The 284439-nt window shown below is 46.2% G+C and overlaps 2 long non-coding RNA genes and 1 other non-coding gene across 3 annotated transcripts, besides 25 other annotated features; 2 read left to right on the top strand and 1 right to left on the bottom strand.

Moving 5' to 3' along the window:
- Positions 10232–10732: an enhancer, noted in NCBI's record as "H3K4me1 hESC enhancer chr11:116407063-116407563 (GRCh37/hg19 assembly coordinates)". NCBI's record gives its function as "activates a minimal SCP1, AML or CMV promoter by ChIP-STARR-seq in naive H9 embryonic stem cells {active_cell/tissue: H9 hESC(naive)}" and the evidence as "EXISTENCE:reporter gene assay evidence [ECO:0000049][PMID:30033119]".
- Positions 10733–11233: an enhancer, noted in NCBI's record as "H3K4me1 hESC enhancer chr11:116406562-116407062 (GRCh37/hg19 assembly coordinates)". NCBI's record gives its function as "activates a minimal SCP1, AML or CMV promoter by ChIP-STARR-seq in naive H9 embryonic stem cells {active_cell/tissue: H9 hESC(naive)}" and the evidence as "EXISTENCE:reporter gene assay evidence [ECO:0000049][PMID:30033119]".
- Positions 39946–40446: an enhancer, noted in NCBI's record as "H3K4me1 hESC enhancer chr11:116377349-116377849 (GRCh37/hg19 assembly coordinates)". NCBI's record gives its function as "activates a minimal SCP1, AML or CMV promoter by ChIP-STARR-seq in primed H9 embryonic stem cells {active_cell/tissue: H9 hESC(primed)}" and the evidence as "EXISTENCE:reporter gene assay evidence [ECO:0000049][PMID:30033119]".
- Positions 41537–42086: an enhancer, noted in NCBI's record as "H3K4me1 hESC enhancer chr11:116375709-116376258 (GRCh37/hg19 assembly coordinates)". NCBI's record gives its function as "activates a minimal SCP1, AML or CMV promoter by ChIP-STARR-seq in naive H9 embryonic stem cells {active_cell/tissue: H9 hESC(naive)}" and the evidence as "EXISTENCE:reporter gene assay evidence [ECO:0000049][PMID:30033119]".
- Positions 46395–50179, top strand: LINC02151 (long intergenic non-protein coding RNA 2151). The gene is made up of 2 exons (NR_174967.1): positions 46395–46536; positions 49348–50179. It is a non-coding gene; the product is annotated as a long intergenic non-protein coding RNA 2151 (long non-coding RNA).
- Positions 47185–47877: an enhancer, noted in NCBI's record as "H3K4me1 hESC enhancer chr11:116369918-116370610 (GRCh37/hg19 assembly coordinates)". NCBI's record gives its function as "activates a minimal SCP1, AML or CMV promoter by ChIP-STARR-seq in naive H9 embryonic stem cells {active_cell/tissue: H9 hESC(naive)}" and the evidence as "EXISTENCE:reporter gene assay evidence [ECO:0000049][PMID:30033119]".
- A 22673-nt stretch (positions 50180–72852) lies between the features above and the next one.
- LOC107987166 (uncharacterized) lies at positions 72853–232867 on the top strand. Its single transcript, XR_001748403.2, has 3 exons — positions 72853–73201; positions 226639–226861; positions 227484–232867. It is a non-coding gene; the product is annotated as an uncharacterized LOC107987166 (long non-coding RNA).
- Positions 87642–88186: an enhancer, noted in NCBI's record as "H3K4me1 hESC enhancer chr11:116329609-116330153 (GRCh37/hg19 assembly coordinates)". NCBI's record gives its function as "activates a minimal SCP1, AML or CMV promoter by ChIP-STARR-seq in primed H9 embryonic stem cells {active_cell/tissue: H9 hESC(primed)}" and the evidence as "EXISTENCE:reporter gene assay evidence [ECO:0000049][PMID:30033119]".
- Positions 96442–96987: an enhancer, noted in NCBI's record as "OCT4-NANOG hESC enhancer chr11:116320808-116321353 (GRCh37/hg19 assembly coordinates)". NCBI's record gives its function as "activates a minimal SCP1, AML or CMV promoter by ChIP-STARR-seq in primed H9 embryonic stem cells {active_cell/tissue: H9 hESC(primed)}" and the evidence as "EXISTENCE:reporter gene assay evidence [ECO:0000049][PMID:30033119]".
- Positions 100351–101168: an enhancer, noted in NCBI's record as "OCT4-NANOG-H3K27ac hESC enhancer chr11:116316627-116317444 (GRCh37/hg19 assembly coordinates)". NCBI's record gives its function as "activates a minimal SCP1, AML or CMV promoter by ChIP-STARR-seq in naive and primed H9 embryonic stem cells {active_cell/tissue: H9 hESC(naive and primed)}" and the evidence as "EXISTENCE:reporter gene assay evidence [ECO:0000049][PMID:30033119]".
- Positions 101169–101985: an enhancer, noted in NCBI's record as "OCT4-NANOG-H3K27ac-H3K4me1 hESC enhancer chr11:116315810-116316626 (GRCh37/hg19 assembly coordinates)". NCBI's record gives its function as "activates a minimal SCP1, AML or CMV promoter by ChIP-STARR-seq in primed H9 embryonic stem cells {active_cell/tissue: H9 hESC(primed)}" and the evidence as "EXISTENCE:reporter gene assay evidence [ECO:0000049][PMID:30033119]".
- Positions 101986–102803: an enhancer, noted in NCBI's record as "H3K27ac-H3K4me1 hESC enhancer chr11:116314992-116315809 (GRCh37/hg19 assembly coordinates)". NCBI's record gives its function as "activates a minimal SCP1, AML or CMV promoter by ChIP-STARR-seq in primed H9 embryonic stem cells {active_cell/tissue: H9 hESC(primed)}" and the evidence as "EXISTENCE:reporter gene assay evidence [ECO:0000049][PMID:30033119]".
- Positions 121872–122166: a silencer, noted in NCBI's record as "tiled region #10278; K562 Repressive DNase unmatched - State 9:DNaseU". NCBI's record gives its function as "weakly represses a minimal TATA promoter and a strong SV40 promoter by Sharpr-MPRA in K562 cells {active_cell/tissue: K562}" and the evidence as "EXISTENCE:reporter gene assay evidence [ECO:0000049][PMID:27701403]".
- Positions 121872–122166: an enhancer, noted in NCBI's record as "tiled region #10278; HepG2 Activating DNase matched - State 5:Enh". NCBI's record gives its function as "activates a minimal TATA promoter and a strong SV40 promoter by Sharpr-MPRA in HepG2 cells {active_cell/tissue: HepG2}" and the evidence as "EXISTENCE:reporter gene assay evidence [ECO:0000049][PMID:27701403]".
- Positions 167339–167539: a silencer, noted in NCBI's record as "peak1479 fragment used in MPRA reporter construct". NCBI's record gives its function as "represses an SCP1 promoter by STARR-seq MPRAs in K562 erythroleukemia cells {active_cell/tissue: K562}" and the evidence as "EXISTENCE:reporter gene assay evidence [ECO:0000049][PMID:32103011]".
- Positions 167339–167646: a biological region, named in NCBI's record as "Sharpr-MPRA regulatory region 8002".
- Positions 167352–167646: a silencer, noted in NCBI's record as "tiled region #8002; HepG2 Repressive non-DNase unmatched - State 10:DNaseD, and K562 Repressive non-DNase unmatched - State 10:DNaseD". NCBI's record gives its function as "represses a minimal TATA promoter and a strong SV40 promoter by Sharpr-MPRA in HepG2 cells, with weaker repression in K562 cells {active_cell/tissue: HepG2 | K562}" and the evidence as "EXISTENCE:reporter gene assay evidence [ECO:0000049][PMID:27701403]".
- Positions 179282–180019: an enhancer, noted in NCBI's record as "H3K27ac hESC enhancer chr11:116237776-116238513 (GRCh37/hg19 assembly coordinates)". NCBI's record gives its function as "activates a minimal SCP1, AML or CMV promoter by ChIP-STARR-seq in naive H9 embryonic stem cells {active_cell/tissue: H9 hESC(naive)}" and the evidence as "EXISTENCE:reporter gene assay evidence [ECO:0000049][PMID:30033119]".
- Positions 186627–187127: an enhancer, noted in NCBI's record as "H3K4me1 hESC enhancer chr11:116230668-116231168 (GRCh37/hg19 assembly coordinates)". NCBI's record gives its function as "activates a minimal SCP1, AML or CMV promoter by ChIP-STARR-seq in naive H9 embryonic stem cells {active_cell/tissue: H9 hESC(naive)}" and the evidence as "EXISTENCE:reporter gene assay evidence [ECO:0000049][PMID:30033119]".
- Positions 188001–188864: an enhancer, noted in NCBI's record as "H3K4me1 hESC enhancer chr11:116228931-116229794 (GRCh37/hg19 assembly coordinates)". NCBI's record gives its function as "activates a minimal SCP1, AML or CMV promoter by ChIP-STARR-seq in naive H9 embryonic stem cells {active_cell/tissue: H9 hESC(naive)}" and the evidence as "EXISTENCE:reporter gene assay evidence [ECO:0000049][PMID:30033119]".
- Positions 188865–189728: an enhancer, noted in NCBI's record as "H3K4me1 hESC enhancer chr11:116228067-116228930 (GRCh37/hg19 assembly coordinates)". NCBI's record gives its function as "activates a minimal SCP1, AML or CMV promoter by ChIP-STARR-seq in naive H9 embryonic stem cells {active_cell/tissue: H9 hESC(naive)}" and the evidence as "EXISTENCE:reporter gene assay evidence [ECO:0000049][PMID:30033119]".
- Positions 204672–204966: an enhancer, noted in NCBI's record as "tiled region #3214; HepG2 Activating DNase matched - State 8:EnhW". NCBI's record gives its function as "activates a minimal TATA promoter and a strong SV40 promoter by Sharpr-MPRA in HepG2 cells {active_cell/tissue: HepG2}" and the evidence as "EXISTENCE:reporter gene assay evidence [ECO:0000049][PMID:27701403]".
- Positions 215742–216242: an enhancer, noted in NCBI's record as "H3K4me1 hESC enhancer chr11:116201553-116202053 (GRCh37/hg19 assembly coordinates)". NCBI's record gives its function as "activates a minimal SCP1, AML or CMV promoter by ChIP-STARR-seq in naive H9 embryonic stem cells {active_cell/tissue: H9 hESC(naive)}" and the evidence as "EXISTENCE:reporter gene assay evidence [ECO:0000049][PMID:30033119]".
- LOC124902834 (small nucleolar RNA U13) lies at positions 226633–226734 on the bottom strand. Its single transcript, XR_007063019.1, has one exon. It is a non-coding gene; the product is annotated as a small nucleolar RNA U13 (small nucleolar RNA).
- Positions 270513–271463: an enhancer, noted in NCBI's record as "H3K4me1 hESC enhancer chr11:116146332-116147282 (GRCh37/hg19 assembly coordinates)". NCBI's record gives its function as "activates a minimal SCP1, AML or CMV promoter by ChIP-STARR-seq in primed H9 embryonic stem cells {active_cell/tissue: H9 hESC(primed)}" and the evidence as "EXISTENCE:reporter gene assay evidence [ECO:0000049][PMID:30033119]".
- Positions 280455–280954: an enhancer, noted in NCBI's record as "H3K4me1 hESC enhancer chr11:116136841-116137340 (GRCh37/hg19 assembly coordinates)". NCBI's record gives its function as "activates a minimal SCP1, AML or CMV promoter by ChIP-STARR-seq in primed H9 embryonic stem cells {active_cell/tissue: H9 hESC(primed)}" and the evidence as "EXISTENCE:reporter gene assay evidence [ECO:0000049][PMID:30033119]".
- Positions 280955–281456: an enhancer, noted in NCBI's record as "H3K4me1 hESC enhancer chr11:116136339-116136840 (GRCh37/hg19 assembly coordinates)". NCBI's record gives its function as "activates a minimal SCP1, AML or CMV promoter by ChIP-STARR-seq in primed H9 embryonic stem cells {active_cell/tissue: H9 hESC(primed)}" and the evidence as "EXISTENCE:reporter gene assay evidence [ECO:0000049][PMID:30033119]".
- Positions 283012–283306: a silencer, noted in NCBI's record as "tiled region #931; K562 Repressive non-DNase unmatched - State 24:Quies, and HepG2 Repressive non-DNase unmatched - State 22:ReprW". NCBI's record gives its function as "represses a minimal TATA promoter and a strong SV40 promoter by Sharpr-MPRA in K562 cells, with weaker repression in HepG2 cells {active_cell/tissue: HepG2 | K562}" and the evidence as "EXISTENCE:reporter gene assay evidence [ECO:0000049][PMID:27701403]".

Raw genomic sequence — 284439 nt, 5'->3', positions numbered from 1 at the left:
TGAGGTATATGAAGTTGGGGCCCTGATCAATCCAAGGTGTGGCTGAGCCCTTCTAGAAAGGTCTGAGTCTTTCTACCTTCCCACTTTTTCTTTCTTCTCTCAACCATTTTCCCACATCTTCCTCTGCCAACCCAATCTACCAAGGAAATATTGTGACTGATTCTCACGGAAATCTTCGGCCAGGTCATTGCCATCACAGTGCTCCTTCATGCCATCCTTGGCCACCACACAGGCCAGGCTATGCTGCAGTGACAAGCAACCCTCAAATCCCAGTGGCTTAGCACAGCCAAGGGGGATTTCTTGTTGCATCACATTCTGCTGCAGGCTGGGGTGGCTCTTCTTGGATAAACTTCTTCAAAGGATGAATGATGCAGGGATCCTCGCCCCTTCTGTTTTCTGATGCTGCCATATTAACATGCGCTCTCTAAAGGAGCCTTTGAAGGGGAAGAGAGAGTAAAAACAAGCATATGTGGGGACTTATGCCAAGCTAGGAAGTGGCCTACCACTTCTGTTCACATGCCATTAGCCAGGACTCTGTCAGATATCCCTTGTGTAGGTACAAGGAAGGCTCGGAAATGTAGCTTTCCTGAGTGCCCAGAAACAGGCAGATGACCTGGAATCTGGTGAACACATTGTACAGCTGACCCTTGAATAATGCAGGGGTTGGAAGCCTCAATCACCCCTGCATAGTCGAAAGTCTGTGTATAACTTTTGACTCCCCCAAAACTTAACTACCAGTAGCCTACTGTTGATTGAAAGCTTTACTGATAACACAGTTAACAGATATTTTGTATGCATATGTATTATATACTGTATTCTTTCAAGAAAGTAAGCTAAAGGAAATAAAATGTTATTAAAGCCTGTAATCCCAGCACTTTCGGAGGATGAGGAGGGCGGATTGCTTGAGACCAGCGTGGGCAACATAGTGAAACCCCGTCTCTACAAAAAATAACAAACAAACAAACAAAATTAGCTGGGTGTGGTGGCATGCACCTGTAGTCCCACCTACTTGGGAGGCTAGGGTGGGAGGATTGATCGAGCCCAGGGGGTCAAGGCTGCAGTGAGCTGTTACAGTGCCACTGCGCTCCAGCCTGGGTGAAAGAGCAAGACCCTGTCTCAAAAATTCAATTCAATCAATTCAATTTAATTTAAAAAATGTATTAAGAAAAATCACAAGGAAGAGAAAACATATTTCCTATTCATTAAGTGGAAGTGGATCCTCATAAGGGTCTTCTCCTTGTCGTCTTCACATAGAGTAGGCTGAGGAAGAGGTGGATTGGGTATTGCTGCCTCAGGGATGGTGGCTCATCTGCAAGTTTTTTTCAAATGGTCACAAATCTCCAAAGTTTTTTTTTGTTTTTTTTTTTGTTTTTTTTTTTGAGATGGCATCTTGGTTTGTTGCCCAGGCTGGAGTGCAGTGGCACGATCAACCTCCACCTCCCGGGTTCAAGCGATTTTCCTGCCTCAGCCTCCCGAGTAGCTGGGACTACAGGCGCGTGCCACCATGACCTGCTAATTTTTGTATTTTTAGTAGAGATGGGGTTTCACTATGTTGGCCAGGCTGGTCTCGAACTTCTGACCTTGTGATCCTCCTGCCTTGGCCTCCTGAAGTGCTGGGATTACAGGTGTGAACCACTGCACCTAGCCCAGAGTTTTTAAATATAGTTATTGAAAAAAAATCTGTACAAGTGGACCCACACAGTTCAAATCCATGTCTTTCAAAGATCAACGGTATTGTCTCTGCCATCCTACCTGAGACATCATCTCTGCCGCCATCTTTCCTCTCCCCTACCTGACCTATACGTCTCTGTGGGACCTCTCCCTGAACTCCTCCCTCTTCTCCCCTGCCTCCCTAACCATTCCCACTGTCCTCTGGTATCCCACTCCATGGTCCATAAATCCTCCTGCCTCCTTGACATTTCCTCTGAAAGTTCCCTCCACCTCCTGGTCCTAACTGGAAACTGGCTCTTCCGAGGACACTGTGTTTCATATTCATATGCCTCGGGGTTGAGAAGTGGGGTTGGTGTCCCCCTCACACGCCAAAGCCACATCTGGGCCTTTACTCTCTCATAAGAAACTCGGCTCCAGAAGGCTGGTGTCATCTCTTCTGGCTTTCTCTTTCCCTCTTACTGTGGTTGCCCACTGGCCTCTCGGTCACTCCCTCGCTCACAGAACACGTGGCATCTGCTCAGTCTTCTCCACGTGCCAAGGTCTTCCTAGGTCCCAGGATTTCAATGCCCACATAGAGAATTCACCCAAATCCTGGCGAATTCGTCCTCATCTCTTCACAGATACATTGGTCTCTCCCTTTTCTCTACTTTAGGCAGCCACTTCCACAGTGACATCTGGATTGTATGGTCCAGAACTGCTTCCCGCTCTGAGATCCTACATTGGAACATCCTGCGCTTTGGCCACAATTTCCTATCAACCAAGTTCTCTTGCTCAGTTTCTTCACCTAAGTGTGTTTCTCACTATCATGGAACATGCCTTGATTTCTTTACCTTCCCTGTCTTTACTACTTTTCCCATCCAGTTCAAGTTCTCTGGCCCATCATTTAGCCACTGTATTAGAGTTCTCCAGAACCAAACTAATATATATAAATGTGTGTGAGTGTGTGTGTGTGTGTGTGTGTGTGTAATATACATATTCCTTATATATATCGTAAGGAATGGGCTCACACAATTATAGAGGCTGAGAAGTCCCCAGATCTGTAGCTGGCAAGCTGGAGACCCAAGGGAGCTGATGGGGTAGTTCCAGACTGAAAGCTGGCAGCCTCAGCTCCCCGAAAGAGTCAGTGTTTCAATGTGAGTCCAAAAGCGAGAAAGAACTGATGTCTCAGTTTGAAGGCCATCCATCAGGCAAGAATTTTCCTCTACTCATGGGAAGATTGCTTTTTTTGTTCTTTTCAGGCTTTCAATTGATTGAATGGGGCCTGCCGGCATTAGAGAGGACAATGTGCCTTACTCAGCCTACCCACTCATATGTTAATCTTATTCAGAAATGCCCTCACAGACATACCCAGGATAGTGTTTGACCAAGTATCTTGGCACCCAATAGCCCACTCAAGTTGAGACATAAAATTAACCATCACTGCCACCTTCTTGCAATATCCTCAGATACTTTGCTCCATTGCTTCTCTCTTATGACCTGGAAAAACTCTAAACTCTGGATCAATTTAACGGTCTACTTTTTCTGCTTCTCAGTTTGGACTGTTGAGTGCTGCTAGAGATACACATGTGCACATGGGTGTGTGTGCATGCATGTGCATGTGCACATGGGTGTGTGTGTGCGCACACACACGTGCGCACGCGCACACACACACACACCCCACACTGTTGAGTAGACTGGCTTCCTCAAATTCATGGCCTCTGGCTTCTCCTGAGCCTTTGATGCTCTAGTAGTTTTTCTTTGATTCCCTAGGTAGCCATTTCTGCAAGAAGTGATCTTAAACTTTCTTTATTCTCCTTGAACTTTCTCAACAATCCATCCCCTTCCCCATCTCACCCCATCACTGGGATCTTTGAGACAATAGCAGCCCTTAGACAAAAATGCCTTAAACATACTTCCCCCTACACCACTTTCCCTGCATCTGTACCAGGACTTCTCCTGCTTCTTTCCTGTCCCAGTGGTCTCCTGCCTGAAACTGAGTTTTCTGATCTTTGCTCAGGGACTTTACCTCACACGTCAATGAACTCATTCCTCTGCTGAAACTTCAAGCACTCCCTCCTCTTTCTGAATCCATCCACACGTTGTTTAAACATCTCCCATGCCACAGCCAAATGCACACCGTTCTCTGACTTTACACCCCTGCCCCCGGTTATTGCCTCATCTCTCTTTGCTCTTTTACAGCCAGACATGTTGAAATGTCATAATTTTCTACTTTTCTTTGCATTGAAATAATCTTTCACACACTACTCTGTTGAGGTCACTGTGACCTGCACATGTCACCTGCCTGTTGCATTTAGTGATGGGTACAGGTCACAGGTGACCTCAACAGAGTGGTGTGTGAAAGAAGATGATTCCAATGCTCTTGTCCTGCTTGACTTCTCTAGATCTGGTCAACCACCCCTTCTGGAAATGTTCTCTTTTCCTTGGTTCTCATGATGCAGTTTTCTTCATTTTTTTCTTCCTACCTCTCCCGGACTGCTTCTTCATGGTGTCTATTGTAGGCCCCTTCTCCTCTCCCTTTCCTTACCTTTTTAATGTTTCTTAGTGTTTAGTTCTCTGCCTCCTTCACATTTACTCTGTGTTTGAATCTAATCCTGTGGATTTGATGATGATCTGTCAGCTGATGGCGCTGGCATCTTTCCTCTCCCCAGACCTTCTGCGTGTCCTACTGTTTGCTGCATATCTCCAAAACTTATCGTTCCCCTACCTCTCAATAAAGCTGTCCCTCCTGTGTTCCTTCCCTTGGTGAATTCATTCATTTGACACATACATACTGCATGCCTGCTGCATGCCAGGTGGTGAGCTAGGCTGTGGAACCCTCTACTTGGCTGCCAAGGCAGAAACTCTGAAGTCAGCTTGGACTCCTCTTTCTTTTTCTTTTCTTTTCTTTTTTTGAGAAGGAGTCTTGCTCTATCACCCAGGCTGGAGTGCAACGGCACGATCTTGGCTCACTGCAACCTCCACTCCGGTGCTCAAGCAATTCTCCTACCTCAGCCTGCTGAGTAGCTGGGACTACAGGTGTGCACCACCATGCCTGGCTAATTTTTTGTACATTTATTAGAGACAAGGTTTCGTCATGTTGGCCAGGCTGGTCTCAAACTCCTGACCTCAAGTGATCTGCTCACCTCAGTCTCCCAAAGTGCTGGGATTACAGGCATGAGCCACTGTGCCCAGCTGGACTCCTCTTTCACTCTCCATCTTCTAAAAACACCAAATCCTGCCAGAGTTACCTCTGCAGCATCTTTTAAGTTCTTCCCTGTCTCTCCACTTTTACTGCCTTCTGGACTACTATCTTAATTCCCAAATTTGTCTCCCTGTTTCCAGTTTCATCCTCTCCTGTCTCTTATCTCTACTAAGTCCAGATGACCTCATCATTTTCCTGTCTATAATCTTTAGTAAATCTCCATTGCTCTGGGCCCCCAGGTACCTACATACTCACCTGCCTTTGCAGGACTTCACCTCTGCTATTTCTCCAGCCTCATCTCTCGTGGTTTGTCCCTATTATGGTCTATTCAACATCCGGGATGAGATATTTGGAGTCTTAGGCATGCCATGCTGTCCCCTCTGCCTGGAATTCCCTACCTTCCCCTCTTTGCCTGGCAAAACTTTTATAGCTCAGATAACATCTTAGAGGTCTCTTTCCTCAAGAAGACTTTCATCTTTTAAGACTGGCCCAGGTGTTCTGACCTAAGTCCTCTGAAGCAACCTATGCTTGCTTTGTCATGGAAACCACCACAATGTAATTTCACATCTGCTTTACTCACAGTTTCCCACCCCCACCATGAAGTTCCTTCTAGAAAGGCACTGTGTGTTGTTCACCATTTGCATTCCCAGCACTTCATATAGTGCCTGGTACCTAGCAGGTGTTCAATATATGTATGTTAAGTGAAAGAGTGAGCGAGACCATAAGAGAGGCAATGCACTAATTGACCCAGAGCCCAGGCAGGACCATAATAGACAAGGGCATCTATGGATAAGGAAGGACTCTGAGGGCATGGCATGCAAATAAGACCATCACCACAATAGATGACCGCCTGGTGCTTGTTGAGCATTACTGATGGTAGTGGAAGTCGTGCTGAGCTCCAGGTCGGAGAACCTGGTGTTAATGTTTCTGCCATTTCTTAGCTACTAATGACTCATGGCAATTCCGTTAATGTTTCCAAGCCCTTGATTTTCTCATTCATTAAATGGAGACATTAATGCCAACTTAATAATATTATTGTCAGAATTAAATGGGGTGAGAGTTGGGGGAGGTGCTATATATTCTGCAAGTGTGATGAAGGTGTCTTGGGCATCTGTTAGAGACTCGAGCAAGCAGTAACCTTACACTTGGCTTGGTCAGACACAGAAAGGAAGCAGCTACCTCAGGGCAGCTGCTCTCTGGGGCCTGGGGATTGAGTCTCAGCAGGACAGAGAGTGTCAGCTGCTCTGAAGCTCCTGGGAGCACCATAGCAGGAAAAGGGGCACCCTGGACTCAGCCCCAGCCCAGACCCAGGCCTCCTGCCTGGGAATATGCCCCACGGTGTATCCCTGGGGAATAGGACAGCCAGGTCCAGGTCCAGATGGGAGGTCCTACCCCTTTGGGCCTGGCAGGCTCCCAAACCCCTCCCCTGTGCTGCTCCTTCCTTCTTCCTGGGACCACATCTGTCTTTCCTTGATAATGTGCCCAGGACCCCAGTGAGACCACCTCTGGGCCTAGAGAAGTACCCGAGCCTGGGCTGAGAGGTAGCTGGACATGGCAGGAAGGCTGTGAAAAAGTGAAAAGACTTGGGTCCCAGCTCTGCTACATGTCAGCTTTGTGGCCTGGGAAGTTGCTTCTGGGCCTTTTCTCCATCTCAAGAATGAGGTTATAAGCCTACCACACAGGCAGTTGTGAGGGCCAGTGGGGTACCAGGTCTGTAACGACTCCATGGATCATAAATGCTATGCAAAGAGTAAGGATGATCAGAGAGATCAGGCTTTGTAAAGGCCTTCATGGAATTAGTGCTCTCATCCAAAGATGAGTCCTGCTCATCATGTTTCATCCTCAGCCTTGTACTGGGATGTGTGTGATGGGGGTTTCATGAGAAAGGATTTAGAAAAAGGGAACTTTCCTGTGTGTCCTCCAGTGTTGGGAATTCCTGAGCTGTGCCTGTAGAGGAAGAGGGGTTGCTGCCTGGCCTCAGGATGGGGGTGAGGAAGGGTGAAGCCAGAGGAGAGGGTAGCTATGATCAAGGGGAGCCCAGGAGGGTGAGAGGATTGGGGACCCTGCGAAACTGGCCAGGCTGATGCCAGGGCTCAGCTGTGCCAGAGCTTTAAACTGGTTGCTTATAGTTGAGTGTTTAAAGCAGTTTACTCATAGTGCCAACTGTTCTTGGATGATTTTCCCTAAATGTTTTATGTTTTGTACTTGTGCCCAGAGGCAATTTTATCTGGTGGGGGCACTTCTGTCAATCTGTCACTATGAATGATTAGAAGAAAGGAGGAAAGAGTGGGCAGAGAACAAGGGGAGGAGGAGCCCATGTCCTCCTGGGGGCCTGGGGGACGTCTGTGCACACAGTCATGCAGATTGGCCATTGGTCAGTCCATCTGCTGGACTGAGAGTCCTTAAACTCCTTGATTGTGGCTGGATGAGAGTGCCCGAGAAACTGGGGCTGGAGTATTTGCCCTCAGGACACTTGGGATTAAGTGATGCATATATACACACACACAAACACACACACCCCCACACACACACCAAGAAGCTTGGGCACAAGCTAGCCTTACCAGTGATTTCCTAAAGGGCATGATTTAGAGCAGTCTGGGAAGATGCTCCATCAAGAAATCACTCTTCCATTCTATTACCTGGAATTCCTGTTTCTGCAAGGAGCCACTTTGACTTTGCTTGTATCTTAGTCAGGGAAGGTACTGACAGAGCAAGCTGCCTAGTTTGGGAGGTGGACTGCCTCCCAGCCTGGCTTCTTTCTCTTTGGTTCCTGACATAGCTGCTTAGATGCCAAGTGGTGGCCACTCGGGGCTCAGAGCCAGGCCCAGCACAGCCTCTGGGCCAACTGGAGGACCTGCCATTAAAGGCTGGAACACAAGCTCCCGGAGGCACAGGTTCATGTCGAGTTTGTTTAGTGCCTAGAACCGTGTCCAGCACACCATTGACACTTTGTGAATATTTGTTGGATGAATAAATGAATGAATGAAGATCTTTCAGAACTCCTGAGTCAAGGTTTTACTTTATGAATGGGCTCTTTTAAAATGCAGATGCCTGGGTGAGAGGCAGGGCACTAAGTTGTCCGAAGTCATGAGAAGTGGCCAGGCTTTGGGTCAGACAGATCCGGGTTAGAATCTTAACTTAGTTAACCACAAAGGGTGTGACCTCAATTTCTTCATCTGCAAAATGGGATAATGATGTGTACCTCTTAGAATTGTGGCATAGATTAAATGTGTAGGAACGTGTAAGCTGAGAGTGAGAGGAAAGGCACACAAGAAGCTCAAGCAGAAGGGAGACTAAAGAGAAGCAGCTTAATTTTGGGAAACTCTTGCTGCAAGCTGGTTTGGCAGGGAATCCCTGAAGTGAAGTGAAAGGACACTCACATTCTTGGCTGGCTTGGGGAGCCAAATCCAGCTCCTGTGTTCCAATCCTGAAGTAGTGGGGAGAGGGGGAGATCTGGTCCTCACCAGGCAGCGAGGGCAGAATGGACCAGCAACTCCTTAATCGGAACTGTTTATTCCTCCCCATTATGAGTCAGTTCCACCTTACTGTGGATGAGTTTGCGAGAGCCTGCTTTTTCTTTCTGACTCAAGGAATACAAGTTTTGATAAAGTAATGAGGACAACAGAGGATTATTTTGGGGCTGGGAGGTGAAGCCTAAGAAGGCTTAACCAGGGTGCCTCAAACCTGGGGAAAAGCATAGAAAGCAGATCATTGAGGATCTATTTTTCGCTAGACACACTTGCTTGGGAACTAGAAAATCAAAACTTAATAACTCTGCAAAAAGCCCTTTGTAAACCTACACTATTTAATCTAATTACTACAAAACTCAGAGAGATTTTCATGGAAGACATTATTTTCCTAATTTGAAGATGGCAAGACTGCAGACCAGAGAATGGAGGTAGATGGGGATACAAGCTTGCTTTGAGGACTCTCCAAACCTTGGAAAGCTTGCTTTGAGGACTCTCCAATCCTTGGAAAATACATTTCTTGGCTGATGTGACCGTTAAAGCTAGAAGAACCAAATGGTCATTTCGGAGCTTTGGTCACTGAGATCCTTTCAAGATTGGTAAGGTTAAAAAGGTTGTAAACAGTGGGGACAGGTTCACCTCCAACTCTGCCAGCCACAGTGGAGGCAGCAAGAGATTGCGGTGGGGCAGAAGCTGGATTCTGGAAGACACGGACAGGGGCTGGAGCCAGATACTCCAGTGCCGTTACCAGGTCCGACTGTCCCCATGCTTGGGATGGCCTTGTGACTGTGTTACCTGCGATGGCAGGGTTGTCATTCAGACTCTGGGGTTCACGACCCGGGATAAACCTGTTGCTGCACAGCCTTAGGGCACAGGCATCTGGGTCCTCACAGCAAGACGGCGAACTCTCTGGGTGAGTTTGTGTCAGGAAGTGAAGCTGGACAGGCAGAAAGGGCCCGACCAGAAAGGGCCTCTTCTGATCACAAAGATGTGTGGGTGTTAGCTTGTGAGTGAACAGCCCGGGGTGTGCACCATGTCATACAGGTGCATGTGGAATTGAAGTGTATAATACCCTGGACAGGAACAGCTGCATAATCTGTGCGTTCCTCTAGTGCAAAATGAAAATGCGGGGCCCCTTGTTCAGGAAGTGTTAAGAACTTCAGTACAGTGATAGTGGACCATTAAACAAAATGCAGCACTCTCTGAGTGTGTGCCCAGAGTGACTATCCAGGTTAGACACCCATGAAGCCAGACCTGATCCTAGGGACGAGGGCTATTGGGGCTAGGGAGGCTTCTGTCATTGCAGGCTTGGATTTGCCTGCAAGCCTTTAGTTTGTTCTGGGGCTACAGAAGGCTGGAAAACATCTTCTTGCAGACTTCCTTCCCTGAAAGCTCTGGGGTCTGGAGTGCGGGCAGAGGAACGTGGGTGTTGGGGGACGAGGGCTGCCTCTGACAGAGCAGGCACAGAGGGAAGTCTCCCCACCTCCCACCCGGCACCGTTTCCTCCCCACCCCAAAGCCAGAGCAAGGTAATAGTTTTCGACACATTTCATTGAAATATAATAAAATATTTGCATGACGTTATTAGATAAATAAGGGTTGACTTGAGGCAGCGCTTATTGGGAAGTGCGATATGAAAATTCATTTAATATGAAAGAACGTGGAAGCTTAAGGTTATGGTAATGGATTGATTGCAGATAGTATCTAATAACTCCATACGAATATATTTCAATCACAATATCTGTCGGGTTGGTCCTTGGCTCCAGAGGCATAAGGGGGTGATTGTATCCTCGACCTCTCTTCCAGGCCAGATTAGAATTAATTAATTGCTAATATTGTGACATTACTTTTGTAATTAAGAAGCCCCACCATTTCCGGTGGCAGCGAGAATGAGAAGTGTTTATTATTGTCTCAGATGAGGCAGTGGGGAGAAAGACAAGCAGAAAAGTCATAGAGAGAGGGGAATCCAGGAAGGGAGAAGGTAATTATTTCACTCTCTGGGTCTTGAGGTTTTCTGTTTTGCCTGCAGAGTGGAGCCCTGGATAAGAGGCAGGGTCTCAGGGCTGGGCCACAGGCAGAGCTTCAGGCACCCGCACAGAAGGTCAAAGGCGACCCTTCTTGCAGATGTGCTGATCCCAGGAGGCCTGGCCCAGGAGCCAGCTGAGTGAGGGGGCTTGGGCAGGTGGGAAACTGTGGCTATGACCGGGGTGGGGAAAGCAGAGACCATAGGTGGGTCATGGCTGATGAGCCAGTGACATGCCCCTTCCTCCCTTGATAAACTGTGACATCCATTTGTCCTTGGGTGAGATGAGCTGGGTGAGGTGGTTGCTGTCACTTCTGGGTATCTGCAGAGGGGCTGGAGGAGGAGGAGGACAGTTGCCTGTCCAAGGCCCCCATATGCTGGCCGGTCTCCCAATGCATGACCCTGGAGTTTGCTTGTCTTTCTGCCTTTTCCCTTCCTGGGGAGAAAATGGAAATAATTTCCTTTGAAACGTGACATTTCCTAATCCAGCGCCCAGCTTGGCTGACAGCAGGATTAGCGCGCACGGGCTGCCAAGCCTGGCTGGCCATATGCAGGCGCCTCCCATGGGGCTGCGGTGGCCAGCGCCAGCCCCTCCCCTAGCTCTTCTCCCATCCCAGTTTGGTCTCAGCTGCCCCCTCTGTCTGTGCATTGGGAACTGGTGGGCTGCAAGCCACTCAGGCCCTTTCCTGAGACTTGGATAGGGTACAGGTTGTGGTGGGCTCTTTTACCCACCAGAAGCTGTCAGTGTTGTTAGCTCAAGGGAGAGGGAGGAAGGCAGGAACCTGGAGAGCGTGTTCAAGACTTGGTTCTGTGTAGACCAGCTGTATGACCTGAGGCTATTCACACCTTCTCTGGGTGTTAGTCTTCTTATCTTCCAAATGAGAGTTTTGCAGTAGATTGTTGCTACCCCATTGGTTCCCAGCAGTCTCTGATTCTAGAGTCTTCCTCAAAGCACTTTTAGTAATAAGGGCCAACCCAAATAATAAGAAACCAGTAGCTATTTGTCGGGGAGGCATTCTTCTGGCTCTGCTCTCCTTCTCTGTTCCTGTCTCCTCAGGTGCCCGGGACTGGGGGCTTTTCCCGTGTGGTCTCTCCATCCATGTACCCAACAGACAGCAGTTCAAACCCTCTTGCCATCAGGTTCCTAGCCGATTAGAGTGCATGATGTTGAAACCCCACAACAGTGTGACAGGTAGATGGTCTTCTCCTGCTTTTTACAGAGGAAGAAACTGAGCGTCGGAGAAGTTAGGTGACTTTCTCCAGTGATTAGCTCAAGCGAATTTGAACCCAGAGTGGCCCAGCTCCAAATCCCCTGCGTTCGCAGGCTGCATCTCATGTGTATGAACCGTCCTCCCACAATCCCCACCCAAGGCCAAGTCCATGAAATCTGGGAGTTGGGCTATCAGCCCTAGGCTATCCTGGCTGTGTGTGTAATTTTTATTTTTATTTTTGTAGTGGGGATTGGGGTACTTCCTGTGGGGCATCCTAGCGTGGCCCTCAGCACCATAGCTGGGATCCGGCACTGTGATCTCCAAGACTGGGACCTTCGGAGGTGTCCCCAGATGCAGAATGCCTGAGCCCCAGGCTGTGTCCACAGATGGAAATCAGGGCTGAAAATTCAGATTGGACAGCTCGTCAGGGAGAACCCTACAAGATCTGAATAGTTTTGCTGTGGTGGAATTTTCTGGAGCAGATGCTCATCTCTTTTCTGACCTTGGGGACCAAGAGAAGGACCCGAGGGAGCCTAGGCTTTCGGTGATGAATAAGTGAGAGGAGGAGAATCTGTGAGCTCTGGCCAGGAGAGCAGGACCCTGGGAGGTCCTGGCCACCAGGGGCATGGAATTTCTTCCCTCCTCTGGCCTCAGTTTCTAATCTGTCCATCAGAGACTTGGCTTGGCTCTGAGAGTCTAGGGTCTTTCTGAAGCACTTCAAGGCCGGCGGAGGCCGGGGAGGTGAGGAGATCCTGCTCCCGCCCCTTCCCATTCCTCCTTACCCTGCCTTCTCTGCTGTGTGCCAATGTTGTAACGTGACTTAAAAGTTGAAGAACGTTTTCTTTAGGGGGCTGGAGTGTTTGTGGTGGAAATGAGGGAGGGGAGTTGAAGGGTAATTGTTGCTTTAATGGCAGGAGGAAAGAAGTGTACACAGCAAAGGGAAGCTCAGCCCGCCCTTCCCGATCTCTAACGCAAACAGCCCACAATTAAGCTCCTTCACTGCATTCAGAGTTACAGATAGGAGAGAATGCTTCTCGCGCACGGCCCCGTGGTGGAAGGAAGACAGTTTGGTCATAGAATATTTGTCTTGGAAAAAAAAAAAAGGTCCAAACCCTGTGGGCTGCGAGAACTGGGCCCACCTGTGTGAGATAGGTGTGGTCCACTAGGAACACCCATCCTTTCTCCTGAGGTGGATGTTTACCTGGCCTGCCTCTTTTGAAGGCCAGGGGCCTTTGTCCCACTCCACAATCCTGTCTCTTTCACATTTATCTGTCTCTCACCTTATCCTTTCTTCTGTGTTGGCATCTCTTTCTTGGTGTCCCTACCCCTCCCATTTTCCTCTCTCATTCTCTCCCTCCCCATCATCGATCTCCCGATCTCCCGACCTCTGCATTAGCATTCACAACCTCCGACACCAGCCACTTAGGCCAGAAAGACAGCTCCTTGGAAACACAATTGAAATATTTTTATAAATGACCAGCGGAGTTTGAGTGACATGCCCTTCTCAGGCTAAATAAAATTAAAGTTAAACCTTCTAAAAAATACATGAGCCAAACATCCTCTGCACATTTCATTATGCAAATGCAGCTGTCCAGCCCTGCACAAATTAGCCCTCCTTTTGAAATTCGCTGCTGCTCCTTCCCTTCCCTTTGCTTTCCTCTTTTTTTTCCCCTCTCTCTCTGGGTTTTGAGCGAAAAGGCTTTGTGATTTTAGGCCAGCAGCTGAAGTCTGGGGGAGAGGCAGGAGGCTGGAGGGTGGGAGGACCAATGAACTCCTTCTGATTTTCTCTTTGTCCCCTTTCTTCCCTCTCTTTGAAAGGAAGGCGATAGAAAAACAATGAGCACAGAATGATGCCAGCCTCACCCTTTCTCTTTCCAAACTGCTTTGCGGGGTCTGGCCGGGAGAGGTCAGTCTGGGGTTGGGAATAGGGGCTCCCGGGAGTGGGGGCTCCGCCATCCCTCAGTCTGGGGGCCCTGGTTGCCGGCAGCCCTGAGGGAATGGAAGGATGAACAGACCACAGACCCACCTCCACCCCAGGTCCAGGCGCTCGGGCCCCAGGGTCTGCATGATAAAGCACGGCTTTTCTCTATGGCCTGAATCCCAGTGGCAATTGGAAAATTGAGCCATGTTTCAGTTGTGTCCTCTCCTCTGTGCCCAGGCTGCGGTGTCAGGGAGAATTTGGCTTTCTTGCAGAATTTGGCTTTCATGAGAGAGTCACAGCCCTTGTCAGGGAACTGTGGAAAGGGAGGTATGATTGGGATAGACTGGAGACAGCTACCCTCCCCAGGCCAGCGGACCACATCATTGAGGGAGGACTGTGGTCCTTGTAACCTTTCCTGCACATGAGCTGCCACAGATGAATTATCTCCATGAGAATAACTTACTGGCTCCCAACCCCTTAACGAGGAAAATACATCAGGGAAAGGAACCAAAATAAGTTACATGAAAGTATAAATTACCTCCTAGAATCTCAGCATTTAGATGTGTTTTAGAGGGTTTTTGGTTTCACCTTATTGGTATAGGGGCCAAGATCAAAGTTGATATGGTAACTTGGCCAAGGTCACAGGCCCGATGAGAACAGGCTCCTGGTTTAATGCTGTCTGAGTTCCTTCAGGCTGGTATCACAGGACACCATAGGCGAGATGATGTCTAAAGAACAGAATTGTATTTCTCACAATTCTGGAGGCTAGAAAGTGCAAGGTCAAGATGCTGACAGATTCAGTGTCTGACAAGGGCCCCTTTCTGGTTCTGCTTTCTGTGTCTTCAGATGGTGAAAGGGGCTAGCTAGCTCTCTGGGGTCTCTTTTATAAGGAAACGAATCCCATTTGTAAGGATGGAGCCCTCATGACCTCATCGCCTCCCAAGGACCCCATTCCTAATACCATCCCCCTGGGAATTCCGACATATGAAACTTGGGGTGGGGAAACACAAACATTCCACCTATTGCACATTCTCTTCTTTAAGCAGAAGCACCAAGGGCCAGGCACAGAGAGAAGAAGGTTGCAGGGGCAGAATGAGCTTCTGGGACAAATGTCAACTGACCTTCCCCCATCCCCAGATATAGTCCTGCCCTTCCTCCCACATGTGTGGCCTTGCTTGCATCCAACTTGTTCTTCACCCATTCCTGGTTATCCACTCTGAACCTCCAGGACTGAGTGTTGATTTCAGATGATTCCTCCCCCATCACATCTCCCAACGATTCCAGGCGAGTCTATGGAGTCTCGGTTGGTCTTGCCCTTGCTGTCCTACTGCTTGCCTCCTCTTCCTGAGCTCTGTCCACCTAGAGGATCGGGCGTGGGGAAGGGACGGGGGCAGAGAGAGTGGTAGATGGAAGTAACTCAGTTTACTAAGTATGTCACAACGTGGGGAGACTGACAGCAGCCTTCCTTCCCGTTCCAGCCTTCCTAGTCCAGACCCTCCTTTTTCATAAGCTTCCTTTACTCTCCTTCTGAGCCACTCTTTCCTGTTGCTGGGGAGATTCCTCTTCTGGCTCTCTGATTCTTATCAGCACCTTCTTACTCAAGAGCTTTAAATGTTCAGCCTGGCATCAACACATATTTACTGAGTCTCTACTATATGCTAGGCATTAGGCCAGGCAGAGGGAGCACAACTGATTCCTGTCCTTGTGTAGTTTATAATCTAGTAGGGAAGAGGGATACGGTCATGTGGAAGGAGACAGTGTCAGGGATGGAAGCCTCTCGGAAAGTGGGGATGTGACAGTGTGGCCGACATTGGCTAGTTGTGTCAAAACCTTTCTTCTTCCTGGGACAGATCAGACTACGTGTCCCAGTCTCCCTTGCAGTGAGGTATGATTTTGTGACTGAGGTCTAGTTCTGTGCTGGTTAAGGTATTGTTCTGAGGACAGCAGCATCAGTATTGCCGGGAGCTTGCTAGGAGCGCAAAGTCTCAGGCTCCATGTCAGACCCACTGAATTGGAATCTCTGGGAGTAGGGCCCAGGAATCTGTAGGCAAAAGTACGAGAAGCTGTTTTAGCCAATGGAATAGGAGTAGAATGGAGACTCAGGTGGCCCAGTGGTTCTGAGGGGTTGTATTCTTTTTCCTTCTGCTTATTGGACAGCAGGTGCATAGAATTGAGCTAATCATTCCTGGTAGTACTTGGAAACTGTCATCGTTCCTCTATGAAGGTCCCTATTTGTTTTATTTTGTTTCATTATTTCTCTCCATTTCACTCCCACCCCTAACTCCAACTCCATCTCCATCTCCATCTCTTGTAAGAAACAGACGTGTATACATGTATATATATTTTGGTCTGTTTCTTACCTTTTTCACTCCACCCTATTTTAAGTACTAATTCATGCTGCTGTACAGACATCTATTTCACTGCTTCTGGCTTGCTATATAGTATTTCAGCCTATGCACCCACTAAATACTGCTTTCGATTCCTCTCAGTTCTGACAGACACCCAAGTTGCCTCAAATTCCTGGCAGTGATGAACAATTTTAAGCATGTTCTTTTATGAATCTCGTGGAAGTTTATTTGAGGTTTGTCCCCAGGAGAGGGCTTGCTGGGCTGTGCTCAGTTTCCCTTAGAACTGCCAACAGCCCTTTCAGTGGACTCTCCCAGCCCCCAACTCCCTGTGCCTGTTTCCCCACATTTTTTTCCAACACTTAGTGTGATCTGGCTTTCTAACTGTTGCCAGGCTGATGGGTTTAAAGGGGTACTTCACTGGTTTTTAACATTTACTTGATTACTATGTGGTTGTATATCTCTTCACATACCTGTTGTAGGGAAGGACTTTTTCAGATTTTACCATATGCGAATTGTCTGGTCATACTTTTGCCATTCCTCAGTTGTCTATTTCTTGTAGATTTGAAGGAGTTCCTAACATATGCTAGCTATGCACATATTCTTTGTCTTAGTTGTTGCAATAATTTTTCCTAGTTGGTCACCTGCCTCTCTATAGTACTGTTAACTCTATAGTACCCTTCAGTGAACAGAAATCCTCAGTTTTATTCTAGTCAAATGCATTATTTCTTTTTTGCCTTATGGTTTGTACCTCTTGGGGTCTTATTATAGAAATCTTCCCACACCAAGGTCACAAAGATATTCTTTTTACTTTTTCCTCCATTAGCTTTAGAGTTTTACATATCACATTTAGGGTCTTCATCTTCTGGGGTTAGTTTAGGTTTTTATATAACAGAAAGAGAGATGTAAAGTTTTTAATTTTATTTATATGTTAAGCCAGTCTTCTCAACACTACACACTAAGCAAAGCCTTTTCCTCCAGGGCTTTGTGATTTCACCTATGTCATATACTTGATCTAAACACACACACACACACACACACACACACACACACACACACATCACCTGTATGTTTTAGTCCTAGGTTCTCTCTTCTGTTCTATTGGTTTGTCAGTTCACAGTTCCTGTGATCATTCTGTAGTTTTCTTTTAAAAAAATTACTGTGGTAGTTATTAGAACGGTTTACAAACAGTTTAATTCTTCTGTCTTTCAGGAAAATGGTAGGTTTGCACTTTCCTGTTCACTTGGAGTTAGATGTAACTATGTGACTTGATTTGGACAATGAAATGTGAGCCTGTGACACATATCGCTTCTGGGAGGAAGCTTTTATAGCCAGTGTGTAATTCTCCATGTCCCCTTCCCCTGCTGTGACAAACTCCATGCTCCAGGTCGGGCAGGTGCCGTCGGCCTGGATTGTGGAGTGAGGAGAAGCAGAGCAGATCCTTCAGGCAACCCACTGTGGACGTGCAACAAGAGCAAGGAACAAATCTTTGCTTTTTGAAATGATTGTGCTTGGAGGTTTTTGTTTCTGCACCATCTAGCCTGTCCTGACTGAAACAATTGCCATGGTTTGTACTATTAGCTGAGAGGGAACATCACTCTTCCTTGTTCTTCTTTAAAAAATTACTTCTTTGTGACTTTTTTCTTCCATTTTGTCAATCTTCTAAGAAATTCCAGCTGAAAAAAATCCACCCACCCAAGCAGTTTTGAGCAAGAGTGTGACAGAGGTGGGAGGGGTTTATATTGCTGAAATACAGAGAGATTTCGTCTTCACAACAAGCATTACCTTTTAAAGTACATATGAGGTGCCACATCCCCAATGTCTTCACTGCCGTTGATTTATTCCAGCCTCCTACTGCTTTTCTGGCTCATGTTCCCCGTCTTCCCTTCTTGATTTTGATTCCCTCTCACACTTCCTTTCATGTGAACGATAAATTCCTCCTAGGTCTCTTGCAGGGAGCTCTTCCCCTTCATCCAAAGTTTGGTGCTTTTGGTGGGGTGGAGATGGGGTGGGTGAGTGGGTGGGCTTCACCTTTTATCCCACATTTATCAAGAGAACTTTCCAAACAGTGACAGTTCTTCCCTAAGAGGAATTCTGATGCCAGCTGTTAAAATAATACAAAATTACCCACTTTGTTACAAATAAAAGATGCAGGGAAAAATTACTTAGCTATTAGGGGTGGGGAGAGGGGAAGGAAGACATACATTCAGATAACATATAAAAGAATACACTTCATATGGATAAAGAAGTTAACTTTAAAAGGAATGACACGTGCAAACTATGTATTTTAGTTACACAATTTTATGTACCTAAAAATGAAGTCATAGAAAAAATAGAATAAATATCTAACCCATTTGTTTTTTTTTCTTTTCTTTTTTAAATTTTTTTTTTTTTTTTTTTTTTGAGATGGAATATCGCTCTGTAACCCAGGCTGGAGTGCAGTGGTGTGACCTTGGCTCACTGCAACTTCTGCCTCCCGGGTTCAAGAAGTTCTCCTGCTTCAACCTCCTGAGTAGCAGGGCCTACAGGCATGTGCCAGCATGCCCAGCTAATTTTTGTATTTTTAGTTGAGATGGGGTTTCGCCATGTTGGTCAGGCCGGTCTTGAACACCTGGCCTCAGGTGATCTACCTGCCTCTGCCTCCCAAAGTGCCGGAAGTACAGGTGTGAGCCACTGCGCCCAACCCTAGCCCATTTCTAATCTTAAAAGTAACGGTAGAAATCATATACAAGAGAACGGACGGGCTTTTTTTTTTTCTTTTGAGACAGAGTCTTGCTCTGCCACCCAGGCTGGAGTACAGTTGTTATAGGATCTCTGGGGTGTCGATTTTTCTGGCCAGGTACCTCTGTGGCTGTGGTGCCAGCTGCCCAAGTTCTTGTCCTGTGTCCAGGAAGAATGAGTTATGTAGAGAAGTGAAGGGTGAAGAAGAAGAATTTTATTTAGTGTTAGAACAGCTCAGAGGAGTGAGTAGCTCCTCTCTATAGTGAGGTCATCCAGTGGAGTGTTCGGCTGTCTGCAGAGAGGAGGCCCTAGAGACGATAGCTCCTCTCTGCAGACAGGTCCTTCAGACATTTCTACAGATCTCTGAAGCTCTCAGTGGAGAGGGTAGCTCCTCTCTGCAGGCAGGTCGTCTCTGCAGCTGGTCTTCCCATTCTCTCTCTGCCCTCTTCATCCTCTGGTCGTCCTCTGCTCTGCTCTGGCTGAGCCCATGGCTTTTATGGACCTCAGAGGGGAGGGAGTGATTGCTGATTGGTCCATGGGCGGCCATGGACTGCCTGGAAAAGGTATCACAAGTCCCCCACACTGGTGGCAGGACTGGCAGCCTGGCCCTCAGCCTTCAGGCCCTTACTGGCCTGAAGGTGGGGCCTTACTGGGGACTCATTCTCTTCCATCCGGGAATCAATCTGCCACCTGCTGTCATTCATGGCCCCGGGGGTGCCCCCACTCCCAGATTGGAGCAGGTCCCAGGAGCAGAAAGAGGTCAGGCAGTGGGAGCAAACATCCCCGAACCTACAGGGATGGGGCGTTGTGGGGGGTGTAGAGGTCCTTCCTGGGGCCCCCGAGGGTGCAGGCTGCAGAGACACCTGGCTCCTGTGCCTGGGAACATGGGAAGGCAAATCTTGCCTGCTTGTGGCTCTCCCCAAAGAGCACAGGGAGGCTCCGATCCACAGCTGCAGTTTGGGTGTCTGTAGCCCTGCTCAGAAGGGTGGGGCTCCTGCCTACTCCATAGAGCAGGAGGCCTGGGTCTGCAGGTGTGGTTTTGGAGGCTGCAGTGGTGTAGGCAGCTCCTGTTCCAACTCAGAAGGGGCAGGGCTCCCACTGGCTCTATGGAGTGTGCAGCCCCAGCCACGCTTCCCACTGTGTCCTGAGATCACACTGGTGTGATCACGGCTCACAGCAGTCTCAACCTCCCAGGCTTAAGTGGTCCTCCCACTTTGGCCTCCCGAGTAGCTGGGACTACAGGCATGCACCACCATGCCCAGCTAATTTTTAATTTTTTTGTAGAGATGGGGTCCTCCTATGTTGCCCAGGCTGGTCTTGAACTCCCGGGCTCAAGTGATCCTCCCACTGTGGCCTCCCAAAGTGTTGGGATTATAGATGTGAGCCAGTACACCCAGCCTGGACAGGCTTAACTACATAAAAAGGTAAAACTTCTAAATGTCCAAACAGTATAGGCAGGATTTAAGGGCAATCAATAAACTTGGAGACTTTTTTTTTTCAATAAACATGACATGAAGAATTCTGTATCTTTAATAAATAAAGCATTCATCAAATCAAGAAAACCCAGTAATGCTCTTCAGAAAAAAGCAGTCAGATGAATAGGTAATTCCCCAAGGAGGAAATGGAATAACTAAATAACTAACATACAGGAAAAATATTCAGATTCATTCGTAATAAACAAAAAACTCATTTTAGAAGTCCTGCTGGAATTTTGTTTGAAATTGTATTGAGTGTATAGATTAATTTGGGGATAACTTTCTCTATTAATTTGGGTCTTCTGTTTTACCGTTTGATAGTGTGTAATTTTTCTTCATAAAGGTTCTTTGCATGTTTAAGTAGGTTAATTTAAGATACTTTATATTTTCTGTTGGTCTGTACTGTGACTAACACCTCATTTCTAGTTTAATATTGAAGTAGGGGGGTCCAGCTGTCTGCCTTGGGGGGAAGATGAGCTTGGTGTCTTTTTGTTTTCTAGTTCACCACCTCCTGGCTACCACAGGCTCTCGCTCACCACTTTGGTGCTTGAGTACCAGGAGGGGAGAGAAGACGAGAGAAAGTTCTTATCTGAACAATGCTGTCAAAAGATGGCCTCGGTGATTTTGTGCTGTATCAGCTTAGCTAGAATTAAGTTGCCCAGAATTTCTTTCCCTGGCTGATTCCCTGCAATCCCCCACCTGGGCACCTGGGAGGGCACCGGTGAGTTCAGCCAGCCCCTGTTTCATGGGGCTGGGGTGGGGCTGGGGCTGGGGCTGGGGCTGGAGCTAAGCAGTTGGGCATCTGGGCCAGGGAGGGGGCGTCAGCTCCTCACCCTGCAGCAGGTGGGCTGCTTTGCTCCTGGTTTGCAGGTGTGCCCACTGCATGTAGCTATGAGGTTCAAGCCCCTGCACTCTCCTCTTCACCCCACCAGTGGGCCAGACTGGGCTGAGGCTTGCTGGGAGGGCTAAGCCTGGTCTTGCCTGGATGTCAGGGTGCTGGGTTTCTGTCCCTCTGAGGCATAGGTGGGTCTCTGAGATATAGCAGTTTCCTTCTCCAGCTTGCAGAGGAAGAAAGGTCTCTTCCCAGAGAGCAGAGCCTCTGAACAACCTTGGCTGTGGATAGAACATTCTGTTGGAGTCAACAAGGGTCGTGGTGCTTGACCACACTGTGAGGAGCATCCGTTTCTCCTATGCTAGTTTACATAGCTCATTCTTTCTAATTCTGAGAACAATCCTAAGAGATAGTGCTATTGAGACTCAGGGTAAGAAACTTGTCCAGGGTCTAATATCCAGCTAGTAAGTAATAACCCCATGGAAGTCATATCAAATCACATGCCCACCAGCAAAAAGAAATCCTGGGTCTCCATACTTTTGCCTACAGAGGAGTATTGAACTTACTGACTCTTGATCGTCTGTTAGGTGTAAAGTGGTGTCATAATGTTCACATTTGTCTTATTACAGGAGATGTCCAGCATCTCTTCTCGTGTTGAAGAGCAATCTCCTTTTAGGTGAAGGTCTGTTTGTACCCTTTGTCCAGTCTCTCATTGATTTATAGATGTTGTTTCTTCTTTGAGAAAAATTAACTCTTTGTGATACAGTTTTCAAAAGATATTCTTCTATTTTGTCATTTCTTTTTTGGTTTTATTTATGCTTTTGACCACCTCATCCATCAGCCCCCAACTAGGCAAATTCGATTTTCATGTGGGCAAACTAATACACTTTTTTTTTTTTTCCTGGCTCTGGGTTTTGGATCAGAATCAGAAAGGTCTACCTCATTCCAACGTTATATTTGTAAAGTGATCTCATTTTTCTAGAATTTTATGGTTTTATTTTTATAAAAATGTATATCTTTGATTCTTAAGTTGATTTTGGTATAAATTGTGTGGCAGGGATCCAACTTTACGTTTGTGCCTTCCCCTCAGATGGCTACCCACTTGTCTGAATGCTATTTATGAAAAAATTCTGTCTTCTACTCTTTTGAAACTATGTGTCTTCAGGTCTCTTCTGTTTCATCAGTTTGTTCCTCCAATCATGTCATGTAGTGTTTTAAATATAGCTCTGTCACTTTATAATATGCTTTACTATCTGGTAAGACTAGTCTTGATTCTACCAACTGTTAATTTTCTTCAAAAATATTTTTCTAGTAATTCTTGCTTATTTACTTCTAGAGGTTATCATTTATTTCAGAATCATCTTTTTAGTTCTCTTCCCCAAACATCCAAGCAAACAAAAACAAATAAAATTTTTTAAAAATCATACTCTTGTTGGTATTTGGGAGGCAGTACTACATAAAATCTATATACTAACATAAGGGGAGTTTGATATATTTTTGATGTTGAATCTTCATAGGCAAGTGTTCTATTGGTGCTTAGTTGTGTTTTCAGTTTTTTTCCCTCGTAGGTTTTCTGTGTTTCTTGGCTTGATCTTATGTTATCTTTCCTGCTTCTGTCGCTATTCTAAATGTATCTTTTTCTTCCTCTATGTCTTCTAACTGCTTGTTGTTTATATATATATTTCAGTATGTTAATTTTATAACCAGCCAACTTAATAAACGTTCTTATTGTTTGTAACTTTTTTAGTTGATTATCTTGACTTCTCCAAGTAAGCAATCATGTCACCTTAAAATGATGAAAATTTTTACCTTCTCCTTTCCGATTTTCAAACCACTGGAACAATGTTAAATAATAGTGGCAGTTTTGTACATCCTGACCTTGTTTCTGGCTTTAATGAGAATGTTCACAATGTTTCCCCATTAAACATTATTGTGATTATTGCACAAACTTATCTTTTATCATATTTTAATTTTACTATATTTTTATTGTTTTTTTTTTTTTTATTTTTGTAGAGACAGGGTCTCACTATGTTGCTGAGGCTGAACTTCAACTCTGGGGCTCAAGTGATCCTCCTGGCTTGGCTTCCCAAAATCTTTTATCATATTAAGGAAGTATCCATTCATTACTATTTTATGAGGCCTAACAAAATCAAGCATGGGTGTGAATTTTTCAAGTGTTTTTCCAGCATCTATGAGGATAATCTATGCGGTCTTTCTTTCTTGATCTATTAATAAACTGAATTTACAAAATATTTTTTCAGTATGCAATCATTCTTGAATTCCTAGAATAGTCTATTTGGCCATTTTTTTAAATGTGCCACTGATTTCTGTTTTCTAATATCTTAGTTTTTTGTTCTTGTGATATTATGATATCACACTTATGAAGTGTGTGCTTTTTGTGCTTTGTCACTTTTTGATGTCACTGTTATGCTGTTTCATACAAAATAATTGTAAGTTTTTTTCTTTCTTTCTTTTTTTTTTTTTTTTTGAGATGGACATTCGCTCCTGTTGTCCAGGCTGGAGTGCAGTGGCACAATCTTGGCTCACTGCAACCTCTGCCTCCCAGGTTCAAGCAATTCTCCTGCCCAAGCCTCCTGAGTAGCTGGGATTACAAGTGCCTGCCACCACGCCTGGCTAATTTTTGTATTTTTAGTAGAGATGGGGTTTCACCATGTTGGCCAGGCTGGTCTCGAACTCCTGACCTCAGGTGATCTGCCCATCTTGGCCTCCCAAAGTGCTGGGATTACAGGCGTAAGCCACCACCCTCAGCCATAAGTTTTTTTTCTCTTTGTGTACTCTGAAGGAGCTTACACAGCATCAGGATGATTGTCCTTAGTTTTCCATAGAAATTAATCTGTTAGATTGTTTAACTTTGCTATAGTTTTGGCAATTTACATTTTTCTGTAAATATTTCCTTTTATCCAGGTTCTCAAATTATTTTGCATATAAGTAAGCAAAGTAATGTCACGTTATGTTTTAAATGTTATCAGTTTCTATGGTTACTTTTTCATTAAAATTATTTATTTGGGTTGTTTCTGTTTTCTGTATTTAGCTTGATAAGGTTACCTAATGATTTATCTATTTTATTAGTTTTAAAAAATAGAATCAGCTTTGGGATTCATATATTCTTCAGTTCTTTAATTCATTTTATTTTGCTTTCAAATAATGCCTTCTTTCTGCTTTCCTTAGCTTGACTTCGTTGTCTGTTTCTCTAACTTCTCGAGTTGGATGCTTAATTATTTTCATTTACTTCATGCTTATTTTTATTTTTACTCTTCTGACATAAATATTTTCATTAGGATTATTTTAAAGGTATTTTTCAACTTTAGTTTTGACCGCCTCTTTGTTCCAAGTACTATTTGAGAGAAAAAATAAAAATTTCTGAGTGAAAATGATTTTACTTTAAAATTCTAATTTTATTACATTATAATCCCAGAGTATTATTTGTATAGTTTCTACTTTCCAGAGTTTATCGAGGTTGTCTTTTCAGCTAAAGATTTTCAGTGTTTAAATTTTCTGTTTTCAGGGTATTGAGCTGAATATATGTCAGAATGACCTAATGAATTAGATTATTTGCTCCTCTGTATCTTTATTTTGTGTTTACTTCTTCTGTCATGGACTGGGTGGTCAACAGTAACCTCTGACTACTTATGTGCTTCTAATTCTTTTAATTCCTTTGGTTTTACTTTAAGGAAGTTGATGTGATGGTATTTGAAGAATACATATTCTTGACTGTTAGATGCTCATTGGAGATGGCACTCATCATTATCAAGTTTTCATTCTTCTAATTTAATGCTCCTCTGCATCCTCACTTCCTCCCCCAAGTTCCATCTTGTCAGCTACTAAAATTGGCTCCTTGCTTTCTTTTTGTGTTTGCATGTTGTATCTTTGCCCAGTCTTCTGTTGTCAACTTAAGTAATTGTGTTGTAAAATATAGAAATGTGGGCTTTATTTTCTGATCTAGTCTGAGAGCAAATATTTTTAGTAGGTAAAATGATTCCATTCACATAAATTAATATGACAGAGATGCCTGGTCTTAGCTATTTTTTCTTTTAAATCAAGTTTTATGTTACACTTTCCGGTTTTACTGCTGCTTTTTTTTTTTTTTTTTTTTTTGGTGATCTTTTACCTCATATTCTGTTTTTATTTGGTTGATTTTTATGTATGTATTTCTTCTAATAATTTGGAAGGCTTGCATTCCCCCTCCCCAGTGGTTATGATATCTATCTCTATATTTATATCCACATCTATCTATATAAAGATATAAATATATCTTTTCCCTCAATATCTGTTGACTACTTTCTATGAGAATGAATTACGGTATTTCTACTTACTCTAATCTCCCCACCACCACTTTTAGCTTATATTATTGCCATTTTTCTTAAAGTTTCCCTTTTATATCTCTAAATACACATGTATGTCTATCAATTTATTAGCTTTAAGTGAGCTCTTTAACAGCTATAAACAGAAAAGTTATCAGCACATTGATACTACTTTCTACCTCCTCTTTTCTTCTCCCATTCAAATTTTGTGAGTTACAGAATTTTTACATTATTGAGGGTTCTTATTTATTTATTTATTTATTTTTTCTGAGATGGAGGCTCACTCTGTCGCCCAGGCTGGAGTGCAGTGGCACGATCTCAGCTCACTGCAACCTCCGTCTCATGGGTTCAAGCGATTCTCCTGCCTCAGACTCCCAAGTAGCTGGGACTACAGACATGTACCACCAGGCCTGGCTAATTTTTTGTATTTTTAGTAGTAATGGGGTTTCACCGTGTTAGCTAGGATGGTCTCAATCTCCTGACCTCGTGATCTGCCCGCTTTGGCCTCCCAAAGTGCTGGGATTACAGGCGTAAGCCCCCGGCGCTCGGCCTATTGAGGTTTCTAACCTTTACATTTGGTTCTGTAAGTATAATCTCCGCATGACTTTAGTCTTGGTCTTACTCTCAGTTATATGGATTCAATGTCATCCTCATTTCTTTTGTTGTAGTTTCTTCCATTCATCTTTTTTTTTTTTTTTTTTTTTTTTTTTTTTTTTTTTTTTTTTATTCAGAGTTTCATTCCTGTTGTCCAGGCTGGAGTGCAATGGCTCAATCTCGGCTCACTGCAACCTCCGCCTCCTGGGTTCAAGCGATTCTCCTGCCCCAGCCTCCCAAGTAGCTGGGATTACAGGCATGTGCCATCATGCCTGGCTAATTTTTTTGTATTTAGTAGAGAGGGGTTCACCGTGTTGGTGAGGCTGGTCTTGAACTCCTGACCTCAGGCGATTCACCCACCTCAGCCTCCCAAAGTGCTGGAATTACAGGTGTGAGCCACCACGACTGGCCTTCCATTCATCTTTTGATGACCTTGAAATTATTCTCTTCTTTCTTCAAGCTCATGAGATGAGTGTTTTATGTTTTTGCACATTCATTAATGCTGCCTTTATACTTAATTGATAGTTTGCCTGGATACAGCATTCTTAGATTACACTTTTTATTTCTTTGCATTAAATAATATGGAGACATCTGAGGTTACCTTGGTTTTTTCTTTCACTTAAAGGCAACTTGATCTTTTGGGCTGGATGCTCCAAAGGCTTCTTTGTCTTTGAAGTCCAGTATCTTTTACTAGATTTGATTATTCCATCCCATGATTTTCCTGGAATACAATAGGCCCTTTCAATCTGTAGATTCAGTTCTTTTTTATTTTTGGAGAGTTCTTACAAGTCATATTTTTAAATATCTGTTCTCTTCACAGGGATGTGAATTGTATATATGTTTGTTTGTCTTTCATGCCTATCATTTTATCTTTCATGCTTTTTTTAACTTGTTCATTTCTACTAATTTCTCTTGCTTTTTTCAGTTTTGTCCTCTATATTCCTTCCTATGCTGTCAGCGGTGTCTCAGTTGGTTTTACATTTTTCTTCTACTTATTTTTCTGAACAATAGCATTTCATGATTTATATCACTTGCTTGTTTTGCCATATTTTTTTTCTTTTTGTAAATGAGATGTGATCTTGCTATATTGCCCAGGCTGGCCTTGAACTCCTGGGCTCAAGTGATCCTACCACCTCGCCCTCCCAAAGTGCTGGGATTATAGGCATGAGCCACCATGCCTGGCCATGAATACTTATACCACTTGTACCTCTTTTTTGCCCTTGTGGTTTATGGAGATAATTGCTTCATTGGGTTTTAAAATTTTCCTTGGTGATGTTTGTTCATCTTCTCCATGACACCATTTTTCTGGTGGGTATTCATCTATGATTTATTTTCATCTGTCTCTCCTTTTTTTTTGTAATATCTTTATTGTATAGATCCTATAGTTCGTTTTGATCATGAATTCATCTTTGACTGAAATGCCTTCTTCCTGGGCCAGATGTTTGCATGAAGTTCTGGAGGAAGGGGGCTGGGACATGTCCTTATTCTAGGCTACCAGGAATTCTCCTATAGGGACATTGGTGTGAGTAAGGTCTTTTAAGCCTTGCTTCTCCTTGGCCAACTGGCAATGACAGTTACAGACGAGCTCATGATGCAGAGCCTCTCTCCTCTATCCCACTTCATGGGTTGGCTGCTTCCTGCAGATGTGACTTTCTGTATGACTCAACATTCCGCCTCACCTTCTCTGTTTCTACTTTATATGAAAACAAGTTCAAGAAGGCTCCCACTGCCAGCCCACATGCCTTTTCTCATTATTCCTAACAAGCGAATGTTACTTTTTTGACCCTGGGGTACGGCACTTACCTTGGAGGGCCGTGTGTGGCCAGCTTTACCTGAACTCTGTGCCACAGCTATCTTCTCCTAGCATCTTTCTGTGCCCCAGCTGAACTTCACTGAACTTCCCCATGTATTGTAGCCTGGGTTTATAGATCTTTGCTAGCTTTGTCTGAGATAGAAGTTGTTTCTTGGTCTCCTTGTTGCTTTTAGGTGATTTACAAGAGAAGTATTTTTCTTTTGGTAGAAACACCAATTTCTCAAAATTCTTCTTACCCAAACTACAATAAAAACACTGTTACCTCAATGCCTAGCTCTATGTGTCTTTTTAGTCTTTACTTTTGCAAACAACTGACTGGTGCTCTTCCCATATTTACTATTCAAACTTCTGAGACAGTTTGGTTTATCTAACTAATACTAATCTTCTTTACGTGTATAGAACCTTTTGCCCTCGTAGACCCTGGGCAGTGCTTGGACCAGATTTCTTCCACTGGTCAAATAGCTGTAGATGAGGGGTCTTCCATAACACTAGAGAATATAGCAGTTTTAGAGTGTCTTCTTAGCAGGGGGCTATGGGTAACGGGGTTTGTTTAGGCAAAAAGAGTCCAGGCAATGACTTGGAGTCAAAACTGAGTTTGGGGAGTTTGGGTTGGTTTGGGGGCTCCCATGAATTCGAGGTCTTCCATGGGCTGACCTCCCATACAATTCAAATTCAGCCCATGGAAGACCTTGAATTCAGTGCTGAGGAGTTTGGACTTAAGGTCATAGGCTGTTGAGCATATGGGAAACTGGAGAGAAGTGACATGACAAAATGAGAGTTTTAGAAAGAGCTGCATTGTTACCTGTAGTCCCTCCGCTACAGGCTAAACTGTGTCCCTCCCACCCAAATTCATGTTTGCTTGTTTTGCTGTATTTTAAATGAACATTTGCACCTCAGAATGCAACTGTATTTGGGGATAGGGTCTTTATAGAGGTGATTAAGTTAAAGGAGGCCCGATGGATGGCACCTAGTCCAATATGACTGGCGTCCTTATAAGTAGAGGGAATTAAGTCACAGACATGTACAGAGGGAAGACCACATGAAGGCAAAGTGAGAAGACGGCCATCTCCAAGCCAAGGAGAGAGGCCTCAGAAGAAACCAACCAAGACTGGGCGCCATGGCTCTTGCCTGCAATCCCAGCTGTTTGGGAGGCTGAGGCGGGTGGATCACTTGAAATCAGGAGTTCGAACCGGCCAACATGGCGAAACCCTGTCTCTACTAAAAAAGTACAAAAATATTATCTGGGCATGGTGGCAGACGCCTGTAATCCCAGCTACTCAGGAGGTCGAGGCAAGAGAATTGCTTGAATCTGGGAGGCGGAGGTTGCAGTGAGCTGAGATCACACCACTGCACTGCAGCCTGGGTGACAGAGTGAGACTCTGTTTCAAAAAAACAACAAAAAAAAGGATGACACCAACCACGTTGATGCCTTGATATCAGACTTCTGGCCTTCAGAACTATGAGAAAGTAAATTTTTGTTCTTTAAGCCGCCCAGTCTGTAGTCCTTTGTTATAGCAGCCCAGCCCAACCAAGCTAATATGCCCTCTTTCCCCCTTCAGCCAGAGTGAGCTTTCCAAAGTGCAAAGCTGACCCCTGCTCTTCCCCACTATGAGATAAAGCCCAGTGTGGTCTGCAGGCCTTTTCATCATCTGGGCCCTGCCACCTCTCTGGCCACATTTCTCACTGACACCCCAAACCCAACCTCATGCATTAAGCTCCAGAGATATCCGGCAAATCACATTTCCCTGGACAGACCGTGCCTCTTCGCACCACTTCTCTTCTGTGAGGATGGCCCTGTGGCTGGCTCCTGGCCGGCTGTAAAGCCCACTCAGACTTCACCCCTCTGTACAGCCTTTTCTCACTCCTCCCTCCGCCTTGCATGCTGTGCCTGGGTCATCTGTTCTGCGAGGCTCACTGATAGAATCAACCCTGTTTATATCCCTCTGTTAGAGAGTCAGTCTCTCTGAGCTTAGGCTGGACAAGAAGGTACCCAATAAACTTTGGTTGAATTGAGTTGTATTTTGGATCTATAGGGCCATGGACCTGTACCCTAAGGAGAAAACAAAAGAGAGGCACCTGGTTGCAATCTGGCTCCTGCTAAGCCTGGCATGAGCAAGTATGTCTTCTGAGAGTGATTTGCTGCTCCCCTGACGTGCAGCTGGGTGTGTTTGTTGGCTGTGTACACAGCACAGCTGGTTGGTCAGCGTCTCATTTCTACAGGACAAGGACATCTCTGATCCCTAGTCATGACTGCCCCAGGCCCAGCATAGTTCAGTGAAAGGCACTAAGAAGGCTTAAAGCATGCTTCGGGGCAGAGAACAGAGACTAAGTGTATTGTCTCTTACCTCTAAGAGGTATGGGTTTGAATCACGACTCTGCCACTTAGCAGGTATGTGACTTTGGGGTAAGCTGCTTAACCTTGCTGAGTCCTATTTTCCTCATATGTCAAATTAGAATAATAACATCTACCCTGTAGTCATGTTGAGAGGATTAAATGCAGTTCTCTTTCTGTCTTCCCACCCATCTGCCTTTCTCTCTCTTTCTATCGTCTCTACCTATCTATGTATTTTTCTATCTCTCCATCTATCATTCATTCATCTATTACCTATCTGTAATCTATCTTTATCTATCATCTATCCTTCAATCATTCTATCTATTTATCTATTATCTACCTACCTACCTATTTTTTTTTTTTTTTTTTTGAGACAGAATCTCACTCTGTCACCCAGGCTGGAGTGCAGTGACGTGATCTTGGCTCACTGCAGCCTCCGCTTCCTGGGTTCAACTGGATCTTGTGCCTCAGCCTCCTGAGTAGCTGGGACTATAGGTGCATGCCCCCATGCCTGGCTAATTTTTGTATTTATTTATTGTTATTTTTAGTAGAGACAGGATTTTGCTATGTTGGACAGGCTGGGCTTGAACTCCAGGCCACAAGTGATCCACCTGCCTCTGCCTCCCAAAGTGCTGGGATTACAGATGTGAGCCACCATACCTGGCCCCTATCTTCTATCTATCACCGATCTATCTGTCTATCTATGCATCTATCAGTGTCTTGCCCTGTTCCTGGCACATACCAGTGCTTGGTAGATGTTAGTTTTACAAGCTGCAAATGGAATATTCTCTTCATTTCCCTAAGCTTAAATGACAGGGTTCAGAGAGAGAAGGAATTTTTCCAAGGCTATTGAGATTTTTGACCTGTGTCCCTACATCACCCATGGGCCCAGGGTAACAGCAACAATCATAATAGCAATTGCACACTCCATGGAGCACTTGGTAGCTCATAAAATGCTTCTCAGCCTACCATTCCATGATATGCACTCAGAAAGTCACTGAACCTCATGGCAGGAAGAGATGATGAGAGCAGTGGCAGCAGCCGCCATGCCATCTCGGGGCCCAGCTGCTGCCCATCTTGTCCATCACATTCAACTCTCTCTTGCCAGGAAGCCTGAATAGAGAAAACTCTTCCAGAGGCCAATTGAGCTTTCAAAGGTGTTTGACCTTGAGGGTCCTTTTCCAGGACTTGCAGAAAACGTGGAGGTGGCCAGGACCTGGGCGTCCTGTCTCCACCTGCCTGAGACAGCACCTGCCTGCTTTGCAGAGGTCGGCTCTCCCTGGCAGCCATCCCAGGCAGCTGGCCCCTCCCACGTGCCATCCCAGAGGCCATGTCCTTGTTCACGGACCATTGGGTGCAGGCTGCTGCTCTCTCCTGCCTAATTGCCAGTGTCCTTGTTAACACCCTCCCTCTGCCTTTGTGCCTCACACCCACCCAGCACTCCTGGAGCCCCCCATGAGTGACTCCCACTTGATGAACAAGATGTAAGTATACCAGTTATTAATCTTTCTACCAAGGCAATTACAGCCTCGCAACATTCCTCCTTGGCCACGTTGGCTCTTCTATGACAACCTTATCAGGTTGGCAATTTCAGATCTGCATTAAGTGTTCAGAAATCAATTTTCAGCTTATTTTGTGTTGCAAAGTTTGCCATGCCTGAAACCGCACTGCTAATTGAACAAGAGCAATTGATGTTTTAGCAGTAATTAAAGATGGTAATTATGACCAAATCTCCCCCATGGCCCTGCCGTGTTTGCTTTTGGACCTGTCAGAAGAGAGGGCGGGCCAAATCAATCTTAATAAAGTTGGCGCTTCAGAAGTCCCCCCAGAAATGGTGTTGCACTCAGGGTGGGACAAGGAAACCATAAGGGAAAAAGGGAATGGCATGTTTGGGGCTGTGAGTGCCTGGTCATTTGGATAGTCAGGTAGTCATCAGGGGTAGCCAGTGTGGTCCTCAAATGCCTGGCCAGCACTGAGCTGGAAGTGGGAGTGGGTGGAAGGAGCATTCCAAAGACATAGGCAAGAAAATTCTTGCCATTGAGATGCTTACAACATATCTGTGGAGAAAGGAAGCACGTGCATGCATGAAATAACTTCCAGATATTTGTTTTCATTCACAAACATTGCAGAGGGCCTGCTATGTGCTTGGTGCTAGGGGAACAAAAATAAAATGGTGTCATCTCAAATGCAACCACAAACAAGCACAAATGGCTATGACGTTTATATCTTTTATCCAGGAATTGTTGCCCATCTATGCTGTGTCCTTTGAGATTCTTCAGCCTCAGAGAGGCAGCTAGAAATATAGGCAGATCTCTGGACAGTGGTCCGAGGACTCCAGGCCTGATGCTACTGCTCCAAGCTGTGACCTTCCCAATGGGGACATCCATGGCTCCATTCAACTTTGAGAGTAGAGTCTGCAGTGAAATGAGGGGCTCATCCATCCCATACAGAACATCATAATCAGATCTGTACTGACCCCTTAAGTTCCTGTACCACAAGGTTGTTCCTAGGTTATTATTTACTTCATATGTCACGAGCAGACCTTCATGCTTGGGGATGTAAAGATGGCTTTTGAGCAAAAGGCTTGGGTAAATACCAGCCAGGGCTGTACTTGTAGACAGAAGGTTAATGTATTGAGAACTCACGTGATCCTCAGTCTACCAGTGTACCATAGAGAAGTATGCTTTGGGCTGGATGTGGTGATTCACACCTGTAGTGCCACAGTTTGGGAGGCTGAGGTGGGTGGATCCCTTGAGGCTAGGAGTTCAAGGCCAGCCTGGGCAACATGGCGAAACCCCATCTCTACTAAAAATACAAAGATTCACCAGGCATGGTGGTCCCAGCTATTCGGGAGGCTGAGGCACGAGAATTGCTTGAACCCAGGAGGCAGAGGTTGCAGTGAGCCGAGGTTGCACCATTGCACTTCAGCCGGGATGACAGAGTGAGACCCTGTCTCTAAATAAATAAATAAATAAATAAATAAATAAATAAATAAATAAAAGACACGCTTAATGCATGCTTGGGCTGGGCAAGCGGATGCACCATGGGTTGTATTCCAGGAGAGGACTGCCGCCCCCTGCTGTCGTTCAGCTGTTTTACAGGGAGAACTGGAGAGCTACTTTGCAAGACAATCTGAAGGCGGGTGCCAGCTGTTCAGGGGAACATTATACCAGGCTCCCCAGTGTTATAGCACTGGAAACCACAGGGAGCCACCAACCTCAGCCGGATCATTGCCAGGCCATCTAGAGGGAGCCACCAGGTCATCCAGTGGATGTTCCTGTCTGCACTTCCACAATGGCTAGGATGTGGTGCCTGACCACAGGAACTTTACAGTCTAGCAGGGGAGAAAACCCAGTATAATGTCATGACAGAGCTACGTGGTTTAAAGGAGCAGTGGAGGAAGGCCCGGGTGGGTGAGAGGATTCTTGGAAGCTGTGTCTTTAAGGCTAAGTAGAAGTTGAGTCGGTTGAGGCTGGGGGGAATCCCACTCCCTCAGAAGGGCACAGCATGAGCATGGGCGTGGAGGGCTAAGGCATCGTATCATGTCGTGGGAGCCACTCAAGTGCAGAGGCTGAGGCTGGAGGTGTGAGAGAAGAGTCTGGAGAGGGAGACAGGGCATGTTTGGGGCTGTGAGTGCCTGGTCATTTGGATAGTCAGGTAGTCATCAGAGGTGGCCAGTGTGGTCCTCTGAGTGAGTGGCCAGCACTGAGCTGGAAGTTGGGGTGGGTGGAAGGAGCATTCCAAAGACCTAGACAAGACACGTCAGGGTGTGTGAGACATGCCAAGCCATCTGGAGATGGGGAATGGGGAGTCACTCTGGGGGTCACGTGGAAGGGGTCAGGTGTGCTTTTGAGATAGTTCATCCTGACAGCTGTGTGGGTGGCAGGGCAGAGACAGATGTAGCAGTGAGTGCTCAGGGACACACTGCCTGGCAGCTGCTCATAGCATGATTCTTGCCTCTTTATAGAAAGGCTAGAAAGATTCCCTGGACAAACACCCTCCCAGCCTTTGTACCTGGTCATATGCAGAGGGTTGAGGCAATTGAGCAGAGAGCCTGGCCCATGGCTCAGTGATCCCCATTGCTCCCATACTCAGAACTGCTGTGTTCAAGCCTCTGTTTGTGAGTTAGGAAGAGTCAGATATAGGGTGACGGCCGCCTGCATAGCAGCAATGTTGGGCAATGTTGTGAAATAGAGTTTCTCAGAGATGAGAGAAAGATGAACAAGATTTCTGAACACAGAAATACCCACAAGCCCCTGCCTGGAATGTGGCCTGTGTTGGCCACAGGTGTGTTTCAAAGCATGGCTATCATGCACCATTCACATACTCACATAGACCCACCAAAATGTGCATGCATGTAGATGGACCTGCCTGAGTCTTCACACTCTGAGCAACAGAGGGCCATATATTTATACACACAGCAATGTGCTCAGAGAAGCCTAAAGTTATGCATTCCTGCGTGCTCATGAAACACGACCCATGTATATGCCATTTGCACCCACACCTAGGCACACAGGGTGGATATGTGTGCATGCTCTCCGCCCTGACAGGAATGTTTGCCCTCTGGTGCAGGTGACATCAGTTTAAAAAATGAGGTTATTTGGGGGCCAGACAGGTCTTCAATTAGAGGGCATACCTCTTCCAGGGGAGGAGGTTGGGATGGGAGTTGGGAGTGAATGCAGAGGACGAGGGTGGGAGAGAAGCTGGGGTTGGAGCCTTTGGCTTCCTCTGTGGATCTGCACCATTCTTGCCATAGCCTGGGTTGTGGAGGTGTTTATACCCCTCAGATGGGTCTCTCTGGTCTTCAGGGTCAGACCAACTTACGCTGACAGCCAAGAAAGGGCTGGCAGCTGTAATGGGAAGACATTGATTCTATGTCCACAGTGATGGGGAAAGTGAGTCAGAGAGTTTTCAAGTTTAGAATTCATTTTGCCCAGTCCCTGCTTGCACTGTCTAGTGACTAGACAGAGGCCTAGAGGCAAAAATGACTTGCCCAAGGTCCCACTGAAAGCTATGTGAGGATGCACCTTACTATAGCCCTGAGGCACCCTCATTAGCAAACCATACGTCATGGGCTGCAGGAGGCTTTGCTGGGTCTATGCAGCCCAGGCTTGGAGGTTTTATCTGCCAGCCTGAGCTCAGATTCTATTGGCCAGAATCATGCCGCTTATAGCACACCTTGGTGCAAGCTGAGAATCTGTGACAATGTGGCCGAGCCCCCTTACCATCAGACACCCCAGTCTTGCTCATCTGATACAGTGTATGTTTGGGCTTCTGCTTTATTGATCGATTGATTGATTGACTGAGATAGAGTCTCACTCTGTCGCCCAGGCTGGAGGACAGTGGCATGATCTCAGCTCACTGCAAACTCCGCCTCCCATGTTCAAGCGATTCTTGTGCCTCAGCCTCCTGAGCAGCTGGAATTACAGGCATGTGCCACTACGCCCAGCTAATTTTTGTATTTTTAGTAGAGATGGAGTTTTGCCATATTGGCCAGGCTGGTCTTGAACTCCTGACCTCAGGTGATCTACCCACCTTGGCCTCCCAAAGTGCTGGGATTACAAGGCATGAGTCACTGCTCTCAGCTGGGCTCCTGCTTTAAAAGCTCCTGACTGGTAGCCCCCTTCTGTCTCCCCTCCATCCTGTCCCCAGAGTCATATTTACTTTCCTAGTCAGGACCCTTTCCAAGAGCGACCTGCCCCCACACCCCCACCCCCACCCCGATGCCCCGCCCAGCTGCCTGTGACAGCTTAAGCCTCTTTCCTTTGGTACCCTTTCAGGAATAGAGAGAACAGCTGGTCATTTCTTCCTGAAGTTTTCTGATGCTAATCCTCCAGGCTGGTCCAACTTACAGACATAAACCTTGCAAGCACTTTCTAATCTCTGACTTCTCTAGAAAACAGCATCAGTGGAGAAGAAATCGGGGGTAGTGGGGGTTCCAACCAGAGGGCTCGTTTCCTCAATCTTAGCCCTAAAGCTCATTTTATCTGTACTTCACTGGGACCCTGTTGCCCTTTCCTGACCAGGGCTGCTGTGGCAAGACCATGTGGAGCCCAGTTAGGCAGAGTCAGGACGGTGGGAGGCCAGGCGAGGCCAGATGCCCCAGACTGTAGGTGGGGCTGGCTGCCCACGACGTGCCCAGAACCCCTGAGTTCAGTGCCTGCGGAGCCTCTTCTGCCACCTCAGACCCCACATTCTCCCCACCTTCTCCCTCTCAGCCAGCCTGTCTGTGTTCCTGAAGCTCCTTCCCTGGATGGGTGATTGATTAATTGATTTACATATTTATTAAAATGTATTTTAGTAGCGTCTTTGCCTTTGATGCCAAATCTCATTTTCTATTGTGGGGCTGCTGACAGCCGGCATTGTAAATGCAAAGACACTTTACAAAACAATTTAAATAGCAATTGCCACCAGCTTAAAAATGAGCAAAACAGACAAATAAAATACTGATGAGGAAATTGGCAGCTTCAGGACAAGGAGGGCCAGGGGTTTCTAAGCAGCCAGCAGCTCCGGGTGCGGGGACGGTAAAGGCCTTGTAATTGTCTCTTTGGCCCAGATTTTAGGTGTAGATGAAGTGAGGTTAAGAGTCGCTGCTCTTAGAGCAAAAGGGGCCTTGCCCTTAAAGGAGACTTGTCTTTGGGGAACTTTTCTGAGCAGAGGTTTATGGATGAGGGGAGCGGTCAGGCTGTGGGTCCTAGATCTTTGCCCTGCAGTCTAGACTTGCGAGCTTGCATCTGCCTGGTCTGAGGAGCACTGTGGGCACTGAGGCTGGCCTGAGGAGCTGGGACACCAGCAGGCAGTAGGGCAAGAGTGTGGTCTGGAAATCTGGTCTTTGGATTCTGGCCCCAGCCTGGCCCAGCTGTGAATCTTGGGCAGGTCATATTTTCCCTCTGGGTCTCTGCTTCCTCTGTCGAATGCACTGGGTAGAAACCGAGAAGCACTAGCCTGGGCCACTGGAGACCTGACATCTAGTTCTGCTTGCCACTTCCTAGTTGTGCAACTTCCAGCAGGTTAAGCTCCCTCTCTGGGCCTTATCTGTAGCATGAGAGTGAGGGATGTGATGCTTCATGAGTCTATTTTTTTTTTTTCTTAAAATCTATGACATATTAGGGGCCCGTGATACTGTGTGGTCCTACTGGTGGCCTGATTGTAGGGAGGGAGAGCAGGGAAGATGAGTGGGTATGCAGTGGCAGAGGAACCTGCAGAACAGGAGTCCAGAGCTAAGCCAGGTTTTAAAGCAGGATCTGATCACACCGTTCCTGAGAAAGAGCAGAGCTGAAAGCTGTCAGAAGATGGGAAAAATCCCACAAGCAAGCAGGAGTTGGCTCATTCTCCTCGACCTCATGTGCACACTGTCCTCCAGTTGCCTTCCACCTCCCTGGCCGTGCCTTCCTAGTCTCTTTGGCTGCACTTCTGCCCCCACCCTGGGTCTGTCCCTCAAGATCCCTGCTGGTGCTGCCTTCCTGCTGCTAGATTCACTTCCTGCAGGAGTTCATTTGTAGCTCTTCTCTTTTTTTTGCCAAGACACTCAAATTTTCATTCCAGTCTTGACCTCTTACCAGAATTGTAGTCTCATAAATCCAGCACCCTGCAGGACATCTCTTCTTAAATGTCTTGCTGTCACCATAAAATGTCTAGAACCAAATTCAGCATCTTCTCCCACAAACCACTGCTCCCCGCTCCACCCCCAGCATTCTGTTTTTCAGGCATTCTTCTCTCTTTAGTTTCCTGTATCCAGACGGTTATCACAAGAAACCTTTATACGCTGTTTACAGTTGTCGAGGTGGCTTTCTGCGCATGACCACATTTCTTTTTGCAAGTACGTTCTGAGCACCTGTTAGATGCCAGGCACAGGACAGAGGAGTGGACAAGGCAGGCACAGACCCCTGCCCTCATGGGGCTTGGGCTCTGGAGGTCGCTCTCTTTGCCTCAGGCCTCCAACGGGGCTGCATCATCCCTACTTGCAGAAACATGGCTTTGCTTCCTTTGGGAAGCTTCCTGAGACTTCAAGTATAAGACTTAGTTCAAACCACATGATCCAGATTTTTTGGTCAAAAAGGTGGGGAACACCTGTGTAACCACAGCACTGTGCTAAATGCTGAGGGTATGAGGATAGGCACCTGCCCTTAGGGGACTTGCAAACTGAAGGAACAATGTTTCCACGGGGGTTACACAGCAAACCAAAACCACAATGCGAGATATTCACAAGGCAGTATTTCATTTGTTTGTCCATTCATTTAACAAACATTTGTTGAAGACCCAAACTGTGTTAGACACTGTGCTGGGTGCACTGAATGTAGGGATCAGGGAAATAGTCCATGCCTATGAGGAGCCCATGCTCTGGTGGAGGAGAAAGAGGCATGAGCAGGGATGTTCATGCGGTGTGGATGTTGGAAGCATGGGATGATGTAGGGCCAGAGATGACAGGCCTAGGATAAGGAAGGCTTCCTGGACCTCACCCCTGAGGATGGGCAGGCAGAAGTCAGCAAGCAGGAGATGGGTAGGAGAGGGAGGGAGGAGCCATGGTCAAATGCTGGGGAGAGCAGGAGCTTGCTGTCCTGGTGACAGTGGTTCTGCCAGGCTGGCACCTGGAAGGACTTAAATTCTTCAAGTCCAGTGAGTGGTGTTGAGTGTAAGTGCAGAGGAGCTTAGCAGAGAACAGAGCCCTCCTGGAGAGATCAGGAAAGGCTTCCTGGAGGAAGTGGGCTTTCAACTGCACATTGGAGGGCAAGGAGGATTAGACAGGTAAAGATGAAGGAGAAAGGCACTTGGCTCCCAGGGGCTCCCTTTGCACTGTGACATCCAAGCCCTCTGTGTCCTGGCCCAGCCCACCACTGGTGTTCTTTCCTACTGTCCCCCTTGCCACACCCTGCCCGGAGCAAACTGAGTGGCTTGTCACTCCTGTTTTTTTCAGCATCCAAGCTTTGGCTCAGGTGGTCCCTTTGCTTGGAAAATCCTTCTTTATGTTTCGGAATACGGGGACTTATTGACAGGCTTCTTCCACGAAGCCTTTCCCCTTCCCTCCACCAGAACAAAAGTCTCTTGCCCTGCTGAGTGTCCACAGCACTTTTCTCTACGGTTGTGGCTCTCCTCTGCAGCTGCCACCTGCTACCTGTGTCATAGTTATCTGGGGCATAATTCACCTCTTCCGTTGGTCTGCAGACCAGGGCTTTTGCTGGCCAGCCTAAGGCTCCCTGGGTCTCACACAAGGTCCACGTGCAACCAGTGGTGGTTGAAAGAGAGCCCCAATTGCTGGGGGCCAGAGTGAACCAAGATATGGGGGTGGGAGCCTGAAGGGACTTGGTGGGTCTGGACGTCCTGACTTAGATCCAGAGAGGACAGTAACTAGGGATGAATGGTTAGGAATCTGTGTGAATTCTTCTTATGCACATGGGATGGCTTCTGCAGGGGTAAGTGTTATACTGGGTGGCTTTCATGAGGAACGCCACCCCTGAGTGTGGGAGAGGGGTCTCACCTGACAGGTGAAGGCTTTTCTGGTGTGCAAGTCAAGCACCTGCCATTCTATCTGTTAGACTGGGGCAGTTGGCCTCTTACACTGGAATCCAGCCCTGAGTGGACAGCCCCAGTTGTGTAGAAAAGCTTAGCAGTGCCTTTTTTTGCTTTGGCTAGTAAGCAAGTAAGCTCTTCATTCATTCACACGTGCATTCATTCACTCATTCCTCAATAATTACTGCTAATGCATAGGTGCACTGATGCAGTGGGAAATAAGCTGGTGCCTGATGTTTGTATTTCCTATCTTTCTTTATGTTTTGTTTTCCTTAAACATTAAAAAAAAATCTTTCTTAAATGCCAGCTTGCCTCAGCTGCATCAAGGGGAAAGGATGGAGTTTTAAGGGCAGGCGTACACCCTGGGGGCCAACAGAGGAGAGTCAGGGGAATCCCAGCAAGTGGGGAAACCTGGGGCGGGGTGGCCCTTGGAAGGACAGAGTGGAACTGCTTCATCAGCCAGTCTTCTCACCTGAGATGCCTTCCTGAGCTCTTCTCTATAGAGCCTCTGGGCACTCTGACTTTGTCCTGCACAAGGGTCCCCTCTTTCCACGAGGCAGGGTGGTGCAGTGGTTAAAACCCAGGCTCTGGAGCTGGTACTCCTGGGCTTGCCTCTTCCCATGAACCAATTCGCTAACTTCTCTGAGATGGTCTCCCCAGGAGTGGGAGTAAGAATCATAGAGATGGTGTGTGTTTTGCCCTGACCTGGTGCACACCTCATAGTGGGTATTTGATGAGTGATGGCAGTCATTGTCATTACACAGAGATGACAAAGACAGGAGGTCCTCTTTTGTCCAGAAAGAGAGAAAAGCAAAAATGCAAAGCTAAGCGGTGTGGCCTCTCACTCATAGGCGATGGTGGGTTTGCAAGTCTTCTTTTGCCTCCTGGACCATCCCCTGTGCGCTTAGTCAACACACAACTCAGCCAGGGTGGGGCCCTGAACACAAGGAGGGCATTGTGTGGCCCATGGGAGGTTTGAACCCACAGCCTTCACTTTGTTAAAACCATAGCACGTGGAGCTTGAGGGCAGCACCAGATGCCATCCACCCCCACCCTCTCCCTGACTGTGAGGTGCCCATGGGGATATCTGGGACAGAGGATGCCCCACTGGCCTCCCGCTACCCCGCTCCAGCTTCCCTGGGTGGGAGCTCCCTTCTGTTCCCTCCCTAGGAGCATCATCCATGGCCATCCCCATGGAAACTGCCAGGGACCCTGTGGGGGAAGAAGAGAAAGATGAGGAGGGAGAATAATCAAGAATTATTTGTTTGGGGAAAGAGAAAAAGGAATGGCAAGGGAGAGTGGGAGGGAGGAAAGAGAGGAAGGCGAGGAGAAACAGAGGGGAGAGAGAAAGAGGAGAGAGAGAGAGAAAGAGGGAGAGAGAGGAGAGTCTTTTCTTTGGGGAAAAATGGAAATTTAATCAGATCAGTTTTTATAGTGCAAATAGAAAATCAGTTTTAATAAAGCCAAAAGGAAATGCAAAACAGCCGCTTGAGATGGAGATTGTGTTAAACAGACAGCTCTTTAGGAGTAGCCGAGTCTGTGATGTTTATTGTGCACAGACAGAGCAAGGAGGGGGATTTCTGGCTGAATTTCAAATAGGCATCTGATTTGGCTTTGGGGGTGGGGAAGAGCCTCTCCTCGCCCCTCCTCTCCACCCATAGGCCCATCTGTCCAGGGAAGGAAGGCTCCCAAAGTGAGAGGAGGAGAGAAGGGGACAGTGGTACCACAGGGCACATCTCCCTGACCTGGAGCAAGAGCAGCCGCCTTCCTCATCCTATGGGGTGTTGCCCCCAGCACCCCCTTGTCATGATCCCAGGACTTCCGGCCGGTCTTGCCCACTCCCTCCTACCCAAAGACAGGACTCTGCCCTCCATGGACACACCACTGTTTTTAGCTTCTGATTCTTAATTATAGTTCTGGCCCAGCTCTTGGCTTTATTGCTTTCATTTATTATAAAAAGACCAGTGTCTGTTTTTTGAAACGGCTATCTGGTCAAATCACAGTTGATAAGCAACACTGAGCTGTCTTTTTAAGACAGGCCAAATTTATCACACTTTAAAAAAAAAAAAGCAAGCCTTCGATGGCCTATTAGAAAACTTCCCCACCTTTTCCCAGAGTGACATTTTAGTAAAAGGCTTTATTTTCCTCCTCAGCTTTCACAAAGCTATCGCCTTGAAAGGGAGAGAGAGAGAGGGAGGGAGAGCGAGAGAGAGCAAGACACAGAGTACTTTTGAGGTTCCATAAAATATATGGAGAGGGCATGGAAGATAACAGGATCTGCCCTAATGGGGCTGTTAGCTTAGGAGGAAAAGAGGGGGCCGCTGGCGTGTGTTTGTCAGCTGTTATTTTTGTAATTAGAAGAGAAACTGCACTTTACATTTCAGAAACACAGCTATTTGAGGCTGCAAAGAAGATACGGGGGCCTGGGCCAGAAAGATAGGTTGGGAGGAGCAGGGGCTGGGGGAGAACAGGCAGGACCGGGCTGGTGGCTCCTGAGGTTAATGAGCTCATCTGTCACTTTTGAGGCTGGCTCAAAACTAGACAGGAACCCTGCAGGTCCCCTTCAAGAGGCTCCCCAGTCCTGGCTGGGCAGCTGATGCCACCCTGTATTCCAGGAAGGGGGTGGAGTCAAGCTGTGGGCCCGCCAAGCTGCTGGGGGCCGGGTAGCAGGGTCTTCTTGTGGCTGTGGAAGCCTCTGACCATCTGCTGGGAATGGGACAGGAACTGGGGCGAGGCCATTTCATGGGCTCAGCTAGAAGCAAATTTTCAGCCCTTGCTCTTGTAGGTTTGACTTTAGAAAGAAGGGGGGGCGTCTAAGAAACGAGGGTAGTGCTGCCCCTCCTAGAGTGGGTGGCGGTGTCCGCAGAGCAGAGCCTGTGTCTAATTCATCTGCAGACACACAGCGCCCAGGGTAGTAGAGTGTTGTGAGGACATTGGCTGGTGGAAACTGGAGGTGGCGGGAGGCTCCTCCCCCTGGCCACCCACGACCCGCACTTCTGCCCCTACTCCTTTCATCGGCTGCAAATACTATTCATTCCTCCTTTGCGTCTTCCTTTCATGCTTTCCATCCCCAGCAATATTTCCCTTCACTTCTTTCTGAACAAGATAGGTTTAATTGTTAAACAGCTCCTTCCTTTTTCTCCCCGCTGAGATCTGGGTTTCAGAGGAGTATTGTGGACAGTGGCCTCCTGCCTGCTCTGCCCACGCCCTTCTCTGTCCTAGGGTGGACACCCACAGCCTGGTGCCACTTGAGATCTCCTTCCTCTCCCTGATGCTGAGCGTCGGATTCAGCAACAATGGGGCACCTGACATCTGGCCACTTTGGGACCCAGAGAAAGCTGGATTTGCAGGAACTTGAACCACAATAATTGAGGGCCTGGTGGTGTAGTGGAAAGGGCTGGGGCTGATCTAGAAACCCAGCACTACCATCAGCTGGTTGAGCTTAGAAAAATCATTTGACTTCTCTGAGCCTTGGTTTTCTCTTCTGTAAAACGGCACAGTGTTGTTGAGAGGATTCAATAAAATAATGAGTGGAGAGCTTGTGCCACAGAGCGGAGGATTCATTCATTAACTGCTAGTTCCCCTCGCCCTGCCTGGATGGAGGCAGGCGGGCCACATCTGCCCATTGTATTCTTTTTCTCAGGGGTGAAGGCAGCTTGTGTCATGGTGGAGCTGGGCCTATAAGTCCTGGGACTCCCAGTCTAGTATCCTTGCTGTCACTCTGCTGTGTCTTTCCGTCTTCCAGTGCCATCGTGGGTAGGCCATTTTCCATTTTTCCAGGCCTCCGTTTCCTATCCCAGATGGCTTCCAAAGTGTTCCATTTCTGAAGAAGTCTGAGTCATGTGAATCCATTCTGGAACTCTCTGGATGCTCAGGCCTGTATGGTGGAAACTATGCCTAGAGGTGCTTCACCCTGCCCCGAAGTCATCATGGACTTGGATAACAGCCTTGCAGACAGGTCTCACATTACTCGAGGACTCCAACTCTCAGCTCCAAGTGAAGGGCACAGAGGAGGGGCACCAACCATCCTAGTTTGCCAGAGACTGAGGGGTTTCTCAGTATGTAGGACTTTCATTGCTAAAAGTGAGGGAGTCCTGGGCAAACCAGGCTGAGCTGGTCACCCCAGGACAGGGCTTCGGGTCTGTGAATGTTAGTTGAGGCCCTATTGTGGGTGAGGTGCTGTAGCAGGTATTAGAGATGCAATAATTACAGAAACAGGCCTTGCCTGGAAGGCAGTGACAGCACAGAGGAGAAGCAGATGTGTAGATAGATTACTTGCCCTGCAATTCATGGTAGGGAGACTAACTGAATGAAGCTTGTGCAAGACACCCAGGACACACAGAGGAGGCAGAAATGAACTCTGGTTTGGTAATGGTGGTGGCGTAGTTAGGAGGGCTTCTCAGAGAAGGTGATAGCTGAAGTGGGTTTTGAAGGCAGGGCTGGAGATGGAGCATAAGAGGCAGGGCTTGGAGAGGTATAAAAGGACAAAGTTAAACATGAGTGCAAAATGATGTGAAAGGAGGGCAGGAGGTCTGGAGGTGGCAGAAGCTGAAGGGTAAGCTTCCCCTGTCCTTGTGGGACCAGGCACGGGGCAGGGACAGGTGGTGGTGTGGGATGTGGTTTGGAAGGAAGGCCGCAGGGCTAGGAAATGGTTGGTAGGCCTTCCCTACCTAAGGATGGAGACATATTTTCGACAGAGTGTCCTGGTTCCATCTCAGCCTTCCAAGACCTACGAGAATGTTACAGGGTTGTCAGTGCCAGGGCTGCTTGGCTCCCTGGCATGGCTGGGTGCCTGGCCCATGGCTGGAGGCCAGTGGCCTAGAGCCCAGGGAAGCCAGCTGGTGACAGGATAGAGTTGTCCTGGCTTTGGCCAGGCAGACCGGTGGGCTCTGACCCAGGCTGTGATCCCTGCAGGACCTCCTCTTGGAGGTATTTAGCTCTGCAGAAAGAGGTGAAGACGATGATCTGGCTCTGCCGAGTGTCCCCTAGCTCTGTGCTTCCTTGCCTGGGTCACTAGCTCAGGGACTCTGAGGACCCAGCCTCTTTGCAGTGGGGCTGAGCTAAGTGACCTGGCCAAGGTTAATTCTACCCCCATTAGACCCTGCGGGCAGAGGGTCTGAGGTGATTAAGAAGCCATGGACCAGAGTCAGACTGCAAACACTGGGCCTCCATTCATAGACTAAACGTGGGGATGGGTCTGGTAAGTGAATAGAGCAGTGATTGACAGGTGGGCAAACCGCGTTTATCCTTCTGACTCCTCTAGGAGAGAATGCATACTCTTGGTCCACCTGGAATCCTTTTTGGAATAAAACAGTATTACAAACAACAAATCAGTCAACCAACCAATCAATCAACCATGAAAACTTGACCAGAATTTTCAAAGCAAAATCCCAGGAAGGAACCTCAGGTGCCAGGTGTGCAGGGAGGACCCAGGCATCTGGTGCTCGCGCACCCCTCATCTCCCTTTACATAGTGGGAATGCACTTGGCCTTGAGAGATTTGTTGGTGTCAGAGGCTCCCAAACTTTTCTCTCCTGTCCTACAACTGTTTACCCATGAGTATGTATTTTTGGCTAGAAATGAATTTATGTGGGTACTTTAAAAAAATAGATGAGATGAAGACAATGGTGACAACATAATAACGTAGATGGAAAGCGCATACTTAGAGCCATATGCAGCAAATGTGGGGGCCGATCTGGCCCTGTCACTCACAACTGTGGTCAGCTTGCTGGGCCCCTCCCAGCCTCCCGTCCCTCCCCTGTGAAGTGGAACCGTTTGTCCCTAGGCCTCACTTAGTAGGCTCTCGCTAACAGATTGCAAATCCTTGAGGAAGGAGCCCACCTTTTTTCTTGTCTTTATATCCCCAGGGCCTGGCATAAAGTAGAAACTCAATAAATGTTAGTCAAATGAATGAATAAACGTTTGAATAACAAGAATACCTGCTCTACCGACCTCTCTCAGGATTATCGGGAGGATCAAATGAGATAATGCACATGAAAGCACTTTGTAAATTGCGGAGCACTATACAAATGCAAATCATTCACAGCTTTGGTGGAAATTATTATTCAAATTATTATTATTATTTTCACAGTAAAGGACAGGAAGGAGAGGGCAACGGAATCAGTCCCTGATGGTGGAAGCTGGGGTTCCAGCCCTGTGTGCGGGGTGGCACTCAAGCTTGCTTGGGCCCCTCTGAAGCATCCTCCTTCCAGTGCCCTGCAGCGAGGTGGACTGGGCTGCAGCTGCTTGGGTGGGGGCAGTAGTTGCTACTGGAATCCTGCCCAGTATGGGGACTGAAGCCACCAGCCCATCTTACCCTGAACAAAACGAATTAAACGCCAAGCTCTAAATGAAAAAGGGTTTTCTTTTCTCTGCTGCTGTTTATTATTTTCTTTTTGTTAAATGAAGTGGCAAAGGTGGCATATTAGGAAGGAGGTGGTGACAGAGAGAGAGAGAAACCGGGCATCTCGAAACCTGGGGTTCGTTCCCCTCTCCCCCGCTGAGCTTCTGTTTCCAAGGCTATTATCCCGCCTCTTCAACCCCCGGCCTGCGAGAGGGAGGGTGAGCCGGCTGGGCAGCCAAGAGACGCAGAGCAAAGGCGTGATTGATAATTGGCGACTGTAATTCTATAATTCATCTCCCTGCACTGCAGTGAAATTAAAAGAGTTTAGGTTCCCAAGCATAATGATCATCAATTAAACGCCGGGGAGATTTAGTGTCCTCATTTGAATTTTGTTTTATTTATTTAAATGTGTCTCTTTTACAGGGAGGGGCCCGTGGGGAGTGGGAGCGGGTGCACGCGGGGGCCGGGGCCTTCCGGAGGCTGATGCGGGCCCGGGCGCCTCCAGGAGCTGGGTCGTGCAGGCTGCCTGGGGGCGGCTGAGGGTGGGGCGCGGCTCGTGGGGCGGCGGGCTTTGCGAGACAGGGGATCCATCATCCCGGGCCTAATCAGTTAATACTGATAAACTGCCAGCAATAACTGCCAATTGCGCCGCGGTTTTGGAGCAGCCAGTTCATTCATTTAGGGAGTGCGGCGGCTCGTGGGGGGAGCGCTCCTGGCCCCGAGTGTTTCTGTCTCTGCTCGGGAGGGAGGTGATGCATGGGCCACCGCCGACTTCTGCGGGTAAGGGAAAGTGAGCACTGGGCAACTCGAAGGTGGCCGGGAGGCTGTGGGGGTGACTGTGGCCTGCGCCGGGCCGGGCTGGGCTGTCAGAGAGGCCCGTCTGGGTCTTGGCGTTCAGGATGGTATGGAGGTGACATCCGCTTTGAGGAGGAGTCAGGGGGACATGCTCCCGGCCAAGCTGTGGGACCTCCTTGTGCAGAACCACAGAAAGATGCCTCAGGAATCAGGGGACCTCTTGCGGCCCCGCCACTCACTGCCCAGCTGCATGACTCAGTTTCCTCCTCTGGAAAGGAGCAGGCTGGGCTAGGAGGCCTCTAGAGGGCCTTCCAGCTCTGTGGCCTTCCTCCAGACCCCTTTCCCTGCTGGCCTGGAGAAGGACGGAGAACACGCCCGGGTCCTTCCTGTGCACCAGTGAGTTTGGGGCTGGAGGCTCTCGGGGTGCCATGGCTCCCCCTCCCATGGGCCCCTCTGCTCCCTCCCCATGCTGCTGTCCATTTCTCAGGGTTGGTTCCTGCTGCATTTTCCCGACGTTCTCTGATTCCGACTTCTCACTTGCAATCAAGAAACTAAAAATAGAGCATAAAGGAGCTCTCCAAGGGGGGTGGGTGGGGGTGGCAGAGAAGGAGGAAAGTGCTCTGGTTCCCCGTGGGAATGAGACCTCATCAGCTCTACATAGGGAGTTGGAAATCCAATCCAGACCATTGGCAAGGGGCGGGGTGTGAGGTGAGGAGCCTTCCTGATCAACCAGGTGGAAAGCTTGAAAGAAAATAGTGTGTGCGCACAGGGAGGGAGGATGGGGAGACAGCCCTGGGGTGGCTTTCTGGGCGTTTCTGGTGCTTGGGGGTGAAGCCCCTTGCATGCCCTGCACAGGGCCCGCCCCTGGGTTGGGAGAGAGCTGAAGTCACTGGACCTGAGGGCGCACAGCCAGCCTGAGGGCCTTGCCTTCTAATTCATCCGCCAGGAGGGGGCGCCCTATTCTAATGTTCGCAAAGGCGTCTTTTGTTCAAGCTGAGGCGCCCAGAAGGCTCGCGCAGGCCGGTTATGCAGGTATCCTCTTGGGCTTGTAGGCAGACAGGAACCCCGTCAGGGATTTCTTCTTGAGGACCTCAGAACCGTGTCTTTTGTTTTATTTTTATTTTTTTGAGACAGGGTCTCGGTCTGTCTCCCAGGCTGGAGTGCAGTAGTGCCATCTCGGCTCACTGCAACCTCTACCTCCTGGGCTCAAGGATCCTCCTACCTCAGCTTCCTGAGTAGCTGGGGCCATAGGCACAAGCTACCGTGCCCGGCTTAATTTTGTATTTTTTGTAGACACAGGGTCCGCTATGTTGCCTAATCTGGTTGTGAGCTCCTGGGCTCATGCAATCCACCTATCTCAGCCTCCCAAAGCGCTGGGATTACAGGTGTGAGTCACCTTGCCTGGCCAACCACGTCTTTCAGATTGTAAGGAGTGGATTTGTTCAAACTTGATGACATAAGATGGGCAACTTGGAGGTATTGGGGCTAGGAGTGAAATCAGAGAGAATCTGGGCTTTCAGACAACATCTCCAGAACACAGGCACCCCGTTCCCTGGGCAGGGTCCCCTGGAGCTCAGAAACATGAGTGGACGTGTGTAAATTACTCAGCTGGTCTTGGGAAAGAAGCCTGATTCGGGAGTCTGGAGCCCCAGGCTGCAGTCCTGGCTGTACTACTCTATGCCCTTGGGCATGCTGCTTTTTTTTTTTCCTCTGAAACTCAGTTTCCCCCCTGTCTAATAAGATGAGGTACATAAAAGCTCTTAGAGAGCAGGAAAGGTGCTCTATAAATGCCCAGGATTATGGTTATAACGTGCAGCTTTTATGCGTAAACCAGCAGCAGCCCACCTTATCTTCTAAGGGGCAGTGCAGAGGGAGGACTTTATCTCTATCCTTGCCTCATGCAGCCTCGAAGGCCCCTTTTCTCCCACGGGGCTATCTTTAGGACCCATGATGCTTCCCCTCCTGGGGTAGGAAGGGAAATGGCTGATGTTAGAATCCCAGACTTGCCGGTTTTTATACCACCGATTCAAATCAAGATACTGTCTTTCAGCCTCCTCTCTGCCTTGCTAAACCCATTCCGGTTCCCTTACCAAGCCGATTTCTATCGGGGGAGAGTCAGTCCTTGAAAACATGGGGATTTCTCCAGCAAGGAATGGCCATGAGGAGCCAGGCCATGCTGGGGTGGCCATCTGCACACTCTGATGAGCCCACGCTGGGCTCCTCTCAGCCTCATCTGCAAGGCTAGCCCCTTCTAGTTTCTAATTGCTGTCTCATCCAAAAGGCTGAGGGCTTTCTGGATTGACTAAAGAAGAGATGAAGGTGACCCTAGGTCCCCAGGAATGCCCACCTCCCTTTCTGGCTCCATCCTTTTTCACCCTATGCCTGGTGCCTCCACTCCAGGCTGTTTTGTTTGCTCTGAGGGGTTAGGTGTGAAGGGCTGTTCTGTGGCTCCCCAGGACTGTCTCTGGACCCTTCAGGCAGAGCAGCAGGTGTATTTGGGATGAGAAGCTCTGAGGGTCAAGGACCCTACAATTTTCTGTGTGGAATCCACAAGGGCACCAAGCCCAAGTGAGCATAAAGCCCAACAAAGGCTTTTTAAAAATTACCATGTGCTGTCCTTTTCTCTGATTACAAAAGTAATACATATTCATGTTCAAAAATTTGGAAAATACAGAAAAGCACAAAGAACAAAAATTCATCCATATTCCACTACCTAGAAGCAGCTACTATATCTGAGGTGTATCACCTCCCTGTCCTTCCCCTTCTCACTGTCTCTTTATCTCTGTCTTTTAATAGGAGTCTCATGCAGTAATACTGTTTTGTGGCTTAGTTGGTGACAGTGTATCAGGAGCATTTCCCCACCCAACAAAACTCATTTGATGAGTGTTTCGCCAGGTGGGAAACATGGAACAGCAGGCACTCAGAAGAGATCTCAGCATTGACAGACCTGGATTCTCTCCTGCTTCCAGTGGAGACAGAGGCCCATAAAATCCATTGGCTGGAGGGGTAGCCCTCGAGTCAGGGCAGTGTGCAACCCAGCGTCTCAAGGATGTGGCAGGATGTGTGCCAGGCTGATCTTGCCCCATCACCTGAGGCCCTGTCACTGCATCAGCCCTATTACCCTCTGGGCTCTTGCCCTGGCCATAGCAGGCCAGTAGGAGGTAGGGAGAGGGCCAAGGTGCCAATCACTTGGAGGCTATAAAAAAATAACACCAGAAGATAAACTAGAAATGACACTAGAAATGTAAAGGACTGCCCCATCAGTCACTTGGGGTGACAGTGGAGGCCAAGACCCCTCTCCCTTTAAGGGATCGGCTTGAGTAGTGACCGTAACAAGGAAACCATGTCTGCTTTAACTGCAAAAGTTTAGTTTAGCTAAGCTGGCTATGCAAGTCTGAGGCCCTTGGCCTCTCCAAATCCTCAACAAGGAGCCAGAGAATCTTGGTTTGAAGACCTTGCCTGCACTCATTGCCCATCTTATCCACACAGCACACCAGATTCACCTTCCTTAATGCCTTCTGATTGGGTCATTTGACTCCTGGCTCAACAAGAGCCTGACTCTACCTATCCAGACCTTTTTCTGTCTTCAAATTCAGCTCAAGGTATGTTTTCCTTTTTCAACAACAAAAAATCAAATAACTGGATTTAAAAATTGGCAAAGGACTTGAATAGACATGTCTCCAAAGAGGATACACAATTGGTCACCAGGCATATGAAAAGATGTTCAACATCACAAATCATTAGAGAAATGCAACTCATATCCACAGTGAGATTCCACCTTACGCCCCCTAGGATGGCTACTGTAAAAAAAAATAATAATAAATAAATGATAACAAGTGTTGGTGACGATGTGAAGAAATCAGAACCCTTATGCACTTTGGTGGGAATGGAAAATGGTACAGCCACTTTAGGAAACAGTGGCGATCCCTTGAAAAGTTAAAAATAAAATTACCATATGATCCATTAAGTCTACTTCTGGTTATACATCCAAAAGCATTGAGAGCAAGGTATTAAAGAGATACTTGCACGCCCGCTTAGCAGCAGCGTTCGCGACAGCCAAGAAGTGGAAGCAATTCACATATCCATCGATGGATGAATGGGTAAACAAAATGTGGTCTACAAACACAATGGAATATTATCAGCCTGAAAAAGGAGGGAAATCCTGCTACATGGTGCAACAGGGATAAACCTTGAGGACATTATCCTAAGTGAAACAAACCAGTCAGGAAAAGACAAATGTCATATGGTTCCACTTATATGAGATACTTAGAGGAGTCAAATTCATAGGAACAGAAAGTAGAATCGTGTTTGCCAGGGGTTTGAGGGAGGGGTTACGGGGAGGAGTATAGAGTTCCAGATTTGCAAGATGAAAAATTTCTGGAGATACATGGCACAACAATGAGAAGATACTTAACACTGCTGGATTGTATGCTCAAAAATGGTTAAGACAGTACATTCTGTGTGTGTGTGTGTGTGTGTTTAACCACAGTTGGGAGAAAAAAAGATACTCTTTTTACCTTCTCTGGCCAGCCCAGCAAGCAAAGAGCTCTCCCTTTCCAGAGCCTCTGAAGTGCTTACACTCTTTACTGCTGGGCCCCTAAACTAACCCACTACCTCTTCATGTATTCACATGTGGTCTTCCTTTGGGGCAAGTTGTTTGAAATCAGCAATAAAATTTTTGCCTTTTATTTTCCCCATGGCACCTAACACGGTGATTTACATAAATTCAGCCAATTCAGTCTATCAGCTCAATTAATATTTGCTGATTGACTGAATTCATACTTCCCTTGATAAACTTTGGATGGTGGGCTGGAGGGTAATGGATGATGAAGCAGCAAATACAGAGAAAGGTAGGAGGTGTCAGTCCAAACTGTACCATTTTGTAAGCTCCCTGCTATTTTGCAGACCTTGGTCAAAGTGAAACATTTCACAGGGGTTCGGACCGGGAGAAACATCCTGCCTGACCACTTGACCACAAGGCAGACAAAGGCCCAACTAAAGAAACATCCCTATCATATCTGGCTGGGTAAAGGTCCAAGGAACACCACGATGACATCTCCCCAGAACAAGGGCTAGAACTGCCTCATCATGGGAACATCTTACCAATATCCTACAGGGTAGCAAGCCATGCTGCCCAGACCCCTCCCGCCCAAGTGGTGGGCTCTGGCGTTAGCCTGCATTTGCTGTTGAGTCACACTCTTTCCGTGTGTGTGTGTGTGTGTGTGTGTGTGTGTGTGTGTGTGTGTGTGCGCGCGCGCGCGCACGTCTTTAACCCTTGCCTTCCCTTCAAAACCTAACAGGAGGCAGTGGGCCTGGGTATGAGTATTTTTCCACATATTGCCCCTGAATTGTTTAAGCAGCTGCAGTCTACTTATGGTTGAATACACACACACACACACACACACACACACACACACACACACTCACACACACACCTTTTGCCTGCACACAAAGACCATCAGATTGGGGAGTTGAAGAGACTTTGGATTCCTAATCTTGAGTTAGAGTTAGACCTCAGAAAATGATGTTGTGGACTCTTGAAGGTTTTTTTTTTTTTTTTTTTTTTTTTTTTTGAGACGGAGTCTCGTTCTGTCGCCCAGGCGGGAGTGCTGTGGCGCGATCTCCGCTCACTGCAAGCTCCGCCTTCCGGGTTCACGCCATTCTCCTGCCTCAGCCTCCCGAGTAGCTGGGACTACAGGCGCCCGCCACTGCGCCCGGCTAATTTTTTGTATTTTTAGTAGAGACGGGGTTTCACCGTGGTCTCGATCTCCTGACCTCGTGATCCGCCCGCCTCGGCCTCCCAAAGTGCTGGGATTACAGGCGTGAGCCACCGCGCCCGGCCTCTTGAAGGTTTTAGAAGGAAAAACGTTGGAAGGCATTAACCCGGACCACCCGGGACATGTACCTAATTTTACTTTTCTTTAGAATTCCTAGAGAAACCCATCCACAACTCTCTTCAGGAACACAGATCAGTGTCTTACAATTCTTCTGCTGGCAAAGTTTTTTCTGACCTCTCACCTCCATCCCTCCCGCTGCCATGTAAACTTCTCTGCTGAAATGGAGAACATTCTCTTGCCACCTTATCCCTTGTAGGCGCTTTTAAAAATTGGACTTTAACAGAATAAAGATCCCTCACATTAGGTGTCTGTAATGTTCTCTTTGTAGGGTGGATCCTCTGCCAAACTAATTGTCTGGTTCTCTTGAAAAGCAATCTTTTCCCCCAGTTCATGTTCCATTTTTGACCTAACATGGCCATTCTTGGCCTTTTGAATAGGACTTGCTTCTAGTCGGGAATTAAATTTCCATAGTAACGCTAGCAGCCATCTTAAAAGTCCTCTCCCCTGGCTCTATTTTAGTACTATGCCATCTTTCTCATACAGGCAGGTGGTTTGCTTGGTTATAAGCCGTGTGTATATTTATTCTCATTTTAGTCAGGGCGAACGACAGCAGTGGCAACTCAAACTACTAACAGGATGAGCAAAAAATACACAATGGAGTCTGCCTGCTTTTAGTTCCTGAGGGGCCTGGGCTCCTGAGGAAACATGGGTGTTTACTTTTTAGCTTCAGAGCATTTTTTTCCATAAAACTGGGGATTGGAAGTTTTCATCTTATTTCTAAATCACCTGGGCCTTTTTCTCTAAGCGGGACACCCTGCTAAGCTTGACACAGGAAAAAGGCCTGAATCTTAGCTTTTGGGATTTGTCTGTTTGTTTAAAGTTTATTATTTATGGCTGTTTTTAAGTAAACCATAAGACCTGTGAGGTTTTTTTTCCCCCAGAACTTACCACTCAGCTCCCTATCCGTAAGTCTAGAAGGATCTTTGTTGACTATGGAATCAAATCCAAACTCTAGAATGTGACACTCAGGGCCCTCAATTTGCTGGCCTCAACCTACTTACTCAGTCTTAACTTTCTTACTTTCTTAGGTCCCCCTGCCCCCACCGCCAAACAGGATAGCATGTTTTCAGAATACCCCTGACACTGTCACCTCTTCGCCTTGTGCACCTGAACCTACAATACCCTTTCTCCCAACACACCTGTGGAATTTCTTCCCCCTCTAAGGCAGGGCTTCCCAACTGGTGTGTTGTGAAGTAGGTTACAGCAGGATTCATTCCCCTTTTCTCTGAGGGCAGCCAGATGGTGGGAGCCACCACGGAACCCCTCCTGGCCAGTGCTCCTGTCCATGGCAGCATTGTCCATGTGTCCCAGTAAGCCACCCAGCTGTTACCATTTTCTGTGAGTGCCATGTGATGAAAAGGGTGGGATGCCCTGCTTTTTTTTTTTTTTTTTTTGAGACGGAGTCTCGCTCTGTCACCAGGCTGGAGTGCAGTGGTGTGATCTTGGCTCACTGCAACCTCCGCCTCCCTGTTCAAGCGATTCTTCTGCCTCAGCCTCCTGAGTAGCTAGGATTACAGGCACCCGCCACCACACCTAGCTAACTTTTGTATTTTTAGTGGAGATGGGGTTTCACCACATTGGCCAGGTTAGTCTTGAACTCCTGACCTTGTGATCCACCCGCCTCAGCCTCCCAAAGTGCTGGGATTACAGGTGTGAGCCACTGTGCCCAGCCTGAAGCCCTGCTTTAAGGCTCAGCTCAATGCGGTCTCCTCCACAAAGTCTCTCCTAGACCCTCCAGCCAGGAGATTCTATCCCTGACTTGGACACCTCCCCCAGTCCTTCTGGAGTGTCTATGTTCTGCTTTGTATCAAGGGTATTCATTGCTTTTCTAGGCATCTTGCCTCCTTCCTCCCCCACTAGGGATTGGCAGCGTTGAGAATTCTGTTCTCATTTAGCTACAAGAAACGGTGTCTAGAACTGTGTCTTGCATGGAATTGGGACTCCTTACATGTCTGTTGATTTGACATCTAGAGCTCCTGTAACTGTAGGTTGTCTTGCAACAGCAACCCCCTTAGATATACTGCTCTTATTCCAATGACCCCACCACTGTTCAAAATATCTCTGGAATTTCTTTTCTGGAATTATTTTCAGAGAAGGCTTATGAGGCAAAGAATAAAACTAGTCTCTTTTCTTTAGAATCAAACAACGTGTATTTCATTTTCATTTTTTGTCATTATGAGTCAACAATTTATTTATTTATTTATTTATTTATTTATTTATATTTATTTATTGAGATGGAGTCTTACTCTGTCGCCCAGGCTGGAGTTCAGTGGTACAATCTCTGCTCACTGCAACCACCGCTCCGATTCTCATGCCTCAGCCTCCTGAGTAGCTGGGATTACAGGTGCACACCACCACGCCCTGCTAATTTTTGTCTTTTTAATAGAGATAGAGTTTCACCATGCTGGCCAGGCTGGTCTTGAACTCCTGGCCTCAAGTGATCTACCCACCTCCAAATATTTGTTGCACCTGGCCAACAAGTATTATTGAGCCCCAGGTACATGGTTTTTTTTTTTTTGTTTGTTTTTAATTAATGTAAACTACTTGTCTACCTTACTGGCAAGATTTGGTTCCAAATAAGTTGGGTCTTTTTCCAGAAATTGAATCTATCCTCAAAACAGTAGAGGTTTAGCATCTTTGAGCAGGTTTGCAAGGGATAAAAAACTGCAACAAAACAAAACAGAACAGAACAGAACAAAACAAAACAGCAACAACAACAACAATGGCCATGGCAGCATCACTGGAATGTGAGGCGCCTTCCCAGGTGCCACCTTAAAAAGACAGCATTAACTTGGATACGTAAACTCTGGAGTGCTTATTAAAAAGACTATCTCCCTGGCTTATGTCGCTCTTTGTACAGATATGTATCATTCGGAGACCTAAGGGACATTGAGTGTGGTTTGTTTTTTTAAGGAGTTTATACTCTGAAAGAGGATACATAATTCAAAGACTCTTGTGAGAAATCTCACTAGAATTGTGTTGACACCTGAGAGAACCTCCAAACTCATGAGTCAGTATGGTATGTTGTTAACATTATGTTATTTGGAGCCAACAGATGCAATTTATGTTGTGGCTCTGTTGCCCAGCTGGGATACCTTGGGTAGTTACTTAAAATCTCTGGAGCTCAGTATGCTTGCCTGTATAATGGGAGGACGATGTCTACTTTATAGGGCTGTTGTAAAGATGAATATTGACTGTAGCACACAGCTATTCTGATTTCAAAGAAAACATCTACAAACATTTGGATTATTATTATTTTTTTCCCCAGCCAATAGAGGGCTAAGGAATAAATTGTTGTCTTCAAGCTTTTGGAGATTTACATTACATACTGAGTTTTAAGATGTTATCTGGTTCCTGTGAAGAGAATACTAAAGATTTGCCATTTGTTTGCTATAGAAATGATGGGAGCTGGAACTTCCTCTGAAGATGGTTAGGTGGAGGAATAGACGAATGGAGAAGACTGGGGAATTATTTATGGAGAAGTGGGAGCCTAGTTTGCAGAGTGTATTAAAACTATTCCTAATTTCTTCGGTTGGGACCTTCTTCTAAGCTGCGGGTTCTGCTTTCGAATGCAGCTGCCACTCCTTCCCCAGGCTTGGGCGCTAGAGCCTGCTAGTCCAAGTTCAACTTCTCCAGAAAGCGTTCCCAGAGAAACATGATTATGCTAATAGATATGGGCACTTTCTAAGTGCCAGGCACTGTTGTGGGCATTTCACATAAATACATTTATTTAGCCCCAGGAGGGGCTTAATGGTCTCTGTTTTGTGAATGAGGAAACAAAGGCCCAGAGAGGTGAGCAAAGTGATGAAGGTCCCATCGCTAGTTAGTGATCAAGCCTGGATTTGAGCCCAGGCAGTTGGGCGGCAGAGCACACTGCCTAGTACCACCCAACATCCCGGCAGCCTCCACACTGCTTGACCCCACCCACTTTAAGAATTAACAGGTGGGGTGTGGTGGCTTATGCCTATAGTCTCAGCACTTTGGGAGGCGGAGGTGGGTGGATCACTTGAGCCTAAGAGTTCGAGACCAGCCCTGGCAACATGTCGAAACCCCATCTCTACTAAAAAAAAATATATATATATATATATATTAGCTGGGCATGGTGGTGTGCACCTATAGTCCCAGCTGCTAGGAAGGCTGAGGTGGGAGGATCACCTGAACCCAGGAGGCAGAGGTTGCAGTGAGCCAAGACTGCATCACCGCATTCCAGCCTGGGTGACAGAGCGAGACACTGTCTCAAAAAAAAAAAAAAAAAATTTACAGATTAGTCCAAATGAATTAATTACTTATTTATCATGTTTATTGTTTGTCCTCCTTTCGCCAGTATCTAGGCTCCATGAAGTCAAGAATTTTTGTCTTTTAAAATTAACTGTTGAATCTCAAGTACCAAGAAGAGTGGAAGCATATGAGATGCTTAATAAATATTTGTGGAATAAATAAAGTTGTTAATACATTGCTTTTTAAAAACCTTTTTTTTTAAAGCACATTGCTTTTTAGGAGTTCAGATCTATGTGTCTCTGGGCCTTCTGATGGTCCTGTTTTGTACAGGTGAATTTCAACCAGTGTTACTAATCAAAATGCCAACTCTTTTCCAGGGAAAAGCATATTCCCAGTCTGAAGCCTGTTTTCTGTGGGCACTTTTCTCAGTTAGAGACAATCACAAGCCTTGGAAATCAACTGGTCTTGGGGTTGTCATGGTAAATAGGGCCCACAGATGTGATTTTTCTGGTGTGTGTTTAATGTTTTTGTAGTTGAGTGTCTATGGGTGGGATGTATGCTTCTCTCAGCCACAGTCCCCTATTCTCCCTGGTGAGAAGAGACAGCTGTCCACTCATCCATTTCCCCTCCTAGCACCTAAATGGGGCTGGATGATTCTAGTCCAACTCCATTAGTTTTAGTTGAGGAAACTGATGCCCAGAGGTGGGGGTGACTTGCCTGTGGTCATGTAGCTGTCACAGTCTGGCATGCAACTCCCATCTGCCTCCCGGTCCAGTGTGCTTTCCCCTACACCATGTGCCGGGGCAGGAATGCTCTGTCTGATTAGGAATGAAAGCGGATGTCATTGTTCCAGAGGATAGGGAGTTTGGGGTGAAGGGACAAAGAAGAGTTGAATGGTGACTAGCACCTCTCCTTGTTCTCTGCCACCACACTGCCACTGTGCACATTGGCAACCCCTTCCAATGATGGCATTTTCAGCAAATGGGAGGGGAATAGTAGGTTTCTCATTTTCCCCCCACCTCCATTGTAATTAGTTGTCAAAAAATTTTAGATGGAAGGGGGAATGCTCAGGTCCTGATGAGATGATACAGCAAAGATTTCATTTCATCTTGAATTTGACATTAAACTTTAATAGTCTCAAGGACAAGAAGCCAAGAGATATCAGATGTAATGAGATAAAGCAAAGTTTCTCTGACAGCAAATTTGATCACAAATGGGCTCCGAGATTGCTTCTTTGATATAAATGAAACATAATTCATCTTCCAGTGCCCCGAATGAGCTTTCAGGCTGGGGATGAAGCTGGCATCTCTCTTGCCTGGCACTGACAAGTGGCAGCACGGGGAGGAGGTGGAGGCTTGGCTGGACCCTGCCGGGCAGTTCGGCAGCTGGGTCTAGAAGAGATGAGACAAGTAGCGACGGAAGCTGGAGAGTGTCCGGAGGCTCAGCCAGGGGCAGGGAAGGGAGACAGCGATGTTTTGGCTCAGGAGGCTGTCCTCAAACTCAGAATGGCCACGACGGTGTCAAACAGTGGGAGTCCCCTCACAGGGACAGACTCTGTGGGAAACTGCTCTCCTGACAATTTCCTGGTTCGGGCATGACAGGGGCACAGACATTTATTCTTGAATGCAGTGTTCACTCTTTTCTGACATGTCTTCTTGAAACAGCACCTTCCTCTCCAAGAGCCCTGTGCCCAGTGCCCACATTCACACCAGCACGGTGCTGAGGTGGGGACGGTGTTAGGAGGTCCAGGCTCCCAGCCTCCAGCAGCTCCCCTGTGTCTTCTCACTCATGCAGAAATGACCGTGCGAATGCCTTCAAAGCCTGCTCACCCCCTTTCTACAAGATTGCTGCCCTCAAGTCAGCCTTTTGCAGAAGTTCAGCTGGCGCTGCTTGTTAGGTTCCTCAGGTTCTAAGGTCCCTAATTCTTCCTCCTCGGGTCACTATGATCCCTCCTCCTCCTCAGGTCACAAACCTGTAGAGACTTTAAGACAAATGCCTTAACCTGATGCCCCAAGCCCTCTACCACCTGGTACCTTCCAGCCCCGCCTTCCGTTCCCCCTCCTGGGCATCATTATCATGGCCACAGCAGCAGGAGAGTGGCCCCAGGGCCAACCACACCCTACTCTGTGCTTTTGCTCTTGCAGTCCCGGCAGGAAGCCCTTCATCCGGTCACATTTTACTCGCCCTTCTTCAACCTCTAAAGTTACATCTTCTGAGAAGCCATCCCTCCCCAGCTCTGCCAGCAGACAGCTTGTCTCCCTGGGGTTCCCAGACCCGTTTATGGCTCCGAGTCTGTCATTGCTGTCTCACTGCTATTCCTGCATATATGTGTCTCCTTCAGAGCATGAGCTCTTTTGGCCATGCCTTACTGATTTTTGTACCTCCCTGGGTATGTCATGGTGCCTGGCGTGGAACATGTATCTACTGAGGATGCATTCAATGAAATTGAATCCTGGCCCATGGCACTACCTTCTGTGCCAGGCTCAGCTTAGCAGATAGCCGTCCCCTGGGGTTGAGAGGATCAGAACACATGTGCAAATACTGTAGTTTAAAATTAATAACTTTGTCTAAGTTTTTCTTCTTGTTCTTGTTCTTTTGTTTTGTTTTGTTTTGAGACAGGGTCTTACTCTGTCACTCAGGCTGAAGTAAAGTGGCACAATCATAGCTCACTGCGGCCTTGGACTCCTGGGCTCAAGAGATTCTCCTGCATCAGCTTCCTGAGTAATTGAGACTACAGGCGTGTGCCACCACACCTGGCTAATATTTTATTTATTTATTTATTTTTGTAGAGACGGGGTCTCTCTATGTTGCTCAGGCTAGTCTTAAAGTCCTGGCCTCAAGTGATCCTCCCACCTCAGCCTCCCAAAGTGCTGGGATTGCAGGCATGAGCCACCACACCTGGCCCCAAATTCTTCTGGATTGAGTTTGGGATTGCGAACTCGAGACCAAATTTGAAACAGAAGATCTGCTGACATCATCTCCTCCTTCCTGAGGGTGAGAATGAGAACTCTGGTTAAAGCATCTTTACCTTTCTCACCTGAAGACAGTCTGAACACCCTGGTGGGGAGGGAGCTCTCCTTGGAGAGGGGGTATTGAATTTGGCATTACTTAGGCTGAACAAAGATGTGGCTGGGGAAGCTGGGCTAGAGTAGGGTATGCATGAGAGATAGGCTGTGTCCAACCTGGGAGGCAGAATCAGAGCTGGGAAGCAAGACCTGGTATATTAATTCACGGGGAAGCTGAATGTGAGAGCTTTGGGTCCATTCAGAGCATAGATTAAACCCAAATGCCCATCAAGAGAGACATGGATAAACAAATTGTGGTCTATACATACAATGAAATATTTACTCAGCCATAAAAAGGAAAAGGAAATGAGAGCATGCTACAATGTGAATGAACCTTGGAAATATTATGTTAAGTGAAAGAAGCCAAACACAGAGTTTGCATATTGTATGATTCCATTTAGATTAAATGTCCGGAATTGAGAAATCCACAGAGACAGTGGATTGGTGTTTTTCAGGGGCTGGGAGGTGGGAGAAATGGGGTAACTGCTTAATGGGTATGGGGTTTTCCTTTTGGGGTGATAAAAGTGCTTTGAAAGTAGACAGAGGTGGTCATTGTACAACATTGTGAGTATACTAAATGTCACTAAATTTTTAATTTGAAATGATTAATTTTATATTATGTGAATTTCACCATAATAAAATAACAAATTTAAAAATAACAAACAAAGGAAATGCAGGTGTAGTCCTGGGGCATCTGGGTAAATTCCACTGGATGTCTTTCTTGTCATCCTATGCCATCCTATGAAGCCACCCACACATGTGTGGGTGTCTACCAGGGCCGCCACTCTGCACATCTCCAGGGCACACCACTGGCATGATGGTCCATGTGGATAGAGCTTGGGGGCCCTGTGTTCACCCTGGGGTGCCACTGGGCCTCTGGCTGGGAGAGGGGCATGGTAGAAGCTCTCTGGGCCTGCCTCCTCTATCCATGTCTCCTTCTCCCATAATCATGATGTGATTCATTTTCCTCCCTGCAGCTGCCAACCAAGGGGGCTGACCACTGATAATTAAGATCTGGTGGGTGGAAAGATGGCCTCCCCCTCTGTGGTGTCAGTCTCTATCCCTGCTATCCTTCCTGTCTCCCAACACAGTGGTCATTGCCAGCACTCTGGAGATATAGTGGGCAAGGGAGGGGGAGAAGACCTTAGGTGATGACAGAAGGGACCCAAAGTCATTATTTTAATGGAGTCATTGGCTGTGCTTCCACATCTCCTTATCAATGCCATTAGAATTAATTTGATTGCATCCTCTCCCTCTTCTCCCTCTCTCCTTTCTCATCACAAATGACTTTCCTATGCATATGTTACTCAAGGGGATGACAAGGTTCCACATGGCGGGCCCTTTGAGGCAGTAATGGCAACTCATGGGAGCTCCTGCTGACGTATGGCTGCTTACAGAGGCCTCCTCCTTCTGGACATCAGCCTCTCTTGCTCCCAGGGTGCTGGAGTTGAAGAGGATCCTAAGGGACCTCTAGCCTTTGCCAGCTGGTATCTCCCTAGAGAACTAAGAAATCCTGCATCTGCCTCCCATCAGCCACAACAAAACCTAGGGACAAGAGCTCTAAAGAGTGTTGCTTTGCTGTTTTATGCAGAATTCCTCAGCCACATGGAATTCTCCATCCTGGTAGTAGACTTTTCTTCCCACCCAATCCAGGCCTTATGGATTAGAAGCTTGTGAAGCAATTTACAATGACTGTGGCGTAACCCGCCTCCTGTGTAAGGGTGGAGGTAAATACCGTGGGTGTCAGAGGCTTTGGACTTTGCCAGAGGCTGGCCTCGGAGGGAAGGAACTGTGAGTGGGGATGAGGATGGTTTACACTAACAGGTTGCTGTCTAGTGGGTGGGGTCTCTAGTGGTTCTTGTCATTGTCTCCTTGGAGCTGGCTTCACTGATGCTACAAGGTGAAAGGGAAGCTTTCTGGATTCTGGAATAACTCCCACTTTCCCCCACAAATGCAGTCTTCCTTGGGCAGCCTGAGAAGCCTGCCCCATGTTGCCTTTCTGAAGCAGCCTCATAAAAGGTCCCTGGTGTGTTTGTTGACTGCCAGTTTGGACTTCAACAGGGTTAGAAGCAAAGAGTACATGGCAGCTGCAAACAGCACCCACATTTAGCCCTTTGGCTGCTGCACTGTGGTCGTTTGCCTGGCCTGATGGTCTTTGCTGTCTGATGGATTCTGGAGTCTGTGGGTTGGACACTGCAGGACTATACCACTCTAGCAGGCACTCTCTTGTTTGTGCACGTGGAGGAATGCTTTGGAGATGGCCATGTCCTCTGCCTTTCTAAAGGGATTGGTGTCATTCCTTGTAGAGATGGAAGGGGAGACTTAGACTGTAAAACAGTGTGGCTGATAGAATGGAACCCCAAGAGAGTCAGGAACTTGTCTAAGCGCCCTGCCTTGGCCTCTGTCTAGCTATATGGCCTTGACCAAGCCATGTTTCTTTATGGCTGCATTAGTTGGCTAGGGCTGCAGTAAAAAAGTACCACAAATTGGGTGGCTTAGAACAACAGAGATGTATTGTTTCATGGTTCTGGAGGCTAGATGTCTGCAATCAAGGTGTTTGGGAGGGCCATGTTCTCTGAAACCTGTAGGGGAGGGTTCTTCCTTGCTTCTTCTGGTAGTCCCCACATTCCTTGGCTTGTGACAGCATCACTCCAATCTGCCCGTGGCATTCGCCATGTGTCTCTTCACATTGTCTTCCCTCTGTGCATGTCTGTCTCTGTGTCCAAATTTTCCCTTTTTGTAAGGACACCTATCGTATTGGATGAAGGCCCATCCTAATAATCTCATTTTAATTTGATGACCCTGTAATCAAATAGGGTCCCATTCTGAGATGCTGGAGGTTTGCACTTTAACATATCTTTTAGAGGGGGAGGAAGTTAACCTGAAATATGGGCCTTGTCTCCTTACCTGAACAATGAGGGTTGACCTAGGGTCCTTTCCATCATAGACCTTCTATGACCCAGTGCCATTTGCCAGGCACTGCCCCGATCTTTTTTTTTTTTTTTTTTTTTTTTTGCCAATGTAAAAAACAAAAACAGAGAAAAGAAAAGAAAATCTAAATTCCCAAGCAGAGGAAAAGACAGGTTTTTCATCAGTGATTGTCAAACTGTAAGAATCTCCCAGGGAGCAGGTTACAATTGCAACATTCTGGTCCCACTCCCAGAGATCCAGATCCAAGGGGATTGTGTAGGGCATGAGGATCTGCATGTTCACAAGCTTCCGGTGATTCTGAGCAGATGGTTCTCAGACCTCTGTGTAAGAAATACCACTGTAACTCTTGGTCCTTAGACTCAGCTTCTGTCCTCCCCTGAGAGGTGGAGGGCTGGAGGAATGTAGCCCTTAGCGGTTTGGACCAACTGCTTCAGTCTTGGTCACTGCCTCATACAGAGATAGCTGTGGCAGGTGAGGCCCCGGCATGGCTGCTGTCTGGGGCCTTCTGTCAGGTCCTAGGGAGAGAATTAAGGCTGTGTGAACAGGGCAGGGGCTGGAAGAGAGGTGGGCAGCCCCCATCACCTTAAGGCCTGTGACAAATACCTTTCATTATCACCGAGAGGAATAAGTCACATTTTGCAGTCCCAGGTATCTTTTCTTAATTGGTGAGACGGGGCTGATTTATTTGTTAATTAACAGATGGAGTCACATGCAGTAACATGGTTTGTTTTATTTATACCTGACAGGGGTAGGGCTTCTAGAGAAGCTCCTGAGGAGGCAGGATCTGCCCGAAGGAGGGGCTGGGATGGTGTTTGTGATGGAAAGGTGCCGTCCTCCTGGTGGAGGCCCTTATGACTATATCCATCCCCCAGGCATACCTCATATTCCTTTCCTGACCAGAAAAATCAGTGCCACTTCCCACAGGGTGGGCAAATTTGTTTGGTCAGGTGAAAAACCAAAGGTATTATTTATTAAAAAGCTCAACATGTTCATCCTTCCTTCCATTCCTTCTTTTTTTTTTTTTAGAAAAAGGCGGGGAGAGAGAGACAGAGAGATTGAGAGAATAAGAGGGAGCCCTTCCATCATTTCTTTATTCCTTTCTTCCACAGAGATTGCATGTCTGCTCTGTGTCAGGCACTGTGCTATGTGCCGGGGAACCAGTGGGGAACACCGCAGACACAGCCCTTGCTCTCAGAGATCAGTTGCTCTCCTCTAGACGGTGGGGTGACCCTAAGAGGCTGCTTTGTTTACCTTATTCCTCCATGCTCAGAGTGAGGGAAATGAGAGCTCATGACCAGAAGATGCTTTGTAGCCACCTGGCACCAAGGCAGACCCGGCCACACTGGATGAACATTGGCTAGACAGGCTAGCTGCGGACAGTGAGGCAGCTCCGGGAAGTTGCAGTATAACTGGGAGCCTTTCCTTTGCCTCGGGGAGCTCCTGTGGGGCAGAAGCCTGAGCCTACCTCTAACAGGTGTTTGCAGGAACCTTCCCTGATGTGGACACTCCTGAGACATGCCCCTAGTCTCATGACTCTTAATTCCAAAGGTCAGTACCAGGCTTCCAAGGTGTCCCTTCTGTTTGATCTGTAGCTCAAATTCCCTTTAAAAGTCTGGCCAGTCCATGGCCATGTCTGGTGTGAGTATCAGATACTGGTTTTACTTGTTTTATAATTTATAATTTGTTTGTTGGTTTTCCAATTACATTGTGCCTGAGCACATTTAATTCTCTTAAGCCTTTGAGGTAGGTACTGTAATTACTTTCATTTTATAGATGAGAAAATGGAAGCATAAAGAGATGAAGGTCTCCAGGGTCCCCCAGTTGGTGAAGGGCAGAGCTAGGATCTGCTCCTGGAGCTGGTGCCCTAAACCACAAACACTGTCCTCCTCCCAGCATCATGTAAGCCTTGTCTACTGCCAGATCCATATTGACAACCACACCCAAATCTACCTTTTAAAAATGCATCTATCTGCACATGCTCACACCTGCATGGATATCCGTACCCAGTTTTGCCTCGTAGTCAAGCTCGCTGGAGTGAGATGCCAGGTCTGCCTTTCACTCGGCTGTTTGTCCTTTCCACCCTGCCTTACTATTCCTCCTGTTCTGTGTCCCGAGGGGCTTACTGGCAACCTTTTCAGGTAGGCCGAGTGAAAAAGAACAACAGGCTCCAGTTGTAGGCAGGTAGCATAACAGCCGTGGACCCAGATGGCCTGTGTTCAGAGTCCTGCTCTGCCACATACCAGCTGTGAGACCCTGGGCAAGCTAACTCACCTTTTCAGGCCTCAGTTTCTTCCTGGATGAAGCGGGGCTGATAGTACTGGTCTCACATAGCTATTGTGGAGCGCAAGTTAGTGAATGCATGTGAAGTGCTTGCCACAGCGATAAATACATAGTGATAATAGTGGTGATAATATTGACAAAGATAACGACATAGACGTGATAAACATGATGTTGATGAAGAAGGAAAAGGAGGAGGAGGAGATGTCAGGGTGGTATAAAGACCCTTGTGAGTGCTGTCACCAACAACCTTGGGAGGATGCGCTCATCCCTCTGGCTCAGGAGAGGCTGCCTAACAGCTATGGCGGAAGCATCCCTTAGGAGCAATTTCAAAGTCTCTCCCTTGTGTGGCACAACCCCTGTTCACAGCATGCCCATTCTCCTACACTCCAGGGAGCAGCTTGACAGTGACCCATCCATGAAGAGTTGCAGTGCCAACTTCTACTTGGAAGTGCCAACTTCCTCCTTCTATTCAACTCTGCAGAGCCCTTTGCTAAGTCTATGAAAGCAGATGGCGTAAGGAATTAGAAAGCCAAGCAGCTTTGCTAAGACCCCCAAGAAGGTAACGGTTTCTGCTAAGCATTCATAACAGCTGCCATTGTGTTCAAATTAGGTGTCTGGCCCTTTGTACAATAGCCACAAATAACCTTGTTAAAGGGTGAGTCAGACCATCTCCCTCTGAAGCTCAGCACTCTACAAAGGGATTCTCATTTCATTCAGAAAAAAAAAAAAGCCAGAGCTTTCCAGTGGCCTCTAGTGCCCTATGGGACCTGACCTCCTATCCCCGCTCAGAACTCACCTTCTGCTGCTCTTTCCCACTGCTCCAGCCACACCAGCCTTGTCTGCAATGCAAATATAGCAGCCCCTTCTGCCTCAGAGCTTTTGCACTAGCTGTTTCCACTGCCTGGAATGCTCTCCCTCCAGATAGCCCCATGGCTCCCTTCCTCACTCCTTAGAGTTGTTTTTCAAATGTCCTAGTCTCTGTGAGGATCACCCTACTTTGATTTAAATTGTAAACTCTTTCCCCACCCCTTACTCTGTTTCATTTTCCCCTTAAAACACTCACCTTCTACTTAGAATGTAAGTATAATTGTCTAATTTATTGTGTTTAAACTGTTTTCCCTATTAAAATGTAAACTCTATGAAGGCAGTGATTTTTGCCTATTTTAACATTGTAATCCCAGTGCTTAGATCAGTGTCTGGCACATAGTAGAATTGATAAACATTTGCTGATGGATAAGTGCATGTGTATTGTGTGCTTTACACGTATTCACCTAATTAAAAAAAACTTGCAACAAATTTACAAGGTAGGAACTATGATCATCCTCATATTACAGATAAGGGGACTAAGGCCCGGAGGGATTAAGCAACGTTTTCAAGGCCACATAGCTGAATAATGGCAGAGCTGGTTTTGGAACCTAATATCACTTTAGAGCCTATGCTAATGTTAATTATACTATGTTATTTTATCCATCCATCCATCCATCCATCCATCCATCTTCCCACTGTTCATCCATCCACCCATCTTCTATTCATGTTTCCTTCATCCATCCATCTATACATCTTTCCACTGTCCATCCATCATCTTTTCTGTCTCTGCCTCTGTCCCCCTCTCTCTGTAGCACAATCTACCTTGTACCATACACTATGATGAGGTCTATGGATCCAGAGAAGAAATGATACATAACTGAGTGATCATCGCCTTCAAGAAACTCACAGTACAGGATGATAGGCCTCTAAGGGCCTATGCTCAGGTTTTTAGGAAAGAAGGTTGGTTCTAAGCATGACTAAGCTGGAAATTAGAGATGATTTTCTCCAAGTTCTGGCTTCTAGTAATATTAATCTATTTTCATTTTGTCCATGTACCACAATATCCACAAACTGCACAAAAATCTCTACACAGGAAGGCAAAAGTCTCATCTGAATATGTATTTTTTAGTGCCTGGCAAAGTGTCTGTCTTCTGAAAGCACCTGGTAGAAATTAGAGGAGGTGGTAGGCATGAAACTGGAATTATCAGTATATTGCTCCTTTAGCAAAAGATGACCCTGGTAGAAAATCACAAGGAAGAAACATGATGAAATTATTTTTCTATTTATGTGCAATCCCTAAAGCTGAAGCTTAGTTTTTTAGTCTTGATCAGTGAAGTGTCCATATGAAGGGAAAATTGAACCTGGTTTCCTAGTATGAGACGCAGATTTTGTGCAATAGTTTCCTACTAGTGAAATGTAAACACAATTTTATTTGTTAATAATAATAATATGATGATTACTTCTAGCAATAATAGTTAACATTTGTTGAGCATTAACACCGTGCTAGACTTGTGCTAAGTGCTTTACATACATGATTTGACTTAATGATCACTAAACCCCCAATGGGTAGGTAATATTAGATCTGTTTTATATAGATGGAAACAGACTTGGAGAGAGTAATAATGTGTTCCATCTAGCCCAATGCCTGGAACATAGTGGATGCTCAAACAATGTTAGTCCCCTTCTTGGCTACTCTCCTTAATAGTACATTATGGTTGTAGAAGCCTTGAACTTTCCTAGACACACCTGGAGTCCATTAGTATTTGCTGCCTATACCACCTCTTGGGTTAATGAGTTTTATAAGCTGACAACCAGCTGTGCAAAGCAGTAGTTCTTCCTTTCATTTGTTTTAAACTACCTATTTCAGGCTTCAAGTGGTGCCTCTGTAGATCCAGTGATTCAGGAGTTGATGAGCACATTCATGTTCAGCTTTGATAGCCTTTAATCTTGCAGCCATTTATTGTGCACCTGCTATGTGCCAGGCGTTGTGCTACTCTCTGTGGATACAAAGAAGAAATCTTCCCTGACCTTAAGGAGCACTTACTTAAAAGACTTTGATTACTGGACTTGGTAATATGGTTGTGAGGAAAATGGACTTTGGAATCAGGCAGGCAGAGATGATCTATTTAAGCACACAGGTTGTGCACGGCACAACTCCAGGTGGTGCCATTCACATTGAGTACAGTTACGCACTGTGGAGTTGTGCAGTGCACGGCTTGCACATAGGCACATGGTGACCTTGCAGCTAGGGGTGGGGGGATGGGGGTCACAAGCAAGTTACTAATATTTTCTTTAAGCTTCTGTCTCCTTAAATGTAATATGGTAATCCTACTACCTTCCTCACAGGGTTGCCTTGAGGATTAAATGAGATCATGCATGCCGAGAGAAGATTACAGTGGCTGGCACATGGGAGCTGCTGAGTAAATAGGAGCCTTTATCATCTTGTCTTTCCAGATTCAAGAGTGTGCTTTGCTGTGCAGTGAGCTCTAAACAAGTCTGATCTTATCTGGGAAGGCTCAGGCCCATCTGAGAACATGCACGTGGCTTATTGAGACCTTGGCGCTGATCAATAGAAATAGTGTTCTCAACTGCTGCTGGAAGGTTAGTAACCTCCTCTGAGATTCTGCTGCTGAAGTGGCTACACAGAGGTCTCCCCATCTCTTTCTTGCAAAGATCAGACATAATAACAATAAAAATTCTTTATTATTATCATGCAATAAATATTTGACATTTGTGCTTTGCCAATATCTTTGAACATCCTTCTTAGGCTGGGTAATTCGTACAGATTTTGATAATCTTCCTAAGGTAGGGGCCAGAAGACTTGCATCTCAGCTCCCTTGCAGCTGCGGCTGGCTTGTGACTGACGTTTGGCCAATTAGGCTTATCTGTAGAGACTTGTTTAGAGGGTGGACAGTATGCGGAGCTTCAGGCAGAGGGGGATCATTTTTCTGGGCAGCGCAGTGGTAGAGGAGTTTGGTTCTTTGAAGACAGTTGTGGCTTCTGACATCAAGTCCTGAGCATCATAGCAGGCAAATGGAGGGGGGCGAATTCCCGGAAGAGCACCCCCAGTGAGATTGGGCATGAGTCCTGACTGTGTGGCTTTGGACGTAGCCTCTGAGTTGCTGGGAGCTACCTATATCCTTTAATAAATAGGGTGTTTTCACAAGAACTAGTAGATTGGGTTATTTATAGTTAAGGAGGTTGGCTGATACTGCAGTAGTAGTAATAATAATAATAATATTTATAATATAACTACAAGCCCCTCCACATCAGCTTTGGCAGAAGTGATTGGGGATCCCAGAACTCCTGGTGCTCCTGGAAAGAATGCCACTGCCCCACCCACCCTGCTATGCTCCCCCAGCAGTGGAACTTATGTCATCAGGTGATGTAGTTACCTAATGACCCCTGGTGACTTCTGATTCTTTCAAGATTTTAGCCCCTGGCTTACTGTCTCTTTGCTCTGACCTCTCTCATATTTCTTGGTGATTTCAGTATCGATGATGCTGCCAGGACCCTGACGTCTCAGTTCTTTGACCTTCTTCTCCAATGTGCCTGTTCTCCATCCTGCCCCAGCCACTCACCTCATGGTCATACCCTGGACCTTGTCATTGTCAGTAACTTCCCTCTTCCAAGAGATGCATATTAAGGGGCCCACTCTCTGACCCCTACTTTTATCCTTCTGGCTCACAAGCTCTGGTACCCTGACTCTAACAATCCTTCCCCCATTGACACGTACAATCCTTCCATCCAAATACCCTTTGGTGCTTTCCGCCCTTCTCCAGTCCCACCTTTTATCCTTATCCAGCTTAAAGTCCATCGTTGTAACCACTCTTTTGCATACCCCTCAGTTCCTTTGCTCCTCATGTCTTTATATTCATGGAACAAAACCCCAATTCTGATAAAGCCCGACTGTCTGTTGACTTGGAGCTTACATTTGTGCAGCTGAATGGCTGGGGAAAAGTACATCCTAATCTGTCTGCTTTCACTTCAGCTCAGGCAGGCTCTGTGTGCTACATCCACCCTCCCATACTTTCCCACTCCTTTCACTCTCCCTTTTTTCTCCATGGCTGTTTCATTCCTTTTGCCCTCCCCAAAGCTTCAATGCCTCCTCCCTCTCCTCACTCTCAGTGACTTCACCTCCTGTGTCACCACCACAACATCTACCCCCTCCCTCCCATGCATCGGTGCCTGTTTTCTGGCCTCTCTCTTGTCACCAAGGGTAAACTACTCATGCTTCTGGGCAAGGTTGGCCCCTCCATGAGTGTACCTGATCCCACCCCTGCCAGATTTCCAAGGGCATCCCTCTGCCATTCTCCCTGCTCTCTCCTGTATCATCAGTTTCCCCCTCTCTGCTGCATCATTTCTCTCAGCATCAAACATACTGTTATTTCCCCTACCTTTAAAAAAGTTCTCTCGACCCCACATCTCCCTTTAGCAAAACTCGTCAAAAGAGTCGTCCACATTTGTGCCTCCAATTCCTCTCCTCCCATTCTGTCTTCAACCCATTCTAATTACACTTCCCTCCCACCTCTGAAACTGCCATTGCCAAGAGCTCCAAATTGCTTAATCTAGTGGTGAATTTTTTGTCTTCATCCAACTTGACTCATGGTTGACATTGGACAGAGCTGATGACTGTTTACTTCTCAAAACATTTTCCTCACTCACCTTGCAGAACTTGACCTCTCCTAGTTTCCTTCTTTCCTCACCAACTGCTTTTAACTCCCTGTTCTCTTAATGGTGGAATGCCCCTGAGCCTAATCCTTGGACATCTTTTCTAAGTGATCTCATCCAATTCCATGGTCATAAGTTCATAGCAGATAAGATGACACTCAAATGTGTGTCTCCAGCCCTGAACTCCAGACTCATACTCAGTTGTTATTTCACATTTCTACTTGGATGCCTAAAAATGAAGTGCCGATCTGTCCTCCAAACCTGCTAGTTTACTAGGGCTGCTGCAACAGTGTTACAAATTGAGCAGCTTGAAAAAACAGAAACTTACTGTCTTACAGTTCTGGAAGCTAAAAGATCAAGGTGTCAGCAGGGCTGTGCTCCCTCTGAAGGTGCTAGGGAAGCACCCATTCCAGGCTTCTCCCAGCTCCTGATAGTTCTTGGACTGGTGGCAGCATCACACCCGTCCTTACCTGGTGCTGTCCCTGTCTGTGGGTCTCTGTGTCCAAACTTTCCATTTTTAGAAGGATACCGGTCATATTGGATTAGGGTCTACCCTAATGACCTAATTTTAACTTGTCTACATCTGCAAAGACCCAATTTCCAAATAAGATCACATTCTGAAGTACTGGGGGGTAAGACTTCAATGTATCTTTCTGGGGGGCCAAAATTCAAAGCATAACACTGCTCCTCCCACTTGACCTCATTTTGGTAAATGGCAACTCCAATCTTCCACCTGCTCAGGTCAAAAACCTTGGAGTCATCAGTGACTCCTCCTTTTCTTATACCTAAATATCCAATCCATCAGCAATCCTCTTGGTTCTGCCTTCAAAATGTATTCAGAATCCAAACAGATCTCATCACCTCCACAGCTACCTCCCTGGTCCAAACTGCTGTCTTTCATCATCTGGATGAATGGCAACAGCCTCCTATCTGGTCTCCCTGCTTCTGCTCTTACCCCTTATAGCAGTCAGAGTGACCCTTTATAAATGTTAGACAGTGTCTCCGCTCTGCTCAAAATCCTTCCATGCCCCGCCCGCTCCCCTCCCCCGCCCCCTGCCGTGGTGTGTAGATTACAGACCAGTGGCCTGCAATGTGTTACATGGTTCACGCACATCTTTACTTCTCTGGACTCATCTCTCCCACTCCCTATTCCCTCCCTCTGTTCCATCCACTCTGCCTCCTTGCTGGTTCAGCCTCAGGGCCTTTGCACTTGCTTAAAATGCCCTTTCCCTGGATAAGTATTTGGTTTGCTTCCTCACTTCCTTAGACTTTTGTCCAAGTATTATCTTCTCTGTGAGGTCTTCCTTGACCAACAAATGTAAAATTGCAACCCTTCCATCTTCGGTTCTCTCACTTTATTTCCTTTCTAGCACTAAGCTTCATCTGACATGCTATATATTTTCCTTATTTCTTGTCTGTGTCCCCAACTTGAACGTCTGCTCCTTGGGGACAGGGGTATTTATCTATTTTGACCACGTTTGTATCCCCAGGCATAGATCAAAGCCTAGATCACATAGTAGGTGATAGGAAATATTTGAATAAGTAATTGATTAATTGAATTAATAATAATAATTATAATAATGATGAACTGACAGCAATTAGCAGCATTTGAAGTATCATCTCCATTTAGTTTATCCTCCCAGGAGCCTGGTGAGGGAGATCTTATCCTCATTTTGTAGATGAGAACACTAAGGTTTGATATGATGATTCCTAGCGGGTGACATTGCTATTAGGTTGGTGCAAAAGCAATTACGGTTTTGCATTAAAAGCAATGGCAAAAAACCACAATTACTTTTGCACCAACCTAATTGTAACAAAGCAAGACCTGGCTTTGGAATCAGACCATCCAGGTTCAGCTGTTCACCCTGCCACTATGTGAGTCCTTAAGCATTTCCATAATTTCCTGAAGCCTTAGTTTCTTCTTCCATAAAATAGGGATAATTCTTATGTCATAAAAGTGTCAGGAAAATTAAGTAAATTAATCCTTGAGTGGTGACTGGTAAGCACTTGATAAATGTTAGTTTTTATTATTATTCTCCTTATTTATTATTATTATAATATCCCACTAATGAAGCAAGAAATAAAATTGAGGGGAAGAGATTCTCTTTTGGAATCTTTATTTTATTTTGACATCAACTCAGGATCCAACTACAGCCTTCTTTTGAGATTTAGGAGTTTAGGATTTTTGTTTTTAAAAGGCTCAATCTGGTCCAAGTCTCAACAACTAGATGTTTAGTGTTAGTGTGTATGCGTGTGTGTGTGTGTGTGTGTGTGTGTGTATGTGTATGTTGTGTGTGCCTGTGTATCTTTATTTTCCATTTACCTCAAAATTGATAGATTTCCAATTTAGAGCAAGGGGGGATCAGGAGGGAGAAGGAAAATGGAGCTGCCCATCAAAATTAGCAGGGAAGTGGGTAAAGGTCATTTGATCACAGCTTGGCTGTGCTCTGAATTAACCTGCATAACAGAGACTTGTTGAGTTTGCAGCTCTTTAAGGTGCATATTAACACCAGGAGGAAGGCAAGGAGACACCCTGAGAGAAGGTCAATTTGTGGCTGCTCAAATCAGCAGGGCTCCTGGAGAAACTTGGCTGGAGAAGCCAGCTCTGGGCCCTTTGGGTGAGAAGCAAGAGAGGAAAGTCCAGTCTGTGGAGGAGGGGAGGCCCCAGTGCTTCTTGGGGGCAGCTTCTGCAGTCTGGCTAACCTGTGAGAACCCTGAAAGTGCAGCTGGGAGGGACTTCCTCCCGAAGTGGAGCTGCAACAGAAAGAGAATTAAGGAGAGGTGAGCACCGCATCCAGCGGCAATTGCAGATTCATTAATTGTCTGTGGGGAAAAGAATGGGAGGCATTTATATGATAAAGATGCTGGGAAATTAGAGGGAACAGCAGTGCTGTTTACTGTTTTTATTTTATTTTTATTATCATTAAATTGCTTCAAGTCACCTGTAATTTCCTTAGGCTGTCACAATTAAAAATCTTTGAGGATTATATAAGACACACACAGTCAGAAAGGTATAATTTAAACTTGCAGAGGTCTGAGGGCCTCAGCTCTTTTTCATTACCTCCCTGGCAGTTGGCACTAATGGGTTGAATTAAGTGACCCCCCAAGGCAGGTTCCAGTTTCCAAGCCATGTGGTTTTACCATGAACTTGGGCCATGGTGGACAGCTGTGCCCTGGAGGGAGGAGGCATTACCTGACTGCATAATCCTGCTTTGCCCCAGAATGGCTCTCTGTCTGTGGGTGAGTCGTTTGTCCTCCCTGTCTCTCAGTCTCCCCAGCTGTCATGTGGGGATATTAGTCCATAACTTCCAAGAGTGTGGTTTGGCTTATATAAGACCATGAATTCTGTGTTCTGGCAATAATTCTCTGACAACAGCTGGGTGTCCTGCAATTCTACTGGAGTCTGACACTAACTACTGGGAGTCAGCATCAGATCCCACAAGTTAAAGGGCCAGGTCACCAACGAAACCATCCTTACTTCAGATATCACTTGCAAATGGGGTCCCCAGTGCAGGGGAGAAAAAAGAAATATCTTTTCCTCACTCATTGCAAGGTTCATGGCTGAGATCCTGTAACAAAAGACAGATTAATGAGAAAGAAGAGCAGGCAAATAATTCAATACAAGTTTTTGCATGGCCTTCAATAATGAAGGTCCAAAGACACAGGGAAAACTGTATTTTTACGGACAGTCATGTGGAAGTGTGATTGGAGAACAAAAGAGTGTGCTCTCATGGTAATAAACTAGGGGAAGCTTAGTGAGGCCTGTTTGTTCAGATTCTTCTTGGCATCCCTGTGTGATCATTCTTTCCTCTGAGTGTAGCCAGGATGCCTGTCATGTGAGGGTTTTCAGGGGAGGAGGGAGGGAGAAGGTCAGAGAGTGACCTTCTCAGGTTTTATGGCTTGCTTCAGGGAAGAACAAGTGAGGAGCATTTCATTTTCTATGATCTGTTTCAGGACAGAGGGGGTGGAGAAAGATAGAGAAAACTTCCTGCCTCTGCTGTTTTCTCAGTTTCTTTTAGCTTAAAATACTCAGTATGCCAAGATGCCATATTTTGGAGTAGTGTCTCCTGCACTCCGTCACTAGCCTACCTGCACTTCTGTCTGACTTGGCTACAAATTCAGGTGACTGCATGAGTCTCCTTCAGGTTCAATAATTTTCTAGAACAACTCTCGGGAATCACTAAAAGTACTGTACTCACCATTACAGTTTTACCTTAAAGGATACAGGTCAGGAACAACAAAATGCTCAAGGTAGGGCGATGGTGCACAGAACTTCCATGCCCTTTCCTTGTGAAATAGCCTTTCTAGCACATTAATATATTCACCCTTCCATGCCCTTTCCTTGTGAAATCGCCTTTCTAGCACATTAATATATTCACCAACCAGAAAGATCCACTGAGCTTTGGTGTCCAGAGTCTTTATATGAGTTTCATTATGTGGGCATGATTGATTGAATCAACGGCCTTGTGATTGAACTCAATCTCCAGTCTTTCTCCCCTCCCTAGAGCTGGGGGCTGGGGCTGAAAGTTCCAACTCTAATCCCACGCTTGGTCTTTCTAGCATGGCCAGCCTCTCCCTTGAAACTTTCTAAGGGCTCACCATTAGCATTTATACACTTTACTGTGGTCAAAAAGGGCTTGTTATGAATAACAAAATACATTCCTATCAGGAAATTCCAAGAGTTTTTGAAGCTGTGTGCCAGGAACTGGGGACAAAGATATCACAGCTTCCAAGTTGTAGTTTTCTTCAGAATCACTACAGAGCATGTTAAAAGTTCAGCTTCCAGGGTCCTGGTCCTCCAGATGGTTTTGATACAGTAGGGCTGGGTTGGGACTCACAATTCTCCATTTCTACCATTCCCCCAGGTGATGTTGGTATGGGTGGGCTATGAGTCACTCACTGAGGAATGCTGACATGATGTAATGTACGGTAACATGCATGGAATTGCTCTGAAAGCTGTACTGTTCTCCACAAACATTAAGCATTATCACTAGGACTGTTTCCTCCTTTGAACAGGTTTGATTGTTGGATATGTGTTAAGTGTAATTGTAATTAAATACTAGAGCTGAAGGATACTTAGAAGCCTTAGGTAATCTAGTTCCCTGGGATTCTTTGAAATATTTTTAGGGGTTGGGCAAGGTTGGAAGATGAAGTCAGAAATGGGGATGTGCAAAGCCTAATGGAGACTAGAGTTGGGCCATTCACAATGCTCCCTTAGCCATTCCTGCAATACTCCCCCTCATTTTCCCTCGTTGCCTCCTTGTTCATCCCAATGGATGTGGGTTGTGTTTGTAATGGATGTGGTTGAGCCCCACTTACTGCCTCCTCCCCATCTCCTAGGCTGACTATAAAGTGTGAAGCCTGGGTCCTCTACAAATCTGGGACCTCAGCCGTGACCTCAAAACTCTTGCAAGTTTCTAAATTGATTTCTTGAACTGTGGTTTTAAGACACTTCCCAAAGAACCACCTGGAGAGTGATAGTGAATTGGTATCTTTGCAGGATGAACAAAGAAATTGGCATTTTATTTTGTTTTAATTTTTTTGAGATAGAGTCTCTCTCTGTCACCCAGGCTAGAGTGCAGTGGTGCAATCTCAGCTCACTGCAACCTCTGCCTCCCAGGTTCAAGCGATTTTCCTGCCTCAACCTCCTGAGTAGCTGGGATTACAGATATGTGCCATCATGTCTGGAGAATTTTCATATTTTTAATAGAGATGAAGTTTCACCATGTTGACCAGGCTGGTCTTGAACTCCTGACCTCAAGTGATCCACCCGCCTTGGCTGGGATTACAGGCGTGAGCCACTGTGCCCAGCTGGAATTGGCATTTTAAACAAATTCTTAAGAACCCCCAACCCCTTTCCCTTAGCAGGCAGCCTTGTCTCTAACTTGTAGACAGTCCAGTGCAAGCTGGCAAGGGTTAGTGTACTGTCTGGCAGGTGGTGGGCTGTCGTGGAAGTTGATGGAATGGATGAGAGTATCAATAAATTCAAGCTTCCTTCTCTCCAACGTAAAGTTCTTTTGTGTCTTTGTGTTTCTACTCCCCATTCCACGTCCTGACCAAGGCCCCAGTGGGGCTTCTGGCCTTGTCCAAGATCCTGCTCTCAGTTAGCCTCTCTCTCCTGTGTCTTCAGTGTCTTTCTTTCCACCCATCTCTCCGCATGGACAGGTATCCCCAGGCCTCCTTTCAAGATACCCTTCTGTTTTCTCTTTCTCTGTGTCTCTAATCAATACTGGTTACTTTCCCTCTTAGATCAGTGGCATCACCATTCTCTCAACTTCCTGCACTCCTCACCTCTCTCTCCCTCTTTGCTACATCAGTCTGTGGCTGAGTCCTCCTATTTTACCTCTGCTTTTTGTGTTGTATCCAGTTTCTTCTTTCCCTCCCCAGTTTCCTCCCTACACTGGGCCTTCCTTTTCTCACTTGAAGTCTTAGCTCTTTTCATATCATTACTTTGTTCAAGATGCTTCTATGACTCCCCACTCCCAGCAGAATTAGATCCCCAATCTTTTGTTGCCACAATTTGGCTCCTGCTTATCTTTCATTTATTTATTTATTTATTTTTTGAGATGGAATCTTGCTCTGTCGCCCAGGCTGGAGTGCAGTGGTGCGATCGCAGATCACTGCAACCTCTGCCTCCCGGGTTCAAGTGATTCTCCTACCTCAGCCACCCGAGTAGCTGGGATTACAGGCACACACCACCACGCCTGGCTAATTTTTGTATTTTTAGTAGAGATGGGGTTGCACTATGTTGGTCAGGCTGGTCTCGAACTCCTGACCTCGTGATCCGCCTGCCTCGGCCTGCCAAAGTGCTGGGATTATAGGCATGAGCCACCGCTTCTGGCCTCCTGCTTATCTTTCAAAATGTATCTTCCACCACTCCCCTGAACTTTCAGTTTTCCAAAAATCCTAGATTCCTTCCCTCCTGGACCTGAGCACTTGCTGCACCTCTTGCCTCCTCACCTGTAGCCTTGCTGTTTGCATCCCTGCTCCCTTCCACATCAATCAGTTCAACTCCATGGCCCCTGTTCCAGGAAGCCTTCCATCATCCCCAGGCATAAGATTATCCCTGGAACCTCCCTAGCTCACCCCTGGTCTTTGCTGTGATTTGTACCACAGTCTGCTTTGCTTTGTGATTGTTCAGGTATGTGTCAGCTTCTGAGATTGTCAGCTCCTTGAAGATGGTAACAATATCAATAACAGCAGGTCCAATGACACCTACTATGAGTACCAGGTTCTTTGCATACAGTAACTTTGAAACTTATAACTGTACTCCAACTTAGTTGTAGTCTCCATTTTAGAGATATGGAAACTGGGGCTTAGAAAGGTAAAGGCCAAAAAGCTGACAAGGATGAGATTCAAACCCAGACTGACTCCAAAACCCACTCTCTTTCAACCCCACAACATGGCTCCCAAGGCAAAGAAGACAAAATCCACATTTATTGAGCACCTACTGTGTGCCACTGCTGGTAGGGATCCAAAGCTGGGCAAGATCATCCCATGAAACAATATATATATGAGTTACCAGAACAGCATCTGGCACGCAGTAGGTGCTCAATAAATGCTAATTGAGAAATGGATAAACTCAGAGTCCACTCCATGCCAGTGCTTGCTTCCAGAGTAGAGGCTGAGACCTCCCAGAGAATTATGGAAGAAACCCTGGGGCCTGAAATCTCATTCTGGCTCAGCGAAATGCAGTTCCGATGACCCTGAACAAGTCTCACAGCCTCTTCAAACCTCATTTCCTTGCAGTGAAATGAAGAAGCCAGATGACTTTTTTCTAAGGTCCTTCCAACTCTAATAGGTGAGGTGATGTAGGGGTCAGTGAGTTGTAAACAGGCAAGGCAAATACAAGCAGAAGTCATGATTTTAATACTTGAAATCCTTTCAGCAGCAAAGGCATTCCTCTGGTTTTTAGGAAGGCAGGATAATTTCCTTTTAGGGGCCAAAGTTCCCAGCTTGCCTGGGCCATCAGGGACACAGGAGCAGTGGACAAATGGCCACTGCTTTCTGTTGCATATGTTGGGAGTGTGATGCTCTGAGAGCCCTCCTGTCTCATGGGGTACTGACTTCCGTGGTATCTGGCCATGCTTGGCAGAGAGTTAATTAATGTCCGCAGGGCGAGTTAGCAGAAATAACAATTGCTTTGATTAAGGGAGAGAGATGGCTATGAGCTTTGCTTTAAGTAAAATGGACAAAGACAGGATAAGAGATCATCTGCTTCACCTTGAGTGCTGGGGCTCACTGGCCTGGACTTCTGTCCTGGCTCTGACCCATCCAGCTTCCCCCAGGAAATGAGGACCCCTTCCAGTTGTGCCTTAAAAGGACCCTTATTTTTGTTGTTATCCTAGATGCAAGGATCAACACTGCTGTGGACTCGGTGAATATAAATTTGGAGAGGAGCCCAAGATGATCAGGAGGCAGTGACTGAGGGCAGAGCGGAAGTACCTGGGTGCAGAGTCGGGGAAAGACACACAGTACACCATGGATAGTTAGTGTGACTTACCCTCCCGAGGGCTGCTGTGTGCAGACTCTGCCCTCAGCTCTTCCCTGCATTTTCTCACTTGATTTGCACACACATCCAAGGAGGAAGTGTGAACCCTCTGGTTCAGGTCACTTGGCTTGTGAGTAATGGAGCCACAATTCTAAGGCAGGTCCGTTTGTCATGGGTGATGAAATGATTACCCATTACAATATTACCCAGACGATTACCCAAGACAACCTCCTCCGGGGCCAGTAGAATGCAAGGAGGCTGGAAAATATTGAGAACAAAAGAACAAAGAGGAGCCAAGAGCAATGAGCTTAAGAGGGGGAAAGGAGTGAGGCCCAGGGGTGCTCACACTTGCCACGTTGGCTGCTGGAATCTTCTAAGGCTAATATTTGTCAAGCTCCTACTGTGTGAGAGGCATGTGCTGAGAAGGATTGCAGGTGCCAGCTCGTTTAATCATCACGGTAACTGCACGTGGTTGTTGTTCATGATGGTTGACTTTGTCAGTTTGACTGGGCTAAGGGAAGCCCAGATAGCTGGTAAACATGATTTCTGGGTGTGTCTGTGAGGGCTTTTCTGAAAGAGGTTAGCATTCAAATCAGTAGACTGAGTAAAGAAGATCACCTTCACTCAAGTGGATGGGCATCGTCTAATCCCTTGAGAGACTGAACAGAACAGAAGGCGGAAGAATGGGGAGTTCTCTCGGTCTCTGCTTGAGCTGGGACATCCATCTTCTCCTGCCCTTGGACATTGGTGCCCCTGGTTCTCAGGTCTTCAGACTCGGACTAAATTACACTACCATTTTTCATGGTTTTCCACTTTGCACACAGCATATAGTGGGTCTTCTCAGCTTCCACAATCGTGAGCCAATTCTCATAATAAATCTCCTCTTATATTTCTCTCTGTATATATGTAGATATCCTATTGGCTCTGTTTCTCTGGAGAACCAAACTAATACAGTTTTATCTTGCACAGAAGGAGATTAAAGCTTGGAAAGGATAAATGCTTTGTACAAAGTCATGTCACCAGTGCGAGCTGCAAGAATTTGAACCCAAGTCTGTCCTACTCTGAAGTACATGCTGCTTCCACCATCCAGCACTGCCTCCCTCTTTGCAGAACATCACAAAATGCTGCTAAGTCAAGCGTTGGCATAAAGCACATTCCTCACGTCCAAGGGGAGGGAGAAGGGAAAAGAGTGGGAGTGGAAACAGGAAGAGGTAATACTTGTTGAGTACTTCAAACCGGCTGCCCCTTGGCTAGGTACTGCACATGTGTTTAATCTCATTTAATTCTCACAACACCCGGTGGGAGGGGCATAATTGCCCACATTTTGCAGATGAGCGTATTGAGGCTCAGAAATGGCAATTGATTTGCCTAAGGTCACAGAGCTAGTAAATGGCGGACCAAGGATTTCTATCCAGATGGGCCCAACTTCAAAGCCCAGGTTAATTAAAAATATAATTTTGTGCTAAATCAAATAGCAGCTCATACTAGATTCTATTAGAGCCAAGCCATAGCAGAGGCCAATAGTTAAAAGTAAGTTTATAGTTGAAAAATTTACAATTAAGGCAATCATCAATTAACTTAATTTTCTGGGAACAGAGAAAGGTTTGCTGTTATTGAATTTTTGCTGCAGCAGAATCAGTAGCCTTGTTTCCAAACCATGGAGTGTGTTCAATAAAGCAAGAGTTAGAGAGAGCAGCTCAGGGAAGCTGACCCAGGCCGCATGCCCAGAAAGGGGACTGTTGGAGAGCCTTCTGGGCATGAAGAGCAGGCGGGAAGCACAGCCAGGTTAGGGGCTGCCTGGGAGAGTAGTTTTGGCTTCAGTCTTGGCTATGCGCAGTATCTGCCAGAAAAGATCATACGCTCTCAAAAACCAGAGACAAGGAACAAACTAATGTGATCATTTCTCTTCCTTGCTCAGTAACCTTCAATGTCTCCCCGTTGTATCCTGAATAAACCCCATAAGCCTTACCGTGACATTCAAAGCTCAGCACAACCTGGTCCCAATTTACTTTTCTAATCTTATCTCCCACTAATCTCCCCACATAAACTTCATGCTTAAGTTTAACTGGTCCAGTTTTTATTCCATGAACCCAATTCTCAGTCTTGGGTCTTGGGCTGTATCTTTTCTCTTTCCTTCCTTTCCCCTCCAAATCTACCTAGTAGATTCCTGCTCATTCTTCAAGTTCCTTTCCAAGGTAACCTCCTCCATGAAGTCTTCTCTGATTGCCCATGTAGAAGCAAACTCTCCCTCAGGTCATTACTCTGTACATGTGGCACTTATCACATGATGCCTTGAATTGAGATTATTTGTGTCTGTGTCTCATTTTTCCTAGTAGGCTTGTTCTCCTTTATTCAGACCCTAAAGCTCACACCTGTAGGTGTAAGAATTAAACAATAACTAATGAACTAAAAGGTTAAGTAAATAATGGTCAATATTTAAATTCAACAATTTAAAAAGTACCTTGAACTTGCTTAAAAGTTAGAGACTTGAAACATTTTGAGAACTAGGCTGCTTGGAGCTCATAAATGATATTCACTCATTCATTCATTTACTCATTCAAGATCTTCAGTGTGGATTGATATACTTTTTTCTGAAACTCTTGTTTGAGAGCCTGAGGATCCAAGTCCTCCACGAGGTCGGGTCTGTTAGGAACTGCAAATGCCATGGGTCCTCATTCAACCTATGGCTACAGAAAGTGGCCTTCAGAGCAAGATTCATGGCTTGCCAGGTATTCATCTCCTCCTGGGGTTGGGTTAAGCCGCAGGAGAGAAATTGAAGGATGCTGCTATTAAAAATTCTTGGTAACAAGCCAGGTAATTTCTCCTGTGTTCAGCTCCCACATTGCACTTTGTTCATGCCTGGAAGAAACAGAAACTCCCAACCACAGAAAATCTCTTGCCAGTTTGCCTAGCAGCACTGACACCTACCTTGTCTCTAGTATACTTGTACATCTGCAAAATTAAGTCGGCACTGGGGCAACTTGGATCAGTCACAGACAGTTAGAAAGACGAGCGTACCAACTCTGGCCAAAAGCCAAATGCTGCTCAGCTTCATCATTCTCTGACAAATGTGGACTTACCTGGATTTTTTTTTTTTTTAAATCATCATTCTTTATTGGCCCTCACCTTTTGTGAAAGTTGGAGAACAATCTCATTTTGAGTAGCAAGCAAGAAGACATTTGTGCTACGTGCTACATCTCTAGGCAATATACACAGTGATTAAGAATGTGGGGCTTTGGGGTTCATTTGAATCAGCCCACTATTAGCTGTGGGTTTTGTGGGATGTTTTTTGGCATGGTGGGGGTGGTGGGGGTTCAAGATTCTTGATCTTGCTGTGCCTTTGTTTTCTCATCTGTAAAGCAGGATTAATAATAGTCCTGTATTATACTTCATAGTTGGCCTGAGAATTAGATGAGGTAAACAGTGCCAGACAAGGGGGAAGCACTCAATGAGTATTATCTGTTATTAGACTTACAACTGCCAATGGAAATGTAACAGGCTCAGTACATCTGCTGTAACTGCCTTACACCACCCCATATTAGTCAGGGTTCTCTGAAGAAACAGAATCAATAGGATATATAGAGAAAGAGATTTATTATAAGGGATTATAGAGGCCAAGAAGTCCCATGATCTGCCATCTGCAAGCTGGAGAACCAAGAAAGCCAGTGGAGTAGTTCTAGTCCAAGCCTGAAGGCCAGAGGACCAGGGGAACCAATGGTATTTAAGGCCCTGACTGAGTCCAAAGGCCAGAGAACCAGGAGCACTGATGTTCCAGGGCAGGAGAAGATGAATGTCCCAGCTAAAGCAGAAAGCAGACTCACCCTTCCTCCACCTTTTGTTCTATTCAGGCCCTCAATGGATTGCATGAGGCCCACCCACATTGGTGAGGGTGATCTGTATTCAGTCTCCTGAGTTAAAGGCTAATTTCTTCTGGAAACATCTTCACAGACACACCTAGAAGGAATGTTTGACTAGCTCTCTGGGCATCCCTTAGCCCAGTTAAGTTGACATAAAATTAACCCTCACACCCGCAAAGATATAAGCCTTGTTTCTTTGCTTCTTTTCCCTGAATGATTGCTCAACCAAAGCTCAACCCTGAACATGAAGATTTTGGCACTTTTGGTTGAATGCAATCCTAATTCAAGCTTCCTTTATTATTCAGGTGTATGCAATAAACACTCATTTACTGTTTTCTTTCAGCAAGGTGCTGTGCTTGTCTGTGGGAAGTGTTAAGAATAGCAAGACAGTGGAGATAAGTCTTTGTCCCCAGGGAGCTTGTACTGTGGTTGGACTGAAAGAAAGGTGCCTGGTTTCTGTAAAACACCACCAAATGTGAGCACTATTGAAAATGAGATGCAAACCCAATGGCTGGATTATTGGCACAAAACCAGTATCACTGTCCTGCCTTATTTAATTATGGTTTCCTTTTTTGCTAACATCAAATTAAAAAATCCTTGCCATGGTAGTCTAGCAACATTGTTATATTGTCATTCTGCAAATTATGTGGAAAGAATGAATTGTTTTGAGGGTAAGCTTCAAGTAAATTTATGTGCTTATGAACAAATTGCCCATTATTGCTTTCAAAAAAAATTTAAATACTCACTCAATTGACTAATTTCCAACCTTCAAAAAAGAATACCATCTCATGCATTTCTGGAGCTTTAAGGTTTATAAATCTTGCTGCCATGAGCATTCCCTCTGAGTGCTTATAACCATGATGCTGTGAAGGTGGGAAGGTAGGAATATGCTCAGCCTCAGAGTAGAGATGTGGACAGAAGCTTGCAAGATTCAATGTCTTGCCCACGTTCATTTACTAGGGGAACTAGTAAGGTTTTGGAATCCAGGACCCTTGACTTCAAATCCACTGTTCTTTTTGCTACATTACTCTATAGTCTTCAACTAGTTATGCACCATTTAACTAACGTTTACTTTGCCGAAAGTGGAAACAGATAACCTTGAAATTAATTCAAGTTAATGTTAAATGTTGGTAACTTTTTGAGTTGAATGTTTCCATTAACTTTTCCAATGGCTGCTTTTTTGTACCCCTTCACAGCAGTGAACAAAATTGAGTAAGTGCTCAATAAGTATTTATCGAATAAACAAATAGCTAAGCTGGCCCGGTTTGGCTGCAGGGTGGGGTTAGAAGGTTGAATCACTGAAGACAAAGTTGAGCATTTAATTCACTGTTTCATTTGTCAAGTATTTATTAAGTCTCTATGTACTGCACTCCATAGAGTAGACTATTGCACACATGTGGCCCTTGGCAAATTTTTTTAACCTCTCTGAGCCTCAGTTGACTCGGCTTTTAAAATAAGGAATAATAATAGCACCTAACTCACAGGATTGCTATGAGGATCAACTAAGATGATGTATTTAAAGAACTTGGTATAGAGCACGTGGGGTGGATGCTCTGTAAATGGTAAAGATACTAATTATCCATCTCCGCGCTATATACTTATGTGTGGTTCATACCCCAAGGTTCCAGAGCCTGCAGTGAAGTAGTTTCTTGCACTCTGAATAGCAGGGAGGGAAAGCCAGAGTTGATTTGTTTTAGAGATGAGGAGGGGAACAGAGACAAACTGTGGAGGCAGAGCTGAGTTCCCGAGGTCCCGGCTGGAAAGGGCTCTCCTTCTTAGTTTTAGGGGCAATGGGGGAAGGAACCCAGGTAGCTTGGTTGTTGGTCACATGCTACACTCCACGTGGGCCCCCCCACTCAGCATCCTTGGGGGATTCTGGGTGCTTGGGCCCTAGATCAGATGTGTGTGCAGGGATGCAGGCACCGGAGCTGTGACACAGGGACATGCAAGGTTGGTGTCACTGAAAGAGAAAGCTGACAAGGAAAGGGTGCAGAGAGATTCCGTCTTCTTCTGCGGGTCCTCTGTCCCCTCTCTACAGTGGCAAGAAAGAGACCTGCCTGGGGCCCGGGAGGGCTCCTGCCTCTACCCTCTTCGACAGGACACTCCTGAAGCTGAGCACTGGGAGGGCAGGAGAAAGGCCAGAATGCTTTCCTCATCTCCTGACAGTAGGAGAAGGGGCAAGTGTAGGCACAGAGAGACCTTCCATTGTGAGTCAGCCTAGCACAGGCTGCAGCCTGGGTGGGAAGCACTAGATGGAGTCACTCTAACGAATGAAGCTGCTGGTGAGCTCATTTACAGTCTGACGATCATGCTGGCCCCACAGCAGCAGCTGCCACCCACCCCTGCAGGGGGAAGCCACTTAGGAAGACAGCAAAGCAAGCTGCCATCAATCTATCAGCATTGGCTTCCATTAGGGATAGGATGGCTATGGAAGTAGGAGAAGGCCAGGGTGGAGGGGTAAAAGAGACACAGCTCTGGTGACAGTTTCATTTTAACAGGTTTCCAAATCCCAGAGGGATTCTTGGGGCAGCCTTAATGGGCTGAGAAAATGGCCGGTCACCTTCTGGCGAGTGGCAGCAGTCTTCAGCCCTCTCTCCCATGGAGAGAAAGAGCAAAATGCTAGTGTTCTGGTTGAATCTTATAGGAGTGTGTGACATGTATCATAAATTGTCCTGGCTAGTCCCGAGGTTTATTTTCTTTTCCCCATTTCTGTGTGTCGGATGTGTCCTGTCTGTGTGTTCCCAGTCTCTGTGTCTCCTGATCTTTCATATCTATATGCAGGTTTTTTTCCCCTAGATGATTGAGCAATGGCTCCCCACTAGGAAGGTGGCGTTACACACTGGAACAATGGTACTTGGAAGTCTGTGAGATTTTGATGGTCTCAGTGACGAAGGGCAGTTACTGGCTATCAAAAATCAATGTATAGGGACCAGGGGTGTTAACATTCTACAATGAATAAGACAGGCCATACAACAAACACTCATCCCACCCCAAATGATAACAGTGGCCCTGTTAAAATATAAGGAGGGAGAGATGAGGGTACTCAGGTGATTGGGCTCAAGGGGATTGACTCATGCTAATCAGACTCACAAAAGACTGATGTAAAATTGCAGAGAAGGCTGGATGTGGTGCCTCACACCTGTAATCCCAGCACTTTGGGAGGCCAAGGCAGGTGGATCACCTGAGGTCAGGAGCTCAAGACCAGCCTGGCCAACATGGTGAAACCCCCTTTCTACTAAAAATAAAAAAATTAGCTGGGCATGGTGGTGCATGCCTCTAATCCCAGCTTCTCAGGAGGCTGAGGCAGGAGAATTGCTTGAACCCGGGAGGTGGAGGCTACAGTGAGCAGAGATCGCGCCATTGCACTCCAGCCTGGGCGACAATAGCGAAACTCTGCATCCCCCCCACCCCCTGCAAAAGGAAAGAAAAATTGCAGGGGAGTAATTTACAAAGAAGCTGTTCTTTTTCAGTGGACAGAAGTCTTCTCTCTGCTATCTGGAGTACTTCCTTAAAACAATAAGGAAAGTGAATGAACAGTCCAAAGGTGAGCATAGATTAGGGGCTGCTTTTTTGAGGTGCAAGGTGAGGTGCCCATGAACTGATGACTCCCTTTTCACCGCTGCAAATGCAGAATTCCTCTGTCAGTCTGTGTCTCTCCCTATTTGCCAGTGCTGTATGAACACCAGTAAACACCTGCTCTTTAGGCTGCTACCACTTGAAGACCTAGGTAACAGGGTCCTTGCTCTGGGGTTGTGCTTTAGAGGCCCCGCTCTGGCCTACCTCCTACCTGGCACTTGGAATTCCCTGCTGGAACAGCCCCAAGGCCACTCCCAAGGCCTCTTTCCCAGATCTATCACTGGTGTGCATATCCCAAGGCCCCAAGATGGCTAAAGAAGGGCTGTTTTGCAGGGAGTTGGAAGACAGAACATAAACATGTGGCCTGAGCTCTGGGATAAAGCCAGATCATCACAGCCTTTTCCCCAGGGAATCCCAGAATCTTAATCTTGGTCACATCCAGTCTTCCTGGGAAAATGCCTCTGTTTCCCTGATTGAATTTGGGGGCCATTCACTCACCAGACCTTGAATTTCTCTCCAGCGACTTCTCAGGTTAATCACATACATTTTGTTGACTTTTACAAATATACATATCCCTTCTAAGGGTTCCCTGTGGCAGATGAGGGGTGGGGTGGGACTGAGTTCATGACAACTTCCCACAGTTACTACTACAAACCCCTGTGGTGTCAGTCACCCTCTCTGTTACAGTGCTGTTCTTATTATGTCTGTTCTTATGTCTGTTTGCCCCGGTGTTTTCTTTCTTTTGTTTTCTTAAAATGTCTACCTTTTGGAGACCAGGGCACACAACCATAAACTTATCCCATCAAGCTGTAAATTTACAGGGTTGGTGTAGCTTACATATAAACATTAGAGGTGTTGATGTTTCAGGCTGCAGTTCTAGCAGTTTCTTTGATCTTTTACTGACCAGTAAATTATTTATTGGGTCTGTCATAAAGATAAACCAAAGCCTATAAACTATATTTATAGTATCACAAAAGTCTCCCCTCCTACCTGGCATCTTCAGATGTAGATCATGGTACTGATGAGAATGCAGCAGCCAGGGTATTTTTATACCCTTTCTTCTTTCCTGTCCTTTCAGCTCTTTGCCTACTTTCCATGATTTCGTTTCATTTTTTTTCCTTTCCCTCTGTTTTTTTGAGGTCCAAGGTCAGGTTTTTGTGAGGCTTGTTGTGAACGCCTCAACACTCTTCCCTGGCCTCTGGGTGGCCACATCTCACCCGGGCCTGCATCCCAGGCGGTTCTCAGCTACTCCTTCCAGAAACCTGACATTCCCCAGGCCCCAGCCCATGGCTCCAGGCCCAGCGGCAGATCCGTTCCCCTGCAATCCATCTGCCTCTAAGGCCTACAACACCTGTCAACCCCTGGGAAAATGAACTGTGCCTAATCAATGGTCAGTTCCAACTGACACTTTGGGTTGTCGGGAAGGGAGTTTACTGCAGAGTGTGTGCGGGCGTGTGTGCCTGATTGCATGTGCTCGGCAGCAGGCGAGTGCCAGCCATTAAGCACCTCCTTTCATTTTATTTTTCCTTTAGCGGTTAACTAGCACCTTCTTCAATTAAAGTGGCAAGGCAGAGCAGACAAGGAAATCAGTGGATCTCTTCCCAAACATCAATAAAACAAATTTCTCTCCGGGATCCCTATTTGTTATGTGGATATCAGACTGACTGTAATCTGTTTCCATTTTCCTTTTACGTGTTACCCGCCAGAAGCTAGAGGCTCGGCCGTGGAGATCCCGCTGTTTCCATTTGGCTGAATGAGGGGGTAGATTAGATTCCTATTTGCTATGCAGACGCTCCCATCTGATATCCATTAGATGTGTCAGGAGAGCCCTGAAAATGTGTCTCCCCTATTTATTTTGGGTGTACTGGGGTGGGATAGTGGTTGCAGGCGAGTCTTGGAAGATGCCACCAGTTGCCTCGAAGACACCAACATAGTTTTCTTTCTTCCTCTGCTTGGTAATAAATCATGGCCCAAGTCATTTATATTCCAGGAGATAAGGATGTCAGGAACTGCTCCCTGCTGCTACAAGAGGAGAAGAGGCTAAACCCTGGTCAAAGGTGAGCAGAGTGCCTTTAAGGCAGCACCCTAGAAAGTCAAGAGTGTAAGGTTCTCCATTGTACAGATGAGGAAACTGAGGTCCCGAGAAATAAGGTAGATTGTTTCCATTCTTTCTTCTGTCTTCTTTCCTGCTGCAAATTCTCTTGAGGATTCTTCCAGCCTAGCCACTTCCTGCCCACCCACTCCCCACAAAAGCCAGGCATGGTTATGTCATTCCCACATGGATTTGCAGCCAATCGGGAAGGCTGGGGCCACGTCTACTATTTTGCTGTGTCCTACAAGTTGCGTAGCATAGTGCTGGGCATAAGGGGAGCTCACAATATGTCCTGGGTGACTGAACTCTCAGAGTAACCACTTTTTTTCTTTTAAAGATTTTGTTTATTAAGTCCTTACCATATACAGGCTTATTCAAACCTTGCCCAAGTCTTGTGGACCTCCTTCCTGTCCACCTGGAGGGCCCATTCCTTCTGTCTCGGCCAGCAGGCCTGCCTTTCCTCTTCCTTCCCACTTGTCCCTTCCCCAGCCCACCTCCATCAGTGATGTGTAACGGGGACAGCCTTCCGCCATTTGCACAATCCTCCCCCGCCCCTGGCCCCCCACCAGCTGCTCTGTTTCAGGTGTCCCCCACTTCAGGGGGATGACACCTTTTTAAAGAGACTGTTGTTTCCGGTGACACTGACAATCCTTCAGAATTGACAAGACCTGTCTCTGCATCTCCCTGCCTGCCGCCGGGCTCTCAACCTGGGGCCTAAGTGATTTGTCATCTTCTCTTGTCAGTCGCCGGCTCAGCTGGTGATCCTGCTCCTCCCTCCCCACTGGAGCCATAATCCTCTCCCTCTGATAACACAATTGTCTCCATGGCACTGAGCAGCCCTCATGGCACTGCAGGGGCTCTCGGCCCACGGAGGAAGGTAGAAAATAACAGCAACAAAGACCTTCTTTAGAAAAGAATAACGTCCATCTCCATGTCTGCACCCACTCCCCTGCCTCTTCCCCTTCCTCAGGAAAAAAACTGCTAGCGGAGAAGATACACAGAAACTAGGGGAAGGGCAGAAGGCCCTCAGACAGAGGGCTCTGTTTGCTGCTGCTGTTCCTTCTGAGTGAGATTACTTTTTTTCCTATCTAAGCAGCGTGCCAGAGAGAGCTGGCTCCTGCCCTGTCTCCTCAGCAGGACAGGCCCAGCCTCCAGAAGCTGGTGAGGAGCTGCTGGGCCTTGGGCTGTCCTCATCATTACTCCACCTTAGGAGGCCATGGGACTCGGCTCTAGGAGGCAGGGAGCCAGGCAGGGATGGGAAGACAGTGCAGGGTTTGGAATTCCCAGTGATCTCTCTGCAGGGCTTACAGCTCGGCCTGGAATACGTGCTCAGCTCACTCAAGTCAGTCCTCAGAGTTTTGTATGTTTTGAGGGTTCTATTTGATCCCCCAAGCCTCTGTGCGGGGCTGCTTCTGAGTGTCTCTCTCTCCAGCTGTGTGGCCTGCCATGCCAAGAGTGCTGGGCCAGCTCTCAGGGCCTCAGGGCTGGCTCCTCTTCCTGTGCAGGGAGCAAAGTGGGGTGGAAATCCACCTGGATCTGTGTGGTCACTCACTGGCAGGACAGTGCTCTGTAAACTTCCTAACCTTAGGTTTCCTCACCTGTAATACACACTAACAGTCTTACTTAATCTATGTGATGATCGCATTTGTTCCAGGACCACTCTACCCCCACCATGGATAATTCATGGATGCTCAAGTCTTGCAACAGGTCTTGCAGAACCCACAGATAAGAGAACTTGGCCCTTGGCATCCATGGGTTTTGCATCCTGAGAATACCATATTTTCAATCCACAGTTGGTTGGATCTGACGATGGAACTCGCAGATACAGAGAACTGACTGCATAAGGAAACTGGAAAGCTCTCTGTGCAACCGTGTTTACAATGCTGTTGCTAATGAGTCTTTTGCCTCCTTCGGTCTCAGTTTCCTCATCTGTAAGTGGAGGGTAACTCTGCTGACCTCTGCATTATGATAGTATCACTTGAGGAGGTGGACATGAAAACCCTTTTGAAGTGTGAAGTTTATGAGAGATGGTTATCTGAAACCTTCCTTTTTATTTTTATTTTTATTTTTATTTTATTTTATTTTATTTTATTATTTTATTTTATTTTATTTTATTTTATTTTATTTTATTTTATTTTTTTTGAGACATAGTCTCACTCTGTCACCCAGGCTGGGGTGCAATGGTGTGATCTTGGCTCACTGCAACCTCCATCTCCCAGGTTCAAGCGATTCTCCTGCCTCAGCCTCCCAAATAGCTGGGATTACAGGTGTGCGCCACCATACCCGGCTAATTTTTTGTATTTTTGGTAGAGATGGGGTTTCACCGTGTTAGCCAGGATGGTCTCAATCTCCTGACCTCATGATCTGCCTGTCTCAGCCTCCCAAAGTGCTGGATTATAGGCGTAAGCCACCGCACTGGCCCTGTAACCTTTTATACCTGTGTGCCTATCCCTTAGGGGAGACCAAATAAGATAGAATTTGTTTTAAATGCTCAGAAATGGTTTCCAGGATGCCCAAATCCTTATTTTCCTTTGCTAATTCCCAATCCCTACTTGCTTTGGCCTCACATATTCCCCAGACTCTGTTGTTGCATCCCTGCTTAACCCTCTGTCCCCAGGACAAAGTGTGAAAGTCATGCATAGCTGACAACATGGCTCTTGGAGACCAGCCTCCGTCCATCCTCCTCTCTTGCCATTCTCCCATTCACAGCTCTAGTGAACCTGAATTTTGACTTGTTAGAAAGCACCAGGCTTTCTCTGGCCTCTGGGCTTTTGCACATGTTGGTTCTCCTGCCTGCTAACTCCTACTCATCCTTCAAATATCAGTTTAATGGCCACTTCCTCCAGGAATCCTTTTGCATTAGTCTGGGTGTCCCTGATCCAAGTCCTAGCAGTGCATTTTTTCCCCTCTACTGCAATTGACTCCTTGCTCATTTATGTCTCCCACTTGACTGAGCTCCACAAAGGTAGGGCCTTGCCTTTTTTGTTCTTTGGTATATTCCCAGCACCCAGCACAGTGCCTGATGTGTAGTGGGTGCTCAAAAAGCATTTGCTGCAGCAAGGAATAGTAGGTGGGTTTACGACAAATAAAAATGAGTGGGATTCTGCCTTAGTCATGTTGCCGAGAGCTCTTCTATTCATTGAGTGCTTATTAAGTCCCCTTGTGAGCCAGACTGTCCACTAAGCCCAGCAGCTCCTGGGCTGCAGACCTGCCTGCAGAGGTGTAGACATTGTGAGGCAGACGTCGTATCAAGCAGAGCAGGTAAGAGTGGGATGAGGCAGCCCTGGGTGCCTCAGCTCTGCTCCTGAGGCCTGACCTTAAACCCCTGCCACCCCCCAGCCTTTTTTCCTAAGCCCAGACTCTTTCACAGCCAGGCTGACCTTGGTCATTCCCAGCAGAGGTGTCTCTGTCATAGCCCAGGCCTTTGCCTGGTTTCTGTCTTATCTGTGGATTTCTTGAGCTGAGCAGCATTGGTGTAGGAGGAGACAGATGGGACCACACCCAGCTAATCCTGCAAGGAGCTCCAGCCTGGCTCTGGGAAGTCCTATTGGAATATTAATATTCTGAGGAGGAAGCCAGTGATTACATTTTAGACTTCCAAATGGGCTTAGTAAATAGGCTTTGCTGAGAGGTGGGACAGACAGCTGGACCAGCAAGCAGTAACGGTGAGCAGCAGCAAGTGGTGATTAAGGAAGAGATTTGCTCCCCAGAAAGGGAACTCTCCAGGAGCTGCTTCCTGGTGGGAGATCTTTTCAGTGAATTCATTTAGGCAGTTCTTGCCTTCCTGCAGAGGTAGAAGTCCCTGGGTGTTGCTTTTTACTGTTTCTCTCTCTCTCTCTCTCTGAAGACCAGAGAAGAAGAATATATCCAATGACAGGAGAGCACATACTCATAGGTGGGTGTCTGTTGAATAATTAATTCATTCATCCATCCATCCATCCATCCAACCATCCATCCATCCATCCATCCATCCATCCATCCATCCATCCATCCATCTATCCGTTCCCTCAATAATATATATCGTGCACCCTTTCTGTTGGGTTCTGAGGACACAGCAGCGAGGAAGATATTCATTTGTCTCTCCATTCTTTCCTCCACACCAGGATGTAGTCTGGGTCCAGAATATAAGTCAAAACACGTGCAGCTGCTCAGTTTGCCTCTATCAGACCCAGGTCACTTTCTCTGCCAAAGCCTGGCTAGCACAGTGGATATGTCACATGGACACAGGTTGGGATGGCCTGGCATTCTGACCATCTTTGTGTTCCCAGCACCATATCGCTAAAGGAAAGAACCCAAGGTGACATAGGGGCACCAGGTCCTCTGGATATTGCAGCAGTCTTCCCAGCTCGTGTGGTGCCTGGTGCAAATGAGAAACCAGAACTCCTTCCTGGAGACACATCACTGCCACCTGCTGGAAAATGCTTGCAGCAAATATTCGACTCTGCACGGCCACAGTGCGAATGGTGCCCCTTAGATTTGCCTATTGGGTCTAATGCCTATCTGTGTGGCCCTGGTCCACTGCTTAGAGTGATCAACTCTGTAGTCCCACAGGGCAGTGGCTGCTGCCAAATATCTCCAGAGAAAGGTGCAGTGTTATGCAAAGCCCCAAATACCTGACAAGCCAATATCTATCTGTTTGCTATTAGCACATATTTAAAAAGTTCTATTAGATGAAAGATAACTGAGGGTAGAAATTTATATGATTCCAAACTACATGTGAAAATCTGACAAATGCAAAGGTGGAAAGTGCTCTAAAAAGATCTCATTTTCCTTCTTTCTTTTTTGAAAAATTTTGAGATAGAATCCGCTCTGTCGCCCAGGCTGGAGTGCAATGGTGCGATAATGGTGCGATCTCAGCTCACTGCAACCGCTGCCTCCTGGGTTCAAGCAATTCTCCTGCCTCAGCTTCCCAAGTAGCTGTGATTACAGGCACGTGCCACCACACCCAGCTAATTTTTGTATTTTTAGTAGAGACGTGGTTTTGCTGTGTTGGCCAGGCTGGTCTTGAACTCCTGACCTCAAATGATCTACCTGCCTCAGCATCCCAAAGTGCTGGGATTACAGGCATGAGCCACCGGGCCTGGCCCTTTCCTTCTTTCTTATCTATATCTCTCCTCTACTCCAAGCTGGTGACAGATGGCATCACCACTCAGACAAATGCAAAACACTTGGCTAAAAACAATGCCCTACTCCTTGGCCCCCAGTACTCACACATTCTTTGGAGAAACTTTTCAAATATTTTTATTTGAGATTCATTGCCTTATAGTTTAAAGGATTAAATCCATTGCTTTGCTGACCACCTCCTCTGGGGACAAAGGCCTGAAACCCCTTTGTCCCCAGAGGAGGTGGTCACTAAAGCAATGGATTTAATCAGTAGGAAATGGAAACCTAGGTTTGCCTTAACGAATACCGAGGGCCTCTGTTTTCAACCCTACATGTGCTACAGTGTGCACAAAGGTGTACACACATTCATATGTGCATGCACACACTTGTTTGCACTTGTGTGTGCAGGTGTTGGGAGTAGGTGAGCCAGAGTCTAGCCTGGTGCCTCTTTCCCACTGCATCAATAAATGTGGGTTGATGAAAATGGTGACTGGGACCTTCCCCTCCCTGAGTTTTGCAGGTAAAATAAAGGTGTCAGTGCTGCATGATTTTACTGGCTACCCTGAACCCAGTGGTTTTGTAAAGTGATCGGCGAGTGTCCAGGAGCATGTCTCCGGGGTGGGTGGCTCCAGCTGCAAAGGCACACACCAGGCCCCCACATGGCAGGAAAGGGCTGGCCCAGGATCCTGAAACAGTCAGAACAACACATTCCCAGGCTGAGCATCCTTGCTCTGCTCTCCTTGGCCATGGGAATGCGGGGACTGGATCCCTTCAGCTGTGAAAGCTCTCGCTTGCTTTCTGCCTTCCCTTACATACATCATCTGTTCAATGCAGCTCAAGCTCCAAGCCAAAGCAGCTCTCAGCAAACATGCTGAGCCTGGTGGTGGGCATCAGATAGAGTCAAAACTGCTCGGGGGCAGTGCTGGCCACCTTGGCAGTGAGACATGCCAGGCCACATGCACAGAGGGCTCTGGGGAGGACCAGTGTGTTGTGATACTAAGAGTCAGAGGATGCTTCATCTGATCCTGGCTTGTATCCATCTATTGATCCATTCAGGTGCTGAATAAATGCTCATTAAGTCCCCTGTGTGTAGGCTTTGTGTTGTGGGCTGTGGGGGATACATAGATGAATGACACATGATTCCAGCCTGAAGAGCTTACACAAGCCACCCCAGCACAAATCCAAATGTGCTACTCAAATGCCACGGGGGTCTCAGGAAGCAGAGAGCACTCCCAGCTAGAGATTAGGAAAGGCCTCATAGGGAGCTGGCATTTAAGCTTGGATAATGGCTGGGATTTCAGCAGGTCTTGAGGATCTGCTGAGGACAAGAAGGAGGCGTTTCAGCAGAGGGCAATCACCTGGAGGGAGGAAGACGGGGGAAAGCACATGGCATATGACAGGTCTTGAGGTCTGGCCACAGTGTAAAACTGGGGAGGGGATTGAGAGAAGATGGGACAGGGAGGGTGACTGAGGACTGATTAGCAATCGAAGGAGTCATGTCAGCCAGGGTTGGTGTGGTAGGTAGAATAATGACCCCAAAGACATCTGTGTCCTAATCTCCAGAACCTGTGACTATGTTACTCTCCATGGTCAAATGGACTTTGCCGATGTGATTAAATTGAGCATTTGAGGTTAGGGTTGAGGGTGGGTGTGTAACCCTGAATTATCAAGGTGAACCCTATATAATCACAGGGGTCCTCATGAAAGGGAGACAGTAGAGTTAAAGGAAGGAGAAGACCATATGATGACAGAAGCAGAAATTGGAGTGATGTAGCCACAAGCCAAGGAATGCTGGCAGTCCATAGAAACTTGAAGAGGTAAGGAGTGGATGTTCCCCTGGAGCCTTCGGAAGGGACAGAGTGCTGCCCACACCTTGATTTTGACCCTATAAGAGTCATTTTGGATTTCTGACCTGTAGAAGTGGGACAGGATAAATTTGTGTTGTTTTAAGCCACTAAATTGGTGGTAATTAGGTACAGCAACAATAGGAAACGTACGGTTTGAAACACTCTTCCAGCCGTTGTAGTTTCTAACGTAAGGTATTTCAGTTTTCTATCAGACCTTAGTCTCCTATATTTTAAGGGGTTTAAGAGTAGTACTTACTTCTTAGGGTTTTAAGGATGAATCAAGATCACATATGTAAAGCACTGCATATGCAATTTATTATAGCCACTAGGACTATTATTATATTATTTCTGCAGGCCATGTGGGGCCCACCACCTCATTCTCACCTTCCCCACTTTCCCCAGCCTGGCCTCCTTCCAGTACAGTTTTCCCTTTTCTTATTCCTCCTGCAGCTTTCAGTGACTTCAGTAACTCAGGCTGCTGGAGCCTCGCTGGGCTGCATATTACAGGTGAAGGATATCACCGAGACTACCTACCCACCCATCATTTAAAACATAATGTGCAGGATTAGATGCCTATTGATGGACCTGCCACAGGTTCACAGATCTTAATACTGATTGAATATTAACATTTTAAAAAACTAAGGCTGGGCACAGTGGCTCATGCCTGTAATCCCAACACTTTGGGAGGCTGAGGCGGGCAGATCACTTGAGCCCAGGAGTTTGAGACCAGCCTGACCAATGTGGTGAAAGTCCGTCTTTACTGAAAATACAAAAATTAGCCAGGTGTGGTGGTGCACAACTGTAATCCCAGCTACTCGGGAGGTTGAGACATGAGAATCACTTGAGCCCTGGAGGCAGAGGTTGCAGTGAGCTGAGATTGTGCCAGTGAGCTGAGATTGTGCCACTGCACTCTAGTTTGGGCGACAGGGATACTCTGTTTCAAAAAAATAAAAAATTAGTTGTATATTTTGTGGTAATCACAGATAATAAAACAGATTCACTTTAGGTACTTTCATGCGTGTCCGTGTGAAGAGATCACCAAACAGGCTTTGTGTGAGCAACAAGGCTGTTTATTTCATCTGGGTGCAGGCGGGCTGAGTCCGAAAAGAGAGTCAGCGAAGGGAGATAGGGGTGGGGCCGTTTTATAAGATTTGGATAGGTAAAGGAAAATTACAGTCAAAGGGGGTTGTTCTCTGGCAGGCAGGAGTGGGGGTCACAAGGTGCTCAGTAGGGGAGCTTTTGAGCCAGGATGAGGCAGGAGAAGGAATTTCACAAGACAATGTCATCAGTTAAGGCAGGAACGGGCCATTTTCACTTCTTTTGTGGTGGATTGTCATCAGTTAAGGCAGGAACCGGCCATCTGGATGTGTACGGGCAGGTCACAGGGGATATGATGGCTTAGCTTGGGCTCAGAGGCCTGACAGGTACAACATTTAATGAGTATAACAACCAAATCCTTGAGAGGTCTATATGTAGTTGGTGTGCCTAAGTTCAGGTTTGGAAAGGTAGGCAGATTGTGTTGGAAGTTTGTCTCTGTAGCCAACCCAGAAACACGTGTAGTTTTTATACACACATGTTTTTAACAGCTTTATTGAAGTATAATTGACGTGCAATAAATGATATGTATTTAAAATATACAATTTGGTGGGTTTTGACATATCTATATACCTATGAAATTATCATCATAATTAAGTAATAAACATATTCATCACCCCCACAAAATTCTCCATGTCTCTGTAATCCATCCCTTCTCCCTGTTCTTTACCCCTTTTTGCCCATTCTCCCCATAGGCAATCACTGATCTGCTTTCTGTCACTATAGGTTAGTTTATACTTTCTAGAATTTTATATAAATGCAATTATACAGTATGTATTCTTTTTCATCTGGCATCTTTCACTTAGCATAAGTGATTTATCCTATGTTAAGTTGGATCAATAGTCTGTTCCTTTTAATTACTGAGTAGTATTCCATTATATGGATATACCACAATTTGTTTATCTATTTTCCAGTTGATGAACATTTGGATTGTTTCCAGTTTGGCGCTATTACAAATAAAGCTGCTATGAGCATTCATGGAAAAGTCTTTGTATGGATATGTGTTTTTATTTTTGTTAGGGAAATACCTAAGAAAGAAATGGCTGAACCACATGGTAGGTATATGATATGGTTTGGCTCCGTGTCCCCACCCAAATCTCACCTTGAATTATAATCCTTATAATCCCCATGTGTCAAGGGTGAGGCCATGTGGAGGTAATTGGATCATGGGGGCAGTTTTTCTCATGCTGTTCTCATGAGAGTGAGTGAGTCTCACAAGATCTGATGGTTTTATAAGCTTCTAGCATTTCCCCTGCTTGGACTCACTCTATTCTGCTGCCCTGTGAAGAAGATCCTGGCTTCTCCGCCACAATTGTAAGTTTCCTGAGACTTCCCCAGCAATGCGGAACTCTGAGTCAATTGAACCTCTTTCCTTTATAAAGTACCCAGTCTCAGGCATTTCTTCATAGCAGTGTGAGAACCAACTAATATAGTGTATGTTTAACTTTATAAGAAACTGTCAAACTGTTTTCCACAGTGGTTTTTTACAGCCCCACCAGCAGTTTATGAGAGTTTCTTACCAACACTTCACATGGTCAACTTTTCTCATGTTAGTCATTCTAATAGATATGAAGTGGTATCTCACTGTGGTTTTGATTTACGTTTTTGTAATGATTAATTATGTTGATCATTAATTTTTATTGCTTGTTTTCCATCCATATATCTCCTTTGGTAAATGTCTTCAAATCTTTTACTCATTAAAAAAATTGTGTTATTTGTTTTATTATTGAGTTTTTAAGCTCTGTGTTTATCCTGGATAAGTCTTTTACACATATATTCTAAGATTTTCTCCCCATCCAGGGCATGTCTTTTCCTTCAATCGTGTCTTTCAAAGAGCAGGAGTTTTTAATTTTGATGAAGGCCAATTAATTAACTTGTTCTTTTATGGGTTGTGTTTTTTGATGTCATATCTGAGAAGTCTTTGCCTAACCCCAGGTCACAAAGATCTTCTTTTATGTTTTCTTTTAGAAGTTTTATTGTTTTAGATTTTACATTTAGGACTGTGAGTCATTCTGAATTAATTTTTGTATATGGTGGGATGTGTGGATTGAAGTTACATTTTTGGCTATGGATATCCAATTGTTCCAGTACCATTTGTTGAAGACTACTCCACTGAATTTGTTTTGCACATTTGTCAGTGGGAGGGGGGGAATAATCTTTTCTTCACCTATTAGAACGTTCACAGCTGAGGTACCGAAATAATCTTTTCTTCACCCATTAGAACGTTCACAGCTGAGGTACCTATAATAGCAGATTAACAAGAGAAAAGCATAACAAAGTTTCTTTTATGATTTAATATGCTTTATGTGACATGGGAATCTTCAGAAATAAAGAGCCAAAGAAATTGGAAACCTGTGTACTTTTATGCTTAGGCTTGGTGAAGAGCAGACAGTTATGCATTGGACAAAGTGGGTATGATCTAATGATAATAAATTGGGGAGAATTTATCAGGACCTGATTGTTCAGATTCTCCTCTGTGTCCCTGTGTGTTCAGAGATAAGGACATTGAGGTTCCTATGACCTAATTCAGAGAAAGGTCAGCTAACTTTTATGGCCTGCTTCAGGGGAGAAAGGGGCAAGAGGAAGGTAAGAGTGACCTTCCTGCTTCTGCTGTTTTCTCAAATGCCAAGGTGCCATATTTTGGGGAAGCATGTTCTGCAAGCCCATCATCAAAATTGTTGCCCTCTGAGAAAGACTCTTAGCATGGCCAGACTTAGGCTTCTGAAGCTTCTCCTAGGACCTTGTGTGCCCTTCCTTATAAAATTCAGTTTTAGCAAATAAAGCTGCCAAGGCAATTTAGCAAGAATCTCCCCCACTCTATACCTGATCACCCTTGATACCTGATCACAATTCTTCACTCCCCACCCTTGTTATCTGATCACACTGTTCTGCCTTCAGCAGAAATCCTGTTAGGTTGGTTCAGCCAAAAATTCTCCTGAACTTTGTGTCTCTTCTTAGCAATTTACTATCCACTGGCCCCCTTCCTCACTGGCTATAAATCCATATGTATCCCTGGTGTATTCAGAATAGACCCCAGTATGATACCAGGGTCTCTCTTCCCCTATTGCAATAGTGCTAAATAAAACTTGTCTTCACTACTTTCACTTCTGTCCTGCTCTGGTTTTATTTTTTGACACCATTGTTGGGGCACAGAGAATGATATCCCAAAGTGTGATACTTTGGCTTGCTGAGCACTTTTGAATTAAAGGAAACTGGAAGGCCTTAGAAGTTGCCTCAGAACCAAGGACTTTCTCACCATCTCTTGTTTCTCTCCTCCCACTTTACTAAATGCAGGGAGGGGCTATTTCTGGGAGTTCCCTTATCTGACTAAGGAAGACTTTTCCCAAAATAAATGCAATAGGCTGGCCATGGTGGATTACAACTGTAATCCCAACACTTTGGAGGCTGAGGCAGGTGGATCACTTGAGCTCAGGGGTTTGAGACCAGCCTGGGCAACATGGCAAAACCTCATCTCTACAAAAAATACAAAAATTAGCTGGGTGTGGTGGCTCATGCCTGTAGTCCCAGCTACTTGGGAGGCTAAGGTGGGAGGATCGCTTGAGCTTGGAAGGTTGAGGCTGAGGCTGCAGAGAGCTGTGATCATGCCACTGCACGCCAGCCTGGGTGACAGAACAAGACTCTGTTAATAAATAAATAAAGAAAAAGAAATGTAATTGTCTTAAGATCCCCTCCCTGGGAATCTCATCAAATAACCAGGAAAGACTAACTGCTGGACAAGAGAAAAGTCTAAAAGTTGTCACCACACCCAGGCAGACTTATCATCAATTCTTCTGAGAGATTACCTGGGAGACTCTATTAGCATAATAAGACAACCTTTGTTCATAGCGAAGTTCTGCCCCTCAACCTCTCACCACCTCCTCCAGAGCTCAGAACTTTGTCCCAAGCCATTGTCTGTTCTTTGTGCTCATTCGATTTCCCTGAAAATTCATTTACTACTCCTCAAAATTTCCTCCATCCCATTTCCATCTCTCCTATGAAGAGGGTATTTAAGCCTCAACCACCTGGACCTTCTTTGAATCTCATATTATGTATGGCTTCTGTTCTCATGCACATTAACACATTTGTTTGTCTTTTCACTTGATAATCTGTCTATTAGTTCATTTCAGCAGGCTTGAACTTTCAGAGGGGGAGGGAAAAATTGCCTTTGCCCTTGTACCATATATGTGTGGATGTTAGAAATACTTTTATGTACTCTTTCAATTATAAAACAAGTAATGTATTTAAAACTGCACATTGAAGAAATTCTTAGATAATTTTTAAAAAGTTATGCTCATAAAGAAACATAATAAACTTACCTGTCAACTATTTGTGTCAATATTTATAAAGGCACGATTGCTTTGCTTTTATTAATACTTTGGCTGGAATGAGTCATGAAAACCACACCTAGTTGAGCCTTGGCGAAACATACCTCAGCATTTTATAAATGCTGCACAGTAAAATTTTGATATTAGGCTCAGCACCTTTCCAATTCCTTTAACCCTCTCACTTCTCCGCCTCACTATTTGAATTATAGCTAGGGCTTTCTCTATGCATTGCCCTTAGGGTAGGGGACCCTGCAGAGAGAACAAAGAGTCCCTTTCCTGGCTTTTGAGCTCTTAAGTAGCCTTTTGTAAATCTATTGTAGAGGCAATGGTATTGAGAGCCACGGATTTCAATTCTAAGGGCAAGGTTCTTGAGAGAAAAAAGGGTATTTTTGAATTTCAAAAGCTTGGCTTTAAATATCAAAAGCAAAAGCCAGAGGGCTCAGAGCATAGGTTTTATGTCATAAACCAGACTGTGAAGAACAGTCTCTTTCCCTGCCCAAAAAGAGATAAGATTTCAACTAAGGGGTGAGGTGGGGGTAGAGGAGGGAGAATTGAGCTTGGTTCAAGTTTAAATTGCTGGGTCCCTGGGAAGAGGCTTAGGGCTCCATCCCATTGGGCCGTGGCCTGGAGCGTAGACAACAGCCCAGACAGGCTGGAGGGGAAGGGGGTTCTCAAGGAGAAGAGCTATTGTCTAACCACCCAGAGCACAGCCTTGTGTATATAAGGACCACACTTAAGCAGTGTGGAAACAGAGGTTGGAGGCATCTAGGCCTGATGAGTCCTTGGCAGCCTCTTAGAATCCTTATACCCTAGTATGGGGTTCGGAAAGAGCCAAGAATTCTTGTACTCCCCAAAAAGAGTCTGGCGGTGTTCATGAGGGCTGGTGACCTGGAAAAGGCATTCTGATTGGGATGACAAGGATGCAGAGTCTAGAGCTGACAGCAGGGTGTGATTGCTGAAACACAAGAAAGAGAGAAGAACTTTGCCCCCTTCTCCCAGTGCCAGCAGCCCAGAGGTAGCAGGATCCTGTTGAAGGTAGGAAAAGTTTCAATACTAAAGAAAATGAAGAATTGTGATTATTGCTGAATGTTCCACAGTTCTGATGGAAGACTGTGTTTACAACTTAAAATGCCAGTAGGCCAGGCAGGGTGATTCACGCCTGTAATCCCAGCACTTTGGGAGGCTGAGGCGGGCAGATCATGAGGTCAGGAGATCGAGACCAACCTGGCTAACACGGTGAAACCGCGTCACTACTAAAAATACAAAAATTAGCCTGGCGTGGTGGTGGGCACCGGTGGTGCCAGCTACTTGGGAGGCTGTGAGGCAGGCGAATCGCTTGAACCTGGGAGGCAGAGGTTGCATTGAGCCGAGATCGCTCCACTATACTCCAGTCTGGGTGACAGAGTGAGACACCATCACAAAAAAAAAAAACAAAAAAACAAAAAAGTGCCGGTAGGATTTTCTATATATTTATTTATTTTTTGAGACGAGTCTCCCTCTGTCGCCCAGGCTGGAGTGCAGTGGTGCTATTTCAGCTCACTGCAACCTGTCTCCAGGGTTCAAGCGATTTTCATGCCTCAGCCTTCCCAGTAGCTGGGATTACAGGCGTGAGCCACCACGCCTAGCTAATTCTTGTATTTTTAGTAGAGATGGGGTTTCACCATGTTGGTCAGGCTGGTCTTGAGCTCCTGACCTCAGGTGATCTGCCTGCCTTGGCCTCCCAGCATGCTGGAATTACAAGTGTGAGCCACCGTGCCCAGCCTCTTTTTAGAGAGCTTCTTGACGGGTGGGACTAGAGATTGATCCCCTCAGTCCTTGGGGTGGTAGAGGGGGTCTGGGGGACATTGGAGCCCCCATAGCAGTGCCCCCAGCCTTGGGTAGCTTTGTCCGTTTATCTCAGTGTAGTATATAAATATTTTCTGTTTGTGTTTTGATAGAAAGAATGTGGGGAAGTGACTTGATTACAGTAGTCCTTCCTTCTCTGCAGAGGATCAGGTCCAAGCCCCCGAGTTGCAAGCCTGAAACCACAGATAGTACCAAACCTGATTGTGTCAATTGGAACATGTTTTTGTTCATGTCTTCCACCTACAAACTTAATGCCTTTTCCATCTTAACTAAGAACTTATGCTCCATGGCCATAACTTTTGCAATTTGAGGTGTGATATCAAAACTAGCATGAATTTCTTTTTCATTCTTCACAATTTCATGGACAGCAGATTCACTCTTGCCATAGATCTTGGCGACCTCAGCATACATTTTTTTTCTTTACTTATTAGATTGAGAACTCACAGGTTTTCACTTAAAGGAAGCACTTTATGGCTGCTCTTTGGCACATCCAAACGGCCAGCATCGCTACTCTTATGCTGTGGGGCCACTATTAAGTAAAATGAGGGTGACTTGAACACAAGCTCTGTGATACCATGACAGTTGATCTGACAACTGAGATGGCTGCTGAGTGACTAACAGGCAGGTAGTGTAGACAATGTGGATACACCACTGTATCCACAATATGTATCCAGACTGGATAAAGGAATGATTCACATCCTAGGCAGGATGGTGCAAGATTTCACTGTGCTCCTCAAGTCAGAATGGTGTATGCCATTTAAAACTTATGAATTTTTTATTTCTGGAATTTTCCATTTAATATTTTCAGATCTCAGTTGATGGTGAGTAATTGAAACCATGGAAAGTGAAACCATGGATAAGGGTGGACTACTGTAGTTTTCTACTGCTGTGTAACAAATTACCACAAACTTAGGGACTTAGAACAATACCTCTTTTTTTTCCCTTACACCTTCTATAGAATAGGAGTTGGCATGAACATTTGACCTTTGACTGGGTTCTCTGCTCAGGGTCTCACAAGGCTGAGGTTAAGATGTCTGCCACACAGTGTTCTCGTCTGGAGCTTGGCATCTCCTTCCAAGATGTTAACAGCATTTAGTTCCTTGTGGTTGTAGGACTAACATCCCCATTTTCTTGCTGATAGCTGGCCCAGGGTCTTTCTTAGTTCCTAGAGGCCACCCTCAAGTCTTAATTATGTGGCCCTTTCACCACACAGTAATTTCCTAGCTAAACAAGCACCAGAACCCATATTCAGTCTGCTTGCCACGAAAGAGTCTTATGTAATGTATCATACTCAAGGGAGTGACTACCCCATCATATTTACGGGTCTTGTCCATTATATAAGGTGTGCTGCAGGAGGCAGAATCTTGGGGGCTGTCTTAGAACTCTACCTATCACAACCACCAAGCTATGGGACATGCTTAGGGCCAAGATTATATCCATGGGCAAAGGGAAAACTGCCCCTGTGAAATAAATTATAAACAGACAATGAGAAACAAAAATAAGTTATGTTATGATTATATCCTATGAATTATTCTTGTTCAGTGATCCAGTTACTTGCAAACTAAATGTTTTCACTTGGGGGGGTTGATTTTCATGAGATTGCTGGAGCCAGTGAATTGTAAGTATCCAGTGATTCAATGAAAACAGGGAGGGCTGCAGAATTTCTCTACTGGATGGACTGCAGGGAAGCAATTTTGTTGGAGAGAATGGACAGGGAACTTTTCTTAAATCATAGTCTGTTTTCACTTGCAAGGTATGAGATCAGCAGGACTTGTTCTTCAAGCAGCAGTCATGACCCTGCTAATCAAAACAAGATGTAGCAAAGATACCAGCTAGGACTAGGAATTTTAATGCATTTGCATAAGAAACTCCTATCAGCACCATGACAGTTTACAAATGCCATGGCAACAACCCATAAGTTACCTTATATGGTTCTGGGAACTCCCCACCCATTTTCCAGAAAGTTTGTGAATAACACATGCCTTCATTAACATATAATTAAGAGTGGGTATAAATATAGCTAGCCAGCAATCCACCAGTGCTACTCTGGTCCACTCTGCCTATGGGATAGCCCTTCTCTGTCTATGGAGTAGACATTTTGCTGTACACTGTTGTTCAAATAAACTTGCTTTGTTTCACTGTCAGCTTGCTCTTGAATTCTTTCCTAAGCAAAGCCAAGAACCCTTCTGGGCTAAGCCCCAATTTTTGGGTTTGCCTGCATCACTTGGAGTTCATGCTTATTTGGCATGCCTTTGAAAGTCATTGTAGGGGCAGGTTTTAAAGCCATCCCTAAGTCACCTTTTGGATTACCTATCAGTGCATGTATCAGCTGAACTTTGGGGAAATATGCCTAACTTTTCTAGATGCATAGATTAAGTTCTGGCCATTCTGGTATAGGATACTACTAAGGTTTACACACAGCATAGTGAAAAATACATCAGAATCACAAGCCTTAAGCCCTGGCTTCTAGTTCTAGATCTATCTGCCTGTGGCTGGCTGTATGACTTTGAACAAATTACTGTCCCTCTCTGAATCTCTGTAAAATAAGAAGTGAAGACCTAATGTTCTCCAAGGGCTCTGCCATGTCCTTGGTACCAAGGGCATCCTGGATTTTCCAAAGATCTGAAATAAGTGATCCCCTGGACTTCAGAACATTCTGAAGAGCACCTGTCTCTAGACAAGTAAATACTCATCCTAACACAGGCAGATTTGGCTCTTCTGTTTATGAGTTCTCCAAAAAAAGATGCCATAGTCTTTTCCTCCTATCTACTCTTGTGCTCCACTGTCACCCACCTCACTCCCATCTCAAAGATGATTTCCCATTATTCCACCAATGCCACCTGGCTGTCTTATGACACTGTGATAGGATGCAGTTGTACTGCCGTCTAAATTGGTACCTGGCAATGCAGTCAAATTGGTAGCTGCCTAAGTTGGTTGGGCAAGTTAGAATAGGGGAGGTTACTTATTTGACAAAGACAATTTTTTTTCCAACCAACATTCCCTGAGCATCTCCTATATAAGGAACAGTAGCTTAGGTTCTGATAGATACAAATACAAATATAAAATCCTGGTCTTTATTCTTAAGGAGCTTCTAATCTCAGAGAACAGTGAAGCAGAGCATCAGAATGAGCTTTTATGGCTCCCCAGACACATTTAACTCCACAGAGAGGACCATTCTCAGGAATTGCCATCCATTCTGAGGTTTATGGGAGCTCATGGTTAGCAAGATGGGCAGAGAAACTGGTCTTTAGTGAGTTGCCTTTATTCCTGTGATGGCCTCTTTGATATGTCAACTTGACTAGGCTACAGTTCTCAGTTATTCAAACACTAATCTAGGTGTTGCTGTGAAGGTATTTTGTAGGTATGGGTAAAATCCATAATTAGGTAACTTTAAATTAAGGAAATTATTTTAGATAATCTGAGTAGGCCTGGTTCAATTAGTTGAAAGGCCTTAAAGGCTGGGCTGAAGCTTCTCTGAGAGAAGAAAAAATTCTGCCTGTGAACTGCAGCCTCAGCCCATACCCAGGAGTTCTGGGCTGCCCTTCCTGATAGTCTGTCCTACAGATTTCAGACTTGCCTAGCCAGACATCACTTATATATTATTATAGGACAATTCCTTGCAACATATCTTTTAATGTATATCTCCTACTGGCTCTGCTGCTTTAGTTGAACTGTGACAAATGTAGATTTTGGTACCAAGAGTGGGGTGAATACATTTTCATTTTGCTTGTAGGTTGGAATGTGTCTTTGGGGATCAGAGAGAAGACTGGTAGGCAGAGTGATGCTCCTTTCAAGGATGTCCACGTCCTAATCACTGAGGCCTGTGAATATGTCACCTTATATAGCAAAGGGGAATCAAGCTTGCCATTGAATTAAGGCTGCTAATCAGCTGGCCTTAAAATAGGGAGATTATCCTGGGTTATTCAGATGGACCCAATATAATCACAAGGACCCTTAGAGGTAAAAGGAGGAGGCAAGAAGAGAGGGAACCAGAGAGATGGTAGTGGGAGCAGGACTCGGTCCAATGTTGCTGCTGGCTTTGAAGATAAAGGAGCTGAGGAAAGTGGACAGCTTTTGGGAGCTTCAAAAGTCCAGGGGACAAATTCTCCCCTAGAACTTGCAGAAGGGAACATAGCCCACATTTTAGTCCAGTAAAATGTATTTTGAACTGTAAGATAATAAATTTGCATTGTTTTAAGCCACCAAATTTGTGGTAATTTGCAGAGCAGCCACAGAAAGCTAATACAACCCCTAGTCTCCATCTCTTCTAGGAGTGGGTCACCAATTGCTGAGCCACTGATATGGTTTTGCTGTGTCCCCACCCAAATCTCATGTTGAATTGTAGCTCCCACAATTCCCGTGTTGTGGGAGGGACCTGGTGGGAGGTAATTGAATCATGGGGGTGCATCTTTCCTGTGCTATTCTTGTGGTAGTAAGTCTCTTCTCTTGTTTGCCACCATGTGAGATGTGCCTTTTACCTTCTGCCATGATTGTGAGGCCTCCCCAGCCACGTGGAACTGTGAGTCCATTAAACTTCTTTCTTTTGTAAATTGCCCAGACTTGGGTAGGTCTTTAGCAGCAGCGTGAAAACGGACTAATACAGCCACCAGCATGCAGACAGGGGATTTGTTCTTTCCTTGCTGTCTCACAGGTCAGCAAGCCTGCCATCCACCTTGGCCTCACCCACCCCAGCATCTTTGGTCCCAGGGCGCTCAGTGCAGCCCTCAGCAATTGATGCAGCCCCACCCCACCCCACCCCCAGAGTCTGGACAAATCTGGAAAGACCCAGAGTCTGCAGCCTGTCTGTGAGTGGCACCCTGTTCTTTACCCTCCCCCACAAGACAGTTTCCACACCAGATGCTCTGTCTATTTATAGTTTATTGATGCCCACAAGACAGTTAGAGAAATTATACAATGCTGCCTTTATAATTTTTTAAAAGTGCTTCATTCTCTCTCCAAGTTTATGAGTCCATAGGGATAGCCTAGCTTTATAACCTCATATTATTATTTTGTCAATTGGTTATCTGAGGAAAATGTTTCCTCAGCTTTATCCACTTCCTCTTTTAGAAGAATGCATCAAATACAAGTTTACAATATTCTTTGGAAGAAATATCTTCTTATACCCAGGGCCTAAAGAAAACCTGGCAACTGTCTAGAAGGAGATCAAGCAGTGGCAAAAGGCAATTTCATTTTCTTCCTTTTCGTCTTTCCTTCTTCAACCCTCCCTTCCTCCTTCCTACCCTCCCTCCCCCCCTCTCTCCTTTTTTTTCTTCCTTTTTTCCTTCGTCCCCTCCTTTAAAAAATATTGGTAAAGTTCCAACTTGGTTCCGATACTGTTGTAGGAATTGGTACTTGTATTAGTTTCCTAAGACTGCCATAACAAAGTACCACAAACCAGGTGGCTTAAAACAGCAAAAATATATTCTCTCACAGCTTTGGAGAGCAGAAGTCCAAAATCAAGGCATTGGCAAGGCCATGCTGCCTCTGAGATCTGGGTAGAATCTTTCCTTGCATCTTCTTAGCTCCTGGTGGTGGCTGGCAATCCCCAGCTGGCAGCTCTGTCACTGCAATCTCTGCCTCCACCATCACACGTCCTTCTCCTGGGTGTGTGTGTGCGCTTGAGTGGGTGTCCGTCTTTGCATTGTCTTTTCTCTGTGCAAGTCTGTGCCCAAATTTCTCTCTTCTAATAAGCATACCAATCATATTGGATTAGGGATCCACTCTACTCCAGTAAGACAACATCTTAACTTCCTATATCTGCAAAGATATAGAAATGCTGGTGGCTTGGATTAAGGGATAAGAGTGAGGCAGTAGGGAGAAATGGAAGAGGACAGGTTTGAAACCACGAAGGAGGTAGCGTACCCAGAATTTGGTGGTTAATTAGATGAGGTAAGAGAGGAGAAAAGTCAAGGGTGCCCAGGTTTCTAGCTTAGACAACTGGGCAGAAGCCAAAGCAGGAGGAGGCAGCTCCTCTCTTTCCTCTTCATTCACCCACTGTACGTCAAGCATGATACTGAACATGTACAGAGGGTATCTCATTTAATCCTCATTTCTTTCTTAGTGGCGAATAAAGAAGATGGTGGATATTACAATCAATGGTATCTTAGATTTAATAAAATATAAAATTATCCCTTTTTGCAGATAATGAAGCTGCAGTTCAGAGAGATTTATTACATAGGTTGTCTCATTTAATCCTCGTTACATAGATTGTCTCATTTAGTCCTTGCAACAACCCTATGAGGTGGTTTTATTACCCCTTCTTCACAGATAAGGAACCATCCTGGCAGAATAACAATAGTGACAGTTACGATCTATTGAGCTTCTAGCTAGGCACTGGGCAACGTGCTTTATGTATGAACCTCATAACCACCCAGCTAGGTATGTGCCCCCTCCATTAGAGAGGTTAAGAAATGCTTCCCAGGGCACATGGCTACAATCCCCCTTGGATCTCTTTGCTTCCATCACTTACAGGACAAAGCCCAGTCTCCTGGGCCTGGCACACAGGCCTCTCCAGGGCCGCCTCCAACTCTACTCATCGCTCAGTCATCTTTGCTTTGTATCTTTTGGTCCAGCAACACTGAGCCACTGATTCTGCAGAAACACTGTGGGCAGGATTAGGACTGGGAAGAGACAGATGAGGTCCCCAGAGTACAACGTTTAAGGAGGCACTCACTTATCAGGGTTGGCCCCTGAGGAAGAGAGCATCTCCTTGCCTCCCTCAGTTTCCAGCCCTGCCACATGGCTTCTCCACACTTTGGCTCTTATTTCTCCTCTCAGGAGAGTATTCTCCTTTCCCCCTTTTCAACCTCAATTTAGCTCATGCTCACCCTTCATAGTCAGCTAAGAGATGACCTCTTCGAGGAAGCCTTCCTTCCCTAACCACCTCCCACCTCTTGGGCTAGGATGAGTGTCCTTGCTTAGCACACCTATAATATCAGGTTTATGTATCTGTCATTGCACATCCACAAAAGAGGACAGTTATCTGTTGCTGTGTCTGTTTCCCCTACCAGACTATGATCCTTAAGGGCAGTCTTATTTATCTATGTGTTCCCATCAGTTAGCAAGTGCTTGCTATACAGTAGATGATTATTACATTTTTTTGTAGAATTAACTGTTACCGGCTGAACTGTGTATCTACCAAACTCATGTTGAAGTCCCAACTGCCAGTACCTTGGAATGTGACTGTGTTTGGAGACAGGGCCTTGAAAGAAGTGACTGAGGTAAAATGAGGGCTTTAGGGTGGCCCTAATCCAGTTCGACTGGTGTCCTCATAACAAGCAGAGGCAGGGTGCATTGGCTCACGCCTGTAATCCCAGTACTTTGGGAGTCCAAGGTGGGGCAGAAAAGGAGTTTGAGACCAGTCTGGCCAACATGGTGAAACCTCGTCTCTACTAAAAATACAAAAATTAGCCAGGCATGGTGGTGCACTAGTCCCAGTTACTCAGGAGGCTGAGGCAGGGAGGCAGAGGTTGTAGTGAGCCGAGATCGCACCATTGCACTCCAGCCTGGATAACAGGGTGAGACTCAGTCTCAAAACAAACAAACAAACAAACAAAAAAAACAAAAGGCGGAGATTTGGACACAGACACACACAAAGGAAAGACCATATAAAGCTGTAGGGAAACAATGGCCACTTAGAAGCGAAGGAGAGAGGCCTCCAAAGAGATCGACCCTGCTGACACCTGGAATTTTAGACTCCAGAACTGTGAGAAAATAACTTTCTGTTGTTTCAACTACTCAGCTGGTGGTATTTTGTTGTGGCAACCCTAGCAAACAAACTGACTAACCAACTAACCAACTAACAGGTCCCCAATGTCATGCACAAACCTCATGTTGCTTAGATTGTTTCTATTTATTTCTTACCAGTATCTCTCTCCCTAATTGGTCGTCAACTCTAGAGGAAAGAAATGCATATTTGTATCTCTCCCACGCAGGACTCAGCCTCTGGTTGTTCATACAGTTGTTGCTCAATATATGCTTCCAATTTCTGCATTGTTCAGAGGTGGGGATGGTTCCCGTCTGGCCACTGGGGTAGTGTTCCAGCCTTATTGCATGAAAATCTAGCCAAGCTGTGGGAGATGGTACCTGCAAGTCTCAGGAAGCCCTGACCTTGCGTCTGCCCAGGTTCTCACATTGTACTCATACAAGCGGTCAGGAAGAGGGGCAGCAGAGGCCTCAGACCCTGGACTCAACACCATCCCATCGCCTGGCAGCATGGAATATACCTGTTACAGGGGTGAGACTGTTATACCTGGGAACTTCACAGCTCACTCATTATTCACTTATTCAGAAATACTCATTGCAAACCTATTACGTGCTGCACTCTTCCAGGCACCTGGGATGTGGCAGTGAAGGAGACAGACCAGCTGTCTTTGGGCTTCCTCCTGATGCTCACGTTCCAGTGCAGTCAAGATCTTTACCACCATCGACATTCTAATAATAAACACAACTCCTACGTTCACAGAGCTTCAGAGTTTACAGAGTGTGTTGATGCTCATTAGCCTACTTGATCCTCTCCAAAACCGTGGGCAGTAAGAATTATTATTATCATCTTTCATAAATGCTCACAATGACATTTTTTTTCTCATTTTAACATCTCTGTCATCAGGTGGGTCTTGCAGGGGATGGCATGCTGTAATGAAATTGGTGGCCCTTATTTTCTTTCTTAGTGTTAAATAAAAGAATGGTAGGTCTTACAATCCATGCCTTAGATTTAATAAAATACAAAACTATCCCTGTTTTGCAGATGATGAAGCTTTAGTTCAGAGCGATTTGGTGGCTTTTTAAAGTCATATGGTTATGTTGTCTTCTGTGCAGGCGGAGGAGCCCTGAAAAAGTCAGGGCTATGCACAAAGCTGCAGTATCCCTGGCAGTGAGGCTCTCAGGGGATTCCTTTCCCAAGCACACCACAGCTGGCTGTTCTCATTTTCCTACAGGGAAAGGAAGCTCTACCCTGTCCCAGGATGAACTTCAAAGGGAGCTGTCCTTCCCTCACTCAATCCCACTCCAGGGGAGCAGCAGGAGTGTGGCTAAGACTAGAGTGGAGCATGTCTGGGATCAAAAGAGCCCCCTTCTCTCCAGAGCACCCAGGGGGCTTGCGTGAGCTCCATTTCTGGTCTGGTTTGAGTGATCAGTTGACAAAATACATCTGGGGTAGGAGGAGGCCTCTGTGATCAGCTGTCATCTCCTCTAAACACCTCTGATGCATTTTCTCTCTTCACAACCCACGAGGTGTCAACCCTTTGCCTGCATGATCTATAAGCAGGGAAGGCATCCTATCTGGAGACAGAGACATCAAGAGGAGGCAAAAGAGAAGGAGGCTGCTGGAGGGAAAGTGGGAACTAGAAGTTGGCATTGACTTATCTTTATCCCATGTCTGATTTTCAGAGCTGAACCCCTGACCCCAAAGCTAGTTACAGGGTGACCCCAGCAAGCACAATGAAAGCATTGCTCAGTCTCCAGCATTTTGTCCTACACACACACACACACACACACACACACACACACAGAGACACGGGTGTTTGGGTGAATCTCTTTCCTTCCTAGCGGGAACTCTCTGCCTGGTTAGCAGCAACTATAATGAGATTTGCAACTCTCTCCTCGGATTTCCCATAGATGATATGACACCTCAAGAGGTTACCTTATCCATATCCGTTCCTTCACCTCCATTTTATCTCTAGCCCATCATTGGCTCTAGAGTTCCTCCAGAAGAATTCACAAATTCCATAGTCTGGTATTCAACTCCCCTTAAAATCTAGCCCTGATCCATATCCCCAAATGTAATAAGTGGTATTCTTTAATCTGAATATCATACTCCAGCAGAATATATTTTCTGACCAGACCAGAGACATGCCATAGAACATTCTGCCTCTGTATCTTTTCTCATTTCATGCCCCTGCCAACAATGCTCCCCTCCCACTGCAGCCTTTAGAGTTCAACTCAAGTTCCACCTGCTCCCTGATGCCCCTTCCTGGGCTCAGCCTCCCACTGGCCCTGCTCATGGCCACTGCTTGCCCCTTGTGGGATGGGGAGCCACATCCTGCATGCAGAGCCAGAGCGAATCAATGAGTGAGGTGTGCTCCTTCAAGGGACCCCGAGGAGAGCCACTGCGTCCTCTTTGCTGATTCCCCCTTGATGGCATGTGCCTGTGCTGATGACTTCGGTTATGTGCTTCAATTCCTGTTCTGGAAGGGGGCTTAGAGCCTTGGCCCTTGCTTCCACCAATCCCCATTCTAGGGATGCATCCCAGTCCTTCAACATGAGCCTCCCAAGGACCACTTCCTCTCCATCTTCTTGGAACTGTCACCTGGACTAAGACTGGAGACAGCTATATACCACTGGTACCCGCTGGTACCTGCTTGTTCACCAGACTAAGCCTCCGCTGTCATTGCCTTCAGCTAGGTCAGCTTCCATAGCACCTAGCCCACTGCTGGAGCAGCAAATGCCAGCTCTCAGCCCCTTCCTACCATCCCCACCCAGCTCTCAGAGACTTGCTCTGCTCTGCCAAACCCTGAGAGCCCATGAGGCACTCTGAATGCTGCAGTTGACAGGGCTTCCTCTGCACCATTCTCTTGCATCTTAAGTGATGATTTTAGGAAGACCCTCTCATTTATCTGTGAATTACCTGGCTTATACATGTTGGGAACAATGAATACTTATTGACAGTGCAAATATTAAAATCCTCAAGAAGTCCTTGCTGCTATTTCACCTGAAGACCTCCTGTTACAATGACTCACTCCACTCTCTACTTTAGCTGCCACTTGTCCTTTTCTGTCTTGAGATTTTTCTTCCTTTCCCTCCAGTTATCCAAAATGAAATGTTAGTGGGTCAGGTGGGTTATTTCTCTAGGGCAGGAACTGAGATTTGTTTGTGTTTATGTCCCTAGAATCTAGCATGGTGCCTGCTATGGTGCCTTCTAGTAGATAACTAGAAAATAGCTGACTAAAATTGTGAAAATGAACTCAATAAACATTTCTTGAGCTCCTAAGGTGCGCGAAGCACTGTGCTAAGTATCTTAAGTTCCAGAAAAAAAAATAGCAAACAAAGTATCTTTCAGGAAACTGGGCCAGGAGAAGGCAATAATGGGTATTCCCAATTAATTGCAAATGGGTGCCACATGGGTAGAAGTTTCATTCTAGATGAAGGCTTATCAACTAGTGAGATAGAGATGGTAGTCTCAGAAGAACATGGGGTTTCTTAATGATCACTAAGACATGAACATTATATGCCCATTCTCTATGAGCATATAATTCTATTTTTGGAAACAACAAACCCTTTGCTTCCATCTTGGAGAAGCTCAAAGTCTTCACTATTGGGACTGGTAGGACTGGGTTAGGAAAAGGCCAAGAGCTCTGAGACTTGGAGGACTCCAGCTCCTGCTGGCCCCCAGAGGGACTGAGCTCCCACCTCATCGTCTTCCCTCAGGTGAGGAATGAGGGTTCTGATGGGGGAAGACAGCCTGCCAGAGGCTGCCTGAGTGGCAGCAGGCAGTCTTGTCAGCCATTATCTTGCTGGAGTAATCCTCCAACCCTCGCGGCCTCTCCATTTGATCTGCCTGAGACCGCAGGAGATAGTCAAATGCTTTTGGCTAATATCATATGCATGCATAATTAGATGGCAGCAATTACCCTCTGGGTTCCTAGCACTTGTTCCAACATCCAGGCCCTAGGCGAGGAGCTGGTGGGAGCGAGGCAGGGAGGCCTCCCCCAGCCCACCCGTCCTCTGTCAGCCTCCTGGAGAGCAGATTGGAAGCCCGGAGCCTGGGAGCACAGCCCTGTGGAGGGCCAATGACGCTCAATGAAGAGCGACAACAGGCAGGTGGTAGAGGGAGTTGAGCCGTGACAGTGTCGCTGCCAGCTCATGGGTTGGCATGCTGTTGCGGGCCGGGTGGGTTGCCATGGGCATGGGGGATGAAGACTCATGGGCAGCCCTTGTCTCAGAGAGGAAGCCAAGAGAAGGTTTGAGAGTTCTCAGAGCAGTGATGGGGCTGATGAGACGCCATCTGCCCCGCCCCTGGCACTGGGTTCTTCCACCTCCTCACTGTTGGCACTCCCTGTGGGTGCCAATGACACAGGCATATGCTTGGCCAGGTCTGGCTGACATTTTCCTGAGGCTGGTGCTCAGACTTCTTGGCTGGGAAGTGGAGATCGAGGGAATCGATGTGGCCTGGGAGGTGGGTCTTCGGGTGCAGAGGAGGCTGAAGAGAGTGGACAAGCATGGACCCCAAACCTTCAGATATTTCATTCTCTCACATCCTTTGCTTGGGGAGGGTCCTGGCAGCAGCAGGGTTGGCACTGTCCCTTCAGCATGCACTACCTGCTGTGCCTGCAGTTCAATCAGTCATTCATGTGCACGTCCAGCAGGTTCTGGCTGGCAGAGGGGAGGCAGCATGGGGGCAAAGATCATCCTCTCAAGGGATTTGGAGTGGGTGGGGCTGGATTTAAAACCCAGCTCTGCATTTCCCAGCAGAATGACTGAGGTCAAGCTCCCTAACCAATCTGTTACTCCTTCAGCAAAATGGAGTTGTGAAGGGGTGCCTGGCACATAGGAGATACTCAGAATATGTCAGTTGGATTTTTCTTTCCCTCTAGGTAAGGCTGAACGTGTCAGGGAGTCTGCACTCTCTACAGTTTCTGTTCTTTCCTGATTGGCAAAGGGGTAAAGTGAGCCTGGAGAAGGTGGGTAGGGTGGGATGGGGGCAGTGCTCTAGGACCAGCTGTTTGGCAACAGGAGCTGTGTGTGCTCCATCTTGGTTGAAAAACCTCCCTGCACATCCAATGCCCTATTCTCTGCTACCTGTTCCAAGGCAGAACCTGGGCTCCTTCTTGTGCATATATGTTTGTCTGTCCTGGCACCCAGGACTTGGTCTTGTTTGTATCACACTTGCATTGCAATATGATCTCTTGCACAATTCCTGGCAAATATAATTTTAAGAAATGTTTGTTGAGTGACTAATTGTGGCCTAATTCAGGTCACCTCAGTATAGACCCACCTTGGGCTGTCAGGAGCAGATTAAGGGAAAATGGGAAGAAACCAAGAAGAGGATATCTGAAACCCAGAGATATCTGAAGCCCAACGTCTCACAGTAGAAAGAGCATGAATTTTGGATTCACCTGGCCAGGGCTTCGAACCTAGATCTGCCATGTAACAGCTGTGTGTTGTGTGATCTTGGAGGCAGTTACTTAATCACTCTGAACCTCAGTGACTGCATTACTAAGATTGATAATGATCACAGGGTTATTATGAGCATTAAATAAACAAACAATATAGTTTGCCACACAGGAGATGCTCCATAAGACGGTGGCCATAGTGATTGTAATTGAAGATATGAACTGAGACCTCTGCCTTCAAAGATCTATCAAACCTCAATTCTTTGATGTTTGGAGACATGGACCTCCGCTGTGATTTTTTTTGAGCTCCTTCACTTATCTTTCATGCTTCTGATGCCCCACTCCCAGGCCTGTCTCTATCTTCTCTTTCACTGGTCTCCATGCCATCTGATCATGTCTGGCCTTTGCAGGTTTTGTAGACTTACTGAAGATTTAGGCGTGGCAGGAATCAAAGAGATGGTTCCATTCAGTTATTGAAACCCAACCTCTGGCCATCTGGCCAGCTCTTTCTCTCTCTCTTTTCTCTCTTTTCTGCCCTCTTCAGAGTACCAAGCTGTTGCTAGCCCTTGCCTTATATAGAATAGTTCTATTCACTTCTAGAATTCTTGTGGGACTAATCTTTCATAACAACTCTTAGGATGTTTGTCTTCAGGATAATTCTGGAGAATGAAGAGCTCCTCATCTGACTATTTCATGATTACCTGACTCAGCCACATGGCTGGCTCCTGGTGAGGGCTGTGAGATACCTCATTTATAGGTTTCAAAAAGACCTGGGATGATGTCGGCTTTATTCATGTTGGTGTCAGTAGCTACAGTGAGCTGGGCATGGCACAGCAGTGGCGGGGGCGGGGGGTCAGGAATTAGCGCAGGAAGTCAGGTAGGTATTCACATTGTGGGTAAAGTTGGTCCATCTAGGGATGCTGCCAGGAGATAGGAGTTCCAGGGAAGAGCACCGAAACTATTGGACACTATCAGCAGGAGTTGGCAAGGGCTAGGCAGGGGTACACTAGGGCTCCAGACAAGCAGGGCAGGGCCCTATTACCAAAGGGAACTGGAGGGGTAGGCAAGAAACCTAGCCTGGGGACCAAGTCTTCAACTGAGCTTGGCCCATTTGAACCAGAAAAATAGTTCGTTGCATTTGAACGTGTGTATTTCTTGCACACGTGTGAGTCTGTGGGGTTGCATTCCGACATTCTCATGATTTGAAGCTCTGCATGGTCATATGATTCCTTCTGAAGGATATCTGGTAGATACTCCCTACCTGAATTTTTTTTATTTTTATTTTTTGAGATGAAGTCTCGCTGTTGTCCCCCAGGCTGGAGTGCGATGGCGCCATCTCAGCTCACTGCAACCTCCGCCTCCTGGGTTCAAGTGATTCTCCTGCCTTGGCCCCCTGTGTAGCTGGGATTACAGGTGCCTGCCACCATGTCTGGCTAATTTTTGTATTTTTAGTTAAATGGGGTTTCACCATGTTGTCCAGGCTAGTCTCGAACTCCTGACCTCAGGTGATCCACCCGCCTCGGCCTCCCAAAGTGCTGGGATTACAGGCGTGAGCCACCGTGCCAGACCAGTTTTTTGTTTGTTTGTTTGTTTGAGACAGATTCTTGCTCTATCACCTAGGCTGGAGAGCAGTGGTGCCATCTCGGCTCATTGCAACCTCCGCCTCCCGGGTTCAAGAGATTCTCCTGCCTCAGCCTTCCAAGTAGCTGGGATTACAGGTACACACCACCACGCCTGGCTAATTTTTGTATTTTTAGTAAAGATGGGGTTTCACCATGTTGGCCAGGCTGGTCTCGAACGCCCGACCTCAAGTGATCTGCCCGCCTCAGCCTTCCAAAGTGCTGGATTGCAGACGTGAGCCACTGCGCCCGGCCTCCCTACCTTAATTATACAGCCAAGAGGTAGGTTCTAGACAGAACTCAGGAGTTAGAAGGCAGGTCTTAGGTAGGTTGGAGGGTAACTCCATCTCTCTTGCTTGGATATGAACTTCCAGCATCCTGGATGAGCTGGGGAAAGCTTGCCTCTGGCAAGGGAGGCAAGCTGGGGATCCACCCTGGTGGGGAGGCAACTTATGAGGGCTCCAAGTTGAACGTGAGCCAACTGTAGGTCTTAAACCTGATGATGATCTGATTTTGTATTACTCTGTTTTCTCTTTTGTTTCTTCTGGGCATTTAGTAAGGTTTTATTGAAACATTGCAGTTTGATCTCAGTTACACTGTGAGGAAGAAAGAAAATGGTCCCACACTTGGGACAGCAGGGTAAAGTGGGGGAGCATCCTGAACTCTGGGCCTCAGTCATTTCCAAAGGTAAGGGCAACCCAGTGTGCCATGGGATCCAGCTTCTCTTTCACCTAGAGTTCTCTCCATTGGAAGCTGTGGAGGATGCATTTTCCTTTGCTGAGGATGATGGCCATTTCTTAACCTTTGGTGGACTCAGTCCGTAACTCAGGGTCTGGGGGATTCTGGGCACAATATTTATGAGTCTATGGCAGTTTGACCTAACGAATTCAGACCCGTCCCTTTGTGGACTGAGGCCTTAAAGCTCTCTGTGCTCACCGAGCTCCATCTTCAGAAACTGGAGTGGGGGCTGGGGGTGGCAGAGGCCACAGGAGCGGCCCCCATCTTCTCCCTGGCCACTCACCTTCAGTTCCCCGCATGGACTGGCAGCCTGCCCTTCTCTGGGTTCTGGGTCTGTGCTCTCCGCCTGCACTGAGGGGCCTCAGAAAGGTCCTTCTCTTATCTCCCTGCCAGCAACATGCCCCAGAGGCCCACACCAGCCCAGCCTGAGCTGGCCTTGAGTGTCAGGGGGCCAAAGCAATGACCTCTGCAGTGTGGAGCCCTTTTCCAAATAATTCATCACCACTCTGCATCCAATTAGGGAAAGCAGGCTGGATGAGACAATGGCCCAAACCCCTTGTTAAGTAACATCCCTAATTGATGACAGGGATGGTGAGCAGGGGTTTGGAAGCCAGCTCAGATTGTGTTTTTAAAATCCTCCTTTCTCCCGGGCTGCCTGCCAGAACTCAATGGCGTGGCCCTCCAGGAGAACAAAGGGAGCTTTGAAAATCTTTCTCCCCGTCCTTCAAATGCTTATCTGAAAAGACATCTTTTTCCCCTTAGTCGCTACAATCATAAAAGCACAGGTGATAAACCGCTTCTTCGTAATCATCAGTTGTGAAATCTCCCCCCACCCCTCTAAATAAAAAGCAGGAATTGCAGCAGCGGCAGCAGCAGTAGAAAGCAAGAGAGACCATCTCAGTGCCCATTCTGATGCCTATCGAGGCTCCAGGAAGGGAGCGGGAGAGGGGGATGAACTTTGTTCAGTGACAACTTTTATCTCTGGGTCTCGGGCTGTTGAAATGTCAAGCCAGGGCTGGATAGGATCTCCTAACAGCAGCTGCTGCCTAGCTCTGGGGGATAGAGGGCTGGTGGTGGGTGGGAGGAGAACCTGGAAGTGAATTGAACACGTCTTGAATTCTTGCAGCTAGAGTTCAGGTCTTGGTGGGACTTTGCTCCTAGAGAGGAAAGCCGAGGCTGTAGGGAGGGGCCTTGAGAGCCTGGTTTTGCAATGACCTTGAGAAGCTCTCTCTGAAAGGACAGGGGCTAGGCCATTTCAGAGGAGACGACTCTGTCCAGCTTTTAGGCTCCCAAGCTATGACATTGTAGAATTGAGGGATAGTTAGGCCTGGGGTTTAGATAGGATTCTAGATCCCTGGGCCCTCACATTAGCTCAAGGTGAGATCTTTCTCCTTCAGAGGCCATGCCCTGATCCCTCCACTTAGTTCATATCACTCTGCTGTCATTCTTCCTTGTAATGCCAACACCACCAAAGACCATTTACAGCACTGTAAGCTCAGCTTAATTCAGGAACATTTCAGATTTTTAAAGCTGGAGGAGATGATTTCTGAGCTGGCCATTTTATTTTTATTTTTTATTTATTTTATTTTTTTGAGACAGAGTCTCACTCTGTCACCCAGACTGGAGTACAGTGGCATGATCTTGGCTCACTGCAACCTCCGCCTCCCAGGCTCAAGTGATTCTCCCACCTCAGCCTCCCGAGTAGCTGGGACTACAGGTGTGTACCGCAATGCCTGGCTACTTTTTGTATTTTTTATAGAGACAGGGTTTCATCATGTTGCCCAGGCTGGTCTCAAACTCCTGAGCTCAAGGGATCTGCCTGCCTCAGCCTCCCAAAGTGCTGAGATTACAGGTGTGTGAGCCACCATGCCTGGCCTTATTTTTTTCAAAAATTCACATAGCACCCACTGTGAAGTAGCTACTGGTCCAAATGCATGCTTATTAACTCATTTTATCCTCATGACAATTGAATGAAACGAGAGGAAATTGAGGTACAGAGAGGTTAAGTCATTTACCTAAGATCACACAGCAATTGGCAGAATCAGAATTCAGACCCAGGAACACTGGACCAAAAGCTTGTATTCTTAACTGCTACTCTGTGCTGGCTTTTGCTATGTTATGCTGGGCATTCAAGGATGAATAGGAGTTGCCTGGGTAGGCAATGAAAAGGAGAGAGTATCTTGCTGGCAGAAGAGCAGGAGTAACGGCAAAAAGATATAAAAACCAGTTTGGAAATAGAAGAAAAGAGAACTGATTTCTGTTGAGTACCTACCTTGATTCAGGCACTGTGCAAAGCAGTTTACAGGTTTATTGTTTCATTTTCAGATTAGGCTTATGAAGTAAATAATATCATTTTCCTTTTTTACGAGTAAGGGAGTTGAGGCTCAGAGAGGTTGAATAAATTGCTCAAAGTCACATAACGACCAGGCGTGGTAGCTCACACCTGTAATCCCAGCACTTTGGGAGGCTGAGGTGGGAGGATCACTTGAGCCCAGGAGTTTGAAATCAGCTTGGGCAACATAGCAAGACCCGCCTCTCTAGAAAAATAAAAAATTAGCCTGGCATGGTGGCATGTGCCTGTGGTCCCAGCTACTTGGGAAGCTGAGGTGGGAGGATCACTTGAGCCCAGGAGGCCAAGGCTGCAGTGAGCTGTGATCACACCACTGTACTTTAGCCTGAGCAACTAGGTGATCATCTTCCATATAGAATTGATTTGATTTGAAGATGGAACCAATAAAGATTTCCTTTGACAAGGCCCAACCCCTGTGTTTTCTGAGTGTTCCATCACTCGTGTTTCCTTGTGGAGAACATGATTTGATTTTTAAGTGGTGTTCAATTTTTCTAGTGGTCTATGAATTCCATGAGGACAGGGTCGGTGTCTATGTCATTTGCCAGTGTTTCTCCAATACCCAGCATTATGCTAGGCACACTGTAGACTTGAAAATATTTATGAAATCAATGAATAGAAAATGCAAATTGAGGCCGGGCGCTGTGGCTCATGTCTGTAATCCCAGCAGTTTGGGAGGCCGAGGCGGGTGGATCACGAGGTCAGGAGATCGAGATCATCCTGGCTAACACGGAGAAACCCAGTCTCCGTGTTACAAAAAAATACAAAATACAAAATACAAAAAAATTAGCCGGGAGTGGTGGCGGGCACTTGTAGTCCCAGCTACTTGGGAGGCTGAGGCAGGAGAATGGCATGAACCCGGGAGGCAGAGCTTGCAGTGAGCCAAGATTGCGCCACTGCACTCCAGCCTGGGTGACAGAGCGAGACTCCGTCTCAAAAAAAAAAAAAAAAAAAAAGAAAATGCAAATTGTGTTGTGAACAGCTATTTAACACTTCATTTTCCCCCTATCCAATGTATATGTTATATTTTGCTAAGCCCAGGTCTCACCTAAGTGGCTGGTCTCCACATCAGTACACAGGACATCTCTGGGGTCACCATTAGATGATTAAGGGGGACTCTTACTGAAAGAGGGGAGGGCCGCGTGGAATAGCTATAGCCAGGCTGACCAATGTCTCTGTTTGCCTGGGACAGTCCAAAGTGTGCACCGTTACCCTGTCGAATAATTAACAGTGCCTCCTTCACTCTTGAAAGAGCCCCAGTTTGGAGGATAAATTGTATGAAGACCCTAGGCCAGTGACTGCCCACATAGAGGTTGCTGTGTTGCCAGCACTATGAAAGTCTGCTGGGGGAAGAGCAGATCCCAAATGAAGCCTGGTGGGTAGGAACACAAAGAAAATTCCAGCGGTAGTCTCTATTTCCCCAAACCCTCCACCTTCTCCCCTCAGGCTGGCCCTCCTTGGGATGGGATGAGCACTTCCTGCTGATGGAAGGCAGGTGGCTTAGTCAGAAGACCTGGCTACTGGCCAGCCCTGTGACCTTGGGCAATTCACTTCTGTACTCTGGGGTCCGGAATCTCTCTCTGAATGTGAAGATAAGAGGACTGGAGTTTGGTGGTTTTCTGCACGTACTCTGTGCAACCTCCTGTGTCCGTCCCCATGGGGAGGAACAAAAATAATATGTGAAACACCATGCTAGAGAATCAGATGTCTGGATGATCAAGAAGGTGGCATTTGCTGCCCAAGTTCTCAGAGCCTGCAGGGAGCAGAGGCCAGGATTGGGGCTCCTGGATAGGCAGGCTCTGCAGAGCTGGGAAAATGTGCCCATCAGGGGAGCCCCTGCACCCTCTCTATCCAGGTGGCTTCTGGACCACCTGAGTGGCTCTGTGGGGAGATGATTACAGGCCTGGGGAGGGGGAAGAATTCACTGGCTGTGAGGTCTCCAACAATAATGAAGGAATTAATGAGCCAATCAATTCATGTATTCATTTATCATGATTTTATTAAGTAAACTGGGGGGCCCAGCTTTGAACTCAAGGGGTCCCTGTCAGAGAGTGTGTCCGAGTACGTGAGCATCAGGACTCCATGCCTAATGTATCCCCTGCCCCGTCTCCCTGCTGTGCCCAGCTGGGGGACCTTGGTCTTGGGGTTGGGGCTGACAGCAGGGAAGGGCAGAGCCAGGAGTGCTGAGAGCAGGAAGGGGAAAAGTGGGCTCCAGTGCCTGCCAGGGGCTGGGAGACACGGGTGGAAGCTAACTCTTCCTCTGAGAGCCTAGTGCTTTGTGGTTGGTATCTCTCGAGGAGTAGCTACAGAAGGTAGTCCATGTTTCCACCTAACTGTGCCTTGCCCTCCCTACCTGCCTCTCCTCCTCCCCAGCTGCCAGCTTTTAAGGAGGCTCAGCCGACTCCCCTTTGCCCTCTGGAAGTCCTTTCTGGCATCTCAAGCCTGTGGAAGCTCTGGGAAGGGCCAATTCCCTTTGATGAGTGACACTCTTCCCTCCCATTTTGTCGCTTCCTCCCTTCTGATATTCCCAGGCCCCAGCTAGGGACTCCCGGGGTCCCAGCGGGTGAAGATCCTGATCTAGGAATGTCTGAGGAACAGGTAGGGGAAAGGGGACCTTATTGGTGGGATGCCACACAGACCTGAGGAATTTCGGGGACTGTGAGGAGCCTGCAGGTTGAGCCGCCCCGTGAGGACCCACCTCCTGGGTGGCCTCAGAGGGAAATTCTGCCTTCACTAAAGGACAGCAAGGGAGATCAGGGGCAGACATTGAGCTGGAGAGAGGGCAGTGGGTGAGTCTCAGATCCCTGAGGTCTAGGCCTGGTTCTGGCACAAAACTGCTGTGTGTCCTTGGCCAGATCCTCTACGGTGAAATGGGAAAGACGATGATACCAGGGTCCCCCCTTCACTAGACTTCTATGGTGCTGTGAATTACCAGTCTCGGTGCGCCTTTGCCCCTTACCCAACTGGCTTGTGTAGAACAAGGAAAGAGGAGTCTCTGGGGGCCGGTGGTGCCAGGTGCCCATGTGGCCCTAGTGGGTCAGGGACCTGGTTTTGAGTAGCTTGGGCAGCTCCTCAATGCAGCGGAGTGTCTCTGAGGAGAGGTCACTCTGATGTCCCTGGCAGCTGAGATTAACTGCTATTCTCTTAGTCAAAACGCTGGGTGCCCCTTTTCAAAAGTCCAAGAGGCTCATTTGCATGTCATTTGCATCTCATTTGAACACTAACTCATTTAATGTTCAGCAACCACTGAGATTTCTTCCAAGCCCCTGCTTCTTGTTTTCCCCAGGTTGTCTCTCCCCATCTCCCTCCCCGCCTGCATCCTGCAGCTGGTCTAGCTGGGCAGGCCTGGTCCTCATGGACTGGGCCTCACTGGGTCCAGCCTTGTCCAAGGAGCCCACCCATTGGCTGTGGGAGGGAGAAGAGCCAATGGGTACCTCACGGTGGCAGATGTCCAGCTGTTGCCAGGAGGGGTCAGCCTTCCCCTGCGCCTCCAGGACCCTTCCCAGGCCTTGGGCTCTCTAGAGCTTTCCCTTAGACGCCTGAGACTATAGCTGCTTGCAGCAACAGAGAGAGAGGGAGAGAGACAGAGAGAAGGAGAGCAGGCAGTATGTGTTAACTGAGAATGGGTTCATTATGCCCCAGGGAGAAAAAAGCAAACAATTAAAGAATTGATAGTTTTGTTTTATTTTGCAAACTGTGGGGCTCCTATGGAGGTCTGCTGGGGAAATCCTTGTGTGGGAGCTGGGGAGAGATCTTCTCTTCCAGGGAACTCCAAAGCACTGTAGGAGCTGCTGGGAGAATCAACATTGTATTAATGTGAGAGGGAAGCTCCCTCCACCCCCATTCCTCATCCCTGGCTGGGCTAGAAGCCAGTGCCATGGAAGACAAGACTGTAGACAGGCCTGAACTGCACTGTTGCAACTGCTGTCTCCTGAGTTCAAAGAGAAGCCTTATGCCCAGAGCCATACAAAATGGCTCTGGCTGAGACCCCTCTGTGTACCAGGAGCTGCTGCAGATGAGGTTAAGGGGCTTGCTCAAGGCCACACAGCTGGGACTGGAACCCACAGCTCCTGACTCTACCCCAAAGCTTGTAGAAAGTCTCCAAGAATTTAGAAACCTTGTTCCCCATCTGACTGCTCCTCTTGTCTTGCCTCTTCTAAATGGAGCAGAAGTCAGTTAAAAGAGATGATATGGTTGACTCCTGCTGGCCCTCCTGACAACTGGAGCAGGTACCAACTGTTCAGATGCTCTTCTGCACCTCCTGATATCACCTAACACCTGCTGGCCAAGTCCTATCTCTCCTCCAAAGTCCAGTGTAACTCCTCTCCTCCCTGAAGCCTCCACTGAGGTCTTAGTCCTCCCTGACAATTTGGCACTTTAAGGCACACTTCCTAAAATACAGTGTGTTGTTCATCAGGCATCATATGATTAGCAGGCTTTTATCTGACCACAAGCTCATGGAGATCAAAGTTCTATAGACTCTCTCTCTCATGTGCACATGTATACGTGCACACACACACGTGTCTCACATGCAGGAGCCAATCCTTTACAGCTCCTGGCTGACGGACCAGGGTGCCCCAGTTTCTACATGTGTGAGACCAGCAGGTGTGAGACACAAGGCTCTGTGGCTCTGTCCATTTCCACAGCGAGGTTGGCCTCCTACCTTGTGGGTGGTTTTGTTTCCTGCCTGTTCATCAAGCTGGTGATTGGGGGAGGAGACACCGGTGCAGCCTCAGACTTGCAGTGGGTAGAGGACTGAAACCCCAAGCAGCCTCCTCTGGGCTCCCTGCAACAGTCTGAGCCCTGAGAGCAGCTGTCGGGCAGAGCTCATTATGGGGGATAATGCAAGCGGAGTGACAGGGAATATCTGTTCTCTCCCCACTATTACACTTGTCGCTCACTCTCTTCCTCTCGCAGGTGAGCTAAGGGGTTTGATTGCCTGTGTGTCGAATCTCTCCATAACAACCAGGCAAACGAGACAATCTGAGTCCTCAGAGCGATTTGGCTGGAAGCGACTTCCTAGCAAACCCCAGGGATGGAAACGGGCCAGGTCCCGGTGGGTGGCTCGGTGGTATGGCCCCCTTCCCCTTCCCAACAAGAGTGCATGACAGTAAGACCACTTTCCTTTATCCCAGAGAACAAGGAGGATGCCATTACACTCAGGCAATCTTGTTGCTGAGACAGAACAGACATTGGAAATGACTTAAAATGCTCCAGAGAGCCTGGTGGCAGAATGCCCTCCGCCTCTCCCTCAAGAGGTGTTTGTATCCAGCTGGGCCTCATTGATAAAGGGCTGGGAGTGGTCAGGCTCACCTGTGGCTCAGGGGTTTTTAGAAAGATCGAAGTTAGATCTGGAAGGGCCAGGACTCCTGAGCTGGCCACACACAGAATTCCCTATGGGCTTGCTAATAACACAGAGCCTGAGCTCAGAGCTCCAATCACTTCTCTGTGGGTGAGACCCAAAAGCCTGCATCTGAACAAATCCATAGGTCAGGGCTCCCCAACCCCTGGGCCACAGACCAACCAATAGTGGCCTGTAAGAAACCCGGGCTGCACAGCAGGAGCTGAGCACACCAGGAGGGGAGTGGCGGGTGAGCAAGAGAATAAGAGAAAGCTTCATCTGTATTGACAGCCACTCCTTATTAGTCATGTTACTGCCTGAGCCCCGCCTTCTGTCAGATCAGCTGTGGCATCAGAGGCATTAGATCATCGTAGGAGCACAAACCCTATTGTGAACTGCGCATGCCAGGGATCTAGGTTGCGAGCTCCTTATGAGAATCTAATGCCTGATGATCTGTCACTGTCTCCCATCACCCTGAGATGGGACCGTCTAGTTGCAGGAAAACAAGCTCAGGACTCCCACTGATTCTACTTCATGGTGAGTTGTGTAATTATTTCATTATAGATGGCAACAACCCTCCCCCCAACAACACTCACCCTGGTAAAATCCTTTTGCCTTTGAGTAGGGATGGAACCCATGAATGTGATTTCACTTATGAATATGTTATGGCACAGATGACCTTAAGACAGAAAAATCATTGGGATGGGCCTCATCTAATTACATGAGCTGAATCAAAGCGGAGTTTTCTCCTGCTGGTGGCTGGAGGGGACGTGAGAGAGAGGCATGAGCAGAACTGATGAGCCCTTGCTGGCCCGCAGATGGAGGGAACCCCTTGACATGGGGTGAGGGCAGCCTCCACTGACAGCAGCAAGGGAATTGAGATCTCAGTCCTACAAGCACAGGAGCTGAGTTCTGAATGACCCTGGAGGGGGACTCTTCCCCAGGGCCTCCAGGGAAGGGCTCAGCCTGGCTGACACCTGGATTTCACCCTCTGAGACCCTAAGCAGAGAATTCACTGGAACATGCCCCAGCTCTGACTCATGAACTGTGAGATTAAAAATGGGTGTTGTTTTAAGCCTCTAAATGTGTGGCAATTTGTTATGCAGCAATAAAAAATGAACACACTAAATCTAACATCCAGTCTCCTGGCTTGGAATTCATCCTTAATTTCTGGCTTTACTTGGCAGACACAATCTCCTTTCTTATCACTGGGGAGCAAGTCAGCTAAGTGCTCATCCTCTTTTCTTTTCAAATCTTTCAGGCTCTCAGAGACTTCCTACACCCCGAGTGAGATCCCACCTGTGGGCTGAGGGTCCGCTACCTCTAGTTCTCATGTAACTGCAAGAGCAGTGATGACAGGTCAGGCGCTGTGGCTCGCACCCATAATCCCAGTACTTTGGGAGACCGAGGTGGGAGGATCACTTGAACTCAGGTGTTTGAGACCATCCTGGGCAACATAGACCTCATCTCTACTAAAAACAGAAAAAAGCAGTCATCTATGATGGTGTGCACCTGTAGTTCCAGGTACTTGGGAGGCGGAGACAGGAGGATTGCTTGAGCCCAGGAGATCGAGGCTGCAGTGAGCTATGATCATGCCTCTGCACTCCAGCCTGGGCTGCGGAGCAAAATCCTGTCTCAAAAAAAAAAAAAAATAAATAAATAAAAAAAGTCAAGGTGGACGGATCACTTGAGGTCAGGAATTTGAGACCAGCCTGGCTAAAATGATGAAACGCCGTCTCTACTAAAAATACAACAATTAGCCAGGCATGGTGGTGCACGCCTGTAATCCCAGCTACTCGGAAGGCTGAGGCAGGAGAATTGCTTGAACCCCAGAGGCAGAGGTTGCAGTGAGTTGAGATTGCGCCACTGCACTCAAGTGTGGGTGATGAAGCAAGACTCTGTCTTAAAAAAATAAAAACGCAGTGATGACTTGAACTTCCAGAATGATCTAGTGTAGTGGTTCTCAACTTTTTCACCCCCAACTAATGATAAGAGTGGTGATAGTGATTAGGATGGTAAGAGCAGATATGTAATGCATGCATCCTATGTACCAGACAATGAGCTAGGTGGTTTCTCTATCTTAAGTCATTTAATCTCACAGTGACCCCATGAGATGGATATTATTATGACTCCATTTTGTAGATGAAGAAACTGAGGCTTAGAGAGTTAAGAGACTTGTGTCACTTATTGTGAGTAGGTGGTTGAGCCAGGATTTGAGATTTGGTGCCAGAGCCTGTGGTCTTAGCAGACACGTAATCTCTCTCTGTACCATGTGCCCTATATTTTTAAAGATTTTGTCTGCCAAACAAACTGCATTTATCAGGAAATAATTTGTTTTCCCATTTTTTATTAATCAAAGCCATGTATGACTGCCAATCAGGGGTTCAGATCAGAGTGAGATTAGTGGTGTTATCACACTGAGTTGATATAATTCCAGCCAAAAGCAGGGAAATGATGTCTCAGTTAGTAGTCTGTGCAGCCTTATCTTTGGTAAATGTGTCATTTCTGCTAGGCATACAGAAATATTAAAATAGCTCGCAAGGCCACATTACTACTTGTGGGAACCTGTAGGGGTCTGAGGACTGAAGATTGGGACCACTGGTCTAGATCAACTGGACCCTCGTTATCTGCTCTGCTCAGGCCTCTGCGTCCCTGTGACCTGCCCAGCTACTATTACTCCTCAAAGAGATGGCTGCTTAATACCCCTTCCCCCAAACCACCACCACTGCCAGAAGCAGAGTAGATAGTGCGATACTACCCCCCAGCCCTCCTCCCATGCACACAGGCACATACACACACACATGCACGCATGCCCTTATGCAAACACACACACACACACACACACACACACACACACAGCCATGGACATCATTCTCTCTTCTAATAGTGTAGTTCAGTCTTAGTCTAGAATATCGAGCTTTCTAATCTCACCTCATCCTAGATGTACAGAGACATGAACATAAGTAAGAGAGGAGGGTTGTTCCTTACATCCTGACTAGATATAGTCTGAGTTGTTTCTCATACCATGAGTCTAGCACAGTGAGCCATTAAGTGTCATTCATTCACTCAAAATATATTTGTTTAACACCTAGGATGTGCCAGGCATTGTTAGGTACTGGGATTTAGTGCAAACAAGGGAGACAAGGCCTCTGTTCTCATGGAGCTCACAGTCTAGGAGGAAGCTGCATTAAGCAGTTATAGTTAAGTGCAATGAAGCTTTCTAGAGAGGTGCAGATTCTGGGGGCATGCAGGCTGGAGGACTATAGCCTGTAGGTGGTCTAGGGAAGATTGCCTGGAGCTGAGACCTTAGTGTAGGAGAAGTCAGGTGGGGAGAATGGATGGCGGATTGTGCAAGGTAGGGGACCCCAAGGTGGGAAGGAGCCGAGGCTGGAGGCATTGAGGCTTTGTGGGAGGAACAGTGTGACTGACTGAGACCCTGCAGTAGCATTGTGTCTGAAAGATGAGCCCTGCTTGAGGATCAGGGTTCCAGGCAGCACCAACATGGGGCACTGCTTAGGGCTGGCAGGGAGGGGTCCCTTGTTAGGGGTCAATCTTGTAGCTTGCCAATGCACATGATCACCCTTCTTCCATTCTTTCCCATCCGCCACAGGGAGCTAGTATCATATTCTGAGCCAGAAGTGGTTGTGGAAAATGACAGGAGTCTCTCTGTGGGTGGGGTGTGCCTTCTGGTGGCTCCACAACAGAACGTGCCCCTGGTGGGAAAGAGTCCTCCTGCACCTTGGAGAGAACCATATGAGCTTGAAGAAGCCGGGAGGATGGTCCAGGCAGGACTGTGGCTAGGACAGTGGACAGGCCAGCTCAGGCAGTGAAGACAGGCGGCCTCCCAGATGCACAGAAGTCAAGCTGAGCCACAGGAAGCAACAGCTGAGGGGAGGAGAGCCTCATGCCATGCAGGAAGGGAGGAGAGCCTCATGCCATGCAGGAAGGAAGGAGGCACCCTGGGCCTCCAGGTGAGCATCAGCATCATTGAGGCAGGAGAGCAGAAATACCTTGGTGGCTGGGCCGAGGTCTCCATGGGCTTCATGCAGACCTTTCAGGCTATGGCCCTGGGTTCCTCCCCTTTTCATCCTCTGAGCCTCCCCAGTTAGCCAGAATTCCAGGGGTTTCATTAGATGGTTCTCACCTGGTGTTCCCAGGTAAATGACCACCACAAGCATCTATGCACTGGGCAACAGTTGCCTAGGGGTGTGGGTGGAAGGGCCCTATGAGGGATGCCAACAGGACAGGGGAGGCCAGAGGCTGTGAGCCAGGGGCCCAGTTTGGGTGGGAGAAGTCCTCCACCTGCTCTTAACTGTGGGTGGGGGTCCAGATCTCCAGGCACAAGGGAAATGACAAGCACAAGTCCTTTTTCTGTGTCATCATAATGAAAATAAGCACCATTGGCTACATGTGTAGTCTGCTGTAAAGATGATAAGGTATTACATAGACAGGATGAAATGCAAATTTCTCTGCAAGTCTGCAAGTCCATGAAGCAGACTGAACAGGCATCAATGTTCCCATTTGACAGATGTGGCTCAAAGAAGGTAAGCAACTCACTAAAAGGCACACAGCCAGTGAGTTCAGCGAGGAAGCTGGGACCTGGTCATGCCAGTTGATGTGAGGCAGAGGCTGTTTCTGAGACCTGAGGAGACACACATTACCAACAATCAATGTCTGAGGGCTCGTGTTCGTTTCATGGGGCTGCTGTAACAAATTACCATAAACTGGGAGGCTTAAAACAGAAATCTATTCACTCACCATTCTGGAGAGCAGAAAACGGAGATCTGGGCTTCGGTGGGGATGGTTCCCCTTGGGGGTATGCCTGTCCCGGCTTCTGGTGATTGCTGCCATCTTGTTGCCTTGGCTGTGGCAGGATCACTCCATCTCTGCCTCCATCATCAGGTAGCATTCTCCTAGTGTGTGTCTGTGTCCAGATTTCCCTCTTGTTACAAGGATACCAGTCATTGGATTGGAGTGGGTCTACGTAGCCCAGTGTGACCTCATTTTAACTTGATGTGTATCTGTAAACATCCTATTTCCGAGCAAGGTCATATTCACAAGGTAGATATAAATTTTAGGAGACTTTCAACCCAGTACAGGGCTAATCAGGGCAGACTTTGTGGGGATGGAGATCTGGCCATTTAGGTGCAGGGTGGTGGCACGCCAGAGAAGAGTGGGACTGCAGGGACCCAGGGTTAACTTCACCACAGAGGCTCATGCTGTTCTCAGGAGCACAGGACAAGAGAAGGAAACTGGAAACCTACCCCCTCACTCTTGTACACACCTTGTCCAGCCCCGGTTCTGTTTTCCTGCCCCTCCCTCAACAATCCTGACTTGCATCCACAAACAAGGATGTGTTAGGATGGTTGATAATGTAATTATTATGGAACAACTCTGATTAATTGAGCACTTACTATGTGCCAGGTGCTGTACAAAGAGCTTTACATGCATATTTCATTTAACGCTCGTAATCAGTCTGTGAAATAAGACCTGTTCTTATCCTCATTTGGCACTTGAAGAAACAAAGCCTTTGGAAGGCCAAGTCATGTGCCTGAGGTCATCGATGCAGCATGTGGTGTGAATGGGATTTTAGACCAGCTCAGCAGAGAACTGGGGGCCCAAGTCCTTAGATAGCCCTGACCCCTCCACCCACCCAACCCTGACCTATGCCCTAGAGAATAGAGGGTGACCTGTGGGGACCCGGAATAGGAGGGGTAGGGAACAGGGAAACTCTAAGGGACACAAAAGGGGAATGATGAGGTGAGATTCTCCGTGCTAAAAGGCTTTGAACTATTTCTACCCAACCAAACTGGCAGCTCCCTTCTCCCCTTCCTCTGGGGCTGCCTGGAAACAGTGAGCGAAGGAAATGAGGCTTCTACCTCCCTGCTGTTTCCATGGGGCCTGGAATGGTTCCCCACCCTATTTGCAAGGCCATAAATAATCGAGATGTATTACTCAGGGATTGCCATGGTAACATCTTCAGGTTACCAGGGATGCAAGATCCAAACAAAAGTATTCGATTAAATATTTCTGGCCACTAGAGGAATCCAGCCATGTAACGCTGGGATGTGGGGAGAGGAGGCGCAGCATGAAGGGATTATTCCTTCTTTCTCCTTTCTTTTCTCAGCTTCCTCCTCAGATAATTATGGCTCTGCTGGGCGGGCCCTGTCTCCCTCCTCTCTTATTCTGGGGGCCTTTCCCTGCTCTTGTGATGGAGGGTTCCCCCTACATCCCGTATCTCTAACAGAAACAAGGATCCTGAAGCCAGCTCTAAAAGAGATGCCCTTGGCTCTCATAAACACTCCCTCTTGAAATTGGTTTAGGATTGAGTTGAATATCCAACTAAAGAGCATTCCCACATACATCATCCTTCCAAGTGGAATTAGCAGACCTGAAAGTTGGTTTCCCCCCTGACACCAGGAGCATGATATAGGCCTGGAATTATGGTAGTCGCAGAGAGGAGAAACAGCAGTGTGATTGATTTGGGTGCGGGGGCTCCTGTCCTGGTCCTGGGGGCTGGGAAGAGCGCACAGCAGGCATGATCCTCCCTGGAGCCCCGCCTGGGAATGGCTCTGCCTCCATCCAGAGCTACGCAACCACTATAAATATGTTTCTAATAACCAAGTGTGTTTGTTTAACATAAGCTTGCTCTACCCTCTAAGGTAGCCCGAGAAAGTGCCAAGTGAGGCAGAGTTTAGGAGGTGTAATTTAAAGTCGTGTTGGCAGGCCTCGGTGTACAGCCAGGGAGAGGATAAATCTCTCTGAGTAGCCAAGTCGCCCTTTCTGTGACTTCACTTCTAAGAGGTTGTAGCTGGAAGGGATTGCAAGAGTCACCTAGTTCAAGACCTTCCTTTGCAAGAAAGGGAGCTGAGTGGGAGGTAGGAGGACTTCCTGAAAAGGTCACCCAGCCAGTAAGTAAGCTCCTTTCTGTCTAAAACTCAATTTCCTAAACCAATGATTATTCCCCTATTCCTCTGTATAGGGCCCCAGCCCTGGAGGAGACTATTGGGTATGTGTACAGCTTGAGAATCTGGAGGAAGGTGGAGGGCTGGGGAGCAAAGATACTCAGGGAGACTCCAGGCCTGTTGGGTACACACTTCAGCCCACCCAGCCTGACTGGTGCCTTGAGCCCTACTAGCCATGTAAACAAAGCCCTTCCTGTCTCTGTTATCTCCAGTGGATCCATAGGTTCTCCTTGGGTAGGCTGGGCCTTGTAGACTGCTGATTAGCTTTCCCTTTCACAGAGCAAGATTTCCCTTCTGGGGGCCATTGTTCCACCCAAGCACAAGCTGGCTTTGCAACCAGACTCTTCCCCAGGCAGGATGAGGGAGGGGAACCTGGCCTGGGGCCAGATGATGGCCACCTCCCCAACCACCTGCAGGTTCCTACCCAACCAGGGGTTAGCATGTCATACATTGTTTATGAAGCTTTTGTCTTGGGCTCAAGGTGAGCCAGGGAATCAGAGAGATAAATAAATAAATAATTTTAAGCAGAGCTGAGCGTAGGGGCAGAAGGGAGGGCTGCAGGGGTTGTTTTTCTTGGGGGCTTGCATATTTTATCACCCTGCAGTCTCATGACCCCTCTTCCCTCCCCTCCCCTCTCTCCTGATGTTGCTGTGATGAGAGTTTATATTATCCAGCACACACTGGTTTGTAAGTCTATTTACAACCCAGGTGTTGTTGGTTTGCGTGAGAGAGAGAGATGCCCCATCCCCAGATTAGTTAAACTGGAAATAAATTGGTTGTTAAATAAAAGCCCTCTGTGGGATGTGACAGTGATGAATGAAGGGTGGATGTGCCTGGGGAAGGGAGTGGTGGCTTTCTGGATTGAGACTGTTTGAAGCTGAAGTGGCCCAGGAGGCTTGGGTGGGAGCCTGGGATGGCCTGTGGGCCTGGGAGGGTTTGGGGCCTGAGGACAGAGAATGGTCAGGCAATGGTGGGCCCTGAAATACATTTATAGAGGGAAATTGAAGGCTGAAGACTTGAGCACCCTCTAGAACTATATTTTATTTTCTTGTGGCTGAAAGAGCACTTTCGTGTCTTTGATTTTAGAATTTTGCAACATATTTTTCTTACTTTACAGATGGAGGAAACTGCAGTGAAATCACTTGCCTGTGGTCATTGTCAAATAAAAAAGAAATCTGGACTTAGTAAGGAAAGATTTTATTTAAAAGGATTATTGCAGAGTGGGGAAAGCGATTATTGCAGCAGGGAGCTTCTCTGACCCCAAGATCTGCAGGCATCCCCAAGAGTTAGGCAAACAGGGGTTTTCTTTCATAGAGAGGAGTAAACAGGCAAGAATGAATGAGAAGGGGGATGAATGGGTGGCACGATCCTATAGGAAACTGAAGACTGTTTCTCCGAGGCCAGACTATTTTGCGGCTCAGGCTGAGGGCGAGCCAGAGTTCAGAACCTGGAGGAAGGAGAGAAGTTTAACCAGAGTTTGGTTAACAAGCATTTTGTTCTTATTAGTCAGTGGGGACAAGCATTCAATTAATCATTTATGCGGCAAAGAAAGAGACTGGGGAGGGTCTGTGTCTGGCCTTGACATAAGTAAACAAGACGGTGGTGGGAGGTGGGGCACGCATCTGTGAGTCCTATCTAAGTCATATGGAAAGTGTTTTTGTTTTTATAGGTACACTGTTTTCCAGAATAAAAAGTTGAGTGGATTTCTTAACCTTCACTGTTTTCTAGGATTACAGGGCTCAGATAAAAGTCAACATTGTCATCATGCAGTTACACATGGCAGTGTTAGGGTAGCTGAGTCCAAAGCTCACCTCATGGCGGTCAGTAAGTCACGAGACAAGGTGCTGGGGCAAGAAAGTGACTTTATCTCAGAGAGCCAGCAAGCCAAGAAGATGGTGGAATAATGCCCTGAAGAACCATCTTGAAAGGCATAGATATTGAGCTTTTTTTCATATTGGGAAGGGGGAGCAAGGAGGGTTAGAGGTCAGGAGGTGACAGGTGACCACAGACATCTGGGCATCAACAGGAGTCCAAGGGGGTTGCATCACTTCTTTGTCCTTGGTCAGGTCACAGTGCTCCTATAAATCTTTTTATTTATTTATTTATTTTTGAGACAGGGTCTCACTCTGTCACCCAGGCTCACTGCAACTTCCACCTCCTGGTCTCAAGCAATTCTCCCATCTCAGCCTCCTGAGTAGCTGGCACTACAGGTGTGCGCCACCATGCCTGGTTAATTTTTTGTATTTTTATGTAGAGATGGGGTCTTACCATGTTGTCCAGGCTGGTCTTAACTCCTGGATTCAAGCAATCCTCGTACTTCAGCCTCCCAAAGTGCTAGGATTACAGGCGTGAGCCACTGCACCTGCCCGGCCTCGCCTGTAAATCTTTAGCATAACATTATTACTTGCGTGTATGCACTTCTTATCTCTTTGGGGGTTAGTTTTAGGAAAGAACTATTATCATCCTTGCTTTAAAGTTAAACTATAGAGTAAATTCCTCCCATTTCTGACTACCAGCAGAAAGGAGCGAAGACAACCCGTGAGGTTAGAAGCAAGATGGAGTCAACTATGTTAGAGTTCTCTCACTGTTACATTCGGCCTGGAATTCAGACTCTGGGCTCCCAGAGCACTTATATAGTTCTTCATCCTCTTACCTCTTTCATATCTAAACAGTCTTAACATCTTTCTCTCCATTCTTTTCCTCCTATTAAAATCTGCTGTCAAGAATAAAGAACCTGTCAGCAGCCTAAACTGTCACCCTGCCCAGGGATATTTGTGTTTGACTAGGGACCAGAGCTTTAACTTTTAGAATTGAGAAGGAGAGTCCTTTTCAGAATTAACCTGTCCTGACTTTCCGTTTCTTTCATCACCATCACAGGGTCACTTCTGCCTGAACTTGGGAGGGATAATAGATGATAAGGAGTTGGTTGATAATGGGTCATTGAAGCAAAGAATCTCAGGGCTGAACGGGAGGGAACTTAGAATATCTAGCACAATCTCCTATTATGCAGATGGGAAAAGTGAGGAACAAATAGGAGAAGGGATGGTAGCCAGGCTTGATACTAAACAAGGATCTTCCTAACTGTTCATGTTATAGAGGGAACAAAGGGGGCACACGACTCTCCTCCTCTCCCATGAGCACCAAGTCCTCCCTTTCCTGACACCCCGCCTACCCCCACAGAGTTCCTGGGTGAACCAGTGGTTATCAAGCTTTAGCAGGAGTAACAATCGCTCAGTGTGCCGGATGTGGATGCCTGCATATCCACTGTCCTCCTGGATTATGTAGGAATGGATCCCAGTTATCTGCATTTTACCTAGATTCTGATGAGGCTGTTTGAGAACCACACATTTTGGAAACACTGGCAGAGGCCAATGTGAGTCCAAGAAAGGTGGACGGGCCAGGTGTGGTGGCTCATGTCTGTAATCCCAGCACTTTGGGAGGCCGAGGCGGGAGGATCACCTGAGGTCAGCAGTTCAAGACCAGCCTGGCCAACGCGGTGAAACCCCATCTCTACTAAAAATGCAAAAATTAGCCAGGGTGTGGTGGCATGTGCCTGTAGTCCCAGCTACTCAGGAGGCCGAGGCAGGAGAATTGCTTGAACTCAGGAGGTGGAGGTTGCAGTGAGCCAAGAGCACACCACTGCACTCCAGCCTGTGGGGTGGCGACCTGTAATTCCCACCTCTAGGAACTGTTGATGGGTAGGGCAGCCCTCCTTTCTCCCCTTATTTCCTCCTCGTACCATCGCAGAGATGGAGCCTGGGGGAGGAGAGCTGTTCTTCAGAGGAATTAAAGACTCTTCCTTGAAAGGTAACAAATTCCTCACTAATTATGCCATTATTTTATTATGCAGCCTTAGTGAAAAAAATACACAAACCACTCAAACCCTAAAAAGAAGGCTGTATCCAGGACTTATCCAATTTAATAAATCCTCTCCATCCAGTAATTATTTCCCGGATTCTTTTTAATACAAGTGTGCAGTCGTGGGGAACGGTCTCTCTCTGGCTGTGGCAGGGAAGGAGGACAGGCCCTCTCTCACCCACCCCACCCATCTGCCCTCTCGAAGTGGGTGCCAAACATGTATACCACAGTCTTTCTAAACCACACCTTTCACCTTCCTCCTCCAGCCTGTCGTATTCCTGACAGAAAGGGTGTGAGGGAGGAGGAGGACACGTTAAATTCTGACCCCCTTCGTTGAAATTTGGGGCTCATCCCTAAAAATTCCCAAGACTCTCCCTGTGGCCTGGCCCTGCCCCAGGTTTTATTCCATGTCCTCAGCCTTTCTCTCAACTAGCAGTTATGAGCCCCAACCCCCAAAGGTTTTCGTGATAAAATGTGGATATGTTACCCCTTCAAAGTCACATATTTTGAATCAGACAGGTCTGTGCTCACATTTTGACTTGACTAAGCACTGGTGCGTGCTTCATTTCTCTGAGTCTCTGCTGTCTTTGTCCATATAATGCGGATGCTGATATCTTCCTCATGAAGGATATCGTGTGGATCAAAGGAGGTGGACCTGAAGGATGTAATGCAATGCTTGACACACAGCTGGTGACCATCAAGGAACCTTTCCCTCCATGCCCCCTCCCTCCCCCAGCTCCTTGAAGCCTTAGGTTGAATATCTCCAGATGGCATTCATAATGGTGGGGGAGACATTTGGGGCCATGGAGGCTTTCTCGGCTCTCCTGAAATTCCCTCAGTTACTTTGTCCTCCCGCCACGCCCCCCACCCCAGTCTTGTGATGGAGCAGCTATAAGGAGGGCTTAGACTTTAGATGTTACTGGTCAGGAAGCACCTGGGAGAGCTTGTTTTTCTGTCCCTAGCAGAAGGGCTGGGCCAGGAAGAGCTGGCTGCATCCCTTCTCCATTACCATTGCCATGGAGACTGCCTGCAGCTGAATTCCTCTTCCTCAGCATCCTGACTAAGGCACAATCAACTGTGCTCCCTCATGCAGGATGCTGGCCACAGCTTGGTCCTGCTAGCTGTGTACCCTTGTTGCACCAGGGTGGTGGTCAGTGTGAGAAGGCTGCTCCCACCCACAGCCCCTGCGTCTCTGTGCTCATCTATTTATTATAACCCCGTTAGTTGAATTTTGGGGCTTGCCCCTAGCAAGTTCCTGTTATTCTACCTAAGACTTAAGACAGCATCTTCACAGGCATCACTTCTGGGCACTGCTTTGATGCCACATGGTCCTGGCCAGGCAGCCTGAACTTTGAAGTCATATGGACTACATTAGAAGGCTGCTTCTGGGTTGGGCAAGGTGGTCCATGCCCGTAATCCCAGCACTTTGGGATGCCAAGGTGGGAGGATCACTTGAGGCCAGAAGTTCAAGACCAGCCTGGGCAACATAACGAGATCTCATCCCTACAAAAAACAAACAAACAAACAAAACCCCAAAGAAACTTAGCCAGGTGTGGTGGTGCATGTCTATTGTCCCAGCTACTCAGGAGGGTCATTTGAGTTCAGGAGTTCAAGGCTGCAGTGAGCCATAATTATGCCACTGGACTCCAGCCTGGGTGACAGAGTGAAACCCTAGATCTCCCTGTTGGGCGGGGGAGGTGGGGGGAGGAAGGCTGTTTCTGGGATTCACTAATGGGGTCGTTTTGGGCTAGAGTTACATGAACTCCCAGACCTCAGTTTCTTCACCTGTAAAACGGGCATACTAATAGAATATACCCCAGCGGGTTGTCGCAAGGCTCATCTAAGATGACATACGGGGAAGAGTTTTGTCAAACAGAAAGCACTGAATAAACTTGGTGGGTAGGATGAGGCTGGCACTGCCTGAGCACCTGTTCTGTGCCCATGGTCATGTGAAACCTTTAACATACATTATTTCGTTGGGTTTAAAACACCATGAGGTAGGGCTCAATTTCTGCACTGTACCTGTGAGAAAAGAGGCATAGAAAAACTAAATAAATTGCCTGAGCTCACAAAGAAGAAAAGAGCCAGAACTTGAACTGTTATCAGCTCTTTCTCAATAAAAGCCTGTAAGAGATCACTGTTCTTATTGATACTGATTCATAAAGAAGTTTTTATTGAGCATTGTGTTAGTCAGGGCTCTCCAGAGAAACAAAACCAATAGGATATATTTGTATATCTATGAAGAGATTTATTATGGGAACTGGCTCACATGATTATAGAGGCTGAGAAATCCTGAAATCTGCCTTCTGCAAGCTGGTGACCTGGAAAAGCTGGTGTCATTTAGTCTGAGTCTGGGGGCTCAAAAACCAGGAGCTCTCATATTTAAGGGTAGGGGAAGATGATTATCATAGGTTCAAGAAGAAAGTACAAATTAGGCCAGGTGGGGTGGCTCATGCCTGTAATCCTAGCACTATGGGAGGCTGAGGCCGGAGGATCATCTGAGGTCAGGAGTTTGAGACCAGCCTGGCTAAGATGGTAAAACCCCATCTCTACTGAAAATACAAAAAATTATCCAGGTGTGGTGGCGGGTGCCTGTAATCCCACCTACTCGCGAGGCTGAGGCAGGAGAATCACTTGAACCCGGGAGGCGGAGGTTGCAGTGAGCCGAGATCGCACCACTACACTCCAGCCTGGGCAACAAGAGTGAAACTCTGTCTCAGAAAAAAAAAAAAAAAAAGAAAAAGAAAAAAGAGAAAGAAAAAAGAAAGTACAAATTAGCCTTTCCAGGGCCTTTTTGTTCTATTCAAGCCCACAACGGATTGGATGGTGCCTGCCTATGTTGGAGAGGGTAGGCCTTCTTTACTCAGTCTACCCATTCAATGTTCATCTCTTCCAGAAACACCCACACAGACACACCCAGAAATAATGTTTTGCCAGCTCTCTGGGCATCCCCTAACCCAGTCAAGTTGACATATAAAACTACTATAAGCACTTGCTTACAGGAGGCTGTAAAGGACACTAGAACAGTATATGACAGGGTCTTCCTTGACTGTAAAGAGCTTACACTCTATTTGTGATACAGGAAAAGTGAACCAGCTTTAGACAGGGGGGCCCATGACAAAGCCATGGATGGAGACAGGCAACATGAGTCTTACAGGTCAGGAGGGGCTGCTCCTCCTGGGCTGGGGTCTTTAGAGAAGGCTTCATGGTAGGTGGGGACTTGGGCTAGGCTTTTAAGAGTGGAAAGAATTTGAAGAGGCAGAGAAGTTGGGTCGGCAATCCTGGTGGGGACTTGGATCGTCTGGAGAGAGCCCTAGAAATGTGCTGAATGGTGGGGAAAGGGAGGTGCTCTTAGAAACTGGCCATAGATTATTTTCCACATGGAGTTGCAGAGACTCGGCGATCGCTTACATGAATCAATCTGTAGCAGATGCAAGTGTGTACCCAGACCTGTCCCCCATAGCACCTGCCTGCCTCCCAGGCGGCCTCACCTTCTTTTCACTGGAAGCCTGCAGCAGAGTGGGCACCAAATCATTTCTGTCTATCACTCAGCTCCTGCTGTGTCTGCTTCTTTTCTCTGAAGTTGCCTATCCAGTGGCTTCCAGCCTGGCCCTCTTGCTCTTCAAATGTCAGTCGCTGCTTGATCAAACTGGATATCCTCCAATGTAGGGGTCACAGGAGATGGTGTGTGCACCGCTGGGTCCTGGCCCAGCTCAGCCGGGCTCCTGAGGGTCCTTGAAGCAGGCTCTGGGACTGGACTATTCCCTGACATCTGAAGCCCCATGGTGGGGATGAGCAGAGTCAGGCTTGGGTGTTGTTGGTAAAATGAGAGTAGATTTGGATAATTTGAGGGCTGGGATGGGGGTGAGGGTGCAGATAATGTGGACAAACTGAGGGTAGCCAGGAGTGGGGAGGGGTCGGGAGCATGCATTGCACATGGGCCTGCTTGGGAAAACAGATCTCCAGGCCTTCAGCTTCTTCCTTTGCACTCATTTCTGTGCCACTTCAGGTGATGAAACAGGCTAAGGATCCCCATGGGGGAAACTTCTGCCCACTTTCATGAGTACTTAGTCTCATCTCCTAGGAAGGCATCCATGCTTCCTGAGCCAGATCCATCAGTTGTCATGTGAGGAAGTTCTGAGTGTAGAATATGTACCTGTTGGCAAGCTCCATAATCACAGCCTGGTCACTTAATTTGATGTGACTCAGACGAGTACATTAGTCAGGCTGGCTGACTTATTCCTTATGCCCTGATGTTTGGGCTACTTAGTTCTCATGCCTTTCTGGTCTCCTGGGCAAATTCCTTTTCAAAGCACTCTCTTCCTTGTGGTTCTTTTCTTTGGGTATCTCCCTGAAGCTTTGGCTTTTGATGCTTCCCTGCTTTCCATTCCAGGCTCTCCAGTTAAGCATCAAGGCCTATCGTGGCCCCCGCAACCAAGTATACTCCAGCAGGTCCTGCCTCTACTTGCTCTCCCACTCCTGTGTTTAGGGACTTTGTCTTTGGTGAAATAAGATTCCTTCTTTCTCCTCCCTCCACCGCTTTCTTGAACTTATCCCTCTTTCTTTCCTCCCACTGATCTTTTGTCCAGGCTTTCTCCTCTCTCATTATGGGGGTCCAGCCAGACCTGCTTCTCTCCTTTGTTCTCTGAAACTTCTAGGTTATCTCACCCTCCAAACCCCCATCAAATTTTCTTTATCTGGAGTCTTCTTCCATGAGAGTGCTGCTCTCGGAGAAAGATTTATAAACTAAACGCTACCAGAATGGGACTATGTCATACTAACTATAATGTACTTGGAATTTGGCATGGCCCTTCTGGAGTTGTGTCTTAACCTAAGGAAATGGTGACCATTCTGGGCCAAAGTTTAGAGCCACAGATTGAGATCCCTGGGGAGGACATCTTCTGAGACTCATATTTCAGGTGGTCTTAATTTCAGAGAGGGTTCAAGATTAGGACTATCTTTTTGGTTAGTGTCTGTTTCTCCTTTTGTCTACCTTTGCCCTCCAATTTGGCCCTAAACCCTGGACTAGAAACCAGAGTGTGGCACACATTGATCATACCCTCTTCCCATAAGAGGGCCATCCAGAACTCCTGGTATATCCAGCTCTTCCTCAACTTCTCTTCTCTTTACCACAGTCCTTCTTGGGTGCTCTTGGCATGGAGAAGGGATGGCTCTTCACTCTTTGAATCACCAAACATCTAAGGTTGGATTCATGTGGCCCAGACTCCTCTTGACCTCCAAGGGGTTCTCAGCCCCTTCTTTCTAAGCTCTTATCAATCTGTGAGCCCCCCCTATGATAGAAACCAAAGCCTCTCTTTTTCCAGGAAGGCCATTTGCATGTTTACAGGCATTCTGTTATTACAGTTTCCAGTAAATTTGAAAGACATAAAAAAACTGCAAGAGTATTGTTTGGAGCCAATTTTATTGCCATGGCTTTAAAAAAAAAAAGATAGTGATTCCATTAGTAGTTGAAAATCATAGTAGTACTGTATTATTGAGTATACATTTTACTGCAATGGTAACAGTGTGCCACAGAGACAATAAACACACAATTGAAGAGCAGTTATTGGCAAGCTGGGTGGACAGGAGACAACACGTCACACCTCAGGGCCACGTGGGAATTGAAGTAGAGGATTTTTTAGTGTTCTGAGAACTACGCTTTCTTGTACACAGGAAGGTATTTGGGGCATAGAACGAGCTTGAAACCAGACAGATCTGGGTAGAAAGCCTTGCCTTGCCTGTTTCTAGCTGTAGGAAGCTGAGTGGTTCACTTAGCCTCATCAGCAGAATGGGGCTAATCCTACCAGGTTGTGAGGATTAAATGTGACACTAGATGTAAATGTTCTTGTAAATCGCTGAATTGTAAATTCCATGGAGGCAGGGCCCCTGTCCATCTGGTTCTCCTCTTTCTTCCTAGCACCACCTCAGTGCCTAGCATGTAATAGGTTTATTAATGTAGCTATTAGTGTACTATTTTTGTTGTTGTTATGCTTTCTTTTTTTTACATCACTGGAAGATAATCAAAGGCTTCTGATCTAGTTAATCCCCTGCCTCTTCTGCTAGCTGAACCAGCAACCCATCCTCCCCAATCCAGTGCCCTCGAGCCTGAGAGCACTACAGGGTAGCCAGATGGGAAACTGAAAGAAGGCTTGAATAATAAAGAGAAAACCAAAAGGGCTTTCCCACCAACCCATGAGATTGACGAGCTATGAGTCTGTGTATTTCAACCTTTTGGCAGAACAATTCTGAAGCAAATTACAATACTTGATTTAATAGTGAGGCTCCCAGATACAGAGCATGTCTCAGATAGGCCGGGGATTTGTTACTTGATTTATAGAAAAATACTTTTGATGTAAATGTTTATTAGAGGCAAGTTCTCTTTAAAGGTGATATATGGCATTGTTACACATTAGCTTGAAAAGTGGTGTCTCTGGAGGGCCCAGATTGCACAGGGTCAGAGCTTCACATCTTCCATGGCTGGGAACATTGCTTCCTATTGCTCTCATCTGGCAGCTCTTAGGGTTCTTTATCACCTTTATGTCTCAATTGTCACACCTGCAGGCTTCCTGTCAAGCATTAAAGGTTCTTGGTCTACAAGTGAGAAGGTGCCTTTTGGCGTTGTAGGTGACCTTCTGCTTTTTAGGTTGTTTGTTCTATTTCTTGGAGAGAGATGAGCAAGGGTAGCCAACCAGGGAACCTCAATTTCCCGATCTGTAAAATGAGGGATGAAGATGGCATGCTCCATGCAACCACCTGGACTCTTAAAAACCAGGCACCCTGTTTGATTTTCCTTTCTGTCTCCAGTGCTATGCAGAATGCCTGGTATGTGGTAATACTCATGCCATTGCCTTGGATGAAATGAACGAGTGAATGATACCATCTATGGGAGATTTTGGATAATGAAGGCCTGTATAATTTCCTTTCTAGATGTTCATAAAAGAGGATTCTATGAAATCTCGATGAAACTACCTTCTCTCTTTCTTTCCCTTACTTGGCCCTTTTATCTTTGGATATGCCCAATAGATTTAGCTTCTAAACCCCGAAGCTGCTGTGAGTTTTGAGCTCCTGCCCCACACCTCCCTAGTCTGCCCCTCACTGTCTGTTTTTGAACCCCATCCCTTGTGGATGGAGTTGGCAAACACTATATAATTATATTGGAAATCACAGGTTCCCAGAGACTGGGGAGTAATTATGCTTAATAGGAATAAAATGAATTCCCAGTTGCCCTCTTCGGGGTGGATGACAGTCCGACCCTATATTTACCCTCTAATGATATGGCAATTACCATGTAATAATTACCCTGATACTGGCTGGCACATGCCCAGTTATTAATTGGTTAATGGCCATTGTGCCATGCCGGGAATTGAGGAATGTGCCTGCTCCTTAATTTCCATAACTTAAACATCGTCAGCTTTTAGGGAGGATCTTAGGAGACAGTCACGTGGGGAGCTGGAAGGCACCGTGCCACCTGCGAAAGAATTAGGGTTCCCAGCTGAAGGTCTTTTCTCTAGGAATGCAAACCCAGCCCTCTGGGGAGTGGTGGCAGGAGGGAGCTATGCAGGGGAGAAGCCCACTGGGGTCAGAATGAGCCTTCACAACCTTCCTATGACAATGGAAGGACTAGAGGTGTTGGGGCAAGTCATAATTAAAGCCCAAATGAAATCTCATCTCATCCCTAGGTGTTAATTAAATCATTTATTCATCCAGTCTGTTTATTGAGCACACTCATAAAACAGTGCATGCACCTCCAGCCTCCTTGGTGCACATTGATTTTTTCCTTCTATGAACCTCTCCCTCAAGATCTTATTTGTCAACTCTGTTTTGTATGATCTCTTCATTGGCCCCAGGATCTCAGTCTTGCCTCAGAAAGTGGACTGGCAGCTTTTTGAGGGCAACATTTGTCTAAACAACCTTTTCCTCTTTGTGATAAGCCCGGAGAAAGCACTTAACATACATGTTAAATGAATGATAGTTAGCAAGATAGTAGAGGAAAAGGGCATGAGCTTTGGGGTTAGTTAGACCTGGGTTCAAATTCCAGCTTTGTCATTAATAAGTGGTGTGACATTGGACAAATGAATCACTTACCTTCTCTAAGACTGTTTCCTCACCCGAAAAATGGGAATAATAATAGCTAGTACATAGTGCTTGTCACACAATATGCGGGAGACACCAAAATAGTTTCTAATATTATAGTAGGTACTGTGTATTTTATTTACATATTAATGCATATCATATGGATATATACGAAGCATATGCATGGAAATATATATATGCATAGAGAGATATATATGGATATATATGTAATAAAAATAGGGTAGGCATTTTCCTCTCCTCTTTTTCTTTTTTTTTTCCTTTTTTTTTTTTTTTTTTGAGATGGAGTTTCCTTCTTGTTGTCCAGGCTGGAGTGCAGTGGCATGATCTCGGCTCACTGCAACCTCTACCTCCCAGGTTCCAGCAATTCTTGTGCCTCAGCCTCCTGAGTAGCTGGAACTACAGGCACCTGCCACCACACCCAGCTAATTTTTGTATTTTCAGTAGAGATGGAGTTTCACTATGTTGGCCAGGCTGGTCTTGAACTCCTGACCTCAAATGATCCACCCGCCTCGGCCTCCCAAAGTGCTGGGATGACAGGCGTGAGCCACTGTACCTGGCCCCTCTCCTCTTTTTCATGGGAGCAGAGGTAATGGGGTTTGGAGTCCTGAGTAACCATGATTATGTTTTGTGGTTAATTTTTCTGTGACCTGTGAGTGGACCAATATTCTGCCTCAATCTAGAGAATCATTGGAGATCATTCAAATCCCATCGAGGGAAAATTACATTGAAGGTGTTTTGCAATACAATTTTCACACATGTTATTTCACTTAATCCTCACATTAAGTCTGCAAGGGGAAAAATATTGTGAAAAACAGAATGCACCGGTTAATTAAGAAGATGATTTTATTAAGGCTATTTGCAATGGGGAGAGTGCTCATTAATGAGGAGTGTCTAAAAGAGAAGGAAGGGGGCCCAGGATTTTATAGGGGCAGGTAAGCAAGGGACCCATCAGTGAGTCTTATGGGAGTCATGAGAAAGGTAGCGGAGGGTCCTATCTGAGTCGCTGAGGACTGGTGAGGTGGGTGTTTTCTGGGAATATTGGAGCGCAGCTTAGCCATTTTGGGGAACACAAGAGGGTTGGAGGGGTTTGTCAACCTTCGGGAACGCAGGGCCTAGATCAAGTTCAATGTCGTTGATATCATTCTGAGGTTTGTAACTGAACTGACTAAAGATAAGAAGAGAGGTTAAGTAACTTGTCCAACATCCCATGGCCAGTTTGAAGGGGAGCTATCTCAGAACCCCAGCCTGTGTGGCCCCAGAGCTTCCATCTTGTTGCAGATGCAATGGCATTTTTTTTTTTTGCATTCATTGATTCATTCAACATTGCATTCATTTGTTCATTTGCATTCATTGATTCATTCATCGTTCATTGAGATGCGACTACATGCTGAGAACTGTTCTTGGTGCTGGGGAAACTTCACTGAAAAGATAGCAAGGGCCCTGGCTGCATGGAAGTCACATCTGAGTGCAAGAGAGAGAGAGACATTGAACAACTTAACATGTAAATAAAACAGATCACTTGAGATAGGGATTAAATGCTATGAAGGAAATACAACAGAGTGATGTGTTGGAGAGTGACTGGAGTGGGGAGCATTCTCTGAGGAGGTGACAGATGAGCGGAGGCCTGAATGGTGAGAAGGAACCAGCCATGCACACAGCTCAGGGTGTGGATGCTGGGGGACTGTTCTAGGAGAAGGGAACATCAAGTGGGAAGGCCCTGTGTGAAGGAATGAGTGTGGCTTGTCTGAGGAGCAAGCAGAAGTCCCTGCAACCGTGTGGATGGTGGGGAGAGGACAGGGCTGAGGTCAGAAAGCTTGTAAGTACCTGATCAGGGAGAACCTTGTGGATCCTGATGAGGTGTTTAGATTTTACTGCAAGTACAGTGGAGGAAGCCATCAGCAAAACAACAGAAACTGTTGGACAGTGTGAGGAGAACATTATGATTGTGAGCATTTGCGAACAGCCAGAAAAGATATCCTTGGCCTATCAGCAGTTGGGCTAGCCTGTCAGCCACATGCTGTCCCTGCCCCCTGCAGTGCCCTGCTGACTGTGGGGGTGCCCTGCTGACTGTGAGGTTGCAAAACACAGTTATCCCCTCTGCCTACGAACCAGGGCCAATGGTCAGCCTCCTGCAGCTGGGCTTTCGCCAGCTTTGCTGGCCTTTTGACTCCTGCATCAACCTGTGAAATGTCAAAGAGTGTTTACGCTATTGTAGATCCTCATTTTGCCTTCTGGCGTGGGTAGAGCTGGGATTATGATCCATCCCCTTCCTTAGCAATGAGGCATCCTAGGGTTTCATGGTGGACCTGAGATCCTACACCTAGTTAAAGAAGGACATTAAACTGGAAACAAAGTTTTATCACTACTGGGTTGAGTGTCCCCCACCCCAGTCACTTTGGGTTCCAGAAACTTCAGGACAGGCTCACACAAGATTGTCCAAGTGTGTCTTTCAGCCATTTAGAATAATAGATGGAACTAGGAGACTCTGTATTTAGTGGTCTTTTAGGCCACTACCTATGAGCTATCAGCTATGATCTACAGCCAGCACTATTACCTGCTATAGCACTGCCCTCTATTAGCAACTATTATCAATACCAACTATTAGCCACCATTAGCTACTATTATCACCTAGCTCCTATTATCCATTATTAGCCACTCTTATCAACGATCTACTATTATCTACTATCAGCTTCTATTATCCTTAACCATTATCTGGTATCTTCCATTTGTTATCTGTGATCTACTATCGGCTACTATCTATTACCTGCCATGTGCAACAATCGGTCAGCTACTTTTTATTCTCTACTGTCTATAGTTACCTACTATCTACCAGCTACTATCTATTATTTAACACCCATCAACTGCCATCTAGCCATCATTCTCCATCTTTCCTCTCTACCTAAGCTCGCGCACAATAATTAATAGATATTAGAAATCTCAAGCCAGGACTTTGCTTACAGATGTCCCTCTAGGACAAGAGCCTCATTTCTGCCACCAAAAGTTTTGAGTGGCACTACCCATGGTGGCTTCCTGCATTCACAGCTAGAACCCTCGCTACCCTGCCCAGTGTCCCCGGCTCATGCGTTCATAAGACTCCTGGCTACCACATCACAGATCTAGAGGGAGCTTTGACAGAAAGAATTAAAGTTCCACACTTGGGACTGGAAGAGAAACACAGCGTTAATGACACATAGTTGGTTTGTCCAGTTAAAAGTTGCATGAGGTAGAATGTCTGCTCCCACGGGAAGAAGAATTCAGGAAGATGCCCATGGATCTTGATCTTGTCCTATGGACAAGACAGCTCAAAATAGAACTGATGAACCTGTTTCTCATTCCCAAACACACATGACCCAGGTGTACCCAAGGGACATCAGGGACAGGCTTGGGAAGGTGTGGTTGTGCTGAAGGCCAGCACAAAGGTGAGGGGTGCTGGATGCAGAAGACAAGAGGAAGAGCTCTGCTCCTGCAGGGAGCCTAATGGCCTGCAGGCCAGTGGGGTGGAGGGCATTCTCCCTGGGAGGCCTGGGTGCTGCTTGAGCACTGTCTGAGGAGGCAGATGGTGGTGTGGAAAACTCTGGACTTGCAGCCAGGTTGTGCAGGCTAAAGTCCTTGCTCTGGCAGCCAGTTGTGTGACTTTGAGCAAGTCATTTAACCTCAGGGCTTTCATGAAGGTAAGTGTGCACACCTGTGAAACAGGCTGCCAGGAGATGCATTCTGGGGATGCGGAGGGAACAGAGCAGTGGCAGGCACGCAGGAGCTCACCAGCTCTGAGGGAACCCTCTGCAGGAGGAGAAGGCTGGGGAAAAATCCACCATGTGTCATAGCTGGAATGGTCATTAAAGAACATCTATGATGGGGCCTTTCAGGGTCAAGTGCAGTGGCTCATGCCTGTAATCCTAGCTCTTTCAGAGGTGGAGGTGAGAGGTTTGCTTGAGTCCAGTAGTTTGAGACCAGCCTAGGCAACATAGCAAGACCCAATCTCTAAGAAAAAATTAATTAATTTAAAAGTAAAAAATAAAGTAAAAAAAAAAAAAAAAGATCGGCCCTGCGCAGTGGCTCACACTCCTTGCCTCAAGTGATCTGCTCGCCTCGGCCTTCCAAAGTTCCATTCCTGCCCTGCCACTTACAGCTTGGGTCAGATGTGCCATATAACTCCTGAGCCTCAGTTTCTCTCTCTGTTAGTGGAAATGCCTACCTTATGATTTTAAAAATAGAAAGTAATGAAATAATCTAAAGGAAAGTGCTTAGCCTTTAAATGTTTTCAATAAATACTTTTCCTGGCCACTTCTCCTGCATCTCCCCACCCTGTGCTCCCCGATTCTCAAAGGCTTCCATATTCGTGATCTCATTGACTGTCTCAGCCAGCAAAGCTAGTTCTTACACAAATAGGTCAGTAAAGCAAATACATTTAGTGTTTACATTTATGTAGGCAACAAGGCCAAAGGCCCTCACTGAGACAGCGATGACATATAGTGATCCCAGCAGACTTAGAAGCAGAAGCTTCTTCCAGAAATTTCCAGTATCCCTGAGGCCATGAGCTGTGTATGCTCTTGGGCTGTCCTCCAAGAAGCTCTGAGGTTGGGCAGAAACGAAGGCCAAGTTTGGGGGGTGCTGATGTCTTTCTCCCTCCCTCCCTCCCTCCTCAACTTGGCTTGTTTTAAAACCACTGACCAGGCAGATCCACTTCTCTCCTTGTCTCATGGACCTAAGATGAATCTGGCTAGGAAACCCATTAATGAGAAACATGATCTAAACCTGGAAAGGCTTTAACACTCTGGGGGAAAATATTGTTTTTTCCACTTTTTAAAGAAGTGCTTCTATTATCTCCCTTAAGATAAATTCCAGCTATTTACTCACCGTTTCCTCTATGAAAAAAGCATCTGCATTCCCTCGGGGCGTCTTTCTTGCTTGATAACCTCATAACCAGATTGTAGATGCATATATATCAAGATGCTTGTTACAGCACCTTCTCTCTCTCAGGTGTGAAGATAGATGGATGAGGATGAGTTTCGTGTATTCAGAACACAGGCAACCTGGGGCCTTGCTTTAACAACAGACTGATTCCCACATGAGTTTCCTGCCTGCTTGTATGTTGCCATTTATTATAAAGTGACTGCACCCCCACATCCTGGCCTGGGAGCCAAGCTCTTTTAGAACCAGGTCAGCCACAAGACCTAGATTTTCTTCTTTGAACCCTCTGGGAACAGAGTACAGACAGAGGTTAATATGGCTATACCCATTTGGCCAGACCTGGTTTCATGTAATTTGTCCCTTTGTTCTCCAAGTATGTTTGCATGTGCCCTATTTTCTGGTTGGCAATCATGGATACTGTAGCCGTATCCTTTCCTCTTGCCAAATTCATTCCTTAATCTCATCGGTCTTAGTGAGCTGTCCCCCAAAAAGACTTCCTTTTCTCTCTGGGAAGCTCTGACTAATCTTGCCCAGTGTTATAGGCTACTGGAATCAAATCAAATTCTATATTTAATCAGTACAACTAGGAACCCAGCTAGGTCTGTGCAAATGGGAGTTTTCAATCCCTGGGCTCCTGAGGCTGAAGGTTTACCTCCTGCCTCCAGGAAGGCTGCACTTGAAGGGTTTGATAATTCCACAATGCAGAGTTCTGCTCGTTCTTCTCTTCTTCCTTAGCTTTATTGAGGTATAATTTACATACCATAAAGTTCACTCATCTTGAGTGTACAATGCAATGATTTTTAGTATATTTACAGGGTTTTGCCACTATCACCACGATTTAAGTTAGAACATTTTATTGCACCATAAAGAAACTCTGTATTCTTAGCCATCAGTCACCCCCCAGCACTTCCCCCACTCCAGCTCTAGGAAACCACCAGTCTGCTCTCTGTCTCCATAGACTTCCTGATTCAGGACATTTTATTTGAATGGAATCATACAATATGTGGTCCTTATGACTGGCTTCTTTCACTTAGAGTAATGTTTTTGAGGTTCATTTGTGTTGTAGCATGTATTGGTACTTTATTTCTTATTATTTATATATTATTATTTACTATTTTGTTTATCCATTCACCGATTGATGAACTAATGAGTTATTTCCACTTTGGACTATAATGAATAATGATGCTATAAATTTTTTATTATTATTAGTTTTAGACAGGGTCTCTATCACCCAGACAGGAGTGCAGTGGTGTGATCAAGGCTTACAGCAGCCTGAATCCCCTGGGTTCAACTGATACCCCCACATTAACCTTCACAGTGTTTGGGACTACAGGCGTGTGCCACCACACTTGGTTAAATTTTTTTTTTTTTGTTTTTTTTTTCGAGACAGAGTCTCGCTCTGTCACCTAGGCTGGAGTGCAGTGGCATGATCTTGGCTCACTGTAACCCCTGCCTCCCAGGTTCAAGTGATTCTCCTGCCACAGCCTCCCGAGTAGCTGGGATTACAGGCACCCACAACCATGCCCGGCTAATTTTTGTATTCTTAGTGGAGACGGCGTTTCACCATGTTGGCCAGGGGGGTCTCAAACTCTTGACCTTGTGATCTGCCTACCTTGGCCTCCCAAAGTTCTGGGATTACAGGCATGAGCCACCACGCCCAGCCCTCAGCTGAATTTTTAAAAAAATTTTTTATAGAGATGGGATCTCCCTATGTTGCCCAAGCTGGGTGCTGCTATAAATATTCCCATACAGGCTGGGCATGGGGCTCATTCCTGTGATCCCAGCACTTTGGGAGTGGGCAGATCACTTGAGCCCAGGAGTTTGTGACCAGCCTGGGCAACATAGTGAGACCCTGTGTCTACAAAAATTCATAAAAAATTAGCTGGGTGTAGTGGCTCACACCTGTGGTCCCAGCTACTTGGGAGGCTGAGGCGGCAGGATCACATGAGCCCAGGAGGTCAAGGCTGCAGTGACCCATGATCATGTCACTGCACTCCAGCCTGGGTAACAGAGCAAGACCCTGTCTCAAAAAAAAAAAAAAAAAATTCCCATTCAGGTCTTCATGTCCATATAGACATATGCTTTTGTTTCTTATGGGCAGATACCTAGGAGTGGAACTAATAGATCACATGTCTACATACTCTATGTTTATTATAGGCTCTATATTTAACATTTTAAGAAGGTGCCAAGCTATTTTCCAAAATGGCTGCACTATTTTAAGTCTCACTAGAAATGTATGTGTTTTTCCAGTTTCTTCACATCCTCACCAACACTTGTTACTGTATGTCTTTCCTTTTTGAGGCAGGAGTACTGTGGTGCCATCATGGCTCACTGCAGCCTCAACCTCCTGGGCTCAAGTGCTTCCCATCTCAGCCTACCAAGTAGCTGGGATTACAGGTGTGCATGCCACCACACCCTATCTTTTTTTTTTCTTTTGTAGAGATGGGGGTCACTCTTTGTTGCCCAGGCTGCCCTGGAACTGCTGGGCTCAAGTGATCCTGCCTCCTTGGTCTCTCAAAGTACTGGGATTACTGGTGTGGGCTACCACACCCAGCCTGTATATCTTTTTGATGATAGTCAAAAAGCTGGAGGAAGAGGCCAGAAGCAAAGCAATGCAGATGGCTTCTAGAAACTGGAAAAGGCAAGGAAACAGCTCCTCCCCTAGAGGCTGCCAGCACTTTGGTATTAGCTCAGTGAGACGTGTGTTGAACTTGAAATATTTAGAAATAAACACCTTTCTTCATGTGTATAGTTGTTTTTAGGTGTGTCTTTCCTAGAGTCTGTATGTGTGAAACACTCCACAGTGACAGGCCATGGTGCATTGTTTCTGCTGAGCAAGGATCCTAAAAGAATGAGACCCTACAGAGCGTTTTGTCCCTGTGGTCTACTGTGAGGTCTCAGAAGTACATGGGACTTCGGGTGTCACAGCCATTTCTTTTCATGGTATTTATCTTTGATGTCCAGCTCTAGCTCTAGGAAAATGCAGAGAGGGGTCACGGGGTGTTGCGGGATGAATGGAGTCAGTAAAAGCCTAACTAAACCCAGGACCATCACATGATTTTTCATTCAAATCCTATCTGATAGCAACCTCTTTGAGCTTGGTAGCAGAGGTGAAAAGGGGATCTTTTTCCTTGCTCTGTTACCCACGTTTTGTCCTGAACTGGACATCTAATGGCTGGATCTAAAGATCAAAGTGTCTGGCCTGTGATCAAATGGCTGGCTTATGGCCTGGGGGCTCCTGCTAGATTGCCTGGGTGTACGTGCAGGCAAGCCAGACACGCTTCTCATCTCAAGGTCTTTAACTTTAATCACATCTGCAAGGTTCCTGTTGCCATGTAAGGTAACATGGACACAGGTTCCAGGGATTAGGGCACAGGTATAAAGTGGTATCTCATTGTGGTTTTGATTTGCATTTCCCTAGTGGCCAATGATGTTGAACATCTTTTCCTGGGCTTTTTGGCTATTCACGTGTCTTGTGAAATGGCTATTTAAACCTTTTTCCCATTTTTATATTGGGTTATTTGTCTTTTTATTGAATAATAAGAATTCTTTATTCGGGGTATTAGTTTTTATTGCTGCTGTGACAAATTGCTACAAATTTCTTGGCTTAAAACAACATAAATTTATTATCTGACAGTTCCATAGGTTAGAAGTTCGACATGGGTCTCACTGAGCTAAAAAGTAAAGTGTTGTCAGGCTGTAAGGGAGAATCTGTCGCTTTGCCTGCTCCAGCTTCTAGACATCATCTGCATTCCTTGGCTTGTGGCCCCTTCCTCCAGCTTCAAAGCTAGCAATGTAGCATCTCCCTGATGCTGCTTCTGGGGTCATATCTTTTTCTGGCCATAACCTGGAAAGGTTCTCCAACTGTAAGGACTCAGTTGATTAGAATGAGCCCACCTGGATAAACCAGGATAATCTCCATATCTCAAGGTCATTTAATCACATCTGCAAAGTTTCTTTTTCCTTTTGCTCTTTTTGAGACAGAGTCTCGCTCTGTTGCCCAGGCTGGAGTGCAGTGGCGTGCAATCTCAGCTCACTGCAACCTCTGCCTCCCAGGTTCGAGTGATTCTCCTGCATCGGCCTCCCAAGTAGCTGGGATTACAGGTGCGTGCCACCACACCCTGGCTAATTTTTGTATTTTTAGTAGGGATGGGGTTTCACCATATTGGCCAGGCTGGTCTTGAACTCCTGACTTCAAGTGATCCACCTGCCTTGGCCTCCTAAAGTGCTAGGATTACGGGTGTGAGCTACCATGTCTGGCCACATCTGCAAAGTTTCTTTTGCCATGTAAGGTAATATTGGCCAGGTTCTAGGACTTAACAACATGGGCATCTTTGGGGGCTCATATTCTGTCTAACACATATGATTAAAAGTCCCTTGTCAGATGTATGATTTGTAAATATATTTACATATTTTCTCCCCATCTGTGGCTTGTCTTTTCATTTCCTTGGTGTCTTTTGAAGAGAGAAAGGTATCAACTTCGATGAAGTCTAATTTATCCATTTTTTTCTTTTATCATTTGCACTTTTGGCGTTGTAATTAGGAAATCATTGCTTAATTCTAGGTCACAAAGACTTATTTCTATGTTTTCTTGTTAGAATTTTGTAGTTTTAGTTCTTATGTTTAGACCTATGATTGCTTTTGAGTTAATTTTTGTGTATGGTGTGAGTTAAGGGTAGAGCGCCATCCTTTTATACGTGAATGTCCAACTATCCCAGCATTTGCTGAAAAGACTATTCTCTCCCTCATTAAATTGTCTCGGCACCTTTGCCAAAATCAATTGGCCATAAATGTCGGGTTTATTTCTGGACTCTCGATTCTATTCCATAGATCTATATGTCTGTCTTTATGCCTGTACCACACTAGTTTTGTTTGGTTGTTTTGACACAGGGTCTGGAATTGTTGCCCAGGCTGGAGTGCAAGGACGCAATCTCAGATTACTGCAACTTCTGCCTCTCTGGCTCAAACCATCCTCCCATCTCAGCCTCCTGAGTAGCTGGGATTATAGGCGCATGCCACCATGCTGGCTAATTTTTGTATTTTTGGTAGAGATGAGGTTTTGCCATGTTTTCCAGGCTGATCTTGAACTCCTGGGCTCAAGCAGTCCTCCTGCCCCTCAAAGTGCTGGGATTACAGGCGTGAGCCACTGCACCTGGCCCCACACTGTTTTGATTAGTGTAGTATACAGTAAGTTCTGAAATTGGTAGTACAAATCCTCCAACTTTGTTCTTATTTTTCAAGAATGGCATAGCTATTCTGGATTCTTTACATTTCCAAATGAATTAGATACACTGTGTCCCTGGTTCCCTTGTCTATTACATCTTTATCATAGAGAACAATTTTGGATGTATCCATCTTGTCCATTACCCAACACATTAAAGGTTCCCAGGGAATAGTAGTCTAGTAGACAGAAGAGTCTATAAACCTCCAGGGAGGACACTGAGGACCCTCAGTACTATGTTTGTTGCTGGGCAAAGTAGAGATCTGTCTAAGATATGAAGAAGAGGCAGCTCAGGTCTAGGCTTAAGGCTCAGATCTCTCACCATAGATCCCTCTTTCCCAGCCCAAACTGAGAAACTGTGCTCTCACTGTCTATCCCTTTGCTTTACTTTGAGCTATATCATTGATCATGATTGGGGCTGGCTTCATTCACTCATTTGTCCATCATGTGCCAGACATTTCCTCAATGCCTAAGATACATCTTTTATTTTGGGAGTGGGAGGAAAAGGAAACACATATTATGGAGAAGCCACTATATTTAGGCTCCTGTAGAAGCAACCAAACTCAATTCTAACAGGTCCAGTAGCCTATGGGTCTAGTTGCTTTAGGCCTTTGGCTATTGGACAAAGCTAGATAATTCGTTTTTTAAGCTAAAACAGGGTCTGGATAATTCTATCTCCAGGCAACGAGTCAGACCTCAATGTACTACCTTTCCTCTGGCTCTCAATGGACTATACTTTGGGGCAATTGGAAACCTCAGACTGGGTGAGGATGTGTATTAGTCCATTCTCACACTGCTAATAAAGATATACCCAAGACTGGGCAATTTATAAAGAAAAAGAGGTTTAATGTACTCACAATCACGGCAGAAGATGAAGCAGGAGCAAAGCCATGTCTTACGTGGCAGCAGGCAAGAGAGCACATGCAGGGAAACTTCCCTTTATAAAATCATCAGATCTCACGAAACTTATTCACTATCATGAGAACAGCACAGGAAAGACCTGCCCCCATGATTCAATTACCTCCCACCAGGTCCCTCCCACAACACATGGGAATTATGGGACTACAATTTAAGATGAGATTTGGGTGGGAACACAGCCAAACCATATCAGGATGCATCTCTAAATCTTCTTGCTCACAGCTACATTTTTGTCAGAGGACACATCCTTGTCTTAGGCAGATGATAATTAACAGATGTACTTGAGAAATACCTGGAGAATTAGGCTTTTCCTGGGTCCTGATCTGTCCTCTGCTGGGTTTCTTACCTCTTGCCTCCACTTGCAGAAAATTGAGCTGGAGGTGGAGAATGTGGCTTTTCCAACTCTGCAAGCCTAATTATGTATAGCCAGACCCCTGGCAATTATATTGCAGACAACAAGCTAAAAGGGTCACCTTTTAGCAAATTCTCATTTTCTTCTCCAGCTGTGTTCAGGTGAGGCAGTTTTAAACCTTACTAAAAGCTTCAAAAAGTAGCCTTCACCCTCAGACACCTTGAATTTTTGCTAACAAATTCTGGCATGCTGAAGTCTTGGCAAATACGCAATATGACTCTTGAGATAAAAAAGTCTATAGTAGGAGCCAGGTGCAGTGGTGTGCACCTATAGTCCCAGCTACTTAAGAGGCTGAGGTGGGAGGATTGCTTGAGCCCAGGAGTTTGAGACCATGTTGAGACCCTGCCACTAAAAAAACAAACAAACAGAAAGGCTATATAGTTTAATCAGCTGTTTTGCTACCTCAGAACAAGAGTGACCAACCTCCTGGCCCAGGATAGTTGATATGGTTTGGCTGTGTGTCCCCACCCAAATCTCATTTTGAATTGTAATCCCCATGTGTTGAGGGAGGAAACTGTAGTCCCCACATGTCAAGGAAGGAAAGTGATTGGATTATGGGGGCAGTTTCTCCCATGCTGTTCTCGTGATAGTGAGTGAATTCTCACAAGATCTGATGGCTTTATAAATGGTAGTTTCTCCTGCACACTCCCTCCTGCCACCTTGTGAAGAAGGTGTCCGCTTCCCCTTCTACCATGATTGTAAGTTTCCTGAGGCCTTCCCTGTCATGTGGAACTGTGAGTCAATTGAATCTTCTTTGTTAATAAATTACCCAGTCTCGGGTAGCATCATTATAGCAGTGTGAGAATGGATTAATACAGTAAATTGGTACTGCAGTGAGGGGGTGCTGCTATAAGGATGCCTGAAAATGTGGAAGCACCTTTGGAACTGGGTAACGGGCAGAGGCTGGAACTGTTTGGAGGGCTCAAAAGAATACAGGAAGATGCGGGAAACTTTGGAACTTCCTAGAGCCTTGCTGAATGTTTTTGACCAAAATGCTGACAGTGATATGAACAATGAAGTCCAGGCTGAGGTGGTCTCAGATGGAGATGAGGAACTTACTGGGAATTGGAGCAAAGGTCACTCTTGCTATGCTTTAGCAAAGAGACTGGCATTTTAGTGAAATCTTCATTGCCTTCCCCTTTACCTCCTTAGCTCCATCAATTGATGAGATTACATTCTATGTGGGTTTTGGGTAACAGAAAACTCAAGCTGAACCAGCTCAATCAGTAAAGAAGATGTATTGCTTACGAAACTAAAGTCCAGAGATAATGGAGGATATCACATATGGCTCAATCCAGAAAATCCTCTCCCTTTCTCTGAACCACTGGCCATTGTGTTGGCTTTCCCAGAAGCCTGGATTCCTGGGATACAAGACAGCTATAGTTATCTTAAGGGGTTTCAGGCCTGTGCCTGGAGAGCTTGAAAAACTACTGATGGCTGAATCCTATCCCCAGAGATTCTGGGGTGTGCAGCCAACGTTGAAAATCAATACTAACCTTGATTAGTGAAAATACTAATTAATTGAAATACTAATCTTGAGAAGTGAAAAAGTATAAGAAGTGTTATTCTAAAGCAACTGGTACTGAAAGGTAAAATTAAAAGAGTTTAGGATCTACCATATTTTATCAAGTCTAAGATGCCATTGACTTTATGATTGAAAGATGCATCATTACTTTATGTACCACTAAAAAAGAAAAAATGTTTATTAAACTACAATCCTCTACCAGTTGTTTCCTGCATCCTGATTTCAGAGATAAAAATATGAAAAAAAGTGTGGTCGCTGAATCCATGAAATAAGGTATATATTGGGCCGGGTGCGGTGGCTCATGGCTGTAATCCCAGCACTTTGGGAGGCCAAGGCGGGTGGATCACCTGAGGTCAGGAGTTCGAGACCAGCCTCAACATGTAGAAACCCCGTCTCTACTAAAAACACAAAATTAGCCAGGCCTGGTGGTACATGCCTCTAATCCCAGCTACTCGGTAGGCTGAGGCAGGAGAATTGCTTGAACCTGGGAGGCGGAGGTTGCGGTGAGCCGAGATCGCGCCATTGCACTCCAGCCTGGGCAACAAGAGTGAAACTCCATCTCAAAAAAATAAAAAAAATAAAAAATAAAAAATAAATAAATAAATAAATAAAATAAGGTATATATCTGAAGGAGGATTACCCTTTAAAGTAGTCATCCCAGAAGGAGTAATTGTACAAAGATTCCCTTGAAGTTACTTCATTGGAAACACCTGTAGATTGTTTTGCCTTTGCCTTCAGAATCCATTTTCTATTTATACAAGAAAATCATAGCATTTTGGAGCTGGAGGACACATTATAGACCATCCAGACCAACCCCCGGATCGATTTAATTATAGTTACACCTTGTTTTAGACTAAAAGTGGTATTTCCCAGCTTTAATCTCTTACTCTATTCACCATTCTTGGCTCTGGATAGCTTTGAATTGTTTCCAACAATCAAAACCACCCTCCAAGGTTGAAGATTTGCCACCAATGAGGCTATTTAAAGTCATGTGCAACAGTTCTGCTGGCAGTTACCAGAGTGGGAGCTGAGGAGGGGGTAAGTAATGAAGCTGCTTTTGGAATCAGCCCATATTCTCACTTTGATGTTTATGTTATGTTACATCATGATCAGTCACATGGCTGAGCTTTATTCCCCAGAGGAAAGCTGCTAGGGCACCAGGGGGGCACACTGTAAATGAGACAGGTATGATGCCCGCCCCTCCTTACTGGTTCTTCTTCAAATATAGGAGACCCAGTAGAGACTGGAGGGGAAAAACCTCAAATAAAGGACAATCTAATGTATATGAGATAGTTTGCAAGCCCATCTGAGGAAAGCCAGAGAGCCTTCCTTTTTTTGTTTTGCAGAGAGAGAAATTAAGATCCAGAGAGAGTAGGTGGCTGGGCCAGGGTCATAGTAAGTTGGATTTGAGCCCAAGGCAGCACTGAGGCTCTTGCTTCCCAGCTGGCCTGTGCTATCTCCTCTCTTCTTAATGCCTCATAGCATTTATGCAGCTCAGGGTTTGAGGGGATGCTGTGGCCATAAATTAGGCAGGAGGCCAAGGAAGGGGTCGGTCTTCCAAGCCTAGAGCACTTGAGGCCAGGGCTTACACAGCACGCTCAGCCTGCTAGTCTGTCCATGTGATTAAGCCTGTCTACAGCTCCAGTATGGAGCACAGATCCAGGATCAAAGGTGAATCAACCCTTGTCCTGAGGTCTCCAGGAAGTCACTCAAATCATATATTCTTTTTCAGTTATAATTCAGGTAGGTGATGAACTTGGCAATGATGGATTATGGTTGGGGGATTAGAGGCTGAGCCAGTAATTTATGCCAAAATGGCTGGAGGAGCGCTCATGAAAACTTTTCACAATAGTCTGGAAAGGCAAGGGGAGAGAACAGATCTCTGAGAGGGGCAACTGTGATTGGGCTTGAGAGCCTCTCCTGCTCCCATCTCAATCATACACCAATGCAGTGGTAACTGGCTGGCTTCTATCTTCTCTCACTTGAGCTTCCTCTCCTTTATCTCCCTGCAGCTCCTTTCCTTGTCCTCATCATCCTTTTCTCCATCATATAAGGACATATCTTAAAGTCTGTAATAAGGCACCTTAATTTGCATTTCCAACAAGCTTCCAGGTGATCTGTTGCTGCCACATTGAGGATCATGCTTGAAGTGGCCTTGGTCTAGGGTAGTGTGGTCCAAGTTCTCCAAGCATGGTCCTTAGACCAGTAGCATAAGCATCATTGGAGAACTTGTTAAAAATGCAAATTCTCAGGCCGGGTGCAGTGGCTCATGCTGTAATTCCAGCACTTTGGGAGGCCTATGTGGGCAGATCACTTGAGGTCAGGGGTTTGAGACCAGCCTGGCCAACATGGTGAAATCTCATCTCCACTAAAAATACAAAAATTAGCCAGCCATAGTGGCACATGCCTGTAATCCCAGCTACTTGGGAGGCTGAGGCAGGAGAAGCACTTGAACCTGGAAGGCAGAGGTTGCAATGAGCCAAGATTGCACCACTGCACTCCAGCCTGGGCAACAGAGTGAGACTTTGTCTCAAAAAAAATAAAAACAAAAAAATTCAAATTCTCAGGTTCCCCAGACCTACTGAGTCAGAAATCCTAAAGGCAGAGTCAGAAATCTGCTTTTCCAAGCCCTCCAGGTTGTTCTCATATAAGCTAAGTGATTGCCAACCCATTGAGCTAGTAGTAGTATTCTTCAGACATGGCTAAACTTCAGAATCTCTGTTCTAAAAAATACTGGTGGCCTCACCTACCACCAGTTAACTAAGTATCTCTGGGCTTGTTTGGGCAAGTATACTTTTAAACAGCTTTCCAAGTGATTCTGATGCACAATGAATATTCAAACGCAGGCATCTAGCCTAACAGCTTGCAGGTTCCAAACAGGTTCTGAGAAGGAAACTGGCTTGCCAGGGCCGCAGAGCTGCTGCAGCCTACTGGAGCTCCTGGTTCCCTTGCCCTGAAGTTGCCATGTTTCTGGGCATGTGTGGGCTCTGTGGCTCCTGCGCAGGCCTTTGTTCTACCCTGAACTATGCCTCAGAGCACTGGGCCCCCACCTGCGTGCTCCGTCAGGCGGGGCCTAACCTTGCCGACAACACAGGACCTGTTTTCTGGACTCTGCGCTCTTCAGCTCTGCCCACCTATCTGTAGAGCACACCCTCCAGAAGGGGATTATCCCTTCTGGGACATCATTTCTTTTCCCGGCTTCCCTGCACCCACAGGTGAGATCCTGGGAAGTGGGAACTTTCAGGGGAGACACATTGGTGATCATTCCTAAGTTCTTTAAAGCCAGTGCGTCCTCTTAGGTTTAGGCTGGGACATCCTCCCCATTTCTCTGATGAAAGCTGTGAGGCGGGGAGAGGCTCACTATGCTCAGCTGTCTCTGCCTCACCTGCCTTCAGGATGCTCTGAGATGGGCCCCGTTGTGGCTTGACTTGTGTCCAATAGCCCCTGTCTCAGCAGGCGTTCCACAGGGCTGAAGCTGGACAGCAGAGGGCCGGGGGCAGGAGTGGGAGTGGGGATGCATGGGTCCCTGGAGAAGCAACTCTTGATTGTCTGAGATTCATCCCCAAAGCCAAAAGTGCCCCCAAATTGATTCTGTTCAGATTTAAATTGAGTTATGGTGTTGTTAGGTATTTTTTCCCCCAAACCATAAGCCAGTTAGGGTTATTTTTTTTATTTTTATTTTTTTTTGAGACGGAGTCTCGCTCTGTCTCCCAGGCTGGAGTGCAATGGCGCGATCTTGGCTCACTGCAAGCTCTGCCTCCCGGGTTCAAGCGATTCTCCTGCCTCAGCCTCCAGAGTAGCTGGGGCTACAGGCGCCCGCCACCACCGCCGGCTAATTTTTTTTAAATATTTTTAGTAGAGACGGGGTTTCACCATGTTAGCCAGGATGGTCTCGATCTCCTGACCTCGTGATCCGCCCGCCTCGAACTCCCAAAGTGCTGGGATTACAGGCGTGAGCCACCGCGCCCGGCCCAGTTAGGCTTCTTAATTGCCTTGAATTTAGTCTAAAATTCAAATAGTTTTCCTGAACTTACCCGGGGGCAGGGATGGTGTTTGTGGATGTGAAGCCAACACGGGGACCCACATTTGCCATGGGTCGTGGCAGTGAGGGAGTTACACACAGCCTCCCTGGTCAATCCTGGGCCTAAGGTGTGTGCCTGCATGTGCATGGGTGTGTCGCAGGCCGGGACATCGGGGTGATTTCTTGGTCTGTCCACCTGTCCCTCACTAATGTTTGGTGCTCTTGCCATGAAGGCAGCTGGTTTCCTGGCACCTGCTGCCTGGCAGATGGGCCTTGACCTTTGTAGCAACTAGCATGGTGTTAGGTAAACAAGACCCCCTGCCCCTTATACTCTCCTGCTCCTGCTGCCAAGGAGTTCTATTTTTGACAGGTTTGGGCCAGGGAGACTGGGAGAGTTGATGGTGGGGCCAGAAGAGTGGGCACCTGCTGAATTGGAGGGGAGAGGCAGATGGTGGCTAGAAACATAGCCTCTCACCCCAGCCAGATTTGGTCTGTCTGCAGGAACCAGGGAGACCCCTCACCACCCTCAACCAAGCCGCTCTGAGGATGCAATGGGGACGGCTGAGGCTGGCAGGAGAAAGGGGTTAAGACCAGGGAGGCCAGTTCCACAGGCTCATCCTCGGTCCTGTGATTGTGAGAAGTGAGAGCCAGGCATCTCCTGACCATAGGGTCCAGCTGCTTACAGCAGGGCTGGGCTGTCCCAGGCCCCCTATTAGTCTGATGGATGGCCCTTGTGCTGCTAATGTGGTTAGGGCGGGCAACAGCCTGGGGGGCTGGGAGCTCAGAGACCGGCCAGTGCAGGCCCTGTTGTAATCACATTTGCCTGTACACAGAAGGGGCGCAGATTACCCACCCAGAAGCCCAGAGGACATTAGTGAAAGTCATTTAGAAATAATTTTTTGCATCAAGCTTTTCTTACCTTATTATTATTATTTTAAACAATCAGTTTCCTGCCCAGGGCACACATGGAAAGGAGCAGCTCTAAGAATGGATTATGGAAGAATGGCCAGGGCAGGTTAACTCCCTGAAGCCCTGAGTCTCCTGGAGTTGGGGGGCTTGGCTTTGCAGTGGAGGGAGCACCCCATGCTTCCTGGCTGGTAAAACACTGAGCTCGTTTCTTCCACTTCCCAGGCCTGAATCACCCCTCTTTTTTTTGTTTAAGAAACTTTTAATTTTAAAATAGCTTTAGTTTTACAAAACATTGTGAGGATAGTACAGAGAGTCCCCACATATCCCCATCTCCAGGTTCCTCTGTGGTTAACCTCCTACCAGAGTAGGGTAGGTTTGTCATAATTAATGAACTAATGTTGACACATTATTATTAACTAAAGTCCATACTTTACTCAGATTTCCTTAGTTTTTACCCAACCTCCATTTTCTGTCCAGGATAGCACATGACATTTAGTTATCTCGTCTCCTTTTGTTTTTTGAGACAGTGTCTTTCGCTGGTGCCCAGGCTGGATGCAGTGGGGCGATCTTGGCTCACTGCAACCTCTGCCTCCCAGGTTCAAGTGATTCTCCTACCTCAGCCTCCTGAGTAACTGGGATTACAGGCGCCCACCACCACACCTGGCTAACTTTTGTATTTTTAGTAGAGATGGGGTTTCACTGTGTTGGCCAGGCTGGTCTCGAACTCCTGACCTCAAGTGATTTGCCTGCCTCAGCCTCGCAAAGTGCTGGGATTACAGGCATGAGCCACCATGCCCTGGCCTGTCTTTCTTCTTAGGTTCCTCTTGGCTGTGAGAGTTTGTCACTTACGATTTTTTTTTTTTAAATTAAGATATAGTTTACATATTATAAAATGCACCCTTTTAGAGTGTGCAGTTCAGTGGTTTTTAGCAGTCACAAAGTTGTGCAACTGTCCCCACTGTCTGATTCCAGAACGTTGTCAACACCCCAAAAAGCAACTTTGTACCCATTAGCAGTCATGTCTCATTCCTCTCTCCCCCTAGCCCCTGGCAACCACTAATCTACTTTCTGTCTCTATGGATTTGCCTTTCCTGGACATTTCATATAAATGGAATCATACAAGATGTGGTCTCTTGCGTCTGGCTGAGCCAGCCACTCTTACACATGCTTTAATAACTTTCATTCTTGTCCTTAGAGTGAAGACAGGCTTCTACAGAAAACACATTCCAGGGACATAGGCACTACTTAACCGTGGAATACTGAGACCAAATCCAGTTGTTTTGACCCTAAGACCGAAGCATTTTTCTGTTATCCATCTATCGAAGCATTCTTTCATTCGGCATTCACCCAGTGTCCTCCAGGTGATAGATTCTGGGGACACAGAGATATCCCTAATATATAATATAATAAACTCCAATCCTAGGCCAAACTATCACCTTCTCTCAGATTATTTTTTAAAATTATTATTATTATTGACATTTTTAAGAGACAAGGTCTTGGTCTGTTGCCCGGGCTGAAGCGCAGTGGTGTGATCCTAGCTTATTGTAGCCTCAAACTCCCAGGCTCAAGCGATCCTCCTGCCTCAGCCTTCTTAGTAGCAGAGACCGCAGGCACATGCCACCACACCTGGCTCTCATCTCTCAGATTATTGCCATGTCTTTCTTGCTGATCTGCTCTGCCCTTGCCCTTCTGCCGTCTAGACTCACCCTGCCAGCCAGGTGATTGGTCCTCGTCTCTACACTGCTCAAAAACATTTAGGTGTGTGTTTGTGTGTGTGTGTGTGTGCGTGTGTGTGTGCTCTAAATTTTATTCAGAGTAAGAATCAAAGTCCTTCCAATGACTACAAGGCTCCCCCGACTATCTGACTCTCTCTTTACTGCTGTCTCTTGCTCTCCCTGACTTAGGCATGCTGGCCTCCACACTTCTCAATATTCTGCCGGACATGCTTCCTAATCAGGACTTTTCCATTTGCTACGTTTTCTGCGGGGATCATTCTTCCCCTGCAAATACCTGCATGGCTCACTGTCTCACCATCTTCAGGTCTATGTGAAAATGTCATTTCAAAAAGTCCTGCCCTGACCACCCTATTTAAAATAGCAACCTTCCTTTCAGGTTCCTCATTCTCTCTTCCTGCTTTATTTTTCTCCAATGCATTTATTCCTCTCTGATGCACTATATATTTTGCTTGTTATCTCTATTCTCCTGTGACAGCATAAACTCCGTAAATAAAGGGATTTTTTTGGGTGTCTCTTACACCTCCGGCTGTATTCTCAATATCTACAAATGTGTTTGCTATATAACATGTGCTCAATAAATAATAGTTGTATAAATTATAAATTCTTCACTCTCCGTCCTTTATCTCTCCATCCTTTAACTCCTTCAATCAGAAATCTCCCAGGAGTTAGTTCTAGTAACAAATATGAGGAGATGGTCCAGGGAGGAGACTTGCTCAGTGGGACCCTCCCCAAGAGATAGAATCAGTATCATTTGGGAGAGCGAAAGTTCAGAAAGACAAATGCTGTCCTCTGTTCTTTTATTTATTGTTAAGGGAGATAATCTTTGTTAAGTGCTATATAAGACTGTTAAAAATAAGTTGTTCATCTATCCAGTCAATACATATTTATTGAATACTTATTCATTTACTAGTATACTATGTGCTGAAGATACAATAGTGAACAAAAAGGGTGAAGGGTGCAACCTCTGCTCTTATGATGTTCACAGTGTGGTGTAGGGGACTGACATTCGACAACTTATTCCACAAATAGCTTCTAAATTGTAATCTATAATACATCCTCTGAAGGAAAAGGATAGAGTGCTATGAGAAGCTGGCAACTAGGGAAACCGACCTAGTCTGGGGGTTAGGGAAGATAAGCAAGAGCTTTCTCAGAGTCAGAGCTGTCCAAAATGGAAAACAGGCTGCTTTACAGCTGAGTTTCCTTTGACTAGAGGGTTTAAGTGGAGTCTGGGAGACTCTTGATGGAGATGTTGTAGAGTGCATTAAGCAAGCATTGGGTGGAGTAGAGGGGGAGCTTTGTATTAAGAAAATAAAGGAATTCAGTTGAATTTCCTGGTCAAATATGAACAAGTCAGTTTTAAATTCTCTCTTGGAAGTGAATTAATTCTACCAGTATTTTTGTGGACCAAAATAAGCATCCTTTGCTATCTGGTGTCTCATTTCAATTGAGTGTACATGGTCCGTGGCAAGGGACTGTGGGTGTACCAGGATGGTGGAGAGACTTATGAATACCAGTCCCTAATAATAATACCCTGTTATCTCTGTGCTGCTGGTTAATTCACTGCTGTGCTTTCCTATCATTATTTCAGTTGAGACTAATAATGACCTTTTTGAACTAGGTGGCCCAGAAATTTTTATCTGAACTTTAATATGTGGGAGAAATTAAGGCACAGAGAGAGATGCTGACTTTCATAAACCATGTCTTCTGATTAAAAAAAAAAATCCCTGTGTGTTTTTATCTATGTATATGGTTAGCTATTGTGAAAATAATGCTGTGTAGCAAATCAACTCTCAGATTCAGTGGCTTAAAACAATAACTATTTATTATCACTCAAGGTTCTGAAGTTCAGCTGAGACACAGCCCACCTAGATTGGGTTCAGCTGGTTGGCTTTGCTTCTCATTTCAGATCTGCAAGTAGCTGGGATGGCTCTGCTCATGTGACTCTCATCCTCCTTTTAGGATCATGGTCAGTCCAGGGTGTATTCTTTGCATAATGAAGCCAGAGGGTCAATGCCTCTTAGGCTTAGAGCTGGGACGCTGTCACTTCTGCTTCATTATATGCCCAAAGAAACTCACATAGTAAACCCAAAGTCAAGGGGAGGAAGAATATACTCCACTCCTTCAGTGTAGTAAACCCAAAGTCAAGGGGAGGAAGAATATACTCCACTCCTTCAGTGGGAAGAATTGCAGAGACACATGGAGAAAGGTGTGTGGATACAGAGAGGGGGTGAAAGATTGAGGTAAAAATTGCAACCCACCCAATTTAATTTGTTCTTTTGTTCACTATTTTTCCACTCAGTTCCAAACAATGTGCCTGGCATTCTGTAAGTTGTTGAGGACACAAAGGTAAGTATAAAATGTTTATTAGCAGACAGTTTCGGCAGAGCGTGAGATGTACTATGAGAGAGGCAATCACAGAAAATCTTGACAGCAGATACTTTCAAGGCCCATAATTTTTTTAAAAATAGGGAGCCAAGAGATGAATCAATGAAGGAACAAAATCAAAGCTGAAAAAATTTTGGGGTTAATTTCACTTATATTTTAACCAGTGAATCCAGTTATGGCAGACATTTAAGCTTGTTTCTAGGTTGCAACATCCCCCTGCTAGTTGTTTTGTTAACTCCTGTTTCCCTTTCAATATTATAGCAAAAAACAAAACAAAACAAAAAAACAAAAGACAAAAAAACAGACAAACAACAACAAAAATCCCTCCTGGAACACATGATCAATTTTAAAGCAAAATGTGGGGAGGAAGATGCGTGGCATCATTTATTCAAGTACATTTAGCAATGAATGTGAGAGGAAAGAATGTGTCTGGGAAGCGGCAGTGAATAAAAAGGAGATGTGGGACAGGTCCTGGGACCTGTAGAATAATAGCATAATAATAAATACTACCACATATTGAGCTCTTTGTGCCAGGTATGATGCTAAGTGCTTTGCATGAGGTAAGTAGTATTAATAATCCTATTTTAAAGATGAGTGGAGTGGGGTCTCAGAGTAGAGCAAAGTGATCCAATTTCCTGGCTGAATGGGGAGTAGAAAAACGATGAAGCCATAGCTTCCCAGGTCAGCACCATGGACAGCAGACTCCCCTGCCCGAGAACTCGGGGGTAAGATTTCTGCAGGGTGAATTTCCATAAGCAGAATAATAGAAATGTTTTAGAGCAGATTATTTATAACATACCCACCCTTTTCCCTAGAATGAGCTTTGATAACTAGGAACCACTTTTTTGCTAAGGACTTGATAGTGTTTGTTGTGTGGGGACTGGGGAGGGGGCAGTTTGGGATGCGAAAATTTGAAGACAGGATCTGGGAAAGAGCCATGTTCTTCTGCATAATAAAGCAGCAGTGAGAGATTTGGAAGCAACATTGGATAAGGGAGTGAGAAACTCCCAGGGAATATGTGGATAGTTAGGAAGGAGTAGTCCCAAGAGGGGACAAGGAATAGAGGGGACTCGGGCTAAAAAGAGAGAGAACTAGGGAAATGTTAAAAGAGGAGTCCGATGGGGCACGTAAAGCAAATCTTCATCTTCTTTACCAAATGTTCAGTAAACCCCATACCATTGACTTACATGCAACTGGATTTATTTGGGAGCTTGAAGCAGATCCTGAAAAGGACAGTAAGATCTGTGTCCCACATGTGAACGCATGCAAATTAAGATTGACTGGCTGGAGAGTTTTTCCACTGGGTGTGGTAGTGAAGACCTTCTAGAGTTTCAGTTCCTGTGTTTCAGCTTGGTCTCCCTAGTCACCTTATCTTTTGGAGGGCAGGAATGCTGCCTCTTCTACCTTCCTCCCTTCCATGGACTGGAACATTGATGGGCACACATTACTACCCAGGACATACTGAAGAGTTTATTTCCTCTGGCTGAGTCCCATTCAGAAAAGAACCATGGGTTTTCCTTTGCTTATAGCAGTCAGAGTTCCCAGAGTTTCCAAGTCATCGGCATTTTTTTTTTTTTTTTTTTTTTGAGATGAAGTCTCGCTCTGTCACCCAGGCTGGAGTGCAGTGGCAAGATCTTGGCTCACTGCAACCTCTGCCTCTTGGGTTCAAGCGTTTCTTTTGCCTCAGCCTCCTGAGTAGCTGGGACTACAGGTGCATGCCACCACACCAGGCTAATTTTTGTACTTTGAGTAGAGATGGCATTTCACCATGTTGTCCAGGATGGTCTCAATCTCCTGACCTTGTGATCCACCTGCCTTGGCCTCCCAAAGTGTTGGGATTACAGGCGTGAGCCACCGCACCTGGCCGTCATTGGCAATTTTAAGTAATCTTTCCCATTGTTATCATAAGTGCACCTCAACTGGTCAGACCATGGATTTGAATTTCAGGCTCAGACACAGTGGTTACAATGCTTATAGGATCAATATAGATACACACTAATACCCAGAACTGACCTGCTTGTGCTAGGTCACAAGCAAACTCTCAACCTACAAACAATTTGACCTAGCAAGGGAAACATGGGATGCGCAGGGATGTCTGAGTGTGGAGTTCCCCATTCCCATGGAGAAAACTGCTTTTTTATCCCAATTCGGAGTCCTTAGGGAGCAACTGACCAAGAAGCCTCCACATCTACAGAAGCATCTTCTTTTACTTGGGTCTGGAAATGTGGTGCAAAACCGCTGGGGGTGAGGCAGTGGTAGTGAGATGTTCTCAAAGTCAGTTGTGGAATCTCAATCATTGTCCTATAGAAACCACTATGAGCAATGGCTAAGGGTAGTTGAAAAATGCATGGGGTATTTTATTGATCAAATAGATTTTTGTCACTGGCTTAGAAAGCTAGCAACCAATTTTGGTAGGCAGCACGGAAAAATTACTGGCTTTGGAGTCAGACATACCTGAGTTTGAATCTTGGCTCTACCTCTTACTTGCTATGTAACCTTGGGCATGTCCTGCTACCTCACTGAGCCTCAGTTTCCTCACTTGTAAAATGGGGCAGTTGATATGTACTGATACTTAATACGTTTGTTAAAATAGGGGAACTTCAGTAACAAAACCCAGCAAATCTCAGTGGCTTAACACAATAAAATTTTATTTCTTACTCATGTCACAGTCCAATGCAGGTCAGTAGAGGGGTCTGGCCTGGCTCTATGCAGGCACTCAGGGACCCTGTATCCTTCTATTTAGTGGATGTAATTTTCTGGAGCTTGGGAGCCTTCAACTAGAGCCTCTGCATCGGGCAGGCAGATGGAGGAGAGAGGGCATGAAGGATTGAGCAGTAGGCATTTTTACGGGCTACATTAGGAGGTGGTACATATGATTCCCATCTATCTTCCATGCTCACATGGATGCACCTAATATTAGGAAGGCTGAGAAATGACTGTGTACCTAAGAGGAAAAGGTTACTGACTTGGTGAACAGCAAACCAGTGTCTGCCACTTCTACATGGTGAGGTTGTAATCAGGTGAGGTTGTAATAATAATAATAATAAATACAGAGGGTGTATCTTGATTCCATCAAGCATATCGCAGGACTCAATAAATGTTAGTCCTAGCAGCATTGTTTACACAGGAATGTGAGTATTGCATTTCAAACAAGCAGCTTTAGAAAGGACTTTCAAATCTCAAGTCATTCGTTTGGCGTGTGCTGCCTTTTCTGTCCTTGGCTCCCCAGGAATTCTGATTACTAGGCCATGAGGGGTTAAACTATCCTGCTCTCCTCAGATACTCAACAGCTGGATATCTTTCCAAGGGCCTTCAGCACTCTCCTTCACTGCAGTAAATACATCTGGCATTCCCTATTCTGGAAATACAAGCAACTAGTCAATTGGAAAAGGCGTCTGCTGATGGTAGCATGACAAGCAATATCTAGAACTGCTTGTAATCTCCTTCAGACATCCACTTGCTCCCACCCAGCCCCACTGAACACAAAGGGGCTCCTATTATCTCCATAGCCTTCTGTAGCCAAAAATGCAGATGAACCCTGACCTCATATTCCACTCAACATGCCCTCTGAACAAAGAGCCTTCCTCACATGTTTACATTGCCAGAATAGCAGATAAGTGGGGCACACAGAGCAGGCTTCCAGGAGGTGGGCAGCTGCAGCACAGTGGAAGACATCACTGATTTTGCCTTTGGAAATTGGAAGACTCAGATCTGCAACTCACTAGCTGTGTGGCCTTAGAAAAGTCACTTTACCTTTCTTGCCACAATTCCTCCTTGGTGTAATGAGCATGAGCCCATCCCTTCTTTATCTATGTCACAGGAGGTATTGGGGCTTGAAATATGTACCTGAAATATATCCACACTGCTGATATAAATTACCTAACAAGGGGAGGGAGTATCATGTTTCCACACAAGTGGGTTGGGATACAGAAGTGAAAAGACAATCATCACATCTTAGGCTGAAAGGATCTGGTCTCTCTCCCATTTATGGGCAAGAGGTGACAAGAAAGACCTTATCTCTAAGTTCTCTAGTCTTATCCAGGTTAATCCAGGGATAACCTGGATTGACCTTTGTGGGAGAAGGCAGGAATGCACAGGGCCATAACCTGGTAGGGACTAGTGATTCCTCCTTTTCCAGAACAGGATTCATGAGGGAGAAATGGGAGGATCACCCATTGAGGCCAAGAGACCTCAATCCCATATCATCGGGATCACTAGGATGACAGTTCTTGACATTTGTACCACATTTTATCATTTACAAAGCCTTCTTCCAGGCAACATCATATCACATTCACTGCACACAATAATCTTCATAAAAATGAGGTTCAGAGATGTTGAGTAATTTGCCCAAGATTTCAGAACAAGATCTGTGTGATTCTAGGCCAGGCGTGGTAGCTCACGTCTGTAATCCCAGCTCTTTGGGAGGCTGAGGTGGGTGGATCACTTGAGGTCAGGAGTTCTAGGCCAGCCTGACCAACATGGTGAAATCCTGTCTCTACAAAAATACAAAAATTAGCCGGGCATTGTGGTATGTGCCTATAGTCTCAGCTACTCTGGAGGCTGAGGCAGGAGAATCACTTGAACCCAGGAGGCAGAGGTTGCAGTAAGCCGAAATCATTCCACTGCCCTCCAGCCTGGGCAATAGAGCAACTCTGTCTCAAAAAAAAAAAAAAAAAAAGAAAGAAAAAAAGATAAATGTGATTCTAAAGTTGTAGTTCTTCCCACCCATTCTTGTGCTGTTTTGCCTCTTTATTCCCAGGCACACCTAAGCGTAAAGTTTTTCTTCTACAGACTGGACATGGATAGATGTAAACTCTCAGATCCTTTTTGGTTGAGAAAATAGGAATACCTCTCTGATTCTCTGTATTCCTAACTGTGCCTGGTACATGGTAAAGTGCCCTCTAATGGTTATAAGATGGAAGGTTGAGAGAGCAAATGGGCAGGAAGCAGAGAAAGCCTTGGGTGTTGACAAAAGTTCAGAAATGGATGACCACTGGTATGGTGCTGTGTGAGCTGAAGGAGGATGAATTATGAAAGTGGGAGACAAAGGCCAGGTATGGTGGCTTATGTCTGTAAACCCAGTACTTTGGGAGGCTGGGGTGGGTGGATCGCTTGAGCCCAGGAGTTCGTGACAAGCCTAGGCAACATGGTGAAACCCCATCTCTCCAAAAAAAAAAAACAAGCAAGCAAGCAAGCAAACAAAAACCAACCAACCAAACAAAGACCATACCAAAAAATTACAAAAATTAGCCAGGTGCAATGGCGTGCACCTGTATTCCCAGCTATTTAGGAGGTGGGAGCATTGCTTGAGCCGGGGAGGTAAAGACTGCAGTGAGTTGAGGTCATGCCACTGCATTCTAGCTGGAGTGACAGAGTAGGACTGTCTCAAAAAAAAAAAAAAAAAAAAAGGGAGACAGAGCCCAAATGGACAAGGCTCTCTCACATTCTGTTTAACATTCAGAAAAGTGAAATGTTAAACATGGGCCTTCCTTTTCTGAAGGGCAGAGTACCCAAATGGGCCATAGAGGAATTTAGAGGAGCTCCTAGTAAAGCAAACTCTCTGAGGGCCACAGGGTAGGATTAAAGCTTCACTCAAATGGGTCTGGGGCAGCTGGTTCCTACCCTGTACAGAAAGGCTGATTAGACTCTGGCTTCAGCCAGGGCAGGATGGGAGCCCAGGGGTCTTCTGTTGCAGCAAGTGGGACACAGGTTAGAAGTTCCATGTGGGGCATGTGGAGCATCAGCAGGGTAGTGAATCGGGAGAGAAAGCTCAGACCCACTTCTCCTGGGATGGGGAGGAAGTCTGGCTCTGAGAATACAATGTAGGGGCAGAGCTGGGGGTCTGAGGTCATTGCACATGTAGGCAGCAACTACAGGGCCAACATCCCCCCTGGTGATAGAAGGATGGTAGAGTCACAGCACAAAGACCCAGCCCATGCAGGCAGCGGCACTGAGGGGAAGGGAGGAGGGAGCTGTGATGGTTAATTTCATGGGTTAACTTGACTGAGCTAGGGGATGCCCAGGTGGCTGGTAAAACATTTCTGAGGGTGTCTGTAAGAGTGTTTCTGGAAGAGATTAGCATTTGAATTGGCAGGTTGAGTAAAGAAGATTGCTCTACTGATGTGGGTGGGTACCACTTAATCCACTGGGAGCCTGAAAAGCAAAAAAGTGGAGAAAGGGTGAATATACCATAAGCCCCCCAGTTCTCAGACCTTCAGGTTTGGACCAGAATGACACCACTGGCTTTCCTGAGTTTGCCAATGGCAGATCGTGGGACTTCTCAGCTTCCATAACCACATGAACCAAGCCCTAATAATAAATCTCATTCTGTATATCTATGTAGATCCTATTGGTTCTGTTTGTCTGGAGAACCCTGATGAATACAGAAGCCTTTGAATAATGAAGAGAGTAGAGAGTTTTCTGAGTTGGCTGAATGAGAAGATAAATTTTCTGGCAGGTACTCTGTGTGTGAGAGATGGAGAGACTTCCTTCCTGAGTCTACTGCAGGAATGAAGCATTGAGGGTGCCTCAGCTAAGTGCAGAGTGACTCATCTGCCGAGAACATGGTGTACCAGCCCCATGGTTCCGCCAAGGAGGAGACACAGGGCAAAGCTCCATGCAGGGCTCTTCCTGCCTTGCTGCTTCCCTTGGAGGCCCTCCTGGAGGTGGGGTGTTGCAGGCAGCAGCCACCGCACAGCCACCTTGCCCTTCGAGATTCACAGCCCAGCCCATCCTCCCTGATGAATGTGACCCACCACCGAAACCCCTTCAGCCGCCAAGACAGAGGAGGTCAGGCCCAGTGGCTGCAGACAATGGCCTTATCGGCTGCTGCTAGTGAGGGTATAAGCAGGGGATTGGATGGTATCATTCTAATTTACACGGGATTTTGTTTCTTTCCAGGTACTTAGCATGTGGATGTAGGTGATATCAAAGGCAGAGCATTATACAATAAGTAGGCTTAACCTCCATCTCACCCCCTCTCATCCTTCTGTCTCTTCATTGAGGCCACGAGGAGCTGCAGCTGGGGTTGCCATGGTGACCAATTAGGATTACTGAGATGTTCTAGCAGAGAAAAAAGGGAGTATCGATTTAGCTTTGACAGTGGGGCATCTGGGGACCAGGGGAGGCCAGGGTTTTCAGCATTAATAGGGGGCAGAGTGTGTCACTCTCAAGGCTGTCCTGGGGTTGTGTTGCTTGTGGGTTGGACAACATATGTAGTGGAGGCCTCTGCCTGATTGGAGCTTATGCAACAGTGCTGAGAGGTGGGTGGGGGTATCTGGAGTGGGGTGGGAGTGGTCCCATTCCCAGTAGTAGGAGTGACTGATCCTTAAGGGAAATGGAATTCCTTGGCTCAGTTAGTGGGAAGCTTAGGTGCCCAGACAGGTTCACCCCAGCTGTGAGTTTCCTGTCAATTAAACATTTCCAGGTGGTCTGATGCACTGCCCTGCACTGGGGGTGTAGAAACTAGAGAGGAGTGCACAACATGGACCTTGACTGTCAGGAGCTTTGAATGGGGCAAAACACATGGTACCATCACATGCAAAATCAGGATCCTCAGATGATTATGAAGCCTGAAGCTAAGAGGACACGCAGGGGCCAGGAAGCCTTAGAGGGGGAGATGGGGCTTGAGGCTGAACTAATGCAGCTGTGTGGCTGTGGACAAGTCAGGGAACATCACTGAGCCTGTTTACCCCTCTGTAAACAAAGGCTAATGATACACTGAATAGGAGGGTGTATTAGTCTGTTCTCACACTGCTATAAAGAACTGCCCGAGACTGGGTAATTTAGAAAGGAAAGAGGCTTAATTGACTCACAGCTCAGCATGGCTAGGGAGGCCTCAAGAAACTTACAATCAGGATGGAAAGGGAAGCAAACATGTCTGTCTTCACACGATGGCAGGAAGGAGAAGTGCTGAGTGAAAGAGGGAAAGCTCCGCTTATAAAGCCGTCAGATCTCATGAGACTCACTATCATGAGAACAGCATGGCAGAAACTGCCCCCCATGATTCAGTTATCTCTATCTGGTCTCACCCTTGACATGTGGGGATTATGGGAGCTACAATTCAAGGCGATATTTGGGTGGGGACACAGCTAAACCATATCAGAGGGTTATAAAGATTGGAGCGTACACTGGTGAAGTGCTTGGTACATTCTAAGTGTAGGGAGCTGAGTTGAGAAGACCTGGGGAGAGAGAATGGGCAGTTGGACAAGTATGGGGAAGAGGGTTTGGAGACACAAGGGGGAAGTGAGGCAGCTTCTGGATAGAGGAGGTCTCTAGTTGGGGACTAGAGAGCACATGGTCATAGTGAGAGGTAGAGAAGACTGCTGGCAGCCATGAGGGGGATAGAGGAGGAGGGAGCAGAGAGGCAGAAGGACAGTTTGAAGCATGGAGAGGCAGACAGATCCCCAATATCATGAGGGGAGACTTTTTTCCTTTTACTTTTAGTAGATTTATCTAAAGTTCCTTGGAAGTAAAAAGGGAGTGAGAGGAATTCACCAGCATGTTCCTCATCTCTAGGGAGAAAGGTGGTCCTGTCCCAGGGCTGGGCAGGGCCATGCTGAGTCTGAATCAGCTAGTCCTCTCGTCTGGCCTACGGGGCATCTTCCAGGATGGGCCTCCCTTTCACTCTGTCAGGAACCAGAGCTAAACTAACCGAATCCATGCCTCTCAGGGGCTATTCCAGTCAGACCACACTCAGAGCAATCCCTGCTTCTGCTCACCGCCTGCACCCCACAGGTGCCCCAGGGCTCTTAATTAGAGCAGAGCAATGAAGAGGACCCAGGTAAAACAGCTTCTTCCTCCTCCCTGCCCCCATCCCCTGCCTCTGTGGGATTTAATAACTGCCCTCCTTAAAGATCAGGAGACATGATTAATTCTGACTCGAGGATTATTAAAATGCTTCCAGCAAGCATCTGGCATTAAAAGTTTTAAATCAATTAATCTGTTGTTTGGGAAAGAGCATTCTGGTTAGCACAGCTGCAAGAGGTCATTCAAGTTGCTGTTGGGTTGGGAGAGGCTGTGCTGAGGGAGGGCTTTGCCTCCCCTGGGAGCCAACGACACCCACTGGGCTCCAGGCACTTCCCCTGGCTCCCGAGCCAGGCTTCTCCCACCCAAATCATGTGTGTCCAATTTTTAAATGGTTTTCTCTCCCATGCCCAGATAAAATACACAATACCCAGCTAAATTTGAATTTCAGACAATAGTGTTTTTTTGTTGTTGTTGTTGTTTTGGTTTTTTTAGTGTAAGTATGTCTGAGGTTCACATTTAACTGGGTATTCTGTATTTTTATTTGCAAAATCTGGCAACCGTACACCCCCACCCTGTTTTAAGTGCTTGGTACATTCTAAGTGTAAGAGGCTGAATCGAGAGGCATGACCTCCTAATTGGGGCAGGACCCTTGGACCTGCTATCCATATATCAGATGTCCCAGGAAGGGTTGCTCCTCTTTTTCAGGTCAAGTGAGAAATTAGCAACCTTGAATTCTGGGGCAATTAAGCATTTGTGGAACTCTCACACAGTGGCTTGCAAAATCTCCATTTGATGGATAAATCATATGGGAAAATTATATTCTCAACCTATAATCCCAAGAGCATATACCTGGCATTGTTTTTATCAGGTAGTTACTTTGCCTTGCAGTCAGGGTGCCCATAGCACCTTCCATTTATCCTTGTTGTGGTTATCTACCCGTGAGCTCCTTGATGGCAAGGTTGTGTGTGGGCCAAATTTGTGTCTTCAGCACCCAGCCCAGAGCTGGCACATGGCAGACACCTCAATATGAGTTGATAAAATAAATTCATGAATAAATGAACTTTCCTTGTATTCTGACCAAGGCCCCTGAGTAACCAGAGTTGTCATTTATAAACCACAAAGTGTTAAATGTACAGAAAATGGCCCGGGTTAGAATCAATCTTAAACCCACTGGACCAGGCATTGGACCATGGGCCAGGATCTGGAGGCTCAAATCTGGAGGTAAATTCAGGTTTTTTTTGCTAGTATTAGGTACTCTCAGCTAAGTCCCTACACCTCTCTGGGCTTTGGTTTCCTTGTCTATAAATTGAGAGACTCATGCTTGGAGGTCTACAGCCTAGACATTCTGAGACAATTCCATCTGTGCCAAGCTCTGCAGCCCAGCTTTGAGTGGATCAAGTTGAATGCTGCATCTTGGATCTAATCTGAGTCCCATTGCCTGGTAAGGCTATGCATGGTAATGTCCCATCTTAGAAGTCCAGGAGAAGGCTCAATTGATTGCATGATGTCTGCTGGTCCACTCTTGCCGTTGTCTGTTTTTGGTTTCAGTTGCCACTCTGTAAACAAGGACCAGGCTTGGCTCTCTAGTTCCCTAAGCAGGAGGGCAGAGGAGGGAAGTCCCACCCTTCCGGACTTTGCTTGCCATCCAAGCTTTCTTTGACTCTTGGCCGCACCTCAGATATTTCTTTCCCGACCCTGCAGTCAGCCCAGATTTATCCCGCCTCGTGTCTCTCATGTAAAATGCATCTCCCGACACTTTACCAGGTTAAATGATTTAACAGCCGAGGCAGAGAGAATTAGGGGTCCGGGAGCAGGAGGCAATGCCTGCTTTTCAGATGAGATTGGAAAGGAGATGGAGATTGGTGGTGATGATAATCTCTTATTTTAATAATATAAAATAACTGTCCCACTGAATCAGAGTGAGCGATGAATTCTGTGGCCTGGGGTTAGAGACAGCCCAGCCTGGAGAAGAGAGCTGGGGGGATGTGGAGATGCCTTTCTGTGGCTCCCTCTCTCTTGTCTTTCTCTTTTGAGGATTTGTGCCAGCATCATCCTGTGACTGCCCCTGAACTGCCATCAATAAAAATGCGGGTAGCCAGGAAGACTGAAGGGGAGAGTGATAGATTTGGGGAGTGTGTGTGTGTGTGTGTGTGTGTGTGTGTGTGTGTGTGTGTGTCAGACAGACAATGAATGAATGAATGAATGAATGAATACAAATCTGGGGAAGCTGATAACCACTGTGGTCATCATTTTCCTTTATGATCCATTGCTAGGAGATACTCCAATCTGTGACCCTGGAAAGGGGTCCGAAGGTGAGGGTCTAGACCAAATGACCCCTAGGAGATGTGGAGACTGCTAGCTGGGGCAGTCACTCACAGGAGGCTTGGTCTCATCCCATCAAACTGCAGGGGGAGTGACCTACTCCTCAATTCGTGCCTCAATGGGCAAACACATGTTGAATCCCTATCATGTGCTAATCTTCCTGAGGTTGACTGGGCCAGACCAGGGAGGTTCCACAAGGAGCCGGGTGGTGGGGAACAAACTCTGTGACACATGTCAGCTCAGCAGGGCTCCCCTGCACAGTGGGCTGCTAATAGCTGAGGAGCTGTAGACCTGTCTTCTTCCCTGGGATTAATTCATTACTCCAGCCCTACTCGGATTCCGTCAGGTTCAAACGTCAGAATTTAATATGAAGCTAATGAGTCAAATGCTCTCTCTATCTCTCCCTGTCTGGGGCTCACTCTCTTTCCCTTTTCTCTCTCTGCAAATCATTGCAGATGCCAGGGGTCATGTGGGTTGGAGCAGAGCTATGGCTGCCTGGGCCGCAGAGGGGCCTTCCTCCCCTTCTTTAGTGAACAGGAAACCTGCTCTCTTTACTGCACTTGTTTATCGTGAAGATCAAAGTGCTAGGATGATGGAAGCCCACTCCTGCTGGGGTTCCCTGAGTCAAAATCATGGGAACACACGGAGAAGTGAGGAGAACTGATAACAGGGAGAGCCTGATTCCTTGCACTTGGAATTGCTGCTCCTCATTAACCAACAACCGTTTCTGAGAACTCATTATGTGTTGGGTCCATGCTAGGCACTAAGGATACAAAGTTGAATGGGTTGATTGGTTCATGTTTTATAATAAATGTTTAGTGAATATGTAAAGAGGCAGTGGGGTATGGTTGTTAGAGTAGAAGGCTCTGGAACAAGACTTCTTAGGTTTGGATCTGCTGCTCACTGGTTGCATTAACTTAGGCAAGTTTTTTAGCCTCTTTGCCTCTATTTTCTCATCTGCAAAATACAGATAACAAAACAACATTTTCATGCAGTTGTTATGAACATTAAATGGGTTGATACAAGTAAAGCTAGCAAATACTAAATAAATTTAGTTATTGTTCCTATGTGGTAAGAACTTAGGGTTCCAGTTTCTTTTCTGTTTTTTTTTTTTTTTTTCTTTTTGAGATGGAGTTTCACTCTGGTTGCACAGGCTGGAGTGCAATGGTATGATCTTGGCTCACTGCAACCTCCGCCTCCTGGGTTCAAGTGATTCTCCTGCCTCAGCCTCCTGAGTAGCTGGGATTACAGGTGTGTACCACCAGGCCAGGCTAATTTTTGTATTTTTAGTAGAGACGGGGTTTCACCATGTTGGTCAGGCTGGTCTCAAACTCCTGACCTCAGATGATCCACGTGCCTTGGCCTCCCAAAGTGCTGGGATTATAGGCATGAGCCACTGCGCCCGGCCGGGTTCCAGTTTCTAAAATAGAATGAGCCAATATTGAATAGCAGCTTACCTTGTATCAGGCAATGTGATTTATACGCATTAACTTATTTAATCCTTACAATAACCTTATAAGGTAGGTCTCATTATCTTTATTACCGTTTTACACAGGAGAAAGCTGAGACTAAGGTCTGCTCTTGCTGAAGGGCACCCAGCTAGAAAACGATGGAGCTGGAATTTGATCTTTGCTCTGTTGGACTCTGAGTCTGGGCTTTTGGCCACAGTTTGATGTCTTGGGGAGACAGAACATCCATAATTACAGAAATAATATTATCTTGTAACACAGGTCCAAATACAGCACTGTGGGATCCACAGAGAATGATGTGGCTGTCTCTGTTGAGGGAGGTCAAAGAGGGTTTCCTGGTGGAGGTTGAGTAAACATTCCTTCAGTGTATGGAGTAGGGCAGGCAGGAAGCAGAAGGGCCGGTGAAAAGCAGGGTGCATTTGGGACCCTCTAACTAGAATGGCTGGAGGGAAGGTGAATGACGGGGAGTGCCCAGGATTGAGACTGGGAAGGCAGGTGGGGAATGCCTCACACAGGGTGCTGTTGACTGTGAATCAGACATAGGTATTCTGTGAGAACAATGGGAGGCCAGGAATGTGAGGCTGGGGAAGTTGCACAAGACATGCACTATGGAAAGCTCTTTCCCTGCTGAACTGTGGAATACAGATGAGGGCCTGGGAGGCCTGAGGCACGGAGGATGCTTAGGGCATTGCTGCAATTGCCAACTTGTTGCTGTAAACAGGATGACTCCACTCTCCATCCAGGAGACCAGAGGGTGAGTGTAAAAGGAAGAATGGGATTTACAGGTAAAAATGGAGGTCGTGTCTATTTCTGATCCTGGGAAGGAAACAGTGTGACCCAGCCAGGGAAAGAGGGTGTCAGCTCTCAAGACTGCCTGGAAGTAGATGAGTGAGATGTGGATGCACAAGGGGTGCAGAGCAAGTTTATCTGAGAAGAGAATAAGTTTTAACTGACATTTAGTGGTCAGCAAACCAAGCATGCATAGCCAGGGAGGCAGGCAGGTGAGAGGACTATTCCAGGTTCAAGTCAGGAGGGTCTTGAGTTGGAAGAAGGAAAGCCTCTGCTGGGTTAACACAGGAGGCACAGGCAGGGGCACAAGCAGAGGGCAGCGTCCCAGGCAAAATGTGCCCTGCTGGACAGAGCTGGCAGTGTCAGAGCAGCAGCTTCAGTCTAATGGAGGTAACTAGGGACCCAAATGGGAGACCAGACAGATTCAAGAAGGCACTGAGGATCCCATGGCACCTGGGAGAGGGCCAGCCTTTATCTGCTTGGAGAGAAATTCAAATATCTCTTAAGTATTCAGCAAAGAAAATCTTGAAATGGCAAGAGACCACCGCCTGGGGCCCTCAAAGGCTGTGCCCAGCAAGTCAATATTTTGCTAAGTGCTCAGTTTGCAACCAGAAACAATCACTCTGCAAACATATTTCTTTTTATAATTCTTGGTATTTTTCTCTTGTTTTCCTTGCAAAGTTTGTTTTCTTCACCCCTCTTCAATCCCATTTTGGGCATATTTGCAGATCTAAGAGGGAGAGCTATGCCTCCGTGGCTGGCTGGGGTAGCAGCCACAGTCTCAGTCAAGAAGAGCTAAAAGCAGGTATCTGGAACATGCAGAGAGGTGAGAGCAGGGCCTGTCGGGCCAAGTGAGGAGGGATTTTGGCCATTTTCCACTGTGGCCGTGCCTTTGTGATAGGTGGCATGTAGCTCTGATGGAAATAGTCAGGTGGCCCAAATAAATGGAGACCCACGAAGGCTTCCCTGATCCGTTCTTTTTAGAACAACCATAGCTGTTTAGCTAGAGCTATTCTAAAAAGCTCTGTGACTCATGCTTGGCCTTATGTTATAGTCATTCTTGCACATGGCTTGCTCTCTGTACTGGGCTGCAAGCTCCCTGAAGGCTTTGCTGCTGTCATACTGCTATTTTCAACATGGTGTGTTGGATCAGGGGTGGGTGGGTCCCAAGTTCAGGCTCCAGTCCCCAGAAAGGCAACACTTAAGAATGATCTCAACCAGAGATTCAAACTGTGTTGCAAGCCAGCCCATCAAAATGGGAATCTTGGAATAGGGTTCACCACAGAGACCCAGGGATTCTACCTGGGGCACTCAGGGTGAGGATGGGAGAGGGACCTGGAGATTGGGCAGAAGGCAGAGGCACCTTGCTAGAGCCAAGAAAGAGGTAAGAGATTACTTTCCATCTCTATCACCCAGGTCACTGCAATAACCTCCAAAGTTGTATCTACTCTTCAGTCCAGTGGTCCCCAACTTTTTGGCACCAGGGACTGGTCTCGTGGAAGACAGTTTTTCTACAGACCATGGCCAGTGGAAGACAGTTTTTCCCACGCACCAGAGTGCATTACATTTATTGTGCACTTTATTTCTCTTATTATTATATTGCAATACATAATGAAATAATTATACAACTCACCATAATGTAGAATCAGTGGGAGCCCTGAGCTTGTTTTCCAGCAACTAGATGGTCCCATCTGGGGGTGATGGGAGACAGTGACAGATCATCAGGCATTAGATTCTCATAAGGAGCTCACAACCCAGATCCCTCACATGTGCAGTTCACAATAGCGTTTGCACTCCTATGAGCATGTAATGCCGCCACTGATCTCACAGGAGGAGGAGCTCAGGTGGTAATGCAAGCAATGGGGAGTGGCTGTAAATACAGATGAAGCTTTGTTTGCTCACCCGCCGCTCACCTCCTGTTGTGTGGCTTGGTTCCTAACAGACCATAGACTGATACTGGTCCCCCAGGGGTTGGGGTCCCCTGCTTTAGCCTGTCCCTGCTTCCAGTTATCAGCCAGTTGACCATCACTCTGTATCCCTCTCCATTTCAAAATCCTTCAATGACTTCCCATGGCCTCAGAGAAAAGCCCAGACTCCAAAGCCCTAGTTGACTCAATTTTCCACTCTCTGCTCCCTCCACCCATGCAACATTTGCTGTTCAAGACTGTAGCTTATTTATAACCTTCCCCCAACTTAATGTACTTTACAATTTCCTGCCTGGACACCTTTTCAGAGGCCTCATCCTGTTTTTGCATACGAACACCTACAGCCACTCCCTGAGCCCAATTTAGGAAGACTTTTTTTTTTTTTTTTTTTTTTTTTTTTTTGTGGCTTCCCTGGCCCACATTCCTTTTTGGGCTAACATCTGGTGAGTGTGTACCATGTGCCAAGCACTTTATGTGTGTTATCTCATTTAGCCCTCTCTGTAGCTCGAGTACTTCAGCTCTGCTATTAATTCCAAAGGTGAAGTACCTTGTTCAAAGTTACATAGCTGGCAAGTAGCGGAGTCAGTAGTGAACCCTGGCGCTTTGAAATCCCAAGTATTGTTCTTAATCCTGTCATATACAAAATAATCTGTTGATCCTTTCACTTGCTATGTAAAGAATACATACCCTCCTCTCCCTTCTGTCACCCTCTGGCCACCAAGGACCATGGGTACTATGTGAAAATGTAGAATTTGCGATTTCTAGTTTGGAGGCAGCGTGATACTGTAGAAGAATACTGAACGAGAACACAGGAAGCCTGTCTTCTGGCTCTAGTACTGGGCAAGTCACCTAACCTTTCTGAGGCTGTTTTTTTCTTTGTTAAAAGCAAAGGATAGGCTGGGCACGGTGGCTCACACCTGTAATCTCAGCACTTTGGGAGGCCGAAGCAGGCGGATCACCTGAGGTCAGGAGTTCGAGACCAGCCCGGCTAACATGGTGAAACCTCATTTCTACTAAAAATACAAAAAATTAGCCAGGCGTAGTGGTGTGCACCTGTAATCCCAGCCACTCAGGAGACTGAGGCAGGAGAATTGCTTGAATCCGGGAAGTGGAGGTTGCAGTGAGTGAGCTGAGATCGTGCTGTTGCACTCCAGCTTGGGGAACAAGAGTGAAACTCTCCCCGCCACCCCACCCCCGCAAAAAAAAGCAAAGGATAACTTCTATGACGGGCCCAGTGAGGGTCAAATTAAGTAAAGTTCATGACAGCACTCTGTAAACTGCAAAAGTAAGGTGGAATTATTATTATTATCATTTTTATTATTACTTTTCAAAGGTGAATTATATCTTGAATAGAATACTAGGCAGTTTGCAGACAGGGTGTCCTGAATAGCAAAGGACACAAGAGGAAGGTCTGCAAGCAGATAGTTGGAAAACTCTTGAAAGTCTATTGGAGTTGGTTAGCTTTAGTCAACGCCAGCAATCAGGTCAAGATACCTCCACTAGGATGCCACACAGGCAAGAATGAAATAAACTTCAAGGTGTTTGTGAAGCTTCTAATATTGGACAATTCTGGGGAGACCCATCAATTTCATTAGAAAACTCAGTGGCATCCGTGGTCCCAAGAAAGTTTAGAAAACAGTGGCCTAAGGAAAGGGGTTTGGCCATGGAATGTGGCAATAGCTAATAGCTGGGAAGAGGGTTGCTTTGATTCAGAAACGTAGGCATAGATGGGGAAGTCCTAGGGGTGACTGGGAATGGGGTCCCATGGCCAGCCTATTTGGAGCCCACCTGGCAAGGTCCTGGACAAGCTGTACTCCAGGCTAGTGGGGGGTTTTCTAAAGAGGCAGCCTTATATCTACATATGGGGTCAGAACTGTCTAGAGACAAGAGGGATATCCAGGGAGCAGCAAGTTCCCTGTCATAAATGTTCAGGCACTGGATGAGCCCATCACGGGCTTTGTGGAAAGATTTTAGCATTATGTAGACTGTTGGGCTAAAAGGTGCCTGCATTTCCTTACATCTTTGAACTGGTTGTTTCTCTGATGAATGTGTTGAGCAGTGTTAAGCAGGCAGCATCACTTAGGTGAATACCCATACTGTATCTACCCTGGGCCCCCCAATTCCTCAACCTGCTGTGATTCCAATTTTGTATTTCTTAGATGGCTGTGCATGAGATTGTTCCACAGCTCACACTGAAGAGATCAACATGGAAGAGAACAGGTTTGAGCTCGGTCTTTGAGGCCATGTCTAGGTAGGAGAAAGTTGTCTTTGTGGAGCTGTCAGAGCCGAGAGCAGACTGTGTTCCAGAGAGCAGTAGACAGACCCAGACATAAGGTGTTTTGAGAAAAAGGGCTTTGCTCTCAAATGTGTTTGGAAAATTCTGGGTGAGACAAAGTTAAACAGTTTTTGTTTTTGTTGTTGTTGTTGATTTGCTTGTTTGTTTTACTTCTTTGAACCTGTGACTTTCCAGGATGGGAGCATGATATGCAGTTATCTCCTGGTTTTGTTTTTTTGTGTGCATGGAACCTTTTCTTCCTCCAAGGGGCAATTCTCAGGGCTAATGCTCCAAAGAATATGCCAACGTTGTCCAAGACAACTTGTCAGATGCTTTCTGTCTTTTCCACTCCCAGTCTGTCTCTCCTTTCATTTCCCCAATCCTTCTCTGCAGCCAGGATTCTGTAGGGAGACATCTGGAGCCTCAAGAAGACCCTTCCTCAGCCCAGTAGGATTTCTGCAAGTGGTATAGGTTTAGGCGTGTAATGAATTTAGATTTAATTTGCAAGTGAAAAAGCTTGCTTTCTTTTGTAGCTTACACCAAAGCTCAAACGTCTAAGCTTCCAGGGTTTAAGTCTAATTAACTGTATTTCACAGCTTATTTAAAGAAAAGAATGGAGGCATTAAAATTGTAAAATCTAATTTTTGAGTAAATCTTTCAGTGCAAAATTAATGTCGCAGTATTAGAGCCGCCTTGGCAATATATCTCTTGTCTTCAAATTTCAAAATGAGCTTTTGCAAACATGAAATTATTCATTAGACTGTCTGGTAAAGAGATAAATAAGTGTCTCTTCAAATCCTCGATCTCCTCTTCTCTATTTAGCCAAAGACGGAGTTATTTGGTTTGAGGGGCCAAGAGGGTTGATCAGATTTTTGAATTTCGACAGGTAAGGAGAGAAGCAGAAAAGCAGAAGCTTTTGTCTGTCAAGGGAGTTGGGACACAGACAATCCCTTCTTTGTTTCTTAGTCTACTCCTGAGGGATCAATTGGCTTTGGGGATCAATGAAATATCTCAGCAGTTACACTGGAGCCAGGGGCGGGGTCTGCTTGGGCAGCCAATTGGCTGAAACATCCAGATTCTCTAGTACCTCCAGGTGAGCATTTTTCCGTTCATTCTCATCACTAAGTGATCAGCGTCCTGTCAGGCCCATCACTGAGGCATCTTTAACTTCTGAACTCTTCTGTTTGTCCCCATTGTTATGGTCCCAAGTCAGGTTCTCACCCACCTGCCTTTCCATTCTCATCTGCCACCTCTTTCTCTCCTGGGCCCCATGTCGTGGCCTCACTAGATGTGCCCAGTGTGTCCACAGTTCTGAGCTTTGCACAAGCTCTTACAGAACCCAGACCACTTCCTCAACCACTCCTCCTGCCCACTAAACTATGAGTTCCTCCAGGACAGGGAAGGTATCCAGTTCTTTGTACCCTTATTATCTAGCACAGCACCTGGTATACAGAAGGTGCTCACTAAATGTTTGTTGATGATGATGAAGATACTAATGAAATATATCCAAAATGGATATTCAGGAACTTCAGGTTAGTGCTTTCCAACCTTTCATTTCACTTGGTAGCTGTTTCCTTTTAGCTGCAGTATGAGGCTGGTGGGGACCGGAATGGAGGAGCTGGGTGTGGGGGTGCCTCAACCTGGAAGAGGTCATTCTGAGGGATCACGAGGTATGGAAAGAACACCGCTGGGTGAGAATTTAGCACTGCTCCCTACTCCCCAGCTGAATGTGAGCAAGCTGCTTCACTTTTCTGTTTCCTGACCTGCAAAATAGGAATAGAAATGCCTGGGCCACAGGAGTTCTGCAGAGGCGACATGGAAATCATCCATATGAAGTACCTCATACTCTTGCCTGGTCCAAGCAGGCCTCCAGAAACGGGTAGCCGCTGTTTATGAACATTGTACAATGAAGGGATGAGGTTTAAGCATGCTAACGTTTACATACCAGTACCAGCTTCTTTGTGTGTTTATTAGGTCTTCTGTTCATTTATTGAGTCATTCAATAAATATGCGTTATCCTTTTGTACTGAGTATCAGGAAGGAAGCTAGATGCTGGAGACATGGTACTGAATTAGGCCTCCATTTCCTGCATGTCATTAGAATCAAGCATCATTTCTCATTTCCCTTGGCAGTGACCAGCCCAAGCTGCCAGGGTCTCTTGTCCAATCTATCTCAATAGCCTCCTAATCTGCACCCCTCTGTTTTGCCTCCTCCAATCCATTTCCCACAGAACAGACAGATGAACATTTTAAAATGCAAACTGACCACATGACTGTTCTGCTAACACCCTCGGTGGCTCCTGGTTGCCTGCTGGACATGGTCCACGGGCTGTCACATAGCTCATGAGGCCTGGCAGTGTCCCTGCCGGCCCTTCAGCTCCATTTCTTTGCGCATCCCTACCGCATGCATACAGACGGTCCCACCAGCCTAAACTGCTTCCAGATCCTGGAGTCTGCCTTCCCCCAAGTTATTCCCCCTGCCTGGAATACACTTTGCTCCCTTCTCTCACCACCATTTGCCTGGTGTTCGCCTAACATCTACTCATCCACATTTTGGTTTGATCAATTCCTCCCTGGGGGCCTTTTGTGACTCTGGATCAGGAGGTGCTCTTTTCAGGAGCCACCCCTGCACCCTGCACCTTGCACCTCCCCATCATGGCACTGCCTATGTTTTGTTTATCTTCTCTCCCCACACCCATCCCACACTGTTATATTCAAAAGAAGCAGAAGGCAGACATCCAAAAAGTATTGAGAAATGATTTAAATCTTTTATGAAGCTGCTTGGAAAATGCCAAAGGGGCATTCGTTCCTAACATACAGCAAAAGTTTTAAAAACCTCTTTTCTCCCTCCCCCTGCTTTCTGTCAATACCCCACACAGTATGGCAGCATCACTACATTCTCTTTCCCCCACTAAACTCTCCCAAAGCCATCCCGAACACAGTCTTTTCCTGCTTTGATTTCTCTCACTCCCTTCCTGCTTCTAGATTTTCACTCATAGATAACTCTTTACTTTCATTCTCATTTTTAAATTTAAAAGTGAAAAATTCTGCCAGGTGCGGTTGCTCACGCCTCTAATCCCAGCACTTTGGGAGGCTGGGGCAGGCAGATCACCTGAGGTCGGGAGTTTGAGACCAGGCTGGCCAACATGGAGAAACCCTGTCTTTACTAAAAATACAAAATTAGCCAGGCATGGTGGCACATGCCTGTAATCCCAGCTACTTGGGAGGCTGAGGCAGGAGAATCACTTGAACCTGGGAGGTGGAGGTTGTGGTGAGGTGAGATCACACCATTGCACTCCAGCCTGGGCAACAAGAGCAAAACTCCATCTCAAAAATAAATAAATAAATAAATAAAAGAAAAATAAAAATTCAAATATTCATACGAAAACAGAACATAGTAAGAACATAGTAAGACAAACACTCATGCACCTGCCACAGATTAAAGAGAGGTGAGCATTTTGTTTACTGGCTTAGCTCTCTGCCCTTTCTCAGCAGCAGGTCTGGTGGAGGTGGTTATAAACGGTGGTCATGCAAAGATCACAAACAAGGGAAGTGGTCTACGTGATAATAGGGAATGGTGGAGACTGTGGCAAACTAGAGTGAATATGCCCTGCACAGAGAGGCTCCTTGAAGAGATGCCTCTCAAAAACAGGGGACTCGATTGTCCTGTTCACCTTGGTATTCCAGCACTTGGGATGGGACCAGCCCCATGCTTAAACGAAAGTACGAATGAATGAAGCAATAGGGGCCTGGTGTGACCAGATTTCCTAGTTTACCATGAGAGGCCAGGAATCTGAATCTGAATGAGAAATCTGAGCTTTAACTGTTGGACATTATCTCAAACATCTTTTAAAAACTCACTATGGGGCAGGTGCCCGTGTTGGCAGGTATGATTTCTGACCCAAGCTTGCTGGGCTTCTTGAATTCCCTCTTTAGCCTCCACCTGATTTCAACACTTCAGAAAGGGCAGGCCCAGAGGTTGCCCAAAAGTCCATGGCTCCTTCCTCTTCCAAGGCAGGGGAGGTGGGGAGGAAGGCCGGGAATGCTCATAAGCAGATATGCTTTGTCACTGCCACGCTATAAGTGTCAGGGGCGCCGGGGGCAGTCTCCTGTTTACTCGGAACCCCCAGGCCCAGAGGGACCTAGAACGTTTTAGGTGTTGAGCACACGTGTGCACAGGGAGGGTGGGGTGAGCCGCCGTGGGCTCTCCAGCAAGTTCCCTTGGCAGGGGCCCTGATTGCTACCTGAAGAGCACCCTCCACCCACGCCCTACCCGTGGGCATGGGTCCGGTGCTGCCAGGGACAACAGCTAGCTGAGTACAGAGCCACCCAGGGCAGGGTGGGGCGGAGCACTGAGTCTTGTGGGTTCTAGTCCCAGCTTTGCTAACCACTGGCCGTGTGACTCTAAAGAGGATACATCCCCTCTCTGGCCTTGCTTGCCTGTGGGGTTTGTGCCTTCCAGCTCAAACGCCTTTGATTCCAGGCGGGGCGACAGCATAGGGAACGCAGCAGGCGGGGCGCGGTCCTGCAGCGCCGCGTGTCTCGGCAGCGCCGCCTACAGGCAGGCAGAAAACCCATCTCTGGGGCGGGTGGCTCCCCAGGCAGGGTGCACGCTGTTTGTTTTTTTCCGAGAAGTCTTGGTCCGATGGGAACTTCTTTGAAGTAATCACTTCTCAGAGCCAATTAGTGTCTGACTGCACTCTGAAATGAGCCAGAGGGGAGGCGGAGTGGGCTGATTGTCTTGCTGCGGCAAAGGCGGTGGGCGGGGAGTGCGTCTGCAGTCCTGGGAAGGGGTGTACACTGGGCCGTGTAAATAGGTGGCCTCTTCGCCTCGCTCAGTCCTTGACGCTTCTTCAGCAGAGTGTGAGCCTAGGAGCGGCTTTCAGGAGCGTGGGCCTAGAAGGCCGCCAGGCGGAGGAGAGCAGGAGAAGGCCTTGGAAGGCAGGGCCACTTTGGGGAGTGCGACCCTGCCCCATCCCAGCTCCGCTCCTTGTGAGCTGTGACCTTGGCAAGTTGCTTCGCCTTTCTCAGCTCCATTTCCTTTATGCTAAAATGGGAATATCTAACTGTCCACTTGGCAGGCTTGTCGTGAGGATGACATGGGTGCCAAGGCCCTTTGCGAAGGCAACAGGAGGGCAAGTTACTGCATCTTTTCAAGCTTCAGGGTTCTCTCCTCTGTAGAAAGGGCTGCTGAGCACGAGAGTGCGTATGAAGACTTGACGTGCGGCATGGACTGAAGGACGATTAGTCCGTCTTGGCATTACTGTTAACTATGCACACGGCGCACAGGTACATAGACTGTGGCCCCGAGGGCAGGTTTCAAGTCTCTATAATGTGGGAAAACATCTCAGGGTACTACAGTGAAGTTTTCAGAGGGAAGACTGAGTCGTGGGTAGGGGTGCACTGATGGCTGAGAGGGAGCAGGGCCCTTGCAGAGTGGGGTCCAGATGGGCTGGGCTTGGGGCAGGATAGGGAGGACAGGGTCAGGAAGAAGCCGGGGGACCCATGGCAGAACCACCTGCTTAAAGAGTGGTGGAGTCAACATAGGGCTCAGAGGAACCTCAGAGAGGACCTTTTATGAAGATGCAAAGTGGGGTAGAGACTTGGCATGGGACAGCTTAGCAGCAGATCCAGGCTTGGCCTTGTACTCCGGACTTGTGGTCCAGGACTCTGTTCTCAGTCCCCACAAAGGGCACCTTCACTCCTTGGCCCCACTGAGGCTTCCCAGTCATCTTCTCACAGTCACTTGTACCTTGTGGTTCTCCCTTTACGTGGAGCTGCCTCGCCTCCTCTGCACACTCCCAAGGGTGGGCTCCAGCTTGGTGAGCTCCCACCTGTGCCTGCTTCTCGGCCCCGGCAGGAATCCTCCAGGGAGCTGATGTGGCTGTGCCTTTTCTGGGGCCAGGCAAACAGGAGCCTTCAGGCCCACTGTAGCCTGGTCTGGGATTCCAGAAACATTTAGAGGCCTTTGAAACCATCAACCTTGTAAGCTCGGATTCCCGAGAAGCGGGATAAACAAACCTGAGCCCAAGAGGAAACTCATTCTTCTTTCTTTCCTCTGCCTTTCAAACTCATCAAAGTCAAATTCTCAAAGCTCTACTGTCTCACAAGTGCCTTCAAATGGGTCTCATTGTTTTATTTATTGTGCTTATCACAAGTGCAGGCAGCCTGGAGATTTCCGGGCCAGTGGAGACCTCTTTCAAGGAGTGTTGACATTTCTGGGGATCTGAATGGTCTTCAGTGTCTTTCTTTCCCTGGGCAGACCTGATTGAGAGAGGCGGTCGCTAATAGGGGTTCCCAGGTGGGTCGTTCCTGTAGGGCTTTCAGAGCCTGGCAGGCCTGGAACACTTCATCTGTATTCCTCTGCCCCAGAGCAGCCAGATCTGCAACCAGCCCAGATTGACATCCTGGTTCTACCCTCAGACCATCCTGGTGGGACCCTGTCCTGCAATGTAAGGCTCAGCAGCTGTACTGATGAGAGTTACTGTGACCTTTTACATGAAACAACATTAAATAAATATGAACCAAGTAACTACTGTGTGTGTATTGGGGGTGGGAAAGGGAGTGAGGAGGCCTGCCCCATGGTTTTCTATGGCCCGCAGTCCACTATGGGAGGAGGAAGAATTTACCCATTGCTCTGCGACCTGGCAGGCTGGGAGAGGTGCAGTACTGAGGCAGAGAGAAAGTGCTGGCGGAAGAGAGATGGATGCTGATGTGGATGGGAGAGGGAGACCTCATGAAGGAGATAAAGTCTGAAGGTCAGCAGAAAGGCAAGCGAAGGATGTGTAAGGTGGAGGGGACTGAAAAGCAAAGGCAGAGAGGCGAGGAGTGCAGGTGAGTTTGGGAGATGAATGGTGAGCATCCTGCTATTGTGGAAGAAATAGAGGGACAAGGAGGGGTAGGGGGAGATCAGGTTGGGCCAGGTTGTGGAAGGCTCACTTGCTCTGTAGGCAACTGGGATCCCCTTATCAGTTTTGGTGGAGCATCTCTGAGATGGCTGGGTCCCTGCTGGGTGCACAGCATGATGCTGCGAAGGGATAGAATTAGATACGGGAATCTGGGCTTGGCCCTTTGGCCATGGCTTTGCTGGACATATGACCCCTGTCGTCCTTCTGGATGTTTAGTAGAAGGGCGCACTGTGGTGAGATTGATCCTCAGAGCGCACACCTGTGCCCTCTAGAATGGGCTCAAAATGGGCCCACACGTGCCCTCCCAGGCACAGTGGTGGAGCAGCAGATGGAGCCGAGGCCAGCAGCGTGATCTTGGCTAACCCCCACCTCTCTGAGTCTGGCTATCATCTTTGCAATGTGGTCGATATTACCTTTCTTGCAAACATGAGATAATGTATATAAAAGTGCTTTGAAAGCTATAAAGCATTATACAGATGCAAAGTATTATCTTTTTTTCCCTTTCCTTTTATTATCTTCTCATCTATTCTCAGCCTGCCCTGTAATTGAGCCAGGACCAAAGACCTATCTCCTACCATATCACAGTGGATCTGCTGTGGAGGGCAGACTGGACATGTCAATGTTTCAGAAATTCCAGGAAGCAGAAGCCAGAGAGGTCAGGGAGCCTGGACTTGGTCAGGCAGCAGGGAGCAGTGTGGCTGAGTTTGCCCAAGGAAAAGATGCTAGAGGGGGATGACAACATTTTTTCATTGTCATCCTTGATGTTTATCATTGCTATTGTCGTCATCACCATCATCATCTTGATGGCATCTTCATAATTCCCTGGACCTAAAATGCCCTGTACCCATCTTCTCCTTTTGAATCCTTTATTTCTCAATTTTTTTAAAAGATGGAATCTCACTCCGTCACCCAGGCTGGAGTGTAGTGGTGCAATCTCAGCTCACTGCAACCTCTGCCTCCTAGGTTCGAGCTATTCTTGTGCCTCAGCCTCCCAAGTAGCTGGGACTACAGGCATGTGCCACCATGCCCGGCTAATTTTTGCATTTTGAGTAGAGACGGGGTTTTGCCATGTTGGCCAGGCTGGTCTTGAACTCTTGGCCTCAAGTAATCCACCCGTCTCAGTCTCCCAAAGTGCTGGGATTACAGGTGTGAGCCATCGCGCCGGCTCTATTTCTTAATTTTTAATGGCCTCTTCTGGGAAGTGTTTCTCAGTTTCCCTAGGTGGCAGTGGTCTCATCTCCCATAGCACTTGTTGGCCATTTTTTTTTATGGTGCTTTTTCTTTGTGCTCTGTATTTCAGTCATCTGTGGACATTTCCTTTCTTTCCTGTTGGATTTAAGCCCCTCAAGGGAAAGGACCAGGCCTTCTGGACTTTTGTGTACTCCTGAATGTCCCCCCAAATGCTGAAGGGATTAAGAACTTATCTGTCTTCAGAAGCATCAGTGAGACCAGAGTGCTAGGCTGGGTGCTGAGGCATGTCCTGTAGGACATATTTTCTAAGGCAGCCTCATGCTCACTCTGTTCTGCAAAATGTATGTCCTGCTGAGTTCAAGTCCATGGGCAGTGGACTGGCAAGTCCAGGTCTTCCCTGTCAGTTGTTCCTGTGCTTCTGCCCTGAGCCTTGGGCTGTGTCTGGGTTCCTTGGTGCCCGATCCAGTTCATTCCCTCTGCAGGACTGGGAAGTAAGGGCTGTCTGGACACTTGGGCAAGGGAGAGAAAGGAGGCAGGAGAGGATGGAAGGATGGGGATGGGGAGGAGACTGAGGCCCTGACAGAGCAAAGGCCCCTGCTTTGCTCTGAGGAGTCCCCAGATTCCACCAAACCCAGAGATGTAAAGGAGTCATTCTTCCAGCCTTCTTGTTCCTGGCCCTTGGAGCCCCCTGAGCTCCTTCTTTGTTCTAGTGAAATAATGGCTTGTCAGGGAGACACGATTATTACTAATTACTAGATTGCTTTGTGCCTGTTGTTCTCAGACAGGCGAGGCGGGGCCTGACTCTGGAGGCACCTCTGGGTGACCTCTCCTGGAGAGGGAGAAGCCAGCACAAGGAGAGTGAAGGAGCAAGGAAGAGGGGCCGTGGTGCTCTTGTAACTCCTTGTTTATAGCCGGTGGCCTTTCAGGATGATGGCTAGGGAGTCCAGGTTGGGGGCGATGACTCACATTCACACACAAAGACAGCACATGCTGACAAGTACAGGCACCCAGGAAATCATTCACACACACTCCCATTAAAACACCTGTGTGTGTAGCTGTTACATGCTCAGCGATGCACACACACAAGTGCAGTTTCTCAGCAAGCAGTGTACACAAACAGTAACCCACAGATGGACAGACACCTCAGGCCTGGCTAAAATGGTCGGATATGCACAGATACCCCCTGTGTACAGGTATGTGCAAATGTATAGTGATTTGGGGGTGATCACTGTATTTCTCTTCCCACCAATTTCTGAACCAAGTGAAAAATAGACACAACAGGCAGACAGGGATCAAGATATTCCTCTATCTCATCACTTTTTTATGACATATATATTTTCACATTTCTGAAATTGGGGTTTGTTTTACAATCAGCAGCTTGTGGCTTATAAAATGCACTCCAATTAGATTTGTCAGCATGCTAGCTTTATCATTAACGAACTTGATTTAAAGACATAAAGCTCCCATGGACTTCCTACCCTTGCCTTCTGCTTAGAGGTTGCCCAGAGTTGCAAGCCAAGAATCCAGACACCTGCAGGCCTCCTTGCTCTCGGGCAGAGCCTGCTGTGGCCAGCTTACCTGTGGCTGAGGAGGAGAGAACATGAGCACTGTACCACTGATGCCAGCCGTGCAGGTGCCATGACCCTGTCTTTTCCCAGCCTTACCAATTAGGTAAGGAGAGAGCCAGGGAAAGGAGGCAGATGGAGAAGAGGGCAGAGGATTTCTCCCTACCTTATACAAGCCAGGGCAGGGACACAGGAAATGGTTTATATCTGGGTACTGGCGAATGGACAAAAAATATGTACAAAGACATTTACACACAATTTGCATATTTATGTGTATATTACCCAAAAGGACCAGGTGAGCAAGGATTAAACAGTTAGACCTATGTAGTGTAGACAGTCAAGCATGTGCCTGGAGACACAGGAAATGGATACAAGAAGCCTCACACATATACACACATATACAGATACACTTGTATCCAGGTGCCCATACTATGTAAAAACTCACCTCCTGGATGCTGGCCAGCATTATCCTGCAGGGAGTGATGAGCCACTTGACAACAGAAGAAAGAGTGCACAGATCTATCCTGGGGCCACTTTATGGAGTTTCCTAAGCCAGAGGATTGCGGTGGGCTTCATGTTGGCAGAGTGATCAGCATCTAGCCTATCACTAAGGCTGTTTCTTACAGCTCACAGCATGTTGCCAGTCTGCGCCTTCTAGCATGGTGCTGGCCTTCTGGGGGACCCCTGGACAGATTTGCCTGTCCTCTATGGTCCCAAGGCTTGAAAGATAGCCCTGCCTCATCCCTTCCTTCCTAAATCCCCCTTAAAACCTGGCCTCTGCAGTCTGCCCTGGCAGGAAGGGACGGCAAGCCATCTGGCTCACATCATCATCCAGTTGAGGAACCAAGTTGGCTTTAAGGGAAGCTCTGGTGCCATCTTTATTCTAACTCCTCAGACCCTGCCTATCTGCATAGATGGCACCATTAAGTCACTCACACATTTATTGCTGTCTATGTGCTTTCCTGTCATTTCTGGACTGCGTTTGCCCACTTCTCCTTAGACTGGAAGCACCCCAGGGACAGGGGCCACATCTCTTAATTTAATTGTCAACATTTATCAGTCAGTTCAGAACTGGCATTTAGAGGCCTCCTAGTCCCGCCCCCATATTTTACTGATGAGGATAATGAAGCCCAAAGAGAGGAAATGATTTGCCTAGGGTTGACATAACTGACCAGGGGTGAGGACTAGCTTCCCACTTCCCATTTGTGTGCATCCTGGGATTATGTGGTTAACTGTGAGGCGTTCACCTGTGTGTGCTCTACGTATATGTGTGGATAGTCCCATGATCTTAGTCATGTATGGGTGGCTGCGTCCGTGTGTTCCCGTGTATGTATTCCTGGGTGGGTTTCTATCTGTGTATAACCATGAGAATGCTGTGAATTCTGTGTAAATGAGCTGATGTATCCATTTACATATACCTAATTGTGTATCCACCATGGGTCCTGGTGCAATATCCAAATGCCCCCGTGCGTATATAAGTGTGTATACCCATTCACAAACAACTGTATCTACAAGTCCACCCTTGTCTGCCCCAGGCAAGTATGTACTGACTGTGTACCCATCTATGTGCACTTATGTATGTATGTACATCCCTGTGTGTGCATTTACAATGTGTACCTGACTGTGGATATGTAAATGCCATGTAAATTCTCTGTGTGTTTGTGGTAACGGATGGGTTGTGTGTCTATTTCCATATAGCTCCAGCATTTCCTGCCTGCACTCAGTGTGCTCACCTTTGTGACTCTGGCAGAATGAGCCCTCCTACTCCATCCTTGTGGTCCCTGGGGGCAGTCCAGCTCCTGGTGCTGTCTGCCTTATTGGTCACTGGACCGGCAACCTGTGTCTTTCCACTCAAGGAAAGGTCACTTGGACCCCCGTGTGGGCTCGAATCATGTAACCTTTCATGTTTCCTCTCCTGTGGGGACTGTTCAATTTCCAGCCTCTCTGGGGCCCCATTTATATGATGTCAAGTTGGGAGTGAGACTGTGGCCTGGTGCAGTCTTCCTGAAGAAGTGTGACTCTGTGCCCAGAAGGTGGCTCGCTGGGTGGAACTTGGGTAACTCTTTCTTTCCCACAGTGCAGCCTGAACCTCAGCATTATGGTCAAAGGCTTCCAGAGACTATTAAATCCACCCCCCACTATTATAGGGGTGAAGGCACCGAGGCCCAGGAGGAAAGGGACTTAGAGATTACACATTTTGATGGTGAGAGAGCTTAGAGTGGACGTGGCACTCTTGGACTCTCAACCCAGTTCTTTTTCCCTCATTTACGTTGGGCTTCCTGGGGCAGATGGCTTACTGTCTAGCAAGACTGAGGTTTCGCTTCTACAGTATGAATCCCCAGGATAGGGGCTTCCATCATTCCTTGCACCTACGTGGGCCATGTGACTGAGCTCTGAACATAGAATGTTGAGGATGTGGGAGGAGGTGGTTGACCTATACCAGTTCCAGGCCTTGTTCATGATGCCCTTCTGGGCATGGATTCCCTGCCTTCCCCTACTTGCTGGCTGGAAGTTAGTGCCCAGGGTGGTCATGGGGTAACCACATGTTGATGGCAGCAAAGTTTTATCAGTCTGGGTTCTTAATTGACTCCTTGAAGCATAGCACTTTCCTATGAGAGGAAGAAATAAAACTTCCATTGGGTAGAACCACTGAGATTTTGCGTTTATTTGTGTCAGCAGCTAGCATTATCTTAATTAATACACTGCCTCTTTCTTTGTCAGGAAATGACTCTCATGAAAAAACTCCCAAGTCCCTTCTCGCTGACCTTGTCTTCAAACACAGGGTGCCCAAGACTGGGGTCCCTCTTGATCCCCAGGAGCATCTCAACCCTAGTGGGAAAGCCTGAGTCGTCATGGCGACTATTCCTGCAGTGTAGAATAAAATTAATGGATGTGCTCATTACAGCAATTCTGGCTGTCCTTTTAGCAAATTTCACTCCTCAGAAGGATCACTGGCTTTTACTCACAATGCCTGAGAATCATCATTTAAGACCGTGGATAGAGACAGCTTTCCCTGCACATATCATCTCTTCAGGCCAATGGCTTTGTCCCTTGGAGGATTGATCTATGTGACATTTGCTGACCAGGAGCTCATATTTGACTTCTCTCATCAAACTCCCTCCCACCTTGGAACCCTTTCCTCTTCCCAAATGGTCCTGATAAGAGGTCTTCCAGACCCCAGCCCCATGAGCTGCAGCAGGGAGTAGATTCTGTTGCTGCAACCTGGGTTAGGGCTAATGATCTCATTAATTGCTTCCGAGGATTTCCCCCAAGGTAAGCCCTCTAATGTATCTATGACATTCTTGGAATTTCAGCTCTTCCAGAAGCAGAAGTGGGGTAGAGCCTATGAAACAACATGGTAATATGAGGAGGCCATGGGTCAGAAGGTCACCAAGATCTATTCAGTTAACAGAAGTCCTAAGCCACCAAGTAAGCTACATGCATGCATAGAAGGCATGCTACGCTTCTGCTCAAACACCTTTCATGACTCCCTATTGTGAGGGCCAGAGTCTTAACTCTGTAGCTTATCATTCAGGATGTTCACAACCAGGCTCCATTGTATCCCTTGCCATTCTCCCAATACGACCCCTCATGACGCACCTGGGACCATTGCAGCTCCTCAATATGCTTGACTTTTTATACCTGGGTTTCTTTGTTTATGCTTTTCCCTTTGCCTGGAATACCCCCTCTTCTTGGCTTGTTAGTTTTCTCTTTATATTTTTAGACGTGGCTTGTTGTCACTTCTGTGACATCTTTCCTGACTTTCACCCCAGCCTCAACCAGAGTTAGCAACTCCCTCATTTAGATCATGCCCCATCATAGAGAACTTACACATGTTTAGAGTTGGCAGCTGTCTAGACTTAGATGGATGCCTGAGGTCAGGGAGCAAGTCTTAGCTACCATTGTGCCCCCAGCATTCAGCTCAGTGTTTGGCATTTAGTATGCATGTTCCCGTGAATACTGCCTGAGTGGTGGTGGCTCCTGCCAGTGCATTATGGTGGGGACAAAGGCTGCTCCAATGGGGCTTTGTCTGGGACAAAAGGACCTTTCCCTTTGCAAATATTCCCCCACACCCCTTGACTCCTTGGCCCCTTGGACCCAGCCTTCCCTGGTTTCAAGGTTTTCACCAGACCAGCTCTTTAGGATGGAGAAGGCTGAGAGGATTGAGAACAGGAATACTTTTCTTCTTCTCTTTTTAGCCAACAGCTAGAGGGAGTCAGGAATTTCAGAGTGAGGGGAAACTAGAGGTCTGAGGTGACTCAGTCCCAGAGAAGCAGCTGATGAACATCAAATACATGATGGCGGACAAGAGGTGGGGGGACAAGAGGTGGAATCAGTGAGTGGAATTTGTGTTTCATCAATTCTACATTGGTTCACATTTTAGCGTCCCTGAAGTCGAAATGCATCTTACTATCAATGCCATCTCACAGTTTATTTGACAACACGCATTTCTTTCTTAGTGATACATAGCATGATGGTGCATTTTACAAATGATGGCACCTTATATTTCATGAAAGAGGTTGCCACCTGTTAGCAAAGGTTGGGTCTCACACATGGATGACTGAATAAAGTCAACACTAGAGTCAGATTTGAATGTTAGGAAGAGGAAGAGGCAGGGCCAGGACAAGGGTGAGGCAGGCAAGATGTCTAAAAGAGGAAACAGGAAGCAGGGGCTTAGTTGTTGCATCCCTGCAGCTGTGTTGCTGTTAGAAGGAGGAGGAGAGCTTCCCTCTTCCTCTGTGGGTGCCCCCTAGGAAGTGAAACTTCAGAGGGGGGTGGATTATCTTCCCAAGGTCCGTCTTCAGTCTCTCAAATTCTAGGACTCATCTCCTTTACACATCTCTTCCCAAAGACCCACTGTGGGTGAAAAAAATAAGGAAGGAAAGTAGGTGAAGGGGAGTTTATTCCTGGACCAAGTGGATAGATAGCTGATGGCTCCATAATAACGTGAAAGTCAAGTACAAATCATTGATTCCCAACCCTGGCTGAAAATTTGCATTACCTGGGGACTTTCTTTCTTTCTTTTTTTTTTTTTAAGTGCGTCCTTCCTGTAACTTCTTTTTTTTTTTTTTTTTTTTTAAATTGATCATTCTTGGGTGTTTCTCGCAGAGGGGGATTTGGCAGGGTCATAGGACAATAGTGGAGGGAAGGTCAGCAGATAAACAAGTGAACAAAGGTCTCTGGTTTTCCTAGGCAGAGGACCCTGGGGCCTTCCGCAGTGTTTGTGTCCCTGGGTACTTGAGATTAGGGAGTGGTGATGACTCTTAACCAGCATGCTGCCTTCAAGCATCTGTTTAACAAAGCACATCTTGCACCGCCCTTAATCCATTTAACCCTGAGTGGACACAGCACATGTTTCAGAGAGCACCGGGTTGGGGGTAAGGTCATAGATCAACAGCATCCCAAGGCAGAAGAATTTTTCTTAGTACAGAACAAAATGGAGTCTCCTATGTCTACTTCTTTCTACACAGACACAGAGACAATCTGATTTCTCTATCTTTTCCCCACATTTCCCCCTTTTCTATTCGACAAAACCGCCATCGTCATCATGGCCCGTTCTCAATGAGCTGTTGGGTATACCTCCCAGACGGGGTGGCGGCCGGGCAGAGGGGCTCCTCACTTCCCAGAAGGGGCGGCCGGGCAGAGGTGCCCCCCACCTCCCGGATGGGGCGGCGGCCGGGCGGAGGCTGCCCCCCACCTCCCTCCCGGATGGGGCGGCTGCCGGGTGGGGGGGCTGACCCCCCACCTCCCTCCCGGACGGGGCGGCTGGCCGGGCGGGGGCTGCTCCCCCACCTCCCAGACGGGGTGGCTGCCGGGCAGAGACGCTCCTCACTTCCCAGATGGGGCGGCTGCTGGGCGGAGGGGCTCCTCACTTCCCAGACGGGGCGGCTGCCGGGCGGAGGGGCTCCTCACTTCCCAGACGGGGCGGCTGCCGGGCGGAGGGGCTCCTCACTTCTCAGACGGGGCGGCTGCCGGGCGGAGGGGCTCCTCACTTCTCAGACGGGGCGGCTGCCCGGGCGGAGACGCTCCTCACCTCCCAGACAGGGTCGCGGATGGGCAGAGGCGCTCCTCACATCCCAGACGGGGCGGCGGGGCAGAGGCGCTCCCCACATCTCAGACGATGGGCGGCAGGACAGAGACGCTCCTCACTTCCCAGACGGGATGGCGGCCGGGAAGAGGTGCGGGATGGCGGCCGGGAAGAGGTGCTCCTCACTTCCCAGACTGGGCAGCCGGGCAGAGGGGCTCCTCACATCCCAGACGATGGGCGGCCAGGCAGAGACGCTCCTCACTTCCCAGACGGGGTGGCGGCTGGGCAGAGGCTGCAATCTCGGCCCTTTGGGAGGCCAAGGCAGGCGGCTGGGAGGTGGAGGTTGTAGTGAGCCGAGATCACGCCACTGCACTCCAGCCTGGGCAACATTGAGCACTGAGTGAACGAGACTCCATCTGCAATCCCCGCACCTTGGGAGGCCGAGGCTGGCAGATCACTCGCGGTTAGGAGCTGGAGACCAGCCCGGCCAACACAGCGAAACCCCGTCTCCACCAAAAAAATACGAAAACCAGTCAGGCATGGCGGCGCGCGCCTGCAATCGCAGGCACTCGGCAGGTTGAGGCAGGAGAATCAGGCAGTGAGGTTGCAGTGAGCAGAGATGGCGGCAGTACAGTCCAGCTTCGGCTCAGCATCAGAGGGAGACCGTGGAAAGAGAGGGAGAGGGAGACCGTGGGGAGAGGGAGAGGGAGAGGGACCGGGACCAGGACCTGGGGACTTTCAAAGATCCTTTACTCAAGTCTCAACCCAGAACAATGGAATCACTATTTTTCATCTAGGCTTGAGAATCACTGGCCAAAAGTATTTCTTAAATATTTAATAACTAAGGATTGCTTTCAAAATGCAAATTGTATTGTGAATCCCTCAACTGGAGACATAACGCAGCTTACATTTGAGTAGCCCTTTCGGTTTGCAAAGCACTTACATGGTATGATTATATCTGATCCTCTGTGGTGGATAGGCAAGTTGTTATCATCACTTCATTTTATAGAGGAGGATCTAGGGTAAGAGGTCAGGAAACCTTGAAAAGGGAGATGACGTTTAAGCCCTGAGTGATGGAGAAGATCCTACACTCAGCCAGTTGTCCAGGGGATTAAAGGAGCAGGGCTGGGAAAAGCTAGTGGTTGGTGTTTGGTAAAAGAGAGGCGAGAGGAAACAGTACCAGGCAAGAAAAGGGACAGGAGGCAGGAGGGTAGATGATGGCAGAACTCATGTGCAAGGAAGGGGACAGAGCCTGCTAGAATAAATTGCTCAATAATAAGCTAGAAAATATCCAAGTGATTTCAGCGGATAGGAAGCCATTTTCAGAGTCAGCTGAGGGGCCTGGCTTTTGTCAAGGGCTGCAAAGATGGGACAGAGAAATGTCAAGTTTTTTTCTAGCAAATCCATGTTGGTGAGAAAGGTGAAGTCAAGACTGGAAGCCAGAAGGAATACACTGGGATTCCAAACTGGAAGGACCTGGCTTTTCCAGGGACCTAGAGGAGTGAGAAGTAGCAGTAGGATGAGAGAGAAGAGGGGAGAAGCCCCAGGACCACAGGCAGGGTGTGCAGTGAGAGGGAGCAAAGCTTAGCAAAGCCCTCTGAGGAACGGGCTGCTGGGCCAGGGCAGCATTCAGCTGGGCATCCTTGGTCATCAGAAGCCCCTGTTCTTTATCTGGCCCCAGACTCAGCTGCACAGTTGCTCTTCAGGGGAAGAGGGAGGAACAGTAGAGGGGTACCTAGGCTGGAGTGTGGTCTCTCCAACTGGGAGGTGGAAGCAACAGAGAAACTGTCCCAACCAGCCCATATGATGGGGTCATGTCCCAGGGGTCTATGCCTCTTCACAGAGTACACAGACTGATATGTGCTGTGGCAGCAACAAGCAGATCACTAGTTCCTTGGTGCAATAATAGGGTCGTCTTGCAAGGCAGCTCCCAGGCCAGGTGTGGGTCCCCGACAGCAGGTATTCGCCGCAGCACGTCCTTGCTCCACTGCCTTCCTGTCTTTGCTTCTTTTTAACAAATTCTGAATTATAATGAAAAATTTCCTTGGATGTAGTGTATGCCTGACAATCAAATCACTACGAAATCAATTCTTTGCAATCAATGTTTGTCTAATGAATTTTGCATTTCTAATGGCAGGACCTGACACTATCTGTTTATTTTCTCTTTTGCCCTTGGCTCCCTCCCCTGCCTCCTTGTTTTAAGCAAACTTTACCTGGGGCTGCAGGAGCCGAATGGCAGGTCTGTGGCAGTTTTTCTCGTTCAGCCTCTCCTTAATTTCTCCTCGCCCTTTTCCTCGGCATGCCTCACTGGGAAACTTAATGGGGTGTTTCTGGAGTAATTAGAATGATTTAAATAGCCCTGCTAACAAAGTTTGTCAGGAAAATCCCCACAACCTACCAGGGCTCACCCCATACATCTGTTATATCCTGGCCAGGGAAGGAGTGGAAAAGATGCTGGGAAAATGGAGGGGACCAGTCCCGTCTCCACCCCATCCCACTCCCCACACCCTCCCGCACCTCCCACACCTCCCGGAGCACACAGTGGTTTAGACACAAAATCCTTTTTCATTTCAGACATTCTGCAGGCTTTCTGGGCAAAATAACACATCCATTAAATAAAATAAACATTGTAGGGGAGGCGGGAAAACGACTCCCAGACCAAGGCTGGTTCCTAAAGCCCAGACTCCCGCATGAATGAATGAAGACCATAAGGACTTGCAAACTAGTGTACTGGAGGTGTGACTTGTGCAGGCTATGAGTTACACGTTTAGACTCATTTTGGCAGGCAGAATAATATCAACCCTTTTGTCTCTCTTCTGAACCTGTGAGCACAATGAACGGATTATCTGGTTGGGCTCAATGTAATTACAAGGGTCCTTAAAAAAGGAAGAAGAAGGTAGAAGAGGTCAGAGAGGTTCTATGCAAAAGGGACTCAGCCAGCATTGCTTACTCTGAAGATGGAGGAAGGAGCCATGAGCCAAGAGATGCAGGCAGCCTCTGGAAGCAGGAAAAGGTAAGGAAATAGGTTCTTTCCTGGAGTCTCTGGAAGGGAACAAAGCCCTACCAACACCTTGATTTTAGCCAGTAAGACCTGCGTCAGACTTCTGACCTCCGTAACTGTAAGATAATACATTTGTGGCTGGGGGGCGGTGGCTCATGCCTGTAATCCCAGCAGTTTGGGAGGCCGAGGCAGGTGGATCACCTGAGGTCAGGAGTTCCAGATCAGCCTGACCAACATGGTGAAACCCCGTCTCTACTAAAAATTACAAAAATTAGCCATGGCAGCGGGTGCCTGTAATTCCAGCTACTCTGGAGGCTAAGGCAGGAGGATTGCTTGAACCTGGGAGGTGGAGGTTGCGGTGAACCGAGATAGCACCACTGTACTCCAGCCTGGGCAACAAGAGTGAAACTCCATCTCAAGAAAAAAAAAAAAAAAAGGTAATACATTTGTGTTGTTCCAAGCTACTAAGTTTGTGGTGATTTGTTTTAGCAACAACAGGAAATGAATGCAGAAATACCTATGTTTCTCAGATATCCTGCATCTGGCTGACGTGGTTGAGGGAAGGCTGAGGCACATGGTAATAGAGTCTAATAGACCATGAGAAGCACTGTATTTAATTAAGATATGTGTAAAACATGGTGAGAGCCCCCAAAAGGGACCTGGCAGGTGTGGGGAACATCTGAGCAACTCACTGACTAAGTCCTTCATTCACAGGTCTTTGAGGCAGCCAAGCCAGTCCCCTCCTTCTGGCCCATCACCGCCTTGGGGCAGGGCAAGTTTCTTCTCTCCACGCACCTCCCTTGCTTCTGCCCTCCACTCCCACCCCAGTTACGAGCACAGGATTTGCAGCGCGTCAGGCTGCTGTTTGAATCCTGGCTCTAGCCTTATCAGCCAGGTGATAAGGGCAATTTGCTTAATCATTTGGAGCCTCATTTCTCCATCTTTAAAGGGTATATAGTGACTAAAATCTGGAGACTGTTGTGAAGATGCTGCATGTCAAGAGCTCAGTATGTGGCCGGGAGCAAAAGCTTGATAAATATGTGTGTGAACACCCTGTCAATGATGGCAGCAAGCCCTAAGGTTTCTCACAAGACACCTCTCCTACTTCCTACTTCATTGAGAAAATGGAGACAGTCAAAGGAGGACTTCCACAAACTTCTACCACTGCATCTACCAACTACCAGCATCTGCCCATTCATGCTCTGCCTTTCCCGCATGATACTGTGGATGAACTGTCTGTGCTGCTCTCCAAAGCCAACTCCTCCACCAGGGTGTGCATTCCTCCCCCTCTCACCTCCTGCGGTTCTTTCCTCTCGTACATATCATCAACTTTTAGCACTATATTGGACCATTTCAGTCTGCATATAAACGTATTGCTATTATGCTCCAATGGGAAGAAAATCCTTCTCTTGATCCCATTTCTCTTTTAATCTCCTGCCATATCTTTGCTTCTTACTACGGAAAAGTCCTCAAAAGAGTTGGCACCAGCCAATAAGGCCTTCTCCCCACCACCATGCTGAAACCGTTCTTGTCAAGGTAACCAGTGACTCCCTCATGGCTAGATCTCGTGGACAGTATTCAGCCTGCATCTTGCTTGACCTATCAGCAATGTTTTGATTCAGGTGGTGCCACTCGCTCTCCCAGATGATCTGCCCAGACGATTCTCCCTCACCTCCTTTGCTTTCTCATCTCTTTTGCTAGGCCTCCTAATGGTGGCTTTGTTCATCTTCTCTATATGATCTCACTTAGTCTTGCGACTTGAAATATCAGCTGTATACTGATGACCTCAATGTTTACCTCTCTCCTGAACTTCAGACTCGCATATCCAATAGCTTCGGTAAGCCTTCTCTGACCTATTTAGAAGTGCACAACCTTCTTGCATTTGCCTGAATTCTGGTAGACTTCTCAGGCTCAACCTGCCCCAAACAGAACCGCTGACCCCCTCCCTCAACCCATTCCAAATCTGCTCTACCTATGGCCTTTTCTGTCTCTGCTGATGACAACTCCAACCTTCTAGTTGCTCCTTAGGCCAAAAAATGTAGTCATCTTTTTCTCCTTTCTCTCACACACTTCAGTTTACCAGGAAATACTCTACTTTTGGCTCTACGTTAAAATATATATATATATATATATGGAATCTGACCATTTCTCATGCTTCCACTGCTCCCACTGTGGTTGGAGCCACCTTCATCTCACACCTGAGTCACTGTAGTACCCTCTTAATAGGTCTTTCTGATTCTACTATTCCTCTCATTCCCATTTGTATTAGTCTGTTCTCACGTTGCTAATAAAGACATACCTGAGACTGGGTAATTTATAAGGAAAGAGGTTTAATTGATTCACAGTTCCACATGGCTGCGGAGGCCTCACAATCATGACGGAAGGCAAGGAGGGACAAAGTCACATCTTACATGATGGCAGGCAAGAGAAAGTTTGTGCAGGGGAACCCACATTTATAAAACCATCAGATCTCATGAGACTTATTCACTACCATGAGAACAGTATGAGGGAATCTGCCCCCATGATTCAACTATCTCTGTCTGGTTCTGCCCTTGACATGTGGGGATTATTACAATTCAAGGTAAGATTTGGGTGGGGACTCAGCCAAACCATATCACCGTTATAACAACCACAAGGATCTTTTTAAAGCCTAAGAAAGATTACGTCACTCCCCTGCTCAAAACTCTGCAGTGGCTCCCTATTCCCCTTGGAGTGAAAGCTGAAGCCCTCCCTCCTCCCTGCTTTTACCTTATATGCTACTATCCTCACTGTGGCTCACTCTGCTTTAGCATCAATGACCTTCTTGCTGCTCCCAGATGAGGTTCTGCCCTGGGGCCTTTGTTCTAGCTATTTCCTTGGCTGAAAAACTCTTTTTCAAGGTATCTTATTGGCATACTCACATTTCCTTAAAGTCTTTGTTCAGGTCTCACTTTTTTTTCTTTTTTTCTTTTTTTTTTTTTTGAGACAGTCTCACACTCTGTTGCCCAGGCTGGAGTGCAATGGTGCAATCTTGACTCACTGCAACCTCCACCTCCCAAGTTTAAGCGATCCTCCTGCCTCAGCCTCCCAAGTAGCTGAGATTACAGGCACCCGCCATCATGCCCAGCTAATTTTTGTATTTTTGTAGAGATGGGGTTTCACTATGTTGGCCAAGCTGGTCTTGAACTCCTGACCTCAGGTGGTCTGCCTGCCTCAGCCTCCCAAAGTGCTGGCATTACAGGTGTGAGCCACTGCGCCCGGCCAAGTCTCACTTTCTTGATGAGACCACACTAACCGCTTACTTAAAATTGCAACCTGCCCCCCGCCCCGCGCTCCCCACCCTGCATTTGTAATCTACAATGTCCAGGTACTTAGTAATCCCTTGGACTTTTGAATAAATTTGCCAGAATGTCCCTCTCTGAGACTTCCACACAAGTTTTTTCCTCTTTATTTTTTGCCAGGGGTAGGAGATGGTGAGTGCTCACACAGTGTGGCTCTCAGTATTTTCTTCCTGCTGACTTTCTCCTCCTTGGATCCACAGGTACACCTGATTCAGGTACTCTATCTTCATTCAGGGTGTGTTCTTCCCCTAAGTGGGTGGTTGCTTCCTTAGAATTAGCAGGCAGTCTTGATAATGAACTACTTGAAAATCTTATAACTGGGCATCCGATGTCTGCCCCAAAGAAATAGTCATTGTCTCTCCTTTGATATGCACAGCTACATAGGTCTGCAGGATTCCAGTGCAAGGCTGGGTCCCTGATGGAAATTTTATCATTGTCATTATCTGTTTGCACCCATAACACACTGGGAGCTTCTTGTGTCCAGGGCTGCTGTCTTATTCTCAACGCCTAGCACAGGCTCAACATGTGGTTGGCCCACAATAAATGCTTGCAATGGAATAAAATCATGATGAACTGTCAACGAGGCTTTGACCTTCTGGTGAGTAGAATTTGGAAACTTGGTAAGACCTTCTTACTTCCAGGAGGTTAAATTTGTTAATCTACTCTTGAGAAGTTTCTTTTTTTTCACAAGGTGGAAATCCCCATCAGCACACCTTAATCCTAAGGCACACCCAGGGACAGTCTTAAAAGAGTGAGAAAAAGATGTACAAAAGAATAGAAGTGATCAGGCTCCTGGAAGGCATCCGGCAGTGGCGGGTAGCAATCAAGTGTGCTGTGAGAGGGAGCTCAAGGTCCTCCTGGGCAGGAGGAAGGCTGTGGCTGGAAAGGAACATATGATCTTATATAACTTTGCTGTCACCTCTCATGGCCTGTCCTATGCTTCAATCATAGTTGTCATCTTTGTGGGCACGAATGTTTTTGAGCATTTTACATGCATTTTTGCCTTTTCATCCTCACAATAATCTCAAATAGTATATGTTGTTACTATCTTTGTTTTAAAATGATGATTGAACATCTAGTATGTGCTGGGCTCTGTGCTGAGCATGTAACAGACACCACACCGTTGGATCCTCACAAGCACTTACGAGGAAGGTATTATTTCCACCTTACAGAATAGAGTGTTTGTTTTCTCTTGCTGCATAACACATTGTGAAACTTACTGGCTTTAAACAATGCTTGTTTATTATCTCACAGCTTCTACGGGTCAGAAGTCCAGGCATGATGTAGTTGGGTTCTTTGCTCAGAGTCTCACGAGCATGAAAGCAAGGTGTTAGCCAGAGCTGTGATCTCACTGAGGCTGAGGGTCCCTTCCTAAGCTCATCTGGGTTGTTTGCAGAATTCACTTTGCTGCGGTCGTCCCTATTTTCTGCTGACTGTTGGCTTGAGGTTGCTCTCAGAACTGAAGGCCACCCTCAGCTCCCAGCCCAGTGATTCCATCCATAGGCAACTCACTGTGGCTATTTGCTCCTCCTTGCTGAGGCACACGGGGTGGGGGTTGGGAGCATTCTCTGACCACCTTTTTGTTTTTTTTTCTTTTTTGGGATAATGAAACTTTTATTTCTTCATTTCTGATCATTATCAGAAATGATCAGATAGTAGCTAGGATTGCCAGTACAGCTTCTTAACCTTAATAGGAAAACTTTCAACATATTACCACTAAGTATAATATTTGCTGTAGACTTTAAAAATTATTTTATTTTAACTTCCGGGGCACATGTGCAGGATGTGCAGGTTTATTACATATGTAAACGTGTGCCATGGTGGTTTGCTGCACCTATCAACCCATCACCTAAGTATTATTAAGCCCATCACGCATTAGCTATTTTTCCTGATGCTCTCCCTCCCCCTTCCCTCAACCCACAGGCCCCAGTGTGTGTTGTTCCCCTCCCTGTGTCCATGTGTTCTCATTGTTCAGCTCCCGCTTATGAGTTAGAACATGTGGTGTTTGGTTTTCTGTTCCTGTGTTAGTTTGCGGAGGATAATGGCTTCCAGCTCCATCCATGTCCCTGCAAAGGACATAATCTTGTTCCTTTTCATTGCTGCATAGTATTCCATGGTGTATATGCACCACATTTTCTTCATCCAGCCTATCACTGATGGGCATTTGGGTTGATTCTGTGTCTTCGCTATTGTGAATACTGCTCAAATGAACATGTGCCTGCATGTATCTTTATAATAGAATGATTGATATTCCTTTCGATATATACCCAGTAATGGGATTGCTGGGCTCTGACCACCTTTTAATTTTTTTAAGTAAAAAAAATTTAAAATCATCTAGGTTTGCATAAATGGATGTGCAAATATAGTAATTGGGCAGTTTAGAAATTTTAAGTTTTATTTTATTTTAGATTCAGGGGTGCACGTGCAGGTTTGTTTACATGAATATATTGTGTGATACTGAGGTTTAGGCTTCAACTGAACTCGTCACCCAAATAGTGAACATAGTACCCAATAGACAGTTTTGCAATCCATGGCCCCCTTCCTACCTTCCCCCAAAGTGGAGTTCCCAGTATCTATTGGAGTCCCCAGTATCTATCGTTCCCATCCTTATGTCCATGTGTACCCAATGTTTAGCTCCTGCTAACAAGTGGGAATATGTGGTATTTAGTTTTTGATTTCTGCAAAAATTCACTTAGGATAATGACCTCCAGCTACATCCATCTTGCTGCAAAGAACATGATTTTGTTCTTTTTATGGCTATATAGTACTCCACAGTGTATATGTACCATATTTCCTTTATTCAATCCACCCTTATTGGGCATCTAGGTTGGTTCCATGTCTTTGCTATTGTGACTAGTGCTGTGATAAACATGTAAGTGCAGGTGTCTTTTTGGCAGTTTGATCTATTTTCCTTTGGGTAGATACCAAGTTATGGAGTTGCTGAGTCTGACTACCTTTTTAGAAAGAGCTCTCCTGATTAGGTCAGACCCACCCAAGACCACCTCCCTTTTGATTAACACAAAGTCAACTAATTGGTAATCTAATCATGTGAGTGATACTCCACACTCCAGGGGAGGGTATTGTGTAGGGAGGTACACTTGGAATGGAGAGCTTGGGAACCATCTTAGAACTATGCATACCACCCTAAGGCTCAGAGGACTTCAATGAGTTGCCTGAGAGAAACCCCATGGCCTGTAAGTGGCAGAGATAGAACTGAAATCCATCTCATAAGAGCCCATTGCAGTTGTGCTGCTGTAGGAGCAGTGGGTAGAAAGATTAATGGTAGAATTGAGATTCGGGGATGTAGACCTTGAAACCTTTCCCCTTTTGGTAGGTAACAGCAATGAAGAGATCTTCAATGGCCCCATAGGCAGGGCTTGATTGACCATAGAGGCATGCCTTAGGGGCCCAGAGAGGCTGTGTGCTTATCTTCGGCTATGTTCAATAGTATTGTAGAGGTTTAGCTTATAGGATCATAAGCTGTCAGGGTTTGCAAGGCACCCAGAGAATCAGCTAGTCCAGAGTTTCCAAATTATTCCATGGAAACTTTGTTCCAAAATGGCAATCATTATAAAAAGAAAAGAATTCATGGTGAAATAAGCTTGGAGAACCTTGGGTTAAACACAGTAGAAGATGTTGCTTCCCTGTAGGACTTTGGGTGCCTTTCAGGTATTAATATGCTTCATGAATCCATAAGAGGAGGAACGTATGTTGGACCTCAGAACACTTCCTTGTTGTGTGTAAATGAAGAGCCAAGGTTTGGGAGAGGATGCAGATACACTAGTCTAGGTAGTTATTGGTGACAGTTGGACTGTGTTATCTCTCAGGTCTGCTCTCACTCTCTGAGCCCCCAAGGGAGATTAGTGGTTTGGGATGAGAGTGGGGTGGGGTTCTGCTGGTGATGATGGCACACTGTTTCTTACCAAGGAACAGCAGATGGCCAGATGCTGGGGGCCTCAGGTTGAGGTGTGAATAATAGGCAGGCCTTTTCAAATACAGCCTGGAGTGGGGCTTGCAGCCTTAGGTGAGACCTGGGGCTGGCAGAGGGGAAGAGGAAGCTTGTCGCTGCTCTGTTACTGAATAAAGGGAAGGGAGCTGGCACCTGTTGGTTTGATGGGAAGACACCTGCTCAGAGATTACCAGGAGATAAATGGCTCCATGGAGGATTGGAATAGCAGACAACCCAGATGACCCAGCCAACATGAAATAGCCCAGGGACTGGATTTTCTTTTGTTTGTTTGGTTTGGTTTTATTTGTGTGGTCTTGTTTTTCCTGATCACGGGCTTCTAAGTTTCAGGGGAGTAATTGGATGAGGATTGGGAGGCATCTGATGCTCTGGGGCTCTACCTGGGCATTCCTGGGGAACTGTGGAGGAGCTTGTGGTGGGGAGGGACCTGAGCCATTGTCTGTCTCAGAGGTGCAGGGAGCAGTTTCCCACCCACAGGGGGAGAGGAGCTGCTGTGTTTCTGTTCCTTCCCAGAAGAGCCCTGGGAAAGAAAAAAGATGATCAATCTGAAAATTCAGCTCCATAAACAATGCCATAAAAATCACATCCATTTGCCAAGAAAGGCTCATGGCTAATGTGCCAAAACAAGGCTGTGCGCTCACAGCATCAAACCCCGATCGATCTTCTTAAGGGGGCCAGGAGGCTGCCTCCCAGGGAGGGTATATTCCAACTGCTGTCTGAAGAACTAGAGGGGCTGGCTCTGACCCTCACCAGTCTCTGTCCCCTTCCTTGCCTCTGCCTAGCTAACCATGAGTGGGATAACACTTTGATCAGAGAGGAGACTGCATAGGACTTGAGGCAGGGACATGAGGGCAGGGTGCCCTATGTGAGGTGAGGAAGGGGCAAGTAGTTGCAAAAAAATGCCCCATTTTGGGAGTCCAACAGACTTGGGCTCTAGTCTCACTTCTTTGGCTTCCTAGATCTGGGAATTTAGTCAAGTGGCTTACCCCTGTTAAAGTTTCCCCTTCTGTAAGCTCTACAGTTTGGCCTGTCTGCCTCATTGGGCTGGGGGAGAGTTAACCCAAGGATGTGAGGTTTCTTGGTAAACTGTGTTTGAACAGGAAGAGGCATTTGAGAGCGACCAGCACAGGCCTTCATTTATGGATATGGAAGCTGAGTCTCAAACAGATGAAACAACTTAGTTCAAGGTCAGCCTGGGAGAGAGTGGTAAAATCATTATTATTAATTCCAAGCCAAGGCCCATGGAGAGTGGGATCCGAGGTAGGGTTTCCTTAGCACAAAACTTCACTGCAGCCACCAGGACATCAGACCACTCCCACCTAGTCCCCCTTTCCTGGGTCAGTAATTCAATCCATGACCCCCCACCCTTCCTGCCCCCATCCCACTGGTAGAGTCTTAATGGGGCCTCTGCCATGCCAAAGCAGCCTCTCTGCTGAAATAACGCTGGCAGCTGTCTGCTCTGGGAGGCAGAGGCATGAAAAGAAAGCAAACCCTTTTCCCTGGACCTACTGAAATGTCACCCTTGGACATGGCTGTAAAGCCTCTGTTCCCAGGGGAGCAAGCCTGGTGGCTCTTGTAATTAAATCTCATTTCTGTCCCCCCCTTGCTGCCCCCCAGGTACCTGGACTTTTCTGGTTCTCACTTATTGCTGGGGGGCCAAGACCCAACCTGTGGGGTTCAGGTGCTCACCAGCAGGGTGCTTCTTCCCTCCTAGGGGAGCACTTGGAGCATCAGACTGACTCGACTCTTACTGTAGGCTCTGCTGGGGCGAGGCATCATCTGTTCCAATGGATGGATGTGGGGGCTCAAAGGCCCCTCTGCAGACTATGAAATCCCATTGATGCTCTATTCTTATATTTCCCATATAAAAGAAATACATTGACTAGGTCCCCAAAGGGGTAAGGAAGGCAAGGAGATTTTCTGAAGACCTCAAGAAACTTAGAGTTGAAAGAGACCTTATGTGAAATCTTGTCCAGGCTTTCACCCAGTACAGAGGCCCCGTCCGCAGCGACCAGCCTGTTTGACAGGTCCAGTGACCAGCAGCTGTCTACCTCACAGGCTCCCCATCCCATGCAGGGAGCAGTTCTGATTGTTAGGAAGTTTGCTTCATTGAAACAAGCCTTCTGGGAACTTCTACACTTCCATCCTGGTCAGCCTTGTGGAGTCACAGCCTAGTCATAGCCATCATTCAGTGGGTGTTTACTTTGTGCCTCTCTTTGTTTGGAGAGCTTTGCATATGTTAACTCATTTAACCCAGGAGATAAGGAGCATTATAGCTATTTTATAGATGAGGAAAATGGGGTACAGAGAAGTCAAGAAACTTGTCATAGGTCACCCCCCTAGTAAATGGCAGAGCTTAGATTTGAACACAGGCACCCTGGCTCCTAAGCACATCTTTTAAACCTCTAAACTGCCAGGTAGGTCTCAGCTTCCCTCTCCTTCAAGTGGCAGCCTATCTCATATTCGAAACTGTCAATTGTTCTCAGTGGAACACTTTGCATCTTTGCCACTGTTTCTAAACCCTAGGTATCCTGGTCACTTTCCTCTGTTTGTTTTAAAACGAGATAGAGCATAACCCAGTGGTCCAGATGGGCCCAACCAAGGTAGACTATAGAGAGGCTGTTTTTTTCTTCCTTCTAATTGTACCCATTTAAGATTTCTTTCTCTTCTTAGTAGCCGTACCACCATATTGAGCTTGTGGTCAACTCAGACCCCAAGATCTTTTTCTCATAGATCTCTGCCAAGCTAGAACTCCTTTACCTTGGACTTGTCCAGTTGATTCTTTGAACCTAAATGTAGGACTTCATACTTCACACTACTAGATTTCATCTGTGTGATTTTGGCTCATATTCTAGCCTGCTGAAATAGCGAGAGTCTTAGTCTGCCATGCAATTAATCTCTCCAGTTTGTCATATGCAGATTAGGTAATCATCCTGTCTCAAACTTCATCCATGCCATTGGTAAAAATGTTGAATGAGACAGAAGATGAGCCTTGTGCCTCTTCTCTAGAGAAAGATTTCCCACTGGGTGGCAGGAAATCATTCTTTTGAAATACAAATGTTTGTGATTTTTGTCTTCATCATTCTATATTAATCCTACATTGAATGCCTAACTATATTTCAGGCAGAGTGCTAGGCACTGAGGAAGCACAGATGTTCAAGTCAAAATCCTTGCTTTCACAAAGCTCCCCCCGGAGTTGGGGAGATGCACAAAGACAAATAATGATGACATCTGAAGTCAGGAGTGCTGGGAGCGGGTAGGGAATGGGCCCTGAGGGGCATTTTTGATTTCATCATCTAGCTATTTGGGTACCATCATCATTTTAACTCAGTCATCCTCTCTACTTTGTGACTCATTCTCTGGCTTTATTTCCTCTGCATTTAGAATGATAACCCCAAATTCAACAGTGCCCTGGGGAGCCTGTGTGTGTAGGTGTGGAGGGCAATGGAGATTAGAGATAGAAAGGAAGGAGTGTTAAGTTTCCTCTTTTGAATCGAGAGAAGGGGTGAGTCAGACACAGAATATGTTAGAGAGAGGCTTTGGCTTTGAAGGGGTTTCCTGGGTGATCCTGACACTGGTCATCCCCTAGAAGAGGAGAAATGAGGAAACTGATCTGTGAAGGGTGTGAGGCCTTTGCTTTGGAGGGGTTTCCTGGGTTACACGGATGCTGCTCATCCCCTAGAAAAAGAGAAATGGGGAGATTGAGCTGTCAAGTGGGTGGGGGTCAGGGGTGAAATATGGGGGAAGATGGATATTTTCTTGCTCAGCCCAAGTGAGGTTTTGCCCATGGCTTCGTGACTTGACAGATGGGAAGTTCCTGGTCATCGAACACATTCATCTTACCAAATATACAAGTCACTCCAAAGACAACCCAAAGTGATTTTTGCATTGTTTGGGCCACAGCCCACTTTGACCTCTGTTGGCCCTTGTGCCCCTATTTCATGCTGGGTGACTGCTAACCCCAGGCCACCACAGACCACATCTGGTCCAAGAAGAAACCTTGATGGGAATGCTTTACAGTAATGTTTGCCCCCCAGCTCGGAAAGCTCAGCTGGGTGTTAGAGCACGGTAATTCATGCCAAAGGTTGCTCCTCACAATTTCTCTTTTTCTCCCTCTCCCCCTGCTTTCCTCCCCCAGTGGGAGAGGAAAAGCAGCTATGCTTATAGAAAGATTGATTAGTTAAGCAAGTCAATTATATCTCTTGCCGAGAGCAACTGTATATTAAGTAATGCAGCAAAAATGATTGTCTGCACAGATCCATTTTGTGGAACAGCTGTTCCAGAGGCCCGGAAAGAGAAGACGAAGGTTAAAATCCCGTAATAGTCTTCGCTCCCCATCTCACCCCACCCCATCATGCCTGGCCCTCCGGGGCTCCATTTATTATGAGATGGAATAAGGTTGGGTAATGAACATGCTGGCCGCCTGCTCCATTTTGCGGGGAAACTCCCCCGCCATGCCACGTGCTCCAGGGCCTCCAACAGTGCTGGCCCTGCTGCCCTCCTGTCTGGTGGAGTTGACTGAGGCCTGCTCACAAGTGGGCACTCTCCACCTTGCTCCCAGTCCAGCTCAGCAGCTCTGATGCAGTGGAAGAGCTCTGGATGTAAAGTCTGGATGAGACCTGGGTTCAAATCCAATTGTTGCGTGTCTGATCTCACCTAAGTCTTTTAATCTTTCTGAGCCCTAATTTTCTTGTTAGTAAAATGCAAAAATATTTAAATGGGATAAGGCATATGGACAAAATTTGGGGTCTCTGACATATAGGTTAAGATAATGACTTAATGCTGGATGTTATTACATGAGACAAGGAGGAGATGGAGAGAGGGAAGTCCATGTATGATTAACTAGGTGCTGGGCAGGGCCACCAGGTGGTTTAGCCAGAAGTATTGGAAAAGACCAGATATTCATATGCCACATGTAATCAACCCAAGCTCCTTTTTCCTAATCACTGAAGCAAATGGGTAGGTTTTGCTTCCCCCTAGTTGTGCCAGCCCCTTCCTCTGGGTTACAGCTACTGTTTTTAGCTTCCATCCTGTAAGTCTGCCCTTGGTGTTTATTTTAATCCAGTGTCTCTTGTATACAGGGTGATTTGTAGGAAATCCCGCCCCCACAGCCATGGCATTGGCAGGGAGTAGCCAGCCCCTTAGTCCGCAGTGGACAGTCCAGCAGCAGGGTTGATGCTCAGTGGGCAGTGGGGGCATCTGGGGACACCTGCCCCTTCCTGAACTTGCCCACAGGAGTGTTGGGGCCAAGGCTGATGACTGCCTCCCTCTTCCTGCCTATTTTGGGGAGGGACTCAGCCAAATCGTGAGGTGGCAGTTTCTACTGTAGGTCAAACCTTTCACCCTTATCAGAAGACATCTCTCACCTCTTTTCTCTGTCTCAAGAGGGTACACCAGCTGGATCGAGCTTCCACCTGAAGTTTGTCATTGTCCCTTAATGCTTCTGGCAGAGTTTCTTCTCCCTGTTAGAAGAGAGCTGAGTTTGGAGAGGAAATACTTCAGCTTTATCGCTGAGGGGTACCTCACTGTAAATGAGCCTATCAGATCGCCTGCTAGGAGGACATCCTGTTGAAAGAGCTTTGGGGTTGTATAGGTTAACCCCCTTATGGGGCAACTGAGGCCCAGAGAGGGGCATAACCCAGGTGATATGGTGGCACAGTTAGAAGAGCCCCATCTCCGGAGACCTGGGTTTACTTCTTCCATTGGGCATGGCTTTCTCCTCTAGGAGAGTCAGTTTTGACAAGGAGAAGGCAAGGGCAGGCTGGCTGTGTGCCGTTGTGACTGTGCTAAGGGGGTCAAGTGCTTTTCCAGTCTTGGGCACAGCAGTGTTCCAAGTGCAGTCACAGTGGCCGCTGGCTTCCAGGGCTGGCAGTCCTTCCCCCAGCTGGAAGGGCCCTCATCGTCCGGGGCCAGGGCTCAAATTCAGGTCAGACCCAGGTGGCCCAGGCTCCTTCAGGGCTGAGGAACTCCAGCTCTCCTGATTTCTGAGCAGTTTCACTGATTCATTTTTCAACCCTCAGGCCACATGTGGGCAGTTAGCATAGAAATGGCTGTTTCCCGATCTGCTTGCCTCTCCCAGGTCCATAAATAGGAATCTGCCAGTGTGTGCACAGAGGGGTGGGTGGTAGAGGGTGGTGGTGATGCTGACAGTGACCCACATGGCCATCCAGCCTTGGAAACTGGGCCCTTGGCTGGCAGAGGTCTCCAAGCCAGGACAGATAAGGCGGGCATTGCAGCTACTTCAAGAAAATGGCCTGGGGAAATGACCACCTGGGCCCCACTTCTCATAGGATGCCAGGACTGAAAGGGTCCCTAGTGGTGAGTGAGTCCAGCCCCTTGTATGAAGCTTGAACCCCTTTGCCAACCCTCTTGGGAAATGATGGTGCACCCTAGCCTGGCAAGAAAGGAAGCGTGACCCTGGCCTCTCTCTGTCTATGTATCTTGTGCTGGAGTGAACTCAGGACTGGATGTTTGTTCAAATTAGGATCTAATTGGGTTAGGGCATCAAGTTCAACCTCTGGGACTTCCTTTCCCCGCTCCTCATCCTATGCCAGGAGGAAAATACCAAATTGATCTATTAGTGATATTAAAGAGATTTTCTTCCTACTTCCCAGTTCTTGTTCCACCGGTGTCTCCCAAGTGCCTGCAAAGAAAGGGCCTGAAAAAAAGCCGAGCCTTTAAGCACATGTTTTGTGAATCTTCTTTTCTGTTGAGGGTGGGAATGTAGGTCACCAGGGAGAGACGGTGTGGGGGAAGATGAGGACAACATTTCCTCCCAATAAGGGAGTGTCAGCTGTGGCATAGAGACCCAGGCAACCAGAAGGGCAGAGAGGAAATGGCTTTAGGAACCATCTAGTTCAAGCCTCTTATTTTACTGTGGAGAAAACCAAGCCAAGGAGGGGAAGAGACCTTCCCCTGGTCACATGGTGAACCCATGGTTTGGCTGGGGTGGGATCTAGTCAGGGATATCTATGGTTGAGTGTGGATACTGGCCCACAAGTCACACTGTGAATAGGGAAAAGGGATCTCAGTGGGTGCCTGCTGTTCTTTGACGAGATTCCCAGCCCCAGAAGAGAGCCTCATGGGAACCAGGGGAGGCCCTACCGGCAGTGGGACTGTAGAATCTTGGAAGCATCTCCTCCCACTTCCTGAACCGGAAATACTTTCCCTACCCATGTCTTTTTTTTTCCTTTGAGTCAGAGTCTTGCTGTGTTGCCCAGGCTGGAGTACAGTTGCATGATCTCAGCTCACTGCAGGCTCCGCCTCCTGGGTTCCAGTGATTCTCCTGCCTCAGCCTCCCTGGCAGCTGGGATTACAGGCACGCACCACCGCTCCTGGCTAAGTTTTGTATTTTTAGTAGAGATAGGGTTTTGTCATGTTGGCCAGGCTGGTCTCGAATTCCTGACCTCAGATGATCCACCTGCCTTGGCCTCCCAGATTGCTGGGAGTACAGGCGTGAGCCACCACACCCGGCCACCCTACCCATGTCTTGATATGTAAGATTCCAAGGTTTGAATGTTTATTCCCTTAGTTTAATGCATCTGTGTTTTAAAAGGCAATGTGTAGCTGTGAATGAGCTTTGCCAGGTCCCTTTGTGAGTGCTTGTAGATGGGGGATAAGCAGGAGGATAGAGTGAGAGGGGAGCCTGGGAGTGCAGAAGGGAAGCTGCAGAAAGGGAGACTAAGGCTCATGAAGAGGGCTGGTCCTCCTTTTACAATGTTCCCCGGCCTCTAGGCCTGGAGCTGGGGTGGGCTGGCTGGGCCAGAGGTGTGGGGAAGGTGGGTGCATGGACCTGAGGGTACCATCCAGTGGGTGTTTGCTGTTACAGCCCTATCCAGGCCAGCATCAGAGGAATTGCTAGAACGGATGTATTGGCTTCAGAGATCCACCAGACCGCCCACTTTTATATTCCTGGGAGAGTTCACTTTCTCTACAAGATTCCTCCTCTAGCCTTTCCTGTGTGGTTAACTCCCTGGATGGCCTATACCCCATCTCTGCTGCCTGTTGTATGACTGAACTCTCCACCACCAGGGTGTGATGTGTCCCCTAATTGACTGTAAGGCCTTGGGGACAGGTCTTAGATGGCATATAAAATTTGTGAGGCAGGCAGCGGTCCCAGGGCCCTCCTGCCCAGGAGCTGCCCCTGGCATCCCCTGCATGTATCCTCAGAACTGGTGTGATGTCACAGCCAGGCTGCAGAAGGAGTACAGTTTGCTCTTCCGGTGCTTCCAGCCTCGTGGGCAGTCAGGCAGGCTGATTGTGTAACTGTGGGGAGCAGGAGCGAGCCACATGTGTGGGTTCAGGCTGAACTTCAAGATATGCTCTTCAGATCTGAGGGGTTTCCCACAATGTTTGGGTGATGAAGTTTCCTGCCACTCTTAATCTCTGGGCAAAGGATAGTTTCTACAGCTGTCATCAGATAGCTTTGCCATGAGTCTCAGCATCCCAGCATGTAGTCCAGGATATTGTCCCATCCTCTAGGCCAAGTCTTTGCAGCTTCTCTTATGGCCCCCCAAAACACAGAAGAGCTCCTATGGTGGGAAGTAGAGAAATATCCTCGAAAATAAAGTGTGCAGTTCCAGCTCTAGAGGCAGTTGGCATGGAAGTTGTTATTTGCCCTGGACTGCCCGTAGTATGTGGATGAAGGTAGTACTGTGGAATTAAAGGGGCAGATTGTCCCACAGCAATACTCAAAGAGTTCTGAAGTTTCTGAGTCCATGCCAAGTCCTGGCAATGTAACCTGTTCTGCTTGTATGTGCCCATCTCCTCTAGCAATGGCTGGTAGCAAAAGTCTCTGCAAGGTGGTGGTGGGGGCCTGCTGCACCCCTGATAGAGATACTAACAAGTTGGCTGCCAGAGCCCATGGGAGTACCTGGGAATGAGGCTACAGCACCTGGTCTAACTTTTTCTTTGTGATGAACCTGGGAGAAAGAGAAGGAGACAGAGACAGAGAGAGAGAGAGAGAGACAGAGGAGGGGAGGGGAGGGGAGGAGATGGGAGAGGAGAGGAGAGAGAAGAAAGAGAGGAGAGAGAGGAAAGAGGAGAAAACTGTAGCAAATAATGACCCTCTTGTACAGTACACTGAACAACTTGTCAGTGGCAGCACATTGCGTGGACAGTGATCAAGATGGGGTGGGAGGTAAATGCTATGTCTTGTTGAAGATGGTTGAAGAAAATGTAGATGTCTGGTCTGGAGGCCAAAAGACTGGTGGGAGTGTTATAACCATCTTCTGAGGGCCTGTGTGTGCATGAGAGGACATGCTTGTTCTCCATATTTCTAATGGGCAGAAATAGGACATGTGTAGAAGCCAAAAGGGACATAGATAGCCTTGGGCTCCATGCAAGAAAGAGCTTTCTCCAGCTAAAGCTGACCAAGGGTGGCCTGGGCAAGTTCCTGATCACTGGATGTAGGCCATTGAGCAGAGGCTGGGAAACTTCTTAAGAGGAGAAGGAGAGTGAGAGGCAGTTGGAGTCCCTACAGAGATGACTCCAACTATGTGGGGTTGGATGAGATGACCTTGAAGGCTCCTTCCAGCTGTAAGATTTTCAGGTTTGAGAAGACTTGGGTCACTGATGATTTAGCTTCCAGGCTGGGCTGGGGCTCATTGCAGCTGCTCTGGGCCTGCTCCACAGTGTGTGGGAAGTGGCAGATCCCAAAGGTGACTGGGCAGATGCAGGGTGAAAGTCTCATGGGATGAATGTTCTTTGCGTATGAGCCAGAGAGTCAGGCACAGAATCACAGTGGCTGAGGGATTTAACTGAGTGAGGCTTCCCATGAGGAAAAGGAAAATTCCACCAAAACTGCCCCTTCCATACACATTCTACTGAATTTCTTGGGTAGGTTCACTTGCTGGGGTCTAAGAGGCTGGTAGATGTTCACATAAAGTGTAGTGACTTGGTAGTGAAAGCATTACTAAAGTCAGAGGGACTTGGATTCCAGTATCGGCTCTGACGAATCCTGTAAAGAGGACCTTGGACAAATTATTTTCACTCTATGAGTCGCTTTAATTTTCTCATCTGTGAAATGGGGTAACAGTTTCTATTTCACAGAACTGTGCTGAAGGCTAAATTAGGCAATGCCTGAAAGGTGCAGTGTTTCATGGTAGGATTCAAAGGTAGTCAGTTCCACCTCTCCTATGATCTGGGCTTTCTTATCTCCCTCACTGTCTCTTAGCTGTCCCCTCCTAGGTCTCATTTACAGTGATATCCCTGATGTCCAGCATGGGGCCTCATATGTACTAAATCCCTGTTGGTGATCTGACTGGCAGGCACCTACCTTGGGTAAGATGCACGGCCCCAGGAGCTATTGCTTACCTCTGGCTTGTTGGGAGATCAGCAGGCCAGGAGAAACCCAAGGTCATGGCCTGCCCTCTGCAGATGTGCCACAGAAGGGTGCAGGGTGACTGCTGGAGTGAGAATCCAGATGCTGGGAAAGGGAAGTGGGTGGGAGCAGGTAGAGGTTCTCATTGCAAAGCCAAGTGGCTGAACAAGAACAAAAGCATAAAACCCTGCACATTAACAACCCCTTTACTAGCTGGTGCTTAAATCTTGTATCTCTAGGCGTGTACCTGTAGACTGTCAATATGCTCCCCTGTTCCACACCTGTGCTTCTGTTGAGATCTGATGCAGCAGGTGAGACACTGTTTAGCTGCAGCTCTCCAGAAATTACTGGTTCATCATGGTACTGTGGTCCCCTGCTCGGCACTGGGCAGCTTGGAAAACAATGGGCACTCCAGAGCAGTGTGGAGCAAGGCAAGAGAAAGAGGTGATCCAGAAAGTCACAGAGGATTTTTGGTAGTTGTCTCTGTCTTGCCATACTTTCATTCCTGTAGTATTGGGCTTTCCTGGATTCTGCACCTTTAAGTTATGTGGACACATCCTCATTGGCCCTCTGCACACTCTAGAAATTTTCCCAACCTCTCCTTGAATGCAATGTCTGTCAAAAGCCAGAATAATGTTCAAGGGATTGGACAAAGCTAAACTCTTGAGGCTAATGTGTTGTTGCTCTAGAGACCCCTAAGTGAGGGGTACACAAGCAACAAATCCTGTCTTGGGTCACAGAGCTGAGTAGAAGCTTTTCTTAGATAGGACAAGCCCTATGAGTTGTACTCACCACCCTACATCCACTAATACCTCTTTATATGCTGTGATTTTTTTCAGTGTCTATTACATAGTGGCTATTGAACAAATATTGATTGATAACAAAAAGAAAATAATCCATTTTTTTGCATCTACCCTGCGTAAGGCACTTGCTATGCATTGTGTTTTACCTCATTTAATCCTTATAGCCACTGAGAAGCAGACACCATTATTCCATTTTATAAGGAAGAGAATAGAGACTCGAGACATCTCAAGGTCAAACAGTATTGCTGCAAAGCCCACACTGCTTCATCACGTCATCCTGCCCATTGCCCCTTACTCTCAAACTGCAATTGATTGCATCATGTTATATTTTTTCCCAGATTTATCTTTCTGGTATTTCATTGAGATCTTTTCATTTTCTGGGATTACCTCCACAAGTTTTGCATGTGGAAGTGTGATTATATTTTCCTTTGAGTACTTAGCTCCTCACTGAGAGAGGGTCATGTGGTTGGAACCACCAGGTTTCCAATGACTTTTAAGAGATGTTAGCACACCTTTACATGTCAATTATACTTTAAATATATAAATTATTCAACTTTATTGAAATAGCCAAGTATCATCATTCAGCATGAATAAAATAGATTCTGGGAACAGCTTGATAACATTTTTACCCATTCCATAACTATTGTCAGTTATTGCTTCATGTAGATCCAGTATTATCTCAGGACTTGAATAGAACAAGCTCACCAGTGATTTCTCCAGGGCTTGTGCATGGCTGGCACGTGGAGGATGTTAGGACAGTTTATGATGGAATGTCCAGTTCCTCAGCTATAATAGTCTTTGGTAGTCAGAACAGGATAGTTCCCTCCTTGGCTTCTAGTGCTGTCCTTGTCCAAGAAGATGGTTACTAGCCACATGTGCTATTGGGTTATTGAATTATGGCTATTCTGAATTGAAAGAAATGTACCCCAAGTATAAAATATACACTGGGTTTCAAAGATATAGTACAAAAGAGATGTAAAATATTCCATTAACATTTTTATTACATATTGAAATAATAATATTTTGGATATATTAGACTAAAGAACTGACTACTGTATTAATTTCACCTGCTTCTTTTTTACTTTTAAAATTGCTTATGAGGCTGGGTGTGGTGTTTCACACCTGTGATCCCAGCACTTTGGGAGGCCGAGGTGGGTGGATCACCTGAGGTCAGGAGTTCAAGACCAACCTGGCCAACATGGTGAAACCCCATCTCCACAAAAATACAAAAATTAGCTGGGCATGATGGCGGGTGCCTGCAATCCCAGCTACTCGGGAGGCTGAGGTGGGAGAATCACTTGAACCTGAGAGGCAGAGTTTGCAGTGAGCCGAGATCGCGCCATTGCACTCCAGCCTGGGCAACAAAGCGAGACTCTGTCTTAATAAATAAATAAATAAATAAATAAATAAATAAATAAATAAATAAATACATAAATAAAATTGCTTATGAGAAAATGTAAAATTACATATGTGGTTCACATTTGTAGTTGGCATTGTATTTCAATTGGACAGTGTTGTTCTAGAGAATGCCTTAGTTTGCTGTCCTTGATCAATCCTCAAGTTCCAGGTTGTTCCCAGATTAAAAGCCAAAGTGAAACATAAATTTTAGGCAGCAGCTTAATTCTTGTTTTTGTGAAGCATGGCAGGCTTTTCCCTAGTTAGAAGGTTTCTCAGCTGCCTTACTGACTCCTCCTACTTAACATCCCTCTCCAAAAGGAATTAAGGTCTTTGACCTGTACTTGAAATTTGTTGCAAATTCAGCTAGTGGTACTTTTATCCATTAGTCAAAAGAGGTTATAGAAAAGACTATAGCATCTGAGAATGTCAACACAAGGTTGGTCAAAAAGACAATTTGAGGTATGGTTGTACTCAGATCAAGGCTGGATCAGGCTTAAGTGACCAAAGAGTAGACCAACGTTAGGATGAGAGCCAATCAGATTATCCGAGCGGGGATCCCAGGGCCACTGTAGACAGCACCCAAGGGCCTGTAGTCTGGCCAGAACTCACAGCAGCCTTTTCATCTAAGGCAACAAGACTCTCTTCTCCCCATCTCCTCACCAATTCCTGTCCTGATACCTTACTCCCAGAGTTAAAAAGGCAAAAAACTTCTAAGGTAGGTTCTGATTCTCTGTGAAAGAAGTTGCCCTTTGTCTTCTTTCAGAAAAGCCCTAGAGAAGGCTCAGGTATTGGTGGTCCATCTTCTGCACGACTGCACTCTCCATTAGGGCTTAGATCCTTTCTAGGTTGGTGCGAGTCTATGGTCCCATGAGTAATTTCCTCCCTTTGGGCAGTTTTTCTATAAGGCTGGACTCTTGAACAAGGCTTGGATCCCAGAGGACCTTTAACAAGGCATGAACACAGTCTCCATGACAACATTTTTTGGTGGAATCCAGCTGCCCTCCACCCAGTTATTGAGAAAATGTTCTCTAATAATCCATCTTCTCTCGGCTGTATACAGATTATGCATAGCTTTTGCTATGGGTAATGTCTGCTATGCATAAGTTCTATGTTTATGAAAGACTGTTTGTTTGTTTTTCAAGTCTTTATTATTCAAACACACATAGGTAGAGGAAAAAGTATAATGAATCCCCATGGACTGTCACTCAGTCTCAGCAATTACCAACATACGGCCATTAAAAAAAAAAATCTATGTTTCCTACTTCTCCCTACCCCCTGCTAGACATCATATTATTTCATCTGTAAATGCTTCAGTTATGTGTTTCTTGGAGATAAGAACTCTTATTCTTTAAACATAACCACAATACCATTGTACCATCTAAAAATGTGAACTTTATTTTAGCTTTTATGAAAGCAATACATTTTCATTGAAAGTATTCAGACAATACAAAAAGGTATAAAGAAGAAAGTGAAAATGACTCATAAACCAGCACCTAGGTACAATTACTGTTAGCATTTTGTTAGATATAGTTTTATATATTATGCTTAGTACATATTATTTATACAAACTTACATATATAGAATCATGCTATGGATGATGTTTATAACCTTTTTTATTATTTTTGGCAAGCATTTACAAAATTGAAGTATAAAATGCATACAAAGAAGCGTGCAAATTACAAGTGTACAAGTTCACAAATTTTCACTGTCATTTAACCAACTGTCATCCAGATCAGGGAACATTATTACCTGTAGCCCCAAACTTCTGTCATGCCTCTCTTAGTCATTAACCCCATTAAACATAGCCACTATTCTGACTTCCATTGCTACAGATGAGTTTTGCCTACTTTTGAATTTTATACAAATAGAATCATGCAGTATGTGCTTTTCTCTGTGTAACTTCTTTTGTTCCATTTTATATTTATAAGGTAAATCTGCGCTGTTGTATGTAGTAGCACTAATTCATTTTTTTGTTGTTGTGTACTACTCCACTGTGTGAGTATATCACACTTTATTTATCCATTCTACTATTGATGGACTCCTCCTGCCCTGACCCAGTGTGTTGCTATTAGGAATATTATTTTGTACACATATGCGTGCATTTCCACATATATTTTCTACATGACATTTCCTAAGATATATACTTAGGAGCAGACTTGTGGTTTTACCAACTTATGCTTATACCAGCAATCTATAAGAGTTTCATTTGCTCCACATCTTTGCCATTACTTGGTTATTATCAGTGTTTTAAATTTTTTTATTCTGGTGAGTGTGTAGTAGTAATTCATTGTGGTTTCTTAATTTACATTTCCCTAATGACTAGTGAAATTGAGTGCCTTTTCATAGGCTTTTTGCATACACGCATATCATCCTTTGTGCAGTACCTATTCATATTTTTCACATTTTTCTGTTGGAAAATGTGAAATATGTATACTTCTTCCTACTGATTGTAGAATTCCTTTATATATGTTGGACATGAATTTATTCACAGTGTATAGTGTGAATACCTTCTCCTACTATGTGAATTGCTTTTTCACTCTTTTTTTTTTTTGAGATGGAGTCTCACACTTTCACCCAGGCTGGAGTGCAGTGGCACAATCTCAGCTCACTGCAAGCTCCGCCTCCTGGGTTCACACCATTCTTCTGCCTCAGCCTCCCGAGTAGCTGGGACTACAGGTGCCCGCCACCACGCCTGGCTAATTTTTTGTATTTTTGGTAAAGACAGGGTTTCACCATGTTAGCCAGGATGGTCTCGATCTCCTGACCTCATGATCTGCCTGCCTCGGCCTCCCAAAGTGCTGAGATTACAGGCGTGAGCCACCGCACCCAGCCTGCTTTTTCACTCTTAAGGTATCATTTGATAAACAGAAGTTTTAAATTTTGATAACAGCTCATTACCAATATTTTTCTTCATGATTAATGTGTTTTGTGCCCTGTTTAAGAAATATTTGCTTACTCCAAAGCCATTAACATGTTCTCCCATGTTCTAAAAGCTTCATTGTTTTACTTTTCACTTTTTCATTTACAACACATCCAAAATTGATTCTGTGTATGGTGTGAGGTAGGGATCAAAATTTGCTTTTTTTTTTTTCATATGAATATTCAATTGATTAAGCTTCATTTCTTTAAAAGACTATTTCCCATTGTTCTGTCATCTTGCCTTTGTGATAAGGCAAATGACAGCACACATTAGTCTGTTTTAGGGTTCTCTATTCTGTTCTGTTGTGCATTGGCTAACTTTGTGCCCTTTCTACAAGCATCTTAATTACAGGAGCTTTATAATCTATCTTAATATCTGGTAGTTTAAGACCTCCAAATTTGTTACTATTTTTCAAAATTCTTCTAGTTATTTTAATACTTTGCGCTTCTACATAAATTTTGGATACAGTTTGTCAATGTCTTCAAAATTTTTTAAAAAGTTGAAAATTTTGATTGTAATGACAATGAATGTTTTATCAGTTTGGGGAGAATTAACACATTTACCATATTGATTTTTTCAATCAGTAACTATGTTATCTTAACCCACCAGTTTTGGTCTTCTTTAATTTATCTTAATCATTCATATTGGTTTTTTGTCTTCAGGTTTTGCACATATTTTGTTGTATTTATTTTACGGTACTCATGTTTTGATGCTACAGAAAAGGATATTTTATAATTTTTTAAAAAAATGTTGGTTGTATACATAAATACAATTAATTTTTGCATGTTGAGCTGTGACCTCGTTTGACTTGTTGATAGAATTGAAATTAATTTAACTCTATCAGTTTATTTGTACATTATTTTCAGTTTTCAAATACACAAAGTGACAGCTTTATTTATTTTTTTCCTTATTTTTCTTTTTCACATCAGATGGGTAATGTGCCAACATCATAACAAGGTTCAAGGGAGGCACATCTCATACGAGTGTGAAAAGGCAATCATCATGCTTATGAACTACAAGATTATCCTATATATTCATTTTCAATTATTTTATCCTCCTCTGCCTCTTGCCCTGGACTATATAAGACCTGCAATATAATGTTGAATAAGGAAGGTGAAAACGAACATCATTGCATCACTCCTGATATCAAAGGTAAGTCTTTCAATATTTATCATTAAGAATGGTGTTTGCTGCAATTTTTTTGTCGTTGTCCTTTATGAAATTAAGGAAATTTCCTTTTGTCATTAATTTGCTAAACTTTTTATTCCTTTCTAATTTTAAACAAGGACAGACATTGAATTTTAGCAAATGACTTTCCTATATCTATTGAGATAATTATGTAATTTTTTTCTTCTTCATCCTTTTAATTGGTGAATTACAATCAATTACACTGATCAATTTTTAAGTAGTAAACAAACTTTGCTTTCTTAGAATAAGCCCAAGTTAATTGTATTGTTCTTTTTATAAATTGCTGGATTCAATTTACTAATAATTTGTTTTGAATTTTTGCATCTATGTTTGCATATGATCGGCATTATTTTTTTTCTTCAATGCATGGTAGAATCCACTGGTAAAGCCATTTGTACTTAACTTTTGCTTCAAGTGTGATATTAGGTATAGGTTATTACAGATGGACTTTATCAGGGCGAGGTAGTTCTCTTTGATTCCCAGTTTTCTGAGAACTTTAAAAATAAGAAATGATCATTAAATTTTGTCAAATGCTTTTTCTGTATCTATTGAGAGGATTATATTATTTGTTTTTTTTTTCTGTTAGCATGGTGAATTATATTAATTTTTGGATATTAAACCAACCTAAAGTTCCTGGTCATGAAGCATTATCCTTTTTATATATTATTGTATTTGATTTGCCTAAGATGTCTGCTATTATTTGTGAGTATTTTTGTTATTCCATTTTATTACTTTTGTTGACCTATTTGTTATAATTTTTTGTTTTGTCATTTTAGTGTTTTCTTAAGGATTTATAGTATACATTTCTAACTTATTGCAGTCTAACTGAAGGATAGGAGAGAGTCATATGAAAGACAGAAAGAACTTCAAAAATCTGCAGAGGGTTTTCTTTAAATATTCATCTGGATACTACTAAGAGTATACATTTGAGGAAACTACCTGTGGCCAGGGAAAGAAATACCTGAAAAGATGAGATGCGGCAATCTATGGCTCTCATACTTGACTGATGTGGTGACTATTCCCACTATACAAAGTGGAAACCATAATTCATAGAGCATCAGGGACAGAATCCAGAAGTGTTTTGCCTTGGTAGTGGAGAACATTCACCCTAGAATAAATGCTACTCTAGTCTTATCTAACAAAGCTGAAAAGCAAGCTTCAAAAAGGTCAACCTGTTTTCAAATATTTTAACTGCATCTCAGAAAAAATCTAAGGAATACTTATAGGAATACAAAAATATCCAGCACCTAAACAGGATAAAATTTATAATGCTTGGCATCCCATAAAAAAACAACTGTGTAAAGAAGCATTAAAATTATACCCATAATGGGGAGAAAAATCAATAAAAATTGATCCAGATGGTAGAATTAGTACAAAAGGGCATAATAACACTTATTATAACTATATTCCATATGTTCAAAAAGCTAAAAGAAATATTATGCTATGTAAAGTAGAGGCATAAAAGATATAACAATAGACTCAATTTGAACTTCAAGAGATGAAAACTGCAATGTTTGAGATAAAAAATACACTGAATAAAATTATGGTAGCTTAGACATTGTACAAGAAAATATTAGGAAACCTGAATACATAGCAGGAGTTTCTGCCATTGCTATGAAATTATTTATTTTTCCTTGCTGCAAATTTTGCATTTTACATTTTGAGGCCATGTTATGAGGTGGATACACAGGTAAATAAAATACAGAAATACAATAAGACTAAAAAAATAAAAAGAGAGAATTAGTGAGCTGTGGTATGAGTGAACCCTAACTCCCCTGGTCTCCTCTGACTCTTGATCTATCCCCTCAATTCAGAGATCACTGGACTCCTCCTGGGTTTCCCTCCTTGCACCACAGCCTGGAAACTCTCTTTAGGCAATGAACCAAGGGCAGCTGTAGAGTTCACTTATCTCCTTTATTTCCCATCTCTCAGAAATCACTGTTCTTTTTTGCTTAATGTCTAAAGTTTTAAGAAACATTGTTTCACAAACAGGAAAGTAAAATTTTCTTAAAATTCTTAGTTATTTTCGGTAGGAGGGTATATCTGGTACTGGTTACTCTACCTTGGCTCCAAGAGGCTGTGAGGTATGGTATTTTTATATATTTCAATTAGTTTAGGTTTATTAAGTATATTTTTCAAATCTTCTATATCCTTTGTGTTATTTCTATGTGCCTACTCTGTTACTGGGAAAAATATATGAAATTATTTTTCCTTGCTCCAAATTTTGCATTTTACATTTTGAGGCCATGTTATGAGGTGGATACACAGATAAAATTTTTATATCTTCCCAGTGGATTGATCGTTTTCTTATTATAAAATATATGATATATGTTTTTATATTGTTTTTGTTATTGTAAAACATATTTCATTTTCTCTGTCAACTCTTCTTGCCTCAAAGTCTACTCTATCTAAAGACAGTATAGCCATACTATCTTTTTTTGGTTAGTGTTTGCATAGTATATTTTTTTCCATTCTTTTCCTTTCATCCTTTTTGTGGTCTTATATTTAAGGTCCATCACTTGTAAGTAGCCTATAGTTGTTTATTTTCATCATAGTTATTGAAAAGCAATATGAATATTTCCATGTTCCTGCATGGTTAGAGCTTTTGGAACAAAGAAAATTGACATGCTCTAACAATGGAGCATTTCTCTTCTCCCCAGACACATTTGCTTCTCACAGTCTAAGGATGATAGACCTGGAACCACTTTTTTCCTTTGTAATGGAGCCATCTGCTCCTATTCAAGGGATAGGCAAACTCATCTTGCCAAGAGCCAAATACTTGCACTTCAGAGTAGAGACTTTTTCTTTTCTCTTCCCCGAGAAAATTTGTTTGCATTAGAAAAACAAGGCTCCTCTCCCTCTCTTAGAAGACGACAGGGAAGGCAGTTGTATCTGTTTCTATGTAAATGCCCATACTTATAATTTTGGAACTTCTCTCCTGTAAAGCCAGAAACCAGAAACCATACCGCCGCCCCACCACCCCACTCCCTGCCTTGCATGCACAGGCCTAACCATCTGGGTCTCATTGCCCCACACCTCAGTGGGAGATTGGGCATGGGAAACTGCTGTCGTTATTGCTGTGAGTAATAATAGTCTTCTCCAATTCAGAAATTTTATGTTTGTCTTCAGGATAATATAAATATATATAGACATTAAGATCTTATCAATAGTCTTACAATTTTTGTTTCCAGTATAAGGATTTAGTGTATTTATCCTTTTTTGTGATTACTAACATTTTGGGGCTTAAGTGCACTACATGTTTTCTATTTGTATCTTCCAGATGCCCCTTTTGTCCTCCTTTCTTTTCTTGTTTTGAGTTAATCGAGTGTTTTTTTTTTTTGTTTTGTTTTGTTTTTTTTGAGATAGAGTCTTGCTCTATTGCCCAGGCTGGAGTGCAGTGGCGCGATCTCAACTCACTGCAACCTCTGCCTCCTGGGTTCAAGCGATTCTCCTGCCTCAGCTTTCGAAGTAGCTGGGATTACAGGCACCCATCACCATGCTCAGCTCGAGTTAATCAAGTATGTTTTCTTCTTTTTTTCTTTTTCTTTCCTTCTCTCCCTCCTTCCTTCTCTCCTTCCCTCCCTCCCTCGCTCTCTCTGTCTCTCTTTCTTTCTTCCTTCCTTCTTTTTTTTTTTTTTTTCAGAGTCTCGCTTTGTTGCCCAGGTTGGAGTGCAGTGGTACTCACTCTTCACTCCTCCCACTTCAACCTCATGAGTAGCTGGCATCATGGATGTGTACCACCACATCTGGCAAATTTTTGTATTTTTTTTAGAGAGGGGGTTTTGCCATGTTATTCAGGCTGGTCTCGAACTCCTAAGCTCAAGCAATTCACTCAGATTGGCCAGCCAAAGCACTGGGATTACAGGTGTGAGCCAGCATGCCTAGCTTTGTTTTCTTATTTCCATTATTGTGTTAGTTATATAGTTTTTTGCTATCCTTTTAGTGTTTATTCCTGAGATTACACATGCATCTTTGATAAATGATAATAAATGGACAATTATTACTTTGATCACTTTTATAATTTCTACTGATAAGTTATCTATGTATTATTGTTACTCATTTGAAAATAATGTGGGTTTTTCTCTGGCTGCCTTAACTATTTCTCTTGGTTTTGGATTTTTGGCAGTTTGGGTATGGTATGCTTGAGTATACATTTATCCTGCTTAGGGCTGTCTGAAAATCTGTAGCTTGATGTCACTTGTCAGTCTTAGAAAATTCTCAGCCAGTAATTTTCAAATATTGTTTATGCCACATTTTTTTCTCTCCTTTTCCTCTGGGACTCCAAATATATTAGGCCTTTTCATCGTCCCATATGTTTCTTACACTCTTTTCTATATTTCCATCTCTTAAAAATATTCTCTCTTGTTATAATCTGGGTGTTGTCTTCTAATCTATCATTCCAGCCTCTTCCTTCTTTCAGTGGTGTTTAATCTCTTGTTAAATACAACTTACTAATTTTAGTTATATATTTTTAGTTTTAGAATTGTAATTTGGTTCTTTTTATAGATCTCAAGGTGGTTTCTTTGCTGAAATTTCCCATTTTTGATCTATTTCCTTATAGATATTTATCACAGTTATTTTAAAATCTGTGTCTGAAAACACCAATATTTTGGTTCAGCTGTGAATCTGTTTCTATAATCTGTTTTTTATTTTGGTTCTTAGTTATTTCATTTTATGTCCTAGAATGTCTAGTTAGTTCTTATTAAATGTCACCCATTGTTATGAAAAACTGTAGTCTCTGGATGATGTTATCATTTTCCAGTTAAGGTTTACTTAGTCAATTAGGGTGGGGGCAGGTCATCTGTATCTGAAGCTCGGTTCTATTCTCTGTGAAGGTTCATAAATTCCCTACTTGCTTTTATTCTTTGGCTTTAGTACTTCGTGTGTCCCAAATTAAAGCCTGAAATGTTTACCAGGTCTCCTCCTTGGTGGTCTTCAAGTCTCCCTAGCACTGTAAGAGTGCTAAAATGCTCTTTTTAAATTTTCTAGCCTCATAGGCACTTTTTGGTTAGGTTTCTCAGCCCCTCAGTTGCTGATTACAGATCACAAATGGCTTGAGAGAAATTGGCATTGAATATTGGGTTCACTTATTTGATCTCTTCTCTCCAGGATCTCATCTCCTCATGTCCTTGATGCCTTGGTAGCTTTGAACTTCTATTTGTCTCCTCAGCCACATGAGACTGTCTAAAACTCTGCTTGGCCTTACAGTATCTTAGCTACTGTCTGATGCTTATCTTTTCAGTCTGAGCTGCTATATATGATTCAGTGAATACACGAAGGGAAGAGCAATCATGAACGGAGGGCGCTTCTCAATTCATTTCTCTTCAGAAATTTGGCTCATATGTCCTGCCTTCTTTGGTAGATCTTCAATAATTGTAAAAACCTTTTTTTCTGGCCGGGCACAGTGGCTCATGCCTGTAATCCCAGCACTTTGGGAGACCAAGGTGGGTGGATCATGAGGTCAGGAGATTGAGATCATCCTGGCCAACATGGTGAAACCCCGTCTCTATTAAAAATACAAAAATTAGCTGGGCATGTTGGCACACGCCTGCAGTCTCAGCCACTTGGGAGGCTGAGGCAGGAGAATCGCTTGAACCCAGGAGGTGGAGGACGCAGTGAGCCAAGATCACCTCTGCACTCCAGCCAGGCAGCAGAGCGAGCATGAGAATCTGTCTGATACAAGCCAGTCTATCACAGACAAGAAATGAAATCTTGTAACCTGCTTTTATGAAGGAGTTTGTGACTTTGTGTTAGACCTGGAGATTAAGGAGAAAAAGAATAAAAAAAACATGAGGGAGAAGAGTTAGGAAAAGATTAAGTTGCTTGACATCCAAGAGGCTTGGCATTGCTGCAGTCCACCTTGTTCCTCAGATTAGTAATTACATTTTGGTCTTGCCACTGGGTTGGAAGGAACCTGGAAGCTGTTTTCAGATATCAGAAGGACTCTACTGTGGCTTTGGCAATAATGGAGGAAGGGTAAAAGGGAACAAGGGCTGATGGTATAAATAGAAACTGAAACAAATTTTGGCTTGATCAAAAGGAAGTATTTTTAACAAAGATGGGTTAGAATGAGGATCAATGTGAAATAATGCATTTCTTATTCATAAGGCATTCAAAGACTGTCTACCTGGGGTGAAGCCAATTGGCCAACAGCTCTATGGCTATTCAGAATTCAGACAGCAATTGTAAGGGTCCCATACCTGAGAGAACATGAGGGGTCTTAAGGCCAGACTCTCAAATGCCAAGTGCAAGGCAAAACAGCACTAAGCTTTGAATCAGAGAGACTTAGAGTTTGATTTTGGCTCTTCCGTGGGCAAGTAGCCTAACTTTTCTGAGCCTTAAATAGAAGACATTAGAATATTGAATGTGAGATGGACTAGACGGCTTAGTATATACTTGATCATAGTAGGTTAGGAGCTCAATAAATATTTTCTTTTCTTTTCCTTTTTAAGAGACAGGGTCTTTCTTTGTCACCCAGTCTGGAGTGCAGTGGCACGATCATAGCTTACTGCAGCCTGGAACTCCTGGGCTCAAGTGATCCTCCCATCTCAGTCTTCCAAAGTGCTGGGATTATAGGCATCAGCCACCATGCCTGGCAGGAGCTCAATAAATGTTGAGCAAACATGTGATCTACAGAGTCCCATCTAATGCCAGGATTCCATTATTTTATAAGTGAGGAAGCCAGTGTAGCGTGGTGGTGTGGTATAAAGCACACAGGGCTGGGATGCTATGTTTCCAGAGTACATTAGGAGGAGGAACGGAGAATACCATCTTTTCCATTTCCTCCTCTCACAATCCCTTGCTTCAGCCAACTCTACGCGTCCTTGTTAAACTTACATGTTAAGCTGAGCTCCAACACAGAGCATAAGAGCCTAGAAGAAGTGGGGATGAATGAAGACAACAGGAGCTTTTTCCATAGTTGTGGGTATCCCTGTTTCTTGTCCTCTAAGGGGCTGCAGATGTGGTTTTGCAGAGCCTGGCATCTTGCCCTCCTGAGGCAGTCCCAGCCTGCCCTGGGAAAGGTGCCAGCTAGGAGGTCATGTCCTGGCCAGTCCCCGCCTCCCTCCTCTCTGCGGCATTTCCTCAGCCCGGGCTGGTGCTGCCTCTCCCGCCATCACTGCAGACTGAAACAGACTAATCAGTGCCCCTCGCCTGGGGAGCTCAAGGCGGGCACCCTTCCCCCATTTTTATCCCCAAGCAGTGCTAAGAGTACTGCTCCCACCAGCTGAATCCTGCAAATGGTGCTACTAAATATTTCATTCGGGCTTAACAACTCAATCTGCCTGCCATTATCCTGAGGGCCCCCACAGCCCCCAGCCCCTTTCTGATTAACAAAGTAGCCGGCCGGGAAGATCTGCCGAAGCCATCATTGAAGGCTGTTAGCTGCTGCTCAGGGCGGGCTTGGGCAGAGGCACAGCATTAAGCAGGAAGCATCGATTGCAGCATTAGCTGGCTTTTTACATTCCCAGGCAGACAATGCAAGTACCTCCAATTATCTTCAAAGCAACTGAAGGGAAGGAAATTGGTCTTAGATGTGGTAAATAGACTCCACAAAGTTCGCTGAAGCATGCAAAGATGTGCACACTGGAGACAGAGAGGCCTATCTGCCAATCCTGCTCCATGGCTGTTCAGAATTCAGACAGCCATTGCAGGGGTCCCATGCCTAAGAGAACATGAGGGGTCTCAAGGCCAGGCTCTCAAATGCCAAGGACAGTGCAAAACAGCACTAAGCTTGGAATCAGAGAGACTTAGATTTTGATTTTGGCTTTACTGATGTGTGACCTTGGGCAAGTAGCCTAACCTCTCTGAACCTCATTTTCCTTATTAGTGATACGGGACTAGTAATATCTGCCTTAGAAAGGAGCAATCCTGATTTCAGGGCTCTGTCCTCTTAGACTGGGCCTTCCTTTACGTCCTCAAGCATCTTGTGTTGATCTCTGTCCCAGGTCATAGCACACTGTTGTGGTTGTTGGTTTTCATATCTGTTCTTCCTATTGGACTAGCAGTTGTTCATTCCTTTTTTAGGGAGAGGCCACGGCCCAGTGAAGGAGCCGGTAAAAGCCATGGACCTTTTCCCTGTAAACAAGCACATAAAGATATAATTTGCCTATAGTTTCCAGGAACTCATAGGAGCTAGGCTAGGATCCCTGTGTCAGCGTTCACGCAGTGCATGGCACATCCGTCACAATCAGAATATGCCTGTTGGCTGCTTGCGTAACTTCAAAGATGCTTTCTTGCTCTATAATTTTGGAATTCGATTCTATTCCAAAAAGAATTTGGTGAGCACTTATTGTGTTGAGGGTCCTCGACTGGGTCCTGTGGAGAATATGAGAACATGGGTCCTGCTCACGTGATGGAAAATGAAACACAGACACATATAGGACATGTTTGTCAATGACTCAAGGGGCTAAGATTCAGCCATTTGAAAGCTCCCTTACATGAAACAACTCCTGAGAAAGGGTTTCATCACTTTCCCTTCCAGCCCTGATCTTGAAGATCCTAGAGGGCAGGCTATTGGGACTGATTGTGGGAGACGAGGCAAGAGTATGTTTGGGATAGAGGTGTGTGGTAGGCATGGTAGGTGGGAAAGAGAGTATAGTGTGATGAAAAGGCCATTAGCATGTGTGGTCCAGAAGCACTGGCACCACACTTGGTGCTAGGGCAGAGAGTTGAGGGCCCAGCAGCCAGCACCCGCTTGCCTTTGTCCGGTACTCCCTGCTGAGTTAATCTATTCAGTAAGGCCATCATTATGCACAGGCAATTTATATAACTCTGCCAAGCCTCTGATTGCAGGGTGCACAAGTGCCTGTTGGGGAAAGCTGCCAAGAGAGCATCCCTTTGTCCTTTTCAGACCATGGAGGGGGTGTGGCCTGGGGGGCTGGGCCCGGAATCCAGGATCTAGCAGAGCTGGCCAGGCCCCTTAGAGCCAGCTCTCCCAGGTGAAATCTATGAGAGTGAATTGGGACTCCCCACAGGCTTGTTTCAGGGGAGTTAGCCTATTCCCACCCCATAGCCTGTTGCATCTTCTCTGCACTTAACGACTTAATTTTAAAAAGATAAAACCCCTTGTCGATATTTTTAAGGAGTTAAATAAGTACCAGCAATGGCCCCTGTTGGGGCTGTTTGGATTTGAAAAAATACTGAGATGTAAAGATATCAATATTTAATTGTCTCTTGAAGCTTGCATTTTCAAGCAAGCAGCAGGAAGCCAAGAGTCCCTTTTAAACGTGTGTGTGTGTGTGTGTGTGCGTGCACGTGTGTGTGCATGCGCATGCACTCACATACACATGTGCATATGCATGCATGCATGTGTCTGTGTTTAATCGAGGAGAAAGCTTCAGGAGCTTTGTGCATGTTCACTGCTCTTTTCCTATTTAATTTTGCTCCCCACCGCCTCCAGAGATAATAACAGAGGATGAATTCTGCTTTTGATTAATTCAACAAACAGGTACAGAACACCTGTGTGGATCCTCCTCACCCTTAAGGCATTTGCAGTCCAGTAGGGGGTTATGTTCTTTACACAAATTGCCACGCTACCCATTAGACAGACTGAAATAAATTCTACAAAGGTAAAAGAAGTTTGTGGAACTGCATCATAGAGTGGCTAATATGCCCTCAGAAGCTGGGTTGCTGGAGGGGCTCGCCCAGCCAGAGCCCATCTCTCCCATGTGCCTCGCGTAGTTCCTGGAACATGACAGATGCTCAATAAATCTGTGTTGAATGGTTGTTGGATTTCTTAAGCATTCCCTCTAGCTTTGTGGTCATTTCTGCCCATACCGTCTCCCCCAAGTGCTTGGCAGTTTCCCAGGAAAAGACACATACATTCCAGAGGAAGAAAACAGACCCAAGTAGTTAATGGGGCCGTGAGAAAGGCTGAAAGGGCTGCAAGGGACTGAGCCCAGAGAGGGGTCATTTTCCCTGCTTCATGCGGCACTAGTAACGGGATTTCGGTTAACCCTGGGAGGAGGCTCTTGGCCTCTTGATGAGGGGAGTTTGTGAAATGCCCATCCTGGGAGCCTTTCAGGGAAAGAGATACATGAGATTCACAGGGGCAAGGACGAGAGGACCTCCTCATTTCCTTCCAATATGGGGCCATCCTCTAAGCCCCTGTCTTAGTTTGTTTGCGCTGCTGTAACAAAATACCACTGACTGGGTAATTTATACATAATAGAAATTTATTTCTCACAGTTCCAGAGGCTGGAAAATTCAAGATCAAAGCACTGGTAGGTTCGGTGTCTAGTGAGGGCCCCACCTCTCTGCTTCCAAGATGATGGCTTGTGTCTGCATCCTTCAGAGGGGACAAACGCTGTGTCCTCACATGGCTAAAGGGATGGAAAAGGGGTGAACCCACTCCCTCCAGCCCTTTAATAAGTGAGGGCTCTCATGCCATCCTTGAGTGCTCTGCCCTCATGACTTAATTTCCTCCTAAAGGCCCCACCTCTTGATACTGTCACATTGGTGAGTAAGTTTCAACACATAAACTTCAGGGGACATTCAGATGATAGCAGCCCTCAGCTTATAGGCACTGGAAAAGGCCTTGGAGAGAGGCCTTCCAATTGGATGGAATTTGCATGTGGTATCAGTGGGGAATAAAGTGGAGTGAGTAATAAAACCAGAAAAGCTCAACAATTGGCCAACCGTGACTTTACTGAGTTGGGTTGCTGATCAGTCTTTTTTCCCTTGGAGGATTCCAGAGGCCCCAGGGAGACACCAGGCAGCCCTCACTTAGAAGAAGAGAGTATAGTACCACCCTGTACCTGAGTGTGGATTGCATATATGAGATAATATAAAGTAAAAAATCAAGTAAGAAGCAATCTGGATGCACCCTCCCCTCACCCTCTGGGCAGAAATCTCCTCTCATGCCCAGAAGAAGGAAGCAACTAGAGTTTTGGAGAAAGCAAGAGGCTCTCAGAGAATCTCTGACCCCTTTAGCTGTGAGGATTGAGAATCGCCCATCTCCAGGGAGCACCACATGTAATATGAGGAGAGCAAGTCCTGCAGCTGGGCTCCAAAAGGCTCTAATCACATAGGGCTGAACAGGGCTCCCTGGAGTTGGGCGGCATGGAGGCCCTGGGTGTAGGGTTGAAGGACTGGCCAAGAAGCCATTAAAACCATTCCACGTGCTTTACGGCAAATCAGCACCCAGACCATTCCTGTCTCTAACCATCAAGATTTTACAGCTTTCCTCAATGGCTTTGATGCTTCATCTTGCAGTGACTCCTGCTTAAATAAAGCCTATTGCTTTAACAAATGAAAGACTCTAGTTCAATCTGCACATGGATGGGGAGTTGCCACTCAGTATCTTTATGTCAGGGTTCTCAATTCTCAATCTCTAGTGGGTCACAAACTTCCTAGAGAATTTGTTAAAAGCTATGGACCCTCTTCTACTTCAAAGTGTACATATATACATATATGTACAATTTGGCATATAGCTTCAGGGCATTTATGGACCTCATGGAACCCACCAATAGATCCCATTAATAATATACCTCCTTCAGAATAACATTTTTGAGATTTTAGGGCAATATAATGATGTTAAATAGCATTTTGCAGTTTGCAAATCTCTTTCATAGTGCCTTCTGTTAGTTAATCTTCATAATAACCCTGTTAAGGTAGGAATTATTATATTATTGTCTTTATTTACAGATAAAGAAAACAAGCCTCAAAGGAATTATATCAGTTTCCCACAACTAGTAACAGAAGAAGTAAAAATTGGAATCAGGCCCTCTGCTTGCATTCCCATGAACTTTCATCTGGCCACGCTTGTGCCTTCTCTTTGAGTTTTTTCTTTTTTTGAGACAGAGTCTCACTCTGTTGCCCAGGCTGGAGTGCGGTGATGGGATCTTGACTGACTGCAACCTCCGCCTCCCAGGTTCAAGTGACTCTCCTGCCTCAGCCTCCCGAGCAGCTTGGATTACAGGCATGCACCACCAAGCCCAGCTAATTTTTTGTATTTTTAGTAGAGACGAGGTTTCACCATGTTGGCCAGGCTGGTCTGGAATTCCTGACCTCAGGTGATCCACCTGTCTCGGCCTTTCAAACTGTGGGGATTGCAGGAGTGAGCCACCACACCCGGCCCCTTTGATTTCTAACAATGGTTCCTGTGACATCTCTTCTTAGTTTGTGAGTGCATGATGGTTTGGGATGTGGGGTTCAGGAGACAGACTGGTCTTCAGGAGTCCAGGCTGTTTTCTGAGTTAGTGATTGTGGTTGATATCCCTCAAACACAGCTGTGACTCCTCGTGATGTTAGGGAGAAGCATGGCAGTCCTAGGATTCTAGGACTGGAGGTGACTCATAAGTGGGTTAGTCAATTCTACTTCCTAGACCTCCAAATCCATAGGGAGGAAAGCATCTGTTCCATCTCCACACCTGCTGCATCTTAATGGCAAACGTAGCTATACCCCTAAAGGACTTTTCAAGCTTTCTTTGAAAATAAACTGTTCTCCTTGCCTGAATTTCTTAAATCTGTGGCTTGGCAGATAGTAGTGACATTAGAACAATTTTCTCTTTAATTCTTTTCCGTATACTTCCAAAGGAATTTTTATATTAATAATATCATTTGCTGAATTCAATTCTAATGAATATGGATTAATTTTCTGCATTATAGCTATTGATCTTAGGCCATTGATCTCAGGAAGGGAGAGTTGCAGCTCATAAATCCCTCTGTTCTGACTGAGGGTTCCCTGGGGGCACGGATGGGGAGGTGTAAGTAGCAAGAGATGGGAAAGCTAGAGTGGGTTGGCTCTAGAGGGATGAGGCTGGGGAAATTATTGTGAGGGGTGGAGAGAGAGAAGAAGACCCTCTTGGTCACATTAGGCTCTGTCCAGATAATCCTACTTACTATTCTCCATCCATGCCCCAGGATTTCCCATCCCTTTGCTTAGTCCGTGCTTCCCTTCCTATGCCTATAGCCCTTCCTCTTCCTCTCTGACTTGTTCAAACTCTACCTGCATTTCCAGACCCAGATCAAATGCCATGCTTTCATGAAGCATTTTTTGGTTCTCTCCCCCATCTATTGCTAATCGGAATTTCTCATTTTTTTTACATGCCTATAGTGCTTTATCTCTTAGGACGCTTAACACTTTCTGCTATGTCCACATCTTTTTTTCTTTTCTTTACTTTTTTGAGATGGAGTCTTGCTCTGTTGCCCAGGCTGGAGTTCAATGATGTGATCTTGGCTCACTGCAACCTCTGCCTCCTGGGTTCAAGTGATTCTCTTGCCTCAGCCTCCCAAGTACCTGGGATTACAGGTGTGTGCAACCACACCCAGCTAATTTTTGTATTTTTACTAGACACAGGGTTTCACCATGTTTGCCAGGCTGGTCTTGAACTCCTGACCTCAAGTGATCTGCATGCCTCAGCCTCCCAAATTGCTGGGATTACAGGCATTAGCCACTGTGCCTAGCCTATGTCCACACCTTAATTTCTGACTATAAACCTCATGAGGGCAAGCATACTGTCTATCTCTTTTAATACTATGAGCCCAACATCTAGCACAGACACACTCATTGAAATACTTGTTTAATGGATGAAGAGTTTGGGATCATAGGGATCAGGAAGTAAACTCTCCCTTCTGTTCCATAATTAGCTTTTCTTAAGTTTCACCATCCCCTGTTAAGTAATGAAGTGGTGTAGATTAATGGAAAGATTGTCCTATGAGACACTCTCATTCCCATTAGATTTGCAGTATCAAGTTGCCAGTCAAGTTGCTCTCAAATGAAGACAGCATAGCCTTCTGCTACAAAGAGAAGGGTCTGAACAGTGTTTGCCCTCTGTCCATTTTGCTCTGTCGTTATTGAATTGATGCATTCACTTATTAATGAAAGCACACTATTCTCACTAAGGCCCATCTCCCATTTCTCCTCTTATAAACTTCTTTCTTTCCTACCAGTCTCTCTCTTCTAGCCTCCTCTTACGTCAGCCTCTACTCTTCCCTTTCTCAATCTTCCACCTCCTTGGCCAGGTTTCTTCCATCCACTACTGGTAACTTACAAAATGCAACGGTGGTAGTGGTGATCATGATGATGGGGATGGAGGGTGTCTCCTCTGGTGGCAAAAAGGTACAAGCTTTGCCCTCAGAGTAGCACTGACAGGGTAAGGAGAGGAAGAAAGAGTTGCATAGCTTTGGGGACATATTTTCCTTAATAGGAATGTTAGAATGGGGAAGGGAAATTTTGGGCTGGAAGAACATTCCAATGTGGCTTCCAAATGTAGCTCCTGAAGTACTGCTGTTTTCATATGAGTCTCCAGCTTAAAATCTTTCTGGAAGTCTATCCTCTCAGCAGCAGAAAGTCAAACTCTTGGTCATCCATTCAAGGCCTGGCCCAACCTATGTCTCCAGCTCCATCCCTTATTACTCAACTTTGATCTAAAGAGATGGTCCTGTCATGATTCCTAGAAGAGGTAGGTCACATAGACGCAGACACCACATGGTGTAGGCAGAGCTGCAGGCTGTTCCAATGTTGCTAGAGCATAACATATGAGATGGGGAGTGCTGTACTCAGAGTTGGATAAGATCTTGTGGAGAAGGAAGTGTGAAGGCCAGATTCAAAGGTAAGGCTTCCGCTTTTGTCTCACTCCCTCATCGTACAGTTCCCTTTTAAGAGACATATTAGCCAGGGTCTAATCAGGGGACAGAAACTATGCCAGGTATCGTGAGCATTTTAAACATAGGGAATTTACACAAAAGACTTTTAAATAGCCAAGAATAATTGCTTACTAACTGAAAAGGCAAAAGAGAACACAAGGGTCTCAGGGACTTAGCAACTTCAGGAAGCAGCTACCATCCCTAGAACCGGGGGCCACACAGAGCTGAGAGTTAAACCTCTGAGAAGGGGGAACTGCTTGTTTGGAGCTAATGTCTCTGAGCTTGCAGAAGGGGCCCCATAGAGCTGAGACTCAAACCTTCTAAGGAAGTCTACAACTGATGGCTCTGAGGAGGCACAGAGAGTCCGTGTAGAGTCCGTGTTGGAAAAACTTCAAACTGTATTCAACTCCTGCTATGAAACAAATTGCCATTGCTGGGCAAATAAGTCTGACAGAAACAAGACTCCAAGAGGAAGGACCAAATTCCCTACTCATCTTCCAGCTCTTCAGTCTTCCTCCAGCAGCCTTGATTGACAGAGCCTCAATTGATACGGGTCAGTAGCCAAGTAGAAGCCCCAGCATCATAAAGCAGAATTTAGGAGGATGAGTTCAAATTGAAAAGACAAGTGTGTGACAGGTTACCCCTTTGGATACTCAATATTTATACAGTCCTTTCTTTGAACTTCTTACAACCATTAAAAACCATCTTATTCTTTTATCTGACAAGGTGCAACCTTCTATTGTACAAAGAAAGATATTCTCATTCTTTCCTTCAAAATGAGGAGTTGCAATCGTTCAACAGTCATTGGATTCATTTTTGGGAGACAGTCTCACTATCTACTACTAGGTTATGTTAATCCTCTCCTCAAAGGTAGTCACAGTTCCATCACCTGAATATTGTTTTTCCTTCAAGAGTAAATTGCAAAGTTAATCTCCAACAATGTGTATGGTGTAACATAATAAGGGAAGAAAGACAGAAAATAAAATAATACATACACACAGAAGAAAATATGTATAATGGCTACAGTCTTTGTGTTGATATAGCTGGTCATAAAGTGTGTGTGTGTGTGTGTGTGTGTGTGTGTGTGTGTGTGTCTGCCTGTCTATGCATGTGCAATCTTCCTTTTTCCACTACCTGTTTTGTGTTTTCATCATCCTCAGCCAGGACATCAGTTGGTCTGTATTTCAGTATTTCTTACTTGTTGGGATGACTCAAACCTTTATTCCTAAAGAGTCTGAATCCTTAGAGATCCTGTATATTTTTGTTTGCTATGATTTCTATTAACTTTTAACTTCCATTAGCATGGAAGTAGTGTGGGCTGCCCCAGAGAATTCCCTGAGCTCTAGGTATAGACATTTCTGCAACCAGCTCTTGAATCAATTACCCCAACTAGTAGAGTAATCCCCTTTTCTTATCTGTTGATTCAGTGGTACAGGAACCCAAAATGGCCAGAGAGGAGTCTCAACTTCCAATTCAGTGGAATCACGGTTACTTCTCCTAGTGGGAGCTTTTCTCCTCGGGATACAAGATCTCCAAACTAGCAGAGCTCAAAGTTGCAGTGACAGGAAGCAAAAATTCTGTGAGTTATTAAGTGTAATGGTGAGAGGAACCACTTCCACTCTACCCTTTGATTCTAAGATCTATGTATTCTAGCCATGAAAAAAATAGCACCATATATTGGTCCCTGATTCAAAGTGTATACTCTATGCTGTATGGCAGAACACCATTATTTCAGAGGGCTATCTCCTAATTGGAAGAACCACAGCTGAGACTTAAGTAGCTCATTTCACCATTATTTTAGGCCAGTTGTTTCTGGGTGATAAGGTATATAATAAGAGTGAATTCCATGGACCTGAGCCCGTTGCCACACTTCTTTTGCTGAGAAATGAATTCCTTGATTAGAATCAATGTTGTGAGGAACACCATGATGGTGAATAAGGCATTTTGTAATCCCACGGATAGTGGTGCTAGCAGAGGCATTACAAGAAAATGATGGCAAATCTATAACCCAGAGTACATGTCTATCCCATGTCTAACTCTCTGCCCACTTCATGATGGAGGGAGTCCAATGCAGTCAACCTGCTACCAGGTGGCTGGCTGATCCCTCTGGTAAATGGTGCCATATAGGAGGCTATGTGCTGATCTCTGCTTTTGGGAGGTTAGGTATGGCAATAGGGATAGGCAAGTTAGCCTTGGAGAGAGAAAGTTCATGTTATTGATCCCATGAATAGCCTCTATCTATGCCATCATGGCACTTTGTACCTAGGCCCACCGATCAAGTACTGGAGTGCCTAGGGAAAGAGTCTGACTGACATCCAAAGAATATGTTACATGTTCTCCCTGCTTAAGAGCCTCATCTGCACTGGATGCCCTTTGGTGAGGATTTATATGGCACACAAATATCCTCCTAGCTTCATAGCTGGCACAAGAGTTATGCCCAAATGAAAGGTCACTGCATCTACAAGAACAGCTCTCCCTCAACTTTTGCTTCTAAATGCTTCTAAGACAGTGGTAGTTGGTAAAGCCAAGCACAGGCTGAAGCTCAGCAGGTGGCATCTACCCATCTGGCCCTCCTTGGGGAACTATTTCTTCTTCAGGAGCTCTACTAGCACTGTCTGACTGTATAATTAATTTTCTTGGCACTTAGCTCTGGCTGCCTTGTGTTATTCTTCTTTACTTGCAAATACATGCTTAAGGACAAGTTTAAATTAATCCTTGAGGATGGCGCAGTATATACATCTTTACATCAACAGAGGCTTGCTATGTGGCTCTTACTCAGTAAATACCAAGATGCAGGGGAAAGAGTTTGGTATTTAGGATAAGAAGCCCTAAATTTGAGGTCTCTTATGTTCCTTCTCCACGTGCCCTTAGACAAGATTTCACATTCATCCCATCACCCCTAAATACAGTTTGTCCAGCAATGTGCTACTGCTTGATGTTTTTTGCCTCCACGCTTTTGCTTATGTTGAACATTCTCTTATTTTTATGAAAGAAGATGCCTTCTTTTTTTCCTTATAGAAGCTACAAGTCCCACAATGCACAGAATTCCCTTCAAGGAAGAGGCTAGTCACAATCTCTGAAAAGACTCAAAATGAGAGGTTTGTAAAGCAAACTGCTATGTCTGTTACTTCAGCTGGTCCCAAAGTTGTAGTTGATATTCCTCACCTTCCTCTAGATTTCTTTGCCCTCAGTGAGCATTCTGACTCATCTTGGTAGGGCCACCCTGCCTTTCATCCCTGAGGAGTCTGAGCCTTTAGTAGCCTTTTTTGGGCTGTGGTTGCTATAATGCATATTTAGTGTTATCTCTGGGCATGAAAGCACCAAGTGACATACCTGCAAACCTCTAGATACCAGACATATTTCTCCCTATTCTTATTGTGTAGCAGTAACCCCAAATCCTCATCGAAATCAGGGTGTGTTTCCCAGCCCGAATGGTAGTTTTCCTTGGCCATTATATATATGGCCATATTTTTGTGGCCTATTGGTCCATTGTTATGAATATCCCAAAGTAGTTAGATGATAGTCACAGCTTTCAGTTCAGCAAAATCTTTACTGTGTTCCCTGACACATGTATTCTGCCCCTGGGAACCCGGGCCTCTAACCTGGTTTAGTGTAGTGTCATGGAGTTAAGAAGGACAGATTCCTTATGTGGGTTACAGGAAGTGATGGTAAGAGTGACCATTCCTACTTGTACCCCTTGATTCCCATTTCTGTAAATTGTAGCTATTGGGGCTAGAGCAGCATACATCAGCTGTTATTTCAGCACATCTAATCCACCTTGGAGGATGTCATTCCATAGAGTAATGACCTTTGCTGGCATCTTAGTTGGAGCTTTAGCAGGTCAGTCCACTCTTCAACTGGACTGGCTATTTTGGGGTGATAGAGTACCATGTTAGATCAGTGTATCCCATGGTCATGGTCTTGGTCATGAGCCTATCAGTTCACCTTTTTTTGGGTCATAAAATGGGAGCTTTGATCCAAAGCAACATTGTATGTGATATCATGTTTATAGGTCAGACATCTGGTAAGCCCTTGGGTTGTAGCATCAGTGGAGGTATTGGAGGTATTATAGGCAAGGAAGGCAAAATCATCCAGAGTGACAATTCTGGCAAGGAAAAATTGGTGTAAGGGTCTGATGTAACAGAGCGTCTCCAAGTGGCTGGCTGGTTTCTGGAAAAGTTGTGCCATATCAAAGTTCAGGGCAGGTCTCTAATGTTGCATGTCAGGCAGTCATCAGTGGAAATAGCTCAATCAATCATGATGAGAGAGAACCCAGGCTTTGGGGTCCATGTGTAGCTTCCATCCCTTTGATCATTGCTGCTACTCTGTTTATGGGATCATTGCATCCACACTGGTTGGCTGAGGAGATGGGCTGGCTGATTCCATAGGACAAATCTATGGTTATTGAGCACTTCTTCAGTAGTAGATGATCTCTGGTGTGTATCAGGAGGTACAAAGGTCTTTGTGCTTTATGCCTACTCCTATAGGCTTATTTGCTTATCTCTTCACCAGACCTCCTTGTTCCTAACCTTCCAAGTGTGTTCCTTCCAGGTTCCTTCCAGCCAAACCACTTGCCACTCAGGAGTCCATGTATATACATAGCACAGGTTTCTTTTCCTTCACCTGTGGTCAATGACAAAGCATAATGTTCCCTGTCTGCCCACTGGGAATATTTACCACTGGGAAAATTTTCTTTAGTCACTCTTGAGTAGGGCTTTAATACAACTACAATTTTTGGCTAATATTAACTTATTGTACTTTTTACAAACCAGACTGAGGTCTTTCTTTTTCCTTAGTTGGTCATTTGAGGTATTAAATATGAATTAGGGGAGAGGCATCTTTGAATAGAGGTAGGAAACATGGAAGTCTAGCCCACCTATGAACATACTGCGACATAATTAGAAATATATATTTGGTCTCTGTCCTCAAAGACCTGTCACAGAGCTTCCTGGCACAGAGCTTCTAAGACCCTTGGAATCTCAGAACTGATAAGACTGTCTTTGTATATGTTAATGAAATGATGGTGGCTAAAAGCCACTAGATAGCTTCAGGGTGGGGACTGGTTGCTAGAGGAATCAACCATGTGATTAAAGGGTTGGAACTTTCAGCCCCATCCCCAAACCTCTAGGGAGGGGAGAGAGGCTGGATATTGAGTTCAATCACCAAAGGCCGATGATGTAATCATCCATGTCTGCATAATGGAACCTCCATAAAAACCCTACACAACAGGGCTTGGAGAGTTTCCAAGTGCAACTGGAGAGGACATGAAAGCTCTGTACCCCTTCCCACTAACCCTGCCCTATGTAATTCTTCATCTGTACCCTTAATAGTATTCTTTAGAATAAACCAGTCACAGTGAGTAAGGTGTTTCCCTGAGTTCTGTGAGGCATTATAGCAAATTATTGAACCTTAGGAGCAGGTTGTGGGAACCCCTGATTTGTAGCCAAGTGGGTCAGAAGTACTGAAGGTCCAGGACTAGTGATTGGCATTCTGAAGTGTGGACAGTCTTGTGGAACTGAGCCCTCAACCTGTGGGATCTGATGTCAATTCCAAGTAGATAGCATCAGAACTGAATTGAATTCTAGGACACGCAGTTAGTGTCCAGAGAATTGAAGAATTGTTTTTTGGTGTGAAAAACAAAAAACAAAAAACAAACAAAAAAAACCCCCACACATTTGGTGACATAAGTGTTGTGAGTAGAGAAAAAATAACTGTTTATGTTTTTTTTTTTTTTCCTCTAGTAATTCACTTGTGTCTTCTGGACCTGCTCTGGCTCAATCCAAAATGTGCTATGTCCATTATATGATGAATTTCTGTTGTGCCCACTCAACCTTATAGCTTGGTAGATCTGATAATGCCCAGATCCTAATGGACACCTCTGGTTACATAGTTTCTTGATTTCACACATGTCTCTAGGGCCCAGTAGCATGTCAGGGGTCTCTCCAGTTGGTGCTTACAAAAGACTCCACAAAATAATCTTACATACTATGGATAACTCTCTCTGCCTCTGGTTTACATGGCCTGAGTGGCATGACAGCTTGTACCCTTAGCCTAGATATGCTGCAAAGCCTGTTCTTGTTGAAAGCCTTCCAAGGCACCTGTTAATAGGTCAAAGCAGTATTCCCAAGTACAGTTTATATCCCAAATGTATGCCTTTTTCTTAGTGGTAGGAGATGTTAGATCTAAGAACTTGTCATTTATCTTGGAGACAATGTCTCAGCCTGTCCCAGATCACTAGAGTACTGAAAGCTTCACCTATCTGACAGAATTCTCAATCTTCATGGAATTTTTCTCTTATTTGCTGCACTCATTTTCCTTAGTAGGTTATCTAGAGCAGTAATATTCAAAGTATGGTTTGTGAGTGAAGCTGACTTATGAACTATCTGTCCCCATTCTGCAGTGAGATAAATGCAGAAATTGAAAGGTAAGCTTTTAGAAAATTTTATAGCAACTTGACATTGTGGTGACATCTAAGTTCTTGATAAGTAGATTTGTCTTACTTAACCAGGTTAGATGCATTTTGGCTGTTATTGAACTCACACAAGGAGTTCTGTGTAGTATAAGCTGTGTATTAGTCACATTATAATGTGATATTTTAAGGATAGTTTGTCAACTGTAATCTCTGTAAGTAAAACCATGAATCAACTTCTTTTATTAGAAGATAATCTATGTTTAAGTATAATTTTATAAGATAAAGTATTGGGGATGAATAATGAGGAACTGAAGAATGATTTTGAAAATATAGCATCACTCATATGCTCATTGCCATACTACTTACAATAGCAAAGACATGGAATCAACCTAGGTGCCAATGAATGCTGGATTGGATAAAGAAAACGTGGTGCATATACACTATGGACTACTATGCAGCCATAAAAAAGAATGAAATCATGTCCTTTGCAGCAACATGGATTGAGCTGGAGGCCATAATCCTAACTGAATTAATGCAGGAACAGAAAACCAAATATGGCATTTTCTCGCTTATAAGTGGGAGCTAAACATTGAGCACCCATGGACATAAGCATGGGAACAGAAGACACTGTGGACTACTAGAGTATGGAGGGGAAAGAGGGGGTCATGGGTCAAAGAAACTACTTGTTGGGTACTATGCTTGCTACCTGAGTGGAATATACCCATGTAACAAGCCTGCATATGTACACGCGTATCTAAAATAAAAGTTGAAAAAAAAATATAGCATCACTTGTTTCCTTTTGGATAAAAGTTGAAAATGAATACCCTGAGATTGCTCAAAATGATTTTAAAATATTTTCTTCCATTCCTGGCTACATGCCTTTTTAAGATTAGTTTCTCTACTATGAGGGTTATGTCATTGAAATAAATCATAGAAATGATTTAGATATACATTATTCCTTGTGAGTAGGATTATCATCAATTTAATCTAGTTTAGATAATTTTATAAGCAAGAAGCAAGCATGCTTAAAGGTATTTAATATGGGGAAAATCAATATTTTGCTCATAACTTTTTGTTTATTTATAAATAAAGAATGACAAAAAAAGTTTGAGCCAAGCATGGTGGCTTACGCCTGTAATCCCAACAATTTGGAAGGCACAGACTAGAGGATTTCTTGAGCACAGGAGTTCAAGACCAATCTTGACAACATAGTGAGACTTTATCTCTACAAAAAATAAAAAATTAGCAGGCATAGTGGTGCATGCCTGTAGTCCCAGCTATGAAGGAACCTGAACTGGGAGGATTGCTTGGGTCCAGGAAGCTGAGGCTGCAGTGAGTGATGATCATGCCACTGCAATTCAGCCTAGGCAACAGAGTGAGACCCTGTCTCAAAAAAGAAACCTAAAAAACCTTGAGTGTAATAGTGATTTTTAAATTAATCATCTAATGTATACTTTCAGTGAACAAAGTGTACAGTTTTAAAAATCTTTTTTCTATATTTTTCTTGATTATAATTATTGAAATGTAACATTATATGTGTTGAATCTAGTAATTTAAAATCATTTTGTATGTCTTTATTTCATTTTTCTAGTAATTCATTTTTGTTCAAGTTTATAAAATGCCAGTCCATCATGAATTGAAGAATAAAACTTAGCTTTTCTAAGAATGTTTGAAAAACACTCATTTAGGGTACTTTCTACTTTAATTCACCAAGCACAATCACCAGTATAGTGGGCTCCTTGATGGTCTGCAGAATGTCAAGATGAACAAGGTCCTTATGGATGACACTATGGCAAAGAGTTGACGACATAGCTTTTGGGAAAGATTGTGCCTGTATACTGCTGTCCTTACTATGTAAGTGCACACTTTCAAAATCTTTTCTATTGATGGGAACCAAGAACACATTTGCCAGATATTAGCTATATTCCCAGCTGGGTTGATCTAACCCTATATAGATACAACACCTGACACATCAGCTACATTTGGGACTACTATTTGGTTAAGTTTAGGTAATATATGATTATCTGTCATAATCAATCAGATTTTCTCAGGGCCAAGATAGATCAGTTGAAAATAGGCATGATGTGAATTACTCCTACACCATATAAATTTTTGATGTTGGTGGTGACACTTATGCAATTCCCTCAGTTGCAACATTGTTTCTGATATACAATTTTGGCCAGAGCTGAGGGTAAGGAGTGTCAGGGGCTTCTACATGATTCTTTTTGCCTACCTTAAAAGTCTTACCTGACAGGCCAGGGAATCAACATATGGGTTCTGCCAGATGCCAAAAATGACCACAGGATGGCTTGATACACTCAGAGGGACTTACTGTGGATGGGCTTGGCCCAAGCTCCATTTACCATCTGGCTTTCATAAACCTCCACTCTAACCAGAGGATCATGATCGCATTTTGAGTTCCCTGGTATCAGAGTCAGCTCAAATCCTATACCTAATGGTTCTTGAAAAGTCAAGGTGTTTTCTTTTTCTCGGGGCACAGTTATCCTGGCAAATATTCTCATGTCACTAGTACCAGTGGAGGGTGTCCAGTTTCCAGGTTCTTGGCGTCCTGCACAAAGAATTGGACAAAATGTATAAACAAAGCAAGGAAAGAATGAAGCAACAAAAGCAGAGATTTAGAGTCCCTATTTTCTGGGGTTTAAATACTCTCTAGAGTTTCCCATGGGTTACTTGGTGTACGCCCTACATAAATGAAGTAGTGGCCCACAATTAGAGGCTGAAGTGAAGTTACAAAGGTTACACCCTATGCAAAGCATCTGATTGGTTGTGGAAAGCAACCAATCAGAGGCTAAATTGAAGTTACAAAGTTACACTTCTATGCAAATGAAGACTTGGCCCACAGTCAGTCTGATTGGTTGTGGGGGATTTGCAAAGGGAGTAGCCTCCAGTCCTTTTTTTTTTTTTTTTTTTGGTGAGACAGAGTCTTGCCATTTGTTACTTAGGTGTGGAAAGTTGGGGTTTTCCTTTTGATTTAGCTATAGAAAGCATGAATTGGCCTTAGGTTCCCTGCTTCCAGACCCTATTCTCCTGTCTCATCACTTTGGGGAAGGGTTGGGGTAGTAACATTGTGTATATTTGTAGTGACATTGTAGAATCTTTCCACAAGGTGACCCAGACTCCATTTCATCTAAGGGCTCTGGACCTGCTCTAAATATTGAAACTGGGTGAGGGACTGTAAATTTCCATTGTGGCAACTGATGTTGGCCTTCTCCTAAGCTCTTGTTTTTTTTTTTTTTGTATGCAATCAGCATGATACTGTAGGTAGCTTTCTATTTCTCCCTGATCAATTACCTTTACTACACATACTTGCAGCTCAAGCTCCTCCCACAATGCCTCAGGTCTTGCAAACTGTTTTGATAATTATACCCATTTTGCTTTTAATGGTTAAGCCCTGCCACCTGTCCTTTGCTATGTAAAATTCTATGACCTCCTCCCTCCCCAAGTGTATCACTTAGGATTCAATCAGGGAAGCTGAACAAGTGGGAGATGTATAGAAATTTATCACAGGGAGTTAGCACGCATGATGGTGGGGACTGAGTAGGCAGGTCTGAAATCTGCCGGACAGGCTGTCAGGAACGCAGGCTGGAACTCTCAGGCATGGCTGAAGCTGCTGTCCACAGACAGAATTTTTTCTTCTCTCAGTGAAGCCTTAACCCTGCTTTAATGGGCTTTCGACCAATTAAATTAGGCCTGTCTAGGTTATCTATTGCCACTACTTCAGGTCACCCGATTATGAACTTTAAGCACATCTACAAAATACCTTTACGCCAACACGTAGATTAGTGTTAGATCAAATAACTGGGGACTTTAGCCTAGCCAAGTTGACACATCAAAAAGACCATCACAGACCACCTCTTGTTAACTCGGCACTCATATACATCTCCTTAAACCATGCTTAATCTCCAAATAAAGATAATAACAAGGTTGTACTTCTGCCTAACATGATACAACAGTCCTGAGTACAACTGAAACTTTCCCTAGAAAAGAATACAAAGCCCTTGGATGATGTTCACTGCTTTTGCCTTGTATCTTAAGTACTGAGATATAAAGTTAACTATTAGTAATATAGCTTATGTTAGATGATAAAGAAATAAGTGAAAAATATTTGGTGTATCTATATCTATGTCTATATATATTCATAAAAATAAGGGAGAAATGCTCATAACTAAGACAAGCCTTGTTTATTCAATGGTCACATGGTCATAGCTGGTATGTAATCTGCCTTCTTCTACCCAGTCCACATTCCTTTTGTCCTCCACAAGCAGCTTTGCTGGTCTTGTTCTTTGCCTGCTGAGGTGACTCAAACCTTCATTCCTGAAGAATCTCTGCTGCTAACAGTCCTGTCTGAATTGAGTTGTAGTTTTCCACTGACTTTAATCACAGGACATGGGAGTACTAAGAGAGGCCCTAAAGGATCTCTTGTATTCCGGATATATTTTCCTTATCTTCCTTGTGTAGCAACAATCAACATTCCCCTTGGCAATCAAGATTAATCACCCCAACTCATACAGTAATTTCCTTCTACTGATTCAGAGACATGAGAAGCCCAAAGTGGCTGGGTGGCAGTCACCTAGTTCAGTGGGATCACTGTTGTGTCTATTGGTGGAAGAATTGTTCTCTTTGCAGGTAAGACCTCTAGACCAGCAGAGCCTAAAGTTTTAGGGATGGGAAGCAAATGTTTTGCTGTGAATCACTAGCAGTAATAGTTAATGAAGCCACTCCCATTTCCACTCTGATTTCTAGATACATGAATCCTGGCTATAGGAGAAACAACACCATATATTAAATGCTGATTTAGAACATATACAGCCTTCTGGGGGACCTTGTCCTAGCCCTGCAAGATATTGCCACCTAGCTGGCACTGTAAACCAAGTTTATGACAATCCTTCGCCATTCTCCAAAATCCATCTATCTTCTGCCTAGGTAAATTAAATGGGGGACGTGGTGGGAATCACTATTCCTGCATCTTTCAAGTCTTTAATGGTGGCATTGTTGGGGCTTAGAACAAGATACTCCAAAATATGGCACCTTGGCAATGAAAGAATTACAGAAGCAAAAAGGTTACTCTGACTTTCTTTCAGCTGACTCCCCTGAAGCATGGTCATAAAGAAATTCTCTGAACTTTCTCACCTGAAAGTAGGTCATAAGACTCTTATTCTAGAGGGGTCTTACCCTATACCCAGAGGCCAAGAAGAATATGAAAAAATAGGCCTTATTAAGTTTCTCCCAGTTATTACCGTTAGGTTATACCCCTTTTTTGTCCAATTATGTCCACAACCATCTACTTCTTTCATCAGACAGCATAAAAATATACAGTTTTCCCTGGGTCTTTGTGTCTTCATTTCTGAAGACTCCTGTGTTATGTACAACTTTGGTTAAATAAATTTGCTATGCTTTTCCCTTGTTAATCTGTCTTTTGTTAGAGGGGTGTTAGCCATGACCCTTGAGATAGGTGAGGAAAAGGTATTGCTTTCTCTCCCCTACAGCATTAATCTCTGAACTTCCTCAAGGAATGTTGTATGACTTTTAGCTTACTATTTCTATAGGTAGATGCAGTTCTAGCGTCTCCCACTTGACCTTTCCCACCAAAATAGCCCTCTCTCCACAAGACAGGCACCCAATACAGGCATCCTGCCAGTTGCTGAGAATGTCTGTTCCAATTATGCATTCCAGAGCTGGGGAAATAACTACAGAATGGGTTCAAAGCTCCACTGTGCTCCCTGTAAGACAGGGATGAGCTAATAATTCTATTGATTATCTGGCTTGTATAAGCTCCTACTCCGATTAGTGGACCACAGTGACATTTTAGATCCTCAGGAATTAATGTCAACATAGAACCTATGTTTAGTAATCCCTGAAAGTTGTGACTATCTCTTTCCCTGATGCAGCTACCTTGTTAAATGACTGTAGATCCCTTTGGAGAAGGTCGGGGGCTGGGGGTGAGGGGGTGGGGAAGATTAACAGTATAAATTTTTGGCAACATAGTAGCGTCTTTCCTTAAGGGGACCTGGGCTCCCTTTCATTCAGTGAGTTCTGAGTCTATAAACTGCGTCAAATCTGAGAATTGACTGAGGGGCCATGACTATTTGTTTTTGTAATTCAAATTAGACTTCTGTTCACTAGACTTAGAATTCTTCTGTTTATATAGGTCAGATAATAATTAGTGGACTGCACATCAATTTTTTTCCCTAGGGACACCATGGTCAACTACCAATTGCCATAGATCTCTGAGAGCCAGACTATTCTGATAACTGTTTTGACTCTATTGTCCATTATAGTAACCATGCTTATCTGGCCTTTGGACAGACCAGGTGCCACCCTGTTTGGGCCCTGCCACTCAGGATCCCATTGAGCCATTAAATTTAGGGATCCCAGTTCAATGGTAGCAGGTCCCACTTTAATTTCTGATCTACTGGAGAGAACAATCAATGAACTCTTTAAGGGTGCTGTGGCTCCCCTCATGGGGGGAAATGTTTCCTCTGGACCCCTCCTTGATATGGTTTGGCTGTGTCCCCACCCAAATCTCATCTTGAATTGTAACTCCCACAGTTCCTATGTATCATGGGAGGAATCTGGTGGGAGGTAATTGAATCATGGGGGTGGGTCTTTCCGGTGCTGTTCTCGTTATAAGGAATAAGTCTCACAAGATCTGACGGTTTTAAAAACAGGAGTTTCCCTGCACTCCTGTTTCTCTCTTTTCTTGTCTACTGCCATGTGAGACATGCCTTTGACTTTCTGCCATGATTGTGAGGCCTCCTCAGCCACATGGAACTGTAAGTCCAATAAACCTCTTTCTTTTGTAGATTGCCCAGTCTCAGGTATGTCTTTATCAGCAGTGTGAAAACAGATGAATACACCCCTGGTGTAGGTGAACAGATTTCACATGATAAATTCACTCTAGTATTCCAGTCTTCCTAAGTCGTTAGATACCTTCTTCTATACTGTACCAAAGTATTTTGGGCATTTCAGTTTCATCTAGTGGAGGCCATATTTGGGTCCTTGTTTCAGCTAACCAACCAACCAACCAACTAACGAGATTGTTAAAGGTCTTCCCAGCCCTTCAAGCTGAGCTTGCATCCAGAATCTCTGCTTAGTGGGCCCTGTTAAATCAAGTTTAGCCTAAAGTTTCCTCCTTACATACTTTAAGTTCAACCTAAAGGTTTCTCTGTACATCATGAACTGCAAGTTTTGGTCAATCAAAGGTGGTCAACTGTTGAAACTGTTCAAATAATGGAAACACTGAGCTGTAACTAATCCAGCTTTTTCTGTACCTCACTTCCATTTTCTGTCCATCATTTTCCTTTTTCTGTCCATAAATCTTCTTCCACCACATGGCTGCGCTGGAGTCTCTGAGCCTGCTCTGGTTTGGGAGGCTGACCTATTTGTGAATTTTTCTTTGCTCAATTAAATTTTTTTAAATTTAATTGGGCTAACTTTTTTTTAAACAGCCCATATCAATAAATTCAGCCTGACCCAATTTTATGTTCCTTTCACCTTGATCCCGTACTCTTAGTATTCATTCCCACACATATTCTCCAGATTTCTATCTGTGTAAATTAAAAAAAAAGTCACTTTTTTTTTTTTTCAAGACAGGGTCTTGCTTTGTCACCCAGGCTAGAGTATAGTGGTGAAATCATAGTTCACTGCAACCTCAAATTCCCGGGCTCAACTGATCCTCCTGCCTTTGCCTCTTGGGTAGCTGGTACTACAGGCATGTGCCACCATGCCTGACTAATTTTTAAACATTTTATAGAAACAGAGTCTTGCTATGTTGCCCAGGCTGGTCTCGAGCTCCTGGGCTCAAGGGATCCTTCTGCCTCAGCCTCCTAAGTAGCTGAGACCATAAGCATATGCCACCAAACCCAGCTATAATGTAGCTGTTTTGATGTGTAGTGAACCTTCTTGTAGCTCATACTTTGTACCTTACCCTTTGAGGCCAGTTGAGAGTTGAGTCTATTACAGGTGTAGAAGCAAAGAGGATTGCCAGGGGTGGGTCCTGAGAAGAATCAGCAATGCCTTGTAAGGCAACTACTTTAGCGAAGATCATTAGCATTTCTTCAGGCAAAGGAGGGCAAACTCCTCAGTCAGGGGTAGAAGAGCTGCTTCTACAAAGAAGACTCAGCAGAGTTTAGGGGTACAAGGTCCTAAGATTCATTGGGATCTGCCCATATCTCTCCATTCTAATTTTCAGGATCTTACTTCTTCCCAATCCATGCCATAACTTTACTGGAAGATGCCATGCATGGAAACACAATCTGTAGTGTAATTCAGTCACTTGCAGGATAAAATTCTGGGTTTGGATTTTTAGAACTCCCATCCCTGAGGCTACAGAAGATAAAGGTTTCTTTGAGGGAAGAGAGAGAAGCTTTCAGAATTCTATTCTAAGCTCAAAGGGAACTTTGCAAAGTTTTAGGCAGGGTAGTGACATGTATTGATTTACAAGTAAAAAAAGATTCTTTAGCCTCTGTGTTAATAATGACTCATAGGGGCAAATGAAGAGATTATTGCTGTAGTCCTCCCATCAGATGATAATGGCTTGGACCAGAGTGGTAGCAGTAGAGATGAAAAGCAGTGGATCAATGTGAAATATGCTTTGAAGGTATAGTCATAAGGAATTGCTGGCAGATGGGCTAGGGGGGTAACAGAAAGAAAAAAACGAAGGATATCTTCCAAGCATTTGGCTTGAGCAACTGGGTAGATGGTGGTGACATTGATCCACATGAGAAATATGACAGTTACAGGTTTGGGGATGGGAGGAATCAAGAGTTAGTATGAGAAATCTTTTTGTAGACATTAATATGTAGATGTCAAGTAGGCAGTTGAATTTTGCCACCCACATATCTACTCCAAACAGGCTTCTATTTTTATATAGTCCATATTTAAATTTTGCCAAATTTACCAACGAAATGTCTGTTAGAGAAATTCTTTATTTGATGTAGGACCCAATCCTGTGTCATATAGTGCTTTCAGTTGTGATACCTTTTCAGTCTCTTTAACTGGGAACGATGCTTTAGCATTTCCTTGTCTTGTGACATTGGCAGTTTTGAAGATTTCTGGCAAGTTGTTATGTTGCATGTCCCTCAATTTGGATATATATGATGATTTCCCCATGGTTAATTTCAGATTCAGCATTTTTGGCATGAGAAATGTATAAATTATGTTGTGTCCTCCTCAGTGCATCATATCAGGAGGTACATGGTATCACTTTGTCCTGCTGTTGGTCTTATTTACTTTGATCCCCTGGTTAAGTATTATCCTCCAAGTTTCTCAACTGTAAGATTATCATTTCCTCCTTTGTAATTAATTAATCATCTATGGGGATATACTTTGAGGCTTTAAATATCCTAGTCCTCATACAACTTGCACCCAATGTTTTCAGCATCAATTGATGATTCTTGCTTGAATAAATCATTATTTTGATATTTGCAAAATCGTGACTTTTTAAATGAAATAATTCCTCCTATATGTATTAGTTGCCAGTCTACTGAAAGGAAGAGTTACCATACACCATTGAAATGATATATGTGTCTCTCACTAGGCTACCAACTTCCTGAGAGCAGGAGTTGTATTTTTATTAAACTCTAACACCAATTCTGTGTGGAAAGTTGATGCTCAATAAATATGTACTGAAATAAACAGTACTAAATTCACCCTCCAAATGGGTAACAAATTAAAACTATCTGCCCTCAAAAGTTTTAGCAAGGCTGAAATCAGATCTTGCACAGGAGAAAGCTTTGCAACCTATAACAAGCCTCGTAGCTGTGTGCTGGGATCCTTGTTAGGGGCTCAAGCCCTGCCCATCTCAAGGCCACTGTGGCAGACCCATGACTCCCTAGCCCAGCAGGAGAATGGAAGTCAGTGGGAATGAATATGAAAATCAATGTCTAAGAAAATGGAGACAGCAGAAGGATCTCTCTGGAGGCTTTACCCTCCTTTTCTCCTCTTTGACTTCTTCAAGGAAGGGCTGGGTGGGTGCTCAGCTTTGTTGATTCGATTTCCCCCAACTCTCCCTCCCCTCTCTGCCACACCACTCTGCCTGTCTCTCCCACTCACTCTCCTCTGGAAAAGCAGAAACTTTCCTGCAGCTGTCAGGCTTCTTTCCCTGAAGAATATCTCTAATCGCCCCGCCTGATTGGGTCTCGTTAGCGGGCTGGTGGCATTGATTGTACTCAATCAGCATCCTCCTGCCCAGCTGGGAAAATGTCCCATTTGTTCCCCCATTTTATCTACTCTTCCTTCTACAACTATTTTACAGTTTTTTTGGGATTTAAAAAAACCCGAGCCCCCAAATCAGAATTTTATGCTATCCCTGGTTGTGAGACTCTTTATGACTTTGCCCAAAGGTTTTCTGCTTTCTCTATCCCAGGGAATTTCTGGAAGTTTCCTGTGGGAACTCTGGGGACACTCACAGTCTTCTCCGTAACCCTCACTTGTCAAGAACAGCATTTTCTTACCCTCACACTTAACAAAATGTATTTGCGTAAATTAAATGAACCCATTTGATTCTCACAACAATCCCGTAGCATAGGTATTAGTATCATCACCACCCCATTTGGTGGACAAAAAAACTGAGGGCCAGGAAAGTAAAGGGACTTGCCTAGATCATACACCTAGGAGGGAGAAGAGATGAAACTCAAACCCAGCTACTTGGTTCCAAAGTATGGCATTATTCTTATACTCTTAAGCCCCAGACTTGGCCCCAGTGATGGCAGCCTCATCCCATGGCAGAAGGTAGTTCTGATTCTGGGAAGGCCAAGGTGGTATCAGGCCTCCCTTGCAAAGCCAACAAGGGTCCCTGTGCCTATAGGTGGAGTAGGCAGTCTCTTGGGAGTCCTAAAGGACCCTTCCCCCAACTCCAAATCTCTCCTTTGCTGATCCAACACAATGGGGAGGCATATGTTCACCTCATTCCTCTAAGTGAAGAGATCTGAAGAAATGTACTCCAAGATTGGTTAGTTTAGCCTGGGTGGAGGGAGAGAAGAAAGAGGAAAAAGTTCAGGTCATGACAGGAGACTCCTCTAGGCAGGGAATACCCAGGTGGGGCACAGAGGAACTTGAGTCCTTCTCTGCCTCTGGCATCTGGTACAGAGTGCAGCATCACGTGACTAATGGGCAAGAGCATGTTATCTCAAGACCTGGCTTCAATGTCTAGTTTTCCTGCCCACTGGGTGTGTCACCTTGGGCAACTCACTTATAGTATTTGCCTTGACTAAATGTAGTCTGGGGATTGAGGGAGTGGGAGCCAAAACTATCCTACTATCTCCCCAAAAGATAATATGTAAATGTGAGAAGTATAATAGAAATGAGATTCAGCATGTATACTGTGTACCATGTCAGAATTCTAAGTGTTCTATGGTAATGTGAAAAACTGTAAAATCTCCATCAAGGCTGAAAAGGAAAACTATGAGCATTTTGATATGATTCAACTGCTCATGCTTTAATCTAGACAATTCTATACAGATGGCAAACTGCTTTTTTACCCATGTTCATGCTTGCAGGGTTTTGTCTTATCTGGTTTGCTCCTTTCCTACTTCCCTTTAGTTGTCTGATGTTTGGGTTGCAGCTTGTTCATTGGTCACTATGTTTATTTGAACATAATATCAAAACAAATATTTTTCCCCTCAGTACTTTTTTTTTTTTTGAGATGGAGTCTTGCTCTGTTGCCCAGGCTGGAGTGCAGTGGTGTGATCTCAGCTCACTGCAACCTCCACCTCCCGGGTTCAAGCAATTCTCCTGCCCCAGACTCCTGAGTAGCTGGGATTACAGGCATCTGCCACCACGCCCGGCTAATTTTTTGAATTTTTAGTAGAGACAGGGTTTCACCATGTTGACTAGCCTGGTCTAGAATTCCTGACCTCAGGTGATCCACCTGCCTTGGCCCCCCAAAGTGCTGCTATTACAGGCATGAGCCACCACGCCCAGCCAGTAAATTCTTAATGCTCCCTAAGACTTTAGCATCAGAGAAAGTGGAACTTGCTCCTGCCTCTCACTGACACTGAACATTTTAGCCATGGCTGCTGATACATTGTCTCAGTTTCTTCATAAGTGAGATGGGAGTGAGAATATCTCTCATGAGGTTGTTATGAGAATTTAGTGAGATACTGGGTGTGAAAGTGTTCTTTAAGAATAAAAAGCACTATACAGATTTAAGGGATTTTTTTATACTTCTATGTACTTCCCTACATGTTGTGTTTCATAATTGCTTACCTTCTCACTTTTACACAACTGTAATTAACTGGAGGGTAGGGAGGTCTATTGTATTAATATCCATATTTCTGATATATTGCATATTGTCTGAGACAGAGCAGGTACTTAATAAAAATTAGATGGATGGATGATTGGATGAGTGGTTGGGTAGATGGACGGACGAATGAATAAAATGATGCTTGAGAATTAGACGACAGTGGAGCTGAAAAGGGGTACAAAGTTCATTAACAGCAATTACTGTTGTAATTTAATTTACCTCCCTTAGCCTCACTAACACCTGTGAGGCAGGTATTATTATTCCCATTTTACGAATGAGGAATTCTCAGCTCAGAAAGACTCATAGCTTGTAAGTATCAGAGCTGGGATTCAAGCCAGATCCATTTCCAAAGCCCAAGCTCTTTCTACCATACCAGCACAATCTCAGCAGTCTCAAACATTCTATCCTGAAGATTTCTGCTCCCCTTGGGCCTCAATGCTCTGTCATTAGGTGGTTTCATGGTTTGATGATGTCCAGAGTTGAACTTCTCCTGGGGTCCAAGTTGTTTGTGCTCAGAGCTATGTAGAAGAAAGGCAGGCATAGGGCCTTGGAGTTCATCATCTTGCCAGGCATCAATGGCTGCAATCCAGTGGGCAGTGGTTTCCCTTAGCTCTTCCTGAATGAGTTGAGTGATCTGAACACCTGTGCAGTTAGATGGCCTCCTTGAAGGGTCAGACCCATTATCTGCTCCCCATCACAGCATCCGCTGCTGGCTAGCTGGGCCCTAGGGCTGCCAAAAGGAGTAAATATAGCCAGAGGTACCTGGTGCTGGTTGGGGACCAAAATTAAGACCTCTTTCATGAAAGCAGAGAAAGACGAAGGACTGCAGAAGAGCAGAATTTCCCGCCAACAACCTTTTGAGTCTCTGGATACACCTATGTCCTTCCAAATTATGTAAACCAATGTATTTGCTGTATTGGTCATGTTCACTTGAGTTGGGATTCTGTCACTTGCAATCAAAGAACCTTGATTAATAAACTGCTCCTTACTCATTTTCCCACAGCATGCTGTCTATGCTTTGTTCTATTATTTACGTATATCTTTCTCTCTACTAGACTCGAAGTCCCCAGAAAATATGGGCCATGTCTTATTCATTTCTGTGTTCCTCATACCCCAGTACAGAGGGAGCCTGCCACATAGATGGTAATCAATAAATGTGTTTTAGTAATTACAATGTATAAGTCTTTTATATTTGGAGATTTGTCTTGATTTCCTGTGGCACTTATTAAGCACCTACTATGGGCCTATGCCTGTACTAGAGGGTTCTATAGGGACATCACATTATTTCAACTTTATCTCTCATAGGTCTTTCAGAACAGGCACCATTTCATGATCTGCCACCATCATTCCTTCTGTCTTCCTTTGCAAAGTACAGAGAGTCCCCCTCAAGCCACTCAGCAAACACATAGTCAGAATATGATAAAAATACTTTGAACCTTTGTTTTAAAATCTTGTTAAATTTTCTGTTTAAAAATGTTTTGTTCACATAGTGATAGGAGGTCTTTTAGAAATTCAGTTCTGAGGAGCAGTCTTCCTAAGGCAGTGTGTCTGTATTCAAAGCAGTTTGGAGAAAGAGCTGGTTGCTAGGGGCAACACTAACTTCTAAGGAGGGATCTTTGCATGTGGATATAAAACCAATGCCCTGGGACCCTGTAGGAAGGGGGTCTTCTCACAGAGGAGTGAATAAACGGAAAGTGGCTGGGAAACCCAGGACCATGCTGGTGCCCTCTTGGAGACTGGCAGGCTGTTCGAGCCACTTGCATATGGCATGTGGCCATAACCCAAGCACACAGGTGGCAGCTGTGCTCCCTCCAACAAGATTGCCTGGGAGGCCCATTCCGTGCAGTGGGGCAGTCCAGATTTGAGCTGGGGTGTTGCATCTCTGGTTACTCATTGTTATGGTATTTTACTTATTGATCTTATTTCTTAAATCACCATAGAATAAGATTAACTGCTTTCTCTTGATGTACAGTTTTATGAATTTTAACACATGCGTAGATTTGTGTTACTACCACTATAATCATGAGACAGAACAGTTTTGTTATCCCCTGAATTTTCTTGCCCTATCCCTTTATTGCAACAACACCTTCCCTCCACCTCCATCCCCTGACTGCCACTGATCTGTTCTCCATCACTCTACTTCTGTCTTTTCAAGAATGTAGGAATAAATGGACTCATACAGTGTATCACCATTTGTGACTGGCTTCTTGGCACAGTGCCTTTGAGATTTATCAAAGTTCTTGTGTGTATCCATTGTTTGTTCCTTTTTATTGTTGAATAGTACTCCATAGCATTCATGCATAGTTGATCTTCATTGTTCCTGGATTCTACATTTGCAAATTTGCCTACTTGCTAAAATTTGTAACCTAAAAATCAATACACCTGGCACTTCACAGTCAATTGCAGACATGGACAGAGTGGTGAAGAATTTGACATGCCTGATGCACACATTCCCAGCTGAGGGTGAATAAGGCAATACCCTATTTTCTTGTTTCAGCTCTTATGCTATAATAGTGTCCTTTTTGTGGTCTATTTAGTGAAACAATTTTTTTTTTGCATTGTTGTGCTTTTTGTTGGTGACTTCACCTTTAAAATGGGCCCAACCTGGGAGACTGAGGCAGGAGGAATCTCTTGAGCCTAGGAGTTCGAGGCTGTGGTGTGCTACAATCACACCTGTGACTTGTCACTGTGCTCCAGCCTGGGCATCATAGACAGACCCCATCTCTAAAAAGAAAAAAAGGGGGCCTGTGAATAATGCTGAAACACTGTCTAGTGTTCCTGCCTTGTGGAGAAAATAGGTATTTTTCGATGTTTTGTTCATGCATGAGTTATGCTGCTGTTGGCCTTGAGTTCAATGTTAATGGATCAACAATCCATATTAAATAAGGTGTCTTTAAACTGAAACACACATTTTAAAAAGTTATATATTGATCAGTTGGTGAAAATTTTGTAACCAGAGGCTTGCAGAACCTAACACTTTATTTCCCCTAGGAACAAAGGTTCAGTATTTGCTAATTCAGTGTGTGCAATGACTTTAGAGAACATAACTACCATCAGTAATGAGAACTGACTATAATTGTGGTATTTATTTAGCAGAGCTCTAGGCTAGTTACAGTGGGGCTCCAGTAGTATTTAAGACCCCGTCCCTGACCTCAGGGTGCTTATAATCAGGTTGAGTTGATAGCTCTTTCCTAGCTATGTCACTTTTATTCTCTTAGTGTTTGGAAGGAATGAAGCTGAGATTCCAAGTGCCCCAAGTACTGGATAAATTGTTCTCTGCAGAACAAGGGGGAAGAATGAGCTTGTTTCTCAGAAGAAAGAGAAGTAAAGGGCAAGAGCGAGGAAGTGAGGTCATGAGAGACTGTGTGTCTGCCATGGCCTCTGTCCCAGATGCCACACATTTCCAGGAATGTTTCTAAATGCAGGAAATGCTTGGGGTGCATGTGTCTTTTGCAGAACTTCCAGGAGAGCCCAAGCTTCATGCCCTGGGCAGTGCCAAGCAGCATGGAGAGAGCGTGGATGGGTGCAGGAGCAAAGACCACGGGAACATACAGCAACCAGTGGTAGAAACTTGTGCAAATTGGGGGAGACTCTGGACTCCTGCAGGCTGAGCACTGGCAACTTGGGTCAAGCTTACCAACATCTGGGGTGGTGGGGTGGGAGAGAGAGGCCTCAGCTGATACCTGGGCTATACATAAAACAGCAGCCAATAGCCAGGGGACCAGAATCACGGACTACTACATTGTGTAGAACACACTCAGGGATTATCTGAGTCAGATGTGGATGGGAGAGGTCTGGGAGGGCTTCATCTTCATCCATGTTCCAGACTGAAAGTAAAGGTCCTTTCTTTCCCAGGACGGTAATAATAATAATAAGAGTAATAACAACTGGCATATAAAAATCACTCTTTAGTTTACCAGGATATTTTGCATACATTATTTCTGTGGTCCTTCACTTTTCTTCCAGGACAGATGGCTTTTAAGTTTACGTAGGTTATATGCATAGATAAGACTGCCTGTGGGTTGTGCATTACCCCGTGGCACCAACCGTAATACCACTTCTTTTGCAGCTGAGGGTACACTGAAGTAAAAGTAATATAAGTGATATTTTAAAAAGGATAATCTTGAATGCACTCCAGTTTCTGTGTCTAGTTTATTGCTAATGGTAACAAGGGTACTTACCACAAACTGGTGACTGGCGTATGGTGTTGTAATCCCAAAGTTAAGAACTCTGCCCTGTCTCTTATGATCACTACCACTAGTTTACGCAGGTCCTTAGCAATCATCATTGAAGCATTGATGAGTGCAACAGATCAGCATGGGCCTAATGTGCTTTAGAAAATACTCTTCTACCCCACATACTAGGTTCTCTAGGTCTTCTTTGACCTCCTTGAAGGTCATGAGCTTGAATTTACTGGCTAGAAAAGAAAGTTTCCTGAATCCCCATTGCAGAAAATGAATAAAGCCATCTCCCCAGCGCCTGTACCTTCCGAATCCAGGGACAGTGCATGGGGAGTTGACAGTGGCCTGAGGAGGCACGGACAGAGGAAGGCTCATTCTCATCTCTGGGCAACAGTGGCCCTGTCCTCTGATTCTTTGAGAACTCCGGGCACAGTGGCTCATGCCTGTAATCCCAGCACTTTTGGAGGCCGAGGTGGGTGGATTACCTGAGGTCTGGAGTTCGAGACCAGTCTGACCAACATGGAGAAACCCCGTCTGTCTTCTAAAAATACAAAATTAGCCGGGTGTGGTGGCGGGCACCTATAATTCCAGCTACTCCGGAGGCTGAGGTGGGAGAATCGCTTGAACCCGGGAGGCGGAGGTTGCAGTGAGCTGAGATCGTGCCATTGCACTCCAGCGTGGGTGACAGAGCGAGACTCCCTCTCAAAAAAAAAAAAAAAAATAGAACTCTGAGGGTGAACCGGACTTGAGGTGAGGGGGCACAGGAAGTGCTCCCTCTGTTGGAGGACACATTTCTTTCTCAGCCACTCCTGATGTTTCCTTCTATGTGGAGGGAGCTCACTTGGATCTCTTGGCTTCTGTCTTTCCATTACTCTCTCTGCTCCAGGGAAGAAGAGCTGACTTTTCTGATTGGGGGTTTGGGGAGAATACACAGGGCATGTTCAGCATGTTCAACTCGGCTCCTGCTGGTTTCTTTCCTCTGATAAAGGTGAGACTGATTGCAGAGAGTCCAGGTTGCCTTTCACCTGTCCATGACATCAGTGGTAGCTGGGCAGACCCTCGCCATCACCAGCACCAAGTGCAGAGGCTGCCCGTCTATGCTGCCTGTGATGGCGAGGGTGAGACCTCTGACTGTGGGGCCCAGGAGGCCCATTTGCTCTCTCACTCAGCCATATCCTCCAACTTAGCTTCTATTAGCAACAAAGGTGGCCTTTCTCTGTCCCACAGGTCACTGTTTGTCTTTTTTCTTGCTTTCTTAGAACATGGAGGGAAAAAGAGGTGCATTGGGCAGTCCCTTGATAGAGAAAACCCAGGACTCTTTCCCACTATTCCACCAACCAGCTCTGTTTCTTTTCCCACACCTGGTTCTAAACACACCTACTCCAGGCAGTCTCCCTGGATTAGCTGCAGGATTCTGAGCTTTGGCTTCACAGGATGGTAGGATATCAAATTCGAGCTTACCTGACCTGACTCCTCACCAGAAAGCCTTGCCTTTCTCAGCTGAGGGTATACTGAAGTACAAGTAATATAAGTGATATTTTAAAAAGGATAATCTTGAATGCACTCTAGTTTCTATGTCTAGTTTATTGCTAATGGCAACAAGGCATTCCTACAAACTGGTGACTGGCATATGGTATTGTAATTCCAAAGTTAAGAACTCTGCCTTGTCTCCTAAGATCACTACCTCTAGTTCAAAGGTCTTAGCAATCATCACTGAAGCACTGACAGGTGTGACAGAGATCTATTACTGAGATAGAGAAGACAACTGGCTTCCCCTTAAAAAACCTGGGGTGATTTGGGGGAAGTGTCTTGACATCTCTAAGCATCAGTTTCCTCATGGGCAAAATGGAGCTAAATCATTTCTTCCTCTCAGTGTTGTGGTGAGGTTTAAATGAGATGGTGCAGGATAGTGTCTTGTCAATCTTAAAGCCCATGCAAATAGGATGGACTGTTGGCAGTGGCAGAGTAGGGCATGGAACCCAGGTTTTCCTGGGGTGGGGGAATCCCAGAGCCCCCAGCTTAGGGAGGCTGGGCATCTTTCCAGGACCCAGAGAATTGGGATTAGAGAGCAGAAAATTATGTAGTGTACTTGGGATCCTGGATCTCTGACCTGCCCAAGCTATGGTGTCTCGGGTGAGGTCTGGGGAGGGCTATTCACATAGGGACAGCTCCCAGCCACTTCTAGAGGCTTCTAGATGTGTCTGGAGGGAACAGGTAAGAAGGATGGTGCCCAAACAGTGCAGTGTTGGGAAGGCCTGGAGAAGGAGATTGGGGGAGGCTGCATCCCCTGAGGCAGAGGCGAATGCCTGCTGCTGGACCCCAGCACCCTATCTACAGGGGCTCAGAGAAGCCCCCACCTTGAAACCTCCCCATCAGGCAGAAGTCAGGGTAGACTTAAATGATAGCATCCCACCTACTCCCTCTTCACACACACTTACTCTGGACCCACCCCTGAGCCTGAAGGAACTGATGTGACATCCAACACTCTCCCAAGTCAACCCCCATGCCCCAGCCAATCATCCCTCCATTTCCCCCACTTCCCTGCCATCTCCTGTGACCAAAGAGTGCCTAAAGTTCTTATAAAATTCTTGAAATGATCTTCTCTATGGGGATGAAGGACACTAGCAAAACCATTGCTCCTTTCTGGGCTTCAGTTTCCTTTTTTCTGAAATGGAAACAACACTCTTATAGAATCCTTGGTGCTTCGGTTCAGCAGTGTTGCTCTCAGAAACTTTTATTAAGGCTGATTTGTGCCTGGCACTATATGGAACACTGCAGCTTTCGCTCGTCAGGAATGTGTGTGTGTGTGTGTGCGCGCACACACATAGGCGGGTTTTGCTCACATCAAAACCGGTTATATAAAAACCTGGGCTTACACTAATGATAAATTAGGGGATAATTATTCACTTTATGAAAGGATTCATGTTAGGATTCCCCTAGTGTGTTTATAATGTGATTCAATTTACACCATATTCAGCAACCATCTATTGTGTGACGGGAGGCCCTCTGCATAAACAAGAGCATGTGTAGGCAGTACTTTGAGCATTATGGAAGGAAAGAATTAGAGATACTGAAGAGGTCTTTATTGCTGATAACAATGAATAATACTAGCGCCTGGGAACAAAGGTGACTGTGGATCACAGTTTCCTTAGTCTCAGGAGCACTGCAGTGCCACACAGGCCTGGGGAAGAAGTCCAGCTCCCTGCTCACAAGTCTGACTTTGGTTTCAGCAGCGTATGTGGGGGCTAGGAGTGGTCAGGGGCCTGGGCGCCAGGAGCTCTGGCTTTGGTGTCAGAACAAAAGCTATTGGGTTTATCTTCCTTGAGACCATTAGACTTGGGGCACTGGTGTGAGGCCAGCGGCTGAGGTTCTTAGGGAGGATGGGGTTCCTGGGGGAGCTCAGGGAACCGCTCAACTCCTACCATTTTCCAGACATCCTTTCTCTATGCCTTTCTTTGACCCCTGCCAAGGCTGTTTTTCCAGTATCACAGACTAGGACTGAATTCTGAGTTTGTCTTGTCCATTTCTTCATCTCACTCAGGAATCTGCTGAGCCATCCAAGCAGATGAGAATCTTCTCTTTTGAGGCTCCCCAGGAGGCAAGCTACACCCTTTCCTTCAAATATCTTTTCCAATTCCCTATTTTCATTACCGCTAGAGGAAGACGACGAAGTCCAGGTTCTGGCACCACATTTTATTAGGCAGGCAACAGCAGAACATCAGGAATTTGTAGTCAGAAAAGCAATATGGTTAGATGTGAGTTTTATAGACAGTTCTGATGGGGGAGGGTGGGGACTGTGCAGGTGTGGGTGAGGCGCGACTGGGTGAGGCGCGACTGTTGTCAGGCCAGGGCCAAAGGCACTGGGGTGAGGGGATGGTATGTGGACAACATGACGCCCTGTGAAGACACACCTGGAAGGTCATAGGACTGAGGGGCAGGGATCAGCCTTCAGATGCTTAGAGACTATCCTGATCCTTTGTGTCTCCATGAAAAAGCATCTCTGTTCCCTTTGCTTGGCTCCAAAAGTAACCAGCATCTTTCTTCATTCTTGGGCACACATCTGACTCCTCGTCTTCCAAGCTGTGCTCATGCCAGGATCAGATTTACCATTAGATTATGACTTCCACTGATATGTTGAGATGTGGAGTAGAAAATGCTGGAGTCCACCCTGTGGATTTCTGGGGTCCCTGCCTCTCCAGCCCCGGCACAACTTCTGCCTGGCTTCAAGGGTCCTGAGGAGGGCTGGCTAGCTGACTCAGACCTGGGGACCCCCACTTCAGAACCCCCCACCCCTCCAGTTGGGTATCTTCAAAGGAATCTTTGGTGTCACAGACCAAGTCAGCAGGGGCTGGGAGGGAGCCTGGAGCTTTATTAACTAATCTCTGGTACTTGAGTAATTTATTATGTTTAAGCTGGTGCCATCAAGTCTCTCAGCAGTGCCCGCGTGCACTGGGAAATAAATTAAAGGCTGTCCAGAGATACTTGGATCATCTGTGTGATTGCTGGGCTGGTGAGATGGAGGTTTAAGGCTCTCTCTTCTTGCAAATTGGAAATTAGGAATTAACAAGACAGCAGGCCAAAGAGCTTCGGTGGTGGTGGTGACTTGGCTGCAGGGCCAGGGCTGGGGGAGGGAAGGCTGCCACCAGGGAGGGCGGAATAGCAGATCCCAGCCAGAGTTTCCAGGGCATGGGTGGGCTAGATGAGGGGGCTCTTCCTGGGCCTGAGCAGCAGGTGGCAGGGATTTTTCCACCTCTTGAAAAAGGTTAAATGGGTAATGGAAAGAGCCCTAGCCTGGAAGCCTGAAGACTTGTTCTGGCCCCAGCCCTGCCACAGCCCCTGTGTGACATTGAACAGTCTCTTCCTGTCTCTGGGCTTCAGTTTCCTCATCTGCAACAGGAGGAGGTGGGATTCAGGGCCCACTTATCCATGAGCACAGCAGGCATGCAAAAATGTTTTAATTTCTTTTAAAGTCAGAAGAGAAAGAATACGCTTTTTGGTTGAGGAAAATATTTTTAATATATAATATTAATACATTCATCTTGATACCAAAGCAGTCATTATATACATATATTTATATAAATGTATAAATTATATAAATATATAAATATATATATATATATATATATATATATATAGAGAGAGAGAGAGAGAGAGAGAGAGAGAGAGAGAGAGAGATAAGAGTTCTGCTCTGTTTTCCAGGCTGGAGTGCAGTGGCATGATCTCGGCTCACTGCAATCTCTGCCTCCCAGGCTCAAGCCATCCTCCCACCTCTGCCTCCCAAAGTGCTGGGGTGCTGGGATTGCAGGCGTGAGCCACCTTGCTTGGCCATAAAATAGGATTTAAATATGAATTTGTGTGCGTGGAGGAAGAGGCCCATGAAGACGAAGGTGCTAAGGGTCCCACGGAACTCATGATGCAGCCTCTGTTAAATGAGAAGATCCCAAAGGCCCTTCCTGCCCCAGTACACTTGCCTGTCCCATCCATTTGCCGACTTCGGCTTATCCGGGCTCTGGTGAGCTCCGGGCGCAGGGACTCATCTTCCTGTCAGTCCGCCCTACTCCTGCGGTAGGAGCGGTGTGCACAGCCCCACTGTGGCCGGTGGTGGGGCCAGGAGTGGAATGCAGGCTTTAGGCCTCTCCATGGCCCCAAGCTGCTGCTTCCTGATAGATGCCCAGGGAAGGGGCGTGTGAGCCCCTTGGGAGACCGAATCTCTTCTTTCCCAAATCCCTCGGATCAGGCCCTCCCCGGGGGTCTTCTGCCTCAGCCCTTGAACTCGACCCACCCCTACCTTCTGCTTTTCTGCCCTCACAAACTCAGCAGTGCCTAGAAGGGCCCTGGGCAGGGCTCCGCGCCTTCAGGGTCTGCTCTGCGGGAGCCAGCGGGCACCCGGGTGTGGGGCCCTCGGCGCGGGACAGCATGGCCCTCAAGAGCCCCAGCCTGTAGTTGGGTGGCCTCACCACCAGGTGGCAGGCTTGCTCTACACTGATGCATTGGCAGGAGCACTTACCTGGCAGTGGCCGCAGGGGTCGGAGGATGCCAAATCGGCCCGCGGCTGGGGGATTATTGAGGCCAGCGCCTGCGGCTTCAGAAGCAGGGCGGAGGTCTCTCCCACTCGGCGTGGGGCTCCTGCTGGGATTCTGTCTCCAAGGGCACCTTGATTTCCTAGAAGTGCCTCCAGGCCGCTGTCGGTGTGGGCCAGAGTGCGCCCCCTGGAGGAGGGAGGGCTGAGTTGCCTCCTCGGGGTTTGGTGTGTGCGCGGTTGGCTGGACTGGGTGGAGGGCTGGGGACACCGAGAGGGGCCTGATGATATCTTTGGAGGCATCCCAAGGACCCTGGTTCTGCACAGAAAGGTGACTCCCACCCAGCTGGCCCTGGTTTTAGGCATGGTGAACGCTTGATTGTGGTGTCGGCTCCACACCCACCACCTAGACTATCCCTGCTGTGGGCAGGGCCGCTTGGGAGGCCCACTGGCGGCAGGGCAGCCTGAGCGTCATCCTCTCGCACCCCTGACGAGCACGGCTGCGGCACTGTCCCTCCAGCACCCTGGGCTGTCCCCGAGGGGCCCCAGGAGCCAGGGCTCAGGCCACAGTCGAGCCCAGGGCCCTGTCTTCCCCAGGAGCAGAACAGGAAAAGACCCAGGCCCTGGTCAATAGAGTGCCAAGGAGAAGAGATGAGAGTGAGGGGTGAAAGACAGACATGGTGGCAAGTGAAAGTGAGGCTGGCCACGTCCCGCGGGGCTCCCTGGGAGCAAGTGTGAAGGCCTCAGGTCCTGGGGAAGAAAGTGGGAGGTCCCTGCCTCTGCTGGGCGCTTCTTTGTCTCAGGCAGCAGGAGCTCTCCCCAGGCCTGGAGTCCTCTTGGGGTTCCTGAGTGACATCTGGAATGCCCTGTCCTGTCACTAGCCAGCCAGGGCCTGAGTCAGAACTGGTGACTCACATGCTTCTTTCTGTGATGTCTTCGTGCCCTTTGTGAAAGTCAAAAGCCCCAGAAGTCAGCCCTGGGCCCTTCTCCCTGTCTCCCTCACCTGCCTGTGTGCCCTCCTTGGTGCACTGGTTCCCAGCCTGCCCCCTGTCCTCCCCACTCTGTCTTGGTTGAGAGATCTGCTCTCTGCTCTTGTTCCAGAAATACTGATGACTTTTTTGTGCAGTGCGCTCTGTCCCACCCATTCCAATGGCATCCGATTTCGAGAACTCAACTTTGAGGCTCCATGTCAGCACTCACTCAGACCCTTCCTCCCAGGCTTCTGTGTGTTCTTGGGTCAGGAGGATCAAGCCAGGCCTGGATGCGGAGTCAGGTTAGGGTACAAAGGCTCAGATGGTCCCCAGGGTCTCTCACCCTTGCAGATCCACCAGGACAGGTCTGGACCAGAGACTGGGAGAGACAGAGAAGAGGGAAAACAGAGAGCGCCATGCTGGGGAGGGGAGTGGTCTGGGAACAGACAGAGAAAAAGATAGTAGACGGATGCAGAGGAAGAGAGGAAGACAGAGAAGAAGAGTGTGTGTGTGGGAGACAGAGAGAGGGAGGGAGGGAGAGAGAGAGAGAAAAGAGACAGAAAGAGAAAGGAAGAAGACACAGAATAGAATAACCAAAAAAATCAGAGTGGGGGAAGGATGGAAATTAAATACATTACAAACTGAGGAAGGAGGAAAACGAAAGGAAAATAACAGAAAATACCCAAAAGACAGAAAGGATGAATGTAGAGGCAGGCACACACAAACATGGGTGTGAACAGCTGTGTGCATGCGAACACACACACACACACACACCCCTGCTCTGGTCACCGTCCTGGTCCTGTGCTGATCTTGCCTTAGCGTCTCTCTCCCTCTGACCTGCCTTAGGTTCCTAAGAAGGGCGTGGCCTCCTGGTGTTGCCTGTTCCCTGGCCCACCCCCTGCCCACCCCCAGAGATTTCACTTAGGCTGGGATGCACAGAGGAGGCCAAAATCTTTATGCCTCACACTTGTCACCCAAAATTGGATCTAACCGCCTCTCTCCCTTCCTTTCTCCCTCCTAGTTTCCTTAGTAACTGACAGTTCCCCAGTGAATGCCAGGCCCTGGGTGACAGACCGCTGTCACCATCACAGAAGCACTTTCTCTCTCTCTCTCTCTCTCTCTTTCTCTCTCTCAACTGTCCCCCTCAAAACCACATAGACTCACAGACTTGGGCGGGGGTGTGGGGATGCCTGGGTAGGCTCAGGGGTAATTAAAACATGTACCATTTATTCCGTAACAGGCAGCAGAACTTTAATTACTCACTCTGAAGGTGAGGGTGTGAGCAAGGAGGTGGCTACGGGGGGGTTGGGGAGGGGGCTCAGAACGTGTCTGCTTTTCTTCTTTCCTTTTCCATTTGCCCAACTTGGATTGGAGAGGTGGGAGGTGGGTCTGGGAAAGTGAGGGGGTGCTGAGTGCGTGTGGGGGAGAAGCAGAGGGTGAAACCTGATTGTGTTCATTAAGGCAACACAAAACTGGGAGCGGTAATAATAATTAATTATAAAAGCAATTTGCTTTTGAAAATTTGATTTGACAGCTTACTAGTGGCTGCACTGATCTAGCAGCTCTGGCTTAAAAATAGTCAGAACAAAAACCAAGTAGAAGAACCATCAGCTAATTTTAATTAGAAGCCAGGATTGGTAAACAAAATTCCGCACCACCCTTTCATTGTGGCTGACTTCGATTTAAGGAGATGTCGGGATTGATTTGGGGAAAGGCAGGGGAAAGGAAGGTGCCTTTTGGAGAGGGCATGGAGACTAGGGGGTCTGAGCAAAGGCAGTGACCCTGAGGGCTGGTCCCCCTCCTCGCCACCCATTTTGGGGATGTCGGCTCTAAGGGGTTTCCATGGCTCCTCCCTGTGTGACCTTGGTAGAAATGGCTCTGCCTCTCTGGCTTGCTGCAGTGGTGCTTTCTGTGTGTGTGTGTGTGTGTGAGTGTGTTCATGCACACAGATGTGTTGGAGAGGGGACATCACATTGACAGCATCCACTGATCCAGGAGAAATTCAACCAAGAAGGGCAAAGAAAGCCCGTGTAGAGGGTTGGCCACAGGCTCTGCCCTGCCAGGGCTCTAGAATGCTTAAAGGTCTTAGGAAGCTGACACATCTCTGGAAGTTTCAATGAAGACTGAAGGAGGGCTGGCTTCTGGCAGGGAGAGGCTGCTGTCTCTTGTGGCCCGAAGGTGTCTGGACACCATGCTGACCCCTGCCTCCAAGCCCCATCTTGACATCTTCAGTGCCCTTCCTCGTCTCCCCAGCAGCACATGCATCCTGCATCCACAGCTCATGCCTCCATCAAAGCACTGCCCTCCCGGCTCTGTCACTGTCAGGGTCAGTTACTCCTCTTCCCTGTGGCTTGGAGAGCCCTCTCTACTTCCTACCTTGGGCAGGGATTTGATTCATTCCAGGGTTCCACTGCCCGGCACAGTGCCCAGCGTATAACAGGTGTCCAGTAAGTGTTGGTCAAATGGAACAAATCACCAATCATGACCTTCCTAACTACCTCTTCCAGCTAACATTTCATTACCCTCCCTTCCTCTCTCTCCCCTAAACCCACATTGCCCTTCCATCCATTCTCTTCCAGTCCACTGCATGCTGAGGACTCTCTCCTGGGTCACCCATCCCTGGGGCTCCTCTCCTTCCTCCTTCCCTTTGCTCCCTGTGCCCCTGGCTGGCACCGTTGTCCACCCCTCAATGCAGCTGCCTGCAGGGTCTATCCCACCGCCTGCTTTGTCCTTAGTGCTCACATCGGTGCCCCTGGCTGCCCTAGGGGGGTGCAGTGCCATCTTTATATGCATCACTCTTAGGATGCATCACTTGCTTCATTCAACAGGGTTTCATGGGGGCATCTGAGTTAGGCTCCTGGCTGGGTTGATACAGCTGGGGAGAGGGGGCACAGGAAGCATATCTGGACCTTGCCTCATGCCGCTTAAAGTGCAGTGTGTGGTGAGGTCCCTCAGAGTCCCCACCCTGCATGCTCCTGCTGCTCTGGCTCTAGCTTTCTAACCACCCAGCACTGGAAAATTCTTCTGTTATTTCAAAACCAGTGTTGGAAACAAGATTTTTTGCCCTCTCATCTCTCTCTCTCTCTACACACACACACACACACACACACACACACACACGTGCATGCACTCACACACATGCACACACACTCACCACACACACACTCGCGCACACACGCACGTGTGCATGCACACACATTCACTCATACACACAAACACACACACACACTCTTCTTCTCTCCCATCAGCTCTTTGTCTCTGAGGCTCACCACACTTTTCCCACCCCCCAGGTTTCCCCAAAGCCTTGGGTCATCTTCCCCTGCTCCCTCTCCTGGTCTTCCAGGTGATAATCACTCAGCAAGTCTTGTGGCTTTTTTCTTCAGAATCCCCCTCCTCTGTGTTACTGGGGTGCCCCCTGCCTGTCTCCCTTTTAATCTGGGCACATCTGCCCCCAGGCCCAGCTGGGTCCTCAGCCTCTAGGCCTTTCCTCACCACACTGCCAACATTTTAAGCTCGCTGTAGTTGAGCCCATCCACGCCCTCGTGTTTTCCTGATTATTTCACAGGGAGTCAGTTGTGTGAGCTTCCACATGTCCTCAATCAGCCCCTCACTAAGTCCCCTGCGCCGAGCCTGATGTGGGGCCATATTTGAGAAGATTCAGAGAAAGGAGGTGAACATACCCACACACTGATCAGCCGAGAGCCTAAGAAGCAGAGGAGTATGGGCTGCGGTTGAGAAATGAGCAGGAACCTGGAGGAGGTGAGGGCAAGATTTGGGGTAAAGAACAGAAGAGAATGAATGAGATTTTAGGGAATAGAGCCATCTCCTCTGGAGCAAAAATTGGACTTGTGGTCTGACAAGAGTCTTTGAAATTGGGAAGGTGTTGGAAAGTTAGGGCTGCACTGGTATCAGAGAGGGGGCAGGGAGGCCAGATCATCCTAGCAGCTGACTGTGGGAGGCAGTTCCCATTGCATCTCTGTGGCCCCCACCTGGGAAGTTCTGGCGCCAGGGAGACTACAGTGTGCGTGTGCGTGTGTGTGTGTGTGTGTGTGTGTGAGAGTGTGCATCCGCACATGCATGCATGTAGCGGGTGGTTTGGGAAGGTGAGGGAGGGAAGCTAGACAGTTCAAACTTGACTGATTATAAGCTGCAAGACCTCGGACAATTACTTAACATTGTGGAGACTCAGTTGCATCATTTATAAAATGAAGATAATTATAGTATCTCAAAGATTGTTGTGAGGATCAAAAGAAAGGATATGTGTGATGCCCCTAGCTGGGTTCCTAGAATGCAATTGGTGTTTAAGAAATGTTATGTGCTGTGGCTGTTATTCAACCCAGTGTCTTCCTGACATCCACACATTTTACTCCTCTGATTCCCTTCTTCCCACGATGGCAGAGTGTGGTGTGGCGGAGCTGGAGGGACTTGGAGAGATGATCTAGTCCAACAGCCTCACTTCGTGGAAGGGGCACAGACACCTAGGGCATATAGGGGTCTTACCCAACCCTGCCTAGGAATTGGTTTGGGGCTGAGGCTGGAACCCAGGCCTCCTGGACTCCCCATTCCAGTGCTCCACCCAGGATGTCTTGGAGCTTTGGATTCAGGTTAATATAGAGTAGGATGAAGTAGAAACTGCAGTGGGGACTCTAAATTCCAGCCCTGCCTATGAGGTGCCCCACACGTGGGGCAGAGGTGGGGGCGTCTCTTCCTCCTCTGGGTCCTCATTCCCCAGCACTGTCTGAGCAGACCTGCCTGGAAGGAGTGAGGTTCATCACAGAGCACTGTCAGGCACTGACAATGTTCCTGATGAAAATCCTTCACATGTCTCTGCCAATGCACGATGCATGTGAGAACAAGAGAGAGAATAGTGCAAAGTTACCTCTCCCCCCAAAATCCCACCATATGTTTCAATACGACTGTCAAGAAAACACCATCCACCCGGGCCCTGCCCAGCTCTGCCAGGAGGGAGGGGCAGGAGCTGGGCTCGCCCTGATGTGAGGAAGCTCACAGCCCAGTACCTGGGCTCACTAGGGGCAAATCCTAGCTCCGCCTTGCTGTGTGACCTTCCACCAGTTACTTCACGTCTCTGGATCCCATGTCCCTTATATGTAAAATAAGAGGATTGGAAAATCTCTAATAACTATGATTCCAAGACTTTGGAAAATGCTTATTTCTTTTTCTAAAGGACGTCTTTGGATTTGACCCCTTTGGTGCTTTTAGACGATAGTGTGGATAATCCTGGCAGTGTGGTCTATCTAGCTACTGGCGTCAGGAAAGAAAACTCATCTAAGGCTAGACCCTGCCTGGTGGAAAGAAGTCAGGAGCCAGGAGAGTTGGTCACTGTGGCTCTAGGGCCTGCCCTTGACCCTTGTGTGAGTGACCATGGACCTCTATTTCCCACCTATGAATAGGAACATCTCATCTACCTGACCTAACTCAGTGTGAGAGCCAGAGAAGACAATAGAAAGTCTTTTGGAGAGGTTGAAAATTCACTGTGTTTTATTCATAATGAGTAAGAGCCAACTGTTCCTCTGACTACATTGTAGAATGGGAAGGATAGGGCAGGCAAAGAGTGGGGATGGCCCAGAGTCCTGAGTTCCCCATTTGGGATCTTCGCAGTAAAAGCAGATCCTGCCATGTGCCCGGGCCGGGAGCTCTGGCTTTTCTCTGGAGCAAGGCTGCAGGTGGTCAGGGGCCAAATCTGCTGGGACCTGTGTGACAGGATGCCTCCCAGAACCTCCTCCTCACTGCCCTCCAGGCACATCCCAAAGTGCAACTGGGAGCCCTGTTTTATCCATTTCTGGACCCTTTGAGGGCAGGGCTGTTGGTGACTGCTAGATGGTTGAATATCAACACCCTGGCCTCCTGCTTCTCTCCCAGCAGCAGGGAACATTCCCAGTGGGAAGGAGACTGGGGCAGGACTGATTTCTTGGAACTGTATCATCTTCTGGTCCTCTTACACCCATCCCACCTCTCAGGTGGGGTTGGAGAGGCAGAGGGGAGGAGGGACTGGGGCTATCGTCATTCATGGCCAAGAGCTACAGCCCAGCTAGTCCCCATCTCTCATGGTAGCTCAACCCTCTTCACCATCCTTGGCAGAGAGAGACCCAAGCCAGAGGGGCAGCTGTCAAATAGCTCTGCATCATTCTTGTGCAGAGAGCTGTGTATATGTCAGGAAGAAACAGAGGGCCAGAATTTAAAGGAAGGGCAAGGAAGAGAGAAAATAAGAGTCAAGATAGAGACAGAACATAGGAGACAAAGTCAGGACCCCTTCGCCAAATGGATGGCAGGACGGCAGGACGGTCATGGACAAGAGAAGAGCACTCTCCCTCGTGGCCCCGCGTGGCCCAGCATTGGGGATGATACTGAGTGTCCCAGCCACGGAAAGCCCCGCATCGCTGAAGCTGTGAGGCACAGTGAGGGATTCTTATTTCCTTTGTGAAGGAGCCTAGAAGCCCAGGCATGGGCTGAAATGGCATCAGAGGCACTCATGGAGCACACCAGAAAACTTTAGAAAACAAAAGGACCTAGGATCAAGAGAAGCTTCTCCTCTGACAGTATTGGGGAAGCTGAGGCTTGACATCCTCCTTTTCCCTTTGAAAGCTGCAAAATGATATCAAACACCCAAACAACAGACCCAGTATAGTGAATTGTGGGTGCTTATCTCCAAAACCACTCCACCCAGCTCCTGCCCTCAGGGATAACCATGGCTAGCCCCTTCCTTGTGCCATCTTTAAAACATGTTATTTAGAAATAATAGCTCAATGTCCCTGGAATTTACCATATGCCAGACACTATGTGAAAGCTTTGTATACATTATCTTTTTTTGAAATTACATGTACCTCCCCTATGCACACATACCTACTGGTTTTCCTTGTTGTTTGTTTTTAATATAGGACTATACCAAGCATATTGTTTTGTGGCTTATTTTTTTTACTGAATGTGTCTTGGAGACCTTTCTTGTCAGTGTCCATTGCGCTTTGCCACCCTTTTAAATGGGCATCTAGTATTTCACAGTGTGACTGTACCATGGTGTGACTTCATAATTCCCTCATCTAGAGGTATTTGTGAACTTCCACTTTTTATGATACAAACAATGCTGAGTTACACATCCTTGGGCATATGTCTTAGTGCAGAATGTGTAAGGGTTTTATATGGTAATTCCTTGAATGAAACTCTGGATCAAAAAAGCATGTGAATTTCTTAGCTTGCAAGATCCGTGCACGTTTACCCTGAGCTTAGATGTTGGAGTGTTTTTTTTTTTTTTTTTTAATGATTTGGAGGTTTAGCCTTGCCTGAATTGTGAGGGATAGAGATTAGCCAAGCTCTGGCCCTTCAGTTCTGCCCTTGGATTTGATGACCCATAGATGAAAAGCAAAGGGCTGAGGGCAAAGGGTGCCCATTCCCACCTACCAGGGCAGTCAAGGGTGCCCCCTCAAGGGCCTGGAGGAGGCGCTGGGCACTCTAATCCTCAGAAGTGTTGCTGAACAGGACCCCGGGAGCCAGTGGTAGCTCCTTTGCCAGAGGATCTCTTGATAACTGCATTTGGAGGGCAGTGTAACCTAAAGCCAAAAGATAATCTACAATTAATTTCATCTCTGTTTGGAATTCATGAAATGATTAGATTTTTAAAGGAGATTGACCTACCCTTAGATGGTTGAATTTGACTGAGATTAAAAGAGTTTATTTGCATCTCCAAGTACATCCCTGACGTAGTCCCATGCCATGCTGGGGGAGTGGGCAGGGGTGTGGTGTGGGTGAAACCCATAATGCTTACCCACATAGGTGCCCTGAGGACAGAGCCTTATTCATCTGCTTGTGTTTATTACGGCATCTCCAGTGCCTGAAACAGCCTGGCACCCACAGTAGGTGCTCATTCCATCTTTGGTGAATGAATGCAAAGGCTTTGGAGGCAATATACAGTAAATGAGAGCCCAGACTCTTAATTCAGACACAGACCCCGGGGACAAGCTATGTGCTTCTGAACAATGGATTCTCTCTGAACCTCAGTTGCCTCATCTGTCAAATGGGAATAGTAAGAATCTCTGATAGTACTAACCTCATAGGACTGTTGTGAGGATTATAAAATAAAAATATTAATACTATTAATTATTTTAATAACAATAAACTCTTATCCCAACTTCTCAAGGGGTTCTTCTCATTCCTTCTCTGTCCCAACCCACCTCATTTCTCTTGAGTATGCTAACAGTCCTAGAAGGTCCCCCACAGTGGATTTTTTTTCTGCCTGTTAGAAGCCAAGTTCAGAGGGTTGAGCTCTTTAGACCAGTGGGGGTATAAAGCTATGGGGCAGGAGTGGTGTGAGAGCAGTGTTGCCATCTGCTCTCTGCAGAATGTCCCAAGCTCCCCACCCACACTTCCTGGTGCCCCTTGCCCCAGATTCCCCAGGGCTCTCTTCAAGCTGGCTTTCCAGCTGTTGAGCTGGCCGCTTACTTGACTCTACTTATGTTCTTTTTTTTTTTTTTTCGAGACAGGGTCTCACTCCGTCACCCAGACTGGAGTGCGGTGGCACAATCTTGGCTCACTGAAATGTCCGCCTCCCAGGCTCAAGCAATTCTCCTGCCTCAGGCTCCCTGGTAGCTGGGATTACAGGCGCGTGCCACTACTGCCTGGCTAATTTTTGTATATATATATATATATATTTTTTTTTTTTTTTTTTTTTTTTAGTAGAGATGGGGTTTCACCATGTTGGCCAGGCTGGTCTTGAACTCCTGACCTCAAATGATACACCTGCCTTGGCCTCCCAAAGTGCTGGGATTACAGGCGTGGGCTGCCGCACCTGGCCCACTGCTTATGTTCTAATCACTGGTCACTGGGGACCCCAGTTGACATTAATTGGTCCAAGGAATCTGTGAACAGGATGGGATGACTCCTCCCAATTCATTCTAGAAAACTGGGAGGAAAGAGTCACCATTATTGAGCCCTTAGTGTATATCTCCTCTGAGGTATGCATATGAAGAGAAAAGTGAGTCCCTGAAAGTCTAGGTCAGGAACCCAAGGTTCCACAGCTGGGAGGTGTCAGAGTCTGCACCTGGGTGAGGTGTGACTCCTGCCAGAGTGCAGAGGTTGCTCCCTGAGGCATGGTTTGCAGGGCACCAGCTCTTTCATCCCTGGCTGTCTTGCTCTGGCAGCCCATCTACCAGGGCTATGCATGGCCCTAGAAGAAGAGAGGCTGAAATCTTACATAATTACCCAAATCATGGCTCCTAAATGGCCTCTGATTACAGCACTAAAGCCCCTTTCTGCCGTGCAGCCCTGGCTCTCCTGAATAGAGCTGTGACCACTTTGTATGGGATTTTTTTCTTTTAAAGAGAAAGAGATGGCTTATCCACATGCAAAGTAGGTCAGAACCTTAGCAAAGATCTTTTCAAACACTTGGCTTTTTTGAAGTCCTGCTACGAAACTTCTTTTGTTTCTCCTGCCTTTGCCTCTTCCCTCCCGCCTCTCTCCTTTTTCCAAAGGCTCAACGACATCAAATGGTTCTGACAGCGACAGTGAGGGTTGCACACGATAAGCTCAATTATAAATAATGCCCAACTGGCCCAGCTGGGCCGAGAGTGCCAACTGCAGCCAGGCTGCCATGGCCCAGAGACTCCCAGCCCCAAGCACCTTTAGGGTATCGTGGGCACCTGCCCAGCTTGCCAGGAGTGTGAGTGCCCTTGCCCTGGGTCCCACCAGCCCAGAGAGGGGAAGGGAAGGCTGGACTGGGATTGCACCCATGCCAGGGAGCCAGCGGTCTGAGTTTGCGTTGCCCATTATTCATCCAACCTTGCAAAACGCATTTGCTTCCACAGGAAATCAACCCAGCAAGCTGATTAGTGCTTTGCCTCATGGTTTGTTATCCTGAGGGCTATTTTTCTCCCCTTTGCTCTTGCTTCTCCATCTCCCTCTCCCTAACCCCACCATCACCAATGATAGGCAGAAATCAGCAAGAATGATATATAGGTATTAAGAATGTTTTCCAGTGGGATGATGTTGCTGAAGGTGGTCACACTCGATCCCAACCCAGACCCTCATGCCAATCTTGATGAGCAGGCAGAGTGAGCAGGCACTTCTGGGCCTCCAGAGATGAGCAAGGTGACTCTTTAGTTTCAGCAGGCACTAAAGGCTGCAGGGCCTGGGGGTGATGGCTCAGGGACCAGAAACTGAGTCTGCTCACTCTGGAGCTCTTTTCTTCCTCAATGAGTTGGGGTGGAAATTGAAATGGATGTGCATACCCCTGTGCATGCATGTGTGTGAGCATGTGTGTGTGTGTGTGCATGCATGTGTGTGTGTGAGCATGAGAGTGTGTGTGCCCTCACTGAAGGACAGACTTATGATCAAAACGAATTTGCTCTTTGCACATGGTGATGGTGCCATCCAGGTGTTCAGAGTGATTCTTACTCAGAAGTGTCTCCCCTTACCCACATTCCACCCTCTTGGGACCTAGCAGGAGAAAAGCCTCCATCCGGTTAGCCCTGCCATCTTTCTCGTGTCCAGTCTCAGCTTGGGTCCAAGGAACCAGTAATTTTCCAGGGAGGCTGGTGTCTTCTGAGGCATTTAGAGGGTATGTTTTTCTAGGTACTTCAAGGGATGAGTGAGGAGCAAGCTTAGGATGTTTCTTTCATTCATTGAATAGTTATTGAGTACCAACCATCTGCCAAAATGCTTCTAGGTGCTGAGGGTACAGCAGTGAACAAAAAAGTCAAACATTCATATCATCATGGAATGTGGACTCCAGTGAGAGATACAGACGGTAAACTTGATACACAAGTACATAAAGGTGGTGATTAAAGCTATGAAAAGACAAAACAGGGAAGAGGGACAGAGACTTTGGAGGTGGCTGCAGTTTTATGTAGAGTGACCAAGAAGCCTCCCTGAGAAAGTCATGTGGAAATACAGGCCTCAGGGAGTGAGGCATGAAGACATCTGGAGAATGTGTTCCAGGCAGAGGAAAAGCAAGTGCAAAGGCCCTGAGGTCCCAGGGTATTTGGCGAATCAGAAGGAGGCACTTCAACTAGATCAGAGCAGGTGAGAGGCAGCGTACCAGGTGAGTTCAGAAAGGCAGTGGGTTGGAGGGGTGTGTATGTGTGTGCAGATTTTATGGGGCCTTGACGTAACAACTTTGGCTTTTACCCTGAGTGAGATGGAAGCCCTTGCAAGGGTCTGCGTAGAAGACTGTCAGGATCTGACTCAACACTTTTAGCAGCAAGTGCTGCTCCTCCCAAGACTATTCCTAGGTTTCCCCCCTCCCCGAGCCTTCCTTGCAGTTTGCAGCCCTTTGCTCCTGAGCTTGAAGAGGCTGAGCCAGACTGGAGGGGATGTTGAGTCCCTTTTTGCCCCAGAAGAAGGCAGAGAAAAAGGAACAGAGCTCACATCAGACATGGGGACTTTGCTTGCTGGGTTCCCCTGCGACTTTGGAAGTGACCACAATCCTGGTCCATTTGCCACTCCAAGGATTCTGGAACTTTGAAGGCTGGGACAGCGCCAAGCTGGGGCCCATCTCTCCCAAGAGGCTTAGACGCACGTCTGTCTGTCTGCATCTGTTCTCTTCATTTTCCCACTCTTCGGGGTGTCCGGCTTCCATCCTTCCTGTGGGTTCTCTCTAATGACTGTGAGATGAGGTATTGCACGCAGCAGAGAAGCCAGCAGTGTGGGCAGGTCTGAAGATGCTGGATTTCTCACCTCTCCCGCTTGCTCCCTCTCTTGGCGCCACCTCTCCCCCTCCCCTCTTCTCACTCCTTTGCAGAAGAGAATGACAATGAATGTGTGAAGATTGCTTGCTGGCTGGAGCTGCTCTGAGCTCCTCCCTTCCCAACCCAGAAGCGAGTCTTTCTTTCCACAGCCTGTCCCGCCCTGTCTGTTGCTGGAGGTCCTGGCACCTCCCCTCCGTCCCTTCTGTTGCTTTCCCCTCTCCACCATTCGGAGGCCATTCCTGGTCCTTTTGCATGCAGTCATCAGGATTCCCTGGGCTGTTATATGGGAACTGGCTGCATTGGAATGCTTAATCCATAATGGAACTATTGAGTGGTGGTGGAGTGAAAACCTCCTGGTATACCCAATTGGTGTTATTTATCCCCATTGAAAGGGCCCAGGCTTTGTAGTCAATTACAGAGGATGTTTGCTTTTCAGACCTCCAAAATGGGTGACTGGAGATATCAACTTACATTCACATTAAGTTCACATGGCCCTGAGTTTGCCCTCTCCATAAGGGCAAGAGAAAAGGGGAACAGTCCTGCTACATTTCCTGTTGGTTTCCCCATCCCTTCTTCTCTCCTAGGAACTTCCCACTGTGGAACCCAGACACAGGGTCTGCCTTCTCTCAGAAGGGGGCCAGCCTTCACGGAAGGGCAGGCTTACAGCTGCCTTCCAGGGTTGGGGTGGGGTTTGTTTGCCTTTGTAAATTGCCTCTTGTTTTTGAGAGAGAGCAAAAAGAAGAGAGAAAATGAAACACTTTTGCCACCTCCTTGTTAGCTGGAGTCCCAAGTGAGCTCGGGAGCTTGCAGCTCCTTTTGTGTGGCTGGCATAGCATCTCCATGGTGATGCTCTGAGGCTTCTCAGAGCAGGGGACCAGCCTCCCTCAGCAGCATTCACCAGGCTGCTAGTACCAGGGGGAAGTGGGGAAGGGGGACCCTGCTGGATCAAGGGAGGTCCGGGTTCAGTTGGCTTTGGTGCTGGTAGAGTATTCTTGCCTCTCTGCTTCTGCAAGCCCTACAGCAGCTTTGGGACCTGGGATCCAATCAAAGAACACATCCATAGTGGGACATTTAAGGTCTTCTAGAACCTGGTTCATGCTTCTTTTTCAGATTTGTCTCCTATGACCTCCTTACCCAAAGCCACTACTTCAGCCTGGCCTGATTTCCTCACTCCTTGCCTCTGAAACAGAATCTATTCTTACTTCTGTGCTCTGGCCCCAGCTGTGCCCCTTGTCTGGGACCTTTCCCTTCCTTGGTATTTCTCTGACTTAGTTCCAGAGCCACCTTCCCTGGGAAGGCTTCCCTGATGCAGACCTGAGCACCCAGGCTCTTTCCTCTTCTAAATCCAGACAGAACCATCTGCTTCTCCTTGTCTGACTTGCTCTGGGATCACAGGTTGGCTAGTGTTGTTA

Source organism: Homo sapiens, chromosome 11 (assembly GCF_000001405.40).
Source record: "Homo sapiens chromosome 11, GRCh38.p14 Primary Assembly".
Taxonomy (NCBI): domain Eukaryota; kingdom Metazoa; phylum Chordata; class Mammalia; order Primates; family Hominidae; genus Homo; species Homo sapiens.
The sequence above is the reverse complement of the archived record's forward strand: the minus strand, read 5'-3'. Positions and strand labels throughout refer to the sequence as shown.